Source organism: Leptidea sinapis, chromosome 9 (assembly GCF_905404315.1).
Source record: "Leptidea sinapis chromosome 9, ilLepSina1.1, whole genome shotgun sequence".
NCBI classification, from domain to species: domain Eukaryota; kingdom Metazoa; phylum Arthropoda; class Insecta; order Lepidoptera; family Pieridae; genus Leptidea; species Leptidea sinapis.
The window spans coordinates 13,714,709-13,940,745 of NC_066273.1; the positions used below are offsets into that span (position 1 = coordinate 13,714,709).

The 226,037-nt window shown below is 35.1% G+C and overlaps 5 protein-coding genes across 8 annotated transcripts; 4 read left to right on the forward strand and 1 right to left on the reverse strand.

Moving 5' to 3' along the window:
• The first annotated feature begins 605 nt into the window (after positions 1 to 605).
• Positions 606 to 5,479, forward strand: LOC126966166 (uncharacterized). The gene is made up of 4 exons (XM_050810124.1): positions 606 to 878; positions 1,872 to 2,093; positions 3,444 to 3,632; positions 3,705 to 5,479. The coding sequence occupies exons 1-4, from the start codon at positions 693 to 695 to the stop codon at positions 4,215 to 4,217; spliced, it is 1,110 nt and encodes a 369-aa protein (XP_050666081.1). The 5' UTR covers positions 606 to 692; the 3' UTR covers positions 4,218 to 5,479.
• Positions 5,480 to 24,248: 18,769 nt separating this feature from the next.
• Positions 24,249 to 24,950, forward strand: LOC126966109 (uncharacterized). The gene has a single exon (XM_050809984.1). The coding sequence runs from the start codon at positions 24,435 to 24,437 to the stop codon at positions 24,948 to 24,950; it is 516 nt and encodes a 171-aa protein (XP_050665941.1). The 5' UTR covers positions 24,249 to 24,434.
• Positions 24,951 to 28,294: 3,344 nt separating this feature from the next.
• Positions 28,295 to 132,549, forward strand: LOC126966177 (uncharacterized). The gene is made up of 9 exons (XM_050810135.1): positions 28,295 to 28,439; positions 41,691 to 41,761; positions 76,411 to 76,458; positions 80,778 to 80,851; positions 110,693 to 110,898; positions 116,870 to 116,897; positions 122,758 to 122,842; positions 124,664 to 124,840; positions 127,351 to 132,549. The coding sequence occupies exons 2-9, from the start codon at positions 41,725 to 41,727 to the stop codon at positions 127,560 to 127,562; spliced, it is 867 nt and encodes a 288-aa protein (XP_050666092.1). The 5' UTR covers positions 28,295 to 28,439; positions 41,691 to 41,724; the 3' UTR covers positions 127,563 to 132,549.
• A 5,380-nt stretch (positions 132,550 to 137,929) lies between these two features.
• LOC126966150 (zinc finger C2HC domain-containing protein 1C) lies at positions 137,930 to 196,839 on the forward strand. 3 transcript variants are annotated; one of them, XM_050810097.1, is made up of 12 exons: positions 137,930 to 138,281; positions 177,350 to 177,505; positions 177,972 to 178,199; positions 179,422 to 179,505; positions 180,204 to 180,352; positions 182,032 to 182,119; positions 185,274 to 185,327; positions 187,074 to 187,097; positions 189,611 to 189,805; positions 194,098 to 194,260; positions 195,331 to 195,490; positions 195,833 to 196,839. In XM_050810097.1, the coding sequence occupies exons 1-12, from the start codon at positions 138,243 to 138,245 to the stop codon at positions 195,843 to 195,845; spliced, it is 1,353 nt and encodes a 450-aa protein (XP_050666054.1). In that variant the 5' UTR covers positions 137,930 to 138,242; the 3' UTR covers positions 195,846 to 196,839. The 3 variants fall into 3 exon arrangements, with proteins under 3 accessions (XP_050666054.1, XP_050666053.1, XP_050666055.1); XM_050810096.1 differs by having other exon boundaries at positions 137,932 to 138,281; positions 179,419 to 179,505; XM_050810098.1 differs by lacking the exon at positions 187,074 to 187,097 and having other exon boundaries at positions 137,932 to 138,281; positions 179,419 to 179,505.
• A 1,476-nt stretch (positions 196,840 to 198,315) lies between these two features.
• On the reverse strand, positions 198,316 to 225,110 carry LOC126966141 (neutral and basic amino acid transport protein rBAT). Of its 2 annotated transcripts, none has more exons than XM_050810080.1 (12): positions 224,851 to 225,110; positions 212,599 to 212,789; positions 211,858 to 212,033; positions 210,438 to 210,638; positions 208,081 to 208,243; positions 206,614 to 206,783; positions 205,947 to 206,131; positions 203,727 to 203,911; positions 200,359 to 200,472; positions 199,735 to 199,874; positions 199,159 to 199,302; positions 198,316 to 198,527 (listed from the first exon to the last, which is right to left on the reverse strand). In XM_050810080.1, exons 1-12 carry the CDS (start codon positions 224,948 to 224,950, stop codon positions 198,428 to 198,430), a joined length of 1,869 nt encoding a protein of 622 aa, XP_050666037.1. In that variant the 5' UTR covers positions 224,951 to 225,110; the 3' UTR covers positions 198,316 to 198,427. The 2 variants fall into 2 exon arrangements, with proteins under 2 accessions (XP_050666037.1, XP_050666038.1); XM_050810081.1 differs by lacking the exon at positions 224,851 to 225,110 and adding an exon at positions 216,546 to 216,701.
• Between the last annotated feature and the right edge of the window lie 927 nt (positions 225,111 to 226,037).

Consider the following 226,037-nt stretch of genomic DNA (forward strand, 5'->3'; position numbering starts at 1 on the left):
ACCTGAAGACACACACCAATCTCAAATTCACTGGAACACACAAAAATATCATCAAAATCGGTCCAGCCGTTTAGGACGTAGTTCAATTGTGAATCTAAACCATCGTCGATTCCCCTTGAACTCACAAAAAAAATTTCATCAAAATCGGTCCAGCCGTCTAGAAGGAGTTCAGTGACATACACACGCACACAAGAATTATATATATAAAGATTAAAAAGGCGTTCTCACGCCTGGACCGATTCTGATGGAAATTTGAATTCCAGAGAATTCAAACACTCTTATAGATATATCGATAGTTTTTAGAGATGTGCGCGCATATTATCGAAGTATGGCACAGAAACGATTATAAACGGACTTTTAATGTAAATTAACATACAATGGACACACTAAGTTATAATAATACACAACTGAAACTTTCTGAAAAAGAAATGGATATATTTATAGAAAGAAGTGGAATTTTGTGGAAAAAGTAAAACCAAAATTGTTAACACAGATCAGTTCCGTAATTTCATAGTTTAACTTTCAGCATTGTTTGAAACAATAGCGAATCGACATAGTAGATAAGTATTTATTATATGTTTTAGTACATATATAAATTACTTTAGGCCTTATTTGTTCTCAGTGTCAGTCGAACTCATGACATGTATAAAGTCTTTATTTTGTTGTTGCAATGATTTTAAATATAACACGATATGAACACTATGAACAAGTTTACTGCAATATTTATAATCTGTTCTACGATCATTAACTGTTGTTTAACTGATATTAGCCACGAGGAAAAGCTTAGATTACTCAATAGTTTCATTGAATATATAAATGGTTTGCCTGATAACCCTTACGTTTATGAGGGGGGTAGTCTACAAAGTGCGCACAAAATTGTAAGTTCGTTTAATTTATTCATATCACTAGACTGGACGTAAATATCGTTAAACGAAAAACTTAAAATTTTTATTGTTTTAAATTCAAATTTGAAACGCGTTTATTCTTTGTTTGTTTGTTTCTTTTTCTTTTGTTTTGTTTGTTCTGGCCACGAAGAAAATAATATTATCCAAAGTGAATCAAGAGAATATCATCTGACATCGTGTTGTAAGAGTTTTTACTCTTAGCATTATAAAAATGTATAATTTAATTTAAAATTGTACAAAGTACACATGTCAGAAGTGAAACTTCTTTGGAAAACTAATTTTTAAATATCGTTACTAACAATTATCCTAATCTGTTCTCTAAACCAAATGTTTTTTGTCAATAAGTATGAGTAATTATTAGATGTTCTAACTCGCGGCCACGCGCTATACCGGCACAATGCAACGCTAGTAGGGAAAATGTTCTACTTTTTCGCGGTCGCATGCTAAACTTGCACGTTACAACGCTAGGAGTGAAGATTTTGCTGTAAGACTGTACCTGGTTACAAGGCAAGAACTACTCAAGCTTAATATTCTAGACTTTCTAAAAGCTGAAGAGTAGCCTTCGTCTAGCCCAGACCTGAACCGCAGACTGCAAATTATGGTTAGTTTCAGAAGTCAGCCTGATCTAAATCTATAGAACGAGCTGTGACTAAATCTCCAATTCCATCCAATCTCTTATTCAATTTATCCCGTTAGAACCAGGGAAGGGTCATATTTCATACAGCCTAGATTTTGTTTTATTAATTGCTGAGATTTCGATAAATAAATATATATAAGTTGCAATAAAATAACATAAAAAAAACATTTTAACTTGCAGCAGAACTTATGGCCATTGTAGGTATATTTTCCTCTATATATAAATTTACTAATATAGCTGTATTTGGTAAGTAATAAAATTAAAATAATAAACCGGTGTTTAATTAATTGTTTATAATTGAGGAATTTTCAGAAAATTTTCCTTTGCAGGAAGAAAACAGTGACGTGATACAAATAGAAGCTATCCTAAAGGGCAGGGATAATGAGAACATAGTCAACACAAAATGTATTGCCCGCGTCGTAGACCTTAAACATGGTATAATCGTTGAGGACAAACCGCATTGCCAAGAGGAGTTTGTACAGGCTTCTACAGATAATACGACAGATGTCACCCAGGAAGATGCGGAGAATACACAAAAACAACCTGGTGAGGTATGTCACTTAGTATTTTAGCTATTCCACATTTAATTGATTCCAACCGCGCTGGTACTATCAAGGAGTACCAGCGCTGGTTTTTTGTATCAAGTTAGTAATTTATAGTGATTCCTCGAAATTGTTGGTGTTTCCTCGAACATCATGAGAAAATGCGAGAGACCTCTCGTTCGTACCGTGCTTCCCATAGAAATGTGTAGGTTATCTGCAACCGTAACATCATCGAAAACGCACGACATGCATACAACGTATCTGTCAAAAATATAATACCTACACTTATGCCAATTGCAGTTTTCTTTTCAAAAAGAGTCTCTAAATTGATTCCCGAATACTCTAAAAACGTGCTCAGCAAATTATTGTACCATGAGGTTATGACAATTTCTGCTGGACTTCTACAGCCACGAGGAGCGAGTAAATCTTTCTCCCTACTTTAAACCTTATTGTAAATTCTCTAGTTCTGGAAGTTACCATAACTGGCGATTACCTTCCACCAAACATCGACAAGCTCATAATATATCCTTCTGTTCCATAAAAAAAATTCATAAGAACAATCAAACTCTGTATTTATGTTTTCTTAAAATTAGGGCTAATTAAAAATCTCCCCCTGCTTTAAAATCTTTCATCACCAATAAAAAATCAGCTACAAGTTGATTTTAATGACGAAGTTGTAAAATGGAACTAACCGCCATGAATTACCATAAACAATCAATTATCACTGGTAAGGAAGAGAAAATAACTTCAATTATTATTTATTATTGTAAGATTTTTTTACTTAACCTTTGTTGATTATTGTTGATTCGGTATGCTAAATTGGCAGTATGAAAGTGAGGCTTAAATTACTACAATTATAAAATTAAATTTAAATACAAGGATGACCAAAATTGCATGTTACGAAATTATGTTTCGTCCTTGGTATCTCCTTTTAAAGCTCTGGAGAAGCTTACAAGCTCTCTAAAAATTTTAAGAAAAATATAAATTTTTATTTTTCAGTGGGCAGGGCACACAGCTCAAAGGACAGATAGTCGTTGGGGCAGTAAAGTCCTTGAATGGCGAGCACGTACCGGAAGACTTAGTGTTAGTAGGCTCCCACAAGATGTAACGACAATTTGGCCAAGATCGCCGGAATACGTTGGATGAGGGCAGCGCAGGACCGATCGTCATGGTAATCTTTGGGGGAGACCTTTGTCCAGCAGAGGAAATATTCCGGCTGAAATGATGATGATATTTTTTTATTAGTATAACTTCATTCTTTTAAATTCCGATGTTTTGAGTTTACACAAATAGTTCTCCACAGTTAGTTCATAGTGCCTTCACCTGTTTTTAAAGCATAAAATTCTATAAATGTTTTAGGCAACTGTAGAAGAACTAGTTACTGCAATACCGACAACAATCTTGAATACAACCTGTTATGGATGTGATGATCTTGTTGACGCATCAGGAGGAGAACTTGCAGATTTAGCGATAAAGCAACTTAATAAGAATAATCCAAATGTGAAACACGTTCTTGATGCAATACTTGACGCTAAAAAACAAATTCAGGTTAGTTAGTTCAAGTAAATATTTTAAAATATACACGTACGTACTTTGTATAAAGTTTCTTTTTTTTTGCAGATATTTTCTAGAGTTAAATACATGCTAACTTTGAAAGTCAATTTTGATAATTGTTCTTCTAATGAAACTGAAACATGTGCAGAAAGCAGACCTTGTAAAGTTTCTATTTTGGAAAAATCTTGGATAAAATTAGCAGATGGCTCAAAAAATAGGGTAGTTGTTTCTAATAACTGTACAGATCAAAAGTTCTTCGGTGATGATGTTGCAGACATACAGAATCGGGATAGCGATCATAAATTTAAAGTAAAATTGAAACTGAAAATGACTGATGAAAATTCTAAATCTTCAAATAAAACTAAAAACCCAACTGAAGCTATAGCGGCATTGGGTGAAATAATCAAGACAGCCTACGATGTGGACACAACAACAGACCATCAAGGAATAGTAATGGAAAAAGAACTGCAAAGTATTGGGGATGAAAATGTAAATGGCAGTAGACCTGACAACTTGGATAATATTTTGAATTTAATTGAATTCAACAATAACATAATTCGTGAGGACAGAGACAAGTAGCAGGACGTATAGATAAAGAAGATAGGAAGGATTTCGGATATTTAATTTTTGCTGAATAACATTTGAAAAAATATGTTTAGAGTACCGGCCAATCTCAGCACCATAAAGTACAGAAAGAGACCAATGTAACGTTACAAGATCTTTGTTTGAAGCTCATTATACCGCGGGCTCCTCTTTATAGGATAGTGAAGAGACGGGGCCCATTTTTCAAGCATTCTTATATTACGATTTAATTCAAATGGTGCAGTACTGTGGGCTTACATCATTTATACGTCTAGATAGACTGTGACAGACGTCTAAAAAAATTGAGGTTGACCTCTATTTTGAGTAATGCTCGCACACTAACACAGTGTGTAATTGCTTGTTGCATTAATTGCTTGTAAGACGTAGCTTGTCACGTTCACTAAAGTAATAAACCTGGCCTTTTTTATCTGTTATCCTCAGCAAGAGGCTCTATTTATACGTATAAATTATCTTAAGCTGTGGGTTTCCTAACATCAAACCGTACTCGTATACCTTTGTAGTTTGATGCGAATGGTCTTCCATCATCACATTGATTTCATCATTACCTTAGTGGCTGGTCTTTCTTGGGGTTCAATGTTCAAGTCCAAGTTTCCTCTTAGAAAGCATTAAACCAAAAACGCACAGAGTGTTTATGAGCCTCTAACCTCTCCAAACACAGCATTAATATTGCGAGCTGTTTCGGCTCTGCAAGTTTCAAGCCAGAAATCGTATCGAACAATTACTCTAATGTTAATGTTTTCATGTTTAGTTAAAGCCGAATAATAAAATAAATCCGAATGAGAATAATTTTTTAAATCTAGAATGTTATAGTTGTCATGTGAAAAAGTTATATTCTGAAATCCACAAAGGCGGTTTTATTTTAATACAAAATAGCCAGTACAGCAATCTCCTTACTAAACTCCTATTATTAATTTCGATTCACTGATTGAGTATTAGAAAATAAAACGTATGTAAACAAAAATAACTTGTTTTTTATAATTAGTGTAAAGAACGTTACATGTGATGATGTCAGTTTCCATACAAAATCATAGGAAGGAACTGCAAATATTTGGAACCATACAGAGTAGGGCTTCCAATCCCGCGACCTGTATTCAATCTCGGCATTTGCGGGCCTACGAATTTTCAATCCCGCGGGATCCCGCATATTGAAAATATGCACATTTTAAAACAATGAATTTATCAACTCCACAGTTATTTACGCACATATTACTATTAAAATGAGATCAATCAAATTATACTATTTTTTTTTGTGAAAAAAAATCTGAATAAAAAGCAAATCAAAACGAAACATATCGTTTTCAAAAAATACACAACGCAAAATTAAAAAATCAACCAAAAAAAACACATTTGAAACTGATAAATTAATACTTAATTATTAAGTTTTGCAGCTTTAAATATTTACTGAAAATGTTTGCGAAGGAAATACAACATGTTGACACTGTCTGCCAAACTACTGCGTATTTTACTCTACTGCCTGGTCAGAAAATGCCCTTTCTGCTTCCACACTTGTGGGCGGTATTCCTTTTAAAGGCTTGTATGAATCTTTCATTCACGGACACACCCTTAAATTTTTATTCTATTCTAAAATGATGCATCAATAAACATCACGAAAATACGAAACACTTAATAACTTGAGTTATTAAGAATAATAATTTACGCAGATCATCCTATTTTGCATCACATGCACGCTTTTTTCAGTTCCGCAAATCCCGCGCCCGTAATCCCGCATCTCGCGGGATTGGGAAATGGTGCGGGATTGGAAGCCCTAATACAGAGTGGACTAATGCGAGTCTGACTCGCGCTTCCACCAACAACCAGTGGGAGGTTCCTTTGCACAGGATGCCGGCTAGATTATGGGTACCACAACGGCGCCTATTTTTGCCGTGAAGCAGTACCTAATGTGTAAAAATTGTGTTTCGGTCTGAAGGGCGTCGTAGCTAGTGAAATTACTGGACAAATGAGACTTAACATCTTATGTCTCATGGTGACGAGTGCAATTGTAGTGCCGCTCAGAATATTTGGGTTTCTCAAGAATTCTGAGCGTCACTGCATTGTAATGGGCAGGGCGTATCATTTACCATTAGCTGAACGTCCTGCTTGTCGCGTCCCTTATTGTCATAAAAAAACAAAAAAAACTCCAATCCAACTCCGGCAACCCAAATACGGTGTCCCGCGTGACATATCCAGAAAGATGCGACATGGTTACCATCAAAACAAGCGTGTGTACACAATCCTACTATCTCGGTAATTCTGCTAGTGTTATAAGATACTCGTTGACCCGTGTGCTTGTTTCTACTTCAAGTCTCTACAAATAATGCAATACACTCGACAATGGTCATTATTTTAGGTCAATGGGTAACCAAAACTAAAACAAATATTTCTGCTTGGCTTTAGCGCTCACCCGTTTATTAGATTAATATTGAGTAACTTCTCATTTATTCAAACAAAACAAGTCTTATAGCTATATTTACATAAAAATTATTACAGAAAATTAAGACTATCATTAAGTGGAAGCGTACCAATAATACTGGTAGCATTTCCGCATTGGATAGCTAGGCTGATCCGTTGACCGAAATAGCAGCTAGCGCTTGGGTTTCCAGTAGCCTTATTGAGGCGCGAAGATAGTACTTTGTACATTCTCCGCACCTCTGGGCCCCACAGGCCAAGTGTCTCGACATCAAACGGCACAAAGATGTATATATCATGAGTTAAAATATATCTACACCTATTTTATATTAAAATACTAAAACTGATAATACTAAAACTGTTTACTTGACCACTTAAATGTGCCAATGCCTGTTTTGGTTTCGTTGATGTTTGTAATTGGTTCAACATTTCCTTTAAACTCCCTAATACTTCACTAATACTTCAAATGTTTTTCTGGCACAAAAAAAAAGTATAAGAGCTTTATGCAATGTCAGTCCTCTAGAATCGTGTAGACCATTATTCAAAAAGCACCGTCTGTTAACGCTTACTGGTCTATATATATTAGAAATTTGTATGTTCTTTAAAAAACATGGTGAACTTTTTAAACCAGCAAAGGACTATTCCATATTAGGATTAAGAGATCCAACTCGCCTTCTGATGCCATACTGTAGAACAGCGCTTCATCAAAACAACGCAAATGTTATGTGTATTAGGGTCTTTAACCACCTTCCAAAGAATATTAGAGACATGCCAAAAGCATTAATGCATAAAAAAATAAAATTATGGCTAATAGATAAATGCTTTTATAGTTGAAAAGAATTCTTTAGCCAAAAATAATAGTATTTAAATGTAATTTTTGAGAGGTATCTACAAACTAATATTTATTTAATATTATATTATTGAATTAAAACTATGTAATGTTTATTAGTGACGTATAAATATAAAAATTCCAATATTGACAATCAAATATTTGTATGCCGATATTTTGGCGAATTGTGCTGTACACCAATTAATTGTTAACAACTATGGTATACCACGATTCATATAAATAAATCATTTCATTTCATTTCCAGACTTGAAAAGAATGTAATGGACACGTATATCAATTTATTTCTCCGTATAAACTTATTAAAATACAAAATTATAAGTAAAGATGAATGTAAAGTTTTATTAGAGACAGGTAATAAATAATATTCTTAATAATTAATAATAATAATAATTAATAGTTCTGTTTGCGGGAGGATTTGGGTCATGGCGAAACGATCTGATTTACTTCTCGAAAATAACACATTTGTAAGCTTTTAGCGATTATTTAAAGGACATTGCTTAGTGGCCGATTGATGTAAGTAATATTATAACTTATAGCACACACTAAGAGATATATAGACATACAATTTTCAAAGGTCAGTTTGAAGTTCGGATCCATCGCATTTTTCAGTGTCTGTGACAAAGCGACACACAAACCATTTATGGAATTGTACCTATTGCTATCATGAAAACCGTAATTATTTAAAATCAATACTTATAGACCCAAAACAGTGATTTTCGGTCCCTTTCAATTATTATACTAGCGTTACTGTATTCAAGTTTCAACCCTCAATAGGTTAGATCTGGGTTCGCCCAAATGTAACCATTAGGTCCCAAATTTAAATTTCCAGTAAAGTCTCCCTTTTCCCAAGTTATGGCTGAATAATGACAATTATTATTGCTATGAACACAACTACTTCACTGTCGATTGTTGCCGCCTTTTACCAGTGAGAGCCCGTTCTCCAAGTTTTGTTGGTTATGCATATACGAAAGGGAGGATAAAAATATATATTTTATTTTCACGAATACGGAAACGGTCTAGGGTTTACATTAAACATGCCACTCTACCCATGAATCAAAAGTTTTGTTGATTTTAGATGACAACTTTTTTCACACGCGTAGCATTGTTGACCTAAAGGTAGGTAAAACTTTTTAAGTAAGTAGGTATCTATCCCTACTTTCTGGTAAAATAGCCCTTAAGATACAGCAATTAGATAAAACTTTATCAGACCATTGCAAACCTATTGTAATGAATGAAAATTGGTTTAAATTGAATTAATTTAATTTAAACCAATTAAATTATATGCGGTCATTGTTTCATCATCATCATCAGCCAGAAGACGTCCACTGCTGGACAAAGACCTCACCCAAAGATCTTGACCAGATCATCGATCCATCTTGTGGGGGGGCCTACCTAGTCTTCAAAAAGATTGCAATAACATGAATGAAATGAAAAAGAAAATGAATTGACAAAAACAAAAGTAAAAACAGCGATTCGATCTTCTTATCTTCAATCAAGTCCTCTCCGTTCGGCTTGAGTTTTGGGCGTTGCGTAGAGAAGGGTAGTACTCAGAGTTGTTTACATTGATACCAGCAGCGGATTTCCACCACCAGACATTACGTACGACAACCGCTCGTTGTACAAAAGTTTCTTGCCTCGCTCAGCCACTATGTGGAATTAATTACTGCGCACGCTGTCGGATCGGTGGGAGTTTCCGATGCTGGCTCACTGGATAAGGCTGCACGCAGTTGTATAGTAATTTACCGTCATCATCAGTCCACCCGGACCAGCCTGTTATTATATTATATTTTAATTTTAATTTTATTTTTTCTCAATATGTAAATTTATAAGTTATTACTAACACTATTTTGTAAGTTTGAAAATTGTACCTACTAACATATATATGGATGAATCCGAAATAAATGATTATTATTATTACCGGCTGCTGTTTTCCCGAATCGATACATGAATAAGAGACCGGCAACGCATCTGTTGCCCCTGGTGTAGTCTGGATGTCCATGGCCGTTTGCCTCACAGCTTCCCATCACGTGAGCCCGTTTGCTTGCTTATATAAAAAAAAATCCGAAAAGAAAACTTAACCAAACAGCTGAAAGAGAAAATCAAGACAATTTTTATCTGAATCAGGTGATGAGGAAGAAACAGTTTTTTTTTTATGGAATAGGAGGACAAACGAGCGTACGGATCACCTGTTGTTAAGTGATCACCGCCGCCAACAATCTCTTGCAACACCAGAGGAATCACAGGAGCGTTGCCGGCCTTTAAGGAAGGTGTACGCGCTTTTTTTGAAGGTACCCATGTCGTATCGTCCCTGAAACACCAAACAAGGAAGCTCATTCCACAGCTTTGTAGTACGTGGAAGAAAGCTCCTTGAAAACCGCACTGTGGAGGACCGCCACACATCCAGATGGTGAGGATGATATCCTTACTTGTGGCGTGTCGTGCGAAGGTGGAATTCGGCGGCAGGAATCAGGTTAAACAGCTCTTCGGAACACTCCCCGTGATAAATGCGGTAGAAGACACACAATGAAGCGACGTCTCTACGCAACGCCAAGTGATCCAGCCGTTCAGAGAGCACTGGGTCCCCGACAATTCGAGCTGCTCTGCGTTGCACGCGGTCAAATGGATCAAGCTGATACTGGGGTGCGCCAGACCAGAGATGACAGCAATACTCCATGTGTTGCCGGACCTGCGCTTTGTAGAGCGCTAGTATGTGGGCCGGCTTGAAGTATTGCCGTGCTCTATTAATGACGCCCAGTTTCTTTGAAGAATGATGACCACGAAATTGGCAATCGCTCGAGATTTCGAGACCCAGTATTCCGATACTCGGCGAGGCTTTGAGGGAAGTGTTGTCGAAGAGCGGTGATACGACAAATGGGGTTTTTTTAGTGGTAAACGCGCAAACTTGAGTCTTCTGGGGGTTAAATTGGACAAGGTTCAATTTTCCCCATTCCGCGACCTTCTCAAGAGAGGACTCGATAGAAGACACAAGTTTCTCCCGGCACTGGTCGACTTCTTCTTCTTATCGAGTCGACGGTCACCTCAAATACGGGCAGCCCAAAAAGCCGCAACCGTGATAGCTCGGTCGGTAGCCTCGTGTAGCTCCTCGTTCGTGCATGTTGTCGGGCACGCAGGGCACCCAGTCATGTGCGCAACGGTCTGTCTTGGATGACCGCAGATGCACTCCGTATCATGTCCAGAGATGAAACCCCACCTCGCTAAGTTTGTCCTAGATTTTCCCACTCCTGCTCTGAGACGGCTTAGCGACTTCCAGATAGGCCAACTGAGGTTGTATCCTTCGGCTAGTTTCTCTTTCACGCTGATGTTCGGGTTTGAGGTGCTTAGCCGTGACCTCCACATGGCAAGACGTGTAGTTTCAGCGGACTGGTTGAGAGGCTGCACTGAGTGTAAGAAGCTATTCCTGGAGCGTAGCCTATGGCGGGCTGGTATATGATTGAATAGTGGGTGCCGTCTGTCCTGTGTCTGTTTTGTTCTTTCTACCGAGCTGGAGACTGCTCTTCGCACCTCAGGGGGGGCTATTCCTGCCAGCTGGTACAGTTTTTCGGTAGGTGTTGGCTTCAGACAACCGGTTATTAAACGACAGGACTCATTCAGTGCTACGTCGATCAGCTTTGTATGTGCCGACCGTTCCCATGCAGGGGAGGCATATTCGGCTGCGGAGTAGCAGAGTGCAATGGCTGTAGTGCGCAAGACGGTTGGTTTAGATCCCCAGGAAGTCGTAGTCAGCTTTCTCAGTATGTTGTTGCGTGTGCAGACTTTCTGCTGAGTATTCATGCTGCTGCTGTTTCATCGTCAGGCTTCGGTCAAGGGTTACGCCCAAGTATTTGGGGATTATATTATGGGATAATTTTGTGTTTTGCCATGTTATGTTAAGTTCCCTGTTGGCGTCTTTATTACGTAGGTGGTATACGCAGACTTCGGTTTTATTTGGGTTTGGTTTCAATCCATTTGCCGCATAGTAGTCGCCGAGCTCGTTCAGGGATGTAGTTATTGCTTCCTCTACACTCGTGAAGCTGTCCGCTTGAGCTGCTAGTGCTAGGTCATCTGCGTAAATGAAGCTTTTTGTGTCCCGTGCCCTAGGCTGGTCGTTTGTGTAGATATTGAACAGACTTGGTGCCAGGACGCTACCCTGTGGCAGTCCATTGCGCTGTTTCCTCCACCGACTCTTCTGATTTTGAAGGACAACCTGGAATTGGCGGTGGCTCAGTAGCTGCCTCACAATCTGGCAAAAGGTGTAATCAGCCGTGATTTCGTAAAGCTTTTTGATCATTGCGCAGATGTTAACTGTATCGTAAGCAGCTGAAAAGTCCACAAAAGTGACACCGGTAATTTTCCCCCTCTCGAAACCATCCTCAATATGTTGGGTCAGGTTGAGAATTTGCGACGAGCAGGACTTGCCTGGGCGAAAACCTGATTGTTCGGGGATAAGCTTCTCATCGATGTGTGGTGTGAGTCGGCCAAGAAGGATTCTTTCAAACAGCTTGTACAGGTGGCAAAGAAGGGAAATTGGTCGGAAATTTTAGGATCGTCAGCAGGTTTACCAGGCTTAAGTAACGCAACGGCACTTGTTGAAGAGCCTCAGAATCCAATCCAGCGTTGCAGGGCCAAAATTCTTTATCTGTTCGACTGTGAGATCGTCAAGTCCACACGCTTTCCCACTCTTTACCTTCTTGAGCGCAGCTTTTAGTTCGCTTAGGCTAATGTTAGTGCTGAGAGCATCCGTTTCTGTCGTTAGATCTCTTAGGATTTTAGTAGCTCCTGGAGAGGAGAGGAGACTGGTCGACGATTTCCCGAGAGAGACCTGCATGGCCCGTGTATATGGCATCACCAGTGCTGTCGTCTGCATAGCAATGAATTTTGGAGGTGTCCAACATATCATTGATATGCAGAAGAAACAGCGTGGGAGACAGCACACAGCCTTGGGGCACTCCAGCATTCACGGGCTTCGGGTTCGAGCAATATCCGTCGACAACGACCTGTATGCTACGCCCAGTGAGGAAGCTGGAGGTCCACTTGCACAAGCTCTCGGGAAGCCCAAATGATGGAAGTTTGGAGAGGAGCGTCTTGTGCCATACACGATCAAAGGCCTTCGCTATATCCAGGCAACTGCCAGGCCTTCCCCCTTGCTTTCAATAGCCGCAGCCCATCTATGTGTCAGGTATACCAGAAAATCACCTGCCGACCGACCATGGCAAAACCCGTATTGTCGGTCGTTGATCAACTGGTGACCCTCTAGGTATACCAAAAGCTGACGGCTAATTATGCTCTCCATGATTTTGGAGAGCAGGGAGGTAATAGCAATAGGCCTGTAGTTTGCCGGATCCGAACTGTCTCCTTTTTTTTGGATCGGATGGACAAGGGCAGACTTCCATGAGTCAGGGACTACGCCTTTAGAATAAGAGTGCCGGAATAAACGCGTTAGCACCGGCGTCAACTCAGGGGCACACGTTCTAAGCACGATTGGAGAAATGCCATCCGACCCGCTCGACTTCCTGACGTCCAACGAAAACAGAGCTCGCCTAACAGTTTTCTGTCTGAACTGTACTTCAGGCATAGAGCTCTGACACCGCGGGATGGTCGGCGGTGTTTTTCCGTTGTCGTCAAGAGTCGAGTTGGAGGCGAAAAGAGTGCACAAGAGATCGGCTTTCTCTTTTGCCGTATGGGCCAGGGTGTCATTCCTCATGTGCAACGGCGGCATGGACGGCTGGCTGAAGTAAACAAGAGCAGCTTTCGACAACGACCAGAACTTGCGTGTTCCGGTCGGGTAACTAGAAAGCTGCTCGCAGATTTTGACGATGTGCTTCGAATTCGCACGGGCGATTTGCCGCTTAAAAAATCTGGAGGCACGGTTGGGCCACCGGCCACCTACAGAGTTTGGTATAAAAATATCCATACCCTGTAGTATCACATCGGCTACTGCAACGGCGCAGGCACTAGGATCATCTGAAGGGAAATAAACCCTGCCCCAAGGGTAGGATGCAAAAAAGGAACGCATCCTATCCCAATCTGCTGACTTGTAGTGCCAAACGCGGCGGGTCGCTGGTGGTCTGCGACGTTGGCGTCGGATAGGCACTACACTCCTGACCAGGCAATGGTCGGACGTTCCGAGAGGGGCGTCAACAAAGACCTGGTTACCATCGGGATGTGTAGTCAGCAGAAGATCCAATAAGGACGGCATGTGGCTATCCACATCCGGGAGCCGCGTTGGCGACTCAACCAATTGGGACAGACCATACGCCAATGCAAAATTATGCACAGATCGCCCTGCGTAGTCTGTGGTACGTGATCCAAGCCATTCGGCATTGTGCCCGTTGAAATCACCCAAGACTACGATTTCAGCGGAGGGGATCTGTGCAAGTACGTCGTCAATTGCAGCTTGAACGCAGCCCATGAGATGATCGGTTTCTGCGTTACCACTATGGGACCTGTAGACACACGCATAGATGCGGACGCGGTCCTCTAAATCTACGCGGAGCCAGAGAGTGGACAGGTCTCTACCCTCAAAATTGCCAAGACGGCGACAGCAGAAATCCTCCCTAACGTACACACATACCCCGGCATGAGGCAAAAAATTGTGCTCAATTTTGTACCCGGGGTACGTTAAATATAAGGAAACACAAGGCCGGTTGCGCCATCTCAAGGTGGTGGTGGACGGCGTTTAAATTGGAGTGAATATCCCTGATATTGCAAAAGTCCACGTTGAGTATGGAGCGGGGTGCCGTGGTGATACTGCCTCGTTTGTCCTTGGTCATGCACGGTTCTGTGCCCTCCCCAGAATTGCCCGGGGAGGGATTCTCCGAAAATCGTTTTTAGTACCGCTGTCATATTCGGGTGGAGGGGGGGGGGGGGAATGGCCACCGGTCCTCGACACTAACCTATGCGAAACATAGCGGCACTAGGCCGCTACTTCACGCCGGTATTCTGTGCGAGTGTGGTAATTAACCCGGACGAGTCTGGCCCGATTGTGCTGACGTCAAAAGACGGCAGCGTGACTCTCCCACTTTTAAAAAACACACACTGTGAGCCTAGATAGGCAAACTCCTCATCTAGGTTGAATTTGTAAGACTTTGTTTTGAGCGAATTATATTCGCCAGCTGGATCAAGAACGTTATATCAATGTGTTGCGAATTCCAATGAAAATGTTAAGAAACATTTGTGTGACAATTTTTTTAAGGTTAAAAATTACCATTATGATCTATAGATGTATTTGCTGCCACCAAATAGAAAGGTCTTTTATGACTTTGCGACAGAAGTTTGGTGATATAGATTTGAAAAACGGTGTGAATGCATTTTGTACTACTGTAAGAAAACTTTGTATTACGTAAACGAAAAATGTCGAAAACATGGTAGTCAGTTGGAGCAAGGTCTGGGGAATGCGGAGGGCGACGAATGGTTTCTAATTGCAGTTCCTGTAGAGTTAAAGCGGTTTCTCGTGCTGTATGAGGTCTCGCGTTATCATAGAGCAATAATGGTGAAGATCGTTTCATGAGCCGGGGCTGTTTTACTGCTAGTGTTGCTATCATTCATCGTTCGGAGTTCGGCACAGCAGACATCTGTCGTTATTGCTTGACCAGATCGGAGTATAGTGCTATAGTGAATAACACTTTCATTTCATTGTTATTCACCTGCGTCACCTGCGTCTTCCACGTGGTTCGTTCTTCAAATCAAAGTTTCCATCACTAAAGCGGTGCGTTCTTTAGCAGTACCCTCAAAAACGCAATATTGATACTGCGAGATGTTTCTGCCGCGTTACTTCGCGTCGGAACTCGTATTTGAAAATCACTCGAAATTTCGACGTATCCATCTTTCTTGTCTAAGCTGAAAAAAAAACAACGAAAAGCCGGTAATCGAATGTTGCACATTTTTTTAAAGAAGAACTACATAGGTACCATGTTAGAAAAGCTTCGATCGAAAATAATCTCAAACCATGAAGGTTCTATGTCAATTTGAAATATCTATTATAATAAAACGGCAATTTCCTACTTTAACCTCTATTACTAATTGTAACGCAATTTGATCTAAAATAGAGGACTGCCTCCCCTTTCCTCTAATCTTTCTAAAAATGGATGATTGATTCCTCTTTTCAATGAGTTATTTAAACATGAATAAGAATATTTGAATTTCACAGAATGCGAATGTGTCAGCTCAAAAGCGATCGCTGCTTGACTTTTGTCAAGCCGATATCATACCGATAAAGATCAGGAGATTATGTAAGCGATGTGCATTTGCATATGACTAGGCTGCAGGAGATCTGGGTTCCGATGCAAACTCAATAAGAGAAGGTTCACGTAATGCAATTGGATGCCTACTGAGATGTTAGTTGAATTACTAAAGCCAGGGCTGCTGGCTGCACCATATTATATTACATACACACAATAACTGGTGGCTATTGATGTTAGTTGTTTTTTTTTTTATGAAAATAAGGGACGAGACGAGCAGGACGTTCAGCTGATGGTAATTGATACGCCCTGCCCATTACAATGCAATGCCGCTCAGGATTCTTGAAAAACCCCACAAATTCTAAGCGGCACTACAATTGCGCTCGTCACCTTGAGACATAAGATGATAAATCTCATTTGCCCTGTAATTTCACTAGCTACGGCGCCCTTCAGACCGAAACACAGTAATGCTTACACATTACTGCTTCACGGCAGAAATAGGCGCCGTTGTGGTACCCATAACCTAGCCGGCATCCTGTGCAAAGGAGCCCCCCACTGGTTTGCGCCGCAATAGTCTATTCTTTTTGTTGTAAATTTTGTTGTAGCAAACTATAGGGCAGATAGGCAGCAGGCACTGTAATGGCCTGCCCATGCGTATCAATTACTCATCCCGCGCTATGACAATAGTCATAAAAAATCATTTCACCAAACGCCGAGCGGAGACATCAGTCTTTGACATCTTTTTTTTTATGGAATAGGAGAACAAACGAGCGTGCGGGTCACCTGGTGTTAAGTGATCACCACCGCCCACATTCTCTTGCAACACCAGAGGAATCACAAGAGCGTTGCCGGCCTTTAAGGAAGGTGTACGCGCTTATCTACGCGAGGTTTTAGCGGGGCAGCAGTGTAGCCTTCAGTGTTTCAATTTTAATAATATATATTTTCCTACGCACGCGCTACAATTATCTAGATTTTCAGTAATATGTGTCTTCTACGGAACATATGTAGTGTTACGGAGAATTTGACTTGATTGATAGCTCTCGCCGTAAGCTTAATGATCTAAATAATAAGAATAAAATCACTCTCACTGTAATGGATGTATGGCGTTTCTCTGCAGTGCGGTTCTTAAGAAACTCTCTTCCACGAACAAAACTCTGGAATTAAATTACTTGCGCGGTGTTGCCAGGCCGCTATTCCTCTGGTAATCAATAACATTCCATTTCATTAATTCATTAGGTGATGCCTACGCTTGTTTGTTCCTTTATTCTATAAAAAAAGAGAAACGTTAGAAAAATGTTTGCAATATCTGTGTTCCAGCTTGTCAAGCTATTAATTCCTGTGTCAATTGGCTGCAACTTTTAAACTCAACGGGCGCGGATTCTATTAATTTTATGATTGGAAGTAAGTGAATAAATCACTTACTGCTGCACACTTGAAACTGAAACACAAATAATCCTTGTACACTACTGCTTAAGAATAAACGCGGCTATACTTAAGAAACTATCCAGCATTTTTGACCGACTTTCAGCAACCTTACGTGCTGCTACCAGGCCAGCGAAACTCTCTAAGAAAAAAGAAATTCACTCGTTTGTATGAAACATGCAGTCATTGACAGATTGACGGATGACGGCTATAATCTTATAAAAAAAGAAGATAGCCGAAATCCACTACGTTTTAAGCAACTGTTCGCTTTTAAACTTAGCCGGATTATATTTCATGGCCAATCGCGATACTATAATTACTACTATTTCAAACTTATGTCAAATGACTGCACGTTTCATAGTAAACTAAATTTTTACTTAGGTAGTCCCGCCGCTTATTACGTAGTATTTACATTCTCTTTGGCTGCTACTGTTCTTCTACATGATACATGCATATTTAATTGGTAATCAGCAGGAACGATATATTCTAATATCTAAAAGTTAATATGTGTTTGTTCGTATTTAATGCACCGTCATCAGGAAAGCTAAGAGTGAAAGTCATAAATCTAATTTTAATTTAAATTAAATTTGTTATCTAAACTAATATTACAAATGTGTATTATGCTTGTATGACTGCTACTCAATCACGCCGAAATGCCTAAATGGATATTAATGAAATTTGACACAAACATAGATTATTAGCTGGCTTAGCGCATTGAATATAATAAATATTAATGTAATACCAACGCGGACAAAACAGCAGGTAATAGCTAGCAGGCATATAGAAGTACACATCGCCCGAAAGAAACCTGACAGTATATATAGCTGGGCAATGTGTGATTCAATCAAGTGACCAATCTTACTGACCACAGCCCTGAGGGAACCTTAGGACAAGACGGATTGGAGAAACCTGGTTTAAACCGCGACCCAGACTTTTGACCCAGATACGACCTTGAACAATGAAAAACACGTGCGAAAAGAAGAATAAAATGGGTCAAATACAATAAATCATATACAAAAATTTGTTTATATAAAACTGTGCTCTCGGTGGATTTCGTACAATTTGACTGAGACTAAAAAAAACCGGTGTAGATTCAATTATGTTTAATGCTACAATCCCAAAACCACTCAAAGAGTGCGTGTGGGTCTTTCAAATAAGCCGAAATCACCCAAATAAGCGCGACTATCAATTTGCCAAAAATTTATGGTGAACGCCATAGAACTTACAACCGGCCGCATCAAATTCACCATGATACTACCATTATTCAGACGGCCAGCCTTATCCTTAAGCAATTTAAAGTATTCTTCAAAGTCTTACAATAATTTATTATTTGAAACAAAACAAATCTTTTAACTATATTTACAATACTATGACTACATAAAATCAAAACTATCATTACATGGAAAAGTACCAAGAATACTGACAGCATTTCCGCGTTGGATAGCTGGGCTGATCCGTTGAATATTAAATATAATACAAATATTAAACATAATATTTGTCTTGATTATGTTTCGTTATTCTTCGATTAAGCTTTGCGGAATAACCCGTTGCGTTAGAGCGACATCCTCAGGTGTCAAATTTGTAGGTGTTTGAATCCCGCATCATCTATGAAGTTTCGTATCTAAAAAACCACGACAGAAATTATCATATTAATTACGTCGAAATATCGGAGAACCTCAAAAGTCCTTGAATGACGTTAATAAATAAAATATGTAAAAATATTCAATTAAGTTTTCAGCAACGACCAACCCTACGGACAGCCTGTTTGCTGGGCTATTGTGAACTCGAGGTCATGAAAGTGGGCCGTTCAATGTTCGCGCGAAACGAGACTACGGATGCATACGTAACATGCTACATGAGATACATTATTCGTGGCAACCCTATGTGAAACTTGTTTTGTCTTTTATTTATATTTATCAACAAGTCATAGCGTATTAGAACAAAAGGAAATATTCATATTTTATGATTTTTTTAAGTTCACTACCTACCCTTTGTGACGTTTTGACGTTTTGACATTAGAAATATGAACACAAGAGTTTTAGTGATGGTACCAATGATATTATATATATGGAGGCTAGAGGCAAGTAGAATCATCTGTTTATATGAAACTCTGTCCGTCAAAATGCATTAAATTAGGGTGGCGCTACATCAAAGAAAATCTTAATAGAAGCGCCAAATTTAAAATAATGCAAATTTATCTAGCTAGACGTTTTCTCATAATAACTCTTAAAGGCTTTATTTACTACATTTCTTTGTACAACGTAAGTTGTTGAAATTTTTACTACTTAACTACTTTATTCGACAATAATATTAAATTTCATAACTTTTGAACTGTTATTTACTACATAAACTAGAACACTTTTTCAACTTTTCTCCCTTTAGAGATTTTTTTCACATTTCTGCCTTTCTCTTTCGTTCATAATATTTACCCTTTGTGTATGTGTTTTATGAACGATGCGGGACTCGAACCCACGGCCCCCGGCGTTCCGTGCCGGTGCTCTAACCAACTGAGCTAACCGTTCGAGTAACGGATCATTATAAAATGTTGTATGCTTTGTTCAACTCTGTAGATGAAGCCACAACCTGAAAATTAAAAAAAAAATATATATATTTTGTATTTCAAATTTTATTTGTGTATCAATCCTAGAAGTGAGGGTTATCACTTTAAAAACGTAACATATTGTTTAGATTTACAAGTGCGACATCTCAAGTCAATTTCCTAATATGGAAATATTGGGGTTGAGCAGGTTATCAACTGTAAACTAGATCCTGTAGATGAAGCCACAACCTGAGAGCTGAACAAAGCATACAAGATTTTATAACGATCCATTACTCGCACGGTTACCTCAGTTGTTTAGAGCACCGGCACGGAACGCCGGGGGTCGTGGGTTCGAGTCCCGCATCGTTCATAAAATTTTGTTATTCAAATTTTATTTGTGTATTAATCCTATTGTGGCAAATTACGCGGTGATTCAGGCCCGTAGCTAGTGAAATTACCTAGGATTTGACATCTTATGTCTTTTTTTATGACAATTACGGGCAAGACCAGCAGGACGTTAGCTGATGGTAAATGATATGCCTTGATAAGCTTTGAGCAACGCTATAATTGCGCTTGTCACCTTGAGACATAGGTCTCATTTGCCCAGTAATTTCATTCCGGCGCCCTTCAGACTGAAACAATATTTTTTACACATTACTGCTTCACGGCTGAAACAGGCACCGTTGTGGTAGCTACCCATAATCTAGCCGGCACTCTGTGAAAACAAGCTTCCCACTGGTAATTTCTCAAAGTGACGAGTACAATTGTAATCCTGCTCAGAATATTGGGTTCAATCAATAATCCTATCAAATCATAAAAAAATACGTAAAATATTGAAGTCCACTCTTGTGTTGCGTAGTGAAGGCCTGATTGTTATTAATTTATTATTACGCTCAATAAACCATCACAAGCTATTTGACTAAAAGGCGTAAAGTCCTCTGAAACATGAATTACTCTGTGATTATAAAGCTAATCTAATGAATTAATGCAAATCCCTGGTAAGTAAGCCTTCCCACTTATATTATTAACCGAACCAATCAAGGTAATTAACCCTCTACGTGCTCTGATTGGATTAAATCTAAATAAACGTTTCAACGGTCACGTTAGCCCCTAAGTCGAGTCGATCACTTCCACCTGTTCGTGTTTAATAATAATACGAGCAGCTGCCTGCGACTTTACCCATCTTCATTTTAGCTAACATGCAATGGGAGGCTTCTTTGGATATTATGAAGCGATGGATGGATGGAAGGGTGAAAGCATTATTGTATTTCAGTTTAAAGGGTGCCGTAGCTGGTAAAAATACTGGGCAAATGAGAATTCACATCCTGTCTCAAAGATACGAATGTAATTATATCAGGTACCATATATATTTGTAGTTATAATTAATATTTATTGTTATTTATGGATTTTCAGGCATTCAAAGTCCATAAAATATCCTAATTATTCTGTAGTAGTAAATCTAAAAAGGTTAATTTAGGGCAGTTCATATAACAATAATTTTATTGTTCTTTTAGAAGAAATTATAGACAATGGAAGTTCTTCATGCTGTAATTGAAATAAAACAGCCGTTATTATGTGGCATTGTATTGCTTATTACAATCTTTTATCAGTGTTCATCCGCAGCGCTGCAGACTCGAGTAAGGCCGCAATCATTCGCTTCGCTGAGAGTATTCTGACCGGAAAAACCTCTGCAACCTCTATCTACAAGTTTCAGACGCAGATACTTACATATCACAAATATTTAATGGAGGCCAAGATCTGATAAACAATCCATTTGGTATTAGAATAGAAATGACATGGTTTAAGATTCATTATTATTCACTACACTTAATGGCGATGGTTGGTCCACCCGTCATGCAAGGCGCTGCTTGTGGTGGCTGGATGATCTCACCGGGAAATCTGTTATATGTCCTTTTTTATTTATTTAATTTTCATTATTTTTTTATTTAAGTTACTATATTTATTAATATATAGTTAATAAAATACTCTCATAATGTCTTTATTTTATTTACGGTATGTGTGGATTGATGCATCTACTGTTTTGTACTTTAAGTATGTACTCAATAACTATAACTATGTTTTTACTTATTAATTTACATTTTTTTGACTTACTCGTGTAAAGAATTTAGTAATTGACGTTTGTGTATTTTGTTGCATCACTTCACATATATTGTAATTGAAATTATTTGTAAAATTAAATTGAAAATAAGCCTGACTACAACCTGTAATACCAATCTGTTTTGAAAGAGCAACCTCAGAGTTTCTTGCTTCTTCTTCTCTAAGGAAATCTGTCTTCCGATGAGCTGTATGAAAAAATGACATATTCAAGTGTAATACAATTTACCTACGAAATAAAATATTTTTGATTTGATTTAAATAGTTATATTAATAGATTATCTCTCTCGATGTTGGCTTTTAAAGGGTTACTGGTATTTCGTCACTGTTGCAAGTACCATATATGCGAGTTATTTACGTAATTTTGGTTAATGCCGGTTTAACACAAGCTTAACCTTTACGGCGTTTTGCTACATTTACACACCAAGTCACTAACGGAATATTGTATGTGACGTGGGATTTATATGGTTTTACAAGCGGAAATAGACCTACCTTATTATTCAGAAATAATTACATACAAGCACATCATTCACTTTATATTATATACATTATACTTTATGCTGCTCTTGATAATATTATGTTATTGGGGCTGACCAGGTTGCCATGGAATTCCAGAGGAATTACAAGCATTACCTTCTTATTCCGCGAACCATGAAGCCATCATCAGAAGATTTATCATACTATAGACCAGGGTGGATAATTTGTAAAACCAAAAAATATGTTAAATATCAAAGTTGTAAGTTAAAGACAGGCTTACAACAATGATATTATAGTATTAAGGTAGATATGTCACCAGCGCGCCGAAAATCAATCGCCTAAATGGAGTCAATTGGTTCCTTTGCTCGTAGTCACTCTCTCGATACGAAAACTGTACACACGCTTTTGTTGTTGACAGAATTGCTTACAATTTGATATAGGTACAACATTAAAATGCCGTCTTGTGTTATGGAAAGATGCACTACTTACGAAAGTAAAAAAAATCATAGAATTACATACCACAGTTAAGAAATCATCAATTATAACATTTTATTTGATTTCATTATTTATCTAACAAAATAAATATGCCGCCGCCAAGCCGATTATAGATTAACGTACGAACAGAAATGACGAAATATTGTTGCGGGATGATCGAGGTAGAATATTTTAGGATATGATGTAAAAAAGTCGTTGTTGCAGTGAATGTAATACGAAATGTAATAATTTTTAATAAACAAGTGCGTATATAGGTAGCTGAACTATCAAACTACTAAAACAAGTTTTAGGGTAGGTAGCTGTTGTAGACAGTGAGTGCTATTTCTTTACGTAGGAGTTCTTTCAGTAACACTGCCCTTTCAGTATATCCCTTGCTAACTGCAGAAGAATCAATGGATCATTTTCTTCACCCATTACCTTATTGTAATAAACCCTCAACAAAAAGACATTCACAAATAATATAAGATACTAAAAATAATAATTGTAATCTTAAAACTTTCGGTTTTGTTTTGGTGTCTGTATGTTTTTTATTATTTTATGTATAAATAATAATTGATATCATCAATGTGGCTATATATTATAATCAATATTAAATTATTTTTTTATAAAATCAATGACACATTATGTACCTAATTTCAATGCAGTTTTACTACTTTATAGCTTTTACTACATGAACTCATGAATGAATCGTAGTTTAGGCATAAATCACGGTGTACGGTAACAAATCATATCTGATGAATTAACTGTATTTTTTCTATACAAATACGAAGCAATTAGCAAATTAGATTTATCTCTTTTTCGCTTGCGATAATTGCATTTACTATCCTTCTTTAACGTGTGATCGTAAAGTAGTGTGCTATTGCAATGTTAAATTATTCATGTGTGCGTTAGTGTATCATTTTCAAACACCGACTGTTGTCTACGTAACCTTTCTATACTTTTAAATATCATTGGTCTAGAACTTTTGTTTTTGCACTCCTTTCACATAAACTCAAAATTTATGTGACATATTCAAATAACCAAGATTTTGGTTTTTTATCTTTTACTTACAAAACTTTTTATTTTTACCTCTTTATATCCTGGATACATTACTGCAAAACTACTGTATATTTTTGATTGGAAATATTTATTTTTTCTCCTTATGTTGCTTAATATCAAAAAAAGCACCCTAATTTTCAATCAAAAATTCTCAATTAAATGATTCAGTTTTATATTCATAAATCATAATCCTTTTTACATTTATAAATAGAATCAATTAATTGATAAATATTTACGCTGCTACAAAATAACCGCTATGAATTATAACCGAAAGTAATTCTGGTTAATAATTTTATGGGCAACCTTTCTCTAATATATTGCGTACTCCCTCTATGTTACCATAGAATTAGTTTTATCAAAAAATAGATAGCGATAAATCAAATAAATAATATCAATATTTACATAGAAACTCTTTGAAACATACTACGTGGTACATATTATTTTCTACGTAAGTTCCTAAAACACTCATATTCAACGTCACAGTGAAATTGACAATGTTTTATTTAGTCCAGTTTTATAAAATATCAAAAAAGTAATACTATTTATTTCAATTCGATAAAGAAATAAAAAACCACTATAACAAACATACATTTCTGTACTAATTATTACCTTACTAGCCAATGCAAGTTGGGAGTTCGAAATCATCAAAATATACTGAAGAACGATCATAACAAATGGCCATAAATTCAAGCACAAGATCAAACATTCACCAACATTCCGAAGAATTTGATGTCCCTCTTGAAGTATTTAGAAATAATACAACAGCTGTAGAAGTAGTAGTGAAAAATGTTACAAATAAAAATGAATATCCTAAGAAGGACACAATAGGTAATGTAAAAGAAATTGCACGATTGTATAAAGATATAGAAATTCTAAAGGCTAGCGTTGATAAAGCGAACCAAAACTTAGACAGGAACCGGAAACTTTTTGGAACAGTATTGAGTCAAATACAAAAGCAATTAGAAGTTGCCAATCAAAGGGAGTTGAGAGAACAAACAAAAAATTTGCTACTGCAATTGGAAAAAGAAAAGTTGAAGACAGAATTGGAGTCAAAGACAAATTTAGTGATGAAACTGAAGAGAGAATTGTTAAGTGTGAGACGTTTGTTTAAGACAATAATCAAGGAAATGCAAACTTCGGAGAAGTATAATGAACTCATATCAGATAACTATCAAGAATTTGAATCCTGAAATAACTTCATAGCAAACGAGTAATGTAAAGCGAAACGAACGTAATGATTTCCGACTAAGTACGAACTATTAAAGAAATGAGGTTTTATAGTAAGGGTTTGTGTCTTATTGAATATGATGTTAAGCGCTGCAGTTCTTCAGATAACTAGGGACAATTTCGACTCAAGTACATGGCCTGAATTTATAACTAATTCTATTAAACATTTTAATAATTCAACTATATTTTCAAGTGAAAAATTCTTTAGCCACATTGGGCACTTTTTGGTAGAGAAAAATCTAATGGGTTCGCCTCACCGACATGCCTATGACTGGCGGACGCGATAAATAGTAAAAAAATTATATAAATATATATAGTTCGACACTTTTTTTTTCACTTAGGATGCGTGAAATCTCGTGAGTTCGCGTCACCGAAATGCTTATAGCTATATAGCTATAGGTATATCTGCTGTGGGTTATATTACATTTAGAAAAATACGGATCCTAAATAAAAATTGCAATAATATGACGCAAGGTGTGAAAAACAATAGCCATAAAAAACTTTCATCTCGTGCGTTGCGGAAACTTTTGATGATAAAACAAAAAAATGTTGAGTTTTATAGAACATCGATATCTACAAAAATGTCCTTATTACCATATTATGTCCAACTACTGTAGTTATGCCACTAGAGGGAAATGTGAACCATTACCCAATCCATTACCTTCATGTTTAGTTGCCCTTTTAATGAAGTCTTCCTTTTACAATTTTATGCAACCTCTAATTCCCCCCTCCATTAAATACCTTCTCTCCCAACTTTACACTCCCTATGTAAATAATTTATGGAAATATTAAGCAAGATAATAAGCTGTAACTAACACAGTAAATATTCTATTAAAATAGCTTTAATTTAAAAAATATCTGCGATTTTCTTTAAAACCAAATTGATTATATAACAGTAGGCGCTTTTTTTATGGTTCTCAGTCGTTGATCTGGAAACATCGCACAGGGAAGCTCATTTCATAATTTGGTTGTACGTGAAGGAAAGTTTCTTGAAAACTGTAGAGAAACGCCGACAGAAAATAGTGTCTCCGGCACCGTAGTATAATACCGTATAATACCGTAGATAAAAATTGCATGCAAAAGAAAAAAACTTTTCTAACAATAATGATAAGAACAATTATCATTTATTTAAAAAGGCCGAATTAAATCCTCGTTCCACCCGATTACCGGATAGACTGGTTTATGGCCACTGTCCCCGAACAACATTGTACTTTTTTTACGTCCTGCCCATAACAATACAGTGCCACGCAGGATTATAAAAAAAAAAACAAAAATTCTGAGCGGCACTACAACTGTGCTCGTCACCATGAGAGAGAGATAAGTTGTCAAGTCTCATTTGCCCAGTAATCTCACTAGCTCCGTCGCCCTTCAGACCGAAACACATTACTGCTTCACGGCAGAAATAGGCACCGTTGTGGTACTCATAATCTAGCTGGCATCCGGTGCAAAGGAGCCTCCCACTGGTTAATTAAGAGCCACGCATGTGCATAAAATTATTCAATCATCTACAGCTACAATTGAAAGACCACAGAAATAATTTTCTGGACTCCCGTTTAAATGATTAATGGACATTTTTTTTAAGTGTTAAGGATTTTTTTAAATAATTAATAATAATATTAATAAGTAAACTTTTTTGCAAGCTAATTTAAATAAACCGAATATAAGAGACTACAATAAATTTAAGATATAATTATTATATATATATACTGTATTCGACGCAATAAATAAATTTCATTTTGTTTCATAACGGAGATACAGCAATATAGAAAAAAAAATTCGTCCACGTTATCATCTGTGATACGGGGTCACTAACTACTGGTATTAGGTGAACATACATACATACATATATTCCACTTTTTACATTTAGTTGGCGATGAAATTATAAAGGGTATGTACTATCGTTTTGCTCTAGCCCAAGAATTAATAGCGTAATACAGTCTGTGAAATAATAAATAATTCTTAGCATGCCGAAAGGCAGCGTTATAATAATGTTCATCAATAAAATTCGTTCGTCCTGCGGTATAAACTTACCGTATTTGTCTCATTTGAAATAAGTTTAACATAGAATTTAAGTAATAATACATATTTAGAATGATTACTAGCTGACCCAGCAAACATTGTATTGCCGATATGAAAATCGCGATACATAAGAAACTGTTGATCGTTGATGGGTGAAAATTTGAAGATGTATGTATTTTTTAATGCTGACTCATAATCCAACAAATTTAACAAAAAATGTCAAAAAATTCACAAAAAAAAATATCGTGTGGTTAACATTTAGGGGGATGAAAAATAGATGTTGTCCGATTCTCCGACCTACCCAATATGCACTCAAAATTTCATGAGACGAGAATTTTATATATTAGATATATCTAAATGTAATCCTCGTAGTCACATCGGTATTTATAAATATAATAGTACATACACGTACCTAAACGGTCAGTAACGCTGCTGTAATTCACCTGGTACAATAAAATGTGGGCAGCAGTGATCACTTAACATCAGGTGCCCCGACCTGTTCGCTGGTTTGTCTTCATACTGCCAAAAAAGTAAAAATAATTCGAGATTTATAATTGAACCTCTCTTAGTTCAAGACAGTATGAGACTGTAACTCCATATGGAGTGAGCTGGAAGATCGCTTATAACTAATTCTAGTAGGCGTTATAAGATACAAAATAGCTTTAAGGGTAAATGTCTTCACTTTCATAATAAAGTCCCAGCAACAGTTGAGGCATTACCTATAAATAAATTTAAATTTTTATTAAAAAATGGCTCTGTCGTAAACCCTACTACTCCACAGCTGAATATCTGATTGATCGGACAGCCTGGAACTAGATTATGATTATAGCAATAGCAATGACAGACAATATTGTATATAATATTAAAAAGAGCGCAAAAAATTAAATACTGGGAGAATTTCTTGCGACGCTTCTTTTATCTCAGAGCGCCATTTGTTTCCGAAGCGGTAGTAGTATCTAGTATATTAGAAATGACATCAAAAACAATTCTAAAGGAATTAATTTTGAGAAAATAAATGTTTTTAATGCCTTTTTCTGTCTTTAACCTATAACGCATAAGATTAATTTCAAGTATGTTGCATTTAAAAGGTTTCATAACATAAACTCATAACTCCAGTACGTCTTTAAAACATCTCGCTAGTATATTTAATCGCTTTACTTGCTGTTCTGAGCTTCTGAAATCATGCGTTGATTTGTGATTCCTTTCACCAACTACCTCGCCCCCACCACCCCCCAACCCACCACCTTGTTGACACATTCCAGTTTCCACTTTCCACCCCAGTCGCTCTCCATATTCGGCGCACGGAGCACGTCTCTAGCTGCCTGCTTCTTCCATGTGCTAAGTGATAACTTTCCTTATTTACTGTGTTCTCTACGGATTGACAGTTTTAATATGTTTTGCAATGACTTAAGGCTGTTCTAAGTTTGATTCAGGTTAGTTAAATATAATTCAGAATATTAACCACTTGTATTTATTTTTTAATTTGTTTTTAACAACTTATTATTCTCGTTTTCTTATTAATATATAGAGATATCATCTTACTGTTGTTACGGACGAGCTTGGGGTTCACTTTGTGGTAAATAATCATCTAATAGTATATTTATTATTATATTTTTTATTAAAACCATAACGTTGAATTCTTCACGATTCTCATGCAATTTTGTCTACATGGACATCGAAAATTTTTAATTTGGCATTAAATGTTTTTATGTGCGACCTGATTAAAATATAACAATGAATATTATCCAAAGATTTCCACAAATATATCGATAAAATTAGCAAACGCACAAATTAATAATTGTTTTGTGATCTATTTATTAGCTTAACTAAGAATAAAAATATGATAGTAATTTTTTTTAAACATGATTTTAATCGTTGAGTAGTTTTCGTGTGAAAAGATAATTCTGTTTGTAAGGTGTAGAGACATTTGAGTCAACAATAACTTAGTGAATTATCAGAACCGAAGAAGTATGCAAAACTGCTGCAGTAAAAGTTTACAGAAAGTCGTTTGCTTACTTCAAAACGGATACCACTACATATTATAAAACAGTTCTCCGCTGCGTCTGTCTGTCTGTCTGTTTGCGATAAATTCAAAAACTACTTTTCCAATTTTCATGTTGTTTTCATCAATGGATAGCGTGGTTCTCGAAGAAGGGTTTAGTATAGAATTTGTTAAATTTTTGTATACATTAGCGATATTTGTTGGAGTTATCGGAAAAAAATAAGCCGTCCGTCTGGGCCGTCAGCTTTCAACGAAAACGCTGTCAGGCGTCAGCCTCTTAAGATATAACAATGGTGAAATTGTGTTTTATATAGGTCTACAGAAATATCCGCGAGGGCATATAGTCTATCTCTTTAGGATAGAATAACATACTATACCCATTTTAATACTTTGAAAAGTTGGCATTTATAAAGCGGTAATGTGAAAGCTGTTTACACAATATTATTCACTATGATTTTAAATAAGTTAGATATTTTACTCTTCTATACCATATTATAATTACTTTAAAGTTTATATGATACGATCCTCCCCTCCACCGTCTTGCCTACTACAAACAAGGAACGACAGTTGAAGGGAATTGTTCAGAAATAGGTCATTATTAAGTAATTAAATAAGATTACAACATTTTTTCCGAATATAATATAATAATAATAAGCCTTTTTATTTCTTGTTAACAATAGTTTTTTTTACAGTAAACACCAATTTACATTGTATTTGTAATTTATTTTTGGGTATTTTTTAGTAATGTGTAAGATTAAATTAAAATATAATATAAACAATTTATGGATTAACAAGAACCCCTGTATGAGTAAAGGCCTCCTCCAAAGATGCCCAATCTTGTCGGTCTTGTGCTATAGAGCACCAGTCTATGCCAGCTAATCTTTTCAGATCATCTTCCCAGCGGGCTAAGGGTTTTCCCCTTCTTCTCTTGCCTGAAGGACCTTTCCACTGGGTAACTCTTATGGTCCACCTTCTATCAGCCATTCTCGCTACATGTCCAGCCCATTGCCATTTCCGCTTTTGGGCGAAGGTCAAAGCGTTTGTAGCTTTGGTGATGCCTCTTATCTTTGTGTGTCGTATTTTATCCATTTTATTTATGTTTAACATGCTTCGCTCTAAGCCTCTTTGACATGTATTAATTTTATGCGCAGCTTCTGTAGAGAATTTCCAGGTCTGGCTACCATAAGTTAGGCTTGGTAGTAGACATGTGTTCATAATTGTTCCGAATACTTACATCATATTTTTTTTTCTATTGTCAGAACAGCGTCTTTCGAGTCGGCTAGTGCTAAAATAAAATAACCCACAATATCTTTCATAAACATGTATCGATCGGTCACAAACTTTTATAATTTTATATTCGTTACAAACAGATACACATACTGATGTGGGAATGGACGAAGTACTTTAGGCTCATTTGAAATTTAAACAAGGACCAGCTGCAAGAAAGACATAGTAAAACACCGCAATAGGCAAGTCCCAAAGTATAAGTAACGATTTCGAAACATTTTTGAAGTGAAGACTTCTTGATCAGCGGCACTTTTTGGTAGGGGAAATTCTAATGGGTTGGCGTCACCGACATGCTCATGACTGGCGCACGGGATAAATAAGTAATAAAAAAATAAATATAAATATATGATATTGCCAGACATTTGGTGAATTCTCCGAGTTCGCGTCACCGACATGCTTATAGCAGAATACCTGTAGCTATACAGATGACGTAGTGTGCAACGTTAGTGCTATGTATCGCTTAAGTGGAATTGAATGGATTTAGATTTATTCCGACAAACTGTAATGTGTACGTGAAACATTTGCTATTGCAAATAAAAAACATTTATTACTTTTACAGAGTGTTAGTTTAATACATAAATATGAAACAATTTAAAATATAAAAAGCTTATACGAAGTGATCTCCTTTGGCTGCAATACAGTACTTTAAACGTTGAGGCCAGTTATAAATTGAATTACGCACTATTTCCATGGGAAAATTATTCACTGCCAATCGTACGGATTGTTTTAGGGACTCCAAATTACTATGGCGTTTAGAGCAAGCCATACTCTCTGAAACTGACCATAAATCATAATCCAGCGGATTAAGATCGGGACTAGATGACAGCCAGTCTTCAGCTCTGATGAAGTCCGAAACGTTCGTTTCTAACCAAGACTGCGTTGAACGAGCTTTATGACCCGGCGCCGAGTCTTGCTGGAAGGACCATTCTTGGTTATTGAACATGGTGTTGTTAAGTGGCTTCACTACCTTCTCAAGAATGGTATCTTGATACACTTATGCCGATTTTTTGATACCTTTTTCATAAAAGTATGACTCAGTCACTCCTTCATAGCTAATACCCAACCAAACCATCACTGAAGTCGGATAGTGCCCACGTTGCACTCTGTCGACTAATTGGGAAGCTTCCTTAGAGATTTGAGCATAAATAGGGTCATAGTGTGCATTGTTAAAATAGTGTTTTTGTTTGATTAATATATTATTGACAATAAGTTTTAAGAACAAATTGAAAGCAATAATATGATTTTTTTAAACATTATGAAATTTTAAATTTTAGTACTAAAAGTTCTATGTTTTCATTTCTATCGGCAGTCTCTACAACTTTAATTTTTTTTCCATATCTCTCCGCAAGTCATTACCGGACTGCAATATTTAACTGGCATGTGTTCTTCTGTACTTTAGGAAGTACCTTAGGTCATTTAATCTAGGTCGTTTAATTAATTTAGGTCGGTTAATTTCCTAATATGCAAATATTGTGGTTGAGCAGGTTATTAACAATAAAAAAAAATAAAAAATATAAAAAATAAAATTCGTAGACAGTCGTTGAAATACTACGCTCAATAGGGCGTACTCGAGCCAGTCTCGAACTTTGCTGATAATTGAAAATAAATTGCCGGGTTGCGTAGTAAAACTTTGTAAAAATAGTACTACGAGATATAAAAAAGACACTGGGATCACATATCATGAGTAAGTATTTTGTATTTTATTCATTTCAATGTAATATGACACGATGTATGATGCTACGCACACAATAACAACTAATAGTTGCCGCAATCAAAAAGCTGTTGTTCTAATTGGAGCGCAGCGGAGACCAATCCTTAATCTAAGAAAGAAACACTAAAATAGTTCCTTCCATATACATATACTAACGGTTATCGGTAGCCCTCTCATCGGTTGGTATTGATCTATCAGTAAAATATCGGTGTTTATAGAAACAGTTATTAAAACGTCGCGTAGTAAATATGACTGGGCGTGCCAAAATCTGTTTATTTTTTATAGGAACCGGCCATAAGAGAAATCGAGTACAACGCCTAGATTAAGTTTTCATCAAAAGATTATTATTAATTAATTCCGTATTCTAGTACAACATCATTTAAAATGTATGCTTTTCATAAAAATTCATTCATTTCCAATTTAAATATAATTCTGTGAGCTAGTCAAGTTTATTAAATAGTTGATTAGGTTTTGAATAGGAATATTTGAATAACTAATTTTCTTTTATGCCACGTTTGCCGGATGCTACAACGCTGTAGTAAACACAAAGGCAATGTAATTACGAGATAGAATTTCTGTGCATTTCGAAATGTAAAAGTTCAGTTCAGTACAGAAAGTTGGTATAAAGTATTTTAACTAACTCACCTGTCCCTTTGAAGTGGTAAATAGGTTTATAAAATATGCATTTGTGAATATTGTTCTACTTAGGTCACACTAAAAGTTTTGCGTAACTTAAAAAAACAACATGTTATAACCAAAATATTATATTAATTGCTTTTCAAAATACTCTCATTTACATTTTCTCCTTTTTTTCTCCGATCGAGCCATTTTTTTAAAACAGGAGGACCAAAGATTTGAAGGCATGTTTTCTATGTGCTGATTGAACGCTATCACTGCCTCTTCGGAATTGGTAAAAGTAAAACCTCTCATCAAATCATTGATTTTGGAGAAAACTCAGAAATCACAGGGTGCTAGGTCGGGGCTATGTGCAGGATGTGTGACGAGTTGTACTCTTTCCGAAGCTAAAATGACTTAGTTTTGTTGGCCGAAAAAAAATGCGATCATTTTTTTACAAACATTTCTCGCCTGCCTCACTTTTGTTGGCCTGTTCTCATTTTCAAACACCCATTCACATGATTGCTGTTTTTTTCGGGTTCAAAACAATAAATCCACGTTTCGTCTCCTATGACAATGTCATAAACAGCATTAGAATGTCCGTGGTAGTACTTCATTAGCAACTGTGAGCACCATTCCACTCGAGCCCGCTTCTGCTCCGCTGTCAGTTCATGAGGGATCCAACGACAACAAAGTTTCCGAACTTTCAATTCTTCGTGTAAAAATTTCTAAATTTGGCTCATACTAATCTATATATATAAAAGATAATGTATGTTTTGTATGTTCCCTAATAACTCCCTAAACTATTCGACCGATATAAATAATAAAAAATCATCGCTCTGAAGTCTTTTCGACTTAATTCCATTTTCATTGCGTACGTAGAACTTTGATGTGTGGTACAAAACAATTGACAAATGATTTCCCGCCAATTGTTTTTTATTATTAAGAAGGTTGCAAAGTTTCAAAAAATATAATATTCGAAATTCAAATAGTTCCGATTAGCTAGAAGTGCAAAACTTTTAGGGTCCCCCATGTGTTCATATTTTGTAGTGACGGGCCCAATTTGTTTTGAACCGAATCGGTATATACTTCGGCCGAACATTCGTTAAAAATAAAAATTCAGCCGAAGTTCGGTTTCCAAGCTTTCTCTGGACTTTCATTAGCAAAAACATCAGACGCGTGCGTTTTTGTTTACATATTTTAAAATGGTTGTATTCTCAGGTGTTTTAACGAGAAATATTAATATTTTCTAGTAGCAAGTCTTAAAGGGCTTGTTTTATTTAATAGATATGACAGATTTTTCTTCAATAAAGTGCAGATATTTTTTTTAGTCTTTCTTTGTACTGAATAAGCCGAACTTTGGCCGAATACTGGATACTAACTCCGGTGTAAGCCGAATGTAAAACGAAATTTGGCTCATCTCTAATATTTTGTATTTATAAGTGAAATAAAATAATAAATCTTTATTCAGATCGGTTTAACACATTTTAGTTAAACACAGTTATTCATATCAAGTATATTTCTCATCAATTTTTGTATTTTTCTTGAAGCACAATTTAACATTACTTTAGTTCATCTATCGGCCGTTACTCTATAACCTAATGAGATTTTTCATTCCTCAAAAGCAGGGAAAAATAACCTTCTTCATCATGTAATACTGAATTCCATTGTAATTGAATCTCCCATTGTTGTTAAAAAAAACGAAAATGATGATAATAATGATTGAATTATTTAATTTAATTTAATTTACTATGTTGTAGTATGTATGTTAAAATCTTAGATTAAGGATTAGTCTTCGCTGTGCTCCAACTAGATACCGCAGTGATAAACACAAAGTTCGGCAAGTACGCCCAAGTGGGCATACTCGAGCCAGTCTCGAACAATGTTCACAGTGACGTTGACGTGCCACATGTTATGTTAAACTTTGTTAATGATTGAAACTGCCGGGTTGCGTAGTAAAACATTGTAAACATTTTACTACAAAAAATAAGAAAGACACTGGGATCACATATCATCAGTAAGTATTTTGTATTTTATTAATTACAATGTAAAATAACACGAAGCGTATGTTACTAAATTTGAAAGATGCCGTAATAAAAAAACTTTTGGTCTTAGGTAGTGCGGTACCTAGTTGCAGCGCAACGGAGGCCAATCCTTAATCTAAGGTTAAATTTTTTTTTAAAGGTAAAGAAGACGTAATTACAAAGATAAAATTTACCTGTGTCAATATTTATACAAGATTACTAAGAATGTAATTATTAAATTCATCGTACCGACCTTCTAGGGCAGATTGTTTTCATAAATAGTTCATGTAACCGAACTTCTAGGGCAGATTGTTTTCATATATTGTTCATCAGCATTGTATTTTAAAAAGTCTGGAAAATATTACAACAAGCAGCGATCTTTCCAGTTAGTGTTCAGTGAATAAATAGCTGTACAATGTGACATCTCGCGTAGAACAGCGTTATTCGGAATGACGAGCCATGCGGAAGTACAGCAGGCAGGGCTGTCAACAGTACCATTAATTAAAAATGTGTATTGTATTTCGGTTTGACATACTATTATTATAAAAGAAAAAGAAATTCTTATAAAACAGAATTAACTACTTCTGCTCTGTGTAGGTATAATGCAAGTATAGCTCCTATGATATATCATCTAGACGTCCTATTTATTCTTAACAAGTTTTTCATTTTTGTGATATTGTTTTCATTTAGTTGATGCCGAATATTTGGAAGGAAAATTAGAAAAGTTCTTTATCATTTCGTCTTGAACAGTCGCACTCAAGTACATTGTTTTATTAAGCTTTCTCGATTGCAAGAGTGGTTAATTCCAGACGTACGCTTAACTTAATGCTTTCATCGACTCGTTTGACGAAGAGTTCTTGAATAAGTTTTTTTTTATTTTAGGGATAAAGAGAAACGTGCAAGGTCTTCTCTTGTGAACATTTACAGATCCATGTGTAGTGAATTGTTACACGTAAATAACTGAAAAGCGGAATTTTAATGTAACAATATGGTTATAATAGAGAAAGAATGGAGAAGAGGATGGGAGGGATGAGACAATTCACCAGGCTCCTTTGCACAGTATGCCGGCTAAATTATGGGTACCCCAACGGCGTATTTTGTCGTTTCTGGCGTGAACCAGTAATGTGTAAACAAAATTGTGTTTCGGTCTGAAGGGCGTAGCTAGTGAAATTACTGGGCAATTGAGACTTAACATCTTATGTCTCAAGGTGACGGGCGCAATTGTGTTGCCAATAAAATTTTTGGGTTTTTCATGAATCCTGAGCGGCACTGCATTGTTATGGGCAGATCAATAACCATCAGCTGAACGACTTGCTCGTCTCGTCCCTTATTTATATAAAAAAAGGACAAAGGTAACACTGAAAGTGCTTATAACTAGCTGCTTACAAACAAATTCAATGACAATTTAAATTTCAAATCGGAACTCTTTGGTAAATTGCTGCATGGTTCTACCTTTCCTTTCCTATTTAAAGGAAGAAGAATGAAAAAAAGCAATTTGGTAACGTGATGTTGAAATTATCTGAGTAAAAGAGAATTATGAAGTCATAAAATAGAGGTCTAAACTACATCAATAATATTTTTACCCATAAACCTAACGGGGGTTTTGAGGGTTCCGTAGCCAAATGGCAAAAAAATGGAACCCTTATGGATTCGTCATGTCTGTCTGTCCATCCGTATGCCTCTTTTTTCTGAAACTATAAGAACTATAATGTTGAAACTTGGTAAATAGATGTATTCTGTGAACCGCATTAAGATTTTCATACAAAAGTAGAAAAAAATTTTTTTGGGTGTTCCCCATACTTAGAACTGAAACTTTTTAACAAAATTTTTTTTCATATAACCCATAATATTTTATTTTCCTAAACCTAATAGTTTGCGTGAGAGACACATCCAAAGTGGTAATATGTGTCCCCCCCCCCTGTAACTTCTAAAATAAGAGAATGATAAAAATAAAAAAAATATGATGTACATTACCATGCAAACTTCTACCGAAAATTGGTTTGAACGAGATCTAGTCTTGTAGCTTTTTTTAATTATCACGGATCCCTTCATGGGCGAGTCCGGCTCGCACTTGGCCGCTTTTTTTCTTGTAATGGAGTATATTGAAAAAAGATTTAAACATTCTTCTTTTACTGTATTTTGGTTTGAGCTGATGGTCCTGTTACCAATACTCTATACAAATAAAACTAAAACTTGAATTTATCCGTCATTTATAAATTAGCGAAAATTCGAAAAGTACGTGTAGCACGTCAAAGGATTCTAACGTTATTTAAATTTTTAAAATTATGATTATTTTATAGTCTAGTTAACAACGAAGTTATGATAGACTTCCATTGTCTTTTCATGATGAAGCTCCAGCACTGCTACTACTTACAAATGGTTCCATTGAACACATTAGTCCAACTGTGATGTAGAAATTTCACGCATGACCTGAGTGAGGGAAGTCCTCCGACGATGACAACTGACAACTTCATTTCTGTACAGCGCATAATAAAGGCTGATAATAGAGTGACTTACGAACAGATTCGGAGAAGCTAAGGCATTGGCATTAGACAGGTGCATAAATCCTTACATGAGCATTTACGGGTCAGTCAGCTTTATACTATAGGGATTACCAAAAAAGGCTTCGCGTAGATTTGTGCGAAAAGCTAGACAACTATACCGGAGGTGCGTCGAATATTGTATTTAATATTATGCCAGTTGGTGATAGTTTAATATATTTGTTTATACGCATTGAGAGTATCCAAAGAGCATTACACAACGACTTGCATACATTAGTTCCTACTGGATTCTCTCATAGACACCCGTACCAACAGCGTTTTATTGCTCGATCGGAGCTCTTGCCGGAGTAATATTTCTTTACAAACTCTTAAACGGTCAAGCACAATGTATTAACCTCTTACAGAATATTAACATTGAAGTTTCATATTCATTCCCAAGGTTCAAAATCAAGAGAATCTTCCAAGTTCCTTCTGTAAAAACCAATCTGGGAGTTCAGTCAGGCAGCTCTCGCTCGAATTCTTCGCGAGTACAAAAAGTTAAACGATTCGGTAGTGTTGTTAAACACTTAGCTGATACTAAATCTGCATTAGTCAAAAAAGTAGTTTTTCTTTTTTTTTCGTCTCCATTATTTCAATTAATAAGTTAATTTATAATTTGTACTTTCATTTCTTATTTTGTTTTTATTATAGCGATAGTAAGTAATTAGGGAGTTTTTTTTTAATTTTTATGTTCACCATAATTGTCCTATACTTTAGAACAACTAATTGTAACTGGTGCGCTTTAATAAATAAATATACTGTTTTGAACCCGAAACTAAATGCCATCCGCACTTTTTCAAGATTTGTCAACAAAAGCAAGAAGTGAATAGCCCTCAATAGTGCTTCATCATAAAACTTCTACTACGTAAGAATTAAAATTCGATATCAGCTGACGATATTATTATTTTTTTCCCTCACCCAGCACCGCGATGGGAATAAAAATGACGTAGTAATTTTATTTTTATTGCTATCTAGCATCTGCATTGACTATAACTTTTATCTCCTATTATTCATTTGTATTGTATTTTTAAAGATAAAGATCTCCACAACGATCGGTCCTGCGCTGCCCTTATCCAACATATTCCGGCGATTTTGACCAGATCGTCGGTCAATCTTGTGGGGGGCCTTCTAACACTGCGTCTTCCGGTACGTGGTCGCCATTCGAGGACTTTACTGCTTCGATTCGACTGATACTATAAATAAATACATTTCATTTATTCTATTCTAATCTCTGTGATAATGTATGTTCATAGGCACATAAGTGAATTCACTAGAAACTGTCATAACCACCAGGAACAGACATAAACTAATAATGCCTACTACTCGGCTAAGTCTAGTTAGTAAGTCTTTTGTGGGCGATGTATATGCTTTTACAACAAGATCCCAGAAAATGGTTAAAACAAAAGTATCACGTTATCCAAAAGAATTGTTAAAAAACGTTTTTATGGTAAAGGTTACTATAACATAAATGACTTTCTTAATCATACCACAGATTGCGAATGGAGTGAGTCAGGCTATTAAATAATAAGTTTAATTGTACAATATTACTTTGTAAACATATTTTTTCGATAAAAAAAAACCGCTGAATTTGTTTCGCGCGTTCTTCTCAGGTCTGAGGCATTCATTTTGGAATGGGTGGTACTTTTTGAGTTTCAAAAGTGATGTCACATCCTATTTTGAATAAAAATATTTGAATTTTCGAAAGCTTTAACTATCTACAATAGTTGAAACGTCTACGTTCCTGTCTCAATAGTTATAAAGCTTTTAATGACAGAAACTTTCCTCCACCTTATTATTATAATGATGTCTACCACAGAGGTAGAGTCCCCCTACATCCGCCCAATCCACTGTATTCTTATAATTTATTTCAATATCAAACACGAGATTCATTTCTAAATCATATATTTTTTTATCTGTTTATATTATTTCTCAAAGGTGTTTGAACTACGTTATAGCTTCCATAGTTTTTTATCGCCTTAAGACGAAGAGTAACCAGAAAACACGCAAACAAGGTGTTTTTAGACAAGATTTGTAGTGAAAATATAGCTATTTTTAGCTATAAACACTACTTTATCCTGTTACACATACCCTTAAGTCTTACTTGTAGGTTCCTAATGCTTGCTGTTAGTTAAACTTAACACTACAGAGCTATTATGAATTACCAGTTTTGTTTGCAGTTAAACAAGTTTTTTCTCGGCATGATGCATGTGTTTTGTATACTGCTCTCATAAAAGTTGTTCTTATAGCTTAATCTTTTTTGTGTTGGTACATTTATTAAGATTAGTAATCAATAATGAGGATTGTAAGCAATTAAACTGTTTGCGTCTGTTAAAATGTTAAATTTTCGACGCAAGAATTTTGAAGATATTGGCTTTGTTACATAGGAGCCGTGAACTCATATCGCTCAAGGTCGCCGGCATTTAGTGTCGTCTTAATGATTAAAAACAATTTTTAAGTTTGTCGCTATTGATAAATGGTTTTAAGTTAAACATTTTCCAAAAGATTATGAATAGTTAGCAATACAATCTATCGGTCAACTTCACATACAAACTTTGAATAACATCGAAGGAGAGAATCGTGTAGGTTTCCTCACAATATTTTCCTTCATCGTAAGAGAATCCAGTAAACGTACATATACATTACAAAACTTAAACTTGACTAAAGTATAAAATTGTGATGTTAAATTACTTACTTATGTTATAATTAACTTTTTGTCAATACTAATAGGTATATTGATTCCGGTATTTTTTTATTTTTCACTTTTAAGTTGCACAATACGGCAATTGACTAAGGATTATATTTAAGTCTACACATATTAACATGCTAGGATTTTTTTTTATGATAATAAGGGACGAGACGAGCAGGACGTTCAGCTGATGGTAATTGATACGCCATGCCCATTACAATGCAGTGCCGCTCAGGATTCTCAAAAAACCCAAAAATTCTGAGCGGCACTACAATTTCGCCCGTCACCTTGACACATAAGATGTTAAGCCTCATTTGCCCAGTAATTTCACTAGGTACGGCGCCCTTCAAACCGAAACACAGTAATGCTTACACATTACTGCTTCACGGCAGAAAGCGTTTATTTTGTTAGAGCCTTTTCTTAAGTTGAAATTTCACATATTTTTTTGGAGGGTAATATTCTTTTACAAAACACTTCAAATTTGGTCTCACTGGGTCTTACATCTTTATGCCGATTGGTCACATGGGTAAATTAAACGGTAGTTTGGTGTCGAGACACTTGGCCCATGGGCCCCAGAATCGCGGAGAATGTACAAAGTACTATCTACGTGCCTCAATAGGTCTACTGGAAACCCAAGGGCTGGCAGCTATTTTGGTCAACGGACCTGCCTATCCCTTCAACGTGGAAATGTTTTTTTTTAAATGAAAATAAGGGACGAGACGAGCAGGACGTTCAATTAGAATTCAGTGCTGCTCAAGATTCTTGAAAAACGCAAAAATTCTGAGCGGCACTGCAATTGCGCTTGTCACCTTGAGAAATAAGATGTTAAGTCTCATTTGCCCAGTAATTTCACTAGCTACGGCACCCTTCAGACCGAAACACAATTATGCTTACACATTACTGCTACCCATAATCTAGCTGGCATTCTGTGTAAAGGAGCCTCCCACTGGATTAATTCTTGTTACACTTCCTCGTCATGATAGTTTTTAATTCATGTAATCATATTAAGTATTTCAAAAAAAATAAACTACGTTTAAAAAAACCGACTTCAAAAACTGAAAAGTATCAACTAACTAAAAATTTAATTTAATACACCTCTTATGCAAACCTTTACCTTTAATATTAATAAAATAGTATTATTTATATGTGGTACCTATTGATAGGTATATAGTCTATAGTCTTTATATAGTCAGTGCCAAGCCCTGAACAAAATAAAACTTAATATTATAAACAGCTTACTTACTGTAATTATTTAGGTTGTCTGGCCACACGTGTCTGTCCGCTTGGTTCTAGACGAAGCTATACCGCTCAAAGTCACGCGTGGCGAGTGTAGGTACCTTTATTAGATTTGGCTTGGCACCGACTTCAAAGCTATCAATATTGTAGCACATACAATGCCGGTGCCAAGCCAAACCGTAATTTTCATATAAATGTTCATAAAGTGAAAACTACTGGGCCAAACTGTGTAAAATTTTTATGGGACCAAGAATTACGTATCTCAGAGTAATCGGTGTACATACATAAAAAAAAACCGATCGAATTGATAACCTCCTCCTCAAGTCGGTTAAATACAGTTATAAGCATTGAATAAATTATTTAAATTAAGCTTTTTACCTTTATGCCGTTCTGGTGTCGACATTTAGCTGGTACTGTACAAAGTATGTACAGTAACCCTTATCAACGCGCGGGGATTATACTGTCCCAAATGATCTCCAACTTATACCAAATAATAATGAATTAGGTGCCTTTTCCATATTATTTGTTTTTTATTTATTAATTTAAGATGACGTGTAATAAGTAAATGTTTAATTTGTTTCAGTTACTGTTCGCCTCTTCCACCACACACCTTCATAATGTTTTCTCTATGCCGACGCTACAAAGACGAACACGGTGAGTGCCTTATTATAAGACTGTTCTTTTTTTTTTTTTTTTTTTTTTTATTACTGAACCAACAGCACACAAAAATTAAACTAATAACAAAAATATTATGCGATGGCCGACTGCCAATTACAGGTTCACAGTATTTATGGTATAACATTTAACGCTCTAATTAAACTATGATTAAATCAAAATAAAAAATAATTAACTAATAAATATAAAGGTGTGTATGAGTGTATGTGTGTATGAGTGTATGTGTGTATGAGTGTATGTGTGTATGAGTGTATGTGCGTATGTCTTAAGTCGTTTTCAACTCTTCGATTACAGTATACTTAAAATGATTTCCTTTTTGAAAGAGCTTTTAGTATGGACGAATATATCTGTTGGTAAGAAATGTTTATTATAGCAGCTAAGGGTACGGCAGACCACCGAATTCTGTGCATAAATAGAGTGAGTAATTGGGACATTAAAAAGGGTGGTATGCCTTGTACGCTTATTCGGGATTCTAAATTGCATGAATGAAGATGTAAGTTCGGGGCAGTCAATTTTGTTGTTGCACACGTCATACAGAAATAACATATCGAGTAAAGTTCGCCGGTCTTTTAATTGCATTAATTTATGTTGGCTACAGGATTCCTCATAACTAGAACTATAATGCTGAAGGCGATATTCTAATACCTTTACAAATTTTGATTGTATATTCTCTATTTCATCGATATATATCCTATAGTATGGGTTCCAGATATTACAGCAGTATTCTAAGACGCTACGAACATATGAGAAATAAAGAACTTTTATACACTCTAAACCTGAAAAAGGTTGACTTACACGTATAACGAAACCTAGATTCCTGTAAGCTTTTTCAGTTATTGCAGCAATGTGATCTGACATTGACATTTTTGTATCAAACACTATTCCTAAGTCCCTAATGCTATTCATTCGTGTTAAAGGAACATCAAGTAATGTGTATTGGTATTCTAATTTATTTCTTTTTCGCGTAAAGGTGATTTGAAAACATTTAGTTACATTGACTCCAATACGGTTGTCATGATAATAGTCACACAGTCTGATCAAATCACTCTGAAGGTTTATTGAATCTATTTCAGTCTTAATGCGAGCGTAAATTTTAGTGTCGTCAGCATACATAAGAAATTTAGCAAACTGGAAACAGTTGCCAATATCATACAAATAAGATAAATATAGTAATGGTCCCAAAATTGACCCTTGTGGAACTCCAGAAGGAACATCCACAAGGTCAGAACGATGACCAGCCAAGACCACAGCTTGCGAACGATTGTACAGGTAAGACTCCATCCAACGAAGAAGATCACCACGAATCCCTAGTTCCTGCAACTTGCGTAAAAGTATAATATGGTCGACTCGATCAAACGCCTTCTCAAAATCAGTATAAATTACGTCAATTTGATAACCATCATCCATTCCACGCTGAACGTAATTAGTAAAAACAGCAAGATTGGTATTAGTGGAGCGACCATGTATGAAACCATGCTGCTCTAGAGGTAAGTGACGAATGATTATGGGGTACAGGTAATTGTGTGCTACCCTTTCCATTAATTTACCTAACGTATTAAGTATTGATATAGGCCTATAATTTTCAACAGATGCTTTAGACCCTTTTTTATGTATTGGTACAATATTAGCAGTTTTCCATATTTTTGGGAAATATCCTTCAAGAAAGCAGCGATTAAAAATTAGTGTTATAGGCGCTGATAGTGATGCAGAACAAGCGACCAGAAATCTTGGTGGAATTTTATCACAACCCGGGCCTTTTGATGTATCAAGAGTTTTTAGTAATTTTTTTACCTCGTCAATCGTAAGTTGAATATTGCTGATTGTATCATGACAAATAGACCGTTCCTCTGAAAAAACTTTATATTGCGATGCAGGTGAAACAAAATTTTTGAAGAAGAAATCATTAAAAGCATTACAAATATCATATTGATTTGAGATAGTCTCATCTTTTAAAGCATCACGCCAGGGTAAGCAGATTTATTATTTCTTTTGGATTTAACATAAGTCCAGATTAATTTAGGTGTAGATTTTATTTTATCCTCAGAGTTCCTAATATATTCTGAATAGCAACTTTTTTCAACGTTTTTAACACGCCGACGTAATTTAGAAAAGGAAGCATAGTCGTTCGGATTATTGTATTTTTTCCATAGATGATGATATTTTGCTTTCTCTTTTATTATATTTATGAGAGCATTAGTGTACCACATAGGATATGTGTAAGTGTGCGAAACAGTTTTATGAGGTACAAATTGCGATATCGATTCATACAATATGGAGTAAAATTTATCGATCGCGTCATGCAGTGGTAAGCATTCAAGCGAAGTCCAATCGTAATTAGAAAAAAAGTAGTTTACAGCATTATACCTTATTATATAAATAACGTTTCGTATTGGTACGTTTTATTGACAGTAATACGATATCAATAACACAAATATCAATTGCAGGGTGGAAAATATCCTCTTTAACTAAAGGTGATTTTGATTTATTGATAATTAAAGATGTATTGGAATAAATTAAGTCTAGTAGGTTGTTATGAGTATTAAAAAAGAAATTATATTGAATTAACCCAAGAAATGCTGTTAAGTTTAATAACTCCGTGGCAGTATTCTGGATAACGATGCTTCCTTTTTTTAGTACAATAGGATGCCCCTGTTTCCAATCAATACATGGCAAATTAAAATCCCCTGCCAGAATAAAATGATCATCAGGGTGAGAATTAAATAATTGCGATAATATCTCGCAGAGTTTCTGTATCCGTGATGGAAGTATCTGGTTAGGAGGAATATAAGCACAAATGATATTTAAGTCACATAGTGAGCCTAGAGTGCGGGCAGGAATAGATATGCACATACATTCCAGATCTTCGTGTTCAAGGTCAAAGCGCCGGCGAGCACCGAATCGCTTCGCACAAGCAATTAATACTCCCCCACCAAACGCATCACCACTCGTGGTACGGTCACGACGAAATACGTCGAATCGCGCAGAATCGCATAATTCCGAGTCTAAAATACTAGGACATAACCACGACTCAGTAATAAGTGCTATATCTATTTGTGATATTGATAGGTTATTAAAAAATATGTTTGTCTTTGTCCGCAGTCCTCTTACATTTTGATAGATTAAGTTTAATCCTATATTTTGCCTATTCAGTGTGGAAGACATAATGAATAAATAAATAAGTAATTATTTTAAGCATTATCACGTAAAAGTTAATGATAAATTGAATAGAAAATAATGATTTAAATTTTATTTGTAATTTTATGTAATTATTAGTTGATTGTAACCGAGAGTTATCAGCACTAACTAATATGTGACGGGAATATAATATATATACAGTATCTACTATCAGGAAAATAAGTATATAAAATATAGATACAAAACTTTTTGCAAGTGTTTGGAAATACATTATTATTTTTGAAATTATTGTAAAAGAAATTGTTTTCTGAAAGAGTTGTGATGTATTATGTGTGTAAAACAATTTTTTAGTGTGAATGTGAGTTATTACTAAGTTGTGTAGGTATTCTTTCGTATAGTTATTGTATGTGTTGTTGTTGTGTAAAGTGTATGGTGTGATGCATATTAAATTACAACAAGTGATAAAAACGAGTAACAAATTAAAACTAAACAACTGTACATATAAACTAATTAGCATATTTTGATTAAATCCCCCGAGGTTATAATAGAGATAGGTGGCGAGGTTTCGTTGCGACGTACAAAAATTCGGCAGTTTTTTGTCCAAATAAATTTAAAATTCATATCTTTACATTTTTGTTTGCATTCTCTGAACAGTGTACGGTTATTCTTAGTAAGATGTTCATTTATGTAAATTTTGGTATTATCTAATGTACTAACCTCGCCACGTATTCCAACATCAGACGGTTTAACATTCCGGTTTTTACGGGATGCTGCTATGATCGCGTCCTTAGTACGACGATGACGGAAACGAGCAATGATGGTGCGACCCTTAGCGGCACTACTTGTTCGACGGGCCTGGACTCGGTGCGCAAATTCCACATCATCACTCTGAATGCTAATACCTATCTTTTCAGCCAGTTTAAGCACTATGTCAGTAGTATCTTCATCTTTCGATTCTGGTACACCCACCACCTCAATATTCTGCAAACGACTCCACTGTTGTTGGCTTGCATTTTCTTCCTCCAAACGTTTTATACGCGTGGTATGCGTGTCGACATCTGCTCGTAGCCGTTCGTTCTCTTCTCTCAGGCGTTTTAATTCGGCAGAAGTGGTGCTCAGGTTTTTTATCAAATCGTCATATTGATTACTTATGTAAGTGAGAGTTGATTCTATAGATGAAATTTGGCTTTTGACCGACGACAGTTCACTTTTTATAGCATTAGAAATTAATAAAGGTAGCTCGTCTTTTAGCGCACTCGGGCTGCCCAAACTGTATTCCGTGGACCGAGCAGTTGATGGATTAGCCTTCCTGGTTGTGATATACGATACATCCTCGAGACATTTTACCGAGGTATCTGTGTTGTCACCAGCTCTGGGCAGTTTGCTCACACATAATGGACATGTCCACGAAGGTATATTCTTAGCATTGTCTAAACTCAATCCGACGCATTGGTAGTGATAAGATCTCGTACAATTAGGACGACAGCAGATGATTTTCTCAGATTGGCGCACTGATTTTTTACATGCGTTGCAATTAGACATTTCAATAGAAATCAAGTGTAGCAAATTGCACAAAACTTTGCAATTGTTTATTTATTACAACATCATTGCTTGAATTGTATTATCTATAATTAAATTTATTCACTAATTAACAATTGAACTGTGTACAATTTGACCACAACAAAACATTTGAAACCACTTATTAATAATTTAAATTAGGAGATACCGAAAGAGCGTCTTATCTAATCCGCGACGGTGACGCGATGATGATTCTTGATAAAAGACCTCATACAAAATAGCTGTTTTTTGAGTCCGTACCGAAAGGGCCACTAATGCGGATTCTAGTACTAGGACTCCACCGGCTATCCGACCATCCGTCTGTCTAGGAGTGTGCTGTTACTTAATGCACTACTACCTAATACCGTCTCTACTACACTTATGTTTGCCTGGTACTAATACAAAAAGGTGTCAGTACCTATACGATTTCTTCCTTTCACCCATGCAATGGAAGAGTGATTTAACTGGTGATTTCCCTTCTACCACAATATCACGCTGTAAGGAACTTTAAAGGGTGACAGCGGACCTGTCAACAAAAATTATGCTCGTGTAAAGTATTAACGATATATAACGATAAATATTAGAATAATAATATTAAAATATTAACACGATAAAAAAGTTTAACATAAATTGAAATAAATAACTGTCGACGCCAGATTATAAAATACGATATAAATCGTCAACTGTAAGTATTAACTTAAGCGGCCTTACAAATAAACTTGGTATAAAGATATATCTGAGAATAAACCAAGGATATGCAAAATGTTGACTATATTTCTGACAACACTGTCACTACAAGATAATTCTGAAGTTTTCTGAGTGTCAGGCAGCCTTACATATAAACGCGGGAAACGTTACGTCCGAATAAACCAATCATAAGCAAAATGTCAATTTTATTTGTAAGGCCGAAGTAGTTTATTATATTATTATATCGAGCCATACACCTCGACCAATGAAAACACTTAAATATTACTTCGTCACCTAATATGTCAATAATTTTTAATCCTTCATCTAACTGTCAAATACAACTTTCATTCATTCATCCATTTCTATTTCATCTACTTATACTTAGACACCTGCAGACTGCACTTCATAAGAAACTATTGTAATCCTTTTTAGACAAAAGAAAAAATATATTTTTATGAAAATAAGAGATGAGACGAGCAGGACGTTCAGCTGATGGTAATTCATACGCCCTGCCCAATACAACAAAGTGCCGCTCGGGATTCTTGAAAAACTCAAAAATTCTGAGCGGCACTACAGTTGCGCTCATTACCTTGAGACGTAAAAGGCATAACAGGCATAAAAGGCATTTATTTTCTCAAAATTGATTCCTTTAGAATTCTTTTTGATGTCATTTCTAACTACTAGATACTACTACCGCTTCGGAAACAAATGGCGCTCTGAGAGAAAAGAAGCGACGCAAGAAACTCTCCCAGCACACTTTTTTGCGCTCTTTTCAATAAAAATATACAATATTGTACAGTCATTTCTATCGCTATAAAATAATCACAATCTTGTCCCAGGCTGTCCGATCAATTCGATATTCAGCAGTGGAGTAATAGGATTTACGACAGAGACATTTTTTATAAAACATTTTTTTTTTTTTATAGATAATGCCTGAAGAGTGGCTGGGACTTTATTATAGAAGTGTATACATTTACCCTTATAGCTATTATGTATCTTATGAAGCCTACTAGAATTAGTTACAAGCAATCCCTTATTAATTTTATTAAATATTTATTTAACTGACTTAACACTAGTGTTATAATAATGAAAATCACTATTAAGAGCGTAAGATGTTAAGTCTCGTTTGCCCAGTAATTTCACTAGCTACGGCGCAATAGGCGCCATTGTAGTACCCAAAACTGACACTCCTTAAAGAATCAATGATGAAAATTAGAACATTTTAGCGGCATAACAAGTCAAGAATTACATTCCAGTAATTTCGAAGAGGTAGGGGCGTCCATTGACAGGTAATTCCTCTAATCACTTTGACTCCGATGACATTTCATTTACCAAATCGATGTGTAAGGGTGTCCTTTTCCTTAAGCCACTATCGGCACCATTTTGAACAGGCCTTTATTAGCTGCATACCTTAGATAATTTAACGTCGATATAGGCTCTTGTTGACAGATAAACGATATAAACAGGCCAGGTTTAATACTTACGTTTGCGTGACAAGCTACGTCTTACACTCGCATATTAGTATCACACGTTGTGTCTTAACTCAATTTTTTTTCGACGTTTTCACAGCTGCCATAGACAATCTAGACGTATTAATGATCTAAACAGCTCGTATGTTAGTATGTAACGGAAACTTTTGACATGACTTTCACCCACTGTTAAATGTCGTATTGAATTGAAACTTTGCGCACTTAACAAGGACCCGAAGACGATACAATAATGTAAACAGTCTGTTTCACTTTTACTAGTTTAGTATGTATGTCTGTTTGTATGTCACAGAATCTTTGAAGATGGCTTTCAACTCCTTTAAAACTTCGCAAATTAATAAAACTTTGCACAATGGTTATTGGTACTAATATAATAATTTGTATAATCTGTCCCATATATCTTACTAGCTGACCCGGCAAACGTTGTTTTGCCATATAAAGTATAATTCACGCGATAGTTTTATAAAATATTGCCTATATTATAGCCTGTACATCATTTTGCTCTATTGTCAATAGTTTTTGCAGTGCACGCAAAAATAGGTTTTCGATTTTACACCTTGTGTTACAAAATAGCAATTTTATTACGGATCCCTAATTTTGAAAAAAAAACATAGCCTAGAGCCTTCCTCGATAAATGGACTACCCAACACTGAAAGAATCATTCAAATCGGACCAGTAGTACCAGAGATTAGCGCGTTCAAACAAACAAACAAACAAACACTGCAGCTTTATAATATTAGTATAGATTAGTCTTCTTCAGGATAAGCGATATTTTTTATCCGATTCCCGGTAATGTCTTCGTGCCAAAGACTATTTATAGCTCGTGCTAATTCATTACTACGACATTATCATTGTTTTAAGACGTTAAAAAGCAAAAATAAGTAATTGTTAGAAAAAAACTAAAGAACACGCTTTTTAAGAAATAAAACCAAAGTAAAATAGAAAATATTTTTTGACAAGCACTAGCTAAGAATAGTACGGGTAAGTAACAAAAAAAAGTATTTTTGTTGTAAAGAAAGCATGGGGTGCTTGATGGCACTTTGCTATAAATCTTTAATTTAAATATTGGTGAAAAAAAGAGTGATTTTTGAAGATATTAAAATACACCCCGTCTATTTTTTGTTTCACTTTCCTCGTGGACCCCATAATTTGCCGTCATATTATATTATATACAGACGACAGTTTCAAAAGACTAAAGTTATAAGTTCTTCACGGAAATCCTGAGCTCATGAACTTTTTGGACGCGGTGAAACATAAACAAAATTTAAGTAAGCGTGAATATTTTACTTGCTTGGCTTTCATCCATTTACACTTAAGCCGTTTGGAGCCACGCCGAATGGCGCTAGTCGCAAACAGAAGACATGTTTAAAATTACAGGCACTCGCACATAGACTTAATGATCCCCTTGCGTCCCGAGTAACTCGATCGGAAGCATTTGGAAATACGCACGTTGAGCCGAGTAAGTCGATAGCTTCATCTACAGTCTTAAATGGTCGGCAACGCTCCTGTAATGCCTCTGGTGTTGCAAGAGAGTATGGGCGGTGATAATTACGTTTATGCTCCTCTTCCGGAATAAAAATAGATACAGGTTTGTGGCTCAACCTGAAAAACTTGGAGCCTCCTGAACCTCCATCCATGTCTTCGCACCCATTGCCATTTTCATCCAACGATCAAATCAAATGAAAATATATAGTGGTTGGTACATTAAATGGGTAGAAAATATGTGACGCCCTGCAAGCAATGTTTTATATAAAATAAAAAATTTATACATTTTACACATAATACAACTATTATTATTAGTATAACTATTTATTTCTATAACTAATTTTTACACTTAGTGTAATTAAAAAAAAACGATTACGAGAGTTTATTGAAATGATATTATTATATATCATGTTGGTCTACCGACATTTATTTAAATTGGAAATATAAAGAAAGTCAAGAAATATAAAAACAATTGTACAATACATACAACGAATAATGAGTACTCTATGAGTTTCAAGATCTAACTTAAAGGGTCTTTGTTGGTAATTATATCAAGTTTCCTTCAAAACTAAGCACTAAGCTAACAAGACGCTTGAGTTCAACTTGCAACTTAAGTGCTTCAACGACGAACACTAATGGAAGTCAATGATTTTTTGTTTGCTTTATTAAAAGTTGAACTGAAAACACTCATATTATACGCTTTTATACATTCATATTATACACTCATATTATATTACGTTCAGAAGTAAGACTTCAATATTTTAAATGTAATATTGTGTATAAATAATGAAATCATGAAAAATTTTTGAAAATGTTAAATGTTTATTTTGAAACACATAAATATACAAATAACTTATAAAGGAGACAAACAATAAACAAACAAAATCTGAAATAATACCGATACGTTACAAAAAAAGGGTTGTGTGGTTTTATGGAACCACGGTAAAAGTGGAACTTTTTTTTCACATTATAGACATTTAACTATTTTTGGAATAATATTCCATTAAGGGTATAAAAATCGCTTTATCAATCTTAATTTTTTACTTGGAAAATTGGAATGATAATGGGAACTAATAAAAGTAGACTAAGTCTCCAACTAATATTTTTATTGAACTCTATGTCTTAGCCCTGGTAAAAAATATTGATCGAAAAGGATTACATGAAACACTGACAAAAACAAACAAAATAGCGTAGAATACACTACACGGTCAGCTGCTGCGAACTATAGGCGCCGCCCGACCATCACGCGACATGCAACACACAGACGAAAAAGTTTGAGACGATGTTATAAAAGTTTCACTTTAAAAATGGTCCCAGCTCAGCATGTTTGCTAATGTGAAAACCAACGCTGGTCTTCCGTTGGGCCATTTGGTGACGTCACGCTAAATACAATTGTAAATAAAACAAAAGTTATTTTAACTAGTAAATTAACGTAACAAGAAATTAATACTTAACTAAAAAACTTATAAACTTATGTATAATTTATTTGTACTTGTATGATGTATACTCAATGGGCGCAATGGTGACTGTTGCATCTTATGTCAACTGTCAAGTTATAATTTATGGCAAAAATGCAACTTCCTTTGTTTATTACAATAATACTTATAAAAAGAAATAAAGTACAACTACATGTTACTCTATAACTATACATATGTATACATATTGGTAAACACGACATACATTGATACCTAAGTAATAGACGACACTAGCACAATGGTAAACAAAAGTAATTAAAAACAATATATAATTACTAGCTGATATGACAGACGTTGTTCTGTATATAATAAAAAAAAATACTGTTTATAGGAATTTGCCAATAATATTTCAAAACATTAAGAAATATTTCGTAGAAAATGCTCCCTGTTGTAATAATGAAATTGTTTCACAGCGGAACTGTCAAACCGTGCGTCACTAAATTCTCTCATAGAAAATATGTACATACAAAACAAATATTGAAAATAAAAATAATTATGGGTCCCAAATCGAAATAAAAACTATCCTATCTTTCAAGTTGGACAAAACAGCACTCCATGAAATAATCCCCATTAAAATCCGTTCATTAGTTTAGGAGTCCATCGTGGACACACAACGTGTCACGTAATTTATATCTATTAAGATTTAAATTTACCTATTTAACTTCTTAAATCACTTGGCGTTGCGTAGAGACGTCGCTTCATTGTGTGTCTTCTACCGCATCTAGCAAGGGGAGCGTTCCGAAGAGCTGTTTCACTTGATTCCTGCCGCCTAATTCCAACTTCGCAGAACACGCCACAAGTTAGGATATCATCCCCACCATCTGGATGTGTGGCGGTACTCCACGGTGCGGTTTTCAAGGAGCTTTCTTCCACGTACTACAAAGCTTTGGAATGAGCTTCCTTTTGCGGTGTTTCCGGGACCATACGACAAGGGTACCTTCAAAAAAATGCGCGTAAAAAAATATAGTTGCGATTATACAATTTAAATAAAAATAGCAATATAAAACTGTTGAAAGAGAAAAAAAGAAACAGCTAAAAATACTTATTATTTCTTATTGTATGGGTTTTGTTATTTGTTTGAAACAAAAGGTTTGATTTATTGTTAAGAATTTCTTATATTCTTTCTGAACTTGGACAAGGAATTATGATTAATGTCAATAGACGAGCTACAATTATTTAACAGTTTGCTCTTTCGATAAACTGGAGAACTTGTACCATATAAAAAAATAAGGGTATATTGGGGTGGAAGAAAGGTCCTTCAAAACCCCCATCTTTTTTTATGGAAGAGGTGGATGAATGCGCTTACCGGTCATCTGATGTGAAGGGATCACCGCCGAAACCATTCTCATGCAATACCAGAGGAATCACAGGAGCATTGTCGGCCTATTAGGAAGGTGTACGCGCTAAACTCTAGAGGAACGCCTCCCATGCAGATGGTGAGGATCTGGGATCAGGTCAAACAGCTCTCGAAATTGGCATTCACTCAAGATTTAAGCCAAATTTTTATATGCAGCTATTGGGGTTTACTTTTTAACCGACTTCAAAAAGGAGGAGGTTATCAATTCGATCTGTATTTTTTTTATGTATGTACACCGATTACTCTGAGATTTTTGATCCGATTTACGTAATTTTCTATGCAGAATGGATGCCATTTGGTCCCATAAAAATTTTACATAGTTTGGCCCAGTGGTTTTCATTTTATAAATATTTTTTATGAAAATGTTTGTTTGCCTCGATGATATAATTGTTTTTTGTGTACGGCTTTTTTAGGAGTTTTCAATCAGGTTGATTATATATTATAATTATTAACTGACAATAAAAAGTAAAAAATAAACTACGTTTAGAAAAACCGACTTCAAAAACTGAAAAGTATCAAATAACTAAAAATTTAATTTAATACACGTTTACCTTTAATATTAATGAAATGATATTATTTATATGTGCTACCTATTGATAGGGGTTAAGTCAGTGCCAAGCCCTAAACAAAATAAAACTTAAAAATATATACTTACAGCTTACTTACTGTAACAACATTAACACATTTATCAAATACTCTGTGGTTATAAAAAATAATTAGTTTAAGATAAGACTTAGGCTGTTAATAAAATAACCAATTTGATTATAGGATCGCTACTAAAAATAATATTAAAATTGATTGTCAATTTCTAAATTATTTTCATGGGAAACACGTTAAAAATTTGCTGAAAACCTAACTAATAAATGATTTACAAGCACTTATTAGCCAAGCACATTAAAGAGCCATAAACCTAATAAACCAATCAGCTGCGTTCCAACTGACAGCAATATCTGAAGGAGGGAAGGGTATAAAGCGAACGGCCATTCATAAAACTAAACCCCGATCGATATTGGGCGCCCGAAACAACCCCTGACGAACTGATTCCATCGCCTTACACCCACACCATTGCTGGATTAACTACTTCATATCCACAAAGCAAGGCGTCGTAAAGAGCAATGAATGAGACATTTTATGGAATGGATTTCAGAAGTAAATATGTTCCCACGAAGTTTCTTGAACGGGGAGTTCGGACTGGGCTAACATAAAAATAGCTATTTGGGAAACCTTTGGTGTTCAATTTGGAAGGGAAGATTTTATTTATTTTTACTTTGGTTGTATTGGGGAAGTTTACTCTATTTGTTATTTTCACAGTTGAGGATATACTAACAGCTTACCAAATTGCTATTATCGGGTTCTTTATGCGCCATCCATCCATTACACATTATTGTGTTTCGGTCTGATGGGCGCCGTAGCTAGTAAAGTTACTGGGCAAACCAGACTTAACATCTTAAGTCTCAAGGTGACGTGCACTGAATTGTAATGGGCAGGTCGTATCAATTATCATCAGCTGAACGTCCTGCCCGTTTCGTCCCTTATTTTCATTAAAAAAAAAAATAAAGCATTATTTGAAATTTGCAAAAGTGAAGGAAATAGTGACTGACAATCCTCATTCAAGTTTGAGAGAGATAGCCACTGAATTTTCTGTGTCACAAAAGTCGATCCAAATCGTTTAAATTAATCACTTGGATATGAAACAGGTTGCCGTGTTTTGTGGTTTGTCCCAAAAGACCTGAATTTTCTTAATTGTATAAGAGTCGCTGAGAAAATGTTAGAACGAGTCATGATTTTACGAGTTTGAGATGCAAACTAGTGAACAAGCTTCGCAGTGGCCCCTAGTAACCGAAACCAAAAAAACTACGCAAAAATCGATCATATGATGATGATGAATGAATTTTTGACCGAGAATGAATGAATTTATTGATTACAATAGATATGGCTCCAGGCGACTTCTTTCTTTTGATACAAATTAAATTTGTAACCATTTATGAGCGATGCCGGACTCGAACACGCGACCTTTCGCGTTCAACCGAGCACGACACGCCACAAGTTAGCATATCATCCCTACCATCTGGATCCTCCACAGTGCGGTTTTCAAGGAGCTTTCTTCCACGTACTACGACACTGTGGAATGAACTTCCATGTGCGGTGTTTCCGGGACGATACGACATGGGTACCTTCTAAAAAAGCGTGTACACCTTCCGGCAACGCTCCTGTGATTCCTCTGGTTTTGCAAGAGAAAGTGGGCGGCGGTGACCCGTACGCTCGTTCGTCTTCCTTTTCCATAAAAAAAAGTTTAAAATTTGTATTAATAATATTTTTATAACATCATTTTGACATGTTTATGCAAATAAAACTAAGACTTTTTTTGACTTCGCGATAAGAACAAAACTCAATACCGGATAAAGCGCAATTTTTTTTATGACTAAGTTATTCGTTGGCGTAAGTATATTGTTTCTGAAGGAGCATAGTTTGAAGACGATAAAATAATTAAGATTTTCTGTGTTATTAGTGTTTTCCCGGTATTATTTTGACAGAGCAGTAGTACCTATATGCTTTTACAATATGATTCCAGAATATGTATTAAACAAATTTGTTACGAATTTCAAAGGAATTGCTAACATATGTTGATTTGGTAAAGGTTACTTAAGTATAAATTAATTTCTCAATGATACCACGAATTGGGAATGGAGTAACCGCCCACGAGCAATATTTATTTTATGAAGAGTAGGACAAACGAGCGTACGGAACACCAGAAGCATAGTAGACGTCATATGTAACCAGAGGTGTCCAATACTAAATGCCTAACGGCCGTACCCAATATACTATCTACAGATAGAGATAAATTACTACCTTCTACTGTCAGTAATTAGCTGTCAATAATCTGAAGCTGTCCCAATATACCCGATAAGTCATTCTTTTCGCCTTATATTGGGACGCGTGGACTGCAATTTCCATACAAACTTCTATCGCTGGCTATACGTTATCCCATTGGCAGACAGCGTGTACGGATAAGGTGATTTACCGTCGATAAGTTTATTAGGACAGAAAAGTCAACGATAGCTACGCTTTCTATCTGAAGTAGGCCACAACTGGACTGAATATTGGGAACGGCCGTTACACAGGTATGTCAAAAAAGAATATGTAAATTAATAAGTTATGAAGTACATACTTTTTTAGCCCTAACCTTAGGTAGGTATATACCTACCTAGATATATAGTTGTATGGAGCTGTGAAGATGCAGACCCATATAGATAAAATAATATATTATTTATTCCACAAGTTTTCAAATAAAATGTAAGTAAAACTTTTTACTACTAAGGTGCTATAAAATTAAGTTGACGTCTTGCCAAAAAGAAAGCTTTCAAGTTTAATGGATTGATAAACCTATTTATATACGAGTATATAGTTAGTATATAAGTATGAATGTAACATGTTTATGGCGTTTTTGCGAAATATTTAAATACTATAAGACAAGTCAACTGAGAAAAAAATTTTAATAGGTGGTGACTCCTACTTATAATCATAACAGTACAATAAGCAAAAAAATAAATGAATGAACTTCCTTGTGCGGTGTTTCCGGGACGATACGACATGGGTACCTTCAAAAAAAGCGCGTACACCTTCCTTAAAGGCCGGCAACGCTCTTGTGATTCCTCTGGTGTTGCAAGAGATTGTGGGCGGCGGTGATCACTTAACAACAGGTGACCCGTACGCTCTTTTGTCCTCCTATTCCATAAAAAAAATATATAACTACTTAATATAAAATAATAACGACCGACTCTTGGAGGTCCAAGAAAATTGGTAGGTAACAAATTTACCTAGTCTTGCCATAAATACTGAAACAAAGAAAAAACAATTTTCTATTGCAAATAACATTTATTACTTTTACAGTGTGTTAGTTTAATATATAACAATTTAAAATATAAAAGCTTATTCGAAGTGGTCTCCATTAGCTGCAATACAGTCCTTTAAACGTTGAGGCCAGTTATCAATAGAAGCACGCACTCTCTCCATGGGAAAATTCTTCACTGCCAATCGTACGGATAGTTTTAGGGACTCCAAATTATCATGGCATTTAGAGCAAGCCGTACTCTCTAAAACTGACCATAGTTCATAATCTAGTGGATTAAGTTTGGGACTAGAGGACGGCCAGTTTTTAGCTCTAATGAAGTCCAAAACGTGTAAAAATGTAAGTATTCGGGAATAATGTAGTCTAAAGCCATCGGAAATGTGTAATTAAAGTTAATGAATTAAAAAAAAACAAAAACGTATTTCTGAATGATTTTATAATGTGTAGTAATAAAATAATAAGGATTACAGTACCGCTTTAAAAATTATTTTTTTTTTCGATATTTTTAAATGGATATAGTATGTTATCCATATATATAGATAGGCATATGTCATCGTGGAGTTTTCTCTAGAATTATAAGAATAAAACTCCAGCATACATTATTTTGTTATATCTCAAAGGACTTAGACAGCATTTTCGTTGGAAGCTCCCAGACGGCTTACCTTTTTCGACACCTCCAACAAAAATATCGTTAATGTACACAAAAACTTAACAAATTATAAAAATATTCTTCTTCGAGAACCACGATATCCATTGGGGAAAACAGCATGAAAATCGGTGCTGTACCTAGTTGTTAAGGTTATCGCTAACAGACAGATAGAAGCAGTGGAGGACTGTTTTATAATAATATGTAGTGAAGAGTCTACAATCTACACAGGCATTTTCCAAGCCTGCTCTAATATTTTCTGGCAGTAGTAATAATTTCCTAAGAGTGACATAATCATTCTGGTTTCATTTTCAGAACGCCTTCTTACCACACGCTGTTTTTGAAGAAACCTAGGTATCTCCTATTTTAATATCAAATTAAAACAGGCATAGTAGGGGCTGGCTGCTAGTCTTCATATAGTATTATACCAACCGGTCAGCTTCAGCCCAATGGGCACTATCTTGATGATGTTAATGAAGTACAGAGCTGAAGCGTCAACTGGAGTGTGTGGAGCATATAGTGTTAGGCCGGCTCCACATCGCGGCGCGAAGTTCGCGAGATCCGCGAACCGCGAGTTTGTGTGCGGATGTTTTCCGATGTGCCGACTCTTTTACACTTGGCCGTAAATCACAGCCACTATTTACGGGTTTGACTATAGAAATAAAAAAAAACATATTACTTTAGATTTCTGTAAGTGTGACGTGACATGTATAGTTTAAACGTTTGAACTATCCACAACAAGTTACAAAATCTAAGTATTTATATCATAATGTTGAATTTGGCTCTCATTTGACATTTATGTTTTTGATGGGATAGTTCATACATGCGTCTTATCCATAGAAATCTAAATAAGTATGGTTTTATTTAGGTTTCGTGATTTACGGGCAAGTGTCGAGCGGGCTTATCGGGAAATACATACAGTAATGGGCGAACGTGAGACCGTGAAACCATCCATAATCACAGCCATGACCTGTGATTATGGATGCTTCGCAAATCACAGTTTTCGCGACCCGTTTTACGCGAAATCTATCCGCATTCGATATTCTAGGCACATGTAGATCCGGCTTAATGCGCGACCCACGAACATACTTGCCAAGGTCGTGTAAACTCCCTCTTACTTCACCTAGTGATGATAAACCTCGCCGTACACTCAACTCTCTGATTATAGTATAAATTCTCCTTTTCTTCTGTCACAGCAGTGCACTTTTAGTCGTGTATCATCTGTACCATTGCAATTAAAGCGTATTAGACATTTTGAAGATACGTTTAGAGTTATGCCTTACAGCGTTATGACTCAGGCCATTTTGTTACAAGTTTAATAAAAACATTAAATAATAGGAAAGAATCCTATTCAATAGCCTATGACTGTCCTTAGAAAAACTTCAAGCATCTATATTATTAAAAATTATTTTTTATTTGAGTCACTTTACTTTTGCGTGTAATAAGATATTCGCAAATTCAAACTCAGTAAGTCTAAAGTGTTATTTATTAATATTATAATTAATGCACTGCTTGCATTTCTTAGTCAACTGTTATAGGTAATTTATTTTGTTGTGTTCCATTGATGCAATTACGAATTTTATCATAAAAAAAATATAATTCCCTAATGTATTTACACAAACAGTGAATTAGAGCTCTAACGGTTGACGCTTTCTCTATGAAATAATACAGATTATTTTGCGTTTCCAAAAAATATTTGGTTAATTATTACTGTAAATACTTTTAACCTTGGAAACGATTATACTAGAAAGATAAATAAATAAGAAATATAAAAATCACACCACCTAACACACTAATTTTTTGTACTATATTTATCGTGATACACTTTGTGGTTTTGAGTTTTTCGAACAGGAGATTCAGTTAATGGCTCATGGTTTAACTAAATTAAAAAAAAAAGAGTTTGAGTGATGTGATGTGATGATCATATAGATCACAAAAATTGCGGCAATAATTACCACCCAAATTAATATTAATTATAGCAAAGATTAATTAATTAACTTAATTTGATTTGTACATTACTATTTTAAATGATATTTATATTGTTAAGCTTCAGTGAGCGATGGGCTTTATTCACTCGGAAACACTTACTGTTACAAGGGCACACAAAAACCGGAGTTATAATTTTCATGCTGGCAACTTCGTTTTGATTCAGATATTACAACTTCAATTCAGTTCGTTCAGTGCATTTTTTTTGATTTTTATGTTAAAGGGATATTATTTAACGGAATTTGGGAGTTTTTATGACAAATAAAATGATATTTAAATCTTTTAATGTTGTAATTATTATATACGTTTTTTTATCAGTTTTTTTTATCAGCCTAGCTTTCCAACGTGGAATTGCTGCCAGTATTCTTGGTACGCTTCCCCATAATAATAGTTTTAATTTTATGTAAGTAGTCATAGTATTATTATCTATTAAATTGATATTAATTTTGTATCGCTCAATTGCGTTTAAGGCATTCTGTGTACCGAAAACTATATTATATCTTATTTTAGCCACGGTAATCTTTGGATGTGTAGTAATACAAAATGGCTAATTCCAAGATGTCGCCGTGGAATGGATATAAATAACATAGACTTATAATGTACTAGCGCTTAGACAAACAAAAGGTGCGAGAGAGATGAATGTAACGGAGATACAGCAAGAGAGAAAAGGAAAGAGAATCTATTGTTACTGTTACCGATAAACCGCAAACAAGGTGTTTTTAGACAAGTTTTGTGGTGAAAATATAGCACTTGGAGCTATGAACACTAGTTTATCATGTTACACATACCCTTAAATCTTATTTGTGGGTTGCTAATTTTTGCTGTTGGTTATAGTTAACACTCCAGTGCTATTTTAATCTACCACTTTTCTTTGCAGTTAAACAAGTTTTTTCTCGGCATTTGTTTAGTACGACTCTCAGAAAAGTTATTCTTATAGCTTGTCCTTTTTTTGTGTAGGTACATTTATTTAGATAAGTAATCAATAGTGAGAATTGTAAGTATATAAACTGTTTGCGCCTGTTAAAATATTACGTTTTCTACGCAAGAATTTCGAAAATATTTATATGCCATTTTATATAGATGGCGGGCCGACAGCCGTGAGCTCATATCGCTCAAGGTCGCTGGCGTTTAGTGCCGCCTTAAGTCCACCATAACGACGAATTAGGAAAAACTAAGACTATAAGCCCAAAGAAAAGGAGATCAACCATTATCGAGGAGATCATTCCTTCGAGGACGTCATCACAACAGCTGCTGTTCGACGCCTTAAAATTCGTGTAATACACTGGCCGCTGTTACCTCTAGCTGTCACACATCTAAAAATGCGTTCCGTTTGTTTAACCATATGAGTTATTAAGTCCGCATTTCGCATAAATCATATATCGATTTCCACTTACTTCGCTCCAATAAAACTAATCTTAATATATATAAATTACGTGACACGTTGTTTGTCTGCAATGGACTCCTAAACTAATGAACGGATTTTAATGTCAACTTCATGGAGTGCAGTTTAGTCCAACTTGAGAGATAGGATAGTTTTTATTTCGATTTGAGACCCATAATTATTTTTAATTACAATATTTGTTTTGTATGGACATATTTTCTATGAGAGAATTAATTGACGCACGGTTTGACAGTTCTGCTGTGAAACAATTTCATTATAGTTAACAACAGGGAGCAATGACGTTCTATACATAATATAGAATGTCATTGACAGGGAATATATTTTACAAAATAATTCTTGGTGTTATGAAATATTATTGACAACATAAAAAATCAGAATTTTTTAATATGCACAGAACAACGTCTGTCGAGTCAGCTAGTAATCATATAAGTTTGGGATACTGATATAAATTACTATACTCTCTATTATAAATGTTTATTTAATAATAATCAACAATATATTGTGTAAGTATAATGAATCGCGTGTTTGACATTTCTATTGGTCTTACCTTAAGCTCAGCATAATCTTTTGTCCTCTTTACCATAAAAAAAAATCGAGGGAGTAGTAAAAAGGTCAACTTACCAAAATCTTGCACAGCGTGAAGAGAATAAATATATTCTATTGTTACTTGAGTTATCGCTGATATTAAATTACTAACATCTCTGAATAGTTCTGTTTACTTCAATATTCTCGAAACTTCTACACAAGTCGTGTAACAAGATTATTATTCAGCGATCCCAGCGTCATACCGCCGACTTGGAGACACAAAATATATTAATTGAGTTGTTTGAGAATTATTTTGATACGTATTTGTGTTTCTAGCTTGCAAACTGGATCATTTATTTCTTATTTTTGTTTTAGGATTGTGTTCATAATTTGGTCCGTCTTTCGTTTACTTTCAGCCGGCCGTATATGATAAAACACAATAGCTAGATAGCTGATTTTTAAATTGGTTTTTCAATATGAAATTTTGACAATGTGTATATTAATATATAAAACGAACATCCGTTATTCAAATAAAAACATTTCTTCTACATGCTACATGCATGGAACAGACATAAACTTATAATGCCTACTACCTACTCGGCTAAGTCGAGTTAGTAAATCTTTTGAGGAACGACCTACAAAGAGATCCCAGAAAATGTTCAAAACAAATGTATTAAGAAATTCAATAGAATTGTTAAAAACGTTTGTGTGATAAAGTTTACTATAACATTAATGATTTTCTAAATGATACCACAAATTGGGAATGGACGCACCGCACTCAAGCTATTAAATAATAAGTAACCACACCACATTTATATGAAAAAAAAAAGTCTGCTGAGTTTCTTGCGCCCGTTCTCAAGTCTGAGGCATACTTTTTCGAATGGACCCTAGTTTTTGAGTTTTAATATGTGATATCATGAACTGAATAAATATATTTGAATTTGAATAGGTGTTATATCTTGTGCAATACCAGATTTCAACGGATGAAAACTTGAAGTAAAGTAAAAGTTGTACATCTAAAAGGATGTGATAGGTTTTTCGTGTCGACAATGTAGGTCAGAACATAAATGCACTCGGCAGAGCTCGGAGCGGCACGGTCGCTCCGGAGTGGTACTCTAACTCTACTTCCGACAGTTCCGAGACAATGGAAGTTCTAAACAAACGCTAAAAGGTGCTACAATAATTTGCGAGGGCCAGAACCGAATCGGCCCTTGTTCACCACTATTTCAACAATAATTACAGACGGAAAATTATACACACGTTCCAAAGTTTACGATTATTGTTTTGCAAATTGCGTATGCAAAACAATTGACCAATCAGAACGCTCGACGTCTCACTGCTAACTTCACAATAATAGGTCTTTCTTTACCTATGAAATTGCCGTTCTGCAGTACTGGTCATTTCAAATCAAAATATTTTTTATTTGGCTAAGAATTATAATTTCAAATTAATTTTATTTTAAAAACATGGAATTCTTTTTCCAAGACTAGTCCATTTGTTTATTGATTAGTGTTACATTTTCATCGCATTTCAATCTTTTTCGTCATCATGGATACGTTGAAAATTCGAGTAATTATGGAGATTTTATTATTAATATAGATTAATATTCGAGTATATGAGTACCGTCGTGGCAGCAACATGTCACAAGCGGCACGCAACATCAACGACGTTTACGGAGGTAACACTACAAACCAACGCACCACGTGTTATTGGTTTGCTCGCTTCCGTTCTGGAAATTTCGACCTGAAAAATGAACCCCACGGTCGTGCGAAGACTTTGGTCAACAATGACGAATTAAAGGCGATTGTGGAAGCGGATGATACTCAATCTACGGCTGAATTAGCAGCAGCTTTCGACGTTAGCGTCAAAACAATATTGGTCCATTTGCGTTAAATTGCCAAGGTAAAAAAGCTTGACAAATGATTGCCCCACGAACTCAATGATCGCCAGCGCGAAGTACGCGTCGAGACGTGTCTTGCACTACTCAAAAGACACACAAATGAAGGAATTTTGAACCGCATTGTTACCTGTGATGAAAAATGGATTCTGTTTGATAACCGCAAGCGCTCAGCAAGTTGGTTGGATTCTGGTTCAGCACCTAAACAATGCCCTAAACGAAAACTTACCCCTAGAAAAGTGATGGTCACTGTTTGATGGTCTAGCGCCGGTGTGGTTCATCACAGCTTCTTACCAAACGTACATGTCAGAAGTGAAACCTGCATGGTGCATGAACCTCTTAACTGCCTATTAATTCCTGATGACACATGATTTCAACCGGTATGAAATACATTCCTACCACCACTAATATATATATAATAATATGTTCTCCTGGTTTTATTTATTATTATTTTTTATATGAGAGGTGGCAAACGGGCAAGAGGCTCACGGGATTGGGAGAGGTGAGGCAACCGCCCATGGACATCCGCAACAACAGGTGTGCCAAGAAATGCGTTGCCGGCCTTTAAGGCCGGTGTGTGTATGCTTTTTTCTTGAAGTCCCCAAGTCGTATCCGTTCGGGAAGACCGCTGCCGGTAGTTGATTCCACAAAGTGGCTGTGCGAGGCAAGAAAATTCGGACAAAACACGCGGTTGTGGAATGCCAGACGTCTATGCGATGCAGATGGCTCGTAATGTCCGGAGGTGGAATTCGGCCGCTGGAATCAACCCGAACAGCTCCTCTGAGCACTCCCCGTGATAAATGCGGTAGAAGATGCAGAGAGAACCTACATCTCTACGCAATGCTAGAGAATCAAGCCGATCGGAGCTGACTTGATCGTCGATGATTCGAGCCGCTCTTCGTTGTATGCGGTCAAATGGAAGAAGCTGGTACTGGGGAGCACCCACCCAGAGGTGAGAACAGTACTCCATGTGAGGCCGAATTTGCGCCTTTTAAAGTTGCAGGCGGTGGCTTTTAGTGAAGTACTGTCTCGCCTTACTAAGTACACCAAGCTTTTTTGAGGCCAGTTGGGCCTTCTCTTCCAAGTGACCATGGAACTGAACGTTGCTCGATATAGCGACGCCAAGTATGCCAATACAGGCTGTGGTAGCTAGAGGAGTGTTCTCGAATCGAGGGGATACGACAAAGGGAGATTTTTTAGTGGTGAATGCACAAACTTGTGTCTTCTTGGGGTTGAATTGGACTAAATTTTGTCGGCCCCATTCCGAGACTTTGCAAAGCATAGTCTCGATTTCAGACACAAGTTTGTTCCGGTTCTCGTCGACGCTATCCCGGCACATGTTGGCACGGCCGGTGTACGAAGCATACCCTGTGCTGTCGTCTGCATAGCAATGAATATTGCTGATTTGCAGCATATCATTGATATTATAAATATAAATATATATAGATATAAATAACAGTCCTTAACTTTTGGCTATTTTTATTAAAACAAATGAAAAAAATGCTCGGTATGATATTATTTTCGATTAATAAGACATGATGTTGCTTACTTACAAAACAGAGATTTTCTGAAATAATGGCTATTTTTGAGGTATCAATTTGATATTGACAGACACACACAGTTACCATACAGTCTGTTAATCAATTTAAAGCTTTCTGATATACTATGTTTTTTGTTTTGTTTTGTGGTGCGGTTAGGTTCAGATTTTTTTTTATTTGACAATTCTCAAGATTTATCAATCTATATAAAAATAATCTGATAGATAGTTAACAACTGTAGTTCATCTACCTACTATAGCTACCTAAAATTAATTTTATTTCAAACTTCCTGAGAGTTTTAAACTATTATTTTAATTTGGTTTTTGAACGACGGGGGACACATCTAAGGAGAATCAAAATTGTTGTTTTTATTTAATTCCGAGCATTTTCATATTATTTATTCACCTTTTAAACCTTCCCTGGACTTCCACAAATAATTCAAGACCAAAATTAGCCAAATCGGTCCAGGCGTTCTCGAGTTTTAGCGAAACTTACGAACAGCAATTCATTTTTATATATAGATAGTAAACGATCAAATATGTCTGATAGCAATAATTCAGAAAGTGATTAGGTGCCGCGCTTTGCGACTACGCCTACGGTATCTAGTTGGAGCACAACGGAGACCAATCCTTAATCTAAGAATTAAACTATACTCTTTCATAATAAAAGGTTAGAAGAATGTCAAAATACAAATGAGTTTTAACAATACATCCGCGACAATACAAGCTTTATATAAAAGTACAACAACATAGAAAACTATTTTGAAATAGCCGTTTGTAAATTAATTGGGCTGCTAGGCTATTTGTCTTGCTGCAGGAAACAGGTCAACATCAAATGAATATGAATGAAAGAAACATATTTTATGATTTTAAATCTTATGCGACACGGTTGTCACTTATTAAGTGTCAAGGATTGTTATTATTATTTGGAAAGGGTGGTTCAAATTCAAACTCAATTGTTTATTCTGCAAGTAGGATACATTATTTCTTTCTAGCGGCCGTTCCCAATATACTATCTACAGATAGAGATAAATCACTACCTTCTACTGTCAGTAATTAGCTGTCAATAATCTGAAGCTGTCCCAATATACCCAAAAAGTCATTCTTATCGCCTTATATTGGGACGCGTGAATTGAAATTTACATACAAGCTTCTATCGCATTGACAGACAGCGTGTACGGATAAGGTGAGTTACCGTCTTATCGACGGTTTATTGGGACAAAAAAGTCAACGATAGTTACGATTTTTATCTCAAATAAGAGAGAGACTAAATATTGGGAACGGCCGTTAATAATTAAATAAATAAATATCTGGAACTGACGTCGATGACGTCACACCGTCGCTTTGTTACGGTGTGCAAAACAAACATCACTAAGATATTATTATAAATAAATAAAAGACGATTTATTTTATCAGTATTATAGATTGATGTAATGGTGTTGTGTTATGATGCTGATTATGATGAAAAATATATATATGAAGGAATCTGGGTTAAGTAAAAAAAATTGTGAGCCGTCACGGGCAGATGTGAAACAAATTTTTAAATTCAAAAATTCCTTAAAAATCGTGACAACTCAATTATTTTCATTAGTTACTTCGGTAATAGTTACATTGGATGTTGCTTCTGATGGTATTACTGTGACAATTGGTCGATGAAAGTGTATTATCTATATATCTATATATATATCTATATATATATATATATATATATATAAATGAATTGCTGTTCGTTAGTATCGCTAAAACTAGAGAACGGCTGGACCGATTTGGCTAATTTTGGTCTTAAATTAATTGTGGAAGACCAGAGAAGGTTTAAAAGGTAAATAAATAATATGAAAATGCTCGGAATTAAATAAAAACAACACTTTTGATTCTCCTTACAAAGTAAATAATAATTATAAGAAAATAGCAATGAATCTATTGTGTAACAGTATATAAGACAAATAATTACATAATTAATACTTATAATATAATTGTTAAAATAATTATGTTAGTTCTGTTTTACCACAATAAACAGAACTCTTGAAATTCGGGTTATAATAAAGACAAATTTGAATAATGTAGGTATTACGTTAGAATCACTGTTAAAGCATTTACTCAACAAATGAAAGTTACAAAATATAAAAATTATTAGTATTATCTACACCCAGAATATGAATCCTCTAAAAGATTCTGAAACAGCTTATTGCTAACATTAAAACAGCCAGCCCTCGTAGTAACCTAATATCATCCCTTACTGATTATATACAAATAAACTAAGTATTAATGAAAGAATTATTAATTTTAGTAGTAATTTACATTTTGTATAGTGCAATTACTAAAATTCACTTGAATTTTATGGTATTTTGCAGCGTTTAAAATATCCGGCGGTGTGCTGTCAAAACTTGAATCGCTCATTGTTTAAAGAAAAAGTTTCAAGAGAAAATTCGAAACCCCGCCAGGATGATGTAATGGTTATTACGACATTGGGTGTTTCAGAATCATTAATAGAGGATTTAAAGCATGGGTGTAGATAAAAATTTAAACGTCATTTATTCATATTATACTACTTATTTGAAGCTAACTGATGTTGAACAGTATTGACCCCAAGAATGATTGTCATCCAAATAATCAAATATTTTCGTAGAAAGGGTATTACCATTTTATACACAGAATTTTACTAAGGAATTTTTTTAATTTACATATTGATAGGTACTGAATAATAATAGGAAGTTTTATGAATAAGCGGATACACTGGCCCGTAAACGAGTTACTAATTTTATGGAGACGTGTTTAATGTAATAGTACCTTATGTGTATTCTTTGAACGCCACTTTTTATGAATGTATAAGAGTTATCCATATATGTATGGATTTGCTACAAAAAGCATTTAATTTTCTTAAATTTTCTCCATGGGTTAAATTGGTAAATAGCTCTAGTCGACCGTTTCTCCTGCGCAAAGATGGTGTTTATATCAGCATCAGTACTCTAGAGTAGAATACCATTAGGTCCACTACGAAAGTAACTAAACTATCCTTGCGGTTATACATTTTGTCTTTTTTTCGTTAAGCAATAAATTATTTACATCAAAACAATGAACCACCCTAGAGGTTGCCCTATTCACCTAGTCAAAACACACAATTATCTTTTAAAAGAAAATATATGGAATCGTTTGTTGATTCCATATACGACAGACAAAGGGATGAAAATTTAAGATGAGCAATAATTTATTTCACAAATAAAATTTGAAAAACAAAATTTTATGAACGATACGGGATTCGAACCCACGACCTCCGGCGTTCCGTACCGGTGCTCCAACCAACTGAGCTAACCGTTCGAGTACCGCCTCGTTATAAAATTCTTTTTGCTTTGTTCAACTCTCAGGTTGTGGCTTCATCGACAGGATCTACTATACAGTTGATCTGCTCAACCAATATTTGCATATTAGGAAATTGACTTGAGATGTCGCTCTTGTAAATCTAAACAATATGTTATGTTTTTAAAGTGATAACCCTCACTTCTAGGATTAATACACAAATAAAATTAGAAAAACAAAATTTTATGAACGATGCGGGATTCGAAACCACGACCTCCGGAACGCCGGAAATGAGGGTTATCACTTTAAAAACATAACATATTGTTAAGAATTTATTTTTTATCATACGGATAATACTATAAATAAATTTTTGTATTTTTTTGTAAGGTCATATTATGGAGCACTTTATCCAAACTAAACTCCGCCATCAAGATACACAAATAAAATTTTAATTCCAAATTCAATTCCAATTCCAGAATTTCCAGCGAAATCTACAAAGAGGCGGCCCTAAAGAGTATTTGAACTGCTCTCAAGTCAATAGATATTAGCATAAAAGTAATATCGGCGAAGTGTCTCTACCGACACCTGCTTTGCAATTTTATAATATTAAGTAATCACAGATGGTTTGTCCATGGTGGAAATAAATTATTACATTAAAATCAATGCCTCATAAGGATTCCTTTTTAGAATGCGGCGTTGTGGGGTGGGATGTTATCTAACCTAATATACGTACGAGAGCAGCGATGGCTGGTCCACGCGCCATGCTCCTGTATTATGGTATTTTTGTTTTTTAACATGCTAGCTTGAAAATTTATTGAAGTAGGCGTTACTTTGCGGAAATCCATAATTATAGTGCCAGATTTTGGCGAGACAACACGTCCTGAGGATGCCTCGTGTAGAGGCGAAACACGTGTCGAATTGTATTAAGAAAAATATTGGCGGAATTAACACTAAAGAAAACTTAAATCATTTATATGCTAGCTTGATATTATCATTAGCCTGGTATATCTCTAACTAATTTGTTATTTTAAAGTGATATTCCTCACTTCTGGGAATCATTATACAAATAAGTTTGTAACAAAAATTTATGAACGATGCGGGACTCGATCCAGCGCCTCTCTGATTCCGTCCGATCACTTTCATTTTCTAATATGCAGATATTGGGGTTGAGTAGATTATCAATTGTTAAGTAGATGTAGCCACAACCTGAGAGTTGAACAAGACATATCAAAATTTCGGTCGATGCGTCACTCGACGGACAGTTGGCTCAGTTGGTAAGAGCGCTCGGACGGAACCCGAAAGGCGTGGGTTCGAGTACCACATCGTCCATAAATTATGATACAAATAATAAATCTGTCCCCACTATTTATCGTCATCATTATTTCTTACTAGCAAATGAAGGACATTCATTAAATAATTTTTCATTAAATTCCGCTGATTTTTAATATTTACAACCCAAATTTACCGTAGTAAATGACAGGCCTTATTTCTATAGCTATAAAATTTGAAGTCTAGTTGTAATTTGATATGCCTTCGCATTTCAGGCTTTGAAACGATTTTACAAGATTAACCTAAATACATCGCGATTTATAAAGACGGGGGAACTGTTATTGAATTAAATTATAATTACTTCATAGCCTGCGTATGGCAAATTTAATATTTCAGTCTCATATATTTTAGCTTTTATTATATACTAGCTGACCCAGCAAACGTTGTATTGCCGATTCAATTAATAAAAAAAAACAATAATTTAAATTTTTAGGGTATACAATATAGATGACGGCCGATTCTCAGACCTACCAAATATAAAATAAATAAATAAATAAAAAAGCCTTTACTACTGTACAAATTTTACATACTAGGTACTAAAATAGTAAAAAAGTGCCTCTAAATGCTATTGGCAAACGGTTTTTACTGTGGTACAGCTTGTCTTCCGACATAGGCATCCTCCAAATCCTATCTTTTGCTATACGAGTCCATACTTGCCCCGCTATTTTCTTGATGTCGTCTTCCCATCTCATAGGCTGTCTACCTCTATTTCTTTTGCTATCTAGTGGTTGCCATTCAGTTATTAGTCTTACCCATTTCTCTGTCTTTTCTCTTATCATATGACCTGTCCATTTCCATTTTAATTGTTTGAATGTTTTGTATGCATTCTTAAAATTTGTCTTCTTTTTAATTGCTTTTAATTTCACACGATCCTTTCTTTTTACTCCTATTGTGCTTCTTTCTATTCCATTCTGACAAATTTTAATTTTGTTGGCTAGTTGCTCTGTCAATGCCCATGTCTGACAACCGTACAATAAGCATGGTAGTATGCACATATTAAATACTTTCCTTTTGTGTTTCATAGGCATTTCTTTATTCTTCATAATTATCGTACTACAATTATTGTATTCTATTGCCATCTTGCAAACCCTATTGCGAATCTGTGGATGGTACAGAATATGTGTGATTAAAAAATAGGGGTTGATCGTAGAAGGGTGAAAATTTCAAGTTGTATGTATTTTTCAATGCTGAATCATAATAAAATTAAAATAAAATAAAATTGACAAAAAAATAAATAAAACGTAGGGGTGGGGTCACACCTAGTAAATAGGAGTATGAAAAATAGATGTTGGCCGATTCTCATACCTATCCGATATACACACAAAATTTCATATAAATTGGTTTAGCCGTTTCGGAGGAGTTTGGTAACAAACACAGGGACACGAGAATTTTATGTATAAGTAACTAGCTGATACCCCGCGACGTCGTTCGCGTACATATTTTTACATCTTGGGTTACATTATTGGACTATTAGTAGGGATCCCTAATTTTTTTGAAAATGTATATCAACCGGGGATAATGTAGCTTCCCAACAGTGAAAGATTCATTGAAATCGGTTCAGTAGTTGCGGAGCCTATTCAATACAAATAAACAAACAATCAAATCTTTCCTCTTTATAATATTACTATAGATAAGACGTCAACTATTGTGATACTACATCTTGTAGTAAAAACAAATCTATTTGTAAATAAATATATAAATCATAGTTCTATTATAAAAAGTTAGTAAAATGAGCTACTACAGAATGCATAATGCCATCCCTCAAATAAAATATATCTTATTGTATTTTTAAGTGATTGGTCTACACGTGAAAAGGGATTCAATTTTCAATTGTCCCCTTTGGACAACGATCCATATGATTTGTGCACCACTTTATAATACATGAATGTACTATTTTTTCATTCAATTGAAAAATTTACCTATTTTAAATCCTTTTTTATTTGGTTTTTAAAATTCCGTCCGAACAGAATCCGATCATACTCACTCACTGCCTTGCTATATATATTTATATTTATTTTTTTAACTACTTATTTAAAGCGTGCGCCAGTCATGAACATGTCGGTGACGCCAACCCGTAAGATTTTCCCTTTCCAAAAAGTGCCCAACGCGGCCAAGGACTATTAAAAACACAAGGACTCCGCGCCGTGATATTAGCAAGTGCAGAACCCTTTATGCGTGTGTGAGGTTACGGGGTATACCAGTTACATAATTTTTTCTCCCTTAAATAATCATATATCCATAAATACTTTTATATTATTGTTGTTACACTATTTCACAACGCACAACGGCATTTTTAAAATATTTTATTGCGACGCAAACTAATCTGTCACAGACGATGGCAAATCTCATAATGGCGGCCGATGGGCTTGTATTAGTGTAAGTGTATGCGTGGGTATATGTATTTACACGTTTACCGGCTTGTTACGGTGCCTCACTGTTATGTAAGGTGACACGGAGTCCTTTTTTACTCGTCCGTGAACGCGGCTAAAGAAGTTTTCACTTCAAAAATCATCTAAACATGACCAATCTATGACAAACTTGAGGTTGAGCTAGACTTAACCAAAATGAATTGCCGCCTGAAAAATATAAAATAACTAAAATTGTAATATAATACACCTGTTGTGCAAATCTTTACCTTTAATATTAATAACATACTATTATTTATATGTGCTACCTTTTGATAGGTTATAAGTTGGTGACAAGCCCTAAACAAAATAAAACTTAATATTATATACAAGTTGTATACTATAATTATTAAGGTTGTCTGGCCACGCGTGTCTGTCCGCTTGGGTTGTTTTGTTCTAGACGAAGATATCCCACTCAAAGTCACGCGTGGCGAGTGTAGGTACCTACTATTACCTTTGGCTTGGCACCGACTTCAAAGCTATCAATATGTAGCACATTAAAGGCAATATTAAAGGTAAAGGTTTGCATAAGAGGTGTATTATTTGACATTTTTAGTTATTTGATACTTTTCAGTATTTGAAGTCGGTTTTTTAAAAGTAGTTTTTTAGTTTAAGAGCCATACACAAAAAATAATTATATCATCCAGGTACACAAAAATTTTTATAAAATGAAAACTGCTGGGCCAAACTATATAAAATTTGTATGGGACCAAATGGCATCTATTCTGTTTCGAAAAATTACGTAAATCGGATCATAATTCTCCGATAAAAAAATACCGATCGAATTGTGATCCTCCATTTTGAAGTCGGTTAAAAAATTACACAAAAAAAGCTTGTATTTCAAGTTAGAATAAAGATGGAGATTTATGGTGTGCCGCATTATTTACACCCAAAGTATTTTTACGGATGGTTGATGATAATATTACAAATTCAGCTCACGTGAGTCTACGCCTTATTTTTGCCGCAACATTTTCCTGTTTACTGATCTATTGTTGATCGAAGTTACTGATAATAAAAATATTTGAACTGATAGTTGATACGCTAAATGTTTTTGCGCATAATATTACTAACAGCACAGAGTAGGTATGGATATTTACCTTACCAGAGATATACCTACGATACCACGAATGAAATTTCCGTAAAGCGCACTTGAATAGCGGCAGTGGTGAGCAGTAAGGACCTACAAATAATTTTTACATAGTTTCGACACGCGTTTTGAATGTGCTATATATATATATATATATATATATATATATATATGTGTGCTATAGTCATGTTATTGACACAAGATGGCGCTTAGCACAAATGTTGTTATATACTACCACAGAGTAGGGATGGATATTTATGTCTAAGAGTAAACGAATTCTAGTAAAAATATTACTAGCACAAAGAAATTTATAAAATACAACTATTCCAAAATTTTAAAGATTGTAAAGTTTACTAAATGTCTTTATTAACGATTCGTTGGGAATATTGACACCAAGAAATTAATTTCAGTTTTTTTTAAACAATGTTAAAATTTATTGTAATCATATTATTTACATATGACTTATCTATTTTATATATAATATAAGATATTTCCACGTATATAGTCACTCATCACGATATCTCTGGAACCATAAGCCGTAGAGACTTGAAATTTGGTAGGAATATTCCATTCGCCGAGTAGAGGTCAGCTAAGAACGGATTTTACGAAATTCCACCCGCAAGAGTTTTTTTTTTTATTATGAACAGAACAACGTCTGTCGGGTCAGCTAGTAATTAATAACACTATTTATATTATAAAAAATAATAGTGAAATAAAACTATATAATCTAATAAAATTAATTAATTACAAATAGTAAATATCATTAAGAACGCTGTCGGGAGGTAAGGTGCCCATGAAGCTGGCAACGTTACCTCTTTGTATGGCCAAACTTATCCTTTGACAGAGGTACGTACCAGATCTTGGGTCACCTGTTAAATCGGTTAGACGCCTGGATAACTCTGCTATGAGTTTTTGTGCCGATGAACCCCAAGGACCCATCGTCTCCACCCCAAAGGGAACAAATATGTATCCATCACCGAGTGATGCATATTTCCTCCGTTTTAGCCTTTCGGCAGTTTTCGCCGCTGTACCTGCCGCTATAGATGAATGTTCAATAAGAGAGGGGGCTAGCGTGTCCAGACAAGTCGCATCCCACACCAGCGGATTTCCATGACTCCAAGGAATCAACATCATGCCATCAGGCCTTTTACCATCGTCACGTGAAATTCCATTCGGCTCTAGGATAGCCGGCTCGTTGACGATAGTAAAGGCCCGACGCAAGACGTCGTTTAAGGCGGCATGGCGGGAAAGACGGCCCGCACTGCGATGGCAAGATAAGCCATGGTGACCAAGGCTGTCTACATTGCCTCCGCAGCGGCACATATGGGGAACTGTTCTAGGGATACCCAGGCGTAAACCAACTGCGATTGAGAAGCTGGAATTATCCAGAAGCGTCCCTATGTTAGTCGAAGGAGTGGCCTGAAGCCAGTACCCTGAATGTCGTTCACTAACAGCAATAAAACGAGCCTGATCCGAAATATTGTGACTTGATAATAATATAGTTTTGTGAATGATTTTGCACTGTGGCTCATCCCAAAGCTTTTATTATGATTATTATTTTATTATTTCAGTTAACATCCATCTAGTATAGAAAAAATAAAACTCCCAAGCTCTTGCGCCAGTTCTTCTATATCGTGAGAGAGAGTTTTTGTATAGGATTACATTAAAAAATCTCTTAAGGCGAAGAGTAAGCAGAAAACATGCAAACAAGGGGTTTTTAGACACGTTTTTTGGTGAAAATATAGCATTTCAAACTACGAATACTACTTAATCCTGTTACACATATACTTAAGTCTTATTTGTAGGTTTCTAATGCTTTCTGTTGGTTATAGTTTTCACTCCAGAGCCTTTTTGAACTACCACTTTTCTTTGCAGTTAAACAAGTTTTTTGGCATGGCATTACGCATTTTTTTAGTACAACTCTCAGAAAAGTTATTCTTATAGCTTTACTTTTTTGTGTAGGTATATTTATTCAGATTAGTAATGAATAACGAGGCTTGTAAGCATATAAACTGTTTTCCACGCAAGAAATATGAAAATATTGGCTTTGTTACATAGATGGCGGGCCGGAAGCCGTGAACTCATATCGCTGGCATTTAGTGTCGCCTTAATCAATCATCAAACATCAGGGTTTCATTCTCGACATTTGCCTCCTCCAAGATATAACCAATGGAAACGAAATTTTCCTAATTTATGTAATACGTTCTATTTTGTAATATTTTAACAGGTGCAAATAGTTTATATGCTTATAATCCTTGTAATTGAATACTTATCTGTATAAATGTACCAACAAAAAAAAAGTACAAGCTAAAGGAATAACTCTTCTGAATTTCATATTAAACAAATGCGTCATGCCTAAAAAAACTTGTTTAACTGTAAATCAAAATGGTAGTTTAAATAGCTCTGGAGTGGTTACTACAACTAACAGCAAGCATTGGCAACCTACAAATAATACTTAAGGGTATGTGTAACATAATTATGTAGTGTTCATAGCACCGAGTGCTATAGTATCACCATAAAACTTGTCGGAAATATTCTGTATCGGACTGTTTTGATTTTTTTGGTTATTGTTATCGGATTTGTAGACTCTGTTTTTTTATGGAAAAGGACAAACGAGAGTTTGGTACATGTCGAGATATTTTCATGCTATCACTGTTTTACTTTTGAAGTTGACATTGTTACGTTTTGACTTTTAACTTAAAACAGATACTTTCACTCATTTTTCATCATTATTGTAATAATAATCAGCATCAAAACATAACACAATACATCAATCTATAATACTGACAAATTTAATCGTTGTTTATTTATTCGTAATAATAATATCTTAGTGATACTTGTTTTGCACACCGTAACAGAGACGATGTGACGTCATCGACGTGTTAGGTCCACAGATAATAAAAGGCATAAATGGCATTTATTTTCTCAAAATTGATTCCTTTAGAATTCTTTTTGATGTCATTTCTAATATACTAGATACTACTACCGCTTCGGAAACAAATGGCGCTCTGAGAGAGAAGAAGCGGCGCAAGAAACTCTCCCAGCATTCTTTTTTTTTGCGCTCTTTTCAATAAATATACAATATTGTACAGTCATTTCTATCGCTATAAAATAATCACAATCTAGTCCCAGGCTGTCCGATCATTAAGATATTCAGATGTGGAGTAATAGGATTTACTACAGATCCATTTTTCTTATAAAACATTTAAATTTATTTATAGATAATGCCTGAACAGTGGCTGGGATTCTATTATAGAAGTGTATACATTTACCCTTAAAGCTATTATCTTATGAAGCCTACTAGAATTAGTTACAAGTAAGCCCTTATTTCTAGTGTTATAATAATGAAAAAAAGCAAAAAGGTGACGATTTTTGTGAACGTATATTAAATTTTCATAAATGCACTGACAATGAACAGTCAAAATATTTATTTCTTTGTTTCTAATGTCAAAGTATATTCTAATGAGTCATTAATATATTGTTACAGAACACGGAGGGACTCAAATTAAAGGAGGTTACATGCTTCGTTATAAACGTAAGTAAACTTAAAATGATTTGGTATTTAGTAGTTACTAGTTAATTATTATCTTATATTTTGGTTTTACCTATGACTGAGGGGGCACTTAGCGTGTATTGTTATTGTAATAATATTGACACACTTTTTACACAAATTTGCTTGCCCCAAATTAGGCATATATAGCCTGTGTTATGGGTTGCAAGATAACGATATATTTAATACAATATACTTATTTAAACATAATATAAATACATATAAACATCCATGACTCGGAAACAAACATCCATATTCATCTCAGATTCGAACCACTCGGCTATACAGGTCGTCGAAAGGTAAAATGTCATGTATGATATCTGGACTCTATTGTGTTTACCGTTTTGGCGGTACTTATTAGATAAATAAATCTACCCAGTTCTCAAATCTATAACGTTTTCGTTTTATGAAGCTTTTCCATAATTAAAATTAAAAAAAAGTAAATTTGGTCACTATACTCACAGTCTATGGTTTCTTGTAATGTCAAAGCTTTTCAAAGGTATTTCAATAGTGCTTTTTATTTTAACCAAAGGGGATCTAAAAATTGAAATTTAGTTTAGTATGAAACGTGCAGTCATTTGGCGTTTAAAATAGTAATTACAATATTATATCAACGAAGTATAATCCGGCTAAGTTTGAAAGCAAACAGTTGCTTATAACGTAGTGGATTTCTCCGTTTTTTTTAAAAGATTGAAGTCGTCAACTGTCAATCTATTAATTAAAACTGCACGTTTCATTCAAACGAGCGAATCGCTTTTTCTTACGGCCGTTCTTACTATCTACAGATTGAGATAAATTACTACCGTCTACTGTCAGTAATTAGCTGTCAATAATCTGAAGCTGTCCCAATATACCCGATAAGTCATTCTTATCGCCTTATATTGGGATGCGTGAATTGCAATTTCCATACAAACTTCTATCGCTGGTAAGCTGTACGTTGTCCCATTGACAGACAGCGTGTACGGATAAGGTGAGTTACCGTCGATAAGTTTATTGAGACAGAGATATGATTTTTATTTCAAGTAGGCCACAACCGGAGTTAGACTGAATATTGGGAACTGCCGTTAGAGAGTTTCGCTAAAGCACGACAGGAGGATCTTCATAGAAATTTTGCCTGCCACTGCTCGCATGTATTTCGTTGGCAATGTTATAGATTTTACCATTTACCAACGCCTATGCAAAGTGATGCAACCAAAATAAGTAAATGTTCGAACTTAATCAATTAGAAAAATCCACCCATACTTTAATAAAAAGGAATTTTGCGAACATTTTTAAAACGTGAACTAATAAAAATAAATAAATATAAATTTAATAACAAACCTTACGTAAAACGGCTTAACTAGATAATTATAGGCAAACCATGGCTCTCTCTACAATTTATTATGAAATATGAGGTGCAACATTTAAACATAATTAATTCTCTTTTACAATAACAGAAGAATTAATATTGTTGTTGACGAACAACAGAGATTGTAGATTTAAGTGACGACCTAAATCCAAAAAGTCCGGAAGTACGCGGTACCTATTGGTATCCAAGATGGTCCGACGATCTGGTCAGGACCATCGGAATACGTTGGATGAGGGCAGCACAGGACCAATCGTCGTAGAGATCTTTGAGGAAGGCCTTTGTCAAGCAGTGGACGTCTTCCGGCTGGTGATGTGATGATGATGACTTTAACCCAAAACTTAGACTTGCACTACCGATTAAGTGGATTCAATTAAAACTTAATTCACTTTGCATACCAATCTGCCAAAGTTTAAATTAATTACAAGAACATCAGCAATATACTAAATTTTGTGTTAAGCAAGCGAAGCAATCGACATAATATCTGTTGAATACGATGAGTAATCGCTTAGTGAATGATGCACTCCTAGTACCTCTCAATATTATGCTTTCATATTGATTTGATTGAAGCTAATAATTTGCGGATTGATTGAGAAATGGATAAGTTTGATTGATAATTTAATAATATAAGTAATTTTTAACTTAAAACTTACACTTAATCATTTAAATTATGATACGATACGAAACTTAACAGAATTTTGATTTCTAACTTCATTTTCACATCATACTTTCATATTCATTGTATCTCCATCAGAATAATGTATAATATAATTAATTAACTAAGCTCTTAAGGCGACACTAAATGCCAGCGACCTTGAGCGATATGAGTTCAGGGCTGCCGGACCGCCATCTATGTAACAACACTTATCTTTTCAAAATTCTTGCGTGGAAAACGTAACATTTAAAGGCGCAAACAGTTTATATGCTTACAATTCTCACTATTGATTACTAATCTGAATGTTCCTACACAAAACTAGTAAAAGCTATTAGAATAACTTTTCTGAGAGTAATACTAAACAAATGCGTAACTCTCATAATAATGCCAAAAAAGTTAAACTGCAAAGAAAAGTGGTAGTTCAAAATAGCTCTGGAGTGTGAACTATAATCAACAGCAAGCATAGGCAACCTACAAATAAGACTTAAGGATACGTGTAACAAGGTAAAATACTGTCCATTACTCCAAATGCTATATATTCACCATAAAACTTATCTAAAAACACCATGTTTGCTTGTTTTACGCTTACCCTTCGTCTTAACATCAATAAACTCTATCAAGTTGTCACATACGTTTGACCTCTATCAAGTTGTCACATACGTCCTCCTAATACTTTGAAGTCCTAATACCATAAAAATTATGAGTAGCTCCAAGTAGCTCTTTGATTGTTATTGCAACACATGGTTACATTCTTATGTTTTATAAATTAAAAGGATAAAAGGTTATGTGCATCGATATATAATACACAATTACTAGATACTAAAAGTCTATGCATATTACCGATAACCTTACCATTTTTTATACATAAGAGGAGGCAAGCGGGAACTTTTCTTTTATATGTAAGAGGGGGCAAACGAGCAAGAGGCTCACGGGGTGGGGAGAAGTGAGGTAACCACCCATGGACATCCACAACGTCAGGTGTTAAGAGATGCGTTGCCGGCCTTTAAGGTGGGAGTATGCTCTTTTCTTGAAGGTCCCTAAGTCGTATCGGTTCGGGATAACTGCAGCCGGTAGTTCATTCCACAAAGTCGCTGTGCAAGGCAAGATATTTCTTGCAAAACGCGCAGTTGTTTAATGGCAGACGTCAACGTGATGCGGATGGTACTATAGGCCGCTGGAATATACAGCTCCCAATCCCGAACAGCTCCTCTGAGCACTCCCCGTAACGCAACGCAACGCCAAAGAATCAAGCCGATCGTCGATGATTCGAGTCGTTCTTCGTTGTATGCGGTCAAATGGAAGAAACTGGTACTGGGGAATTGTGATTGAGATAGATAGAATAACTGATAAAAACTCCCACCCCTTTTTTAAATCATATAGCAACTTAGTCTACTAAATATAATATTATAATTTTTATGTGGCCTGCGCCTGAACCAGACAAGAACAATGCTATTCACATTATCCTCTAAATAATCTACTACAATATACTAAGCCTTATTTATTAAAGAAGGTTTATTGTAGGTATTTCTTTAATTTGTATTCAGCGAGCCCTAGTATTATACAGTCTAATATTTTATTGTAAAATTAAATACTGTTGGTCTATGGAGGAGCCCTTAACTTATTTATTATGTTTATTTACCTTTTCTCTTTCTTCTTGAGTTGAATGAATTATTCATCTGCAGCATTTCCCCACAATAGAAAACCCCCGTATGACTTAACACATTATATGTCAACTGTCTGATCTTTTAACGGCAAAACTTGCAGAACTTAGTCTATTTGCTAAGTTACTGATATGTGGGCCCCACTGTAATTTACTATCTATGGTATTGCCAAGAAAAACATTCGAATCTACTTATTCCAAAGTTTAAGAATCTACCATTACCTTAACCTTTGTTTACAATACTATGATTTCATTAAATTAAAACTATCATTACGGGGAAGCGTACCAAGAATACTGGCAGCATTTCCACATTGGATAGCTCGGCTGAGCCGTTGACCGAAATACTGCCACCGCTTTGGTTGCCATTAGCCCTATTGAGGCAAAAAGATCTCTGGGCCCCACGGGCCTTTGTTTCAAATTTGGTGATTTACTATTTAACAATAGGTTATTATTTGTGAAGCAATTTAATACTTTTAACATAGTATCATTAATAATTTTGCTATCTCACATATCTCATAATATGTGACCAAAGGATTCTTATAATGTGTCATTGAATTCTTTGGGTCTGAAACCCAAGAGAAGTCCAAGGATTTTGTTTTTATAGCTTTGTAAAGACAATATATTGAACATGAACGATGTTTCAGGTAAATATTTGTGGAGCACTTGGTCAGAGGAATGGGTGGTCCTGTACGACGACTCTACGATGGCCTGGTTTAAGGTAACGGATTTATATTGCTTTCATTTTCATTATGCGGGAGGCCTATGTCCAGCAGTGGACAGCAACACCGGTACGTGGTCACCATTCAAGGATGAGGGTACTACCCCAACGGCCATCTGTCCGCCGAACTATGCGCCCCTGCCCACTGCTACGTCAGTTTCACAATCATGATTGCATTAATTATACGCCATTCTTCATTCTGATCTGATCTTATTTCTCCATGGTGTTGGTATCGACTCTATGTAAAGGCAACTGGTGGTAAGTATCCTCAGTCAGAAATCAGAGCCCCAGCCAAATAATATAGGTTACAGCATGTATCCGGATTTTTCTAGAATCTGTTAGGGTAAGTTGTACTTGACTTATCAGTGTCCCATGAATCAGTTAGCTTTTATAATTTTGGTTATGTTGACAACTGGAAACCGCTGGCTTCGTGATTGACCCATCATCAAAACTTATGGCACTTACTGAAATCCTAGAACACTGATTGATTCATTTGATGTATGGGATCGCTTTATCTTCAATGTACTCGTATAGAGGATGTATAATTAATAGCTTTACTATTGTCTCTGACTTTACAAACTTGACATCTTGGTTAAAGCCTACTCTACTCTTACTCTGCCGCAATACAGTTTTTAAAACTAGTGCGGAGGGTAGATTCAAATGTTTTTGTTGTACTTAATTTAATAATACTCATTTTGTCACGGGCTTATTAACTCGATCGGTTCAATGCCATTGTTCTTTCTAGTGAATATTTGCAGGTACCAAAGTTTTAGTACCTTTTTCACGTAATGTTTTAATGTGATATTGTAGTCTGTAGACATAGTATATATTATATATAAATAGCTGTGTATTGCGTTGTTTAGTACTAAGGCCATTAAAGAGTAATGCTAGTAAGACCAAAATATAATATTGCAATAGTGTTAGTGTTATAAATAAATAAAAATACTTGTGGTACTTTGGTGTGTTTGTCGAAATACAGGAAAAATCCTTGATCGGCTGCAGATGCTAAAACTTTTTTGTACATAGGTACTTTGTTCATTACAATTATTGGCTGTTTAATTAGAATAAGTACTTTTTGTGAAATAATAAATAAATAAATAAAAAAAAGTATGTCTTGGCCGTTTTACTATAACGCAATATATATTATATTTAGGTTCTTAACAAGTTGTTTTGTTGTGCGACAATAACGAATTTGCTAAGGCATACTTTTTGGTTTTGTAGAGTCAGGGTTTACGGATTATTATTTGATACTTATTGTTAAACCCACATACAATAAGATCGGAATTAAGTAAGTGGTTTTACTAAAATTTTACTTTTGAGGCTAGGTATGAGTAGAGAGATTTAAATATTTATTCGTAGTCCTATAATCGTGGTTCCATATTGATATTACAATCCATTTTCTCTTTTTAGCATTTCAATGACCGATGGATTATTATGGTGATCCATTTTTTCATCTATCTTAGGGATGGCTTTACTAGATTTTTTAATATGTTTTTGTAGTAAAATGATTGATGTTGCATTTCAAAAATTAACATTCCCATTTTGAAATGCTGCTTTTTGACTGACATAAAAATAAATAACAATAATATTTAAATACTTAAATTTAAGTCAAGCCTCTATCGCAATAGGTCACTCTGTAAGGATAGGGGCTTTATTGGTTGGTTGGTTAAATAAAAGTTGAATAAAAATAATTGAAATCTCAAATTAACGATCGAATATTGAAAAGCCTGTAAATCAAAAATTATTTTGGAACTCCGGATATTTACAAAATGAGGACAAATTGCAATTCAAACTCCATACACCCATAGGAATTTAAAAATATTAGAATAACATACAAATACATTACATTGAAAAATTTGTTATCTGTAGGTGTCAACCTCTCCTATGTTTTATACAAGTCATATACGCTCAAAGCATTTTAATTTTTTTATTGTAAAAATCGATATTTAATTGAAATTCACACTCAAATTTGCCACTTAATCAGGTAAATGTACCGGAGTTTGTATAAAGGGACGGAGAATTTTCTGCAGTTTCAATATTAAATTACCCGATTGCTATGTCGAATATATCAGAAACAACTTTGCTAAATTGTTTCGATCGCAACTGGAACGTATTACGCAAATTAAAATATTGTTATTTATTTTACGAACTACAAAGACATTCGAAATTCAAACCTAATTTTTAATCCACTAGGCTTTTGCTTGATCATCGAGAGATCATGGAGAAAATCAAAAAGCTCTTATCATGTTATATCATATTCCTCGTCATCATATTCTTAATGACAACAAGGGACGAGACAAACAAGACGTTCAGCTGATGGTAATTGATACGCCCTGCCCATTACAATGCAGTGCCATCAGGATTCTTGAAAGACCCAAAAAATCTGAGGGGCACTACAATTGCGCTCGTCACATTGAGAGGTTATATAATGGTATCGAATTATAAAAAAACTCATAAGCAGTAATGTGTTAGCATTACTGTGTTTCGGTCTGAAGGGCGCCGTAGATAGTGAAATTACTGGGCAAATGAGATTTAATATTTTATGCCTCAAGGTGACGAGCGCAATTGAAGTGCCACTCAGAATTTTTAAGTTTTTCGAGAATTCTGAGCGGCACTGCATTGTAATAGGTAGGGCGTATCAATTATTATCAGCTGAACGTCATGCTCGTCTCACCCCTTAATATGATTACCTATCTGTTTGTAGTAGAACTATTGATTTGCCAAGTCATCAAGTGTTTTGCGTTGGCAATTTTCTATATTTTATGCAGACAATGTCGCAGTAATATGAAAAGTTACTATCTGTGTTTGCCCTAGAATTGAATTCCCGAGGCTAATGGTGAAAACACAAAAAATACGAGATCATTTTAAATAAGATTTCTTCTCATTAGACGAGCGAATAAATTGAATTGAGTTCGTGGAATATCCAAGAGAACGCAGAGAACTTTATCGGGAAAATCATTAATAACCCGAGAGTCAAACTTTAAGACAAAGAAGTTTGACTTTATAGATAAACTTTGGCTTAGTTTTCGATTTTAATAAGCACATCGCTGTGGGTCCTATTAAGACCTTCCAGTTGGCCTAAATTCTCGTTCAGATCAACAACAATTTCTTGTTTCCTATGCATATGTAAATACACTAGATGTAGTTCACGACAAAGTGAACCACTAGCTTCTATGTCCTCCTTTAAATAAATACGGTAGAAAGTAAGCCTTCAGAAAAGTAAAGTGTAATAAAATGGGATAAATGCAGGATCAGACATAGGATAAAGGTAGTCTCAGAAGTGGGATAAGTACAGTATCAGAAGTGGGATAAGTACAGTATCAGAAGTGGGATGAATATAAATTTGCTACTTATTAGGCCGGTCGGTTATTATTGGTTAATATGTCTTTGAGTCTAGAGGAGTGTAGATAGACACGATAATACTAAATGAAGTCCCACATCTCAACCACTTCCTCTCCTAATTACACTTTGCAAAATTGCACATTCTTCGCTTTTCACTTCCTCGCAAGTCTCACGAGTAGAATTAGCTTGAAATCGCGAATCATTCTATATACTACTACTTACTACTTAAATACGCTAAAACGTATAACCTATTTCCAATTCCTGACTTATTCACACAAAGCGCTCTTATAAGAAAAAAAGGTGCACTCATTGACGACAGTGAACGGTTTAGTATAATTTGCTATTCATGTTTTCATTTACCAGTGGGAGGCTGCTTTGCACAGGATGCCGGCTAGATTATGGGTACCATAACGGCGCCTTTTTCTGCCATGAGGCAGTAATGTGTAAGCATTACTATGTTTCGGTCTGCAGGCCGCCCTAAGCTAGTGAAATTTCTGGGCAAATGAGATTCTAGATCATATGTCTCAAGGTGACGAGCGCAGTTGTAGTGCCGCTTAGAATTTTTGGGTTTTTCAAGAATTCTTAGCGGCACTGAATTGTAATGGCCATATAATTACCATCAGTGGAACATCCTGCTCGTCTCGTCCCTTATTGTCATAAAGAAAAAAGGAAAAAAAATACGTTAGATAATTTATACATCTAGAAAGACTATGATAGCTGTGGTCACGTCGAAAAAAGTAGCGGCAAACTGTTAAACCTCTATTTTCAGCAACGCACACACACCAAAAGAAAGTGACATACATAACGCGAGTACATGACGTAACTTGTCATTCACTCTAAATAAATAAAACTGTTGCCTAACAGCTAGAGGATCGATCCAGACGTATAAATTATCTTAGAAAATGAATTAATGTCATGTCTAAATGTAACTTCGTATTCTATCTCATTCTATCCCTCTAAGACTAAATCCTTTAGTTGTATATATTAGTAGCTTTTTCACATCGTTAAGTTTTAATTCACAGCGGTACTACTTAGTTAACTTTCTAAAGGAAAACCAGGGTAACAGAAATAGAAACTAACGATATAAGATATTATAATAACAACTTGTTGGGATCAGTAAACACAACAATCGATCACGGAGACAGGTGACTGCTCAACAAAGACCTAATCAGACTGATAATTGATTTCCCAGGGATCTATTCGTCACTGTCAACTACCCTTGATGGCCGACATCTTGACATTTCATGGACGCCTGGTAGAATCTGGTACCCGACCGATTTTATATATTCATACAGATATGATATTGGGGCTCATTCCGGATATTATTTGCCTGAAATTATACAGTAGCGTTATTTCCCACTACTTAAGTTATCTTAATATATATAAATTACGTAGACTCCTAAACTAATGACCCGATTTTAGTGGGAATTACTTCATAGAGTGCAGTTTAGTCCAACTTGAGAGATAGGATAGGTTTTATTATATTACCTAAAGTCTTAATTAATTTACATTTAAATATTATTGCAATCCTACAGGATCGCATAGTTTGAATAAGATTTTAAAATCAAGCACACGAAGTATATATTAAACATAAACTATATAATTCGTAATCTGTATTATCTTTATATATAGATAGGCCAATTTATCAAAGCTGCACCTTGTAGTGTAGAGCCATACATCCGAAACGAACTCGACGGCAAAGTAATCAAAATGCTCGCTGCCATTGTTAACTCCAACACCCACCCTGTGACCAACTCGGGCAATATTCACCCTTATTTTATTATGAAATTGTATCATAGTTGCTTGTCGTCTCTTATGCACACTCAGCTTTGCCCCCACTGCTAATTAATATAACTTCAGTACATTTGAAGTAATTGGTTGGCATAAAATGAGTTATTTGCTGCGTGGTTCGGTATTGTTCGAGATTTCAGTAAGCCGATGGTGAAAGTTGTGATTGCATTTTGGTTTGATTTAAATTTGTTCATGTACAAAGTTTTAATTGCAATTATAATGAACATGCTGTAGTTATATTATATATATAGTATGAGGATATATCAACCGATCTCCCGGCCAAGTTGGAATATTATATACTCCTTCCGGGATTGTTTTAGAATCTGGATGTGTGGCGGTCCTCCAAAGTGCGGTTTAAAGGAGCTTTCTTCCACGTTCTACAAAGCTGTGGAATGAACTTCCTTGTGCGGTGTTTCCGGGACGATACGACATGGGTACCTTCAAAAAAATCGCGTACATCTTTCTTAAAGGCCGGCAACACTCCTGTGATTCCTCTGGTGTTCCTCAATATTTATCTATGCAGTCAAGGTCAAATAATCTTTATTCAATTAGGCTTAAACTAAGCGCTTTTCGTCACTATAAATATTTATTTTAAATTACTTTATTAATTTTTAATCTTACCATATGTTAGTAAAAAGTTGAGCTCGTGACAAGAACATACAAGAAACTCAACGGCCACTCTTTTCAATCAAATAGAGTATTTTATAGTGGCCGTTATATGCATAATAAATTAGTTTGTAAGGTGCTAGTTGCTACATGCAATATATGAGTCTTATTTAAATAATATAAATAATTTCATAAAAAGTAATAAATAATTAACTGTATAAATATAACTTACCTTATTTTGGATGCATCAACTTCTGATAACTGTAACAACTGTGGTATCATTAAGAAAGTAATTTATGTTATAGTAACCTTTTCCACACAAACGTTTTTTAACAATTGTTTTGAATAACGCAATACTTTTGTTTTGAACATTTTCTGGGATCTTGTTGTAAAAGCATATACATCGCCCCACAAAAGACTTACTAACTCGACTTAGCCGAGTAATAGGCATTAAAAGTTTATGCGTGTTCCTATTCCTATAAAATGTTCAACCCCAGTAATAAATTGAACCGTATCGACAGATATACTGCGGATCTACGTAAGCTCCTCAAAGTGTCAATTTTAATCAAGAGCCTTGAATACGATCGCAGCTTTTTAGTGATAAGTGTCAAAATGATATGGGTACTGTAAGGAGATCGCCACCATAAACTCATATTTCCCATAATATATCGCTTCACCAAACCCCCTTTGGAGCGTCTTGTTTCAACATTAATCTCGCCTCGCCTTCGTGGCAATATCAATAAATCAACTTGAAGTTATAAGTACCTTTATGGTTTCTTCACTGCTGGTGTACCAGCACTTTGAGTATTTTAGTACCTCCTTTGAATAATTGCAGAGTTTTACTTCTAATGTTTGGACATTATCAAATGTTTTTATTTTAGTTATTAGGAAAATCAACAGCTTTAAAAACTTAAATGATACTTAAGATAATTACAGAGAGCCACCAGTGGGAGGCTCCTTCGCACAATATGCCGGCTAAATTATCGGTACCACAACGGCCCCTATTTCTGCCGTGAAGCAGTAAAATGTAAGCATTATTGTGTTTCGGTGTAAAGGGTGTAAATGTGGTAGCTAGTGAAATTACTGGGCAAACGAGACTTAACATCTTTATGTCTCAAGGTATTGCGCGCAGAATTTTTATGTTTTTCAAGAATCCTGAGCGGCGCTGCATTTTTATGGGCAAGGCTTATCAATTACCACCAAATGAACGTCGTGCTCGTCTCGTGCCTTATTTTCATAAAAAAAGCCAATTGTAAATTTCCACAATTAGTGCTAGAGTAGAAAATGGATCTGACAACGTGAGTATATACAATTTGAAAAGTACAATTTACAGATCAATAAAGTTAAGGGTAACGTAACAACTTAAGACTATGTAAGGTTATTAGTAAAGAATTTGTTGGTTAAGGTACGTGTTACAGAGTCTACGCTTGAACAGAAGAGATCTAGATTATTATCACTACTTGACAGATTGTTGAGTTTTTGGAGCTATTAGACAAGTATTTAAAGAAATTAACTTCAAAAATGTATTCGCTTATTATTTTTAACAATAATTAAATTTTTACTTATTTTAATTAAAATAAAATACTGTTGAAAGCATAGATTTATATTAAACTAGCTTAGAGACGAACTGGCAGCCGTTTTTTACATGCTTTTTATTAGCTTCGCCTGTATGTATATTTGTTTGTAACCGATTCATTTGGGCGCGATTATGACCTAATTTAAACGGCCAAATTTCGTTCAAACTTCCTAGATTTATCAAGGACCGATGACGCTACATTAAATTGATAAATCTTTCCATTTTTCAATTTGCAAAATAATATTTCATTAATTTATATAATTTTCATCTATAAGGCAGGAAATGATGTTAATTTTAAATTACAAAATACAATTTCTATTTTTTAATTATTTTTTTTAACTACTATTTATTGATTTAACAATGTTTGCGTTAGCAATAATAGTGGTTATCTGGTTTAATACTCAACATGCTAAGGAGCTAATTCCAAACGTTATTTTATGACATTGATACAATTACATTACATTATTGACAATTGATACGCCCTGCCCTAATTGTAATCAATGCAGTGCTGCTAACCGAAAAATTCTTAACGACACTACAATTATTGCACTCGTCATCTTGAGACATAAGATGTTGAGTCTCATTTTCCAGTAATTTCACTAGCTGCAACGCCCTTCAAACCGAAACACAATAATGCTTACACATTACTGCTTCACGGCACAAATAGGCGCCGTTTTGGTGCCTCCCACTGGTGGCGCTACCTGTTTATTACTTGTCAATCAAAATTGGTTACAGTAACAAAAGTTCGAAAGTACGTTACCTAATCTTAATATCAAAATTTAGTATAAGTCTCGTTTGATTTTTTAGAAGTTATTGAATATATATTTTACTAATTACGTAACGCACTTCCGGTATCAGTTTAAGGTTTATTGATATCTGTTATAGTTACGGAATGATCTCCTGGTCACATTTAACGGTTATATCCTATAATGTTTAGGAATCCATTTCTCTACCTTCAAATAATTTCTTGTTATTGTATCGTATTTCCCACACTCCAATTTCCCCAATAATTGTATCGTAAACGAAATATTATGGTCTATCTACTGTAAGCCTCATCTTTGCCTACAGATAATACAGTAGCAGTTAATGAATATTCTGTTATAGCAGACTATTATTGCATCTCTTCTCGATAACGTTGAGTATGTATGTACTCAGCGGGATCATAACCTACTCTATCACAATAGCGTTAGGATAGAGGATCGTTCTAATATAGAGTTGGATTTCAAGATAAATATGGCTACCAAGTAATTCATAAAATCATAGTTTTATTCCTTTCCGTTCCGGGAAACTCTGATAGCGCGGTATGCCTCAAATCGCCGTGAGTCTGGCTCTCACGCAGTGTTCCGTCAATTCGTATTACCTTACGTGTATTAAAAGATTGCTTGTAATGAGAGAATGATTTGAGCGAATGTATCTGACAGCTATTGATACAAGCTATAAGACCATGCAAAATAAACACCTTATAAACAAAGTAAGGGTCAGAATTTGGTGAGGGAGTAGGGTTCCGTACGGCACACTCAGTTTTGGTATATCTAAAAAAATCTAGTGCCCTGGGGCACTGCAGATTTGGTTTGAAGGGAACAATAATGTACGAGGTCCGTCACATAAATAGTTAGATTGAAGTGCAAACTCTTTGGAACCAAAAAAATACTAGCTGGTGAAATATTGATTAGATTAGAATATCTGTTGTTTCTCGGAAATGGAAGTCTTTTGTTTTAATTTTGTTGGACCGTGATCCAGTCAATGGCTCCTCTTATCGCGTCACCCATAAATGAATAAATCTCGAAGGAAAATATGGTCAAAGTCAAATAAATTTTATTCAATTAGTCTTTACCTGAACGCGTTTGAATCGTAACTATAAATATTTCATTTAAATTACTGAATCTACTATATCTTCAGAAAATGTTGAGCTCGTGAGAATAACATTACAAGAAACTCAACGCCCACTATTTTCAATCAAATAGAGTATTTTACAATGGCTGTAATATACATAATAAATTAGTTTATAAGGTGCTGCATCCAATATATAAATCCTGTTTAAATAATTTCAAATATTTCATAAAAAGTAATAAAGAATAAACTGTATAAATATAAATTATCGTATATTGGATGCATCTTTAATCTTTTAGAGCTTGAATTCATTTTATTATTTTCATCATTAGAGCCCGTGTAAGGAATTATCATAATATTTGTTTTTTGAAAATGGAAGTCTTTTGTTTTATGTTTATTGGACAGTCAGTCCAGTCAACAGCGCCACCTATCGCGCTACGCATAAATAAATGTATTAAGCTCGAAGGAAAATATACATATATTTATCAATTTTGTTTTTAATATCAGTATAGTGTAAATGCATGTCAGATTGAGAGCTCACCAGGGCCTGTTTAGCCTCGCGCGGATCATCCATTTTCTTCTGTGTCAGCCACAAACGACTTTTTCACAATAATGACAACAATTTATTCCCGTCAGCCATATTCGAGGCTTATTACGCATTCGAGGCGGCAACACTGCTATTAATTAAAACTTATCCTCTTTTACATGAATTTATAGAGAAATATATGTTACGTAAACTTATACATTAATAGACCCATTTAAAATGAAATTATTTTTATATCAAATAGGAAATTTTAACTGATATTTTTCCTACACCCATTTTAACCGTTAAAAGGGTATTTAATTGATATGATGTGATACGTTATAGAAAATAACTGCAATAACTATAGTTATACTACTAACTAGTCTTGCCATAAATATTGTATTTAATTAATTTATTTATTTAGAGTATTAGTAACAAAACCATCAGCTCAAACGAAAATACAAAAAAATAATAATATTGAAAACATTTTTCAATAAACTCGATTACAAGTAAAACCACCGTCAGGTTTAAGGGAAAAAAAATCGTGACATAAATTACACCGCCATTTTATATAAAAATTATTGCATAAATATTGTTACAAATTAAAAAACTCAAATTTGGAACGCGTTTATCGTGCTGGAAACTTCGATCATTTCCCGCTTTTTCACATATTTATCTTCAAAGATTAATAAAATCTCTATAATGGAATGGCGTGTTAAAGAAAACAGAATTGGAGTGATTGCCTTGCACAAAGGGAGTATGCCCTATGGTAGAGTATGGTATGAGTTATACGTAAGTAAAGTCTCAGCGAAGTCTAAGTACGCTGTATAGATTTCAGCCGAAGCACCAAACAAGAAAATCTCTACAACAAAATTTCTCATGGTAACAGTGCGTAAATCCTTAGATTTGTGGCCAGATGGAGTAAACTCCTATATTAACACCAACAACGTAGAAACAAGAGATGCCTTTACATTAAATAGTGACAGAAGAGTGGGTCAGGGAATGAAAATAATACTTCGCTTATAGGAACGAGTCTTTATTTGCGTTCACTTTTTCTGAACTTGCACTTCGCCGGTCTGCCGCTGTTCCTCTTGTCGGTGGCGCTTAGTACTGCTTATATACCCCGGGATCTGTTCTATTTTCAAAATACTTCTCCCATTCCATTTTGAAATTGTACTAGAAATTTCTTTTAACTATATTTATCCCGCTTGCTCATTTTCCATCCTTTTTTTTTGTTTGATTTGATCCTGAACTTACAAGAAATTTTCATTCACTTCACAAAACCTAATAAAATTCCATCCCAAATACACTGGTAGGTGTGTTGAACCCGGATCTACAGCGTCTGACCACTTTTCCGCTGAGCTACGGGTATTACTGACGGAGCTGTCAAAATTATCAATGCCTTGAATTTTGACAATTCTCGTCATGTACAACGTCAGCGTTGCTACGCGACAACAATGATATTATAGTATTAAAAGAGGTAGATATGTCACTAGCGCGCCGAAAATCAATCGCCTAAATTGAGTCAATTGGTTTCTTTGGTAGTCGCTCTCTCGATACGAAAACTGTACACACGCGTTTGTTGTTAACAGAATTGCTTACAATTTGATGTAGGTACAACATTAAAATATTATTATAATATTAATTTTTTATAAAATCAATGACACATTATCTACCTAATTTCAATGCAGTTTTACTACTTTAATGCTTTCATTACGTCATGAACTCATGAATGAATCGTAATTTAGGCATAAATCACGGTGTACGGTAAAAAATCATATCTGATGAATTAACTATATTTTTTCTATACAAATACGACGCAATTAGCAAATTAGAGTTAACTCTTTTTCGCTTGCGATAATTGCATTTAATATCCTTCTTTGACGTGTAATCGTAATGTAGTGTGCTATTGCAATGTTAAATTATTCATGTGTGAGTTAGTGTATCATTTTCGAACACCGAATGTTGTCTACGTAACCTATCTATACTTTTAAATATCATTGCGCGACAATAGTTCCTTTAATGATTATATTCTCTTTACTTTAATTTACTTCCCTGAAGTCTGAATAACAAAATCAATAGCATAGTGAAATAAGATCATGCCGAATTGTGTGTCCAACAAAAGAGATTGGTTCTCCAAGTAAAGTAACAGTTGAGTTCAGTCGGCAAGTGAGTTTCCCGAGATCGGAGATTACCGCGACAAAACTTATAATAACTTCGTATAAGACGAGTAGTGTGTGTGACAAGCAAACCGCGGGTAATTGTTAATTTTCATGTTCCCGATTTATTTAAACTTCTAACACATTTTTATTTGGGTTCCCTGTCGACAATCTAATAATAAGTATTATTGGTGAGACACATTTTGTTTTTAATATAGAAAAGATGAGATTTTTCAATATTGATATGGTCACTATAAGATTTTGTGAGGTTAGTTAATTACGTAATAAACTTAAGTCACAAAGAACCTTAATTTTTGGGTTTCTCACGAATCCTGAGCGCTACTGGGCAGCGCGACTCAATTACCATCACCTGAACGTCGTGCTCTTCTCGTCCCTTACTGTCATATAAAAAAAAAGTTTATGGGTATGACAGATACTTTGAAGGAATGCGAGTAAATTATTAAATTAAGTTCGCGTAGCAATTATAAGTAAGTTTTTATTTGTACTTGTTTATTATTAGAAATCCTGCAATGCAGTACAAGCTGCGTGGTGATGTAAAGGATCACTTCAGTTCGTAATTCTGTCGAAAAAATAAATAAAAATACAAGACCTGATGAGAAATAAAAGGCATTTTTAAAGGTAATCCCTTAACTTTGAAAAAACGTACTTCATTATTGTTCGTTTACGGCTATCATTAACAAAATCTAATAATAAAAAAGACGCTGAAGCGTATGGCTTGAGCCATGACGCTTACAGAATCAGTTTACACGGAACGTTTACTTCAATCTTCGTTGCAGGTTTTTATGAAGGGTTTCGTATCCCGACGACCTGCCTCAGATATCCTCTCGGAAATTAGATACGTATATTTCTGAATAAATGGCATGGAAGACGTAATAATGTCTCTTATTAATTAACTTACGGACTGAGATTTCTATTAGTTTCTGTCGGAAACGGGAATCTAGAACGGGCTGAGATTATGTTCTGTTCAATTAATTACTACTCTCCGATAAGGTTTCTTAAACTTATATAAAGAGGTTTAGTATTATTTTATAGAAAGCATAAGACCTTGGAGAAAAGAAGCCTTTAAAATATTTTATGGGGTGTTAGAAGTCACTTACGGCCGTTCCCAATATTCAGTCTATCTCCAGTTTGGCCTACTTGAGATAAAAATCGTAACTATCGTTGACTTTTCTGTCCCAATAAACTTATCGATGGTAACTCACCTTATCCTTACACGCTGTCTGTCAATGGGAGGACGTATAGCTTACCAGCGATAGAAGTTTGTATGGCGATAAGAATGACATATCGGGTTAATTGGGACAGCTTTCTGAATAGTCTGCTATTGATAGCTAATTACTGATAGTAGAAGGTAGTAATTTATCTCTATCTGTAGATAGTATATTAGGAACGGCCGTTAGAAGTCTATAAAAATTAGTATTTTTTGCGTGTATTTATAAAAATGTATTTTATAAAATAGATACGTATGTTATTTATTTGCTAGAACTATAATGTATTTATTAGAATTCAATCTATTTTATTCATAGATGTAGCATAAAGCTCTTGAAACCCTTAAATAAATGTGGGACTTCACTATTCTGGTGTATTCTCTTGTGACAGCCTTAAGCCGTCGGCTAACCTCGTGCCTACAAATAAACTACGTTTTGAAGCAAAGGGTAGACAATTTATCTTTCCCCATTTAATCTAGAAGTTTAGATTTAATGGTCTTATTTTCATTTAATATACCCACCTACCATGTATGTTTGAGAGTTTGAGACTATTTATCCCTATGATCGACCCCATCTATGGAAGTTTAAAATGTACACCTGTATATTTGAAGAATATTTCTAAACAGGAGAAAATATGACATACAAGTGTATACTCACAAAGATAATGAACACTATACACTCTTCTGTAGCAATTCAATCAACAAAAAAATATTTAAACAAGGAATTGACATGGATCTCTGGCTTGCAAATCAAAATTTAAAAAAAATTAAAGGATAGACCTATCTAATAGATATTAGTACAGAGATTAATTAGAGAATATAGGAGACATTATAACGCACACTGGCAAAAAAGAACTTGAAGAAAGAGAATAATTAATTATATTCGTATTATACTGTAAATACTGATTCTATATTTTATATAGAGATAGTCAAGCCCCAAAAGTCTTTAGGTAAACAAAACTCGTCAGGACCACATAATTGAAGACCTAGTAACATGTAGATCTATTCAACAAAATTCTTGAAGACGCGATAATACCAGTAACATGGTTAACAGCTGAGATCTTATTTGTACTTTAGACAGGATATCATCATGATATAAACGATGAAAGACCCATACTACTGTGATCACAAATCCGAATAAAATATTTACAAAGAGACACGCATACATATATATATACAACCACCAGAACAAACGCAATTCAAAATAATTTATAAAGCATTAAACAAATAATAGAAAACATCAAAATAATATCAAATAACCTATGCTACATCATTCATAGTTTTTACAAAAGCATTAGACTCCATAGAATATTGCTGCTTATGGAAAGCATTAGGATTGGATGGAATACGAAAAACTTACAGAAACATAACCAGTCAGATAAATACCAATTGTGAGGCACTAATACAACTTGAAATCTATATAAGAGTAGAAGATTCAGAAATAAGAGAGATAGAGGCAGGGACCCCAAAACTGTTTAACTCTGTTTCTTAACATTTATTTTTAAAGCTTAATGGGACAACCTAGATATAAACATAAATGGGCAAAACCTAAAAAAATTAATATTTGCAGATGTTGTTGTAATAATCTTCAGCACAATTCCAAACTTATAAAGAATGATTAAAGATTTACACCAAAAGAGCGAAAAACCAGGCCTAGCAATGAACATGAAAAGGATCAAGTAAATGGGAGGAACTGTAGAACCTATAAATATCATTACCTATAATAAGTTACAAACTATAGCTCGTGGATAGTTTCACACATCTAGGAAAAACGGTTAAATCAATTAATAATTGGCAAGATTTAGAAATTGAGAAACTAATTCGTATTAAATGTTTTTATTTTATATCAGATTAAGTAAAGGATATTTCAATTTTATTTTTGACTAGCTAGATACCCAGCGACGTCGCGGTCGTTCGCGTACGTATTTTTACACCTTGGGTTACATTACTGGATTTTTAGTAGGGATCCCTAATTTTTTGAAAATGTAATATAGTCTATAACACTCGGGGATAATGTAGCTTCCCAACAGTGAAAGAATTATTCAAATCGGTTCAGTAATTGCGGAGCCTATTAAACAAACATTAGTAGTAGGGATTCGCCGGTTCTGGCTCACAGTAGTAGGGATTCGCCGGTTCTGGCTCCTCGATTCTGGCTCACTTGCTCGTGATGCCTACTAAAAAAAAAAAAAAGAAGTTTGGTGTCAAACTGGTGGTTTTGATGTATTTCCGAGCGATTGCGCTGATCCGTTTTTCGATATCTCTTATAGTTTCAAAGTTAGCATTTTAAATTAAACAGATCCATAATCATTAATAATCACTGGTCATTTAGCTAATGATTGGTGAGCGACTCAATGTCTAAATTTCCATGAACATGATACAGGTAATTTACTAATTACCTCTATCACATTCGTTACTACGATTAAAAAGACAGTTTCTGTATTTATTATTTATTTTTAAAACATGATTTAAATAAAGTATATAATAAAACATCATTGCAGATTGTATCATTTTCAAAATATTTGATGAAATCATTCAAACTCTTCTTATTAAACTTAAAGTATAGATACATTATGCAGTACTCGCCACACACTGCGGTATATTCATTCTGTACTCTTGCAGTATTGTAGTTATACATTCTGCAATTCCTTTGTAAAAACATCAGCTGGAATCCCTGAGGTGGACGACCATATGAATCGAAGTATTGTCCAATACCCTGCTCATCAATGTGTATTGCAACCCAGTGAGTGCCTGGCTTATTATCACTATCTAAATTGCTGACAATATAACAGGGCGTTACAACATATATCGGCAATCGGTTTGCCGCGTAAACATTATTTTTAATACTGGGATCGATTTTGTTCAAATAATTCTGTATCTCGATTGTATTCATATTAGTTGAGAACAGGGTCTTGTCAGTTGCGAGGATTGAATAGTTATGTGGATCATAATAACATAAGCACTCAATAAATAAGGCTTTAATGTATCTTATTCATGTATTTAAAACTTATATGGTTACAATAAAACAAAATATCATTACAAGCGATTCAAATATAAATCTATGAACATTTGATGAAATTATATTTTCATCAATTTTATTATAATATAAAAGCTGATTGAAAACGAACTTTGTACCTACATACTTACGTAGTCATTAGTACAATCTGGAAATGTTGACTCCATTAAACTATCAATAATTGAACTTATCATTTAAGTGCCATTATGTTTCACCACAATATTTAAAAACCAGTACTAATCATAAACAAATTTACTTTTACGATATTTTAGTATAAAATGCTAGAACTGTTCAGAAAAATAATCATTGAAGTGGCGTATTCAGTCAAATTATTATATATTTTGTGTGTTCTGTAATTGTTGAGTGATTTGCTGCAATGGAGGTAAGTTTTATCTATTATTCACTTTGAAATTAAAAAGTAATATCATTTGTTATATTGATTATTAAGAGATATGTATGTATAATACTATTCTAAAGCAGTCTTATTGTTGTTGTAGAATGCATTCAACCCAACAATGGAAGAAACTACATATAAAACATTTTACTATCCATTATCTGAAGATAGTCAGGATTCATTAAAAGTTCCTCAACTTAAATCCTTGAAGAGGGCCAGCTCAAATGAAAATATAGATGCATTATTCGAAGTGAAAAAAACAAAACAAAAGAAAATATCATCATCAATATCCAGAGCACATGAGAATGGAAGTATTTACATTACAACTAATGCAGATGACGGAAGAAATGCATCACATTTGGTTAAAATAGAAATCTATGATCTCAATAAAATAAAAAACACGCCTGCACAAGAACAATGGAAATACGCTGATTATAGATTAAAATATTATACAATCGACAATAATGAAAGTTATAAGGACATAAAAAAGATTTTATACAATGTTACGAAGAAAATTATAGAAACAGAAAATTATAAGAAATATAATTTTAACAATAAGTAGGTAGCTATGAAGAAATACATAAATATTAGTTCAGTTTAGTTATTAGTTTATTTATTCTCTTATACAAATAATATTATTATATTTTCATCATTTGGAAAATTAAACATAACGATATGGAACTCTGCTTTGTATGTAATGAGGTTGAAAAAATGATCAAGTGAGTTATTTTCTTTGTAAATTATTTAGTATTATATTATTGATGAAATGTGGCTAATATCATTCACTTATGTTGTAGTCAACCTGTTCTACAAAGTGGAGGAGGTTTTAAGAGAAGAAGTGTAGTATTACAAGGCAGTGAAGACAATGATACAAGTACAAAGAGAGGAAGACAAGGGGAACCATCCACATCATCGGGGCTCACCAGTGTGAACGATGAAATGGTGAACTGTTCTTTATGTCAAATCTTAATACGGAAAAGATATTATGCAAATCATCTTAGAAGTAACCTCCATAAGAATAACGTAATGCAATTACATAGTACTTTAAAAAATGTCACAGTACACGAATCGGCTTTTGGTAATAGAATTATCTCATATAAAATAAAGAGTAAATCCAACCAATTACAAACATTCGAAACACCAGAAATGTTTTTGAATTCTATTAAAAATGAAATTATTTCACTATTTGAGGAATCTGTTCGATTGCTTACAATTTTTAAAGTTAATTTTATTCTGCACGCTAATTTTGTTCAAGAAACAAAAAATATTTCTAATGAATTTGAATTTCAAACATGTAGTTATACTATAATGCAGGGTGAGGATTTAAATTTTTTCTTTTCGTCCTTATGTGATATGTTGATGACTAAAATTAGCACATTTGAGAAAAAAGATAGTGGTTGGAGTCTTAAGAAAATAAATGCATTAGACATGAATATAAACAAATTCAATCCATTACGTGGAAAATCATATATTGAATTACCTAAAGAAATCAAATTAAAAAAAAGTGTTATAAATGTACAAAACTCGGATGATTTATGCTTTAAATGGGCTTTGCTTTCTGCATTATATCCAGTTACTAAGAACTCTCAGAGAGTTTCATCTTACAGTAAATATTCAAATAAATTAAATTTTGACGGAGTTACGTTTCCTGTTAAAATGACAGATATACAGAAAGTAGAAAGGTTAAATAATTTAAGTGTAAATGTTTTTGGTCTTGAATACAATTGTAAAAAGAAAGTACATGAATTAGTTGGTCCATTGTATTTAACAAAATCACGGAAAATTGTTCATATCAATTTATTATTTATTTCGCACGGAACAATTAATCATTTTTGCTACATTAAAAACCTATCGCGTTTAGTAAGTGGTCAAATTTCAAACCATGAACATGCAATCTACATCTGTGACGGTTGTCTTTTACACTTCTCAACAAATGATAAGTTATCAGCTCATCAATTGAATGATTGTTGTCATATTAAAGTGGAATTGCCTAATACAGAAAAAACTTTAAAAGATTGGTTTGAACAACCAATTTCAAACAATGTCTTAAAATTTGATAAATTTAATAAGATGTTACAAATACCCTTTGTTATATACGCGGATTTTGAAGCTTTCCTTAATCCAATTCAGACATGCTTTAACGATCCATCAAAACCTTATACAACTAATGTTCACAAACACGAAGTTTATAGTTTTGGGTACTATATTAAATGTTCATATGATGATAGTTTATCAAAATATGAAACATATAGTGGTCCTCATTGTACTCATGTCTTTATGAATCAGTTGTATAAAGATTTAGAAGTGATTTGCACAAAAAATTATTTTGTCATAAGTCCAAAACCTTTGACTTCCAATGATAATGAAATTATTTCACAATGTAAAGACTGCTTTATATGTCAATCTAATTTAAATGGTGAATGTGCATTATACTTTGACTCGCATACAGGAAATTTTAGAGGAGTTGCACACGAAGTATGTAAGACAAAGTTTAGAATTCCCTATCACATTCCAGTTTTTTTACACAATCTTAGTCAATATGACTCTCATTTTATTGTTCATGCATTAAATTCTATAGAAGGGGAAATTGATATTATTCCACAAACGAAAGAAAAGTACATTTCTTTCACAAAAACGATAAAATTAAATAATCATAAAATTCAATTGAGATTCGTTGATTCGTTTAAATTTTTACCTTGTAGTTTAGACAAACTTGTTCAAAATTTGAAGGAAGAACAATTTCAAACATTAAAATATAATTTTCCAAATAATAATGATTTTTTACGTCTTAGAAAAAAAGGAATTTATCCATATGAATTTATGTCATCACATGATTCCTTAAAACTTTCAGCACTCCCTAGTCGCGATAAATTTTACAATACATTAACTGACACACATATTTCCGATGAAGATTATGAACATGCCAAGGATGTTTGGCAACACTTTCATTGTCAAAATATGTCAGATTATTCTGATTTATATCTTAAAACCGATGTTTTACTTTTAACAGATGTGTTTGAAAATTTCCGAGCCTTATGTTTGCAAACATATGGTCTAGATCCAGCTCATTATTATACAGCACCTGGGTTAAGTTGGGATGCTATGTTAAAATGCACAAAAATTAAATTAGAATTACTTCAAGACTTTGAACAAATAGCTTTTATTAGATCGGGCATTCGAGGAGGTGTATCTCAATGTAGCAATCGTTATGCCAAAGCTAATAACAAATATATGCGAGAATATGATAAAGACACACCAAACTCATTTTTAACTTATCTTGATGCTAATAACCTTTACGGATGGGCCATGTCTCAATTCCTTCCTACAGGAGGTTTTGAGTGGGTAGATGTCACAACTAATTTTGATGTCCCTGATGATTATGAATATGGTTTTATTTTGGAAGTAGATCTAGAATATCCTATTGAACTGCATGATTTACATTCTGACCTACCCTTATGTCCCGAGAATATATGTATTGGTAATACAAAAGACATAAAATTAGTTCCAAACCTTCGTAATAAAATTAAATATGTGATTCACTACAGAAATTTAAAGCAATGTCTGACAATGGGTTTAAAATTACAAAAAATTCATAGAATTTTAAAATTCAAACAATGCGCATGGTTACAATATTATATAGATTTAAATACAAGCATGCGTAAACTAGCCACATCTGATTTCGAAAAAGATTTTTATAAATTAATGAATAACTCAGTGTTTGGAAAAACAATGGAAAATATCGAAAAAAGAGTAAATGTAAAATTATTGAGTCATTGGGAAAATCAGGGTAAAATTCTAGGCGCACAAGATTTAATTGCTAAGCCAGAATTCCATAGTTTATCTATTTTTAATGAAAATTTGGTTGCAGTTCAATTACGAAAGACGAAATTGTTCCATAATAAACCTATTTATTTGGGATTTTGTATATTGGATATTTCTAAAACTCTAATGTACGACTTTCACTATAACTATATGTTTAAAAAGTTTCAAAATAAATTAAAATTATTGTACACAGATACTGATAGTTTAATATATCAAATTTTTACAGATGATTTTTACAGAGATATAAAACCTGATTTACATTTGCGTTTCGATACCTCTGACTATACAGAAAAAAATATATTTGGCTATCCAAAACTCAATAAAAAGAAGTTAGGCTACTTTAAAGATGAAAACAATGGTAACATATTTAATGAATTTGTAGGACTTAGATCTAAAATGTATGCATTAGATGTTGAGGGAAAATTCACAGCTAAAGCTAAGGGGGTTAATAAAAGTGTTACTAAGAATATGAAAATGGAAAATTATAAGACTTGCTTATTTGAAAATAAGAACGAATATTGTTCAATGCTTAGATTTAAGTCAATAAAGCATAATATTTTTACTCAAAGAATAAATAAATCTAGTCTGTCATTTAATGATACCAAACGGTACATTTTACCAAATAATATTGATACCTTAGCATGGGGTCATCATAAAATAGAATAAATATTATATTAAATTTTACGAATAAATTATTATAGTTTTAAAAAACCAAATGAGAGATTATTGTATTTAGATGTATAAGTTGCGGAGTAAAACATGATGTACTGTATATTGTTTCAATTATAGATTTTTCTGTTTAAATAAATGGTGGTTTAATAACAGATTGTTTCATTACTATACTAAACCTTAACACACATAGACGTAGTAGATAATGCATCATTTCAATCATCCATTCACTGCAATAGTTGCTGGTCCAAGTGGATGTGGAAAATCAGTTTTCGTAAATAATTTTATAAAATTTTTGAATGATATCTGTGATGCAAATTTTACTCAAATCACTTGGTGCTTTGATGAAATGCAGCCTTTATATAATCTCAACCACATTAATTATCTTCAAGGTTTACCTGATTTATCTATGTTTGACGGAAAAAATCCTCAACTTGTAATAATTGATGACCTGATGAGGGAATCAGATGGTCGTATTGTTGATATATTCACGAAAGGAAGTCATCATAGAAACTTAAGTGTGTTTTATTTATCTCAAAATTTGTTTCATCAAGGTAAAGGACAAAGAGATATATCACTCAACTCAAGTTATATAATATATTTCAAAAATCCTCGAGATAAAACCCAAATTCGATACTTATCTCGTCAAGTATTCCCTGAAAATCCGAAATATTTGGAAGATTCTTACAGAGATGCTACCAATGAAGCTCATGGTTATTTAATGATTGATTTGAAACAAGAAACAAATGAATTGTGTCGCGTTAAGACAAAGATATTTCCATCCGATGGATATTGCACTGTTTATGTACCCACAAAAGGGTTTAAATATGGTAAGAATCAAGAAATTTCGATCATTTATAAATGATGCATAGACGTTTAAAGACGCATAAAGATTTGTTAATTGCTCTACATAAACTGAAGCCAAAATATCAAAAAGCTTTATTAAAATCATGTAACAAAACAGAAATAAATTACATTTGTGAATGTATTCATAACGTACTGCGGGGTAACGTTGAATTGGCCGAGAAAGAAAAATCTAAATTAAAGAAATATAAAAATATTCTTCGAAAATTGGTAAGAAAAGGTACGAATAAAATTAGAAAAAATATAATTGTACAAAAAGGAGGTTCATTTCTACCGATAATATTGGGTTCTATTCTAAGTGGGTTGATTAATTCATTTATTTAAGAAAATGGACAATGCTAAAAAAATGTTACTTATTGAACCATCATTATTGGAGAAGTTAAAACAACACAAAGAAAATGATACGCCAAGATCTCGATTAGATACTGATATGCAAAATATCTTAAGCAGTGACATAGAAGATCGAAAGAAATGTATTTTATATTTGCAAACCCTTCAAAGATATCTAAACTTCGTCAAAGAGGATCGACAACCATACCACATACCACTTATAAATGATAATGATTCATATATTGGTTTTAATCAAGGTCATAATGAAATCGATACTGATTATATAAATCATGATGTGAATAAAATAAATGTAGTTCCTTCTCAAACATCAGTGGAGGTTAACAAAAATATTGGGGAAATATACACGAGCTCTGAAATACTGAAACTAATACCGAAAACATATGCTAAAAAAGGTGAACTTTTACTAAATTTGATTTCCTTGAATAAAAATAAAATAAGCTGGGATGAATCTGGTACCGTGATTATAGATAATGAAAAAATACCTGGGAGTAATATTGTGGACTTGGTGAGTGATACCTTGAGAGCTCTTCAGAAAAGTGAACCTATAGGTTGGGAAAAATTCGCAACAACTTTAAAGGAAATAAAAGTACCACTCACTTATATCGGGAACCCAAAGCGAGTGGATTTTATAAACCATTTGCAATTAAAAGAGGTTGAATCTAAATCAGTACCTGACGAAGAATTTTCTACACCAACAAGTAATAAGTACACAGGGAAACTAAAAAAAAGATTGGACTGGGAAAAATGGACCCCATATTAGAAATAAATAAAATTTATTATGATGCATCACATCCTGCTGGCTACAGCACTATTGATAAATTGTCAAAAGCAATGAAGGGTAAAATGGACAGAAATAGTGTCTTAAAGTGGTTACAATCACAAGAAACATATACATTACATAAACCTGTTCAAAGAAAATTTTCTCGTAACAGATATATTTTGTCTAATATTAATGAGTTATGGCAGGCCGATTTAAGTGATATGAGATCTTATTCTGAATATAATGATGGTTTCAAATACATACTTTGTGTTATTGATGTCTTTAGTAAATATGCGTATGTTCGAGCAATGAAAAAGAAAAACTCTGAAACAGTTAAGGAATGCTTTGAAAGTATTTTTGCTGAAGCTAATACTACACCTACACATATACAGTCTGACAAAGGAACTGAATTTGTTTCCAAATATGTACAAAAATATTTTAAATTAAAAAACATAAATTATTATACAACCAATAATCCAGATATTAAAGCAAGTATTGTCGAAAGATTTCAGAGAACTCTTAAAACGAAAATGTGGCGCTATTTTACACACAAAAATACTCATAAATACATTGATGTTTTACAAGATCTAGTGCATTCATATAATCATAGTTTTCATTCTAGTATAAAAATGTGTCCATGTGATGTTAATAATACAAATATAATGAGTGTATGGCAAAATTTATATGATAGAGAAAGTAAGATAAAAACATCAATTAGTATGGTGAATCCAAGAATTCACGTTGGAGATTATGTTAGAATAACAAAACATAAACATATTTTCCAAAAAGGATATGAATCAAATTGGAGTGACGAAATATTCATCGTATCTACCATAATACACCGATCTCCGTTTGTAGTATTTACTTTAAAGGATTTAGAAGGCGAAGAGATAGTTGGTACTTTTTATGAAAAAGAGTTACAAAAAATCATATTCGACCCCACTACTAAATACAAAATAGATAAAATAATACGCTCTCGATATACCGGTAACAGAAAAGAATTGTTGGTGAAGTGGAGAGGTTATCCAAATAAATTTAATAGCTGGATATTAGCTTCTACTTTGAAAAAAATATGAATAAAGATAGTTTTTATTTAACTTTACTAAGCAATAGTTCTATGGATTATTTTCCTGATAATACAACAACATTATTTTCTACGAAACTGCCAAAACCAACAATACTAGAAGGTGAATGGAGGGTTGGAGTAGTAGAATTTCAGTACCCATGCACTATGTTCACCGTTCAAGAACATGAAAACATTATTTATATAACAAAGTTGATGCAAGTACCCAATGAAAGTAAACCGTCATATGTTTATTACAAGACACATATTCCAGCCACAAATTACGATAACATAAATCATATTTTGATAGCACTGAATAACACTCGAGAAAAAATTAAATTTAAGTGCGATGAGGTTTCAAGGATTGTAGTTGCTACGATAACGGATGAATCCATAAAATCTGTAACTCTATCACCTAAATTATGTCTTCAACTAGGGTTCGAACCAAACAGGAATCTCGTTGAAAAAAATTTTGGAAAGTGTCCAGCTAATTTGCATTTGGGTTTACCCTCTCAATTATTTGTTTATTGTGACATAGTGGAGCCTCAAATCGTTGGAGATGTTATGACACCCCTTTTACGAATAATACCATTGGATCCCTCAAAATACATATATGGAGCGTACAAAATGCACGTTTTCTCTCCTCCCCATTACCTACCTGTGATGCGTAGAGAATTTGATACAATTGAAATAGATATAAGAACAAGCACCGGTCAAAAGATACCATTCCAATTTGGAACAGTGTGCATTAAACTCCACTTTCAAAAATTATAATGTACGACAAACGTGATAATATTTCATGTCCATATGAACACTATTATACTCACCAGGCCGGATCGGGTATCGGAGTTATTTATAAAGGAGCACCGTATCAAAGAGGTCATGGAATCGGAAGTTTTCTTGGGGGGCTGTTTAGATCTATTTTACCACTACTGTCTAGTGGTGTTCGAACTATTGGTAAAGAAGCATTAAGTACCGGTGTAGGTATATTATCAGATATGGTTAATGCACGCCCCATGGAAGATTCAATAAAAACTCGTCTAAAAGAAGTCAGCTCAAATTTGAAACGAAAAGCTGATGCTAAAATAGATAATATCAACATGTTTGGATCTGGGTATATAACAAAACGAAAACGTCGTTCTGCGATCATTCCATCATTGACTGCGAAAGCGAAAGCTATTAAGAAATTAAAATTGAATCAAAAACAAATCAAAGATATATTTACTGATTAAATATGTCATTTTTACATAGTCAGTCTTGTGAATGCATTAAGTCCGAATTGGATTTATTTGCATTACCATCAACTCAAACTAGCATTGAAAGTGGACTATGGATTCATTATAAGCCCATTTCATCACTTGCTGATGATGGGCCAATAGAATTTCAAGTACCTGGGGCAGGTGATGACTATGTGGATTTATCCCATACTTTACTCCATATAAAAGCTAAAGTTTTGAATCAAGATTATACAAAACTGACAGTACCGACAGTTGTGGCCCCAGTTAATAATTGGTTACATACACTTTTCAGTCAACTTGATGTATATTTAAATCAAAAACTTGTATCGCCACCGAATAATACATATGCATATCGAGCTTATATTGAAACTCTATTGAATTATGCACCTGCTGCAAAAGAATCTCATCTCACTTGTGGTCTATGGTATGAAGATACAGCTGGAAAAATGGATGCAACTGATGAACAAAATAAAGGATTTATTAAAAGACAAGAATTGGCTAGTGAAAGCAAAGAAATAGAAATGATAGGACATTTACATGGAGATTTATTCAACCAAGAAAAATTTTTGATTAATGGCGTTGACATGTGCGTAAAGTTAGTTCGTTCTAGAGAAAATTTCAATCTCATGGCTTCATCAACTGACCATAAATTTAAAGTGTCTATTACAGATGCAACTCTTATTATTCGAAGAGCACGAATCAACCCAACTGTGTTACTTGCACATCAAAAAGTTTTATCATCTACCACAGCAAAATATCCAATCACGCGAGCAGAAGTCAAAGTTTTAACTATACCATCAGGCATTCAGGGGAAAACCCTTGATAACATATTCCTTGGTCCAATACCCAAATACCCAAAAGGTGTATAGTCGGTTTTGTGAATAATGCATCCTTTAATGGTAGTCTCACAAAAAACCCATTCAATTTCGAAAATTATGATATTAATACATTTTGTTTATACATAGATGGACAACAGATACCTTCAAAAGCATTACAGCCATCGTTTGACAGTAATATTTTTACTACGGTCTATCATACGTTATTCTCAGGAACAGGTATACATTTCCTAAATGAAGGCAATGGAGTATCAAGAGAGCAATATGCCAAAGGGTTTTGCTTGCTAGCCTTCGACTTAACACCCGATTTATCAGCAAATTCTTCAAGTCATTGGAATCTTATAAAACATGGTAGTGTAAGATTAGAAGTTCGTTTTGAATCAGCTCTTACACAAACAATTAACTGTATTGTTTATGCGGAATTCGATAATGTTATTGAAATTGATAAAAATCGTAATATTTCTGTAGATTACAGCAGTTAGAATATAATAATTAATGTTTGAATCGTTTGTATCCTTGTGTATTTTTATGTTGATTAAATACTAGATTACCTTATAAATTTATATAATAAAAATATGTATATAAAATGATATTTTGTTTTATTATGGTGAAACATAATGGCACTTAAATGATAAGTTCAATTATTGATAGTTTAATGGAGTCAACATTTCCAGATTGTACTAATGACTACGTAAGTATGTAGGTACAAAGTTCGTTTTCAATCAGCTTTTATATTATAATAAAATTGATGAAAATATAATTTCATCAAATGTTCATAGATTTATATTTGAATCGCTTGTAATGATATTTTGTTTTATTGTAACCATATAAGTTTTAAATACATGAATAAGATACATTAAAGCCTTATTTATTGAGTGCTTATGTTATTATGATCCACATAACTATTCAATCCTCGCAACTGACAAGACCCTGTTCTCAACTAATATGAATACAATCGAGATACAGAATTATTTGAACAAAATCGATCCCAGTATTAAAAATAATGTTTACGCGGCAAACCGATTGCCGATATATGTTGTAACGCCCTGTTATATTGTCAGCAATTTAGATAGTGATAATAAGCCAGGCACTCACTGGGTTGCAATACACATTGATGAGCAGGGTATTGGACAATACTTCGATTCATATGGTCGTCCACCTCAGGGATTCCAGCTGATGTTTTTACAAAGGAATTGCAGAATGTATAACTACAATACTGCAAGAGTACAGAATGAATATACCGCAGTGTGTGGCGAGTACTGCATAATGTATCTATACTTTAAGTTTAATAAGAAGAGTTTGAATGATTTCATCAAATATTTTGAAAATGATACAATCTGCAATGATGTTTTATTATATACTTTATTTAAATCATGTTTTAAAAATAAATAATAAATACAGAAACTGTCTTTTTAATCGTAGTAACGAATGTGATAGAGGTAATTAGTAAATTACCTGTATCACGTTCATGGAAATTTAGACATTGAGTCGCTCACCAATCATTAGCTAAATGACCAGTGATTATTAATGATTATGGATCTGTTTAATTTAAAATGCTAACTTTGAAACTATAAGAGATATCGAAAAACGGATCAGCGCAATCGCTCGGAAATACATCAAAACCCCCAGTTTGACACCAAACTTCTTTTTTTTTTTTTTTAGTAGGCATCACGAGCAAGTGAGCCAGAATCGAGGAGCCAGAACCGGCGAATCCCTACTACTGTGAGCCAGAACCGGCGAATCCCTACTACTAACATTCAAATCTTTCCTCTTTATAATATTAGTATAGATATATGAAAAAGAAAGAGTTGACTCAACTGTTCAAACGGTCCAAGTAGTCCTTGAAATAAGGCTGCTAAGATTCTTAGTAGATAAAACAGAGATGAACTTTAATTAAGTAACCGATTATATTGTTTCAAGACTTTGATCAAGTTTTTAATTGAACAAGATTGACACTTTCCTGAAGTTATGGACAAAAAATGTACTTTCTTTTATATAATGCTACTAAATAAAAAGTGTTAAATAGTTAAAAAAAGTTATATGATAAAAACAAAATATAATGTTTGGTGTATCACTTTGCTTTTAAGATTTTTCGAGCTAATACTTAAATGGAATACGTAAATTTATAAGGATTTAATATACTTAGTTCGGATTGTAATAAGGTTTTTTAAACTATGTTTTTACTTTTCCTTTATCAGTCTTAAGAGCGGCAGACTGTCATATTTTTCATAGAAAAGCTCGTACATGATTCATGGACTAGTAAAAAAAAAGGACTCCGCGCCGTGATATTAGCAAGTGAAGCACGTTTATGCTAGTGTGGGTGCGTTTACGGGGTATACCAGTTACACAATATTTTCTCTCTTAAATAATCATATATCGATAAATACCTTTATAGTATTGTTTTTACACTTTTTCACAATGCACGAAGATATTTTTAAAATATTTTAGTGCGACGCAAACTGATCTGTCACAAGCGATGGCAAATCTCATAATGGCGGCCGATCGGCTTGTATTAGTGTAAATGTATGCGGGGTGCCCCGCTGTTGTATATGTAAGGTGCTGCTGTACATGTAAGGTGACACGGAGTCCTTATTTTTTTACTCGTCCGTGACGTGATTATGGCATTTTAACGCATCTTTCTTAAAAAATAACTAATAGGTATCTTGTGCATTGTATCTAGGTTTCTATAGAAGCAGAAAATACAAATTTCGATATACAAATTAGTAAATTAACCCTGCAAGTATCGGCCCTTTTTTGCACATATTATTTAGCTGAACTTTGTCCATTTATAATGTACTCATTAATTATAAAAGTAAAGAAAACATTTCGATAGAAATCTCGCGCATATAATGGAGATTCTATAATACGATAAACATTTAACAAATTTGTAAGGATTAGCCAAAAACACGTATTTCTTAGATGAAATTTTATAAGTTTAGTTAAGTAATTTCTGCACACTATTTCTTGTTCAATGTTATCGCTTTCTCTTGATTGTCGTCAACAGGCGGTATGAAACAACATGCTTTGAGTTGACCATTGGGAAGTGCCCTCCTAATACAGCATCAAAAGAGGGATCGTATGCTTCTATTATTTGATTTATACATTGCTGGCCACAAATACAATAATACTGGGATTATGGTTAGGAAATAGGCCAAAGTGTAGTAACTTGATATTTTACTAATTTTAAAGCAATTCATATATTGTCTTGAAGTTGGTGATAATTTCTTAAAATGTTTCCGATATTATATAGATATAGGTCAAACTGATAAAAACGTACAAAAAGCTCTACGTGAAGAAGAATTTTAATTTTTTTTAAAAGACTGGAAATATTTGCCCTGTGCTTATAAAATTATTAAGAGAATAGGGAACTCCCAGGCCCAAGGGTGTCGTGAGAGACAACTTAGAGCATTTACCATTGGAAGACTGCACAATATGCCGGCTAGATTTTGTATACCACAACGGCACCTTTTACTGCCGTGAAGCAGTAATGCGTTAGCATTATTGTGTTTCGGTCTGAAGGGCGCTGTAGCTAGTGAAATTACTGGACTAATGAAAATTAACATCTTTTGTGTCAAGGTGACGAGCGCAATTGTTGTGCCGCTCAGAATTTTTAGATTTTTCAAGAATCCTGAGCGGTACTGCTTTGTAATGGGCAGGGCGTATCAATTACCGATAGCTGAACGTTCTACTCGTCTCGTCTCTTATTGTCATAAAAAAATCTGATAAGCTCTACGATACAGCTGCCCTTTCTTAGCTTATGTTTTTCATTTATCCCACAGGACGCATCTGGAAAATGCCTCGCAACGCAGAAGCATTTGGTGAAGGAGAGCCCGGAGATGTTGGCGATCGCGACGTGGACGGGGCAGGTCCCGCGGCGACCTCCACTACCACCTGGCGCCAAGCTCTCACAACTGATGGCTCTGGGTTCACGGCGAAACCCTGGCCATGTTGTCTGGATGCTCGCGAAGTCTGATGCTGAAATTAAGTAATTAATTAAATAAATTAATGAATTAGTTAAGTACATCAATGCCGATGGTATGTCCCGCTGCTTTAGCAAGCGTCTTGATGGAATAACACTGATGGCTTGGGCACGGGGAAGGGCGTTGGTGCGATAATTTCGTCGACACTCTGGCTCCTTCTCATTTCTAAATTACGTCAGTTGGTGCTGGGGCTGCTGTTACGACTACCGAAGTCAGCAAGCGTCGCAAATATGTTGGTCTCAGTGAGTCAAACAACTTTGTGCCGTTGGGTGTCGAGACACTTGGCACGTGGGGCCTATCGGCGCAGAGAATATGCAAGGTACTATCTATGCATCTCAATAGGAAACTATGTACTGGCAGCCCAAGCGCTGGCAGCTATTTCGGCCAACGGATCAGCCTAGCTATCCAGTATTCTTGGTACGCTTCCCCGTTCTCATATTTTTTTTATAGAAAAGGAGGACAAACGAGCGTACGGGTCATCTGGTGTTAAGTGATCACCGCTGCTGCATTCTCTTGCAACACCATAGGAATCACAAGAGCGTTGCTGGCCTTTAAGGAAGGTGTACGCGCTATTTTGAAGGTACCCATGTCGTATCGTCCTGGAAACACCGCACAAGGAAGCTCATTCCACAGGTTTGTAGTACGTGGAAGAAAGCTCCATGAAAACCGCACTGTGGAGGAACGCCACACATCCAGATGGTGGGGATGATATATATATATATATCCCACCTTGTGCGTGTCGTGCGAAGGTGGAATTCGGCGGCTGGATTCACGTGAAACAGCTCTTCGGAACACTCCGCATGATAAATACGGTAGAATACACACAATGAAAGGACGTCTCTACGCAACGCCAAGTGATCCAGCCGCTTACAGAGCAGTCCTCGACAATTCGAGCTGATTATTTCTATTCAAAAAAAAAGTCGAATCAAATACCAATCGACTCTATATTATAAGATATTATTGATAATATATAAATATATATATATAAAGCAATGTAGGTAATGCTTTTTTAAATACCATTTCTGATTGATTCATCATGAGATCTCTAACACCATGTACCCGATTGACTTTAAATTTAGCACCATTACTCATTGCGCGAAGTGGGACGTATTTTACGGAATTCTTATCCAAGAAGTAATCACTTCATAATATAAAACAAAGACCTCCTCCGCGTCTTTCTGTCTGTCTGTTCGTGATAAGCGCAAAACTACTGCACCGATTTTCACGCTGTTTTCACTAATGCATAGCGTGGTTCTCGAGGAAGGTTTAAGTATTATTTGTTAAGTTTTTATATATAAATATACTATTATAACCTAGGTCCGCTAATGCGCTATTTATAACCTAGGTCCTAGAGAATCATTGAGAGCAAAATTCAAAGAAATTAACATGACTGTTGCTTCTCAATATATTCTTTATAATGTAATGTATGTTCATAGGCACATAAGTGAATTTGCCAGAAACTGTCATAACCATAATGTTAACACCAGGAACAGACATAAACTGATGATGCCTACTACTCGGCTTAGTCGAGTTAATAAGTCTTTTGTGGGGCGATGTATATACTTTTACAACAAGATCCCAGAAAGTGTTCAAAACAAAGGTGTTACGTTATTCAAAAGAGTTGTTAAAAAACGTTTGTGTGGTAAAGGTTACTATAACATAAATAATTTTCTTAATGATACCACAGATTGGGAATGGAGCGACCACCCTCAGGCTATTAAATAATAAGTTTAATTGTACAATATTACTTTGTCAATGTTACTTTAATTGTAAAACATATTTTTGATGAAAAAAAAAAGCCCGCTGAGTTTGTTGCGCCCATTCTTCTCAGGCCTGAGGCATTCACTTTGGAATGGGTGGTAGTTTTTTTTTTTGACTTTCAATAAGTGATTTCACATCCTATTTTGAATAAAAATATTTGAATTTGAATTTGAAAAAATATAAACAGTATTATTTGGAGTTGTCGCAAAAAAAAATAAGTCGTCTGAAAGCTTTCAAAGCCAACGCTGTCTAAATAAACCACATAAGATATAATAAAATAATGTAAAGTGGGTTGTATCTTATAAAGGTCTACAGAAAAGTCCGCGATGATATTATGTCTGTCTTTTATGGATAACTTACTATGTCAATTTTAATACTTTAAAAAATTGGTAATTTTTAAGCGGTAATGTAAAAGTTTTTTTACACAAATACGATATTAATCCTTGTCACTTTATTACTTCTTACATAATATTATAAAATCATTCAGAAATACGTTTTTGTTTCATTATGAACTCATTAACTTTGATTTCACATTTCCGGTGACATTAGATAAAAGTTTTTTCCGAATCCCTACATAAGTTTTGCTATTAACAGGACCCCGTCTGTTGGGACCTGTTTGGTACCAAAATTCCTCCGAAACAGCTAAACCAATTTGTTTGAAAATTTGTTTGTATATCGGGTTTTTGTTTATATATATTTTTGACATTTTGTTTATTATGATTCAGCATTTAAAAATATATACATCTTCAAATTTTCACCCGTATACGATCAACAACTATTTTTGTATCGCGATTATAATATTATTCTATTCCATCCACAGATGGAATGGAATAATCTAATATAATGATTATTGTAGTACGATTAATTTTATCTACGATATATTTGGTAGGTCTGAGAATCGGTCGTCATCTATTTTTTATACCCCAAAAAATTTTATTATTGAATTTTTTTATAACTTTATATGGCAATACAACGTTTGCTGGGTCAGCTAGTAATATAATAAAATTGAGTCACTATTATGCAAGGCCGGATGAAGCTAGTACAATTATATTAAATACAGTCCACAATTTTACAGATGACATCACGAAAACATCGTGTATCCCCATAACAGATGTTATGTTCATAGGCACATAAGTGAATTTACTAGAAACTGTCATAACCATAATGTTAACACCAGGAACAGACATAAACTTATAATGCCTACTACTCAGCTAAGTCGAGTTCGTAATTCTTTTGTGGTGCGATGTATATGCTTTTACAACAAGATCCCAGAAAATGTTCAAAGCAAAAGTATGACGTTATTCAAAAGAATTGTTAAAAAACGTTTGTGTGGTAAAGGTTACTGTAACATAAATGATTTTCTTAATGATACCACAGATTGGGAATAGAGTGACCGACCTCAGGCTATTAAATAATAAGTTTAATTGTAAAATATTACTTTATAAACATATTTTTTCGATGAAAAAAAAAAGCCCGCTGAGTTTGTTGCGCCCGTTCTTCTCAAGTCTGAGGTATTCATTTTGGAATGGGTGGTAGTTTTTGACGTTCAATAAGTGATGTCACATCCTATTTTGAATAAAAATATTTGAATTTGAATATACTTCTTTCAGCAAGTCAGAAATAAAAACCTTATCATTTCCGAGAAGATTTGAAAACTGCTTCGTAATCTGAAAGCAATATCAGTAATGACCTGCCAACTCATAATCTGTTATCATAACCAGATCGGTAATATCCCTACTTGCTTCCAGCTGGTAATTTTATTACTAAGGTTATAAAATTCTCTGGTTTCTTGTCACGTAATCAAGTTCGTGAACAGACGCTACAATATGATCCTGTCATCAAGGAGTTTGCTTCATCTGGTTACTTATACAAGTATATATATAGTATTATACATATACTACTTAATTGTTATTATTTGTAATTTCAATAGCCGTAGTCCCCCTGAAAACGAGATCTGGAAAGGTCTTGAAACGTCGGGTTAACTAAAATAAATAAAAATGTAACTTTTACGCAAACATCTAATGTAAAACAGTTACAATTACACGTGTTTTAATCCATTAAAAGTGTTTTATTTAAATATAAATTATCGTTTATTGGATGCATCAACCTTTAGAGCTTGAATTCATTGTTTGTGCTTCGTGAATATGATGGTCGTGATTACTGTCATAATTAGTAATTGCATCGAACAGACCCAATGATTTATACGTTCACGAGTAGAAGCATGGACCAGCCTTCATTTCCTTCGCGCATATTAAAAGGAAAGATTGGTTCCAGCACAGTCAATAATCACATAGAGCAACAAACAATTTAATTCCTCCAAAAACCACGTAATAAATTATTGCTACGAACAACAAAGAAAAAAAATCTGAATTCTAATCTTGAACCAAAAATCACTTTATCCATCAATAGTCTGAGCAAGTTGTTTACAAAAATAGATAAAACAGTCGCAAACAAAATGACATTTAATAGAATAGAGGGCTTTGGTTAAGTTATTGACATTGCAAGTTGAGTCTTAAGGCGTCGATCCAATCTTACATGATATAGTAACATTTCACGCAACCATTACAAATAGAAAAACACACAGATCTGTTTACAAACATGCCTACACTCCGGTTATTTATCGCCTCCCCCTCCCAATAACTGCCACCTTGTTTTTCTCCGTACCAGGATAACATAGGAGAAAGAAATGTTTTTTATCAAACAGCTACATACAGAGAATTTCCGTTTCAACCGCTATCTAAGTTAGATACTTTTTGTTATGAATCCTTCCAACTTATCAAAATTTTCTTTCGTGTAATAAAACAATAAAAGTAACTCGAAATGTTTCAAATCGTTTCTTTTTTTAGAGTTTCGGCAAAGGATACTTTGTTTTATTACCCAACAGACGCTCTTCTATCACAAGATACACAATTGCACCATACATTATTTTGTTATATCTTATAGGGGTTAAACAGCGTTTTCGTTGAAGGCTGCCAAACGGCTTATATTTTTCAGACACCTCTAACGAAATATAGTTAATGAATAAAAAACTTAAAAAAATATATACTAAAACCTTCCTCGAAAACCATCCTATCCATCGGTGAAAACACCATAAAAATCGGTGTAGTATTTTTTGAGTTTATCACGAACAGACAGACAGGCGCAGTGGAAGAGTTTGCTGTATAATGTGTAGTGATTATGTGTCACTTACGAATGTATTTAACTTTTGTTATTCATAATTGTAATTTTATAAACTAGATGATTAAACAGTTTTGATTTTATTTTGAAAAATTATCTTTTATTTTAATATTTAAAGTTTGCCTTTTTTGCTAATTCTCCGCAATAATCTTTCAGAATAGTATCTCTATTTTAAATATTTTTAGAAAAATCATTATTAATTATTATACATAATTATTACGTTTATGCAAAGATGGGGCCAAAAATATATTTTTATTATTACTATTGTTTTATCTGTTTCAACAGAAAAAGCTAAACTGCTTTTAATGTCTTTACTAATATAAATATTGTAGCAACGTCCCTGTGTTATGTATTTGTCTCAATACTATCGATTCCCAGACAAAAAGTTACGTGAAAATACAAAATAAAACGCTGGAATCTACGCAGGAAAAGTCGCATGCGTTCAGTAGAAGGGGATTTTACACGAGAATATTATACCAAAATACTTTTAAATATTTTAAAGAGCTCTTTCGGGAGTATCACGCCTTATGCCGGTCATTTAAAATTTATCAAGCAAATGGAGTGCTACGTAAAATAATTCTCACTAATACGTACAAGAATGTCATTAATGTCTGTTCCATCTATTACAAGGATAAATGCTCACAAAGTCCACAGTATTGAAGAATAAAAACAGTTATTACGCCTACGTAATTTAGAAAGCATTTAGCTGATGGGCACTTTTGCTCGTAATATTTTGTAGGTGTTTAAATAAATTGTTACAGACAGACGTTATTCTGTACAAAATAAACAAAATACTGTTATTTATCAATGTTTTTTTAATTAATTTCTCAATAATATTTCATGACATCAAGAATTTATTGTTTAGCGTACAGGTCACCTGGTGTTAAGTGATCACCGCCGTCTACATTCTCTTGCAACACCAGAGGAATCACAGGAGCGTTGCCGGCCCTTAAGGAAGGTGTACGTGCTATTTTCGTACCATGAACCAGATCACAACATAATTTTAATTGAAATTTGTTTCGTTTTTTGCCACCCAAGGGACTGGATGACTGCTATCTCGAAGACTGTAAGTATACCTTGATAAGTTTTAGATTTTAGATATATAATTTATGTGCACGGTGAAGGGCGCTGGTGTGGGACGCGACTTGCGACGACACTCTGGCTCCAAGTTAAGTCAGTGGGTTCTGCTTCGACTGCCGAGGACAGCAAACGTCGCATATATGTCGGTTTCAGTGAGTCTTACTCTAGAGACACCAAAAGGGATATCTTTGTGCCGTTTGGTGTAAAATAACAATAATCGTAACTAGAATTAGATTAATTAATTAGATTGTATGAGAATATGCACTTATTTACATACTTTTTAGTCCATTTTATATCTAATGATTTGGAATAGTGTTCTTGAAGTCGGTTGTTTTTTTGTTAAAGAATTTTTATTCTTAGATTTATAGTGAATCTCAACTACACTAACTAATAATTTGTCTAAATATGACGTGTAGATCTACTTAATTTTACAATGCAGCAATGAACGTAACCGCATTGCAATTTACTTTCAGATAGTTAGAAATTCTGCCACAGATCACACCCATACTGTAAGTCGTTAAAGAGTTCCATTGATCATCATATTTGACTATTACTTGACCATAACGACATAACGGTAGGTGAACCAAATATCCGGCTAGCATGAAAAAAATATTTGGCCTAGTTTCGTCAATTTGCTCCTAAGAATTGAAGAGTTTCGTTACTTTGTCATGGATCCCATAATCAGAACCTAACCAAACTCTCACCAAGTATATCCTTTCCAATAAAAAAAGAATTATAGAAATCAGTGAGCGCGATATTGAGTATTCGTAAAGGAGAATGGGACTTTTGGGCCTGATGGTTAACAAGTTGAAATATACTTTAAAAGAAAGGTTATATTTTTTTGATGTAAAATACAAAATACTAGCTCATTTTGCAATCTACAAACCGAAAAAACATTAAAATGACGTAATCGAATGCATATTTAATCGATTAAAATAACATTAAGATCCAGTTGTTTTATTTCAATAATATTAGTAAGGTGCATAGTTTATGTTCGAATTATTATTATGGATAAAATATATTATTTTCTCAGGAAAAATAGAACTGAGCAATTATTTTATTATCAATAAATCGATCAATAAATCGATTTACATAAAAAATCGATACTAGTGAAATCCTTGTTCCTCAACGCTAACTTCACTTTGACAATGACAGTCTGACAGATCATTTCGTTTCTTCGTCATTGTCACTTCGTTTCTTGTTGTATTCGTTGAGTTACCGACTTGTTAACCTACCCAATTGAATTCCAAGGAAAGTAATTGTCTCTAGCAGTCTGTTTTACAGTTCATTCAGAGCTAATGAGTATATATTATTCTTATCTGAGCAAATAAAACTATCCTTTAATTTAGGTATACTATATTATATTATCTAATTACCAATTGTCTTATAATGCAAAAAAATGTCGTGGCAGTAGTAGATATGTATACGTAGATAGGTAGGTATTTTATATCTAAAACAAAAAACAAGGTTGGTACCCATCTAATATAAGTATGTGGTAAATCCTTAGCTGCTAGGCATTTAATAAATCTAGAATTTATGAGGTTATGTCTTAAACTATATGTTATAGTTTAAGACATAACCTCATTTTTATATCTTCGATTACTCAGCTCCTCGATTGACAAATCTTGCTTTAATGGATTTTTTAAATGTTATCTTTTAAATGGTGCTACTTTCATCTTGTTATCACCTGGGCCCAGGAATGTATGGAAGCGTTTCAATCTCCTTTGTAGCGCACATACTTATAGGAAATTAAAGACTTTTATGGTTTTCTCATGGTTGCCATTGTGGCACTGACCACACGGGAAGCACGAGCTTTCAAATTAAAAAAGAATTATCAAAATCGGTTCACCCAGTCCAAAGCTATATTGGTATTGGTATTGGTAAAGGGCTCCTGTTTCCGCAATTAGACCGCTTATTTGGGTCCATTTTGGTGCAGTGTTGGCCAGTCATTCTAACCAGCCCAGCTTCTTCTAGAAGTTCAGAACACTCCTGGGGTGTTCGCAGACTTCCTGGAGCGACCTTGTATATACTAAGGTTTGTGCCCGTTGGTTGGCCACCCCAGCACATTCCAGGATTACGTGAGTGACCGTTTCATCTTCGGTTAGACAGCCCCTGCACTTAGGACTGTCCGTAACGCCGATTGTAAATAGGTGTTTGTTCAGTGATGTGTGACCCGTTAGGGTGCCGACCATAATTCGGATGTCGTGTCTGTTTAGGCTAATAAGTCGACGTGTCAGTTTGGGCGATAGTGCAGGAATCGCCTCTTTCGACTGTCTGCAGCCTGAGACATTTGTCCATCGGGTTCTATGTAGGTTGTTGGTGAGAGAGCGTATCCATGACCGCATTTGGCTGAAGAGTAGCGGCAGAACTGGCCCTGGGCCAGCCACTTGCGTTTCCGACCCCCGCCTTGCAAGTTCATCCGCTGCATCGTTCCCCAACGAACCACTGTGTCCTTTGATCCATTGCAGAGTTACCCAGTTGTTAGAGGCAGCTCGTTCTAAGGATCGGTGACACTCGTATATCAGCGCTGAGTTATAGGTGTTGCTCCCCAGCGCAGTCAGTACTGCCATACTATCGGATAGAATACGGATATAATATCCGTGTATTTTCCTTCTTAGTATCGCGTCTGCAGCTTCCTTGATGGCTATGCATTCGCATTGGAATATGGAGAAGATGCCAGCTCCAGTTCCGGCTGCCATTTTGGAACCGTCTGTGTAAATTTACACCTGACTGGTCGTCCAAAGCTATAAACAAACATAAAAAAAACATTCCGACGAATTGAGAGCCTCCTCCTTTTTTGAATTCGGTTAAAAAGTATTTTACTTCTCATAATGACAGTTACGTAACCAACTTCACGTTTGTTTGATGAATTTTTATTAAAAATACATAAGTAAGAAGTTGTTTTTTTTTCATTTAGATGCTAAACAGGGTTTACAAATAGTATTCTACGTACCAAGCATGTGCGAATTATATAAGAATTTAAAATGTTATAAAACAAATCATATTTATCATAAAATCACTTCGAGACGTGTTTCACTACACGAGGCATTTTCAGGCTGTTGACTCGCCAAACGCTGAAACGAGTCGAACTCTGTCGAAATTTTAAATGGTGCTCCCACACTACTGCTATAAGACGTTTTGTCTTCGGTAATGTTAGTAGTACTCGAATTTTCTAACAAAATTGTTGTTTTGTATTTAATTTTCAGCAATGCACGCTCACTTTAACAAATTAACTGACATATCGCGAGTGTAAGTCGTAGGTGTCACGCACACTGAATTAACTACGATGCCGCAGTCGCTCGTCGTACCGCTTCGCTGCGGCGTATATTTGAGCGAAGCGAGGTAAACTAAGTCTGTGTACAAACACAAAACAAAATTAATCCAAACAAAAACAATAAAAATAAACTTTTGGAATTTGGCGCCTTATTTGGTCACATGAGAAAATTGTACTGATTTGCAAATTCAATAAGTAAGAAACCGGCAGTCAAATCATTCTCAATTATCAATCGCAATGTTACAATTAAAAATTAATGAGATTTGATCAATCGCCTCATTTTTTAAATAAATATAAATAGCGCGTGTTAATTTAGAATAATTTGTAAAACATGTTTGTTTTTAATTATAATAATTGAATCAAGTCGAAATTAAAAATTCTGTCTCGACAATAACCTAGGAAATTTCGAAAGCTTTCTATTAAAATAATAAAAACAACAAGGCCGAGAAATAATTTAACACAGAAATCAATTGGAGTCACCCGGTGGGAGCGCCACTCAGCTCAAATAAACCTGGTCTATTTTCATACGTTGCCCAACAGCAAGCGGTTCTATCAAACCGTATAAATTAACTAAGCATAAACAACCACAAACTAAACTAAGTAAAGTTGATATTTTGTATTATGAATCGTAAGAGAAAAGTTTTAGTTATATACTCTGATTCTCTAAGCCCGATATCTTGATAAAAAAAAGTATAAATAAAATAGAGGAACTAAAATGCATCATTAAATCTTTTAAATATACTATACATTTGATATTACTAACGGAGACCTGGATAAAATCGGAAACTGACGCAAACATATTGCAAATCCCGAATTACTCACATTTTTATAACTATAGAGGACTGATTGCATTGGTGGAGGAGTGTCAATATACATACACAATGATTTATCTTATAGACTTACGGAAGAAAAGTATGTCGATGGAAATAATTTTTTTATGGATTTATTTAGAAAAATGCTGCTCAAATATTGGACTTGTTTACAGGCCGCCCTCCTACCTAAACCTGAATGAAGTTCGAGCATCTAGCTAAGTAACCCTCGAACAAATATATTCTTGTCTCTGATATGCTCTAGCCTCTGTTTTAGAGACATAAGTATGATCTGAATTCATGCTTAAAGCCGTAACACATGGTCGGATTTGGTACGACCGGACCATCGGTCGGTCTGGTGGGCGTGCGTGTTCGCCTCGCACCAATAGGCTATTCTTCAATTTTTAAAATCTTTTACTTAAATTCTCGTGTCACAATGTTAGTTACCTTACTCCTACAAAACAGCTTTACTGATTTTTACCAAATTTTATATGCATATTCAGTAGGTCTGAGTATCGGCTACTATCTATTTTGCATCCCTCTAAATGTTAAGGGTACCTAATCCACACCAAATTTTATTTTTATTTTATCGGACGTAATTTTTTGTTTTTATTTTTTTATGATACAACATTTAAAAATACATACAACCCTAAATTTTCAACCCTCTACGATCAACCCCTATTTTTGTATCGCGATTTTTATATTATTCTGTTCCATCCACAATTAATCCGCTAGAGGGTTGCAGGACGGCAATGGATTAATACTAACAATAATAATTTTAATACAATAAATTTGGTAGATCTGAGAATCGGTTGCATCTACTTTTTACACCCCAAAAATTTTTTTATTAGTTTATATGGCAATACAACGTTTGCTGGGTCAGCTAGTATATTCTAAACTGATCGTTAAGATTTGAATACGAACTGGTCTTTTATTTCTACATATTAATTCCACTTTATGCTAAGAAATATTATTTTATATTAAAACGATAAATAGTCGCGCCAAAAAGGAGGCCGGCAGATTGTGACGTCATAATATAAAAAAACAAAGGCACGTCAAATGTGCGGTGCAATACTTATTGATTATTCTTAAAATAAAAATGACTTTTCGTATTCCGTACGTATCGTTGGTGTGTTGCTAAAATAAAATTGTTTCTACTATAGTGACGTCACAAGATGGTGGTCGGCTTTTTCGTTCACGTGTGGCATACAGATAATAGAACTATGATTTTGATTTTGAAAATATAAATAATTCTCAAGTTTTTATAATAGATTAGTATTGAATTTGTATTTCGAATGGCAAAAACACTATAAATAACATACTTTCATAATAATTTAATTTTGATAGATGAAACTGACCTATTGGTCCAGCGTCGTACTCGGTACGGTCCGGTCGGTTATAATACTAATAATTTTGTACGATGGACAATATATACCATCGAACATGGTCCGGTACCGCGTCCGATGGTTCAGCCGGACCAAATGCGACCAAGTCTTTCGTGTTACGTAGGGTCCGGGCTAGCCCCAATAGTATTCTGAGGGCATTTCCTCGCAGGTTCAAAGGTACCTAAACCACTGCTGTTTGATACATGTGCTGACAAGTCGGTCCTATCCTAGATTAGGAAGGCTTAGATTTTAAGATATCTTGTACTAACACTAGGTTTTAAGGTATTTTGTTACTGACACATTATGATCCTTCGTAGGTCCGAAATAAAGAATTTATTATCATTACAGCTTAAGTTTAATGTGAGGTCATTTCCACAGCTTCCTCCACCACCGCACATCGAGCTCGTCATGTCGATGCCGTATCTGCGGACGGCGTTCAAACGACCAACTGTCAGAGTTCGACGTAAGTGCTGTTAATATTTGGCTAGATTCACAGACATAACAGCAGCAGCAGTAATGTGTAAATATAACTGTGTTTCACAACTGTGTGTGACAAATGAGACTTAACATCTTATGTCTCAAGGTGACGAGCGCAATTGTAGTGCCGCTCAGAATTTTTGGGTACTTCAAGAAGTACAGCTGAAGAAGCCTGAGCGGCACTGCATTGTAATAGGTAGGGCGTATCCATTACCATCAGCTGAACGTCCTGCTCGTCTCGTCCCTTAAAGTAATATGTCGTGGATACAAATAAATTCCTTGATGTTTTTAGGTTAATAAATACAAAATATGAGCACAATATTTTGAAGGGAAAGTCATAACTTGCAATGGGCTGATATTACAGATGTGCAATATACCCTTCGTTGTGGCTTTTTTTATGAAAAGGAGAACAAACGAGCATACGGGAGACCTGGTGTTAAGTGATCATCGGCGCACACATTCTCTTGCAACACCAGAGGAATCACAGGAGCGTAGGAGGATAGTTAAAGTCAATAATCAAATACTTATATAAAACCTATTTTGGTAGGTTTGCCCGAAGGCTAATGCTATGAAAGTCGATGTAAAATGTCCCTGCATTGCGTGGGTGCATTTAGCTAATATATTAAAAACACCTGCCCAGGGTGAAAGACACGTAGGTCATTCAAATAAATTAAAGTGATTTAATGTAATCTATACTGTCTGTGCACTCACCAATTAACATAAGCTGAAAATCCGAATGTATTCGGGCTTTGCTACTATCCTCAATGTGTCTGATGTAGAGATTATAGTAAGCACGGCTTGGAGTAATGGTCGTGAGAGTTGAAGACTTCAATTCATATAGGTATATAAAGCTAAGGAGAAAGCGAAATAAAACGTACGCTTGGCTCAGAATTCCAATTTCAAATGAGTTTACTTATTTAAAAAAAGGTGATTCTTTTTTCAAATTTGAATAATTTTCCTTAAAGTACACACATTATACCAAAGAGTAATTATGAAAAACGAGTTACATCGAGATAATAGAGCGCACGAATTAACGATTCCGATTTCAAAATTTTGATCTGAATCAAGAAACACGTGGTAGTCTTAAAACTTTTGTTGACTACAATGAACTAAAAGCAGTTTTGTGAGCATTGCCGTTCAATTAAAAATCCATGAGAACCAATCCAAGGGTTTTTAAGCCACGTACCATCAAACTACCAAAGAAACTGCGTTATGCAATGGTACCTACCAGTTTAATATGAAATGGGTACTTTCAAAGAAAGCGCGTGTACCGATCTTGAAGGCTGGAAAAAGAATGGTGATCTCTTTCTATAAGATGATCCACAGACCTTGTGCAACAAAAAAAACAACTCGATCTTTGATGTGACAAAAACTGATGGAGCGAAAAATACTCTCATCTTACATGAATCCTACTGGCGATTCTGACGTACAATAAGCGACGTAAGAATCGTAAAATTATGAAAGTACATTCGTTATTAACACTGGGAGGGTCCTTTCCACTAGATGATGGGTACCACGACAGCGCCTATTTCTGCCGTGAAGCATTAATGTGTAAACATTATTGTCTTTAGGTCTGAAGGGCGCCGTAGCTAGTCTAATTACTGGGCAAATGAGACTTAACATCTTATGTCTCAAGATGATGAGCGCAATTGATGTACCGCTCAGAAATTTTTAGTTTTTCAAGAATCCTGAGCGACACTGCATTGTAATGGGCAAGGCGTATCAAATACCATCAGCTGAACGTACTACACATCTCGTCCCTTGTTTTCATAAAAAAATTACATATTTTTGACATTGGTTCTAGCAGCGACGTCTTCAGAGATGTACACACGGAGCGCTAGAAACGCTACGGGGGCGCTTGAAGGTCGCGGACTGGTTGCTGTTATAAAGAGACAGGTGCCTCTTGCAGGGCAGCTCAACCATGAGCTCGCCTGGGGGCAGGGGTGGGGATGGGTCACCTTGCCCAATGGCGTGTGGAGTGGACGTAAGTACAGTTATAATTTCGTGAATATGAACCTTCTCGTGTACAGTCAGTGCCAGATTAAGCAACGGTGGGACCCGTAGCAAATTCTTTCAAAGAGTCTAGTGGATCTATATTTGAAATAGTCTGTTACTGTATGTCTTACGTGGATTGTCTTCGTTGGAATATTTGTAACATTTCAAGTTTTTGTGACATCAAGTAAATTCAATATACCACATCCAAAGTTTCACTCCAAATAACGCTCAGGCAGAGATGAGTGGGTTTAAATATGCGGAGCCCTTTTTCGCGCGGAACCCGTAGCAATTACTACTTTTACTACGTGTTTAATCCGGCACTGCGTACTGTTTTTAATACATAGTATGGTTAGGTTAGAATGGGAGACATTCTAATATATTCCGCTGGGTTGCTTGCTCTGGCGCCCGTTTTTCTCAAGTCTGAGGGAGCCTATTTTGAATGGGTGGTAGTTTTATACGTTCAATAATTGATTTTGAATCCCATTTTGAATAACAATATTAGAATAAGACCAAAGCAACATTAAGGGAGTTTATTAAGTTTCAAATTAAATGAAATTTATTTATTTGCATTGTTCTAACAATTGGTGGTTGCACAACACATTTTGCCAATTAATTGGCATACAAATATTTAAGTGTCGAAATTAAATTTAATAAAGTCCAGTAAATTATTTTCTTGAATGTTACTTCTTCATCTTCCGGGTTGCATGTGGCATTGGATAGTTCAGAATTGGTAACACCTAATTCGTTTTTGATGAAACTTGCAACATTATAGGTATGCACCTTTTATTGTATTTAAGAGTTTTCGCCTGAACCTTCATTTGTCAGAAATGCGGAATGTCACTGCTAGATTGAAATATCGATGAGCTCTATTGATGACCACCAGTTTCTTCAAAGCTAATTTGCATTTGATATCCAGATGTCTGCTGAATTGGTAATAGCGAAATTTCCATGACCAGTTCTGCCTGTACTGGCTACACTAGCCCAGGCCCTGGAGGAGTATTGTCGAAAAGCTCTGATATCAAAATAGGATTTTGTTGATGATTAACTCACAAATTTTTGTTTTCTGGGGATTCAATTGAACAAGGTTCATAAAGGATACAAGTATCTTCCAGCATTGTTAGATGATTTCCCGAGAGAGCCCCGCGTGGCCACGTGAATAATGTTGACTTCCAATAGTGTGTTTTAGTTTTAGCAAACAAGTTATACCATCAAAAACATACTTGTAAAAAAGTCTCGCAATTTAGTTCTTCTACCGTCAAAAGTTATGAGATCCATGTAATACCAAGTTGGTCAATGTATTTACTACTTTCCCTACTTAAGGGTCCTTCTGTCCTAAGGTTTTACGTAATTAGCTAACTCCATCTTATAGTGACCATATCTTTATCGAAAATATTTTATGGTGCCGTATACTGAAAATTCAGGCTTCTAATTTTATCTACAGTGAATATATAGGGGTTCGAAAATGGCCTGATCAGCTTCGGGAAAAGGATGGTGCGGCAGTGCCGCTTTTTTTTCAAAGTCTTTATTTGCCAGGAACATTCACAAGTAAAGTTGTTATAAATTCAAGAGCAGGCACATGTTTCGTCTTGACAGACATGCAAATATTTTTGTGGTCTCACAATATTATAAACCTAACACAATGAATAATTACGGCTACATTTAATTTAACCAACGTAAAGCCATACCTAAATGACCCTACAACCCTACATACCTAAACGACCCTTGCTCGACTTGGGCAACGACGTAAGAAAATCTCGTAGCATTATTGTTAGCGCTCTTTTTAATGAAATAATATAGAATAGAATAGAATAAAAATTTATTGAAAACAAACCACCACCAAACAATTACTAAATAACAAACCAGAATGACTAATAAATTCTTAGAACTAACAAATAAAACCAATTAAATAATACAATTTATAAGTTAAAAACGAAAAAGGTACTGTGCGGCAGTGAATGTCACCAAATGGAGCTAACTCAGTAATAAGCTGCAATGGCGTGGCGCCAATATAGCACTGATTTTCAGTAGCCCTAACATTACTGAGTCCTGGAGTAGCAACGACTAGTAATTTTGAAATTATAGCTATAAATATAATTTAATAGAAGTTAAAATAAGTAAATAAAGGCAGTACAGGTCTGATTTTTGCATTTTAACTCTTATAAAAATAAATAAAAGAAATTGAACGTAAAAAGAAGACCATTTAGTTCTTAACCATTGAAAAATCAAAAAAATATGAGGTTATTAATAATAAATAAAAGTTAATGTAAATAATTATGGTTAGTATAAATGTGAATATTATAATATAAAATTTAAAAGAGATACAAGCAGTTACACAGGTTTATAAATGTCATTATGTAGGTAACTTTTAGTTTTTATTTTGAAATTTTGAATGGTATTACTAAGTTGAATATATACACAATGATAAGCGAATCAAAATTTATATTATAAACCTTTTTGAATAAACACTTAATTGATTTGAATAAAACCGTCACATTTCAGGTTTGACATGGTCACAAGATGGCGATGACTTCGCTCTCCACGCCATGCCCATAATGCACCACACGAACGTCTCCCAGGCTTGTTCCATACTCGACGGAGTCACAGCTTACGAAGCCTCAGCCTACGAACAGGCTCTTGCCGAATACGACGACACTGCCACGACTTCCGACGACTGGGATTTCGGAGTCGACTGCGGAGATTTTATGATGTAGACTGCCATTTACGATGTGTATACGTCAATTTGAGTTCGATATTATTGTGGCCTTGAATTTCGTTTCGACATAACTTGAATATAAACCTTGTCAAACCCTATGGTATAATAATAAATACTCCGCCTGGTTTTCTCTTCCCGTGGCTGGATCACGTGATAAGAAGCCTAAGAATACATCATCAGTTATGATGACTGTTCTCAAACTTTTTCCGAGTGAAACAATGCTATAGACTTGCTATGGATGTGAGTGTATGTCACACGCACTGACCTCTACTTTTTTGTGCCTGTTTGATATTCGCCATTTTGGCGCTGTTGGCCATGTAGCGAGATTGTGCGGTACTAAAACAAGTGATGACAACCTCAGCAAACATCGATGGTGGGGAACTATATACAAAAAAAGATTATGTACTTTATTACGTTGATTCTTGAAGTATATATATCACGGAAAATGAACGAAATTAATTCAAAATGCAAAAATACTTCAGAGTATTGTACGTTCCTTCGCAGCTTCATACGTCAAAATTAGTTCTCTGGACGCTCGCGAATGGCGCTTCAAAGAGGCACAAAAAATTTGCTGTCATACATATGGAAGAGCCAGTCCAGTGGTATTTATACACGTCAGTGGTCACAAGCCAATATCGATGAAGTGGCGAGCTGTCAGTATGACATATTATATATCGTGTCGTAGTCTTAGGCCATCGTAGTAAGAGAATACCAAACGGAGTATATTATTATATATATTATACTATGGCCAAAACTTGCCAATTTCCCATTGACATATTATGGAATACAAGTTTGTTTTTGAATCTCTCAATGTTCCACGTTCTGGTTACAACTCAAATAAGGTGCCAATTAATTAATGAGCGGCTTATGGATTTTATACAATAACCATTTTTGGTAATGAGAGTGGAAATTTTACAATATAATTGGATTTCTCTTTGCATGCACTATAGAACTGTCTTGTCATAGAAAATGTGTGTAGTTACAATATAGATCTACGTGTTTTATCTATACGGCCTATAGTTAGGTTCAAATGTCTTAGGAAGTAATCTGAGCACTACTAGATGATGTAATAAATAAAAGATATTTGATAATAAATAAAAAAATATATAACTCAAGGTATACTCCCTTTTTTGTATAAATACAGTGTTGTAAATGTTTTTTTTTTCATATGGACTCTCGAGTACGAAAAGTTTTCATGTTATGAAATTTTTCGATGATTTACACAACACTAATCCAGGGTAATGAGTCTTGTATTCCCGTGAATCTTTATAATTCAATACACTGATAATCGCACAAAACGATGTTGAATTCCATGTTATATTGAAAATATATTTTTTATTTTTATAGTATAAGTAATTCGCTTCATTCCCAATAACACCAAATTAAAGATAATATTAAAGACAATTGTGAAGTTCTATTTTAGATTTAAGAGGCGTCGATGTTAGCATAGTTTGTTAGGGTTGGGCCCCACTACTATTATTAAACAAAATTAGGGTGGGTCTAGATACATTTGAACATATAACTAAGTCTGATTTGACATCTAAAATGTAAATAACAATCGAATTAACAAAATGTTTCACAAGATATCTTGTGTTATACGAACATTATGTCAAATTATATTAAGTTGAATTATTGAATCTCCATCACGCATCGCAATGGGATGGTGACCATCAGATGCGGAATTTTTTGAAGACTAAGCAGTTAAAGGCTAGACGGGTTATTTTTAGTACATATTTTTTCCTTGTTACAGCAATCATCGCCGGTTTAGCTAGTACAATATAAAAGTAGATAATTGTAGGGGACCCAGTGCTATGTGAACGGTTGGATCACTTGGCGTTGCGTAGAGACGTCGCTTCATTGTGGATGCCCCACCATCTGGATGTGTGGCGTTCCTCCACAGTGCGGTATACAAGGAACTTTCTTCCACGAACTACCATTCTGTAGAATGAGCTTCCTTCTATGGTGTTTCCAGAACGATGCGACATGGGTACCTTCAAAAAAAAGCACCTACAGTTTTTTAAAGCGCCGGCAACGCTCTTGTGATTACTGTGGTGTTGAAAGAGAATGTTGGCGGCGGTGATCACTTAACACCAGGTGACCCGTACACTTCTTTGTCCTCTCTTCCACAAAAAAAAAAACTAACCAAGCACGCGAGAGACGACCGGGTCGTCACTAGTAACAACAATAAAACAGATGGTAATTGTTCAATTCACGTTCCGAGTATAAAGACCCATCCTAAGTAATTATTTACCGAATTCCCTCACCGTGTTTTAATGTATGCTACTCAATGTGTGTTTATGAAATATTTGTGTCACAAAGCAAAAGAAAAATTAGGTATAATGTAGGACCAATAAACCCCCCAATTGGCCCCTGTTCAAACAATTATCGGTGTAAGTAGATGTTTTAGTACTTTATCTAGTCGCTATAAAATCTTCCGACCTACCCAAAGACTGCCTTACGTAAGTAATCCTAGTGCCTGGGTATTAGCTGCGGCCAAGGGTTACTGGGAACTGCGATTAGTGTCCTTACCTTGCAAATGAATAACTACATTGCAGGATTATTTAATATAAATAATTAGAAAATAATTAATTGTATTACAGACGTGAACATAATACGAAATAAATGACCTAATATCAAAAGATTCGACCCTTGATATGATTTATATTTGTACAGTTTATTTTTAAATACTTTTTATGAAATATTTCATATTTAAAACGTTGAACTATGAATATGATTCATATATTGGATACTACTAATTTATTATGTATATTAAAGCCATTGTAAAATACCAATTTTAATTGATTTAAAAGATGTCCGTTGAGTTTTTTGCACGTTCTTTTCACGAGATTCTTCCGAGCATATTATTGTACATTCAGTAAATAAAATTAAATATTTATAATGAAGATTCAAAACCACTGAGTTAAAGTCTATTTGAATATAGTTTCTTTGACTTGAAAAACATACTCTATGGTTAAATAGTGCTGTCACAGACAGCCGCGGCACCGCCAATTAGTATTCAGTGTGATGTTAATACTAATAATTTCAAATTACTACCAAAAAATTTTATTACGTATGTACTGTGTGCTTTACGACGTCAGATAATAAAATACTGTTTTCAGGAGATAATTCATTCGTTACATGAAACGGAATGTTATAGTTTAAGAAACATATAAAATTATTTATGAATAACTAATGATTGTCAATTTAAACCAGACTTAAATCCTGCAATGTATCTATAAATATTGTAGGAAATTAGTTAGTAATAAATGTGTGTTATTGTAATATGTATGTGTATTGGAACGGAGTTTCGATGTGCCAATCTTAAACAAGTTATTTTCATTAAATAATTATTCATTGCACTAGATGGCATAGTTTCACTGAATTATAGTTATTGATTGACGCTGGTTTCGTCATTAAAGTACCATATTTTTATAATGCTTGCATCTTATCATAGTTATATTATTGATTATAGCATAATATACCTACACTATATTTTTCAATTAATTTTATAATCAAAAAATTGCACAATTTTGCAATTGAGGCCTGTATTCCAATTAATAATTCTGTATGTAATTTGTATTACGTACTACATAATGCTTTGAATATTGTATATTGTTTTCGTTATCTGTGTAATGCTATGGAAAAGAGAACGGATATGAGAGGCATGCTTTTAAGCACCACTTAGAATACAGGCTTTAATTATATTATGTAGCAAAAATATATATTTGTAAATAATACCAGAGCAAGATATTATAAATAACAGTTTTCTTTATATTCGCCCTTAAGTGAAGTATTTCTTTATTAGCAGAATATTAATTATTTTTGTATGTGTTCTATAATTATTGTTTTAGTATTTTAAGTGTACCGTGATTGAAACATCGATTCAAAGTAGACATACACAAAGTGTGCAAGTTTAATATTGCGATATCGGGAGAAGTTTAATTAGTTATATTAATGTTCCGATGGAAAGTATAATTATGCAAAAAAAATAGAATTTTAATTCATCTTAATCTGTGAAAATTTATTATATTGAATCTATATTATCTTCTACGCCCATAAAGGATAAAATGATGTTCTATACCTAACTAAAGAATAGCTTAACGTCATAGTCATGGCGCCATTAAGCAACGCTTTCATTGTGAAACAGCGCTAACACGTACGCAAATGTACTCTCTACTGACACACATAATTTTAGATAGTTTCATAAACTAAAACAGGAACTTGACACTAAGAAAATGTGTTTGTAAAGGTTTAATGGGCTGAGTAATCGCGTCTATTACAACCAAAATACTGAACTTAATAGAGACAGTTGATTTTAAATATAAGTGTAAATATTATGAGAAGACACATGTAATACTGGCCTAAGTGATCGTTCAATAAAATGGACTTTATCAAAAGTGGTAGAATCTCGAGATTGCCATAACTGAAAAACCGCACAAGTGCAAGTCGAACTCACCCGTACAATTTTTTATTATGTATAAAATTTAAATTTATAGTTTTTAGATTTTTTCCTATACTTGTAGTATAAGACGGTATTGTTTGCCATATTTCATACTTCTAGGTACCCATAGATACAATACCCTATAAATATTAATTCCATTTATAGTAAAGAAATCTACGTTTTTTGTGGCATACACGACCGAATTTTGTTTTACGTTACCTTAGAAGTTTGATTTTTTTTTCAGCTTCAAGACACTGTAGACCAGATCATATCTTTTTAATTTCAACTCAATAACTCCACACGTTCCAGAGACAGACAGACAGATGGACATCGGACATCAAAATGTTTTTTCTATTGAGTTACGGAATCTTAAAAAACCTTTTGGTATCGCAATATCGAACAGGCGTGTGTAAAATGACAAATAATTGTAGAGGTAGATCGGTTGTCAGATGTTACTGTGTCCGTAACGGCATGATCACTATAATATAGATACGTTCATCTAAAGTGGATGTTTGTATGTAACTTTTATAAAATAAAACCGTTGAGGTAAAATTCGTTTTATTTCATGCCAGATATCCCGTTACACTTTGTTCTGTCCAAATAAAGAAATGTAATGATATTGTGATTTGAACACAAGGTAATTTTTAATTTGAACTAAAAAGTGAAATAAAATGATTGTCTGTACTGTAAAGTCGGTTAACGGACAATAATTTTACTTGATAACATTTTTTTAAACGATCGTTTACATAAGTCATAATATTTTTTTTGATAAAATTGTAACATAACCTATTATCGCTTCACTCGCCGACTGATGCTCATTTTTTTTTAATAATCAAAGAACAAGATCCGTAGCAAGCCGAGCGCTTAGACCGATCGTGCCTCTCTATCACTTGTTCCTCGCTCTCTCTCGCACGCTAGACTCAGACGGAACGTGACCCTTATTCGTGCGTGCATGCTTATTCCTCGATTTAGAACACGTTATCACGTCAAAATATATACAATGATTTGAAATTGCAGGAGCTTAACTCTTATATTAATCTAATGTTATGTTATACGAAATATATTTGTTTCAGATTTATATATTATGCTAGCTGACCCAGCAAACGTTGTATTGCCGATATTAAAAATTTATATGATATTTCATATGGCATAATCAAACAAATTTAAAAAAAAATGTCAAAAGAATTAAAAAAAAAATTCATGTGGACCCTTGAAATTTAGGGGGATGAAAAAAATAGATGTTTTCCGATTCTCAGACCTACCCAATATGCACTCAAAATTTCATGAGAATCGGTCAAGCCGTTTCGGAGGAGTTCAATGTTAACACCATGACACGAGAATTTTATATATTAGATATTCATTACTTATTGTTAAAATTAAATATTTAAAAAAATATGCATTGAATTAGATAGACATTTATGTCATGTATTGGACCTCTTGCTTCTTAGTAAGGATCAAAGATGTAGTATATATATTGAAGTAATATATCTATAGTAAGGACTAAGAGGGTTAGAAAGATACAGATATACTTCCAAACAGAGTGTATAATTATAACATACTAGTTGACCCGACAGACGTGGTTCTGTATGTATGTTTTTATATGAATTTTTCAATAATATTTCATAACATCAAGAATTATTTCGTAAAATTTGCTCCCTGTTGTTGTATTGAAATAGTTTTACAGCAGAACTGTTAAACAAATATAGTTGTTTACCGATTGCATGGCGACTGTAAGTGCTATTTCAAATGACTATGAAAACGAACCTATTTTTGTTACAGGGGATTTTAATGCTCATCCCGGTGAATTAAATATTTTATGTGACGACTTCAAATGGGTAACCATTGACGTGTATAAGATGGGCTTGGCGTCGAATACATTTACCTATATAGATCAAATATGTGGGTCGAAGCGATGGCTTGATCATTGTGTTGTATCACAATCAGCTGCTGTCTCTGTGTGCAATGTGTATGTCAAATATGACGTAGTGTGGTCTGACCATTTTCCCCTTATTTGACTCTTGCTTGACTCCTATAACACTAACTTTTAATAAAAGTATAAATAAAGTCAGGTGGCGAGATAAATCAGCTGACCAAATCTCACTTTACAGTAGTGAATGTCATAAACGTCTGCGACATATCGATTTCAACAGCGATTTTGAAAAATGTGCGGATCGGTATTGCAATAATCCTGCTCACAGCTTACCTATTGACGAACTGTATTCGGACATTGTGCTCGCGTTATCACAGGCGGCAGTGGCGGGGCGGGGAAGTAGGCGTGAGCAGTGTATACGTAAACGAAAAACAATAATAGGTTGGAATAAACACGTTGGTGACAGTCACAGTGAGGCGAAGGCGTGTTTTCAGGAATGGATGTGGTCGGGGAGTCCTTCTGAAGGAAGTATATATCAAAAGATGTGCAATAGTAGCAGAATTTTTAAATCAAGATTAAGATGGTCTCAAAAATATCAAGATAAATTAAAAATGCACGTACTCGCTTCTAAGCACTGCGCGAAGGATTTCAGAGGTTTTTGGAAGAACACAAATCAATTGATAGGTCAGCCTGGTCTTCCTGTGACTGTGGATGGTACAAGTGATCCCAAATTAATTGCTGATAAGTTTAAAGATAATTTTGTTGTGACATCACCATTAGGACCGTCACAGTCCCAGACATCAGGTCGGGTGAGTGGGGAGTGTATAAATACGAGAATTATGGCTAAGGATGTATTAAAAGCAATTAATTCGATCACCAAGGGTAAATCCCCTGGCCATGATGGGCTGAGTGTGGACCATGTTCAGCACGCTGGACCTCATATGTACAGGGTGCTGGCCATGCTGTACAACTTGTGTATTTCCCACTCATACCTACCAACGGACATGATGAAGACTATTGTAGTACCTGTAGTGAAAAATAAAAATGGAAATTTATCAGATATAAATAATTATAGGCCTATATCTTTAGCTACTATTATAGCTAAAGTGTTTGACAGCATTCTAAATGCACAATTAAATAGATTCTTGCAGTTGCATGATAACCAGTTTGGTTTTCGGCAAGGACTTTCCACGGAAACTGCGATATTGTGCTTGAAGAGTGCTGTCAAATACTATACAGGTAGAAATACATCGGTTTACGCTTGCTTCCTTGACCTTTCCAAGGCCTTCGATTTGGTCCCGTATGACATCCTATGGGAAAAGATGAGAGCATCCGATATTCCGAATGAGCTTATTAACATCTTTAAATACTGGTATGGGAACCAGTTGAATAATGTGAAATGGTCGGGCACCATGTCCGATTCGTACAGATTGGAATGCGGGGTGAGGCAGGGGGGGTTGAGCTCGCCCTCTATTTTTAATCTATATGTAAATGGTATGATCGAGGCGCTGAGCAAACAGCATGTCGGTTGTTACATAGACGACGTATGTTTCAATAACATAAGCTACGCGGACGACATGGTCTGCTGAGCGCTTCAGTCTGTGGACTCAGAAAGTTGATAAGCACTTGTGAGGGCTATGCAGCTGAACACGGGCTGGTGTATAATGTTAAAAAGAGCAAGTGCATGGTCTTTCAGGGAGGGCCTAGAAAAGTAACAGAGATGCCACCTATAAGGCTAAATGGAACACCGTTAGAAATGGTTGATCTATTTAAATATCTTGGCCATTTGGTGACACCTTCCCTGAGGGATGACGCAGATGTTGAGCGGGAACGGAGGGCGATGTCGGTAAGAGCTAAAATGGTGATCCGTAGGTTTGCAAGGTGCTCTTCAGATGTTAAGATTACTCTTTTTAGGGCCTACTGCACCTCATTCTATACCTGCAGCCTGTGGACTGACTATACGCAAAGATCGTACAGCGCCCTTCGGGTCCAGTACAACAATGCATTTAGGATGCTGTTGAGGCTCCCTCGCTATTGCAGCGCCTCAGCGATGTTTGCCGAAGCCCGTGTTGACTGTTTCTATACAATAATGCGAAAGAGAGGCACGTCACTGGTGCGCCGAGTCCGAGGGAGCAACAACAGCATGCTGGCTGCACTGGCGGATCGGCTCGACTGTGTTTATATAAATCGCTGTTGTAAACTGCACGTTGCACACAGGGACTGAGGAATATGGGGCTTAGTTATTATTATTATTTTTTTAATTCAATGATGTATGTACAACGGATTTATGTTATTTATGTATTAATTATAATTATATCTGACTTTATTATTATGACATTTAAGTGGGCCATAGTAGCCAAATAAAGAATAAAGAATTAAATTAAATATCGGACGACGGGGGACACATCAAAGGAAAAACAAAATTGTTGGTCTTATTTAATTCCGAACACTTTCATATTTATTCACCTCTTAAACCTTCCCTGGACTACCACAAATAATTCAAGACCAAAATTAGCTAAATTGGTCAAGCCGTTCCCGAGTTTTAGCGAGACTAACGAACAGCAATTCATTTTAATATATATAGATTAAAATTATGTAAGAAGAAATGTTTTAGGTACCCAGATAGTCTTCTACAATGCTGTTACGGCTATAGACTTACAATATACCCACAACGCGTGCGAGATAGAAGAACAACTCTAACGGAGGTAAATCAAGATAGAAAAGGTATGCGAATCTATTGCTACTGTAACCGATAATGATAGGCAAGTCGTAAACAGTCAGCCACGCGTAGCATTAGCACCTTAGTGTTAAGAATGTCACTTAGATTTTTTTGTTTTTAGAGCATCTTTTAGGGTCACCGAACAACCTTGGAAATTATATCAATATTGTTGAAATCGTAATATTGTGCGGTATCCATTTTGGTTTCGGCCGCGCCCACATATAACGAATTAGTCGAAAAAAAAGTGTTAGAGGGAAAGAGAAAGAGTAAGTGTGTCGCGGAGATTGAAATAATAGGAAGATCTTTCATTTACCGTTGCGTTTGTTGAACGTGAACAAGGCCTAACATTATGATGATGGCGGATGAAAACTTTCTGTTCCATTTGGCTCCAGTTCTACCTATAATGCTATCACAGCAATTCAGTTCTCCTGAACACCTACTCCGTGAAATTTGGGGGTAAAATAAGAAACTCAAGGTATGTTATGAGAATGGCAGATTCCAAACGCATACGTAACGTTTCTTTAATTGTTTCCAAAATATTTATAGTAATTAAGTAGTTTTATTGTAATTTTAAGCTTTTAGCTTTTTTATTTGAGTCAAGTGTTCGCTCTACCACAAGGTCTACCACAACTTAAAGGCTACTGCGTGAATACTTACTTATCATATTTAAAAAGTAAATGCAATAAATTGGACTTTAGTTGTGTTAAGCAGTTAAAATAAAAATCTTATTTATTTGAAAAGTAGGTACCTAATGATAAGTAAAAAAAACACATGGAGATTTAAAAAAAATAATACTCGGCAATTTGAAACACTTTTTCTAAAACCACTAAAATGAGTCGCACCTAGAGAAGTTGTGCTTCAAAAATTAAACTACTAACGATCTAATACATCTGTTAGTCCAATGGACTCTACGTTAGAAGAGACTTCGCACTTGCCGGCGAGCGCGATGATATATGTATAAGTGTTTGTGTGTGTATGTATATGCAATGTGTAAATGTATGTATGTGTATAAGTGTGTGACTATTTGCAGATCTTGAAAACACTTTTCAATTGCATTTCGCACAGCATACTACGAGTAATTTACTCGAGATATTTCTTAGGTTTCAGCATATCCAATATCTAAATTAGTGCAATATCATAGTAGACGAACTTAAATATATCATTATCACTTTTTATATACGTTGCATTCGCGTCTATAATATAATAGTAAATAAACAGAAGCTTAACTTTGTTATTTATTACTCAGTGATAAGTATAATAAGTAAACAGTCTACTAGCGCCATCTATCGTTGATGCCCGACTACACACATATTCACAACAGAGTACGACTACAGACAACAGCCTGGCTACTTGACTAGTGGCTCTAGAACGCTAAGTCGCTAAGCGACTGCCGGCTGTTTAATCGGTGTTGATTGCCTACACAACATAATTTTAATAAAACGAAATCAAATTTCGAAATTTATAAATCGCGGGAAACGGATGTGTCATTTTGAAATGACACAGTCAAAATTTATTAATTTCTGTGTTTGTTTATTTTAAAATCGCGTGTTTTTATTTGATTTACACTGCTGAAGACTATTCTTGTTAACTATTTTAATTATTATATCATCTGGTTTTGTGATTTTGTGTTAAAAAAAAAACATATAAAATGGAAAAAACTGGAGGTTCGAGACTTCTACAGATGCAGGTTGGTGTCACCATTTTTATGTTTAATTTCATGACTTTAAACAAATTATAACAAGAATAATACAAGCAAACATATTATTTGTAGTGATACTGTTATGGCTGGTTCAGTTTATATAAAAATAAGCAACATATCTTGTTAGCTCTGCCTTTTTGATACAAAAAATAAAAAAAAAACTGTTTTCTTATGTAATTGCAGATGTGAGTTTGTTTAGTTACCTACTTGTTTGTATGTTTGTTACGGTTTTACGCCTTATCCAACTCATCATCATGAAATTTTGCACACAATTTGTCAGCGGTACAGAAAAAGGAATGGTAACTTCATTTTAAGAGTTCCCAAGGGAGCGCGATGCTAATTTACGCGAATGAAATAGCACCCGCAAACTTGTAGATCCTACTTCGTTGGTGAAAGAAATGAGCTGATACCTACTATCCATCCTAATATGAATAACAATGCACTTTTTAAAGCATAATTAAGCTACAATAATTATGATGATACCCTTAGGTATATGATTCAGGAAATTACGATTATATGGAATAAATAACATATTACGCCTTCCTCCTAGAGGAAGAGAACGAATTCAAACCATAAATAAATTTCTGTCATTAAAAATTTAGGAATATTATGGAGAAACTTTATAGAAACTAACAGGTAGGTACTCTGTGGCGGTCTCAAGTTAAGCTTAGTTTTATTGTTTTGAAATCTATTGTCATTTAATCGCCTATTTCCTTTCATCATTTTTACCAATGGAAGGCTCCTTTGCGCAGGATGTCGGCTAGATTATGGGTACCACAAGGGCGCCTATTTCTGCCGTGAAGCAGTAATGTGTAAACATGTGTGTTTCGGTCAGAAGGGCGCTGTAGCTAGTGAAATTACTGGGCAAATGAGACTTTACATCTTATCTTACAAGGAGACGAGCGCAATTGTAGTACCACTCAGAATTTTTGGATTTTTCTAGAATCCTGAGCGGTATTGCGTTGTTATGGGCAGGGCGTATTAATTACCATCAGCTATACGTCCTACTCGTCTTGTCCGTTATAAAAAAAACAAGCAGCCTGACTGCCTTGCTTGCTTTCTGACGCCTAGACTACCTATCACTCTGGTTTAGGGTCTTGATCACCGTATTGATTGAGACCTGCGGGCCTACCATGAACTCTTATTGCGATTCAATTGAAGACCTAAAATGAACTGCTTGCTATTTCATACCACAATAATTTTAGCGATCGCATTTAGGTTGACGTCAAATCAAGTCGGAAATTGAATCGCAAACTGTTTTAGTTCGTTCATTCATTCGTACCATGAGGTATTTCAACTTAAGCTGGGTTGCTAATGTGTCAAAGTGAGCGATTCAAAAAAAGTTGCTACTTTATTAGGCTATAGCGTGCTCGCAAGAACGAATTTAAAAAAATGTACTCAGTGCTCCTGTCAAAGCAAACACCAGAGGAATTAAAGAAGCGTTGCCGGCCTTTTAGAAAGGTGTACGCACTTTTTTTGATGGTACACATGTCGTATCGTCCTGGAAACACCGCACAAGAAGGCTAATTCCACTACTTGGTTGTATTGGAAGAAAGTTCCTTGAAAACGGCACTGTGGAGGAACGCCACACATGCAGATGGTGGGAGTGATATTGTGACCACTAACGTATCACACTCACCCTGATGAAAGCTCAAGATTCCCCGATGAAACGTGAATGAAGCCGTTTGAAATATCGAAAAGTCGATAATCTCATGATAACCATAAGTCGATAATAATTTAAGAACTTATTTATTATCTTGCATTAAGAAACGATATAGGTACTTAAGTTAATAATTCTATAGAACTTCCTACTTGCTTGACTGTCGAAAAGTATCAAGATTTTTCAATTACGTTACTCATTAGTGTAACATTCCTATGATGAATCAGACAGCCGTTAATTTTTAAACGTCTTAGTTCGTTGCGAAATCCATCCTTATCGCTCGTTGGGGAGATCGTATTGGTGCGAGTGTGACAATAGATACATTTGTATTGCGGGCACGAGAGACCCCGCTCTCAGATTGAACCTTGACCCCGGGAGTTTTGTTTTTATTATTACAATCGTTCAATGGAACCGCAAACGCAGCTGTATGGTAACAATTCTTTCAAATTATTATTAAGTTATTATTTTATTAGTTCTCAGTTAATTAAACTTGATAGTTCAAAAAAGTTCAAACAGTATACAGAAAATTGAAATGGCTCTGGACAGGGCATATTTTGAGAGAAAAGAAAGAAATGGACCATTTCCTTTGCACAGGATGCCGGCTAGATTATGGGTACCACAACGGCGCCTATTTCTGCCGTGAGTATTTAAGCAGTAGCTGCTTTAATAATAACATAATAATGCTTACACATTATTATGTGTAAGCATTATTGTGTTTCGGTCTGAAGGGCGCCGTAGCTAGTGAAATTACTAGGCAAATGAGACTTACCATGTTATGTCTCGAGGTGACGAGCGCAATTGTAGTGCCGCTCAAAATTTTAAGGTTTTTCAAGAATCCTGAGCGGCACTGCATTGTAATGGGTAGGGCGTATCAATCACCATCAGCTGAACGTCCTGCTCGTCTCGTCGCTTATTATCATAAATAGAACAAATATGCGGTAGGATGTGTGAAGAACGCCGGGTTCGATATAAATCATCCGACAAATAAATATAAAAATGATTATCGTATTTTTTGTGGTAAGCTAGGATTCGGACACAGGTTCATGAGTTGGCAAGCGTGCAAGTTTCGCAAAGCACTCGACACAATGTACAGTAACCGACGGTCATTAGCCTTTGGTTTCCGTCTAATTGTCTAATCTAATGCGAACATTAGATATAGCTAAGTAAAACTCTTAAGCGTGTTATAATTAACAGTTAGGTTGCTTGTATTATGATATGGAGGCATCTCTTACCACAATTAAATTAACCCGCAACCTCACGGGTTCCGTCCAAGCGCTCTTCCATTGAGCCAACCGTTCGAGTGACGTATAGTTCATAATCATAAATCTTGGTATGTCTTGTTCAACTCTCAGGTTGTGCCTTCATCTACAGGATCTACTTTAGTTTCAGATGTCGCTCTTTCAAATCTAAACAATTTATTATTTTTCAAAAACCCGCATCGTTCATAAATTTTGGTTACAAATTTATTTAATCTCAGAACTGAGGGATATGACTTTAAAAATAACTATTTTTTTTACAAATAAAACTCCTTAATGTTGGGTGAATGTTGCGTATAGGGTCACTTGCTGGTCACTTAAACCAGCTCAGCTCCTTCCAGGGATATGTTCACAGACTTCTCGGAGTTACCAAGTAATTATTAAGGATTTTCATCCGTTTGTCGGACACTCCTGTACATTCCAAGTGTATATAAGTAGCCGTTTAATTTCGTCTGTAGGTCTTTTATACAGTAATTTCATCAGCGTGGACATCAGAAACAGTCTAGCATCAAAGTCAAAGTCAAAATCCAATAACCTTTATTCGATTAGGATTAAACTAAGCGCTTTTGAATCGTCACTATAAATATTTCTTTTAAATTACTGAATCTACCATATTTTGGAAAAAGTAGAGATCATTCTTACGACCTCTACTTTTTCTTCTACTTCTTAGAACATACAATAAACTTAACGGCCACTCTTTTCAATCAAATAGAGTATTTTACAATGGCTGTAATATACATAACAAATTAGTTTGTAAGGTGCTGCGTCCAATATATGAATCGTGTTTAAAGTTGAAACCGTTTAAAATATCAAATATTACATAAACACTAATAAAGAATAAAATGTATAAATATAAATTATCTTATAAAGCATAGATAAAAAGTATCCTATCCTGTCAAATTATAACTTAAATTCATAAATGATTTTAATATCATTTGAGAGGAGCAGGGTACAGACAGAACAACATCATTAGATAACAGAGTAATCTAATATATAAAATTCTCGTGTCATGGTGTTAAACTATGAACTCCTCCGAAACGGCTTGACCGATTCTCACGAAATTTTGAGTGACTATTGGGTAGGTCTGAGAATCGGACAACATCTATTTTTCATCCCCCTAAATGTTAAGGCTGGTCAACACGATTTTTTTTTTATTTTTTTTTAAATTTGTTTGATTATGAGTCAGCATAAAAAAATACATACAACTTCAAATTTTCACCCATCTACTATCAACAGTTACTTTTGTATCGCGATTTTAATATAGTTAATACAACGTTTGCGGGGTCAGTTAGTCTATTTATATAAACCACTTACAAAATAATAAAAAATATATCTAAGTGCACAGATACCTTACAGGGTAACACATCATTCATTAGCTGTTATCTTTCTTACTATATTATATAACTTGGGTAGTAGTTAGTAATGCTAGTAAAATAAGAGTGTATCAAAATATGTCATATTTAAAATTAAGTACAATACAAAATAACAATATTTGCTTCGAACTAATTTTAGTACATTTATTAATTAATGTTTTAAGCCCATCTGCACCAATGTCCAAGTGTGGGGTATCTTATTTAGGTTCTTAATGTATACTTTTTAATTCGCTCGATTGGAGAATTTTTACCGAGATTTGTAATAACTTTCATAAGTGCAACAAAATTGACATTGGCTTCGAGGGGCATTTCGATGTACGATCAATTAAATTGAGAAACAGTTTATGTAAGAACTTGAAGTCTAACAGCTTGCGCCTCTCTTCCAAGCTCAGTATTTCTAAGAAGAGTACCTAATTGAAGAATACAGAGTGTACGCACATAACTATTTAGTAATGTTGCTAATGTAGAGGTGGTGAGTGTTGTCAATTACACTGGCCTACATGCGACGATCAATACTTTGACAATGCTGGGATGGTATTCGGGTCATCGGTGTCTATGTTAATAATATATTATAACGCTATTAAATTTTAAATAATCCTTTTTAGAAGATTAAGGCGCGTGTAACTGTAACTGTGTTTTTACAGTAAATATTGCGTAATTTTTACTAGTTTACTATTATTTTAGTTAATCCAACGTTTCGTGATCTTTCCTGATCACGTTTTCAAGGGGACTGCGGTTGGACTTGAAATATAATACGTATATTTGCAAGAATGTTTCCTTAAATATGTAATTAATAAGTTTAACTATTAACGAGCGCAGAAGAGAGACAGAGAACAAAAATGAAGGGACAGTTTGCACACACACTTGCGCAGTTTCTTCTCTCTCAGAGCGAACTACCCCTGATACGGGTCTGGGGGCACGGCCCCCGCCAAGTCGAGCAAAAAAAGCGGCTCTGTCGTACCATTCTCGAAGCAGTTCATTTTCGACCCCCTACTTCGTTGTGGATAAAATTAGAAGCACCAAACAATCTAACTATATATAATAAGCAGTACTTGTGAGATATATTGTGTTTTTTATATTTAAAAGAAAAATTCGGTCTTACGCCGAGACCCGCTCTCGCCTCTCGCCTCCTCACGACTCAAGCACATCTCACCTATAACTATGTGTGTTAAGTTACATACCTATCTTGGATGACACCGACTCCAAAAATTACAATAATCGTAACTGGAATTAGATTTATTAATTAGATTGTATAAAAATACGCAATTATTTTAATACTTTTTAGTGCACATTATATCTATTGTTTTGGAATAGTGTTATTGAAGTCGGTTGTTTTTTGTTAAAATTTTTTTTATATATTTTTTTATTTTTAGTGAATTTGAAGTACACTTACTAAGAATTTGTCTAAATATGTGTAGATATACTAAATTTTTCAATGCAGCAATGAACGTAAACGCTTAATTGAAGAGTTCCGTTACTTTGCAATGGATTCCGTAATCAGAACCTAACCAAACTCTCACCAAACTATCTTTGAAGTATATCCTTTCCAATAAAAAATTAATCATCGAAAACGGTTGGCGCGATATTGAGTTATTCGTAATTTTATCATCCACTTTGCTATACGTATGTATAGCAAATTTAAGACTTTTATAGTTTTCCCATGGATGCAATTGTCAGATCTGGACCTACAATGGGAATATACCTGCCTGAATTACAATGGGACCACACGGGAAGCACCAGCTTTCAAATAAAGAAAGAATTATCAAAATCGGTTCACCCAGTCGAAAGTTTTGAGGTAGCAAACATAAAAAAAAAACGACGAATTGAGAACCTCCTCCTTTTTTGAAGTCGGTTAAAAATACAATGTGTTTTCATGCGATGGCCAAGTTTATCTATAAAATATATAAAATATTTTCAATATTGATATGGTCACTATAACATTTTGTTAAGTTAGCTAATTATGTAATTAATTAAGACAGAAAAACCTTTAAGTGACTTACGACCGTTTTCAATAACCTATCTACCCTTAGTTTAACTTACTAGAGGTAGACAAATCTATCCTTTTACTATTACTTACATTTCAATAACCTATCGAAAAATAGCATTGGACTATAATTATATTGGAAACAACTATGGATAGATAAGATCTTGTCATTAAACGGTGATAGCAATGTATCCGTAACTAGAGATACGTTATGGAAAACGGCCGTATATATATTGACCGACTTGGTACTACGTGGATGTCACAACTTTTTACGATAGAACTGAGATTTTTTTAACAAGTTATGGCTTTTGATGGCATTAACTTTAATTGGCATCAAAAAGGAATCAATTTAATGAAATAAAAGCCTTTTATATGTTTAAATATTATAAGATATTGAAGTATACTGTGAGAGACATGCATCATTTATTGTATTATAATATTATAGTTGTAAACAGGAAACACTAATAAGGAAAAATATTTCTGAGTAATTTATATAACATATTCTAATAATTATGGTCTATGTAATTATATTATTTATTTAATGGAAGATTAGTGTACCTGATTAAAAGTCATTACCGCCGCCCACACTCTTTCAATACTGGAGGAACTGGCTAGATATCTTTTTGTAGCCTAAAAAATATTTTTTTTTTATGAAAAAAAGGGACGAGACGAGCAGCTGATGGTAATTGATACGTTTTACTCATTATAATGCAGTGCCGCTCAGGATTCTTGAAAAACCCAAAAATTCTGAGCAGCACTACGATTGCGCTCGTCACCTTGAGACATAAGATGTTAAGTCTCATTTGCCCAGTAATTTCACTAGCTACGGCGTTCTTCAGACCGAAATACAATAACGTTTACACATTACTGGTTCACGGCAGAAATAGGCGCCGATGATGGTAATAAATAACTAATAACGCACCTAAAAGTAGGAAATGATTATCAAAAAGCATTACTTACGCATAGTGTGATTGTATGTAATAAATGTATTTTATTGTAAAAAAGCAATGGGGTGCTTCAGTCCATGCAAAGTTTCAAACAAATTCGACGCTTTGAAGGGTCCAAAAATCATCTTCATATTCAAATTCAAATTCAAATATTTTTATTCAAAATAGGATGTGACATCACTTATTGAAAGTCAAAAACTACCATTTCAAAATGAATGCCTCAGACCTGAGAAGAATGGGCGCAACAAACTCAGCGGGCTTTTTTTTCATCGAATAAATATGTTTACAAAGTAATATTGTACAATTAAACTTATTATTTAATAGCCCGAGGGCGGTCACTCCATTCCCAATCTGTGGTATCATTAAGAAAGTCATTTATGTTATAGTAACCTTTACCACACAAACGTTTTTTAACAATTCTTTTGAATAACGTTATACTTTTGTTTTGAACATTTTCTGGGATCTTGTTGTAAAAGCATATACATCGCCCCACAAAATACTTACTAACTCGACTTAGCCGAGTAGTAGGCATCATAAGTTTATGTCTGTTCCTGGTGATAACATTATGGTTATGACAGTTTCTGGCAAATTCACTTATGTGCCTATGAACATACATTACATTATCAAGAATATATTGAGAATCAACAGTCAAGATGTTAATTTCTTTAAATTTTGCTCTCAATGATTCTTTAGGACCTAGGTTATAAATAGCGCGAATAGCCCTCTTCTGCAGCACAAATATTGTATTAATATCGGTAGCGTTGCCCCATAGCAATATACCATAGGACATAATACTATGGAAATAACTAAAGTATACTAGTCGCGCCGTATCTTATATATATTCGGTTACATACAAACCAAACAAGTAAATGTGGGACAGGCTGTTTATATTATTGTATTTTCTTTGGTCCTTGATATGTGTGCAAAGTTTCAATTCAATCCGACAGTTTACAGTGGGTGATAGTCATGTCCAAAGATTCCGGCACGTATATAGTTTATAGATAGTTATATACACGTCAAGCTATTTTTTGTGTTTCAAAATTCACATAACGGGTTGAATTATGGGATGAAAGTTTGCATGGAAAACTTTGTATTTAGGCACTTGATAAGAAGTGAAATACTATTAAAGAGACTGTCCACAATGACAAGGGATATCCGCTGTATCGTAGAAGAGCGCCGCGCCGGCAGCGGAAAGAATTCGTGTGTGTATTATTTGCAAAGTATCCTAACAAACAAAAAATGCTGCCCATGTTCGAATCAAATCAAAATATTTTATTGCAAGTCACTTTTTACAATAGGGAAGTACATTAAATGGGTAGACAATATGTGACCGCCCTGTATTTGCCAAGGGCACAGCAATGTTATACATAAAATAAATGTCTTATACATTTTATACATTCTTATGTATTAAAAATACAGACAATACCACTATTACTATTATGTATGTGTGTTATGTATTAATGTTATGCCTACTACTCGGTTGGGTCGAGTTAATAAGTCTTTTGTTGGGCGATGTATATGCTTCTACAATATGATCCCAGAAAATGTACAAAACAAATGTGTTACGAAATTTAAAAGAATTGTTAAAAAACGTTTGTGTGGGAAAAGGTTAGTATAGCATAAACGATTATCTTAATGATACCATAGACTGGGAATAAAGCGAACATCCTCAGGCTCTTTAATTATAAATGTTTATTGTACGATATCACATTGTAATCCATGTTTGATATTAAAAAAAAAGCCCGCTTTTTAGTTTCTTGCGCCCATTCTTCTCAGGTCTGAGGCAGTCTCTTTTGAATGGGTTTTGACGTTCAATAAGTGATTTTAAATCCTTTTTTAATTATAAATATTTGAATTTTAATTTGAATTTGAAGTATAACTATTTATTTCTGTTTTAACTAATTGTCACACTTAGTGTAATTAAAAAATTCGGGTAAATCGTAGAAGAATTTTTAAACTAAGACATTTTTAAGATATCTTTTAAATAGAGAAGGCTTCTCTTTATTTTTAATATCGTTTGGGATGTGATTATAAATTTTTATTGCCATGTGGTGAGGGCTCGATGACACTTGTTTGGGGTATTTTTAATCTGTTTAAATTTCTATTATTTCGCTTGTTATTTGGTAGTGTATAGTAACTATCCCACGCGGACGAAGTCGAAGGTAAAGCTTGTATGCTTTAAAATCATTCTTGTCAGCAGGTCACATAATGAGATGTAGCGAAAAAATAAACGAAGTGAGTTTAAAGTGTGTCCCTAAATAGATTGTATTCATTTCAAAGCTCTGTTAAGAATTGACCGATTGCGGATAGCAAATCACTTCACTTGCAAATCGATCGGAATTGATTACCTTGCTTGTATGTTATCTTATCTTTAGCATTTACTGATATGAGAAACCCCACATTCAATCGAATGCATTTATGGCAGTATTTATAGTCACCACTTGAGAGAACTCTCGAACATATGCGATTGTCGTATTTTATATAAATTTATTTTTTAGGAAGCCAACGTGCACTCAACTATCATAATCTATAGACACATTTAAAAGGCTAACTCGACATTCATAACAGGTTCTTTGTTTGAAGCTATAAATATTTTTGAAAAATATATATATTTAGGTACTTACATAATAATCACGGAAAACAAAAGCTAAAAAAAACTACGAACAATGACTAACTATCTTGCAGTACTTTAATAAATTTTTTAACTACTCTTTTGAAACATGGGGCAGAATGTTGAATAATATCTATGTAAATATAAATTAAAAATTGTTATATTTATTTTATTTAGAGCTTACTTTCCTTACATCTCTATACATTTAGGTACCCAACTAATATTATAATTAATGCGAAAGTTTGTGAGTATGTTCGAAACACATTTGTTTTGTACATTTTCTGGGATCAATTTGGAAAAGCATCGCCCAATAAAAGACTTACTAATTCGACTTAACCGAGTAAGAATAACAAATTTATGTTTGATCCTCGTGTGTGTAAACAATGGAACAACTCTATTTTATTAACAGACCAACAACCAAATGTGGTAAATCGTCTTTACCTATTTATAGGACTATAAAAAAGCCTTATCTTAAAGTTCAGTAAAATATAAAATAAAATATGTGAGCATATCAAATCGAATTACGTAATATTATGCTAATTTATGAAAATGTTTATGATGTAGGAACTAAGAGAGTATAAACAAAGGAGCCTGCGCCAACTGCCAAATATATCCTTGTGACCGAATATGTCCGTGCAGTGGGCGACGTAAGATCAGGTTTTTGCGATTATCCTCGCAACTGCAACAAATACACCCACCACCGACTCAACTAACCAATGTATCAAATGCCTAATGTGTACGATTTTATTTAAAAACAGTCCTCTAACAACAGCCTATAAAATTTACAATGTCATAGGTATTTATAATTTCATGGTAATCGTTTTGTTTTTGTTTGACCTTTGGACAATTTTCAATTCAATCTAAGTTCAATAGTATTATTGTTAACACGTTTACTACGTAAGTTAGTTCATCGAAAAAATATTCAAATATTGGTATACATACATCAAATAGACATACATAATTAATCACATTTTATATTACGATTCAAGAATTTGCAACAATCTTAGTTTTTTGCTTAAGTTTTAACAGTTGTCAGGATCTAGTTTTTCTTAAATATCTGTTTAGAAACGTACGTTTAACTCATATTTATAGATATTAAGTATCGTTATATTATTATCATTATTTTATTATAGAAATATCTCACCATGAGATTTGTATTGTCTAGATCATTTTATGGTAAGTTAAGAGGAGAATTGTCCCCACAGACATTGCGACTCTCTTCGTGTCTATGGTGTTCATTGCGCATTATTACTAAGGCTATTGTGAACGCCATTGATAGTATCTTCCCCGACCCTGGCTCGTTAACGTATGTGACAAGGTGTCTTAACCTTTACGTTAGGTCTTTTTATGAGAAGTAGTGATGGGCCAAGCAAGACGTGATGGAAAGCTATACAAACCAGTCTATACAATGCATTGCTGCTTAGGATTATTAAAACACCTAGCATTCTGAGCAGCGTTAGATTAGATTGAGACATAGCCCAGTAATATCACCAGCTACGGCTCTCTCCCATAATACACAATAATACTTTCACATTCATCCTTGACGGCAGAAAAAGCCCATCTAGCTGTACTAGCACAGAATCTACGAAGATCCCTTCCTCTGATAAACGTTCGTGTAATATATATTGGCAAAAAATTGTTCTACTTTGTAGGTATTTCTGTCTGGTCTCTGTTCCTCAGAGTATTTTTATCCAAGATTTTAATGTTATTTTGACTGTCCTTATTCCTTTGATTCGGTCTTTTTCCAGTGATTTATTTAGTACAATTGGGCAAATGACAGAATGAATCCGGTCCCATAGCAGGTATTTCTGTATCTTTTTTAACTAGTGTGTCAGCTGCTTTGCCTTTGACGCCACAGTGTCCTGCCAAAACCCTCTTTTTAGCATGTTTTTAGCGGGGTGGTGTGACGGAATCGGACCGACTAAAACCACACGGTGTACCTTACCGCGCCTTAGTAGGAGGAGTCCGGGAACGACGTTATTAACGCATCTGGTACTCCTCCTGGCGCCTTTCCGCAAGAACGCAGGCACAATCTTCTATTTAAACCCTTAATTAGGCGGCGTCCAGGTACACGCGGACGTCTTCGCGGCTGGCCATTAAGGCGGGGGATGGGTTAATCCGTGCAGTCCACCCACGGGCACACTCAGAGCGGCATGAGGCGCATGCAGGCGTCCCACCACCCAGATCGGCGGCGACAATGCAGTCAGTAATAGAACAGCAGCGTAACTCAGCAGTCTCCATGATCATCGTACAACTTATACCTTTGTCTGGGCAGAGCGTTAGGGTCGGTACATACAAAAAGTAAAATTACGAATTGACGATGCAGGTGGCGTGGCACTCAATAGTTTTGTCTTCCCAAGGTTGCTTAGCGGGCGTATAAATCATATGTATGTGTGTGTGCGCCGATTCGTGCGTTCTAGTATGAAGTTAAAGTACTGATCTATTAATGTACTTGGACACCGCCCCGGATGCGCTCCATCACCTCCGTCTGCGAGATGACGTCCTCGCAAAAGTTCGCGACCGCCGTATAATGCCTTTCGCTACCGAATAAAGCCTAGTGAGCCTATAACACTAGCAATAAGGGATTGCTGGTAACTAATTCTAGTATTCTTCATAAGATACATAATAGCTTTAAGGGTAAATGTAATGTATTCACTTTTATAATAAAGTCCCAGTCACTGTTCAGGCATTATTTCATTAATGGCTATGTCGTTAATAGCAGCTCAGCTGAATACCTAAGTGATTGGACAGCCTGGAACTAGATTATGATTATTTTATACCAACAACAATGACAGTACAATATTGTAGGTATATATTATTGAACAGAACGCAAAAAAGAATGCTGGGAGAATAGAAATTCGCGCCGGTTCTTCTCTCTCAGAGCGCCATTTGTTTCCGTAACGGTGGTAGTGTTAGAAGTGACAACAAAAAGAACTCTCGTAGAAGATTGACTATCAGCATACTATATCTCTGCATCATTGTAATATGTACTTAACTGTTACTTGTTTTCAAAACAAGCGGTGAGAATAATGTAATGTGTCATAATGGATTGCTCGATACAATACTCAATTTCAGTAACAGCAACACGTGAACTGAATACGCTATCTGTTAAAATATTTGGTCGCTTTAGGCGGGTGATTGTAAGCGTTTATTATGGACTTATACTGAATGGAAAAGCAGTGTTATAAAAAAAATTATAGAGTTTTATTAAATTATCTATATAGTTCTATTCATTTTTTTTAAAAGGAGGATATTCGAGCGTCACACCGCACAAGGAAGCCCATTCCACAGTTTTGTAGTACGTGGAAAATGAAAATCGTACAGTTTAATAAAAAAAAAAGAAGAAGAACCCCGCTGATTTTCTTGCGCCCTTTCATTTTTGTTTATTCAGGTTTGTGGTATAAATTTTGAATGGCTGAGGCAGTTTTTGACGTTGAAGAAGAGATTTTATTCGTTTTTTAATTAAACATTAACCATTCAAAAGTTATAAATGTAAGAGTAACTCCCTGTTATTGTCCAACCCTAAAGTACCCTATCTATGATGCATTGTAGAGCATGCAGCCTTTGTGCTATGACAGCTGTGAAAACGTCGAAAACAATTGAGTTTAGAATTAACCTCTATTTTGAGCAATGCAGAGCAATGAGTGTAAGACGTAGCTGGACTAAAGTACAGGGCTCTTTTTATCGGTTGTCTAACAGCAAGAGACTCAATTTTGACGTATAAATTATCTAAAATGCAGCCTTTGTATGTTATACCAAATAATGGAACGAAGTTTCTTTACAAGAACCAAATAAGAACCTACTTGTAACTCTGGCGTCGCTTAAAATATAAATTTAATGTGTAATATGGCGCCATTCAAATCACTTCATTTGAATGTTTTGGTTATTGACCGATAGCAAATACGCATCATATATTGCATGGTATTTTATTAGCTTATATTCTTATCAATAAAAGCATTTACTGATCTAAGGAACCCCACATTACATAGTCATGGGCATTTTTTCTCCAAAATATATATATATATATATATATATATATATATTATAATTGACAATATAACAAAAAAAACACGTCTAATACCCACTCAGCATAATTGGAATTGAGATTCCAAAACTTTTAGGAAATGACCGTGCCCATAAGTTGTTTCATAATATATCTATTATTTAAATTTTAATGCAAATAATTATTTCAAAAGTCTCGTATGGACGATGTTGCTGCAAATAAATGGGTCAGTGACATTTCCAATAAAACCTCAACATAACGTACCCATCGCATCGTTTACACGAGGGTATTTAATAGGTATAAACTTGCTTCACCGTTTTTGTGTCCTACTGGCTGGTTTTGATAAAAATTAAACATTATTTTTCACATGACTTCTAGAACATTCTATATCTAAAATCTACAACATTCGATTGGTTTTCTATCGGCGTTAAGAGAAAATAATTTCATATCTACTTTAAAACCTGATTAGGTTTTTTTAAATGAAAATAAGGGACAAGACGAGCGAATACGCCCTGCCCATTACAATGCAGTGCCACTCAGGATTCTTGAAACCCCCAAAAATTCTGAGCGGCACTACAACTGCGCTCGTCACCTTGAGACAAGATGTTATTTCTTATTTGCCCAGTAATTTCACTAGCTACGGCGTCCTTCAGACCGAAACACAGTAATGCTTACACATTACTGCTTCACGGCAGAAATAGGCGCCGTTGTGGTACCCATATTCTTGCCGGCTTTCTGTGCAAAGGAGCCTCCCACTGGTAAAAATTGTAGAAGTTACAAGTTGTTATTAACGTTGACCAAGACATATGGTTAGTGACCCTGACTACTAAGCTAGGGGTTCCCGGGTTCGAATCGAATCGAATGGATGTTTGCTTCCGAGTCATGGATGTTAATATGTATTTATGTATGTTTAAGTAAATATATCGTATTAAATACATCGTTGTCTTGTACCCATGGTACAGGTTATGCCTAGTTTGGAGCAAGATAATTTTTGTGAAATTGTGTCAATATTAATATTATTATATAAATGTTGTTTTAGGCAAAATTTTGCTTCGCATACATGTTGCATAAATACTTATTTGCCGATATTAAAATCGCGATACAAAAGTAACTGTTGATCGTAGATGGGTGAAAATTTGAAGTTGTGTTTATTTTTTAATGCTGACTCATAATCAAACAAATTTAAAAAAAATATATAAAAAAAAATAAAAAAAAAAATCGTGAGGACCACCATTAGGGGAATGAAAAGATATTGTCCGATTCTCAGACCTACCCAATACGCACTCAAAATTTCATGAGAATCGGTCAAGCCGTTTCGGAGGAATTCAAAGTTTAACACCATGACACGAGAATTTTATATATTAGATTACTATTATATATTTATTATACTAAACAACGATTATAATAATAATTATAATTATTTTATAAAGGATACCTATGTTTCTTAGCAAACGTAGTGCTGGAGTTAACACAAAGGTTTTCGAAGATGACTTAATTCTGCAAATCATATTCACGCATAAAAGTAGATTTATTACATTTGCCAGGTAGACCGTACATATCGAAGCTTGAGTATTAGTTATGGATGTAATTTTTTTTATGTAAAAGTTCCCCTCCAATTTTCATTATCATTGCATAAAAATTCAATAGAATGTTAATCTTGTTTTTCTCTTCACAGAGAGAAAGAATGAAACGAATGGTAAGAGAATATTTTGAAGTGTAATTATGTGAGTTGCAATACTATTGTTGATTGAACCCAAATAATTGTATTAATTTGTAGTTTTGAACTGCTTTTGTTGTAGGTATATATCATTATTACAAGATACTATTTTTGTTCACTGTTTCATAATATTATTTATTTATTTATTTATTAGAAAAGCCTTACCAACTAGACATACAATTAATATTATGACTACTTATAATGTAACATTTCTTATATTTAATACTTATATATCTAACTTATAGGTGTGCACAGCATTGCCTTTATTTATTATTGTAAGTTAAGTAATACTACTACAATATATATGTTTACTATTACTAAAAACTATAATTTTATACATACAAATTATAAGGGTTCAAAAGCGTATTTTTTAAAATTGCCAAATGTATTAAAATTTATATCTATACTACTATTACTATGGAATTTACTGTTATATTATTTTGAAATAAGTTGGATAGGTGAATTTGAGCCATAATTGTTTCTGAAGAATCGTACATGTACTGGCAGATATGTACATGTACTCAGACCTACTGAATATGCATATAAAATTTGGTAAAAAACAGTAAAACCGTTTCGGAGGAGTAAGGTACTACCATTGTGACACGAGAATTTTACATATAAGATATACAGATAACCTATTTTGATTAAAAAAATTTTAATTTGAGAATTTTTACCTTAGTTTAGAATTGAAAATTAATATTAAATTACTGAACATTCGCTGACCATTCGATGAAGATGTTTATGATAGTAGACAGATTTTTAAAAAACGTATTTCAGATAAACTTAAACACCCTGATTGACATAATAAGGTCTATTTACTTAAGGTGACACTAAATGCCAGCGACCTTGAGCGATATGAGTTCACGGCTGCCGGCCCGCCATCTATGTAACAAAGCCAATACTTTCAAAATTCTTGGGTGGAAAACAGTTTATATGCTTACAATCCTCGTTATTCACTACTAATCTGAATAAATGAACCTGCACAAAAAAGTACAAGCTATAAGAATAACTTTTCTGAGAGAAGTACCAAAAAAATGCGTCACGCCATGCCAAAAAACTTGTTTAACTTCAAAGAAAAGTGGTAGTTCAAAAAGGCTCGGCAGTGTTAACTATAACCAACAGGAAGCATTAGCAACCTACAAATAAGACTTAAGGATATGCGTAACAGGATTAAGTAGTGTTCATAGCTCCAAATGCTATACTTTCACCACAAAACTTGTCTAAAAACACCATGTTTGCGTGTTTTCTGCTTACTCTTCGCCTTAAGTAAAATTACGGCTTATCAATAAACTTATACGGCCTTACAAATTAAAATGGTATAAACTGGCAACATTGTCAATACAATGATAATTTTGAAGTTTTTCGAAACAGTCAAACAGCCTTGTAAATAAACGTGAAAAGCGTTATACGTCCGAATTAACGAATCTAAAGCAAAATGTCTATTTGTAACACTGACCCGCATAAATACCACTGGACATGCTGTTCCATATGTTTGACAGCAATTTTTTGTGCCTATTTGAAGCGCCACTCGCGAGCGTCCAGAGAACTAATTTTGACGTATACGAAGAAACGTACAATACTCTGAAGATTTTTTGCACTTTGAATTAATTTCGTTCGTTTTCTGTGTTATTTATAATTCAAGATTCAACGTTATAAAGTACAAAATTCTTTTTTGTAAGTTGTTTCCCACCATATATCGCTGTTTTCTGAGGTTGTCATCACTAGTTTTAGTACCGCAGACTCTCGCTATATGGCCAACAGCGCCAAAAAACCGAATATCAAACAGGCACAAAAGCACTTTGACAGTGTTATATAGTAGAGGTCAGGATTTTTATAAAAATTTGTAAGCATATTATTGATTTTATTCTCAGGCTTAACTTTATTCCAATTTTATTTGTAAGGCCGATCGATTTGGGGTATAAGTTATGAAAGTAATGATATATAAACGTCTGGCTAACAGCCAGTATTCACCGTGGACTGCCATATTGCGGGTACTTATCCAATTCCGACAAATTGATACAGATAGTCGGTCAATACAAGTTCATCGTACTAATGGACGAACCAATCATTTGTACGAATCGATTCCAACCGCACTTTCGCTAATAACAACCGATTTAAAAAAAATTACAAGTTAAAAAATGCATAGCTTATATTCGTGATTTTTTTTATAGTTAAATAAAAGATACACTTTTTCCCTGTTCTTTCCCGAAGTCCAAAGCCCAGGGGTCACGTAAAAGGTGGCTAAGGGCATTTACTTCTTTGCACATAATGCCGGCTAGATTATTGGTACCAAAACAGCGCCCATTTCTGCCGTGAAGCTGTAATGTGTAAGCGTTATTGTGTTTCTGTCTGAAACTGCGCTGTAGCCAGTGAAATTACTGGGCAAATGAGACTTAACTTACATGTGTCAAGGGTGACGAGCGCAATTATTGTAGTGCCAGTTTTTTTTTTGGTTTTTCAAGAATCCTGGGTGGAGGATTGCATATTAATATGCTGGGCTTTTTACTGATGGTAATTGATAACGAACGCCCTGCTCGTCTCGTGCCTTATTGTCATTAAATAACCTTTCATTATGGTTTCGGTCACAATTCATAGATACGTTATTCGCCGTTTTCTAAGGCTGGCAACGCTCTTGTGATTCCTCTGGTGTTACGACCTGCAGGCGACCCGTTTGTATGCACGTTTTTCATCCTCTTCCATGAAAATAATTAAATGGTTTGAATGGCAAATGAGTTTTTTGGGACTACTGGATAACTCGTCTGCAATATCAGAGGATGTGCAATAGAATTGCTGTCTAATAATATTGGTAAATGCTTATTTTGTGGATAACCAAATCGGATGACTACAAATTCGGAGTTTACCCTGCAAAGCTTAAACAGAAATAAGGAGATCCGTAGGAGAACCGAATTCCCCGGCATAGTCCAAATGATTGCGAAACTGAAGTGCCATTGGGCGAACTGACAGTAGCTGGGGCAGTAAAGTCCTCGTATTGGAAGCAAATACTGGAAGACGCAATATTGGTATGCTCCCACAAGATGGACCGATGTTCTGGACAACACTCGTAGAGATTCTTTGTTGAGGTTTTTGTTCATCAGTGGACGTGTTTCAACTGAAAGAATGATGATTATGAAATTATAATGATACGATATGGCTTAGTCGCATCATTATAATTAAACACGTTTGCTTTCGCATTAGCCATTAACTGATTATTAACTCTAGCAAGTAAAACCACTCTTAATGTGTTTTTATAATAACTTTTCCCCTTATTATCTTTTTTCCATACCTAGCTGGTTTCCTTTTCATTTGAGCTCAAGTCTTCTAAAGACGAAATCATGTAAGTTTGAAATTTTTATTTGAGTGACTGTCTATAACCAAGCTGATATCATCATGAACAGCTCTCTTTTACAGAGCAAACACTGTATCAATGTCAGCAGCATGACCCCACAGAAAATTCCGCACGTCATAACGATAGTAATAATGATATGGTCACTATAAGATGTTGTTCGGTTAGTTAATTAATACGAAATAACTGAAGAGAGAAGGGCCCTTAAGTAAGGACTGAATAAATTGACCGACTTTTTACGGATCTGACAACTTTTTACGGTAGAACTGATTTGCGATACTTGTTTCTTTTACATGTTATGTTTTTGATAAAAATATTTTTTTGACATTGTAAGTGTCATTTCCGTGACCTACATGAATAAAGTGATTTTGATTTGATTTGATTTCATGGCCGTACATAAAGACTCGCTTGTGTCGTATGTCGTAGGGCTAGTAATTGTTTTTTTGTGTGTCGTCTCTTTGCTTCAAATGAGTGCAACAGGAGCCTGTCAACCTGTTGTAACTGAATGAGTGCAACAGGAGCTTGTCAACCTGTTGTGTAATTCAACTGACGGCCAGTTTATCTCTTACTTGAGATAAAAATCGTAACTATCGTGGAATTTTCTGTCCCGATAAACTTATTGACAGTAACTCACCTTATCCGTACACGCTGTCTGTCAATGGGACGACGTATAGCTTACCAGCGATAGAATTTTGAATGGAAATTTCAATTCACGCGTCCCCCAATATAAGGCGATAAGAATTATTTATCGGGTATTATGACTTTGAATTTGAAACGAATTTAGTTAAATCACGATTATGAGGGCAACGTGAAGTATTTATTAAAGGACGTGAAAGGGGCTTGAACCCAGCGCCGTAAAACGAGTAAAAAAAACAACATAATATGGGAACGCCAAATATAGTAACTCTAGTATTATATAGTCAGAAAATAGAAAAAGTACAAAAAAATAAACAACCCACTAATTATTCAAACGCAAATGACATGACGAAATATTAGCTAATTTCGAAGAAATCAAAAGTGATTCAAACACGGAAGCTACTGCAGTGTGGGTGTACAATGAAATCAAAATGAACGAAAGTGCTTACGTAACGTCGTCCTACAAGGAAGCGGTCGTGACTCGCGACTAAACAGCCTTACGCGGCCTTAAGCATGTGCCAGGCCGGGAGTATGTTTTATACCCACATAGTAAAAATATTACAAATACTAATAACCTCGCTTCTTTGACTTATATTAACCCTTTCATGCTTATTCTTGGAGTAGCAAGATATAGTAATATCTTCACATTTACCAGTGGAAGGCTTTATTGCATAGAATGCCGCCTACATAGATTCACAGCCCGCCGTTCTGCGCCATTTTCTGATTCGAAGCAGTCGTGTGCAAGCACTTCTTTTGTTACAGTTGGAAGGGTGCCGTAGCTAGTAAAATTACTGAACTATGATGATGACAGTTCAGCTCTGAATTGTATTGTTGTTCAGGAATCCTGAGCAGTACAGCATTGTAATGGGCGTGACATTTCACTCACCATCTTGGATTCTTACTCGCCACGTCGCTTGTCAAAAGAGTAAAAACAACCCCAAATAACTAGTGTATAAAGTTTCAATTAATTCCAACATTTAAAAAATAAAAAAACCTAACAAAAAAACATCCGACTTGCAAAACAATAGATATAATATGCACTAAAAAGTATAAAAATAATTTCGTATTTTTATTAAATCTAATTAATTTATCTAATTCTAGTTACGATTATTTTTATTTTTGGAGTCAGTCTCCTCCCCGCGCCGGGGACGACTCGACGTCGCACGTGTGACTAGCACACCTCACCTATAACTATGTATGTAGTTACAAACCTACCTTGGCTGACACGTGATGTTACTTTGTCATGGATATTCCATGATAGATCCAATAATCAGAACCTAACCAAACTCTCACCAAACTACCTTAGAAGTATAAAATAGAATCATCGAAATCGGTTGACGCGATATTGAGTTATTCGTCCATTACTCGCGCTCATACTTATAGCAAATTTAAGACTTTTATTAGTTTTCTCATGGATGCCATTGTCAGATCTGCAATAAATGGCAATGGAACTACACAGGAAGCACCAGCTTTCAAGAAAAAAAATATCAAGATCGATTCACCCACTCGAAAGTTCTGAGGTAACAAACATAAAAAATACCTCTTCATTCTTTGAAGTCGGTAAAAAAGGGGATGATCATGATCAAATTTTTCGTTGTAGAGGTACTAACATTCGTGTGAAGCTAATAAAAGCCTTTTAAAAAAACTTCCCCGATCCTATCGTAGAATGCATGCCTAGGACTTTTTTCGAAACATCCACCTAGAGTCGCTCTATAAATTTTTACATTCAATATCATTCCATACACACTCCTTACACAAGGCACATTCTTTTTTTTAAATGTTCATAATATTACTATCCTCTGCAAAGTTCTCTGCCTGTGAGGTAGTTGTCCCGAAAACATATAGGTTAAAGACACTAAAGCAAATAGTAATTCAGATATCTTATTTGAAACATTATTTTTTTTACAAATTCAATTTCCAATATTTTAATTCAAAATAGGATTTAAAATCACTTATTGAACGTCAAACACTCCCACTATTTTGTAATATGATGTTGTGATTTTTGTGCCCGATACTGTCTGCGCTTGACTTCATTTTCGAATAGTACCTTGAAACAAATTTTGTTTTACGGAACTAACAACTTGGCTTGGAAACAATGGCAAACTTGATTAAGAATTAGTTAAAGATTTATCATAAATGCTATAACTTTGACTCTTTCTGCTGAAGATGTGCTCTCATGCTTGTCATTCCCCAACCAAGCAACATTTTTCATAGAAAAATTATTTTGTACTGTCTAAGTATCATAGTTTTGCAGAATATCATCATATATATAGATATATATCAAAATACCATCCCCACCATCTGGATGTGTGGCGGCACGTACTACTAAGCTGTGGAATGAGCTTCCTTATGCGGTGTTTCCGGGACGATACGACATGGGTACCTTCAAAAAAGCGCGTACACCTTCCTTAAAGGCCGGCAACGCTCTTGTGATTCCTCTGGTGTTGCAAGAGAATGTGGGCGGCGGTGATCACTTAACACCAGGTGACCCGTACGCTCGTTTGGCCTCCTATTCCATAAAAAAAAAATAAAAAAAAAAGAATAATAAATTCAATCTGGTGATATAAGCTAGTTAATACATTGTACTGAATCTAAATCAATGATTCAAAAGCTGTTTTATCATCTACTGTTATGCAATTGCATTTCAACGCGTGCAACACAGGACTGCTCGAATTCTCATCCCCACCATCTGGATGTGTTGCGATAGATCACAAACATAATACCCTACTTGTTTGACAATAACTTTAACGCTAACCACCCAATATCCGGCGATTATTGTTAACGTCAGAAATGACGTAATTTTAATATAATATAATATAATGCAACTCAAGTTAATTTTATTCATTTGACGAACGATTTTGCGTTAACGTAATGTAGGATAGTGCAACTCACCCTAAGCCGAGGATCAAGGATCGAGGATCGTATTGCAGATGTCAAGTGATTGCGATTATCAGTTTCCACAGATGAGGAACTTATCCGTTTTTTGCCTCTTCAAGGTATGAAAAAGTTTTTTTTTTATGAAAATAAGGGACGAGACGAGCAGGACGTTCAGCTGATGGTAATTGATACGGCCTGCCCATTACAATACAATGCCGCTCAGGATTATTGAAATACCCCAAAAATTCTGAGCGGCACTACAATTGTGCTCGTCACCTTGAGACATACGATATTAAGTCTCATGTGCCCAGTAAATTCACTATCTACTAGGCGCTGTTGTGGTACCCATAATCTAGCCGGCAACCTGTGCAAAGTATCCTCCCACTGGTAATATAACAGTAGCACAAAAAATGATCGATATTTTACTTCAAGAATTTTTATTGCCAATGCATTACAAGTTCACACTGTGTAAAAAAACCGAGTCTCACACTTATAATACTTAATGGTAATTAGCAACAAGGCCAAGTTAACGGTTGTTGGCAAAGGTCATGATTTATTCATGCGGTGGCATTGCATTACCACGTGCTGCTTCCGTTGCGTGGTAACACCACTATCAACAAACCCACGGTGACGCTGTCCAAGCGCGTAGATGACCAGTCTATTGTCGAGGGTTTCTGTGGAACGCAGTGTTGCGTTCTAGCCCTGTGCGGTTTCGGTGCAGTTTTTTTAATCCTATATCTAGTTCGTAATGTGTATAAATTAACAAAAAAATCATATCATATTCCATACATAGTGAAATTACTGGGCAAATGAGACTTAACATCTAGTCTCAAGGTGACGAGCGCAATTGTATTACCGCTCAGAATTTTTGGGTTTTTCAAGAATTCTAAGGGGCACTGCATTGTAATGGGCAGGGCGTATCAATTACCATCAGCTGAACGTCCTGCTCATCTTGTTATCATAAAAAAATACAAACTATTTAGTTTATTCTGTTGATTGATGTTTTTCAGTCTAGCTATGAAATATTTAATTCATAATATAGGCTCATGTACGAGCTTGAACGGTAGACGAAACCAATGCGCAGGGGGTACTGTTTAAATGAACCTAAAATACAATTAAGGGTGTTAATTCACTAACTAAGAAGCGCTGAAAGATAAATCTAGCTCCGTTTTTAACTACGGACTGGGGCCGACTACTAAATTCGCGTACCAATCGCAGACCGGAAACACTCCTGTGATGTATGTTGTCCTAGTATTTTAAGAAATACAATTTTTGCCATCTTTGAATTCACTGACACCACTCAAGATTCATACCGGGCTCTATATAGCACTTGCACAAACATAAGTTCTTGTCTTTAATTTTCAATACTTTGAATAATCAACTAATTCAACCAATGATATTTAAAAGTATAGATAGGTTACCTAGACAACATTCGGTGTTTGTAATTGATACACAAACGCACACATGAATAATTTAACATTGCAATAGCACACTACATTACGATTACACGTCAAGGATAGTAAATGCAATTATCGCAAGTGAAAAAGAGATAAGTATAATTTGCTAATTGCTTCGTATTTGTATAGCAAAAACACAGAATCATTCACTAGATATGATTTTGATTTTTTACAGTACTTACCGTGATTTATGCCTAAAATACGATTCGTTCATGTAATAAAAGTTATAAAGTAAAACTACGTTTAAATTAGGTAGATTAGATGTTATTGATTTAAAAAAACATCATATTGATTATAATATATAGGCATATTGATGATTTAAATTATTTGTACATAAAATAATAAAAAACATACAGACATAGCAAAACAAAACCGAAGTATACTAATAATAAGGGTTAAATTTTTACAATTTTACTAACGACGGCTCCCAAAAAGTTTTAAGTTTACAATTATTATTTCTTGTATATTATATTATTTATGAATGTATTTTTATTGAGGGTTTATTACAATAAGATAATGGGAGAAACAGAAAATAATCCATTGATTCTTCTGCAGTTAGCAAGGGATATACAGAAAGGGCAGTGTTACTGAAAAAACTCCTACGCAAGCAGATAGCATTTACTGTCTACGTCCGCTTCCTACCCTAAAACTTGATTTTGTAGTTTGATTCTTCAGCTTTACGCACATGTTTATTAAAAAATATTAAATTTCGTATTACATTCACTGCAACAACGCCTTTTTTACATCATTTCCTAAATTGTCCTGAAATATACTACCTCGATCATCCCGCAACAGACAGGGTAGTTGCGATATATTCGGAGTATTGTTCCAAATGTGTCGTTGTCGATTTTGCGAGTAGACCTCCTGGTATGTTACATACATTCCAAGATTAAGGACTAAAATATCAAATAGCCTGCTATTACTAATCTCATTCTATACCACCTTTATTATAAGACTTTGAAAGCCAGAACTTATTATAATCATCATAATATTATTTAAGAAAGACGCTGGCTAACTAACAAGAAAACTCAAGTTCCGCAATCAAGCGGTTACGAACGCTATGTATTGTGTCTACGATTTCACTTCTGGTTGATTAATCTATGACACATACTATTTGTCCTTGTCGCGCTGCAGTTGACATCATAATCTCTATCTTGCTCGAACCACCACGTTAATAATTCGAGATTTATTTGTAAATAAGAAATAAAATCGTGATAAAATACAAATACGACGTTCTTTTACATACTTTCGTATGGTATGAAATACCTACACTCTTATATATCTTGCAAACATAGTTTTTACATTTTCTTAACACACAGGTTGGCATTTTAGATTATTATTGTCACGCCATGAAAACGTTCCGATTAGCTCGCTGCTATTAGCCGATTAAATAAAATTACGACAATTGTCTGAATTTGTCTGCAACAATTTGCGCGCGCTAGTGCGATATCTACCTCTTTATTGTATATAAATCATTGAATTCAACTAAGACTTTGTTTGACTTTGACATACTTTAAGTGCACTTTTGGACGGGATTCGAACGTTATATTGCTAAACAGTTATTTGTTTTGAGGGAAAATTTGACATATTTTTTAAAAGGTCATTATTTCGTTATTGAATAATACATAAACTGTCGGTGCACTAAGGAATGAACCTTACATAATTTATACGTCTAGATAGGGCAAATTGCTGCTAGACAACCTATGAAAATAGGCCAGGTTTATTACTTAAATGTGCGTGACAAGCTACGTCTTACACTCTCGATTTGTATGTCACTTTGTGTTAGTGTGCGTGCATTGGTCAAAATAGAGGTTACGTTAGGTTAAACATCAATTTTTTTCGACGTTTTCACAGCTGTCTCTATCTGAACGTAAGATGATATAGCTAATTACTGATAGGTAATTTTATAGTCGAGTAAAGATTTTCGGTCTAACTTAAAATTAAAGTCAAACTAAACAAATAAATCAATCTTTATTTTCTATCCTCAATTAATAAATGAGTGAGAAAAAAATGGCATCGAACACGTTTTCTCGATCATTCGATCAGGAAAACTGGTGGGAGACTGGAAGCTGGAAGAAAGCGTCGAAGAGTCTCACATCTTTGTCTCTAGACGGTGTTGATACATCAGACATTAGGAATGGATGGCTTACTCTGACAGAACCTAAGGTGAATATTAATATTATACTAAATTAATTTAAAAACCACATCATTAAAAGTATTGCAGAGGAATCCCATCTGTAACATGTATCTATATATATTTATTAATAGATTATAATTTATTAAACAATTAAACGTTTGTACAATTAAATATGTGTATTTATCGAATTTTTCTCTTATATAATACGTGGGTAACACTGAAAATGTTTAGAACTGGCCAGTTAGAAACATTGTTAATGAAAACTTTTTTTGAATTTCAATTTAAGAACTCTTTGGTAACCTGATGTAGTATATTGCATTAATTTGTCATTTGTTTTTGTTAATTGGTGCCAAACCTAAAACTCTTATTACGTGAAAATGAACCTAACGCGAGAAAAATTTCGGTCCATGATTTATTTTGACTTTCATTGTGGGGTTACTCAACAACAAAGCTTATATATTACTTGCATATTATTAAAGCTTATATATGGCTTACTCAACAACAAAGCTTATAATAGGCTGCGATTAGCATTTCTTAATGAAGCTCCATCTCGTGCCACTATTTACAATTGGTTTAACGAGTTTAAGCGTGGACGTAGCAATCTCAATGATGATCCGCGTGAGGGACGTCTTTTAACAGCGACTACTGAAGATAAGGTCAGTGCTGTGCGACGCATGATAGAGGAAGATAAGAGAGTGACCTATCAGCAGATACGGGCAAATCTAGGCATTGGTATGATTCAAGTTCACACGAACATTTAGGCGTCAGGACGCTATGTACCGGATCGATTCCCCATACTATTACCGACGGCCAGAAACACCTTCGCATGGACCGGCGTCGCCAAATGTTAGATAAGTTCAACGGATGGAGGAAAAAAAGATGATTGCCTAAACCTTTGGTCGGAAAGGTCATTTCGCAACAGTTGTGCTAGAAGGTGGAAGGACAGTTACTGCAGACTGGTATGTCAATCGCTGTTTGCCTGTTGTCTTCGAAAAAATTCGACAGCAGTGCCCTCGAAGCAGGATCCTCCTCCACCACGACAATTATGCTTCAGCGCACTCCGCAAAACGGACTGTTGAATATTTGACTTTGGCAAGGGTCGAGCTAATGAGTCATCCGCCATACAGTCCTGACCTGGCGTTCTGCGACTTTTTTTTATTCCCAAGAACTAAAGATAAAATTCGAGGTATTCGCTTTACGAGCCCTGAAGATGCGGTGAAAGCGTACGAAAGTGCCATAGAAGAGACCCTTAAGGAAGAATGGGCCCACTGCTTTTCTCAGTGGTTCAATCGAATGCGACATGTGTACAGAGGAACGGAGATTACTTCGAAAAATAATAAAAGTATTGGCAACTTTCTATATTAAGTAGTTTTTCATTTTCTAAACATTTTCAATGTTACCTAGGTATATTGTTAAACAGCCCCTTATTTAAGTTACCTGCCAGTGTAAGTGTACCGGACATTGGGTAGACGCAAAGCTACCTTGACCTTGTTTACTAAGGTCTAAGCCTATTGTGTACAGTTATTAGTTATGAAGTTAGTTTATGACGCATTATTTACCATATTATATATTTACCACTTTATATGCAACGGGAACAACTAGATCGATCATTTGTTTGAATGTGATTAGAAATTATGAGAGCAATCAGGACCATCAACTACATCTTTTTTAACTCCCCATGACTTTCAGCGTTCACTGTTTCTCAATCTGTCCACTGATTCCGATCAAAGGACAAAGACGACTCGTTCCTAGTATGGGATCATAAAGCAATAACAGCGTGACTTTTTTTAATGACAATACAAGTTAGTCACCTTGCACACGTAGGTTGCGTTACATGATTACATCACGGCTTTGCATACGTCCACGTTCACAGTACTCGCTGGTGTGACTCACGTTTCACGATTAACTAGGGTTGCCACCTCTACTCTTACTGTCAAAATTGCAAATAAACGTTTTACCAAAATTAATAAGAAAAAATGCCTATTCGTTATTTGTAGCACCACTATCTGGGACTAATTTGGGTCAAAACGCAACTATTTCTAGGATCTGTAGGTCATATAACTCACTGGCCAAATCGCAGAACATTGATTTATTCTTGCCGCTTGCTGAATATAAAAAGAAAATACTAAATTGACACAGGTGATTTAGAAATTTAGTATAAGTAATTTTAATTTTTCAATTATATATCACAATATTTATAGATTTTAGTTCTTAAATTGTTAAAATTACTGTCTTAAAAACGTAGTAAAAATTATCAATGCTGTGGTAGCTTGTAAGTGAATTAACTCTTAACCATATTATTACTATATTTTAAGTTCAAGCATTTAAATAAAACACTTTTAAAGGATTAAAACGCGTGTAATGGTTTTACATTAGATGTTTACATTATAGTTACTTTTTTATTTTAGTTAACCCGACGTTTCAAGACCTTTCCAGATCTCGTTTGTCCCTCTGAAAATACTAAGTTTAAACATGTAAAGAGTGTAATTTAACAATGTAACAGTGTAATGTAACATTATATATCATCGTACTATTTTAGGTTCTATTTATGTTGAAGTAGTTGGTAAATTTATATTACTCGTTAGTACTATAATATAGCCGATAAACAACGTCACAAAATTATTTTTCATACATGTCTGATTGCTTGTAAGTGGAACCGCAACTATCATTTTTTTAAGTATGTTGTAGTTATAGAGAAATGTATGTTGTAGTTTCTGTAGGTTATCTTAAATATATAAAATAGATGGTTTCTTCTTACTATTATTACTTACTATAGAAATATAATATAGTATTTTATCAGCATATAGAGTGCATTTACCAGTGGGAAGCTCCTTTGCACAGGATGCCGGCTAGATTATGGGTACCACAACGGCGCCTATTACTACCGTGAAGCAGTAATGTGTAAGCATTACTGTGTTTCGGTCTGAAGGGCGCCGTAGCTAGTGAAATTACTGGGCAATGGGACTTAACATCTTATGTCTCAAGGTGACGAGCGCAGTTGTAGTGCCGCTCAGAATTATTGGGGTTTTTCAAGAATCCTGAGCGGCACTGCCTTGTAATGGGCAGGGCGTATCAATTTCCATCAGCTGGACGTCCTGCCCGTCTCGTTCCTTATTTTCATATAAAAGAAAAATCTGTGGTGAACTAACTATATTAAGAGAGTCAGAATTGATGTGATAAAAGCAGAGTTAATGAAAGTCTGTAACTTAAAATAAGATACCTAGTAATGATATTAACAAAGAGCTTAATAGAAGATCAAAGCAGTAAATAATATTAATAGAAATCTATGAATTTATTTTTAATGAATTCCCTGTCTACTATATTTTTTTGAGTACTGAATCTAAAAATACTATTCAAATAATGCAAATATTTTTATTCAAAATAGGATATGAAATCACTTATTGAAAGTCAAAAAAGAATATTACCACCCATTCCAAAATGAATGCCTCAGGCCTGAGAAGAATGGGCGCAACAAACTCAGCGGGCTCTTTTTTCATCAAAAAAATAGTATGCTTACAATTCAAGGAGGAATTAACAATTCAATTGTATAAAGATCTGAATCTAATACTGGTGGTGGATTTTTCTAATAAATTAATATTAAAATCACCACATATATATACTTCTTAGACTCAGATAATTTTGATAAAACCTCCTCCAATTCACTTTCAAATAATTCATATACTGTATCTATACTATATACTGGGTGGCCGAGAAGTTGACGTCCAAAGCTAAAATTTGATTTTGGCTCATTTTATTGGCCAATGTTCTGGGAAGTTTTTAAAAATAGTTAGAAGCCATAGGCTCCCCATTTGTCCTTTTGATACCTTGAACATTTTCATGAATTTAGCTGGAGCAGTTATCTTGAACTTACGACTCAATTCTAAACTAGTTCCGCATTTTCTAAACTATTCATAGTTTCTTATGTGGTTATTGCAACTGTAGTTAATAATTATCAACAATAAAATAAACTAAAAGTGTTCAAAAAAATTGGAAAAAAGTCCTAAACCACAATTAGGTGAAAAAAGCGGATAAAAGGGGAAAAAAATTATTATCTTCTAAACTACGTAAAATCGTAGAACATACATAGGGGTGATTCGGATACTCATCACCACGAGGCTTTCAAATTTTAGCTTTGGACGTCAACTTCTCGGCCTGTATATTGACTGAATACTACGTTACTTGAGGTTGGCAGCCCTAAGCTCGACAAATGCAAAACAAGTTTGCTGTTCGCGACGCGGAACGTGCAAACTTTGTTCTTAGCCTGGCCAATTTTGTACTTGAAAGAATCTTGTTGGAACAGATATGTAAATTGATAGTTCGCTAACCAACACTACCTTGGGCCTTGGCAATGTTAATACATAGCATATTCCTTTACTAATTCGAGCATTACAAATTTAAATAGTTGTAGATTATAAGCCCCAGTGCTTTCAGCTTTCGAATTCATAATATGTAAGTTTATTGGTCGCTTTATACGGTCGGTGACTAAAATAATCATCTCTAACATAGATTTTTTTTTATGGAATAGGAGGACATCGAGCGTACGGGTCACCTGGTGTTAAGTGATCACCGCCGCCCACATTCTCTTGCAACACTAGAGGAATTACAAGAGCGTTGCCAGCCTAAAGGCTGCTTCCTTAAAAGGAAGGTGTACTCGCTTTTTTTGAAGGTACCTATGTCGTATCGTCCCGGAAACACCGCACAAGGAAGGACGCGTGATACGTGATGGAAGATACAAAAGGAAAGCGAATCTAAAGTTAGTGTAACCGATTTTTATTTGACAATAATTCGTAAACAGTCAGCCACGCTTGGCATAATCAAAATTGGTCACACAATATCGGGCTGTCAGGTGCTCTATACGCTGGTATACTCTAACGGCCGTTCCCAATATACTATCTACAGATAGAGATAAATTACTACTTTCTACTGTCAGTAATTAGCTGTCAATAATCTGAAGCTGTCCCAATATACCCGATAAGTGATTCATATCGCCTTATATTGGGACGTGTGAATTGCATTTTCCATACAAACTTCTATCGCTGGTAAGCTATACGTCGTCCCATTGACAGAAAGCGTGTACGGATAAGGTGAATTACCGTCGATAAGTTTAGGTAGGTATTCACGGGCTACTTTCCGAACTCGACGTCTGCTATTTTGCGTAAATATGTTTCGTTGTCGATAAGTTTATTGGGACAGAAAAGCCAACGATAGTTACGATTTTTATCTCAAGTAATAGATAGACTGAATATTGGGAACAGCCTAAGTCTGTGGTTCAAAACCATCGTAAGCTTTTAGTTTTTCGCGTAGTAGATTATTAATAATCCATATAGTGCCTTTTTCGTGTTTTATAATAATTCGGTTTAATGTGAACTCTACACAATTAAGGAGAGTCAGGGGCGCAAAGGTCCTCTACTGTAGTTACGGCGCCCTTCACACCGAAACACAATACTGTTTACACATTACTGCTTCAGGGAGGAAATAGACGCCGTTGTGGTACCCATAATCTAGCCGGCATCCTGTGCAAATGAGCCTCCCACAGGTAACTTGATATACGTCAGCTCCCTGCAAAAGATATAATAATAAGATTCATGAACGACTCAATGTTAGCAGTGAGGTATTTAACAGTGACTATCATAATATAATATCATATTATTCGCAGTCAAACAGGGCTGCACTGAACTGTACTAAAGCCACTTCACAAAATGTAACTATCTAAATAATATGATGTAAGGCTGGGCGCAAACGTTTGGAAACCGGAGTAGGTTTCCTGATCAGGAATTCAGATTCGGAAACCTGAATGCTCATATTACATAAAAACTATTCAACAAGGCGCACATTATCCTTTTTATTTCCGAACAGAAAAAAACCTAACATTCGGTTCGGTGCGTTCGGTTTGATAAGAAAGGAAAAACTCACGTCATGCCAAACGCAGCTCTCGCGTCCATTTCGGCTCAAACGCCGCACACGAACAGAAATTTTAATTCGATCCGCGCGAGCTTTGTAGCGAGTGGACGTCTATAGACTTGTCGTAGGTAACAAAATGTGTGAAGCTGAAAATTTAATAATCGCGGTTGAACAATATCCATGCAAATGGGATACCAATAATGCAGACTACCACAATAGAGACGTACAGGACTTGGCTTGGAAACAGATAATATGTAAAATGGTTTTTAATAACTCTTAACTTATTAATACTTGCATGTGCTTTCACAAGCGACTCTATTCGTACTGGTCGTAAAAAATCCGGACGTTTGCCCTAGTCTCATGGAATTCTCCTTTGCACAGGACGCCGGCTAGATTATCACCAGTGGGAGGCTCCTTTGCACAGAACGCCGGCTAGATTATGGGTACCACAACGGCGCCTATTTCTGCCGTGAAGCAGTAATGTGTAATTGTAATTGCATTACTGTGCTTCGGTCTGTAGGGCGCCGTAACTAGTGAAATTACTGGGCAAATGAGACTTAACATCTTGTCTCAAGGTGACGAGCGCAGTTGTAGTGCCGCTCAGAATTTTTGGGGGTTTCTAGAATCCTGAGCGGCACTGCATTGTAATGGGCAGGTCGTATCAATTACCATCAGCTGAACGTCCTGCTCGTCTTGTCCCTTATTTTCATAAAACAAAAAAAAACAATTCCGAATCTGAATTCCTGATCAGGAAACCTAATCCAGTATCCAAACGTTTGTGCCCAGCCTAATTGTACAAAACTATCTAAACATAAGGTCGATGGCAGATGAGTCATAGTTCTCGATTATTGCAAGCTTTCTTTATATGGTCATTGGCAGCTTTAGCCAGGCGACCACGCCGCTTAACATTAATTGTATATGGAAATTTTGATATGCTAGAGTGGCGCTGTAAGTAATTCTTCATCCGGTTCATATCAAGACTATGACCATTTGGATATAGATCGTTCATTTCCTGCGATCAGTTTTGACATTGGCCCAGTGAAGGCATAATATGTTTTATATGCGTTCACTAGATTTGCCATATAAGCGAGATGTAGTTAGAAAAGTATATATACGTCACAGTATAGACTGCGAAATACTTACCCGCTATGTAATCCTTGTTCGGATAAAAGGTTACCTTGATGAAGTCGTGTGACGAATGTTTACAGAACTGAAATCTTCTGTAATTTAGCACACGCCATCTTTTTCGTACTCTTCTCACCAAATGTTTTATTTGATAGCAGCCGATATTAATACCATCTTTGTGCTGCAGAAGAGGACTATTCGCGCTATTTATAACCTAGGCCCAAAAGAATCATTAAGAGAAAAATTTAAAGAAATAAACATTTTGACTGTTGATTTTCAATATATTCTTGATAATGTTCTATATGTTCGTAAACACATTGAGGAATTTGCTAGAAACTGTGACAATCATAATGTTAACACGAGGAACAAACATAAAATTGTTATGCCTACTACTCGGCTAAGTCGAGTAAGTCTTTTGTGGGGCGATGTATATGATTTTACAATAAGATCCCAGAAAAAGTTCAAAGCAAATGTATCACGATGTTCGAAAAAATTGTGAAAAACCGTTTGTGTGGTACGATTACTATAACATAAATGACTTTCTTAATGATTCCACAGATTGGGAATGGAGCGACTGCCCTCAGGCTATTAAATGATAAGTTTAATTGTACAATATTTCTTTGTAAACACATATTTTTAGATGAAAAAAAAAAGCCCGCAGAGTTTGTTGCGCCCGTTCTCAGGTCTGAGGCATTCTCTTTAGAATGATTGGTAGTTTATGACTTTTAATGAGTGATGTCACATCCGTTTTTCAATAAAAATATTTGAATTTGATACCCGTATCTAAAGAGTTCATTACAACTGTCGGTACTGTTAACCGTTGAGAAGTTTCCCTGTTTGTAGCCAACCTTGTGGCCACGTCGTGGTGACACATAAAAACCAGCTTTCATAAATGCGTACATAAAATTTAATATCCACTACTAATTTAGTTGACCGATGAAGAGTTCCTTCACATGGACCTAATCCTGTATGACAACCCAGGTTTTGCTCATCATAAGACTTATCGCTTTTTTATGAGAAAAACTGATGAGATGAGCTATACCTTCACTTGATGGCAAGCGATATTACCGCGACCCTACCATGCAGTGCCGCTCAGGATTCTTGAAAAAACTAATATTCTGACCAGCATTGCATAAGTAACTTGAAACATTAAATGTTTTTCACTGGCCCAGTAATTTCATTAGTTAATTAGTTAATGTCTTCTTGAAGACGAGCGTACCTCATTGGAACTTCACTCTGCTTGCGATAAAGCCTCATGGATAAAACCGTTCTAAATCATAATAGCCTTCTTCCACATTAGCAATCTTGAAAACATAACCAAAAACCATAAAATGTTGATTAAGGGTAGGACAAAACTAGACAAGTTAAATTTTTAAACCGTTAGCTTTCATTTTCGGTTTTAAAGCGTTGCTATCAAGACAATAATTGCAAAAGAAATTTAAAAATAAAAATGTGTGAGAATAAACCTTTCACTTACTTGCATAAATTATACAAAACGCATGTCATTCTATAACCGCTTTAAACCGCTTTCTGAAATAGCTTCTTGAATGTTCGATCAGATGTTTACATAAAACTGTGAAAGTGAGTTTCTTTTTTACAGTAACAAGTAAGTGGGTAGGATAATATTGCCAAATAATAAAATGTATCGCAGGTCACTTGATTTTGGCTGAATGGCTAATGAAATCGTCGAATGATAATCAGCTTTCGTATTATTTATTTTATGATGCAGGCGATAATGTATGCGAAAAGTAATTAAATTACTATATAGCCATATTAATTAACAGTCTCTTAATATGTATGTCGGTAAAGTATTTAAATCTTGATTTAATTATTTCTATATACAGTACACATATCAAAGTAGAACTGTCTGTTTATATACATCATTTTATTATAATGAACATAAATACATCAGAGTATATAGAGTTTTTGTCTACCTGCTTGTCTGAACCAGCAAATTATCCGATATTGCTAAACAGATAAGTTTAATACATTTTTACTTAGGGACTCGTAGAAACACGTAGATGTATGTAGAAAAGGCTGATGCATAAAAATATGAAATTTATACTCACACACTTATTTTTTATTACTTTTTTTGAAACATTTAATATTTTAAAAGTCTTTTTGACTTCAAAGTCAAGTTCAAACTTGATTCATATATTAGATTACCAGTGGGAGGCATCCTTTGCACAGGATGCCGGCTAGTTTATGGGTACCACAACGGCGCCTGTTTCTGCCGTGAAGTAGTTGTGTGTACGCATTATTGTGTTTCGGTCTGAAGGGCGCCGTAACTAGTGAAATTACTGGGCAAATGAGACTTAACATCTTACGTCTCAAGGTGACGAGTACAATTGTAATGCCGCTCCGAATTATTGGGTTTTTCAAGAATCCCGAGCCGCACTGCATTGTTATGGGCAGGGCATACCAATTACTATCAGTTGAACGTCCTGCTCGTCTCGTCCCTTACTGTCATAAAAGAAATAGATGCAGCATCTTACAAACTAATCTGTTATGTATATTACAGTACCATTATATAGTACCATTATAAAATATTCTTTTTTGATTGTAAAGAGTGGCTTTGAGTTTCTTGTACATGTTCTTCTCACGAGCTCTACTTTCTCTTAACCTGTGGTAGATGCACCGGTATGTCCTTTATTTTTACTGAATAACTGTTTTTTTTTTAATGTATGGCGATCATTTTTCACTATGATATTCTTATCCTACTCGTACTGCCATCATTTCGCACACCATTGCAGTACAAATCCATCAATATCCGAAGCATTATTTTACCTTCTTAGTCAATGATATTAAAAGACTGTCTCGTGTATGTGTCAGAGTGTCAGAGTTTGGCGAGTCAACATCTGAGGATGCCTCGTGTTGAGGTGAAACACGTGTCGAATTGTTTAAAGGCAAATATGTGCGGAATTAACTCTATAGATAACTCAAAACATATGGATAATAATGGATTTCCCCAAAGTAACGCCTTCTTCAATAAATTTTCTGACACTATTATAATATTGACCTAACTAGTAGGCTAGTCCATCGTCTAAAAACCGTAATATGAAACACCGAATTAATGATGGGCTTGGCGAATGCGTGCCGCCAGAGATACTGCTAATTACTCAGTAGTCGGTATTATGCTAAACAAGGTATAATTTACAATTCCTGAGCACGCACCGAAGACTTCATGTGGGTTTCATGACATTATTTATTATGACAATAAGGGACGAGACGAGCCTTGGCGGAAATAGCTGCCTTTGTGGTACCTAGTGCCGGCCTATCTGGGTAGCTAGATTATGCTAGCCGACATCCTGTGCTATGTCCAAGCATTACTACTTTTAATACACACACACACAGCAACACACACACACACACGCACACACACACACACACTTACACACACACGCACTCATACACATACACGCACACCCACATACCTCTTTTTAGTGAGTTTGCTAATTATGTTTAATAATGGATAGCCTTTCGGAAGGACCTAGCCTCTGCAACTCAGGGTATCCTATCGCAGAGGGTAGGGCACAAAAACATTTTGTACCACATATTATTAGTTGAATAAAGGATTATTATTATTATTATTATTAATATTACACAGTTCGGGCTACAAACTGTATCTGTACTGTATACTACTAACCTTAATCTTGCAAACTGACCTCCAACATTCGATAGCACCAATAAATTATATATCTACATGTAATAAATTAAATCTAAGTCGTAGGAGTAGACAGGTTGTCGCTTAGTGTTCTCACTTCTCTGATGCGTAGGCTTCAAGGTAACTGACTTGATTCACTTATTAAGCGATAAGTAATGCAAAATAGAAGGTTGTGTTCATATATAGTTGTATGAAGTCCGTTTGCACAAAACCTATCACATTTCTATCGCATTGTTATTTAGATTTCAATGGTTACAACAAATTATAAGCGAACCATCATTAATGAGTACGACGCCTGTATTAAGAGCGGCCAAGTCGTCATAATTTTGTCGTTATAGTCTCGTGCGTGATTATGGCGTTTAAACGCATCTATCCTAAAAAATCTTATATGTTTTTATGATTTTTTTATGAAAATAAGGCACGAGACGAGCAGGACGTTCAGCTGATGGTAATTGATACAGCCTGCCCAATACAATGGAGTGCCGCTCAGGATTGTTAAAAAGCCCAAAAATTCTGAGCGGCACTACTATTGCGCTCATCACCTTGAGACATAAGATGTTAAGTCTCATTTGTCCAGTAATTTCACTAGCTACCTTGAGACCGAAACACAGTAAAGTTTACACATTACTGCTTCACGGCTGAAATAGGCGCCGTTGTGGTAACCATAATCTAGCCGGCATCCTGTGCAAAGGAGTCTCCCACTGGTAATAGTGATCCCAGTGATAGCTATCATGTTGCTCTATGATGTGCATTGTATCTAGGTTTCTATCGAAGCATATCCGTCCTGCCTTTTTGCACAAATTTTACCTGGACTTTATCCGATCATAATAATAATATTGACACACATTTACACAAATTATTTCGCCCCAAACTAGGCATAGCCTGCACTATGGGTTGCAAGACAACGATATATTTAATACAATATACTTACATCAATATCATATAAACATATTGTACTCATAAATTGTAATCATAAAAGTTATGATAAAAGCAATTGAATCCTCGCGTATGCAATGGAGTTTCTATATGATAAACATTTATTTCACAATTTTGTAAAGATTACTCAAAAACACGTATTTCTTGGAAAAAGTTTTAAGGAATTTCTGCACACTTTTTTCGTTCGCTTTCTCTTGCTAGTCGTCAAGGTGCGGCGGTGTGCGTTGAATGAAACAGTGTACTTTTCGGACATTGACGATAGACAGACGGGAAAGGGCCCTCTTTAAAATAATACAAGAGCAATCTCTATAAAAAATATTATATATAGAGTCTGTAAGTATATTTAAATGAAATAAATCTATTTATACATTCTTTGGCTGTGAGAAAATTAAAGATTTTGAGTCGTTGGACTACTAACTGAGGTTTAGGGGATAAGTGCCAGTCTGGTGCCCTTTTGCTAATGTCTGGGCTATAACAAGTGATTAGTTTTTTTTGATACAACAAAGTTTTTCAGCAAAGATTGTCAATAAATGAATTTTGTTTATCATTTGTGTTGGTGTGTGTGACGGTGTTGTATTTGCATGTGTCATAAATTCATCGGTATTCACAAGGATGTACCTAGGTCGTCTAATGTGTGTCAAACATAGTTACGGTAACACGTGGCCTCACGATGTCTTCGTCACTAAGGGAGGGTCACCCTATCGAAGCGCGAGCGATGATGCACTACAACTTAAGGCGACACTAAATGCCAACGACCTTGAATGATATGAGTTCACGGCTACCGGCCCGCCATCTATGTAACAAAGCCAATATTTTCAAAATTCTTGGGTGGAAAACAGTTTATATGCTTACAATCCTCGTTATTCACTACAAATCTGAATAAATTAACCTACACAAAAAAGTACAAGCTATAAGAATAACTTTTCTGAGAGAAGTACCAAAAAAATACGTCACGCCATGCCAAAAAACTTGTTTAACTTCAAAGAAATGTGGTAGTTCAAAAAGGCTCGGCAGTGTTAATTATAACCAACAGCGAGCATTAGCAACCTAATAAGACTTAAGGATATGTGTAACAGGATTAAGTAGTGTTCATAGCTCGAAATTCTATACTTTCACCACAAAACTTGTCTAAAAAACCATGTTTGCGTGTTTTCGCTTACTCTTCGCCTTCACTGGTGATCTACTCAATATCGCGGCTATCTACGTTTCAGATATACCACGATGCCGTCTGTGGTCATATATATTAATTTATTGTAAAATATCTGCAAACATTGCAGTTGACGTTGAGAAATTATTCAAAAACCCCAAACATGTTGGATTTGCAAAGCTATATCACTAAAATTTACGTGACACTAAAATTAGTCATGATACGAATGCTACGAATATTATATAAATTTAATATAATAATAAAGAAAATATTGGTTTTCAGGCCCGTTATCAGCAAAAGCAGCTGCAAGAAAGGGAGATGAAGATTGCGTCGCTGTACGAGGCACAGCAGGCGAGGGCGCTGGATAGAGTGCGGCAGTCGCCTGGTTCCGGGACTATCGCCGCGCCCACCCCGCCATCCACGCACCAGCCGGGAAAGGTATACCAGCATTAGGTTAACCATTCATGTTCAGGAATTGGCGCAGGTCCTTACGCGTCTTTTCCGGCTTTCCTACTCACCAGGCGTAGTCGCAAAATTAGTGCACCCGCTTCCCAAAGAAAGTACGCTTGGATCCGTCCATTATCAACGGCAAGCTCTTGCGTTACCTAGAGGATGAGCTGATCAGCGACTGCCAGTCTAGTTTCCGTCAGGGTCACTCAGTTGGTAATCTTCTTACATACCTCACACATAAGTGGGCGCAAGCGTTTGAGTCGAAGAGAGGCATTGGCGATAGGTTTGTATATAGCACTTATAGCGAAATTGCTAGCCTATGGGGTTCCCCGGAGGTTGTGCAAAAGGGTCACTAGCTTTTGGGCCGATCGGAGCATCAAGGTTTTTATCAACAGTGCATGTTGCGACTTAAAAACTTCTCGTAATATTACATTTGAAAACATTGCATTCACAGGTGCGTCAAATGTTCGAAGAACGTCGCACCAAAGCTGGTATCGACAAGAGTTACCCACTGCAGCCGATACACAACACGGAGAAGACACAGCCGAAGAAACCGCTGACCAACGGCTTCACCAAAATGAACTCCAAGCCGCCGGAGAAGAGAAAAGAAGATCAGAAGACGACAACAACTAGGACACGTACTACAGTCAGCTCGCACAGCGTGAGGAAACAAGTCACACAGGTAATAATAATAATAAACACTGGCCTGCAAAGCTAAATATCACACTTTTGAAATTTCCATTTCATCTAAACTAGTGATAGGAGCGCTCGGAGGGAACCCACCGCCTGTAGGGTTCGTTATTCAATTTGATACAAATTAGATTTGTATATTTAATCCCAGAAGTGAGTGATATAACTTAAAAATAACAAACGGTTTCATTTAAGATATTCTGAAATTTGGAAAAATTGAATACTGGATTTTTAGCGGGAAAATCGCGCACCGCAGGTTATCGCGCACCGCAGGTTAAGCACTACCTTCTCTACATAAATGCCCCTATGATCTAAGTCGTAACGCAATACAAAGTGACCTAATGCAGAGCGTAATGCGTAATGATGCGTAATGATTTAGACCACAGAGAGAATGTCTGGTGTAATTAAACAATACAGTGAATACAATACGCTGGTGTGGTTAAAATAACGAGACTTAGTGCTAAACTCCGTCATAATTCTTACGGAATATTGTCATTTCTAGGTAGTATAGTAGGAAGACCAATTAAACGGTAGGCTGATGACATAACACAATCAACAGGAACACAATGGATACAGAATTGACAGAAAGTTGTGAATGAAGTTGGAGGAGGCCTTTACCCAATCTGGGGTACATATCTCAGAAATTGTAAAAACAAAATAACAATTGTTCAAATAACCTAGATTAAGCAAATAATACTAACAATAACTAATAATATTTCGAATGTACACTTTTTTTAGAGATATGGAATAAATGGCTATATTATTACTGTCATTTCTAGAGTGTTCTTGTTTCTTCTATTGTGTGACTTCTTTCAACTCCTCGCAAGGCCCTAATTAAAAACAGAAAGTCTACTGTAACCTACGTACTAAGAATTAAACACACACACAAAACGGTTTTTGAATTTTATTACAATTAATTATTCTTCTTCTTCTCAATCGGTCACTCTTGTCGGAGTGGTCGTGGTTGCTAAGATGATGTAACATTAGTCGCGCACACACAGTTAATAATAAAACCATGAAATAATTAACTTGTAATATATAATAAACATGGTAAATTTTGTAATTTAAGTTATTTGCAGTGTTTTTATCTAAACAAATGAAAATTAAGTATTTATAATTAATTTCTACAGCAGGATAAAATATGTATAATGAAAATGCCATAATCCTGTATTACGTATAGATAAATAACTTATGATGTTAATATTTTCCAGCAGTCGCACAAAGTGGAACATCAGCTAACAAATGGCTCCGGCGATCTCAATCATAATCATGTGACAGATCTGGACGTTCAACTATTAGTAAGTTTATGTAATATTATCAATAGTAGTGAAACCTCTAATAGAAAGATAGCCATAAAAGATTTTGTAATAAGTAGCGGCGAGCCTAAAAAAACATTTACGTGATGGTAAGTGAGAAGTCCTACTCATTACAGTGCAGTGCTGCTTAGGATTCTTAAGAAAAACAACGTGATATAAGAAAATATTTTTTATATGATCGTTTATATGGTTCATGATAATTTTTTTATCAAAATTTTAATATAACCTATTATCACTGCACTCGCCGACCGACGCTACTTTATTTTAATAATCAATGAACAGCCGAACGTTTAGGTTGATTGTGCCTCTCTGTCGCTTGATCCTCGCTCTCGCTCGCTTTCAGGTGAGGCGGAACGTGACACTTTTACGTGCGAGACCCGGAGTTATATTGTCGTCAAAAAATCTGGGCTCATTCACACTTAACTTGACATTAGATGCTAAGTCTTCCTAGAAAACTAATTTTACATGCAACGGCGCCCTTGACACAAATTATGCCTGAATAATACTGGTGTCTGGTGGCGAAAAAGGGCGGGTACTACAGTTGCGGTCTGTGTTAAAGAGCTAGAGCAAATCGTGAAAATAATAAGATATTACCAACAATATGTCCGATTAATAACTTTCTAAAGTAACTGAGCATTGAACACTCTTTAAAATAATTAAAGTCCAATTAAACTTTTCAGCCCAAAAGCAATGGCGAGCGAACAGACCACGTAGACGGTGCAGATCGTGCAGACTATCTGTTAGACAATGAGACGTTCCCTGATGCTTTAGCGCCTGCACACACGCCACGGAGCCCAGAACCGAACGATAACAAGCCAGTAGTCAAGAAGTAAGTCACTGTAGTCTATTTACATCATCATCATCATCAGCAGCCGGAAGACGTCCACTGCTGGATAAATGCCTCCCCCAAAGATCTAGACGATCGGTCCTGCGCTGCCCTCGTCCAACGTATTCCGGCGATCTTGACCAGATCATCGTTCCATCTTGTGGGGGGCCTACCAACACTGCGTCTTCCGGTACGTGGTCGCAATTTCATTATTATTAATTTTTACTCCATTTATATAATCCATACTGTTTCTATAACTACGGGCTTTATGAGTTCGAGGTAGCTCAGAGGGCAATGGAGAGGGCTCGAGAGTTTCCTGCGAGATTGAATCAGAAATTAGGAGATTCGTAGGAGAACCAAAGTCATCGATATAACCCGAATTGCGAAACTGATGTGGCAGTGGGCAGGGCACATAGCTCGAGGGACAGATGGCCGTTGGGCCAGAAAAGTCCTCGAATCTGGTCAAGATCACCGGAATAGATTGTATCAGGGTAGCGCAGGACCGATCTTCGTGGAGATCTATGGGGGAGGCTTTTGTCCAGCAGAGCACTGTTTGTTGCATTAAATTTAGATTAGTAATAAGAATTGTCTTGGTAAGAAAATTTAGACAGATGTTGGTATTAAATAAAACAGAATCTGCCATCGTAAACTCATACAAAGTTAAGGAAGAATGTATTAAAATCTTACATCCAAACATAAGAAATGAGTTAACAGCTTAACATTGGGCCAGTCAGTCATTTTCCCAGACAACTGTATTATTAAATGAAAAGTAATATTAATTTCGTCAAATTTGTTTTTTTTTCTGTTATTAACTTTTATGTTATTAGTCTCGTGCCAGAGTTTGACGAGTCAACATCTCCCGAGGATGCCTCAAATCAAATCAAATCAAATCAAAATATTTTATTGCAAGTCACATTTTACAGTAGGATGGATTGTACATTAATGGGTAGACAATATGTGTCGCCCTGTAAGGGCACAGCAACGTTATATATAAAATAAATAAGTCTTATACATTTTATACATTCTTATACTATATTGTAACTAATTCTCACACTTGTAATTAAAAAATTCGTGTAAATCGTAGAAGCATTTTGAAACTAAAAAATTGTTAAGATATCTTTTAAATAAAGAAGGCTTCTCTTTATTTTTAATTTGTTTGGGATGTGATTATAATGCTCGATGACACTAATGACATAATTGTTTGGGGAATTTTTAATTTGTTTAAATTTCTATTATTTCGCTTGTTATTTGGTAGTGTTGAGTATAAGTCCGAATGTTTTTTAGCAAATTTACATGCTTCTAGGATGTAAATTGAAGTAAGAGTTAAAATTTTGTGTTTAATAAAATATGGTCTACATGAATCCATCTGCTGAATATTTTCTAAAATTCTGATACATCTTTTCTGTTGAATAAATATATTTTTTATTTCACTACAGTTTCCCCATATTAATATTCCATATGATAATCTAGAATGTGCATATGCATAATAAGCAGCAAGGGCAGAGGGTGCCTCGTGTAGAGGCAAAACACATGTCGAATTGTTTGAAGACGAATATTGGCGGAATTAACACTCAAGAAAACTGAAAACATTGGGATAATTATGGTTTTCCGCAAAATAACGCCTTCAATAACTTTTGTTTGTTAAATTAACAAACAAATAACGTAATGTAATAATCTTCCAGAACTCCAACAACACAACCGACAAGGACTCTCAAATCGAGACAGCCTCCTGCAGCTGCGCCAACTAAACGGATCACTAATGGAAATACTGTGAGTTGATTCATTCACAAATATTTGTTCCAATAAGATATTTTCTGAGTGTTCTGCATACGTCGCAATGATGAATGGTAGTTTTTGCAAATTAGTCAATTTTTCAACACACTTCACACGGTGCCTATTTCTGCCGTGAAGCAGTAATGCGTTATTGTGTTTTGGTCTGAAGTGCGCCGTAGCTAGTGAAATTACTGGGCAAATGAGACTTAACATGTTATGTCTCAAGGTGACGAGCGCAATTGTATTGCCACTCAAAATTTTTGGGTTTTCAAGAATCCTGAGCGGCACTGCATTGTAATGGGCAGGGCGTATCAATTACGTCCTGCTCGTCTCGTCTCTTATTTTCAGCCATAAACCGAACTATAACACACACTTACATAATAAAATTACACACTAGTGCATAATGGAATTATCTATACAAAGTTAATTTTCTTTGAAAACTCAATTTTCTTTTATTGTATTATAAAATTTTATTTTATTATAGACAAAGAATGTAATACATAGTTTTTCATTGATGATCATGAATAAAGTTTGATGTTATGTGCATAATCTTCTTAATATATATAAATTACGTGTCACGTTGTTTGTCCGCGATGGACTCCTAAACTAATGAACGGATTTTAATGGGGATTACTTCATGGAGTGCAGTTTAGTCCAACTTGAGAGATGGGATAGTGTTTATTTCGATTTGGGACCCATAATTATTTTTATTTTCAATATTTGTTTTGCATGTACATATTTTCTATGTGAGAATCTAGTGACGCGCGGTTTGGCAGTTCCAATGTGAAACAATTTCATTATAACAACAGCATTTTATACGAAATAATTCTTGATGTTTTTAAATATTATTGGCAAATTCCTATAAAACAATTTTTTTTATTATCTACAGAACAACGTCTGTCGGGTCATATATATAGTCTAGTCTTATATATAACTAGCTGACCCGACAGACGTTGTTCTATTCATAATAAAAAAAAACTCTTGCGGATGGAATTTTGGAAAAATCCGTTCTTAGCTAACCTCTACTCGGTGAAAAGATATTCCTACCAAATTTCAAGTCTTTAGCTCTAGTGGTTCCAGAGATATCGTGATGAGTGACAATAGACGTGGAAATCTCATATATATATAATTTCCGAAGTTCAATCTACACACACACATATATATATATATATATATATATATATGTGTGTGTGTGTAGATTGAAGTGCGTGAACTTCGGAAATGGATTGTCTTGATTCATACCACAAACTTTCAAGGATTGGCCTTAAGATTTGAATGGTCAGGGCGAATGCGAGACGGATCGGATATTAAAGTTTGCGGGCTAACTCGTCATGCAAAATGTTCATTAAGTAGTTGCTGCAGATCTGAAGAATTGCTATTATCATTGCTGCATTGATCTCTTGACATCGGTTAAGTTATTTGTACATGTTGCCCATGAAGTATTATTGTAAAAATTTAAGCTGTGCATCTTCGAGAGGTTGCAGTGACCCAATACGATGGTGAATCTGTCCTTATATCTACAATATCAAAAGCAAAACCCGTATTACTGATTTATAAACACTTTTTTTTAGAATTAGCATACACAATACATAGGAATAAGTATAGTACGTATGTTATTCTTTTACTGTATTGTGTGTAAGTATGTAAATAAATAAATACCTTGAATGTCGGATTAAATCCTCGTTCTTAGATGTCTGCCCCAAATGAGGTCATTTGGAAACAAACATTGTATTTTTGAATGTTTTCTAGAACATAGCAGCACAATTCTTGCGTTTCTCCGCAGAATACTCGCAAACAACGTCCATCGGCCCAATGCGAAAGCTAGTATGCAAGCAGTACTACAGTACAGTATAAGTACTGCATCGTATCGAAACGCTGCTCGATTCAAATCAGTACTTCATAAACTTCTTCTTGTGCGTCGAAAATTATCTATAAGTTGTTGATCTCTTAGGTTTTACTGGACGATTTCGTATTACCAGCCGATCCGTTTTACGGGCTGCTACGCTTTGCTCTTGTGATTCATAGCACGAAGACGTTCCATACTAACGTGGTTCTTTTCACCTGTAATTTCTTGTTCTTCTTCAGTCCTTTCATTCGCAATATTTCGAATCCTAGTTCCATTACGTCTTTGTCGGTAATTATTTAATCGTCTTGATCGTGACATTGTTAATGATAATATCGGCACAATAAGCTAATAGAAACTCGAAACAAACACACCAACCGGTCAACTTGAATAACATGACGTGCACTGTCAGTTGTATTTTATAACTCATGTAGCGTGAAACTAACAAAACACTTTATTGAATTCTTTCTATTCTCGAGATGTCATCAAAATGTCAATCCATACAAAATGTATCAGAAAATACTTTTTTTTATAATAATATTTTTTCGTATTTTTTATGATATTTTATGACTTATTATATCCTTTGTCCGTCTCCTGGCTCTAAGCTACCTCCTCATCAATTTTCAGCCATATCGGTAAAGCCGTTCTTGATTTATAAATAGTGTAACTAACACGACTTTCTTTTATATATATAGATTTATACGTCTATATAGAGCCTTTTCATCTTAGTCAACGCATGACAACAGGCCAAGTTTATTACTTTATAACAGCTACGTCTTACACTCGCGATACGCCAGTCACTTTGTTTTAGTGTGTGTGCGTTTGCTGAAAATAGAGGCTAACAGTTCGCCGCTACTTTTTTCGACGTGTTCACAACTGTCACAATCGATCTAGACATATAAATTATCTAAGTGCCTAATTTTAATATAAAGTGAGAAGTAGTTTAGAGCGACAATTTTTTTATTTAAGAGCCTACTTCCTTTTTGAAATACTTGTGGATTACTTTTAAATGTCGATTTTTAATCTGTACAATTCTCGTACAAAAAATGCGACAAGGTTCAAAAAAACTACAAAAATTTTCAAGAAATAATAAAAAAATCGCAATAATAAAATAATATAATATGATATCCTGGCAATTCAAAATATAACAATTAGAAACTATTTTACAACTGTCGTCTTTTCGAAAACATTCTAACGTCAAATTAATCGTTTATAATAATTTGAAAGCTGAAAATTTCGTATGAATATTTCGTGTCAAAATTGTTTGTGTGATAATGTTGTAAATATTTACAAAATTGTTATGGTCAGGTGAAATCTGAAGACGGCAACGCACGAGGGGTCATGCAGCGGAGCGCGAACCCTGTAAGAGTTTATTTTTCATTTAGTTTATTTTCTATCTAAACTATCTTCCACGTTAATAGTTATTTATGCAACTGTTGTGTAATAAGGGGTATTAAAACACGAATGTGGGTTTGGTTTTAATACCTAATTATTAACAGTTGCATACAAGACTTTATCTACACCCAGAATATGAATGAAATGAAATTCAGTACAACATTACATCACTCGTTTGGATAATGAAATGGTTATTAGGACGGTGGGTGTTTTAATGTTGGTAAAAAGCTAACTGTTTCAGAATATTTTATAGAGAATTTACAGCATGGGTGTAGATAAAGAGTTTTAAGTTATTACTAAACGACCATATCATCTCTGGACATTGCTGGAACGTGAACCCCCTCCCATACCCCTTTCACTCTCTCGCGCGTCCTGTTGTGTCAGAACGGTTTACAGTTTTACAGAGGGTAGAGGTAAGGACAATTATCTATGTATATGAAAAAGTGTCCGTCAAAATGCATTAAATTTGGGTGGCGCTTCAGTAGCATCAGGGTAAATCTTAAGAGGTAAATTTGAAATAGTACTAATCACTCTATTTGCAGGATTCCCTTTAATAAATATATTTTTTTTTGGTTATATTTACTGCATTACTTTGTATAGCGTGTGTTGTTGAAATTTTCAATAAATAACTACTTTATTCGACAATAATATTAAATCTTTTAACTCGGCATACTTCAATTCGCTTAAAATTGCTACATTCGCCATACGCCTATGCTGACACCAGCGCTATTGTGGAAGCTTATTGAACTGTTATTTACTACATAAGCTGGACACTTTTTCAACTTTTCTCCTATAAGAGATGATTCTCCTCGTCTCTACCTTCCATACGTTAGGTACATGTCGTGATTTTTTCGTGCTATCACTGCTTTGTTTTTGAAGTTTTCATTGTAACGTTTTCGTTGTTAATAGTTCAGTAGTTTCTTTAATTATGTGTCCCTATAATATGGAAGACAAGCGAGCATACGGGACACCTGATCATGATGTAATGAGCGCGTGCCATACTCTAGCTCAGTGCTCTGTGAACGGCTCGCCTGACATTAAGTAGAGACGTCACTTCATTGAGTGTCTTCTACTGCATTTATCACGGGAAGTGAACGAAGAGCTGTTTCACCTGATTCCTACCGCCGAATCACACCTTCGCACGACACGCCACAAATTATAATATCATCCCCACCATCTGGATATGTGGCGTTCCTCCACAGTGCGGTTTTGAAGAATCTTTCTTCCACGCACAACAACGCTGTGGAATGAGTTTCCGTGTGCTGTGTTTCCGGGACGATATGACATGGGTACCTTCAAAAACTTACTTTGCCGGCAATTCTCCTGTGATTCCTCTGGTTTTTGCAAGAGAATGTGGGTTGCGCTGATCACTTAACACACTTAACCCGTACGCTCATTTGTTCTTGTCTTCATAAAAAAATAAGTGTCGAATAAACATAACTAACATGAAAACACATGTTACGTGGCTGGCGAGGATCGAACTGGGTTCTACTTGGTGGGAGTCTTCATTTCTAACTCTTACTCCATCAACTCTTTTAATATCATTTGCCTTTTTAATATTATTTTTTTGGTAAATTAAGTAACATACACTCAATCTTTTACTGTCTATTATTGACGAGCATTGTTGCTTTCATTAATTGATGACAATAATGATTTGTTTTTATTATTGTTTTTTTTCTTACGCTATATATTTTTTATTTTTTTTATTTTCAGGTGCCAGTCAGAAGGAATACAGTGGTAATTCCATTTGATTTGTTTCCAACCTATACTAGGTTTTTAATTAATCTTATAGCTAGATAACACATATTGTTATAATTACCTTTCAGAAATTTTTGATTTCTGTACTAGTTAATAAAGATTACTTACTTAAGGCACGGACTGACTACGATTGTAAATACTACAACCAACCCAACAATATTTGTGTTGATCATGTGGCTAAGCTGCAAATGAGCATCTATTTTACTTTTGTTTATTTAAAATTTACGTATTAAAATTGAAAAATTTTTCGGTTAAAGTTTTAGAAAAGTACAAATTCTATTGAATTCTTTAAAAAAAGAATGTTGTTATAGCTGAAAATTCGGAGATTTTAGACTCAAGTTTATTTTTGGGAAGCAACTTCCAAATTTTTTATTGGATATTTGAATTATATATAAATATTCTATTCGGTTCAAAATTTTCTTTAAGTCGTTCTTTGTGCACTGAATCTTTTGCATCGGAATATTTTCATTGCATTATGTTGTAATCGACTCTCTAAGAAACAACAATTTTTGTGGATATTCAGGAATGACCACAATTTCAATAAGGCACCGTTTTCATGTATGTATGTATGTATTTTTCTTAGATACGTTAAGATAGAGCCTCTTGCTATGAAGCAACGCAAGAAAATAGGCCAGGTTTTTTACTTTGCTGACGTCGGTCGAGCGTAGCTATAACTATGAATACTACGCGGGTAGAGCTACGTCACGCTGACGAGAATCATCGGTCGAAATAATTTAGTGCATTAAGTGCTACTCTGTCCGAGCGACCGTACACGTGTATGTAACATCGTTATCAAAAGTCTTAAACAAAAATTCGTGTTTTGGCATGTTCGAATATATTGTAAAAATTTCTCCTCCAAATTGAAGCTCTATAATAATTGGGTGAACATGATATCTTCTCCGTCTTTTATTCCGTAACCGTTTGCATAAGTAGTACGCACATATTAAAGAGGTTTAAAATGGATTCATTTTTATTCGCAATCGTACACGCGCAACCAAGTTTGCTGTCAGCTGAGCACTAAACGCAACATGGTGAGCGAGTATGACACGCGCTACGCTCGAGCGACGTCAGCGCTGACCGTCGGTCGCGCTCTAAACCATAGATAATACACTTTATACTAGAGATAGATGTGCAACTCATGTTTTTATTTTGTAAAATCAGTGTACCCAGGCCAAGAGTGAAGAGATGGCGCTGCGTTATTTTTACGCTCTTAGCGTACCGTCGCTAGATGGCGCTAATTATGTTTATAGTTTTTACTTTTTACTATTGTTGTAGACCGTATTGAATGCATATTGATGTTTTGTGTGGGTGGAGATTACTATTCGTTTATTAAGTTCAGCAGTCACCTTTACATAAAGATTCCAATCAATGATTACAACACGATAGTCAAGTCTTTAATAATAATAATAATAAAATATTTTATTTGCAGCTAAAAAACACACAAAAATTAAAAAAAAATCTTAAATAAGTAACTTAAGTGAGTTTTTTGCTATCACTAGCTCCATCTATCCATCTATCACGTATGTTAAATTATCGCCATCGTGGTGAAGTTGCAGCGTACCTAATATAATAGGTGGCAGCACTTTCAATGCAAATTTTTTTCATGTGCCAATGTAGGGAAGTTGCACCCCCCTGCTCTAAACGCAGTCTTACACTAGCGCTATGGAGCTATGTCACTTTGTTTTAGTGTGCGTGAAAATGAAATTCGTATTCGAGTGACACTGTGGCGAACTGTTAACCTTACCTTAAGTATCTTTCTGGACAGGTTATTTTCATCAGGTGTTTCTCTGTAGGGCTATCTGAAGTCTAGAACATATTGTAACAAGTCTTCTTATAAAAGCTTTTGGAGTCTCAAAGATTCTATATTTTAAAAAAACAACCATGTCGAAATTCCCATCCGTATATTATTCATATCGAAGCATGATTGTGGACTTTCTGACAATTCGTTTATATTATTTTCTTTTTATATTGGTCCCAGTCTATATTCAGATTTGGCCCGCACATGAGACTCAGCTGATCAAAGTAAAAAAAAAAAAACATTAAGGCGACACTAAATGCCAGCGACCTTGAGCGATATGAGTTCACGGCTGCCGGCCCGTCATCTATGTAACAAAGCCAATATTTTCAAATTCTTGGGTGGAAAACAGTTTATATGCTTACAATCCTCGTTATTCACTACTAATCTGAATAAATGAACCTACACAAAAAAGTACAAGCTATAAGAATAACTTTTCTGAGAGAAGTACCAAAAAAATGCGTTACGCCATGCCAAAAAACTTGTTTAACTTCAAAGAAAAGTGGTAGTTCAAAAAGACTCGGCAGTGTTAACTATAACCAACAGCAAGCATTAGCAACCTACAAATAAGACTTAAGGATATGTGTAACAGGATTAAGTAGTGTTCATAGCTCCAAATGCTTTCACCACAAAACTTGTCTAAAAACACCATATTTGGGTGTTTTCTGCTTACTCATCGCCTTAACGCGTCCAACAGAGTCCCCACTCGTCACGTCCCAACAAGCCCGCGACGCGCGTAGCCAGTTCCCCGCAGGGCGCGGCCAGCGGCGACGCGTGCGCCACGTGCGGCCGGCACTTCGCCCCCGACCGCCTCGCGAAGCACCAGGACATCTGCCGCAAGACCCACGCCAAGAAACGGAAGCCCTACGACGTGCTCAAGCATCGGCTGGCGGTGAGTCTAACGCACGAACAATTAAATAAAATTCACAAAATTGCCTTCTGTAGACCATCATGATAAGTAAATTTAATTTGTAACCAAGATTTATGAAACATGCGGAACTAGAACCCACGACCTCTCGGGTTCCATCCGAGCGCTCTTCCACTGAGCCAACCATTCGACGTATGGTTCGTAAATCTTGGTATGTCTTCTTCAACTCTCAGGTTGTGGCTTCACCTACAGGATCTATTATTTATTAGGTTATTTTGAAAGTGATAACCCTCACTTGATTGATATGGGGGGTCGGTTTAGGGGTTTAGATATTAAGTTATTCGTTGGTAATTATAATTGTATAAGATTCACTACGAACATCTGTAATAATAGAATTTACTCAATTAATGAACCAAGTTTCTAGAGTAAATACATTATGTAGAATTATTCAAATATTAGCTCTTAACCAGTACGACATATTACGGATCTTAACGCATAGTGCACAGGTACCTTAACACCCCTGAAATTTAAGTTTATATTTATTAATAAATTATATCAATACCTCAGTTAAAAAGTGAAACAAGTCTGAAATTCAGTAAGTTACCTAAGTATCAGAAATTTTTCCATAAACGATAACCCACAATTACCAAAACAAATCGATAAGTTTTTAATTAATTTTATATTGACAAACTTTTACACAAATTATCTTGCCCCAAACTAGACATAGCCTGTACTATGGATACAAGACAAATACAGGGTGGACCAAAAGTCCGTTTACATTTGAATCGGTTGCCACGTCTAGCAACGGCGGTGGAGGGGGGTGGAAGGGTTACGCATTGCAAGAGCGGCCAATGGGAATTTAGTACCATGGCGTCGTTTAACGGTAGTCAACGTGCACTTTGTGTACGCGAGTACTATCGAAACAACGATTCTGCGACCTTAGCTCAACGAAAGTTTTGCAATCATTACAAGATACGACACAAAAATCAAGCTCCATCAGGTGTGTTAATTAAATAATGGGTGCTCAAGTTTGAGAAGACGGGTTCAACAATGGATTTACCTCGATCTGGCCGGCCTAGAACGTCGAGGGACCCCGAAAACGTGGAGCGAGTAAAATCGTCTGTTCGTGACCAACCTGGACTATCAACTCGAAAGCGGTCTGATGTCCTTAACGTGCCAAGATAATGATGTATTAAACCGCATTCTCAAGAAATATTTAAGTCTACATTCCTATAAAATCCAACTGGTGCAGGAATTAAGGCCTCAGGACCATGCCACTAGGTTGCAGTTTGCGAACGAAATGGTAGAGCGATTCACCAGTTTTACAAACATTTTTTTCTCAACAAGGCACATTTCCGCCTAAATGGGCATGTTAATAGACAAAATTGTCGTTATTGGAGTGACACTATGTCATGGTGATCAAAATCCCCTCCATTCCAGCCAACCAACCCAGTAACTCTTGACGAATTAAAGGATCGTATTCGCACAGAAATCCAAAACATCTCAACAGAAACATGTAAAGCTGTCATCGAAAATTTCCGCTCTAGATTGCAGCAATGCCAGAATAATGAAGGATTGCATATGGATGATGTGATTTTTAAGAAATAAATTCTCCTTCTGTTTACTATCGAAAACAATAAACAGTTTTGATCTACTTTAATTAGTTTTTTTTTTAATCATCATTCCAATTATAAACGGACTTTTGGTCCACCCTGTATACATGTATATAATACAATATACTTAAACATACATAAATACATATAAACAACCATGACTCGGAAACAAACATCCATATTCATCATGTAAATGATTGCACCTACCGGGATTCGAACCCGGGACCTCTAGCTTAGAAGTCAGGGTCGCTAACCATTCGGCTAGATGGGTCGATAAGTGAATGCAGATTAATGTTAGTTCCAATATATCATCATAGGTCTAGAATGTTTTCGTTCCATACAGTAACAATTCGAATTGTGTTGGTTTGAATTTTGGTCTTTGGAATCCTTTTCTGAATTCTATTACGTTTTGGAACTGGGGTATCGATATGATAATAGACCAAGGCATGCATTTTTGTTGTATCACTTTACATAATTTTAATGTACCTAACTCAAATGATTTGTAAAAAGATGAAGCTGTAAATGTTGATTTAAACGGGTGGTTATGAGTTTCTTCCTGCTGAAAATATGAAAAGAAAAATTCTGACATTAATAACTTTCATTTCCTTATCCTAAATGTATAAAGTGATATGATTTGACCTGTCGGCGCTTGCGCTCACGGCTCAACAAACGAAAGAGTTGCGCGCACTTAGCGCGAATTGTTCACACTTCATTAAATTCAAGGGGAATTTATTCAAAACTTAAGTACGTAATTTAATTAAGTATATTATTAGAACAAGAAACACTCCTTAAATAATATTAGTGTTTTACCAGTCATACTATACACATACGTATCTATGTTGAAACATGTTTTTATTTTGTATCGTGTGTTGTCTTTCCTCACGCATACCTACTGCTGGAGCAGGGAACTGACGCAGAAGGCTACAAGGCAAGATTTATTGAATATTTGATTGAAAAGAGTGGCCGTTGAGTTACTTATATGTTCTTCCGTTCTAACATATGGTTAATTAAGTAATCTATATATATATATAAATGAATTGCTGTTCGTTAAATCCTCGCTCTCTCGCTAAAACTCGAGAACGGCTGGACCGATTTGGCTAATTTTGGTCTTGAATTATTTGTGGAAGTCCAGAGAAGGTTTAAAAGGATTGAATAAATAAGAAAATGCTGCTAAATTAAATAAAAACAACAAATTTGTTTTTCCTTTGATGTGTCCATACATAATTTCTATGCGAGAATTTATTGACGCACGGTTTACAGTTCTGCTGTGAAACAATTTCATTACGACAGCAGGGTGCCTATTTTACGAAGTAATTTTTTGATGTTATGATATATTATTGACAAATTCATATAAAAACATTATTTTATTTTTTATATACAGAACAACGTCTGTCAGGTCAGCTAGTTTAAAATAAATATTTGTAGTGACGATTCAAAAGCGCTTCGTTTAAGCCTAATGAATGAAGTTTATTTGACTTTGACTTTTGACATTGTTTTGGCTGTAATTGTAAACATTTTTATTGGCGCTATCAATAACTTTTATACGTATTGTATTATACGGAGACCGATACCGTACCCTGTATTACGCTAATCAGGCCTTTTTTTATGTAAACTTTACACACAGCCCTTGAGTATTTCACTGGTGTCTTGTAAGATCATCGAATAAACTGGCCTACATATGATTCCGAAAATTGAGTACGTGGCAGCTCAACTCTCATCTTAAATTTTTTTTAGTTAGTTGAAATTTAACAGCAACGAATCAAAAACTGATATAAAATTTCATTCATAACCTTTAATAAATTGTATACTCAATTGATTGGCAAGAAATTAGCAACACGTTCTTAAATAATATATTACTATGCTTAGGAGCTATAATAAAGTCCCAGCCACTGTTCAGGTATTATCTATAAATAAATTTAAATGTTTTATAAAAAATGGCTCTGTCGTAAATCCTATTACTCCACTGCTGAATATCTAAATGATCGGACAGCCTGGGACTAGATTGTGATTATTTTATAGCGGTAGAAATGTTTGTACAATATTGTATATTTTTATTGAAAGGAGCGCAAAAAAAGAATGCTGGGAGAGTTTCTTGCGCCGCTTCTTCTGTCTCAGAGCGCCATTTCTTTCCGAAGCGGTAGTAGTATCTAGTAGTTATTAGAAATGATATCAAAAAGAATTCTAAAGGAATCAATTTTGAGAAATTAAATGCCTTTTATGCCTTTAGACCACTCTATAGTGGTCTACCCCATAACACGTACAAACGTAAGAAACATTATGAATACTGACAGAATACTTTTATTGTATGTTTTGATGTCAGTGAAATGGTGCATATAGAGTTACGGCTATTTAACCCTATATAAGTTATATTAACAATCACTGGGCCCAAAAAAAATTGTACTTTTCCATGGGTAGAAAGGGAAGTAGGTCCTCTATAAGTTACTATCTACAGCTATAGTAAAATTGATAGGAAAGTATCTCGCGGTTGCTATTATCTCTCGAATAGATAGGCTCTCTCTGCTTTATATTATTTCCCACTGTATAATAAATTACTTTTTCTAAAACATATTAAATTTAGTCTTTTGTTATTTCTACTCTACTTACTTACACGCGTTGCGCCAATCATAGGAGTAGGTCCGCTATATTTACTTTGTCATTAGTGGTCGCCAAAATAATATACCTAGCTCCATTTGCATTGTGAAGGGCACTGAAGCGGAGCCGTTCATCAGCAAGCTGCGCAAGCCTCCGTCCCAGAGCAACACGAAGGGCACCAAGTCGCTGAACAGCAACTGGCGGAAGCAGCACGAGGAGTTCATCCAGGCAATACGAGCTGCCAAGCAGGTGCAGGCTCACCTCAACGCGGGCGGTCTGTACTCACTCCAGCTTTAATTATCTACATATATCATCATATATCCCGCTCCATATTCACGCGAGATAGAGAGAAAAACTCGAGAAATGCGAATGTGGACCCGGTTCACATTCACATAATTTGCGCAGGTTCTCGCCTTGTTGTCCGATTTTAGTTTTTTGGCACGAGTCAAAGGAGCTGAGAACACGAGAACAGAGAGAAGTTTTATTGACGTCACACTTGCTTGTTTCTCAGTGTCCGTATAATATTTCTAATCTACAATGCGTGGAAACTTATTAGCACCTTGGTGGAATTACCCATTGATGAATTAAAAGAATCAAAAAAAAAAGATTGTTGCAGCAGTTACTTCTGCGTCCATCGTCATTGAGCGTGAGAACTGTATTGAGAACCTTGCGAGTGTGTACCCAAAGAAGCTCTCGCCGAAAATGTCGCTAAGATTCTTGCTGAAATTATAGGCGAGGTTCTCGCGTGAATGTGAAGCGGGCTTATAGCCGAAGGCGTTTTCTGCTAATTATTAATAGGTAACCCACAAAATTTGCGACACTGACTTATGTCTTCCGTTACGTGGATTTACTGGCCCTATTGGCCATTCGTTTAGCGAACTTGTCTCTCAAGAGGTTAGAAATTTCGACTGAAGATATTTGGAGCACGAAATTGAATCAAACTTATTTAACCGTGTATCATAATTAGAACCAGTAAGAACGTTGGCACACCTTAGATTCACATTTTATCAAATTATATACGGTCATATATTATATACCTAGTAGCAATTGCTTTCATCTCTGGTGTTTCGTGTTGTACAACTAATTACTACCACGTGTGGATGAGTGGCTTTCAACCGTCTATAGTGCACTTATCATCAAATCAACTATGGAAATGATGAATTTTTTTTTCAAATGGGCAGAGCAAAACTTCTTCCATTTGTTTCCAAAACCCTACGATGGACATCTTACTTGCAGTATCGTGAGATGTTTTCAATTGACCATGGGTGGCAGTGGTTTTTTATTGGTTCACTTAATATCCCGGTCACCTGTGTGTTGATTCTATGATAACATTAAATTGTGCAGGTAAGCTAAGTGACTTGCCTCCTCCGCCGCCGTCTGAGAACCCGGACTACGTCCAGTGTCCGCACTGTAACCGGCGCTTCAACCAGGGCGCGGCCGAGAGACACATCCCCAAGTGTGCCAGCTTCCAGTTCAACAAGCCCAAACCGCCCGCCAGACGGAGGTAACCACAGACAACCTAACATTAACGGACTAGCAACCAGACATTAAACAAGTGCAGTGTATGGCAACCATATATTAATAGAAGTGGATTGTGAATGACAAACATACTGTTTTAAAACATTAAAAGTTTAACCTATTTCTTGTAAGAATCTTATTGTAGCTTCATAACCTGTTTTGGTTCGTTGAAACGATTAACAATAATACTTAAAAAACAAATATAGGTATAACACCTAACAGCGGTTCTACAAAATCAACTAATCAACCTAACATATAAAAGTAAACCGATTTATTTGGTGTTAATAACAAATGTTTAGTACAAAAGATATCTCTATATTTGTTTAAGGTACAAAATCTAAAGGGAATTATCGAGAAAATAAAGATAGACGATCTAGCGAAACATCAGCTTTGTAATAAATTGACCATTGCTAAGTGTTCAATATTTAGGTTACTGTTTTCGAGTCGGTTATAACCGTATTGTATATTATCGTATTTAGAAATACTAAGTTGGTATGTCAGAATCCGATGATAATTTTGTTGATAAACCATTACATTCATATTTCTATTTAGAGCTTGTCATACAAATTGTATTTGCATTCTCCCTGTTTTATTTAGTGAAAGCGTTCTATGACGTCATAAGTCCGACAACAAATCATGGAAGAATGGGATTTGAACTTTAAGGATTATGTGATACGGCTCATTTTGGCAATTATATTATATAATTTTATTATGATGGTATTGGGCTTCGTCAATTGCGTTGTTTGTGGGTTATGGCGGGAACTGTTTTTGGATTGATAATCAGTGGTCAAATGCCAAATTATAAAAGTAGAATACTAATACAAAGATAAGCTTCAAATAAATTTTCTGAGTGGATAATAACTAAGAAATAATAGAATATTTATATCTATAAAGTAAATGACATATATTTTTCCTAATTTTAATTGTCAAATAATCTAACTGAAGAGCTTAAAAATGTAAATTAGTGATAATAAGTATAGTTTAGATAACCAGGGTTTAAATTTTGACATATAAGAGACAAGAGAATTATTGTCATGTGTGATAGAATAACTACATATTTGTATACCGTAATGTATAAGAAATGACACTGAAAATCATTTGTTTTTCGTTGAATAATCTTAATTTTAGAAAGCTATTGTTAATGTACTTACATTGATAAACAGAATCCTGTATAATTAAGCAAGTTAATGGATTTAACACAAGTTTTTGCTGTTACATTATTTTATTCACGTTGACAATGGATTTATATGACTTTGTATTTTGTTTAATGCGCTTTTTACTGTTTATTGCTACTGTATGTAACGTACTGATTTTAAATTAAATCATTTTAATATATATTATCCTTTTTTTACCCCTCCCAAATTAATCTTCAATTGGAGCTATGAGAAGCTAGGAAGGAAGGAAACAATGATGTACCCGAATTTTATGAAACTTAAAAATAAATCACGACCACAACAAACAATTAAGACCATTGTTTGATTACGAACATTAACCAGCGTATATTATGTCTTTGATGCTGTTATGAATTGGAGTCATTAATGTGAACCCAATTGTCGAGACCATTGGGTTCACATCATTAGGCATCAAAGGTCACTTAATAGTGTTAAGAGATACAAGAGAGGTGTGAAAACTTGGCATCGGGTAGGGTTACAGTACGAAATATTCTTTCTTACATTCTCTATGAACGTCTTGTCAGTGTCAGTAACAACACAGTGCTCGTTGATAACGATATTTTTTGTCGGATCATAGACGCCGCGTCATCAAAACAAAATGAAGGATGAGCGATTGATAGAATTGGTTCTTAAAAAAAAGGTTTTGTTCATACAAAACATTTTTTTGTCGGTATCTCATGCAAAGCATTTGCTTTGCAAAAATTCTTAATTCATCTTGATTTGAAACAAACCCAATTTACTCAAAAAAATGGAAGCACAAAATATAAAGTAAGATGGTAATACATGGATGGACACACATCCAGTGATGGTTCACAGAGATATAATACTTTATTTATCTATTTGTTTGTTGTATTATATCTATCGTCGTTCATTACTACAGGGCTATCACTGCTGGCGAAATATGTAGTATTGAACAGAGCAATAGCAACAATCAGGATACTTGACGACAATGAACAGACACTCAGTCATTCACTCAAGCATTGTGAACGTAGTGAATCACAGTCGCAACTCTATCACTGATACTAAACTGTGCGAAGAAGCTGACGGGGCTGTGGGTTCACTGATATGTGTGAATGGACGATAAGGCATAATACTCACATTCAGGATAGGTCTCCGCTGCGCTCCAACTATATACTATAACTAATACCACTCGAGCCAGTTTCGAACAATCGTGACGTTGACATGCCACATATTCTGTTAAACTTTGCTAATAATTGAAACTAAAACGCCGGGTTGCGTAGTAAAACTTTGTAAAAATAATACTATAAGAAAGACACACCGATCACATATCATCAGTAAGTATTTTGTATTTTATTAATTTCAATGTAAAATAACACGAAGCGTATGTTAGAAAATTTTCAAAAATTCCATCGAGTGTCAAGTGCCACGCACACAAGTATCTTTACAAATAGCCAATACACACTACAATATAAAGTTGCCGTAATGTTGTTCTCAGGTAGTGTGGTATCTAGTTGGAGCGCAGCGGACACGAATCCTAATAATAATATAAGGCATAATTTGAATCGATATGTGATTGACCATCATTGACATCACCAATGACCAAACTAAGGAACGGCTAGTCCGCGCCTTCAGCACATTCTTCTGATATTGTAAGTGAATATTTATTTAAATAAAACTATTGTTATATTTCTCAAATATTTTAATAAGCATGTTCCACAAACGTGTCAATTGAAAAACAAAATGTTAATATTTAATTTGAATGCGTCATAAAATTCAAAGATGGCGGAACGTTAGTCCGCGGCGCTGGCGTCCACTATGAAGGAGAACAGTACGGTGGCACGCGGCGGCACCAGGGCATTGTTCACGTCCACCGCCGTGTGGAATGTGTAACTGAAATTAATTAATAATATATATATATATATTTGAGGTGTGACAGCACAACCATGTGACATTGCAATTGAAATCTTGAACAATTTATACGTCTGTGGCAGCTGTGAAGCGTTGAAAAAAATGCACGCACAAAAGTGTAAGAGGTAGTTTGTCATGCACACTAAAGTAATAAACCAGGCATGTTTTCATCAGTTATATAGCAGCAAGAGGCTCTATCTGCATGTATAAATTATTTTTTGAGTATGACGACACAAGCACGTAAGAACAGAATCTATTGTTGACGACGCGTTATGACATGAACAAATGTCACGACACACCTTCATGTTTGTGTGGATCGTTTTTTTGTTCATGTGAGCCAAACTTAAAAAAAAGCGATTGTATGACACGTGCAGTGATTGATAGATTTACAGATGACGGATATAACCTTGTAAAAGCGGAGATAGCCGAAATCCACTACATTTTCAGCAACTATTCGCTTTCAACGTTGATATTATTAAAACATTATCTTTAGATAACAACGTCCGCAGATCGTCCGTCGTCCGTCCGTCGATCATCAGACATGGTCTATGTTTGACAACTGATTGATATCGAATTATTATCATAATTACATAGATCATGGTTTATCACTTACTTGGTGTAGCCGAATGTGCGCGGCGACCAGTAGAATGGCTCCAGCCTGGCGGGCAGGTGCGGGGCGAGCGGGGCGAGACGGGCCCGAGCGGCCTCCGCGCTGGGGTTGTACACGGCCACGTAGCCCTTGTGACCCGCCTGCCATCTGGTGACAACGACAACACATTATTAACTAAATTAAAATATCATGTATATTTTCATAGTAATAATTTGATATGAGATGATTGAGATCGCTGATCGCTATAAAAAGATAAATATGCTATATTGGGCCAAAACCAATAAAAGAAACAACGCTTCAAAGTCCTAATTAAATTTGAATAAACGCTATTTCAAGTGGAATTTACATCAAATAATTCTGTATATTTTCAAATTCTGTACTTTTAAAGTTTTGCTAATGTCTTGGAAACATAGTCTAGATGTAGTATAAAAATAGCAACTTACCAAATAATGTGTAAATCTTCGAAGCCAATTTTAAGTCACTTAAATAAATTTTAAATGTCATTTCTCAAGTGATTCCCTTAATAAAATAGTGTGAAGGCTCTGTGTGGTCAAGAAATATGTTCCATAGCCACGGTACCTGGTGCAGGCAAGTAGGGTCACCGTGGAGTTGTCTCCGTCTTCAGTGTCCCGCACGGCCGTCACGGTGTCGATGACCGTCACGCCGTACATGACGCTGGCATCGTTCCGCAGCGACACGGCCTTCTCCAACCACTTACTCTGCACATAAAATACGTAATCGATACACTAATAACAAATTTTATTTTCCAAACCCATTCAAAAAGTGTCCAACTATATATATGAATATTTATATTATATATAGATCATTTCTTTTATTATTTATTTATACTTTTTAACAGATGCTTCACTCAACTGACATTTTAAAATATCATTTTATTTAATTACAATTAAATATACATATAAATATACTGGTATTGAGTATATATATATATTTGTTTTGACTTGTTATTAATTGTGAATGGAGAACTTTTATTGTGATTTGTAATGTATACATACCCATTACTACAAATAAATGATCTTATCTTATGTTTCGCGTGCATTATGAGCATGTCGGTGACGCGAACCCATAAGACTATCCCCTACCAAAAAGTGCCCTACGCGGCTAAAGAAGTTTTAACTTCAAGAGTTATATCTAATTAATAGTTATTTTCACAATACAAATAGATAGTACAATCAAACATACGTGGACAGTTCCGTTGTCCGCGTCCCGCAGCTGTGCGGTGCTCCAGACGGGTGCGGCCGGCAACAGGAGCGAGAAGGCGGCCAGCTCGTCATCGGTCTTCTCCGCAGACTTCAGCTGCAACAACATTATTCGATCACGTTAAATAGGCAATATGTAACAAAAATTTATGAACGCTGTGCGGCTCGAACCCCGACCTCTCGGCTTCCGTCCGAGCGCTCTTTCCAACTGACCCAACCATTCGAGTGACGCATGATTCGTAAATCTTGGTATGTCATATTTAACTCTCAGGTTGTGGCTCCTGTAATTTAATTTGTATAATTAATTCCAAAAGTGAGGGATATCACTTTAAAAATAGCAAATTGTTTATGTTTAATATGATGATAGGAGGCTCCTTTGCACAGGATTCCGGCTAGATTATAGGTACCACAGCGATCTCTATCTCTGCCGTGAAGCAGTAATGTGCGTAACTTTATTGGGATTCCATTTGAAGGGCGCCGTAGCTAGTGAAATTGCTGGGCAAATGAGACTTAACATCTTTTGTCTAAAGGTGACGAGCGCAAATGTAGAGCCGCTCAGAATTTTTGGGTTTTTTAAGAATCCTGAGCACTGCATTGTAATAATAATAAGGAGGAAGGTAGTTACTTTTCGGGCTAGAATAAGCATTTCGTAAAATTGATGAAATGAACTTCTCATACAGCTGGAGACAATTAGATGAAGTTATCTCTAAACAAGTCATTCTCTCGAGTCCAAAAGCAATGAAAATTTATGCCAGTTGGCATTGGCGACTCGATATTACACTGGCCTTCAAAAGTAAGTATCACACTTTTAAAATTGGGATAACGTTTTAAGTTCACAAAATATACTTTTGAAATAAAAAGGACTCCAAAGAGAATTTAATCTTGTACATAAAAACATTATAGTCGGTAACCTTCTTTTAAGAATTGGCTGAAAAAAAACTTCAAAAACAAAACCATTCCTTTTTCAAAGTGGACGTTTCCGAATTACAATTTTAGCATTCACATTTTTCTTTCTGTTTTAATTTTTTTTCAAGATCGATGGGTCTTGTTTTAAAAATGTATGCTAAAAAGCACATAACATTTATTTATCATGCCTCTTTCGGTTGAAGAATGTGCTAGGATCATGGCTTTTCTCGAACTAGGCATCAGTATGAGTCGCACTGCAAGAATGGTGGGTGTGACGGTACGAACGGTCCAGAAGGTAAAGCGAAGGTACGAAGAGACTGGACACCATCTGAGGAGACCTTGTAATGGCAGACCCAGGTGTACCAGTGCCCGAGAAGATCGTTATATTATTTCTACTGTGTTAAGAAATCGCCACCAAAATGCAGTTGAAGTCCAGCAACAGCTACTTCAGACCCGGAGGGACTACATTAGTGACAGTACAGTGAGAAGAAGACTTGCTGAAGCAAATTTGAAACCCCGAAGACCAGCGAGTGGCCCAAAACTCGAGAGACAGCATCAAGTAGCGAGACTGCGATACGCCCGTTAACACATACAGTGGGATGAAGACGAATGGTCAAGAATTTTGTTTGCAGATGAGTCTCGATTCTTCCTTTACACTTCTGATGGAAGGCGAAGTGTTTACAGGCGACCTGGTGAGCGATACCTTCAAGCCTGCATTTCAGAAAGAGTCCAATACGGTGGAGGCAGTGTACATGTATGGGCTGGCATATCTTCAGAAGGTCGCACAGAGCTAGTAGCCATAGAAAATGGCACCCTCACTGGGCAAAGATATGCTCAAGAGATTCTCAATGAGTATGCAGGACCGTATTTAGCAAATATGGGTGATGGATCGATGCTGATGCATGATAATGCCCGGCCACACACGGCTCATATCGTACAAGAGTATATTCAGGAAGTCGGTATCAGCGTGATGGCTTGGCCATCAAGAAGTCCTGATCTCAACCCGATTGAACACGCCTGGGATGAGCTTGGGAGGCTAGTCAGAAATCGCAGACCACCACCTAACTACCCTCAGGGCACTAAAGCAGGCCCTGGCAGAAGAATGGGAGAATATTCCCCAAAATCGGCTCCGAAACCTAGTGTTCAGTATGCCAAACCGGCTTGAAGCTGTAATCAGAGCTCAAGGAGGCAATACCAGTTATTAAAAATTAAATAACATGTAATACATTTTAGTTGAATTTTTTTACACTTAACAAAAATGTCTATTTTCATTGTTTTATCTTTTTTAAGTTAAAAATGTTACTTATTTATAATTTTAGTTTCTAAGAATTAAAGTCTATAAAATTTGCAACAAAACGTTTTTAATCTAAAATCTCTACCTTCTATAGTTAAGAAAAAAAATTAATTTGAAAAGTGTGATACTTACTTTTGCAGGCCAGTGTAGATAGAGATGATAGACATCATTAGGGATACAAAAATTAATGTCATCAAGGAGATCTAAAAGGAACGAGGAAGATGGGTTTACATGTAAACCAGGATTATATATAGGGAGTATGATTTAGGCCATAGTTTCTCAACCTTATTTTGATCACCACCCACTTTGAGAATATGTTTTTTTCTAGAGTACTTTCGTGTATTTTTTTGCCTTTTTAGACTATATTTTTTAATCTACCCACGCCCCATCTGCGCCATCTCAATACCCCCTAATTTTCTCTGGGTCTTCGACTGCCTCTCCGAAAGTCTCAAACGCCCAACAAGGGGGCGTTATCGCCCACATAACCTATAATTTAGGCGAATGTCCGTGTCATCCTGGAGGCACGAAATATGTTCGAGAAAACAAAATTATCGTTATGTCATTAAAGTATTGGTGGGGTTGCTCCGCGATAATAAGGCCGTGATCTATAGATTGAACTTAGACTAATTTAAAACTTAGCTGAGTATGATAAAACGTGAACTTTACTTTTGCATTAGGTTGTCTGAAAACAACGACTATAAAAACGAAATCAAAGATTAAGCTAAGCTTACACTCAGCTATGTTTTATGTTAAAAAACTTTGAAGTATTAAAATTTAAATTACATGTTTAAAAACAGTTAAATTATTATTTATTTTTAAAACTTGTTTTCAATAATATATTAATCACACAGAAAATACTATTTCAACAATGCATAGTATGTACACATTGAACATTTCACTAAATCCATTCAATTTCACTTATAACATATACACAACACTAATGTTGCACAATAGGTCAGATGTATAGCTACAGATATACTGCTATAAGCATTTCGATGACGCGAACTATATATTTCTATTTTTTTTAACTATTTATTTATCGCGTACGCCAGTCATGAGCATGTCGGTGACGCGAACCCATAAGGTTTTCCCGTATCAAAGTGCCCTACGCGGCTATAGAAGTTTTCACTTCATATATGTTGTTTGGTTACCTGAATGGCGATCCAGCCTAATTTCCTGTATCGGTTGATGGTGGAGGCGGCCGCCACAGCCGCGTCTCCCGCCGCGACAGTGAGCGGCGCGCCGCACGGCGGCCGCAGCGGCAGCGACGCGTTGCGGTTCAGCCACGCCTCTACGTCCACGTCTGCGGTCTCAGCCAGTGTGAACACAGACTCACCTGCAGAACATACCCTTTTATAATAACTAGCTCTGCTCGCTACTTCGTCAGCGTGGACTTAGATCTAGATTTCAACTAGTTTCGTGGACATTATAATATAATCTATTGTATACAATTCTCGTGTCCCAGTGTTTATTACCAAACTCCTCCGAAACCGCTAAACCAATTTGTTTGAAAATTTGTGTGTATACCGGGTAGATCTGCGAATCGGCCAAAATCTATTTTTCATGCCCCTAAATGATAAGGGTAACCCACCCCTCAATTTTTTTTAAATAAAATTTGTTCTTTTTATTTTATTATGATTCAGCATTAAAAAATACATACGACTTCAAATTTTCACCCGAGTACGATCAACACCTATTTTTGTATCGCGATTTTAATATTATTGTATTCCATCCACAGATACACAATACAGTTGCAAGATGGCAATCAAATATGTGCTTTATTATTGTAGTACGATAAATTTTAGGTACGATATATTTGGCAAGTCTGAGAATCGGTCATCATCTATTTTTTATACCCCAAAATTTTTTTATTTTTTTTATTAGTTTTTATGGCGATAGTTGTATCGCCATATTACAGTATAGTTAGCTTCAGCTAGTGTCATTATAATAATAATAAGTTATAATGTCAAATATACATATTATATATTCGCAAATCAAAAAATTCTGTCCAATAAGGTAGTTTTAGTACGAGTATTTACGCTTAATGTGTCTTTCAACTCCTATTAATTTTCATTTTGATCATGTTGAAAATTAAATTAAATAAATGTAACCAAACATTGTACTTTACAATGATTGTAAGTAATAGCACCAATTAACTACATACATTCCATTTTGTTATGTTTTATGTTTTGATATTATATGTGTGTTTGCAAATTTTTAAGACCTGTTGATATGGTGTCACTCTATATTACAACGCACGGCAAACAATTCAAAGGATTCAAATTTTATTTCTTATTTTTACCACTAGAGTACTTATAAAAGGAAAAAAATTCAGAGACCAGATAAAAATTTAAAAAATTGTAGAATTGGTGTCACAAAACATTATGGCTTCATAAGTGACAAAATATTATATAAGTATCTCACATTGACCAGCGCAATACCACTATAAGTTTTAGATATTCCTGAGCTGAACTGCATTGCATATCACGTACCTTCGCGTAATATAAAATAATTGTAAAAAATGTTTGTGTGGTAAAGGTTACTATAAAATAAATGACTTTCGTAATGATACCACAGGTTGGGAATGGACCGATCGCCCTCAAGCTATTAAATAATAAGGTTTATTGTACGATATTACAATAAATGTAACCATAATTTTTAAGAAAAAAAAAGAAGCCCCTTGAGTTTCTTTCGCTCGTTGTTCTCAGGTTTGAGGCATATTCTTTCTAATGGGTGGTAGTTTTCGACTTTCAATATGTGTTATCATAATTATCCTATTTTGAATAAGTATATTTGAATTTGAAATCAGGCAAACGTCGGACCCATTTTGACATATGTTACTATAACAACACTGACATCTACTATATAACACTGGACTGGCGGTTGTCAAAGTGCTTTTGTGCCTGTTTGATATTAGCCATTTTGGCGCTGTTGGCCATGAAGCGAGAGTTTGCAATACTAAAGCTATTGAAGACAACCTCAGTAAACATTGACACATGGTGGGAAACTATTTTGCAAAAAAAAATTGTGTTTTATTAAGTTGAATCTTGAAGTATAAATAACAAGGAAAACAAAATTTATTCAGATTGACAGATACTTCAGAGTATTGTACGTTTCTTCGCAGCCATTTGTATCATACGTCAGAATTAGTTCTCTGGACGGTCGCGAGTGGCGCTTCAAATAAGCACAAAAAAATTTGCTGTCAAACATATGGAACATGATAACCGCCGCCAACATTCTCTTGCAACACCAGAGGAATCACAGGAGCGTTGCCGGCCTTTTAGGAAGGTGTCATTGTACCAGCCCGTCCAGAGGTATATATTCAGGTGAGTGTACACCATCGTCCAGATGGCAGCAGTTCGTGTGCTCACCGAGAGAGGGCGGCGTGGCGGCCAGGTCCGTGAGGTGTGCCCAGTGCGCCAGCAGCTCCCGCAGCGCGAGTCCGTCCGTCACGAGCCGGTCCGACCACAGCGGCACCTCGCCGGGGCTCTCGGACACGCGGGGCTGCTCCTTGCCCAGCTGACTGTTGATGGCCATGTGGCGGGTCTTGTTTAGTCTGGGGACAATTTATAATGTCACTTGTTGTTGACTTTCTCGACGGATTAGCTCCTTTGCACAGGATGCCCACTAGATTGTGAGTATCACAACGGAACCCTTTTGTGCCGTGAAGTAGTAATGTGTAAGAATTATTGTGTTTCGGTCTGAAGGCCGCTTTAGTTAGTAAAATTACTGGGCAAATGAGACTTAACATCTTATGTCCCAAGGTGATAAGCGCAATAGTAGTGTTGCAAATAATTATTACTTTTTACACTGTATCGTAATGGGCAGGGCGTATCAATTACCATCAGCTGAAAGTCCCGCTCATCTCATCCCTTTTTGTCAATAAAAAAAACTGTAGTGTGTGGTTAGATTGTAACAGAGACTGGTGCCTCAGCTCTCCTGTAAGGGTTACCGGAAATGGTCAATGTAAGCATCCTCAGATACAACAGAAATCACTAAGTTTATAGATTCATATGAGTAGCAAGGTGCAAAACAAACCTGATGCCATCAGCGCCAGCCTTCATCCACCGTGTGATGACATCATCAAAGTGTTTCACCACATCTTGGTTGGAGAAGTTAAGATCAGGTAGGTCGGCTCCAAATTGGTGCAGATAGAACTCCTTGCGTTTGTCGCTCCAAGTCCAGGCCGGGTGGTTGGGAGTTGGCACCTGTTCATCAAAAAAATAAGCTCTTAAACGAGTATTCAATTATAGGCACTATTGGTTATTATATATATATATGTATTAGCTGACCCGACGACGTTGTTCTGTACATAATAAATAAAAAACTGTTTTTTATGAATTTGTCAATAATATTTCATAACATAAAGAATTATTTCGTAAAATCCCTGTTGTTGTTATGAAATTGTTTCACAGCAGAACTGTCAAACTATGCAACGATAAATTATCGCACAGAAAATATGTTCATACAAAACAAATATTAAAAATAAAAATAATTATGGGTCCCAAATCAAAATAAAAACTATCCTATCTCTCAAGTTGGACTAAACTGCACTCCAAGAAGTAATCCCCATTAAAATCCATTCATTAGTTTTGGAGTCTAGTTAGTTTGGCTAAGTAGGATGGAAATGGCGTCTGCTGTTTCTGTTTCTAATATCGGCTGGATTCTTTTGTGTTGCATTAAGATGTGGGTTTTCTCTGCATCTTCCACCGAATTTATTATGGGGAATACTTAAGAGTTGTTCAGGTTGATACCAGCAGCCGAATTCCACCACCGTACACTACGAAATTACGACAACGAATTACAAGTGCTCCTTTTAGAGGAGGAGACTTTCCCTTAGAGTCTCCTTTGCACAGGATGCCGGCTAGATTATGGGTACCGCAACGGCGCCTATTTCTGCCGTGAAGCAGTATTGTGTTTCGGTCTGAGGGGCGACGTAGCTAGAGAAATTACTGGGCAAATGAGACTTAACATCTTATCTCTCAAGGTGACGAGCGCAAGTGTAGTGCCGCTCAAAGGTTTTCGGATTTTCAAGAATCCTGAGCGGCATTGCATTATAATGAGCAGGGAATATCAATTACCATTAACTGAACGTCCTGCTCGTTCCTTACTGTCATAAAAGAAAAAAAAAACGAAATGCGAAATTCTATCAGCATCATGTTCTTGCCTCCAACAGCCACTTTGTGCAATCAATTACCGCCTGCAGTTTTCCCGAACCGATACGACTTAGGGATGTTCTAGCTTAAGCCCAACTTATAGGCTGGCAACCCATTTTTGACCCCTGGTGGTGCAAATGTCCATAGGCAGTAGCCTCACCACTTTCTATCATGTTGAGCCTCTTCCCTCCCCTTTGCCCCCTAAAATACAAAAAAAAAGTAAACTTCTATACTAATACTCTTCAGTTCTTGCTATTCATTCAATAAATAGGAATAATCTGGCTAAAGGTACAATGAAAATTATAATATTGAGACAGGTGTGATTGTGTGTTTGTCTATATAAACCTACCCATTTTTGAGGCAAATCAGGTAATTCTGAATTCTGGTCTTCATCAAGGTCTTTTCCCGGAGCCCACAAGAAGTAGTTGCTGAATGGTTCAGAGCGGTTCTCACTCAACTGGAACCATTGGTGTGATGTGGACACAAAGTTGGCAGTAAGATCCACAATCACTCTGCAAACATACAAAAATATTGAAACAACCACCAGAAATAGTACCTATGAAGTATCTAGTATTTTCATAATATTATTTTATATATAAAGCCTATCCCTACTAATATTATAATTGTGAAAGTTTGTTACGCTTTCACGACTAACCACTGAACCGATTTTCATGAAATTTAGTACAGAGATAGACAAGAGCTTGGAAATAATAAATAATGAAACCCTTGGCGGGGTTGAAATAGGGTGTGGAAATTTTGTATGAAAGTTCGTCAATATCGAAGATAACACCATGAAAATTTGTATTTAAGTACTTAAGAAATAAATAAATATTTCTCTAGCATTTTTAAAATTTAGACATGTGTGGGAATGATAATTCTATAGTTGGTTGCTTATTAAAATGTTTTAACCACAGCAGTTTGTCGTGTATTATTTGCAAAGTGATTATATAAAAAAAATAAAAAAATCGGCCCAAAGTAACTAATTCACGCGCACGAAGTCACAGGTAAAAGCTAGTATAATATAAAACGTTGTTTAAATCAGCTAATAATTAAATTCCGGGGAACCGACGCGATCCACCAAGGCTCGCTCTATATGTTGTTCCTACATTTACTAAATAATAAAAGTTGTTTATGTAATTGTGTTCGTATTTATAATAACTTACCGAGTTTTTAATTCTAGATTATTTAAGAATAAGCTATATAATTAATAATAGGCTTAATACTTATAATTTCTAAAGTCTTAAGGAATTTATGAACAAAAAATTCTAATCATAGTTGTACTAAGTTAAATATTGGCATGCTAGGTATAGTGCTAGCAAAATATGCAAGTACATCATAGAATTATAACATTGTATTCCATAACACATAATTTGTGTTTAATAATCTACAGCGTCACAATTTCTATAACAAATTTATGATAATATGTAGAAGAAGATGAGACGTTCACTGAAGTGAAAAACTCGCTAATAAGTAGGGAAAATCAATATTAATTTCTTTGATTCTCTAAAGTGTAGATTCGTAGTGCTTATTAGTAACAGTAATATAATAATAATATTGACACACTTCTCACACAAATCATCTTGCCCCAAGTTAACCATCTATAGCCTGTGTTATGGGTTACAAGACAATTATATATTTAATAAAATATACTTACTTAAACATACATAAATACAAATAAACATCCATGACTCGGAAACAAACATCCATACTCATCATATAAATGCTTGCACCTACCGGGATTCGAACCCGCATATATATAGTGCATATTACACTAGTAATTTGAAAACAAAATTTATGAACTATGCGGGACTCGAACCCTCTCGCGTTCCGTGCGAGTGCTCCTCCAACTAAGCCAACCGTTCGAGTGACGTATCGTTGATAAATAATGAATGTCTTGTTCAACTCTCAGGTTGTTCATGATGACGTCGCCGGTCGGATCGTTCATAAATGTTGTTTTTAGTACTAAATCCCAGAAGTGAGGGTTATCACTTTAAAAAAAATAACAAACTGTTTAGATTTTATTTTTACACATAACATATAAATATATTTTTATTAAATAGACATCGAAGGTATTTTAATTACTCGCCTTACCAACTGTACTAAAATTAAAATCTGTCTCAGACATGAAAATACCAAGTGCAAGAAACTCAGCACGCCTCTCTTTAATCAAATTGTTGTGGTGTTGCTAACTAACATTACGGCCAGTCAATGTCAGTTTAACATAATATTTGAACAGGCTAATTAATGTGAAAATGTAAGTCTTCCAAGTCAAGTCTTCCAGTCCAAGATGACAACCTAGTTTGAATTAATAAATCCATGGTTAGATAAGGCTAATACTTAAGAGTTTTTTATGACAATAAGGGACGAGACGAGCAGGAAGTTCAGCTGATGGTAATTGATACGCAGTGCTGCTCAGGATTCTTAAAAAACACAAAAGATCTGAACGGCACTACAATTGTGCTCGTCACCTTGAGACAGGATGTTAAGTCTCATTTGCCCAGTAATTACACTAGCTACGGCCCTTCAGACCAAAATACAATACTGTTTCACTTCTGCTTTCATCATCCTGTGTAAGGAAGACTGATAAAAAAGACTATAATTATGTTGTAGGTGGCGCTGCTAATCATTTGAGGAATGTTTCTTATTATTTTTGACGCAAAGTTTATTTAAAAAAAAATCACCCCTGAAGGCTGAATATTTTCTTACTTTACGCCAAGCTTCTTGGCCTTGCCAACGAAATCCTTGAATGCCTGAAGACAGCTAGAGTTATCCTCGAGCACTTCGTACGAATCCTTGCAGGGGACCACGAAGGCTCCGGCGACATGGGCGCTCTGCATTAATGGTAGGTCAGCTTCGACGGCCTGAAGGTCTTCAGATGACAGATCCACTAGGGGCCCCTTCTCGAACCTTCAAATGATAAATATTAAATGTTGTCTCTATATCTTTATGGCAGAACAAAACCAGAGTTCCCTTGATGGTACCTGACACGCCCTGCTCATAATTTGGATCTTGAAATACGCAACATTTTGAACGGCAATAAGTAGTACACAAGTCACTTTGCAAAATTAAATGTGAAGCCGGTTTTTTTTACTTATTTTTCAAGTGTCCGCTAAGATTTTTACTTAACAAAACATTGTATATGCTCGTTTTCGTTATAATGTTTCATTTCGAGATCTCGCGTCATACTGACAACGCCGTATTACTTACTGGGGCTATAAGACTCAGTAAGTGGCTAGAGGCGTAAAGGCCATTCATATTACTACCGTAAGTCTAGGTAGTGTAGCCGTAGTGTAAATAGTACGGCCCTTGGCTAGTGGCTGCGTGATACTTCTGCTAGGGATTGCTATCGATTGCATAAAAAGATGTTCTATGCACCAATTGCTAATTCGCCATCTTGGACGCTATTTTGCTTCGTGCCTTACGATATAATAGGGCAGCAGCTGCGAGTTAACAGCCAAGAGTTATACCATACACCGTGCTTGCTCAAAGCATGAAAACAAGCAAGATATTGTCATACAGCCACTCGATAACTTGGACACTATTACTGAGAACCCAGCGCCGAAGATTTATTTTTTTTATGGAAAAGGAGGACAAACGAGCGTACCGGGTCACATGGTGTTAAGTGATTACCCCCGCCCACATTCTCTTGCAACACCAGAGGAATCACAGGAGTGTTGCCTTGAAGAAAGGTGTACGCGCTTTTTTTGAAGGTACCCATGTCATATGGTCCCGGAAACACCACATAAGGAAGTTCATTCCACGTTACGTGGAAAAAAAGCTCCTTGAAAACCAGACTGTGGAGGACAGCCACACATTCAGATGTTGGGAACATTTTCGTACTTGGCATTTTAACTTTGTAGATGGGTTCAGAGAACAAAACACCTCGGCCATAGGGGTTCTTAGTGGATTTTTTTTATTTAAGAGGGGGCAAACGGGCAAGAGGGAGAGGTGTGGCAACCGCCCATGGACATCCGCAACATCAGGTGTCAAGAGATGCGTTGCCGGCCTTTAAGGTGGGAGTATACTCTTTTCTTGAAGGTCCCTAAGTCGTATGTATCGGTTCGGTTAAACCGCAGCCGGTAATTGATTCCACAAAGTTGGTTGGTCGAACAGCTTCAACACTCACCAGGTACGCGGGGGTGGCGCCGCACACTTGGGAACCAGCACGATGATGGTCACCGCGCCGACCAACATGCCGACCCACAGAGCCCAGAACAGCACGAACATGAACCAGCGCAGGCGCACCCAGAACGGGTCGTCTGCGTACTTCATCAGCTCCTCCTTAGTGAGACCGACGAATTGCTGCACAAGGAGATTACATTAATAAGTGGATGACAGAAAAGATCCAGAGTCAGACACAGTGGATAGGTAGAGCATGTATTGTTTTATGATAAGGGACGAGACGAGCAGAAAGTTTAGCTGATGGTAATTGATACGCCCTGCCCATTACAATGAAGTGCCGCTCAGGATTCTTGAAAAACACAAAAATTCTGAGCGGCAGTACAATTGCTCTTGTCATCTTTAGACATTAGATGTTAAGTCTCATTTGTCCAGTAATTTCACTAGCTAGGGCGCCCTTTAGAAGAAAACACAATAATGCTTACACATTACTGCCTCACGGCAGAGAAAGGCGCCTTTGTGGCACCCATAATCTAGCCGTCATTAAGTGTTGACGCGACTGGACACGGAAAGAACTAGGGGATCGTCGTGTCATATATAGGACAGGAATAACTGCTTACCTCTCTAAGAGACCGACGTGATTTTATGTATGATACAGACAGATTAAGGCAAACTGAAAATAAATTTTCTCTATAAGGATTCTTAATATTTTTGAGGGAGGGAAAATCAAATTTGGGGGATTACTTACTCTCTTGTTAGCGTCCAGTTCAATCTTGGCGTCTCCGTTCCGGTGATCACCCACCACATACTTGGCATCAGCCATGTCCACCCGCGTGGTTATTTTCGACTCGTCTTCCTTCTGGAGCAGTTTCTCCTCGGCCTCGTCGTTCGGGAGCTTCTCCTTGGACTTGTGGATGCTCGTCTTTGATTTGCGGAAGTCTAGCGAAAAATGAAATAAATTTAGGAAAAAAATTGTATTTTGTACTTTTCTTCGTTAAGTTTAATCCACCTGAGATTCCTCTGGTGTTGTAAATGAACATGGGCGGTGTGACACCGCAGTGGTTAGCGGTGTCCGTAAGCTTCCAAACTAGACACCATACAAAGGCCATTTTAGGCTATCGCTCTACCAAATTTCATTAAAATCGGTTCAATAGCTTCGGCGTAAAAGCGTAACAAACTTACATTCACATTTATAATATTTTTTTTTTATTAGTAAGGATGTAGTACGTTACTATCTCATGTAGCGTTCTATCAGTGAAACAATTTAAAAATCAATTAAACATTATCTCGTTTACCCATTACAATCAAATAAACTAAAGAAATAAATATTTTCTCCTACTAATAGTAATGCCGATGGCCGCTGATCGTAATCGATTCTTTGAAGTACTTGTTTATGCGTTCCTATATAACTGTAATAACTGGAACGAAATGTATGGAAAAGAGGCATTCTGTTGGCTGTTAAGATAAATTAATCAATTACTGAGAAGGGATATAAAAGCTGCTCGTATCGACTATCATTCAACGCTATTTACTTTATACATGCTTATGTATTTTTTTAATTTTAAATGGTGGTTATTTTGTAATTTGACTTTCACAACATTACTGCTTCACTTCACCCACCAATTATCTAGTCTTAGTTATCATCTTATTCTCACAGTAAAAGTATCTGCACGTTCGATTTAAAAACTACCCACATTCGATGAATCGTATCAAAACTACGACGCGCAGATGTTCATCTGTTTCTAATTCTGTCACGTAATTAGCTCCGCGGATCACGTACCTCGGCTTGTCGTTGACTCTGTATTGGCGTCTTATAATAATCATGACGACTGTGTCACGGCTTGGCTTCGTGTGCTTGTATTAAAGAGCTTTCGGCTGTACCCCGCTAGTGATAGTTTAAAACGTGTAGAGTTAACGGGTGAGGAAAGGGTTGCCCTACTATATAATATAGTAGTAGTATTTTTAATATCTTATTTTATAACAATGACACTACAATATTGTATATTTGATTTAAAAAAAAACTCATAAAAATGCTGGGAGAGTTTCTTGCGCCGCTTCTTCTCTCTCAGGGCGCCATTTGTTTCCAAAAAGAATTCAAAAGGAATCAATTCTGAGAAAATAAATGCCTTTTATGCCTTTTAAGGTGTTAAATACAGAATTATTTTAAAAATATTATATAGTAGGCGAAACTACTATATTTTATCGGCATACAGAGCGCATATTTTCTGGTTTCCGAGTTAATGGTGGTCTGTAGCTTAAAATAAAATACCTAGATAGTAACAAACAGCTTATAAATGAAAATTGATCAATAGAAGCTCGAAAGCAGTAAATAATATTAATAGAAATCTTTAAATTTATTTTTAATTAATTCAGACTCCAATTTTTTTTTTTGGGTACTGAATCCAAATATACTATACGAGTTGAAGGTCACGACATAGTCAACATAGTTAATTTTATCCATGAAAAAGTAGGAACTATTTAGGTAACTATGTATGTACATAGAGTTTGAACAGAACCAAGACGCGAGCTACACTTACACACGTCCTCTTAAGCAATCTATATATATATATATAAGAGACTAGCTGACCCGACAGACGTTCTGCTCATAATAAAAAAAACTCTTGCGGATGGAATTTCGTAAAATCCGTTCTTAGTTGACCTCTACTCGGTGAAAAGAATATTCCCACCAAATTTCAAGTCTTTAGCTCTAATGGTTCCAGAGATATCGTGATGAGTGACTATATACGTGGTAATCTATATATACATATATATAAGATATACAAACCATAAGGCGTCTACGTCTTTCTACGACGTCAACGTCTGTCGGGTCCGCTAGTATAATGTATAAAGACTAACAAAAAACTTTTTTGTCTGCTCTTGTTCTACGTACAAAGAACGAAACACAACTATTAAACCTACTTAGTATTACTTATAGGTAAATATAATGAATGGTCATAATAATAATAACCACTTTAAAATAGATTACTTTTCAGCGTCTTTAGGAAGTTTAAAGAATTTAGGAACGCAATTAGCAATGACTTGACAAATATGACAAATATGTTTTGATTTTATTTGTTACTCTCAGTTTTTAATTTATCGGTCGTGCGAGCACGTGAGTCCCTACTGAATAGCCACGCTGGCGTTCGCGTTAAGAATGTCGCATCACAGGACTCTAAAAGACCATTTAGTATTAATCAGAGAGGTGGAAGTATAAATATAACATTTCATCGGAAACAAACTGCTATTTTTTTAAATAAAATATATGACGAACATATTTCACTATGAGATTCATAATTTATTCATATTGCCGTCATTTTACAAACCATTGCTGCGAAAGTATATCAATCTTTATAGCGTTGCAAGCGTACGAAGCAATGAAATGCTATACTCATTACATAATAATATACATAGACGACAAAATTAGCACTAATAATATTTGTATAACCTATTTATTTCGATTTCTATGGGTTAACCCAAGAGCAATGAGACACGAAGCTTCATGCGAAAAGAAAGGAAAACCTGGAAGACGTGAAAACTCGGTACAATCTTAATATATTGTAATATAATATATTATATAAAATGCTAATGTTAGTACGTATGTCTACGGTTTTCTCTATCATCCGCAACTTCGATCAAATTCCCGATGGGGTGGCAAATACCCCTCGGTCCCCTGGTGTGCATAAGGTAGTTTGGTCGGGATGGGTGGAAGTTGGTGTGGGCAAAAATGTGAAATTATATACATCTGTCCTTCTCTAATTTATGTAAACTTCTGAAAATGTCGGGAATGATCTAGAAAGTTCCAGAATGTGTGCAACTGATGTAATCAATCTAGAAAGTTCTAAGACTTTCTGGAATGATCTAGAAAGTTCCAAAATGTGTACAATTGATGAAATTGTCGGTCTAGAATATTCTAAAAATTTCTGAAATGATCTGGGATGCGTGTAACTGGTCATAATAATTAAACATGCGATGTAATTTAACCCGAGCAACGCCGGGTTTCACTGCTGGTATCTGCGTAAAAAAGTACGGTTGAAAATATCTTGACTTGGGCTGACATCTATAGGGGCTAGGGGCTAGTTCATGAAATAAATAAATAGAAAAAATTAATTTCAATTAATTTATCTTTTAATTAACTAGATTACTATGTTTTTTTTCCCGCTCATCCCAAGTTTGAGGATTTTCGCTTTGGTGCGGTAACTATACTAACAAATATTTTTCATTAAAAAGATGAGTGTAATATTCATAGGCATATTAAAATATAAATTTTAAATATAATATTACCTATATGTACACATATGATTAATAGATTCCCAAATATAATTTGATATTGCATCATCCAAATAAGTAGATTTTCTTGTATTTTCTTCCCCATTATTTCAATTAATAATTTGTACTTTCATTTCTTATTTTGTTATAATTGTACCGATAGTATTAGTTCTATTTTTCAAAAGTAATTAGGGAGTACTTTTGTAATTTTATGTTCACTAATTGTATCATTAAGATTAAGAAAATTTAATTGTATATGATTTGTTGTGTTTTAATTAATAAATAAATCGTAGTGTCCAGATTGAGTATATCACATTATCCCTGACGTTGCAACAATAAATTACTATTAGTTTAGATAGCCGCAATAAATAAACGAATCGACGGGAAGTTAGAGGTAACATTTAGGTAAGAAAGTAGAAAGGCACTTACTGCAGATCCCTGCACGAAGGGTCGTGTACCAACGCGTGCGTCGCGGGCAACGATGTAAAGACAACTGGGAGAGTTACGACTTACGAGCCTGCACTTCTGCAGCGATTCTAGTGGTCATCGCTCTCCGGAGAAATGTGACACAAAAACCGAACGTGATACCGCCAGGTTCCGTACTGCCAAGTTCTAACAAACACTTCGCACAATGAGTAATATGACGCTATGTATCACTATTTGAAGCAATCAAGATTGAACGTGCAATAAATGGTATTGCCCTACAAATACTGTTATTGTTAGCAATTATTAATGATCTCTATCTGTAACACTTAAACATAAACAAAATTGAAATGTTACAAACATGTACGGCCTTACAAATATACTTGGTATAAAGTAATACCAGGGAATAAACCAAGAATATGCAAATTGTTTACTAATCCTACTAATATCTCTTTCTTGGCGTGCGTCCGTGCAGAATGAGATGTCGCTATGCCAACTTAATGGCCGACATGCTTGCCCTGCATGTTTCAGTATGACAACTCTCTCTGTTATTCCTACTCAAAGATTTTATCGAGATAAAACCTTTAGTTGCGAATGCAACGGGCAACTTCTAGTACAAAATATTTTGCTTATGATTGATTGGTTTACTCAGACGTATAACGTTTCCCGCGTATATTTGCAAGGCTCCTGGACATTCGGAAACTTTCAGAATTTTCGTATCGACATTGATATAGTCAACATTTTACATATTCTCAGGTATAAATATATACCAAGTTTATTTGTAAGGCAAGTATTCAATATTATACAAAACTATTTGAAATTGGGAGACAAAACTGCTGGGAATACTAACACTGATAACTAGTTTCAAATATTCGCTCTCTGCAGCGGATCTCCAAACTCAGAAACGAGTAATTATTTTTCCAGGAATCATTGCGGTACGTAAGTATGCTGCTGCGCGAGCTAAACAATTTTGGACAAAAAGGAACTGCACAAAAGTTGCCCGTCAGGTTACAATGATATGGCAGGAATGCCGACTGCTGTGAAATGTTTATAAAATTAACGAAAAAAACAACGACTTATTAGGTTCTTCCTATTGTCCACAGCTGAATATCTAAGTGATTAGACACTGATCATCAGACAGCCTGGGACTAGATTACGATTATTATTTATTTATGGTATGTTTGTTTAAGTAAGTATATTGTATTAAATATATCATTGTCTTGTAACCTATAACACAGGCTATATATGTTTAACTTGGGGCAAGATAATTTGTGTAAAAAGTGTGTCAATATTATTAGTATGGTGTATGTGGATGATGCAGCTACTGTACTCAATAACTTTTGTATTAATTTACATTTACCTTTTTGACTTACTCGTGTAAGACATTGACTATTTGACGTTTGAGTGTGACTGTTGCATCATTTTACATTTTACATATTTTATTGTAATTTGAAATGATTTGTAAATCGATGTACTTAAATGTAAATCTTGATATAAAAGAGTGGCAATGAGTTTCTTGCTACCTCTTCTCATTAGCTCTTTCTCATTCTCATTCTCAACCCTTTACGAAGTATATTTTTTTTTGACATTCATAAGTGTCATTTCCGTGACCTACGTGAATAAACTGATTTTGATTATTTTATAGCAAGAACAATATTATTATATATAAAAAGAGCGCAAAAAAAAGAATGTTGGGAGAGTTTCTTGCGCCGCTTCTTCTCTCTCAGAGCGCCATTTTGTTTCTAGTATATTTAGAAATGACATAAAAAGAATTCTAACCGAATCAATTTTTAGAAAATTAATGCCTTTTATGCCTTTTGATAGGTTTCATATATTTATAGGATAAATATGATTACTTCGCTTCATTATATCTCGCAACACGGTTTCGCACTTCCGAGATAGGTATAAGCGGACCGCCATTTTGATTTTCTTGTTCAATGAAGTTGTAGCACTAATTATTGTCACGGTTGTTTTTTCGGCATTTTCACGATCAATGTTCCAGCCTATTCTAAGATCTCCGAAAGGTTGCAATGAGGAATAAAGTCAGAATTTAGTGCCATGGCTGAAATACCAACTGCTGTGAAATGTTTATAAAAATAACGAAAAAGACACAACTTTTAGATTCTTCCTATTGTTAGGTTTCATAACTCTACAGAATAAATATGACGACGTCGTTTCATTCTATCTCGCAACACGGTTTTTCAATTGCGAGATAGACTGTAAAAGCTGTGAAAACGTTGAAAAAAATTGAGTTTAGAATTAACCTCTATTTTGAGCAATTCACGCACACCCACACAAAGTGTCATAGAAATCGCGAGCGTTATACGTAGCTTGTCAAGCACACTTAACTAATATTCCTGGCCTGTTTTTATCGTTTACCAGTGGGAGGCTCCTTTGCACAGGGAGCCGGCTAGATTATGGGTACCACAACGGCGCCTATTTCTGCCGTGAAGCAGTAATGTGTAAACATTACTGTGTTTCGGTCTGAAAGGCACCATAGCTAGTGAAATTACTGGGCAAATGGGACTTAACATCTTATGTCTCAAGGTGAAGAGCGCAATTGTAGTGCCGCTCAGGGTTTTTGGATTTTTCAAGAATCCTGAGAGGCACTGCATTGTAATGGGTAGTGCGTTTCAATAACCATCAGCTGAACGTCCTGCTCGTCTCATCCCTTATTTTCATAAAAAAAGAGGACCGCCATTTTGATTTTCTTGTTCAAAGTAATCATGAAGTTGTAGCACTAATTATCTGGATTGTCCTTTGGGCATTTTCACGATCAATAATCCAGCCTAATCTAAGCACTCCGAAAAGTTGCAACGTGGAATAAAGTCAGGTTTTAGTGCCATGGCGGAAATACCAACGGCTGTGAATTGTTTATAAAATTAACGATAAAGAAACAACAATTAGATTCGTTCTGATTGTTAGGTTTCAATTATTTATAGAATATGATGACATTGTTTTATTCTAACATGGGAGTTTCCCATTACTATCAAACCCGTATACCAGAAAGTGTCTCAGATCAGGAATCTCTAGAGACCTGTTTAGAGATATGAGTATGCCTTATTCCGGAATGTGAAAGGGGATATGATTGATGTTGATTGGGGGGGGGGCTTTTCACGTCTCTGACACGCTTCAAACTCATCAGTAATCAGCCCGTTTTCAATTACTTTAACTCAACCAACGGGGTCGCGTTACACAATATATTTTCTCAAAATATTAAGAATAATTATTATGAGTCTTGGCGTCACTCGTGTACTTTGGAAGATTTTTTACTTCATCTCATTGCGAAAAAAGTATTATTACCTTTAAAAGTATTTTATTTCAATTTATAGTATACAGATTATGATATATCACACACAGACATATATATAATATCAAAAGTGGTATAATTCAACCGTTACTTAAATGTTTATCACTACTACCGATGCCTAAAGCTGCACATATATATTTTTTATGACAATAAGAGACGAGACGAGCTGGACGTTCAGCTAATGATAATTGATACGCCCTTTCCATTACAATGCAGTGCCGCTCAAGGTTCTTAAAACTACAATTGCGCTCGTCACGCTCAGACATAAGATGTTAAATCTCATTTGCCCAGTAATCTCATTAGCTACGGCTATAGCTATAATTCAGTATATTTTTTACGAGGTCTTAGTGCTTGAACTGAAAAAGCCTCATCTTCAAAGTAAAACAAGGATTCCTATAAATAAAAAAATAAATATATAGCACTTATTAACAAATAAGTTTTGCAATCAAAGTACAATAAATATTATTTGCTTTATTTGAGAACCACTTGTTTCAATCATAATCACACAACAATTATCATTATTTATCATTTGAGATGTTTGAGACACTGAACAATATTTACACAGAGTTGTTACAACATATTGATGGAAATTAAGTGTCATAAGCACTGATAGGTCACTTCAAAACTTAAAGCGTCTTTACAGTAAAACTATAACTGTTACAATATACAATGTCGTAATTTGATAAGTAATTTATAAAAAAATATATAAATATTAAAACTATATGAATTATATAATATCAGATCATTTATGCCTATGTCTAGATAGACTGTGGCAGATGTGAAAACGTCAAAAAAATTTAGGTTGACAGTTATCCTCTATTTTGAGCAATGCATGCACACTAACACAAAGTTACATACAAATTGCGAGTGTAAAATATTTGTCATGCAGACTAAAGTATTCAACCTAGCCTATTTTCATTGGTTGTCTTGCAGCAAGAGGCTCTATCTAGACATAAATTATCTAATATCTTTAAACAAGCAATTCTTCTATATGTATATTCTAGTTGTATGTCAACAAGAGTTTAATAACAGAGCAAAGGCATAGGCACAAACTATTAAAGAACATTGTCAAAGTCAACTTCTTCCTGACCTACCCAGATACTAGATTATATCAGTTCGTTGGATTTAATTCTCATGGTTTATGACAGCTAATGTTGTTAAGCTTGTGTTGAGAAAAATTAAAATCTTATTTTTTTAAATCGTCCTTTTTTATGATTTACTGAATGTGTTTGTACTAGGTTGTTCAGAAAAACTAATGAGTTATTTATTATTATTATTAGTTATTTTTGTAGCTTATATGTGTTTTAATTACTTCTCTGTCAGTTTTCTTACCAAGATACAGTAAAAATGTTTAAAAGAGACATTATTCCACCAACTGAAAAATATACCAAGTTTTTATTGCCCTTTCTCTGAAGAATTCCATTTCTTTCGATGTTTAGTAGAAAAGATACACTTCTAATGAAAACATACACTGGGATGGTTTGTATCTGAGATAAATTAATTTCTTAATATTAATAATAATAATATTAATATAATTAAATTAATGAAAAATTCAAAGATATTATTATTATGCCTTTTATGTGATGAAATAATAACTGAAACATACCATCATAAATAGGGTTAAGGTTATTATGAAACTGGGCGCGCAATGCCCTAGCCAATGTTCTAGGAGCTCTAGATAGTGTCAGAGGGAAAAATGAACCATTGATAAAATTATTGTCATTTCATGAACTTGCTACTAAACTACATAACATTTTTCTAAGGTATTATATTAATATTACCCAGCCATTATATTGATATACCAAAACTTCGTTTGCAACAAGAAGATAGTAGACCACACACCAAACCATTCACTGGGACAATACCTTTTACAGTAAATGTGCAATTTACATTTATTTCTTTACTTGTGAAAGTCATACAGTATTTGTTGTTTAGAGTATTTTTGTTTCATCAGTTTACTTGGATTAAAACAATTTGTAAAATGATAAAGCTGTAAATACAAAGGCAATGTGTTTCTTGCCACTTCTTCTTATTTAAGCTCTACCTTTTTCGGATATGGTTGTAAATGGTAAATTGTAGTGTTGTGTCATTCTTAACTTTTATTGTCATTTTTAACCGACCTCAAAAAAGGAGGTTCTCAATTCCTTGGTATGTTTTTTTTTTGTTTGTTACCTCTTAACTTTTGACTGGGTGAACCGATTTAGATAATTCTTTTTTTATTTGAAAGCTGGTGCTTCCCAAGTGGTCCCATTGTAATTTGGCCCAGATCTGACAGTGAATCCAGAATCCAGAAACAGAGAATCCATGAGAAAACCATAAGTCTTAAATTTTGCTATACATATGTATTGCTATAGCAAAGTGGATGATAAATTTTCGAATAACTCAATATCGCACCAACCGATTTCGATGATTCTTTTTTTATTGAAAAGGATATACTTCAAAGATAGTTTGGTGAGAGTTAGGTTAGGTTCTGACAAAGTAACGGAATACTGTCTGTAATCAAATTGCAGTAAGTACTTACGTTCATTGCTGCATTGAAAAATTTAGTATATTTACACATATTTAGACAAATTGTTAGATAGTGTACTTCAAATTCACTAATAATCATAAAATAAAAAAAAATTAACAAAAAAGTCGTGTCATCCAAGATAGGTTTGTTACTTCATACATAGTTATAGGTGAGATGTGCTCGAGTCGTCAGGAGGCGAGAGCGGTACGCGGCGCGCGGAAGAACACCGATTCCAAAAATAACTAAACTAGAATTAGATTAATTAATTAGATTGTATAAAATACGTCACTTTTTTTATACTTTTTAGTGCACATTATATCTATTCATTTGGAATAGTGTTTTTGAAGGCGGTTGTTTTTTGTTAAATTTTTTTGAGCTTAATGAATTAAGTTACTACTTTAAATGTAATTAGGGGACATTACATATATAAAGGTTAAATTCAAACTGGAAGCTGCTGCAGTATACAACAATTCAAAGAAAAATGTGCAAAATAAAAATTTTCAACAACCATCTACTAATCTGATAGTATCTTTAGGATGCGACTGTTAAGACCTGTTATTTAATACTACTGACATATCAGAAAACATAGATAGATATCCTGGAGTAAGTTTATTTGATGAAGATCAAGGATAGTGATATTATTCATATTAAATTAAGCTGTTTTTTTTTCCTATAGGATCCCAAAATTCAAATACCATATTATATTCACTCTTATAATGGTAAAAAAAACAGTTGCATAATAACTTGTAAGAAATTGTTTTTTTTTTTAAGTAAATAAGGGACGAGACAAGCAGGATGTACAGCTGATGGTAATGGATACACCCTGCCTATTACAATGCAGTGCCGTTGTGGTACCCATAATCTAGCCAGCATCCTGTGCAAAGGAGCCTCCCACTGGTCTTAAAAACCTATTACTGATGTCCTAATTTTAAAAATTAATAAAATTTGGAGTTGTTATATATACATATAATTATAAAATACAACATATTATTTTATCACAAAACTGATTTAATATTATACAGTATGCTGTGTTTATTGATTTTGATGAATTTTTCCGAGAAACTCTTGAAACAGTCTATTTCTTTCCTTCTGTATACTATTTGATTCTTCAACAATATGTATTAACTTATCTAATTTATCTTCAACAGCTTTCTGTCTTTCTTTCATCTCAAGTGCAACTTTTCTGAATTCTGCATTCCTCTTTCTCAGCAATCTTCTATTAACTTCATCATTTTTTCCATTGGTGGTTTCCTCAAGGTCATGTTCTGTATCAGTTCTTGATGTAGATTCAATATTTAATAATTCCTTTGTCATTTGCTCACTTACTCGTAACTTTTCTTGTATATGTGGCTGGTACTCCCCATCTATGTTGTATATTTCCTCAAACATATCGAAGTAAGGCCATTTGAAGGCACAAATACCTGATCTACTTTTCTTTCGTAAGAGCCTCATATATGTTTGCTTCAAATTTCTAAACTTTTTATCACAACTATCGGGACTTTTACCAATAGCACTGGCAATATCAACCCATACATTTTTCTTCTTTATTTTAGGATTCCTGAACTTTTCTATATTTTGAAGGTATAGAGTTAGCATTGCGACAGTGCTATCATGGTCCCAGTGATCCTCCGGATCGTCTGGAGTATCTATAACATCTGATGCATTCATCACAACAAAAATATCTCCTACTTATTTCTATTACCAAATTCAAATGGGTCTCAGATCTACAATATAATATATTGATATTCCTGTCCTCTTTGTAAACCAAATTGGGCCAATTTTCTTACAATGATGCCATTGGCTCTTCAACTCATTAATATAATAAGAACTTCCTCTAATCAAAATTTGCTTCTTCAAACATTATTCTATTATACTCATACTCATAAAATTATCAAAATGGTCACTGTTAAATTTTTTTATACATAATTCTTTAGTTTTAAATTGTTTTGTAAAATAAATACCAACTTGCATCACCATACAGCGACAAAATGGCGCTGTGTGTGGCGGTGTTCGTCCAATGAAAGCGCTTTATAACCCGACCGAATTGAAAAGTGAGCTGTCGCTGAAATTCTGTATGTCAGCCTAGTGATTTATTTCAAAGTATTATTATTTTGGTATTTTATGAGATAAAAAAAATGAGGAAATAATGATAATTACGGTAAGATTTACTATTTCGCGATTATTAGGTAAGCATTTTAACATGGCAAGGTAAAATGTTCATCCGCAAGTGACAGCACAATCCATTTGACTGATGTAATATTTCGTCAATCCATTTGACTGATGTAATATTTCGTCAAGTATCAGCTGATCAGAATAGAAAAGTTAAGTTTAGTTATAAGTTATCGTACAATTTAATTGATATAATTAAAAATTAAAATAATTAGTTCAACCATTTGAACCCCGTGGTTACAATTTCATAACCAGAACAAATTGCAAAGGGTTCAACAATCGTACAAAATAAAGAATAAAATATCACAATATAAATTACGCACCTCCATCTGAATCTGGTATAGGTTTATATGAAGAAACATGATCATCTTCTTTCAACTGCCCACCATCTATGGATAGATGATTCTTTCGAGTCTCCGACATCTTGATTTACCCGTACCACTGTACTTATTTGCTTTACAATATTGAGATAAAAGTAAATCTGTTACAAAGGAAAAATAAAATTTACACTTATCATTTGTGTTAATAAGAGTCGAATGAAAATCAAGAAGGCGCGGAACAGAGAAGCGCCGCCCCACCCTACTTATATTGTCAATATTTTTTTTTTCTTCTTCTTTTGGCAATAGCGTTTACTTTTTGCCAATAACGTAAATTAAAAGATTGGGAAACTAAGTTAAAAAAGGATACGGAACACGGGAAAGGATCAGATAAGTAGAAAGAGGATTGAAACGGATATTAAAAATTTCATAAATATACATATATACTTGCTACTTACACAACATTACAAATATTTAAACTTTGATATGATTCTGAAGAATGAAAGATGACAATATTTTATAAAATTTACATGGATACATAATTAGAGAGGATATACAGGTAGGAAAAGGAACATTAAGAGATATTAGATCATTCAGGAATGAGGAGCGGTCGTATAGAGAACATGAAAAGAAAATGTGATCTAGATCACATTTATCGGATTCACATTCACACATGTCAGTAGATACAATGCTTAATCTGTTAAGATGAACAGGAGTGCAAACATGACCCAAACGCATTCTTATGATAGAAGAACATACTAACTTATTGCATTTGGCACGGAAAAACCATGGTTTAAATGAAATAAGTGGCTGAAGGTTAAAATATTTCCTGCCTTTTGATTGACCAGTTTCAATCCAAAGTCTATTCCAACAATCCTGAAGGTGAACTATAGGAAGAGCACCTAGATCCTGGCAAAAAACTTTATAAGGGAAAATGTCGCCATCGACCACGGCTTCATTAGCTAGTTGGTCTGCTTTTATATTACCAGGAATGTCGCTATGGCTGGGGATCCATACAAACAACACAGAAAGACCAAAGTGATTGCATTTATTTAATAGATTTCTTAATTCTATGACAACAGAAGAAATGTTTTTTGATTTAAATGGGAACCTATTGAGAGACTGTAAGGCACTTTTTGAATCAGAGAAAATTATTGTTTTTGGAAGTTTAAATAGAATAATATATTCAATAG

Excerpts from the sequence above, each read along its gene's own strand:
- LOC126966166 (XM_050810124.1), top strand. The coding sequence starts at position 693 with ATGAACACTATGAACAAGTTTACTGCAATATTTATAATCTGTTCTACG. Across the intron at positions 2,094-3,443 it reads CACAAAAACAACCTGGTGAG|GCAACTGTAGAAGAACTAGT; the intron begins GTATGTCACTTA and ends TAAATGTTTTAG. Across the intron at positions 3,633-3,704 it reads ACGCTAAAAAACAAATTCAG|ATATTTTCTAGAGTTAAATA; the intron begins GTTAGTTAGTTC and ends TTTTTTTTGCAG.
- LOC126966109 (XM_050809984.1), top strand. The coding sequence starts at position 24,435 with ATGGCCATAAATTCAAGCACAAGATCAAACATTCACCAACATTCCGAA.
- LOC126966177 (XM_050810135.1), top strand. The coding sequence starts at position 41,725 with ATGTTTTCTCTATGCCGACGCTACAAAGACGAACACG. Across the intron at positions 41,762-76,410 it reads ACGCTACAAAGACGAACACG|AACACGGAGGGACTCAAATT; the intron begins GTGAGTGCCTTA and ends ATATTGTTACAG. Across the intron at positions 124,841-127,350 it reads CAATGGCGTGTGGAGTGGAC|GTTTGACATGGTCACAAGAT; the intron begins GTAAGTACAGTT and ends GTCACATTTCAG.
- LOC126966150 (XM_050810096.1), top strand. The coding sequence starts at position 138,243 with ATGGAAAAAACTGGAGGTTCGAGACTTCTACAGATGCAG. Across the intron at positions 178,200-179,418 it reads TGAGGAAACAAGTCACACAG|CAGTCGCACAAAGTGGAACA; the intron begins GTAATAATAATA and ends AATATTTTCCAG. Across the intron at positions 189,806-194,097 it reads TGCTCAAGCATCGGCTGGCG|GGCACTGAAGCGGAGCCGTT; the intron begins GTGAGTCTAACG and ends TGCATTGTGAAG.
- LOC126966141 (XM_050810080.1), bottom strand. The coding sequence starts at position 224,950 with ATGTCGGAGACTCGAAAGAATCATCTATCCATAGATGGTGGGCAGTTG. Across the intron at positions 206,132-206,613 it reads GCTGGCGCTGATGGCATCAG|ACTAAACAAGACCCGCCACA; the intron begins GTTTGTTTTGCA and ends AATTGTCCCCAG. Across the intron at positions 200,473-203,726 it reads TAGGCTGGATCGCCATTCAG|CTGAAGTCTGCGGAGAAGAC; the intron begins GTAACCAAACAA and ends ATGTTGTTGCAG.